Source organism: Folsomia candida, unplaced genomic scaffold (assembly GCF_002217175.1).
Source record: "Folsomia candida strain VU population unplaced genomic scaffold, ASM221717v1 Fcan01_Sc026, whole genome shotgun sequence".
Lineage (NCBI taxonomy): Eukaryota > Metazoa > Arthropoda > Collembola > Entomobryomorpha > Isotomidae > Folsomia > Folsomia candida.
Window position 1 is genome coordinate 43,797 of NW_019091218.1, and position 221,636 is coordinate 265,432.

The 221,636-nt window shown below is 37.2% G+C and overlaps 17 protein-coding genes and 4 long non-coding RNA genes across 42 annotated transcripts; 13 read left to right on the forward strand and 8 right to left on the reverse strand.

Moving 5' to 3' along the window:
* The first annotated feature begins 22,882 nt into the window (after positions 1-22,882).
* LOC118438825 lies at positions 22,883-24,862 on the forward strand. The gene is made up of 2 exons (XM_035859596.1): positions 22,883-23,234; positions 23,586-24,862. Exons 1-2 carry the CDS (start codon positions 22,961-22,963, stop codon positions 23,765-23,767), a joined length of 456 nt encoding a protein of 151 aa, XP_035715489.1. The 5' UTR covers positions 22,883-22,960; the 3' UTR covers positions 23,768-24,862.
* A 29,854-nt stretch (positions 24,863-54,716) lies between these two features.
* On the reverse strand, positions 54,717-57,328 carry LOC110859458 (zinc finger protein 226). Of its 3 annotated transcripts, XM_035859474.1 has the most exons (4): positions 57,217-57,328; positions 56,643-56,934; positions 55,664-56,107; positions 54,717-55,421 (listed from the first exon to the last, which is right to left on the reverse strand). In XM_035859474.1, exons 2-4 carry the CDS (start codon positions 56,916-56,918, stop codon positions 55,047-55,049), a joined length of 1,095 nt encoding a protein of 364 aa, XP_035715367.1. In that variant the 5' UTR covers positions 56,919-56,934; positions 57,217-57,328; the 3' UTR covers positions 54,717-55,046. The 3 variants fall into 3 exon arrangements, with proteins under 3 accessions (XP_035715367.1, XP_021964107.1, XP_035715366.1); XM_022108415.2 differs by having other exon boundaries at positions 55,664-56,104; positions 56,643-57,308; XM_035859473.1 differs by having other exon boundaries at positions 56,643-57,307.
* A 1,005-nt stretch (positions 57,329-58,333) lies between these two features.
* LOC118438756 lies at positions 58,334-59,839 on the forward strand. The gene is made up of 3 exons (XR_004837050.1): positions 58,334-58,873; positions 58,972-59,175; positions 59,468-59,839. It is a non-coding gene; the product is annotated as an uncharacterized LOC118438756 (long non-coding RNA).
* A 3,079-nt stretch (positions 59,840-62,918) lies between these two features.
* LOC110859543 lies at positions 62,919-64,886 on the reverse strand. The gene is made up of 3 exons (XM_022108511.2): positions 64,741-64,886; positions 64,002-64,211; positions 62,919-63,201 (listed from the first exon to the last, which is right to left on the reverse strand). The coding sequence occupies exons 1-3, from the start codon at positions 64,857-64,859 to the stop codon at positions 63,066-63,068; spliced, it is 465 nt and encodes a 154-aa protein (XP_021964203.2). The 5' UTR covers positions 64,860-64,886; the 3' UTR covers positions 62,919-63,065.
* A 5,739-nt stretch (positions 64,887-70,625) lies between these two features.
* Positions 70,626-71,152, reverse strand: LOC110859546. The gene is made up of 2 exons (XR_002548869.2): positions 71,032-71,152; positions 70,626-70,967 (listed from the first exon to the last, which is right to left on the reverse strand). It is a non-coding gene; the product is annotated as an uncharacterized LOC110859546 (long non-coding RNA).
* Positions 71,153-73,244: 2,092 nt separating this feature from the next.
* On the forward strand, positions 73,245-77,646 carry LOC118438755. 3 transcript variants are annotated; one of them, XR_004837049.1, is made up of 7 exons: positions 73,245-73,352; positions 74,415-74,504; positions 74,702-74,812; positions 76,853-76,915; positions 76,976-77,046; positions 77,114-77,449; positions 77,526-77,646. It is a non-coding gene; the product is annotated as an uncharacterized LOC118438755 (long non-coding RNA). The 3 variants fall into 3 exon arrangements; XR_004837048.1 differs by having other exon boundaries at positions 74,415-74,531; positions 77,114-77,646; XR_004837047.1 differs by having other exon boundaries at positions 77,114-77,646.
* A 1,214-nt stretch (positions 77,647-78,860) lies between these two features.
* Positions 78,861-81,687, forward strand: LOC118438751. Its single transcript, XM_035859472.1, has 2 exons — positions 78,861-81,498; positions 81,575-81,687. The coding sequence occupies exon 1, from the start codon at positions 78,887-78,889 to the stop codon at positions 80,243-80,245; it is 1,359 nt and encodes a 452-aa protein (XP_035715365.1). The 5' UTR covers positions 78,861-78,886; the 3' UTR covers positions 80,246-81,498; positions 81,575-81,687.
* A 5,500-nt stretch (positions 81,688-87,187) lies between these two features.
* Positions 87,188-99,114, forward strand: LOC110859459. Of its 6 annotated transcripts, none has more exons than XM_035859467.1 (10): positions 87,188-87,366; positions 87,563-87,669; positions 90,302-90,451; positions 90,825-91,154; positions 91,223-91,366; positions 91,429-91,579; positions 94,272-94,313; positions 94,407-95,027; positions 95,174-95,927; positions 97,693-99,114. In XM_035859467.1, the coding sequence occupies exons 5-10, from the start codon at positions 91,229-91,231 to the stop codon at positions 98,090-98,092; spliced, it is 2,106 nt and encodes a 701-aa protein (XP_035715360.1). In that variant the 5' UTR covers positions 87,188-87,366; positions 87,563-87,669; positions 90,302-90,451; positions 90,825-91,154; positions 91,223-91,228; the 3' UTR covers positions 98,093-99,114. The 6 variants fall into 6 exon arrangements, with proteins under 6 accessions (XP_035715360.1, XP_035715364.1, XP_021964108.2 ...); XM_035859471.1 differs by lacking the exon at positions 87,563-87,669 and having other exon boundaries at positions 97,693-97,907; positions 98,073-99,114; XM_022108416.2 differs by lacking the exon at positions 87,563-87,669.
* On the forward strand, positions 98,145-99,119 carry LOC118438753. The gene is made up of 2 exons (XM_035859475.1): positions 98,145-98,489; positions 98,556-99,119. The coding sequence occupies exons 1-2, from the start codon at positions 98,180-98,182 to the stop codon at positions 99,062-99,064; spliced, it is 819 nt and encodes a 272-aa protein (XP_035715368.1). The 5' UTR covers positions 98,145-98,179; the 3' UTR covers positions 99,065-99,119.
* Positions 99,120-100,630: 1,511 nt separating this feature from the next.
* LOC110859544 (calcium-dependent secretion activator) lies at positions 100,631-120,966 on the forward strand. Of its 2 annotated transcripts, none has more exons than XM_035859477.1 (11): positions 100,631-100,785; positions 101,031-101,122; positions 101,218-101,414; positions 101,554-105,342; positions 105,436-105,579; positions 105,743-105,849; positions 106,010-106,185; positions 106,260-106,280; positions 106,389-106,577; positions 106,641-106,777; positions 118,794-120,966. In XM_035859477.1, exons 6-11 carry the CDS (start codon positions 105,761-105,763, stop codon positions 118,866-118,868), a joined length of 687 nt encoding a protein of 228 aa, XP_035715370.1. In that variant the 5' UTR covers positions 100,631-100,785; positions 101,031-101,122; positions 101,218-101,414; positions 101,554-105,342; positions 105,436-105,579; positions 105,743-105,760; the 3' UTR covers positions 118,869-120,966. The 2 variants fall into 2 exon arrangements, with proteins under 2 accessions (XP_035715370.1, XP_035715371.1); XM_035859478.1 differs by lacking the exon at positions 118,794-120,966 and adding an exon at positions 106,850-107,001.
* On the reverse strand, positions 107,177-109,198 carry LOC118438754. The gene is made up of 3 exons (XM_035859479.1): positions 108,634-109,198; positions 108,115-108,567; positions 107,177-107,393 (listed from the first exon to the last, which is right to left on the reverse strand). Exons 1-3 carry the CDS (start codon positions 108,701-108,703, stop codon positions 107,350-107,352), a joined length of 567 nt encoding a protein of 188 aa, XP_035715372.1. The 5' UTR covers positions 108,704-109,198; the 3' UTR covers positions 107,177-107,349.
* LOC110859541 (zinc finger protein 226) lies at positions 114,742-117,192 on the reverse strand. Its single transcript, XM_022108509.2, has 4 exons — positions 117,076-117,192; positions 116,275-116,558; positions 115,573-116,016; positions 114,742-115,337 (listed from the first exon to the last, which is right to left on the reverse strand). The coding sequence occupies exons 2-4, from the start codon at positions 116,548-116,550 to the stop codon at positions 114,963-114,965; spliced, it is 1,095 nt and encodes a 364-aa protein (XP_021964201.1). The 5' UTR covers positions 116,551-116,558; positions 117,076-117,192; the 3' UTR covers positions 114,742-114,962.
* Positions 120,967-121,089: 123 nt separating the features above from the next.
* On the reverse strand, positions 121,090-121,658 carry LOC110859545. Its single transcript, XR_002548868.2, has 2 exons — positions 121,526-121,658; positions 121,090-121,462 (listed from the first exon to the last, which is right to left on the reverse strand). It is a non-coding gene; the product is annotated as an uncharacterized LOC110859545 (long non-coding RNA).
* Positions 121,659-128,336: 6,678 nt separating this feature from the next.
* On the forward strand, positions 128,337-129,642 carry LOC110859542. 2 transcript variants are annotated; one of them, XM_035859607.1, is made up of 5 exons: positions 128,345-128,431; positions 128,507-128,660; positions 128,754-128,904; positions 128,973-129,323; positions 129,387-129,642. In XM_035859607.1, the coding sequence occupies exons 2-5, from the start codon at positions 128,514-128,516 to the stop codon at positions 129,434-129,436; spliced, it is 699 nt and encodes a 232-aa protein (XP_035715500.1). In that variant the 5' UTR covers positions 128,345-128,431; positions 128,507-128,513; the 3' UTR covers positions 129,437-129,642. The 2 variants fall into 2 exon arrangements, with proteins under 2 accessions (XP_021964202.1, XP_035715500.1); XM_022108510.2 differs by having other exon boundaries at positions 128,337-128,660.
* A 563-nt stretch (positions 129,643-130,205) lies between these two features.
* LOC110859539 lies at positions 130,206-141,637 on the forward strand. 8 transcript variants are annotated; one of them, XM_035859517.1, is made up of 10 exons: positions 130,206-130,382; positions 132,424-132,576; positions 134,606-134,759; positions 134,839-134,989; positions 136,049-136,108; positions 136,195-136,857; positions 137,004-137,757; positions 139,523-139,737; positions 139,798-139,881; positions 139,978-141,637. In XM_035859517.1, exons 3-10 carry the CDS (start codon positions 134,613-134,615, stop codon positions 140,613-140,615), a joined length of 2,712 nt encoding a protein of 903 aa, XP_035715410.1. In that variant the 5' UTR covers positions 130,206-130,382; positions 132,424-132,576; positions 134,606-134,612; the 3' UTR covers positions 140,616-141,637. The 8 variants fall into 8 exon arrangements, with proteins under 8 accessions (XP_035715410.1, XP_021964198.1, XP_021964197.1 ...); XM_022108506.2 differs by having other exon boundaries at positions 139,523-139,881; XM_022108505.2 differs by having other exon boundaries at positions 139,798-141,637.
* Positions 141,638-143,000: 1,363 nt separating this feature from the next.
* Positions 143,001-148,392, reverse strand: LOC110859460. Its single transcript, XM_022108417.2, has 6 exons — positions 148,030-148,392; positions 147,359-147,583; positions 147,194-147,291; positions 146,276-146,559; positions 145,716-145,894; positions 143,001-143,783 (listed from the first exon to the last, which is right to left on the reverse strand). The coding sequence occupies exons 1-6, from the start codon at positions 148,072-148,074 to the stop codon at positions 143,595-143,597; spliced, it is 1,020 nt and encodes a 339-aa protein (XP_021964109.2). The 5' UTR covers positions 148,075-148,392; the 3' UTR covers positions 143,001-143,594.
* Positions 148,393-149,324: 932 nt separating this feature from the next.
* Positions 149,325-157,314, forward strand: LOC118438814. 2 transcript variants are annotated; one of them, XM_035859575.1, is made up of 11 exons: positions 149,326-151,868; positions 151,930-152,069; positions 154,522-154,581; positions 154,661-154,774; positions 154,845-155,005; positions 155,079-155,169; positions 155,234-155,411; positions 155,482-155,660; positions 155,748-155,907; positions 155,983-156,104; positions 156,190-157,314. In XM_035859575.1, the coding sequence occupies exons 1-11, from the start codon at positions 151,802-151,804 to the stop codon at positions 156,499-156,501; spliced, it is 1,584 nt and encodes a 527-aa protein (XP_035715468.1). In that variant the 5' UTR covers positions 149,326-151,801; the 3' UTR covers positions 156,502-157,314. The 2 variants fall into 2 exon arrangements, with proteins under 2 accessions (XP_035715467.1, XP_035715468.1); XM_035859574.1 differs by lacking the exons at positions 154,661-154,774; positions 154,845-155,005; positions 155,079-155,169; ... (3 more) ...; positions 155,983-156,104; positions 156,190-157,314 and having other exon boundaries at positions 149,325-151,868; positions 151,930-154,549.
* Positions 157,315-160,018: 2,704 nt separating this feature from the next.
* LOC110859461 (zinc finger protein 423) lies at positions 160,019-168,626 on the reverse strand. Its single transcript, XM_022108418.2, has 13 exons — positions 168,469-168,626; positions 167,720-168,089; positions 167,584-167,632; positions 166,700-167,361; positions 165,976-166,308; positions 165,167-165,440; positions 164,737-164,972; positions 164,482-164,592; positions 164,130-164,415; positions 162,308-162,883; positions 161,321-161,623; positions 161,157-161,235; positions 160,019-160,841 (listed from the first exon to the last, which is right to left on the reverse strand). Exons 2-13 carry the CDS (start codon positions 168,060-168,062, stop codon positions 160,422-160,424), a joined length of 3,672 nt encoding a protein of 1,223 aa, XP_021964110.1. The 5' UTR covers positions 168,063-168,089; positions 168,469-168,626; the 3' UTR covers positions 160,019-160,421.
* A 10,546-nt stretch (positions 168,627-179,172) lies between these two features.
* On the forward strand, positions 179,173-187,659 carry LOC118438791. The gene is made up of 3 exons (XM_035859543.1): positions 179,173-179,299; positions 179,465-179,767; positions 187,327-187,659. Exons 1-3 carry the CDS (start codon positions 179,236-179,238, stop codon positions 187,383-187,385), a joined length of 426 nt encoding a protein of 141 aa, XP_035715436.1. The 5' UTR covers positions 179,173-179,235; the 3' UTR covers positions 187,386-187,659.
* Positions 187,660-188,599: 940 nt separating this feature from the next.
* Positions 188,600-191,362, forward strand: LOC110859462. 2 transcript variants are annotated; one of them, XR_004837071.1, is made up of 6 exons: positions 188,600-189,272; positions 190,244-190,426; positions 190,508-190,543; positions 190,887-191,004; positions 191,085-191,161; positions 191,248-191,362. XR_004837071.1 is itself a non-coding variant. In XM_035859549.1 (5 exons), the coding sequence occupies exons 2-5, from the start codon at positions 190,541-190,543 to the stop codon at positions 191,272-191,274; spliced, it is 225 nt and encodes a 74-aa protein (XP_035715442.1). In that variant the 5' UTR covers positions 189,793-190,426; positions 190,508-190,540; the 3' UTR covers positions 191,275-191,362. The 2 variants fall into 2 exon arrangements, 1 of the variants encoding a protein (XP_035715442.1); XM_035859549.1 differs by lacking the exon at positions 188,600-189,272 and having other exon boundaries at positions 189,793-190,426.
* A 3,194-nt stretch (positions 191,363-194,556) lies between these two features.
* On the forward strand, positions 194,557-197,898 carry LOC110859538. 2 transcript variants are annotated; one of them, XM_022108501.2, is made up of 4 exons: positions 194,557-195,447; positions 195,788-195,946; positions 197,280-197,414; positions 197,491-197,898. In XM_022108501.2, exons 2-4 carry the CDS (start codon positions 195,793-195,795, stop codon positions 197,631-197,633), a joined length of 432 nt encoding a protein of 143 aa, XP_021964193.1. In that variant the 5' UTR covers positions 194,557-195,447; positions 195,788-195,792; the 3' UTR covers positions 197,634-197,898. The 2 variants fall into 2 exon arrangements, with proteins under 2 accessions (XP_021964193.1, XP_021964192.1); XM_022108500.2 differs by lacking the exon at positions 194,557-195,447 and having other exon boundaries at positions 195,552-195,946.
* Positions 197,899-221,636: the final 23,738 nt, after the last annotated feature.

The window sequence follows — 221,636 nt, forward strand, 5'->3', positions numbered from 1 at the left end:
ATTGATGTTACACTTGAATAAAATTTGCTGCGGTGTATCCTCCAAACAATTTTCAGGGCGTATTTCGACGTCGGTGGCACTAACATCCGGTAGCTTGTTAGTGTCGTCATGGGAAGTTGCGGCACGCTTTCGATCCTTAAAGTATTTTCGCTTTTTTTGTGCTCTGGTAGGCATTTTTAAACTTTTTTCGAAAACTGTTAATTTAAATAATATTTAGAACCACCACAGGTGGTAGAGTAATGGAGTATAACAGTGATGTGTTATTGTTGATTCCCACTCACCCTGGGGTATAAAGAGACGTTGTTTTTGGTTAACTTGATGCAATAATCAATTTTTGTGAATTATTCAACTACTCTTCCTCCTACGCCAATTTCAAAAATTTATTAGGTAAAGCACCTCCTCGCACATCTAAGGAACAATATTACGTCGAGATTGGCTCAAAAAATTGAATCACTTAGGCTGTACACTGTTTACAATGAAGTGACCCAAAATTGGACATTTTGAATTTTAGCGCCTCAGGAAGGCTTTAATTCGAAAAAATCGCCAAATTAATGTTGTAGCCAGATCAATTGTGGATATAATTGCAATTTCCTTCAACTCTCTATCTCGCACCCAATTCATTCACGATAACATTTAGTAATTTTTGTCGCAAAAACACGTTTTAGTGGATATTTAAGAAAGTTTTCAAAATTTCGAAAAACGGCTCGCGTTGTCCTATCCTTATTTTTCGAGATGGTCCTAATGCTCTTTACCGCAACCTTGTATCTCTTAAGGGGCCGCCACACGGTCAAAAAAAATTTACATTGAGCTTGTGGTGAAAACATACTATACCTTTCACATACATACTACCGGCAGTAGTAAATATGGGGAAAAAATAGAAAAATCTGCAAAAAAAATTTTGGATAATTTTTGAACTGACATGACCCTGTCTAGAAATCCTCCAAGGAAACAGTCAAAGGACCCTGACTGGTAACAATTTGTCACTGGCGTGTAGAATGTATGTATTGGTAAGAAGCTAAATTCATCTTAATCTATTTCAGCACTATTTATACTGATCACATATCACATGCATACTGGATGCAGTTTGTTGCAGTAAGAGCTTTTGCTGTAGCGTAAATATATTACCATTCGGTAAAATTGTATCTTTCCTACAGCGGTAGTAATATGGTTACCCACTTACTAATAGTGATCAAAGTGGTTCTTGCTTTAGTAAATGAATTACTTCACACAATCCTGTGGGTTCCTTTTAAAATATTTAGATAATTATACATGCCTAAGTCACGCATATCCTTCTTCCAATCCACTTCAATTTGTAGTTAAATATTCACGAGTTGTCCAACTCTTTTGCTCATCTACTTATTTCATTGAAGCATTAAAAAAACCAGAAACAACGTTGTGAAAATCGAGCTACATACATATCCCCGACCAGAAGTGTACTGTTTGTACTTAATATTTAAGTGTGCCATGCTAATCAATCGCCATGGCAACAGCCATCATATCATGGGTCCATTGAAAACATTCATCTATAACACCATTGCATGCATATGTAAGACTAAATATATCTGTATTTAACAACCTAATTCCCACGGGTTGCCAGTACACAATATCGGTATAATTCGGTTTATTTAACAATTTGCAGACAAAAAATATCCACTCAAAAAAATAAATTCATATTTAATTATTCTTTACCACGAAAAGATTTTCAGTAGCTGAAAATAGTTCAGTGGGGGCGAATTTGTAATTGTTCTTCACACCGTACCTAAATATGGTTTTGATAATTCTGAAAAACCACCCAAATAAACCCCGCTGAAGCTAACAAAATTCCAAAAACTATTTGGAATGACAACAAATTCGTGAAGCTTATGAAATCTGCCTTGGCTTCTCGCCCTGTTTGATTAGTCATTCGCCACTTTTCTGCGAACCAAATGTTTGCACCTAATTCGATCCACGTTTCCCAAACTTTATAGAAGCCCGCTTCCCTTAATCTGTCCATTAGTTCTTTGCACTTTTCTCCAATTGCGTTTAAAAAATTGTCATAAATCAACCTTCTGTCAGCCACGTTGGTCACAAGGAAACAATTGTAACGTCCCTTTAACTCCAACTCGTTCACCGTTCTCAACACAAAACGTCCCTCATGTGGTAAACCTCGATGAATCATGGCAAATTTTGGCCTAGATTTGGCAAACATTTTGATCAAATCTGCCTCGTCTTGGCCAACCTCTTTCACAGAACCGTTCAACTTGTTAGACACGTTCCATAGGAAAAAGTCAATTTCCAGTGTTTCCTTAATTTGTGTAGTACCCTCAGGAACTATTATGTTATGAAGGACAAACCCATTATTAACAATTTCTCCACGGTTTTCCAGTTTTTTGGGAAGTTCTGGAACGACAAGCTCAGCTGTGACGAAGAATTCATACTCGGAGAGCAGCACGGTAGCGGAAAAGGACAAAAATATGAATATGTAGGGGAATATGGATAAGATTGATGTAGTCGAAGAAGAAATGCCTTGTCGCACGAGTATAGAAAATATGTGGAAGACGTCATCGATAAGCAAGCAGGGGTTTACTGGCTTAGTGGGACAGCATGATATCCGTCTATGCAGAACAAGGATTAATTATATGATTATTATTAATAATTGTTCTGTTTTGTTTATCGAGATGCGACTTAACTGCTCAACTTGTCATGAGTCATTCAAGCCTCGACAGAACAAAATTACGTGTCAAAGTTGTTGTAAAGTTTCACACCGAACCTGTCTTCAGATAAAGGTTCCTCCGAAGAATTGGATCACTTTTAAAGCAAACTGGACTTGCCCCATTTGTGTCGATAACCCCCAATCGATTTCCACAACAATTCTGCAAACACTTCCATTTTATGAAGAGCCCTTACCGGGTGAAGGCGACGACGTTGTTAGTTATACAAATTATAATTATGATACCAATTAAATAATCAATGTTCCAATTCCTAACTTTGTTGATGGTTTGAAATTTGGGCAGCAAAAACTGCAACAGTTTGTGGGGAAAGAGGGATGAAATTTGTCACTTTTTGGAAACAGCAGGTTTCACAATTTTATGTATTAATGAAAGCAAACTTGATGATTCAACTCCCTCCTCCTTCACAAATGTGCCAGGGTACTCACTATTAAGATTTGACAGGCAGGGTAGGGATGGGGTGGATCCTTAATTTATATTAAAGACGGATTTAGATTTCTACCCTTAAATTACGATGTAACATTTCCTAATGAAGTCGAGGTTAATTGTGTTCAACTCTTTCCTCCTTTCCACAAACCTATTATTGTGGTATTAATTTACCGTCCTCCAGTTGATTCACTAAAACCACAATTTATTCGTTCATTCGAATCTCTTCTTTTTCAAATTGAACGTGATAATGTTGAATCCATTATTCTTTGGGACTTCAATATTGATCTCAATATTAGTGACAAAATTACCTCTTCCTTGAGTAGCCTTACTTCTTCATTCGGCTACAAACAACTCATTACCGAGTCAACACGAGTAACGTTAAAGACGTCAACATTGATTGACCATATTTTTACATCCTTTCCAAGCAGAATCAAACAATCTGGTGTTTTCTCTCTGACTTCTGCTGACTATCGTTTTACATTTTGTGTTAGCAGTTATAAAAAAGATAAGGTACCCTCGAAGTTAATTACTTATCGCTCTTTTAAAGATGTCAGTTGGGAGGCTGTTGGTTCGTATATTAGTAAAGTTAATTGGGATGGAGAAAACCCAGGCAAATCTAGTGACGAAAATTTAGAGTCTTTTGAAAACGTTGTAACTTTTGCGTTGGATCAATTTTGTCCAGAAAAAAGAAGCAAATCAAAGGAAATTCGCCAAACTGGATGTCAAATGAAATCCTCTCGTTAATTAATGAAAGAAATTCGTTGAAAAAAGATTACGAGTCAAATCCATCTGCTGAATTATTGCAAAAGTATAGAAAGTTTAGAAATTTTGTAGGTTGCAGGGTTTCTAAAGCAAAAAAAGATTTTTATTTTCAAAATTTTTCCAAAATTGACGATTCAGCTTCCATCTGGAAAACTTACTACAAGTTATCTGGTAGGGATATTAAACGAAGTGCTGATATCCCGTTTTTAAAAGTAAATGACAACCTTGAATCGGATAATCTAAAAAAATCCCAGGCTTTGGCCAATTGTTTTGTAGTTCCTGACTTAACTCCTCCAGAAGTAAGAGAAAGCTTGATGCAATCCGTGAAAGAGCAAGCAATGGACGAGGGGGTCAGTGATAACTGTAATGTAACTGAATTTGAGGTGGCAAATTCTTCTTCTAGAATGAAATGGAAGTCTTCTCCCACCGATTTCATACCTGCTGTAGCATTGAAAAATTTGCTACCACATATTTTAATACCTTTATCAATATTATTTTCCTGTTTTTTTGAATCTTGTTCATTGCCTGTTAATTTTAAGAAAGCTGTTGTTGTACCACTCTACAAGGGAAAAGGTTCAGTTACTGATCCCGGAAACTATCGACCTATTTCTATTCTCCCGAATCTGAGTAAACTATTTGAGTATGTAATTAACACACGATTAATGTTGGACGTTGAAAGAAAAGGTTTGTTGATTGATAACCAGCACGGATTTAGGGCTGGTCGTTCATGTACAACAGCGCATGCAGTTTTTACAAACGACTTGTATAATTCTCTTGACAAACGTCATACTTTAGTTATAGCTTGTTTCATTGACATAAAACAAGCATTTAATAATATACTACACTGTTTATTAATAGAAGATCTTGTTAACATTTTTAAGCTTAATTCTAGATTAGTTTTACTTATTTTTAGTTTCTTATCTGAAAGACAATTTGTTATTAAATTAGGTGATTACGTGTCGACCACATTCTTCGACAACCGGGGTATAGGTCAGGGAACGGTCAACGGTCCCGCCCTGTTTATTTTATTTTTTAACAAAGTCGCAAGCGTACTAAACGATTGTAGCTTCATAGCGTTTGCCGATGATTTGGTCGTGTATTTTGAGGCCTCAAATTTGGAGACCGCCTGTGAACGTATGCATGTCATCCTATCCCGTCTAGATACTTGGTGTAATTCAGTTGGTCTTCCAATTAGTTTTTCAAAGACAAAGTTTATGATTTTTAGGAAATCCGGAGTACCTCGTATGGATCTGACAAATATCACTGTTAATAATAATGTGATCGAAAAAGTATCTTCATTTAAGTACCTGGGTCTGTATCTTGATGAATACTTAAATTATAAATGCCATTTTGATCAGGTTTACAGAAGAATTAGTGTAAATGCTGGTCTAATTTGTAAAATTAGAAGAAATATTACTCCTTATGTTCTGATGTTGCTTATTAATGCTTATATTAATTCCATAATTGATTATAGTCTAATAGTTTGGGGCGCAACTCGTCAAAATGACTTTGACCGTTTGCAAAGAGTCACACGTAATATACTCGCCAATTATTATTATCCAAACACAAACAAATACAAACATAAGCGTTTTTGGTCAGAATTGACTCCAGGTGAAGCCACGAAGGCTCGTAAGGAATGCTACAAAGCCTTCAAATCTATAGACTTCTCGCTACTCTTGGAGAAACACAATCTTTCAACGGTTGCCGAGAGATTTAGCTTTTTCTCTGTTTGGTTTATATATAAAGTTAGAAAATATGGGTGCAAGATCTCGACGTTATGTGAAATATTTTCCCCTCAGATAAATAATTGTAGCATGGTCACCAGAAATACCAACCTCTGTTCAGTTAAAAATCACAACACATCTATATATCAGAACTCTTTCAGTTATTCGGCCTGCAAATTATGCAACTCTCTTCCCCGAGAGTTTTGTGATATCGATGACAAAAGTCTCAACTTCAGAAAATCCGTTAATCAGTGGTTAATAGATAAGAGGTCATAATTGTATGATTTTGGTTAAGATTTTAGTTATATTTTAGTTTTAATCATTTAATTAATTAATAATAATGTGGTCAGTCGTGTCACCCTAGGGAGACCAGTCTAATTTTGTACTGATAGGTTGTATGGCACGTGAAATAAAGGCAAACAAACAAACAAACGATAAAGCATGTGGCTGCAATGCTAATCAGGACAGAGATCCAAACCGCAATTTTTATCGGGACCACCCAGATCGAGAAGGAAAAACGTTCTGGTCGAATGTCATAGTCACAGTAGATGAGATCATACCTAAAGAATCAGAATGTGTATGGTTATTATTAATTAGTATTATTATTAATTAGTTAGTATTAATTTTTTGGGCAATTGAATATTCTACTTAATTTGTTTAACTTGTCACTATTTAGCACTAATTTTTCAATCAAACACAATACGAAATGAAGATTTGGAAAGGCAACAAATATTTTTTCCATTTGTCTACGGACAAGCAACAGTGTGTCAACAACACTACAAATTCGGCTTTACCGTTGAGATGTAGAAAAATGGTCGACCAATATGATCATTTACGCGGCAACCAAGCGCCAATCGATCATAAACGTAATTACTATAAAATTTGCGAATGACACAATCTGCCAATGCGCAGGTTTGGCGGAAATATTTGCTTCCACAGTGGGGAAAATGCTCAGAAAATTGTGAAAGTTAAAATTTGCCAGCCTTTAGGCGCGCTATCTTCTTTTCAAATGCAAATATCTTTGCTAAATCTGCACATTAACAGTTTGTGTCATTTACAAATTTCATAGTAATTATAATTGTGATCGAGTGGCACTAATTTGGTTTAAATCTGTGAGCATACGCTGGGGAGACCCCCATTGTTAGTCCACCGATAACAATTTTGCTATCATGCACAAGTGCAGACCTCCTAAGTACTTAGATTACAATGCACGAAGATACTTACGTACCCTTTCACATACTGAAGGCTTATTTGATTAAGAAATTCTGTCGGGGTTCCAAACATAAATTCCGTAAATACCACCGCACCCCACGACCTCTGCCAATCTTCCTTCGCCTCGGTAAAACTGACATTCATCATCCCTGCTAAGGTCGCCAGTTTTCTTGAATTCATGGAACAGCCATAACTTTGCTTTAATTTCATGGATCCCGCACAAAACTTGATGACACGTGGATCCCCTGATTCGAAGCTTAGTTTTAATCTCGCATTCGTGTAAAATTTAACCACTGCAAAATTCCAAATGTTCTGGAAATCAAAAACATTTAACAGACGACGAGTCCCGCTTTGTGTACTAACACCGCCCAACTTCCTTACCAAAGGAACATGGTTAATGGGTAGAAAGTATACAGGATGACAGTATGGACAAAGGAAGAAAAACCCAAAATGTATGGGGCCGCTCCACGTACCAAAGTAATACTCTGTGTTAAGCACAGGGTCGGGTTGTGAGGGATTCTTGATTTTTCTAAAATCGCCCCACCGATATTATATTCCTGAAATACCGCTGCATTTTCGAAGTCAGTTTCGGTCGATTCCTTAGAATCTGATGACCTCATAGAATCCCCAAGTTTCCCTAAAACTAAAGGTTTTTTTTAATTTTTCCCCTTCTCCTTAGCATTCCCTCCATCTCGAGGAACCAAAATAGGAAATACCTGCAGGAAGAAGACCCTTCCGGAATCCGATAGGTCCTTCTGGATCCCACGGACCATAAGCCTCGGAGGTTCAAACGACATGATCAAAATCGTCGCCAGATCTAACGTCCCTCTCGTGACGAATGGGTTATGCTGCTGGATAAAAATTCGTTTTCGTAGCACATCCACTGCATAAATGTAATTGAGGAAAAGTGTCACCGCACATTTGCAAAAACCTCGATGCAGTAGTCTAAAATTGGACAATACTTCCATCGAAGACACGATTGGTGGAGGCACTGCTATATTTCCTGCAATTGTGTGGGACTTCATTTCATCCGTGGCAAATACGGTTTTAAAATTTTCGCTTTTTAAACCATGTTCATTCTCGGTTATCCAAGCACTTTGTCCATTAAGGGAGACCAGGAATGAGAGGAAGTCCTCCCAAAATTTTATCTGATCCTTTCCCCGTGGTAAGGGTGGCAGGAAAAAATTATTAGTATCCGAAAAAATGTTAACCACAAGGAGACAGCTTTTCAAATCGGTAAATTTCTCTCCAATATTGGATAAAATAGTTGCGGTCGGATTACACCCTGCATATTTCGGGAAAATGATAATTCCTAAGATGTAAGCAGCGACAAATTTTTCCCGCTCTGGACGCATGGTGAAAATTTTTGAATGAATGTTTTTATTTTGTTGAATCTCAGAAATTTGTTCCGTAAAGTGTCAACTAAAGAATATGTAACCAATATACAAAATAGATTGATACCGAGCTATGGTTTTTAAACAACTGGAAGCAGATCAATACATAATTCATGGTGGACTTCTCTCTTTTTGAATACTTTTAAAACTAGAATAAATTAATCATCTGAAGTGGTTCTTGTTGACTTCGCTAAAGCCGATTCAACATCGGAATATGTGCAATCTATATTATAATTTCGAAAAGTCCGTCCCGTGAAATTTTCCGTGACATTCCTGCATTCTGATTGGTTGCCGGCTTTCTGGCTCCACCAATCACAGCACGGATATAATTTCGGTTATGATTTCGGTTATGATTTCGGTTATGATTATGGTTCTCATTTCGGTTATCATTTCGCTTATCATTTCGGTTATCATTTCGGTTATGATTTCGGTTATGATTTCGGTTATGATTTCGGTTATGATTTCGGTTATGATTACGGTTATTATTTCGGTTACGATTTCGGTTATGATTTCGTTATGATTTCGGTTATGATTACGGTTATTATTTCGGTTATTATTTCGGTTATGATTTCGGTTACGATTACGGTTATTATTTCGGTTACGATTTCGGTTATGATTTCGTTATGATTTCGGTTATGATTACGGTTATTATTTCGGTTATTATTTCGGTTATGATTATGATTTAGGTTATGATTACGGTTATGATTTAGGTTATGATTTCGGTTACGATTACGGTTATTATTTCGGTTACGATTTCGGTTATGATTTCGTTATGATTTCGGTTATGATTACGGTTATTATTTCGGTTATTATTTCGGTTATGATTATGATTTCGGTTATGATTACGGTTATGATTTCGGTTATGATTTCGGTTATGATTACGGTTATGCTTACGGTTATCATTTCGGTTATCATTTTGGTTATGATTTCGAGAATGGTCAACAAAAAAAATTCTGAACAAATTTAACAAAATCTTTAGCAATGTCAAAAAAATTCCTTAGCAACGTCAAAAAAATTCCTTAGCAACGTTAAAAAAATTTCTTAGGAACGTTAAAAAATTCCCTTAGCAATATAAAAATATTTCCTCAGCAACGTCAAAAATTCGGCCTAATAACCTCAAAAAAATTCCTTAGCAACATTAAAAAATTTCTCTAGCAACGTTAAAGAATTTCCTTGGCAACGTTAAAAAAATCCTTTAGAAACGTTATAAAATTGCCTTAGCAAAGTGAAAAAAATTTCCTTAGCAACGTTAAACAAATTCTTTAGCAAAGTTAAAAAACTGCCTTAGCAACGTAGAAAAAATCCCTTAGGAATGTTAAATAAATTCTTTAGCGAAAGTAAAACATTTCCTTAGCAACGTTAAACAAATTCTTTAGCAAAGTTAAAATATGCCTTAGCAACGTTGAAAAAATTCCTTAGCAAAGTTACAAAAATTCGTAAGCTGAAATCAATCTGAATGAAGGAATGTCCTGGAAAGTTTAACGGATCAGCCTTTTCGATGTTTTAATATATGTAGATGCTGTTTTACTCTCAAATTCTAATTTGGTTGTGTTGTAATTGGTACATCGCCGCAGTTATGTGGGGGTTTCATCGAATGATTTTGTTGTGTTGTTTTAAAACTTTATGTGGACCGTCTTTAAGACGGGCTTATAGGCTAGTGCTAAATATTCTCCTAGCGTACATATTATGCACGCGGGCAACAAATGCCTGACAAGAAACTAGCAGCGACTGTATAATACAGCAATACAGAGTACTTTTTTAAATACAATCGAACGTTTGACCACAAGAACCATGGAGATGTCCGTGAATAACTTCCGTATTCATTATTATGAAACTCAAAGCAAAGTTCTTTTCATTTAAGTTGCAGCCACAAAAAACAAAAACTAAGTAATACCAAAATTGCCCTAATGGACACGCTGGGTGGTCAGGTTAGGTCCGCCATTTAACCTCCCGAGAATTCCCTTACTCGGCACTTTCTGGATTTTTGATAGAATTGTCGTCTCCCCATCATCATCTGCATCCATGACCTCTTCGTCATCTGGGTTTGTGTTGTGAGATGAAGTGAACTGCGATGATGTATCATGAATTTGCTCTTGCTGCTGCTCTTGCTACTGCTACTCCTCTCAGTTTCATGTCCCGCTCCTCTTAATTCCACGCAATATGGAAATGCGGACACGCCATTTCTTATTTGTTCGTGTGGAAGTGTTTTTAATAAAGGATCGTAAGTAAATGGCCGATTTCACGTTATTCCTCGCTTTTCCTTAGTTTGACTGTATGTAATTTAATTAATTCCAAATATTTTATGAGGCCGTTTAATTCTCCGGGTAAAATTTTGTTAAAGACGTTCAATTCCTTCCACCTTCTGAGGAACTACATGCTTATTCATATTTATTTCCAAATTTTCTGTTTAATTAATTGACATTACTTATCGTTAAATAAATCATATGTATATTCATTCAAAATCTGACTAATTACGAAATTCATTTTGTTTGACCCTTTAATAACTGTATCTAAGCAAGAACTTCTTCAAAATTCGAACAATTTCAAGATTTGAGCTACAAATATATTCACTTCATAACTAACAAGTTGACCAACCTATCCACACAAAACTGCCAGATTTTTAAATACGTCAACTCACCGTAGAATGTGCCATCTCCCATCCCCACTTTCAACGGGGGGCAGGAATTCAAAAATTTTCTAATTTACGCATTTCCTGCTGATTTCGATACGCGTAGATTTTTTATAAATCGGGTCGAAACGACATTCGGGTAACAGAGAGGGTGCAAAAAGAGAATCATGATGCAGAAATTGAGCCCAAAGAGGAGGAAGAGCACCATCATTCCGACGGGGAGCTGGCTCCACGAAGTCAGGATTATGTACTGCGAACAAATCTGCCCCATGGTCGCGAACGTGAGGAAAATCAAGAGATACGGCTTCCCCATCACGGCGTTGACCAAGTTTTCCGTAACTTGGACAACTCGATATTTCTGCAGCATAGTTAGAATACTTCTCACCTCTGTGTCTTAAATTTGTCTGCAAAATTCATAATGTTCTGGGCCACTCTGCATGGCTTGATTTTACAGGCAAGAGAATTCCCGCCGTAAGCCTTGCTTAAAAAACGCTGCTAATTAAAAAATCAAACAATAAAGTCCACAAGCTTCCTAGCCAAGTCCGATGGAAAGCTGTGCCTGGTCTCGGTTCAAGAGCTCTTATGCGAGATGATATTTTTCTCCAAAGCCTTAGTTTATCTGGCTTTCGCTGCCATTCAAAATTATAAAAATTAGTGTCAAACTAGGATTGAAAAAATTAATTTAGCTCCTAGGATTCGAACCTGGGACTTCTTGCCCTACAAATAGCCTGAAAGAATAACAGGACGTACTCTCCATCCATGCAGGATTGAACTTTTAGAGAAATGAAATAATTTCTGCGAAACTACGCCACTATCAGTCTCAACTTCCCCCCTCAGCGTAAGTAAATTTCTTCTGCAACTGGCAGTTGCGTAGTTTCTTCGAATTCTCAATTTCTCTAAAAGGTCAATCCTGCGGGGGTGGAGAGTACGTAAACCAGACCAAACTATCCATCGTACTTGGGGCGACATGGAATTTACTAAAACTTAGCTGCCATCGAATATCTCCCTTTAAGCATTATACCAATTAGTCCTAAAACTTTCCCACATGTTTGTTTATATATTACCATACCTGCCTATCCCACTAATCCATAGCTGGATCATCAAAGCCGGATAAACGATGAGGTACGCCAGAGTCGTGATCACCACGGCAGCGTAAATATAGAACATTTCCGCTTGAAGCAATCCGTTCCCAAGTGCCACCAGAATCATCGTCACAAAAGCATCAAGATTCTCACAACGAGGCAGAAATTCTCCCAACATAGAGGGCGGTTCGCAGGGCTTGTACGCCCCAACTATTCCGCCCATTAAGGGAAGCGCAAACAACGAAAACTTCATGGCAATCATGACCCCATAAAATTTCCACAGCATATAGTTTCCAGCCCCTAAGAATAATTCGTTTCCGGTTTTACTGATATTTACAGGGCGAACTTAAGGCAAATGAAGAAAAAATTAATAATGAGTAAACATTTATTTCAAATTGTGAATTAACAAATAAGGAATACTTTGTTCCAATTTTTATGTTAGCTGAACTTTGAATGAGGGAATACTTTTTCAGCAGAAATTGCAATAAATTAACACGTTTTTATTTTTTCTAACTTTTGCTCCACCTAACTATTTTTGTACGGCAAAAATGATCTATTTTAATATTCTGTACCTTTCTCCACGCAAGTTTTTTCCATCCATGTGGTCGTTCTGAGCAGCAAATTCACTTCCGAGCCACGAAGGTGTAGCAAATGCTGGAGCGAACCAAGAGTTACGTACGACACGAGGAACGACATATTCATGACTGTAACCCAAACAGGGCCCGGTTTAGAAATGTGGGCCTCATCCACAAAGGTGTACACATAGAGCCAGACAAAATTCACTGTGGGGTACACAAAACTGAGAAACAGGGTGAAATCATGAATTGCAGATGCAGATTCAAAACGCCTGATTTCAGCCAAAGAATTTCCGTGAAATATGACGGGAATCGCGCATGACCTAGTGCCCCACTTAAGTAGCCATCCCATCAACGACAGGTACGAAGTAGGTCGGGAAAACAATACGTTAAGCTTAAATTTTGAAGTAATTTTAGAAATCATGGATACAATTTTAACACTAAAAATGGCTGACTCCCAACATATTCTCAGAGATTTCCACAGATTTTGTATTTTGTACATAATTGGACCCTGTTTTCATAAGAAATGCAAATAAAAATGGTCTAATTTTATAATATTTACAAACAGTAGTGGCAATCGGTCGCATACTAATGTGATGCAAAATCAATTTGTGGCTACTAACACTCCGCATGCGCAGGTTTGCAAGAAATATTTGCATCCGGTAAGCCGAAAACTCGGAGTAAAGTTCGGTAGTGTTGGATTTATCGACTTTATGACGCCATTTATGCCCCTCGAATTTAAATATTTCCAATAAATCTGCCCCTTAGAAGATAATGCCTTTACAAATTTGCCACTAACTAAGTTCGTGATTCAGTGGCAGCAGTTTAGTCAAAATCTGTGAATTCGTTGGATGTCCTCCAACTATGAGCACTTTAAATATTAACGTGTTAAATATTCAGAGTAGTGGAATTGGAATATTGGAATTCATTCAATGAAATGATTATCGCTCTGTGACACTAACACAAAAGATCCGGAGAAGGAAATGTTACGGAATTGCATTTAATATTAATGAGCTTATGTATCGGTTTAGTCAACTTGTCAAGTTTGACACTTATTTCGGAGGCACACCTTAATTTTTTCCAATGAACACGTACAGAACCAATTTGTACACAATTCGCGACCTTAAATCCTAAATTAGGTATGTATGTAATGTGGCAATGACGCTCTAAAAATTCCGTGTTAATCGTCACGCGTGCATAATATGCAACTTAAACAAATTGTGATACTTTTTTTCACCGTACAGTACTGGTATTATTTTCCATAAAAGAATTAGGCAACAACTGACACAACGTTTTTAAAAGAGTATCACCATGAAAGTAGATAAATGCGTATCTGACCTTATTTACAATGGTACATAAGCAATGGTGGTCAACTTGTTACCGAATGATGGTAAATTTGTGATGAAAGCGTTAGTGTTACCGCAGTGTAGGAAATATTGCTGGCTTGGCAATATATTTATGACTGGTAATAAATTTTGCGTTATAAGATTGAGATTTAATGACCCATAATCATCTTTGTTGACAACCTTGTCACTTAATTAACTGATTATTTAGAGTAAATATGTATATCCACGTCAATTTACTTACGTTTTTGCTTATGTAATTAGGGGAAAAAGTTCAATTATATATGTAGCTTCAAATACACAAATAGGAAGTTTTGACACACATTTCTTACGTAATCTGAACGGAAAATCTTTTCATCAACTCGGAATGAAGGACAAGGTCAGGTATTAGGTCATCATAAAGTCATTTCAACTTTTTTGTGTTCATTTTGATAATAATACATACGCCTTAACATATATATACTTATGTACATGCATATTTGTATTAACAAGATTCCAACTACAAATAATTTCACTTCATAACTAACAAATTGATCAACCTATCCACACAAAATTGCCAAATTTTCAAAGATGTCAACTCCCCGTAGAATGTGCCATCTCCCATCCCCACTTTCAATGGGGGGCATGAATTCAAAAATTTTCTAACCATCGCATTTCCTGCTGACTTCGAACCACGCAGATTTTTTATAAATTTCGTCGAAACGATATTCGGGTAGCAGAGAGGGTGCAAAAAGAGAATCATGATGCAGAAATTGAGCAGAAAAAGAAGGAAGAGCACCATTATTCCGATGGGGAGATGGCTCCACGAAGTCAAAATTATGTACTGCGAACAAATCTGCCCCATGGTCGCGAACGTGAGGAAAATCAAGAGATACGGCTTCCCCATCACGGCGTTGACTAGGTTTTCCGTAACTTGAGCAACTCGATATTGTTGCAGCATCGTTAAAATACTTCTCACCTGGGAGTCTTGAATTTGCCTGCAAAATCAAAGATTTATAAATAGACAACTATGGTTTTCTTTCATAAATGGCAGAATTCCTACTGCAAGCCTTGCATGCAAGAAAGCTGCTAATTAAAAAACCAAACCATAAACTAAGCTATCTAGCCAACCACGATGGAAAGCTGGGCACCTACTCTTAATAGCCTCGCACATATTTATTCATTTATTTACATACTTGCTAATCCCTTCAATCCATAGTTGGATCATCAAGGACGGATACACGATGAGGTGCACAAGTGTCGTGACTACCACGGCCGCGTAAATGTAAAATATTTCCGCTTGTAACAACCCGTTCAAAATTGCCACCACCGCGCCAGGATTATCACACCTAGGCAGAAATTCTCCCAGCATTGAGGGCGGCTCGCAGGGTTTGTTTACTCCAACTATTCCGTTCATCAAGGGAACCGCAAACAACGAAAACTTCATTGTGCCCATGACCCCATAAAACTTCCACGACAAATAGTTTCCAGCCCCTAAAAATCAATCGTTTCCAGTTTTACTGATATTTAATTAAATTGCCTATAAGGCTTTCCAGTTCACATTCGTTTATTCGATAAAGAAGGAATAAATGATTCAAAGATTATTCACACTCTTAATAATCCGATACAGTCACGCAGGTAATGGTTTCTCGGTAATAAATTTGGTAATAATATTTCACCAGGTAGTAAAAATTCCTTACCACGATAGTAAAACTTTATTACCAAGCCATTACTACAAGGTACAACTTATCATAACCACTTTGGTAGAGTCATAAATGTACTTGTGCTTTTCAGTAAAGTTTATTACTAGATTATTTACAGTGCAATAAATGAATCATACATACATTTAGCGCAGATGTATGTATTTAAATTTCTTGTACCTCCTTTAAGGCAGATTTTTTCCATCCATGTTGTCGTTTCAAGGAGAACCTTTAACTCCGAGGAGCGAAAATGTAGCAAATGGTGCAGCGAACCAAGTGTCACGTACAGCACGAAGTAGTACATATTCTGGACTGTTGCCCAAACAGGGACCGGTTTAGAAACATTTGCCTCATCCAAAAAGGTGTATAGATAGAGCCAGACAAAATTTAGGATTGGGTAAAACGCACTGAGAAACAGGGTGAAATCATGAATTACAGATGCAAATTTAAAACGCTTGATTTCAGTCGCAGAATTGCCGTCACACATGACGGGAATTGCGCATGACCGAGTGACCCACTTAAGTAGCCATCCCATCAACGACAGGTAAGAAGTAGGTCGGGAAAACAATGCGTTAAGCTTAAATTTTGAAGGAATTTTGAAAATCATAGATACCATTTTGGGAAACTTGGCAAGGTTGAAATGCATTAATACTTCAAATGTTTAATCACTGAATAGAGGTATCCCTACGTATGCAAGCAATTACGGCGAGACTTGTCAATCGATCACAACCTTAATTTTTAAAAACTGCAAAATTGCCAGGTTTAACAAAAATTTGCACATCCGAAGAGAACACGCGCCGTGAAGTACTAAGGCGTAATTTTTTTTACTCTAGAACGCGGTTTCTACCCTCCAGGTGCAAATACCTTTGCCAAACCTGGCCATTTGGAGATTGTGTCCTTCAAATTTCATTGATATTAATTAAATTGTGATCAGCAAGCTAGCCAAAAATCTTGTCAAGCATTCGTTTAGAGCCCTGGATTGTGATCACGCTAAATACTAACGTATTGAAGCCTCTCTTTATTCAAAGTTGTATTGGATATCGGAGCCAATTCAACGAAATGGTTGCCGTTCTGTGAAACCAACACAAAGGATCTGGGGAATGAAATGTTATGGAATTACATTTAATATTTATGAACTTATGCATCGGTATAATTAGCTTGTCAGGTTTGACAGTTCGGTGCCACGCCATCGTTTGGTGGGCAGATACCCAATTCGCAGTGTTACACCCCAATTTGTGTGACTGAGTGATGCAACGTGACAATTATGCTCTTAAAAATGCTGTTTTAATCGTCACCGACGGAACCACATTGTGACACTGTTTTTCACCGTATGGTAACAAATTGCCACTTGCTACTGATAATTTCACAATCACTTGGTGCAACACATCGTACCCCGAAGTCACGCATGAAGACCACTAACGCCAGGTCTCCTATTTAAAATGTGACGCACATCTGAAAGTAGGGTTGCCGCGGGTAGCGAAAATGCTACCCGTTACCCGACCCGCTACCCGCTGCCTAACTACCCGTACCCGCACGGGTACCCGTTGCCCGTTACCCGTTATGAGGATTAAATTAAAAACTAAACAGCCTCATTAATCAATCGGATTTAATCAATTATTTGCTTTTTTGGGTTGTGGAGTAGTTTGAGATAATGCTGTACGAGTAACGAATGTCATAATTTGCTGGATCTCATTAGATGTTTCTGAAACCAAACTTTTTGGCCTACAATGTAACCTTTTTCAAGCCTGTACCGGGATTTCTGAGCGAATTATATCCAAAAAATCGGGCCAAAAATGAGGAATTATCACTTCTTGAATTACACCGTTTCAAAGAAAACTATTGGGGGAAGAGTTCGAAGTCTACCATGTTGTCGACCAGTGTAGGAAAAAGATGCAGAACCTTAACTTAAAAATTGAACTCTGCAGCCAACATTGTTGTTCAAAGTTGACATTCAACGGATATTTAGTATCACGTGATTCCTAATTTTTGGCTTGACTTTTAGATATACTCGTTAGACAATTTTGGTGTATCTTAAAAAAGGTTCACTTTTAGTTTCATTTTTTGAAATTTTGATTTAAATGAAGTTTTCATGATTTTTTAAATGCATTAAAAAAATCGTCTACAAATAAAATTTTTGCGTTCAATCGAATACAGGTTTTTTATACCTTCAAAGCACAAATTAAAATCTCACCAGTCGAGTCTTACATAAATACACCCAAATACAAGTCAAATTATTGCCGATGTTTTAGAGCAGGCAAATTATGCTTGAGAAACAATAATTTCTCCGCATTTTCGGGATGTGAAAAGGCCACCGTAGGCTTTCGTGGGTTCCGAAAAGACACGCTTGCCATAAGCGTTAGTTGCTTGGAAATGTAAAATGACAAATTTTGAAATGGAAAAATAATAAATTGACGCTTTTGTTGGTAAATAGACTAATTTGCTGCTGACTTTTTTTATGAACTGATTTATGTGGAAAATTAAATAAAAATTGAAATACCCGTTACCCGTGCGGGTAGTTCTCGCTACCCGCAGATAACGGGTACCCGCAAGAATCGTGCGGGTATGCGGGTAACGGGTACCCGACCCGTTACCCGCGGCAACCCTATCTGAAAGTACGATCGCGGTAGTATATTTGGCACCGAATAATAGTAAATTTGTTGCTAAACTGGTAGTAAGTGTGGCCGCAGAGTAATAAATATTGCTAGCCTACATAGCACCATATTTACCATTGGTAATAAATTTATGTTATACCATTCCATTCTAATAACATAATAATATGTGTGTATAATCACATTTGATTCCATACCGGATTATTTAGAGTGCCTAGATCCACGTGAATTTACTTATGTGGTTATGTAATTTGCAAAAAACCGCAATTAGCGACATATGTACAAGTAGGTGGTTTTGACACACATTTCAGATATAAAAATATGAAGGATTACGTACCCAAAAGGGCAAATCATTTCGACAAATCGCAACAAAGGGCTAGGTGAAATATGAAATATAAGGTGATCATAAGGTCATTTGGACTCGAATTGTTTCACATATTTATGTAAATACATCGGTATGTTGATCACTTAATTCGTCCCATCATAAGTTCGCGATAAATTGTTTTTTTTATTTTAACAAATTTTTGAAATGCAGAACAGATTTATTCAAGCATGCAGTTTTTTTAGATTTTGCAATTTGTATGAAAGTATTGAATTTTTTGAATTTTTGAATTTTTGAAATTACGAGGAGTAAAAAAATTATCTGATTATAATTATTTTCATAACCTAACCGTTCAAACATAAATTGTTAAATGCTACACACATATTGTGACAAATTCTGCATACCCAAATATACCGCTACCCATATTTCCGAGACCAAAATTTCTGCAGACCGAAACTTCCGATACCCATATTTCCTTATACCCAAATTTCCATACCCAAATTTCCGAGACCCAAATTTCCATACCCAAATTTCCGTACACCCTAAAATGTGATAAAATTTCCAACCCCTGAGTTGCGTGAATAAATAATCTTTACCAATTGTCCACTCATTCTGTACTTTGTACTTGGTCCTCATTGTTACTTTAATATTTTCGAGTTTGCTAATCCATCCCAATACAGCTATATTTGGGCAAGTTCCATCCGTCGATTTATTTGAGGCGGACATTTCCTTAAAAAATTCTTGCTTGTAGCTCACCCCTTGATCAATTAATTTGGTAATCACTTTGTCATAATGTCTCGCTGATATATCTGATGCAAACGTGGTCGTAGAACCCAGAATACCCATCTCGAGGGCTACAAATTCAGACATTTGCACTGGGTAAGGGTTGCTTATTGCTATTACTTCACTATATATTTTATAATTCTTCGTATCATTTAATACCTGATCGAAAAACAGAAATGGCCTACTTGAAGCAGTTGCAACTATATTTTTAAAGTTATCACCTCTAAATGCTTCCGTTAGCACGAGGGATGCTAACCCTAATCCAGCCGTAACAAGTTTTACTTTGAAGTTCAAGTTGCTTAATATATTTGAACCTTGTTCAATTTGTAGCTGGAATGCGAAAAATATGTGGAAATACAAAGATTTGTCTATGAACAGAAATATACAAAGACCACCAAAGATGTTTGAAGCCAAAATTGCTAGCCAACTTACCATATCAAAAGCCAGAAATAATTTCATTAAAGAAATTTTTATGTTGTAATTCCTCCCACAGGAAAGGAAACTATATTTCTTAACTTCCCTTACAATTCGGTAATCTTCTTCGGATGCAGTATTTATGTTCGGACTTACAATGTGACGATCTTTAAACTTCAAATCATGGACATATTGGGCACTCGCATTTACATCGTTTAGTAAGATGGACAATATAAAATCACTAATCGTAGCCTGACCTGGCTTAACAATATCCTCTGATGCAGTTATGCTTGAAAACCTTTCATGATTTAAGACTGGTACTATCCTTGGTAGGTCAGGTTTATATCTTCCGTACGGCATGCGGATACTAATCTTTGCCTGATTTATAATTTTATTGTGTTTGGTCTCCATTTCATCTTCCAAACTAGTTAAGCTAGGAACAAATGAATCGTCACCATATTTAACAAATGTTCTGCCAGATGGACTGCAGTGTCTACAGCAAACTAAAAATTCCACAACCTCAATGCCTGTTATTCTGGTTGCAATATGCTCAGCGCTCGACGAAATTACTTTAGAGTTTAAGATTATTAGATCCAGCATGTCATTGTTCTTTAGGAAATAATCCATTTCTAAATTCCATGCAGACTTCAGTTTGTTCCTGGAGGCCAATTTTACAAGGACTTGATACCCCTTCCTTGGGTAAGAGTTAAACGCGTACGGATATTTCTTACCATAAGTTGTAAATGTTTCCTCAGTAAGTTTAGGATATTTCCAGTTTGGTGACTTTGGGAATAAATAAAATCTTGTGAAACAGTTCCAATTCTTTTGCAGGGTTTTAAATATTATGGAAAATGGTTGCTTCCCTTTCATTTCAGATTGAGTTGCGCCTGTTTTCTGATATTTAAAAGGTGTGGAACCGTTAATTGTTAGGAAGAAATGTAGTCTCGCATCTTCGTGTGCATTAGTCCAGGTGAAAGAGTTATAGGGTACAGGTTCATGCCGAGATAGTATTACTGGTGTTGAAGAAGATTGAATGTGATTGTAATTGTAATTAATTAAATGAACAACGCAAGGTTTAAATATACTTAAATACAAGTCCAAATTTGTTAAAGGTATTGTAGCCAAATCGTTTTCAATGGGTGATGCCCCGCACAGGAGGCTTATTGTGTGTAATATACCAATTAATTTACATGCGTGAAGACTTTGTTCTAATAAACTATAAATGTTATAAGCCATTGTCCTTTAACGAGAAAGTTTCCAGGAAATCAGGAATTGAGCAAAAATGTAGGCTGCGAGACAGTTTTAATGACGCCTTTGACTTTTAGAAGCTAGCTGAATATTCTGAGGTCTAAGAATCAGCATATTCGTGCAACATAGGTATATTCATGCTTGATATGGAATACATAAGAGCTCTCCACTAAATAAAAAATGTTTGGCATGACGCGTGTTATAATATACTAGCGTGTAAGCCATTGGCTCGTCGGGGCGAGTAGATTTTAAATTTCCACCTAGTTAAATATTTCGTTAGCTGATAGTTTTTGATGCTAACTTCTAATTAGTAAGTGGATTAGTAATGTAAAGGTCAAGAGGTTAACCTCTTGACCTAGCATGCACATAAATTGGAAAATTGATGGAATTTTTTTAAGTGATCACCATACTAGTCTCACCACTTGCTACAATTACTACCCCATTTACAATATTTTCATAAGACCGGTCATTCGCTCCGCTCGTTGTAGACCATCAAATATAAATATAATAAGTAATCACCATCAGCTCGCAACGTCCCCACAATCAAATTGCAGCCACGCCCCATTCAAGTATGAGTTGCACAATTTTACTCAGCACAATTTGGAGTGCAATAATCATACCTCATAACTTTCATTCATTTGACTTATTATGATATGTATGTTTTCACGGATAATGAATGAAAATGAATTTATTCTCATCCGAATGAAAATAACCGAAAGAATCCATAATTTTTGATGAATGGCTACGAATTGAAGAAGTTCTCACTCCCTTCGCTTTTCGATGTATGTTTAGTACATATATGGGGCGAAGTGAGAAATGAAGCCATATGAAGTGAAATGAAGGTTGAGAGAAAATGATTGAATTGGAATGCTAATTTTCAATCAGAAATCGAGATGATTGATTTTTTGAAGGATTTTTTTTAACAGATCTTCGTATGATAATATTGGCGTATTGCAGGAATGCCTGTTTCTTGGGATGCTAAATGTGTATACATTACTTCTTATTTGTGAATGGTATATCTACAACAAACAATAATTTATGGCGACATATGCATTTTATTATAACGTTTATAATATCCCTAAAGAAGCCGAAATCAATTTTTTAAGCTCTCCATGACTATATTTTTCCGTAGTCCGTGGGCCACTTTTAAAACAATCCAATAATTAAATAAATGAACTAAATACACGCGATCAAATACATATATTCTCATACATAAATATTTGATGCACAAAAGTTTCAAATGAAATATTTACAAAGTTTCCAACGCTTTGGTTCGACTAACTACATATTGTATTAACTCGATGTCAGCATTACACTACAACGAATTTTTACCTGCGTAGAGTTACATGCTAGCCAATTATGTATCACGGAGCAGGAATTTCAATTTCAATTCATTTCAGAATCATTACCCGAGTGTGAGCATAACAGATTTCTGAAAAGTTCAGGTTTTAAAAATATCACTTCTCTGTTCCATATTTTTATTCCCCCAACCTTAAAATACATTTGATTTTATTTACTAGCCGACCTAGACAAACAAGTATGTATGTAAATGTTGCAGATAATCTGGGTCGAAACGGCGGTGCATGAATAATCTGGCAATATGTACAAGGTGTCTCTAAATATTTACATCTCGTTTGCCTATTTTTCATACCGCTTGTCGTAACAAAGTTGTCAACAGTATAAAAAGAACTCGTATGGCGCACATGTGTAAAGCAACACTACGAGACCAGCCATGTATGTACCAAGTAACATGTCTCATCAGGTGAGAAACCACACCATGTTAATATCTACTAAAACTTGTATTTAATTGTGTCCCATTACTGCGAGCTTTGCCTTCAGTTTTAAGACGAAGTATAAAAAACCAAGAATGAAACCAGTTTTTAACGCGTACAAATTCCTCCCAAGATCCTCTTTGCTTACTTACTTTTCTCAATCTTACTCGGTCTTCACAAATGCCTCAGCTTTTCAGTAACCAAGTCTTCCTCGCGTAGCCCTCATAGGGATGCAGCTCTCGTAATTAATCTCAAAAGTGGTACATACATAAAAAATGGGAATATTAAGCAGTTCAGGGGGTGGAGGAGTTAGTCTTTCCGGTGGGGGTGGGGGCGGTGGGTTATACGCAGGTGATAGTGGTCTCTGCGTTTTTACCTGTGCCGCCATCCTCTCCCTTGCGTCCCTCTTTGATTTCGATATCGGGTCGGAAAGTGCCTTCTTTGCCACGACGGGATTGGGAGCCTTGTGTTTTACGGATTGTCAATATTTGAGACTGGTGCAGCAAAGGGGTGGATTTCATGGCAAGGCAGGGTTCGGTAATCGAGATGGTGAGTGAAATTAGTTTGTTGTGGGCAATAAATGTCACGAAACTTTCTGTAATAATTCTCTGGTTGAAATTTTAACAAATACTCGACATTTCTGGGAACAATATGAAAATAATGTTTAACAAGTTCTACTTTTACGTTAACGGAATGATTAAGTGCTACTATTTGCGTATCGATTTGCACATAAATCGCAAAATTTTTATCTCTTCAACTTTTCGAAAGTTAATTCATGTCAATTTTATTCAGTTATTTATATAGAATTTTTCTGATAACTTTGCAAGTTGTAATACATTTTAGAGTATGTTAAATAAATCTGCATAATTACGCTAATCTTACAACTTGAATTTTTTTCAGACCTGGTCAAATCCTTCGGTTGGACACTAGCAGATCTCCAATTTGGACGCGGGGGAGGTCGCCGTAGAAGAAAAATACTACCTGAGGAAATGCACCACCAGGACGAAGTTTTAATTATGAGCCACTCTTTCAAGAATAAGCGGAAATCCAGTTTACATGGCATTCCTGAAAAAAGTTCGTGAAAGCGATGCAAAACGAGTTTTTCAAAATCTTGTCCTGGATATTGTTATGTTTATTCCCCGAGAGAGAGATGACAATTTCTAAAAATATTTATTTCTATTTACTTGGAGACCATACATTATTAGCTCACCCTGCGTAGCATGAGAGCTATTGAATTCCTCTTGTCCGTCCGTCTGTCTGTGTGTTCACGAGTTTTTTGCATCAATTGATGCTAATTAATAAGTCCCAAGACCATTTTAACCCTAATTTGTAGCACAATTGGTATCAAAAAATCGTTAACGCAAAATGGTGCGAAATAATTGGAGGAATCGATGTATTCTGCACCAAGGATTATGATTAACTGAAAGTTCTAGTTAGCCTTGGCTGACATAACTTAACCTCGAAATCGTGTCAAAATTTAGTCCCAATTTTAACCAATTCGGCTGCACCATTGGTGCAACATTATATCAAATTTCTGTTACCCCCCGTTTATTCTGTACCATTGGTGCACAATTATATAAAAATTATGCATCTATTTTATCCGCTTATTTTGCACCTTTGATGCAAAATTATGTGCAACTAATTATTCCAGGGTGAGCTACTTCTAACGTTACTACGGTTTATTCCACTTACTAAGCGTATGGTTGTGGTTCGAAATATGAACATAAGAGGTACATATGTATGTTAATATGAACACACATACTTACATATGTATGTGTATGTTTTTTTAATATTTTAAATTATTGTTCCCCTCCAATTGTTGTGTTAAGCTTATATATGCTACATAAGTAATATTTGTCAGAAAATATTGCAAAATATACAGATATTAACTGATACCCCGTAGCTGGAAATATTTTGAGACAAATCCATTATTTACAGCTCATATGTACAAAAAAGGGGGTACTTATTATTTAATTCTCTCTAAATGGAAAACGGGGAATCAAACCTTCGTGTGATCATATGAGTCAGCATAGAAGTCTTCCGTCGTCTAGTTGTTGTTGAGTTGATAGACACGCGAAGAAGAAATATAAATGCGCAACTTAAAAGTTGTTTGTAGTTCTAAATTTAAACAAGTAGCGATCGACTGTGCAAGGAAATAATAAACAACATGTTTTGAACTTTCTCAAGAAATAGATATCCCCTCTCCTTGATTAATTTCCAGGCTCATACAGAAATCAATTTTAAGTCCGTGTTTGTCAGTATATTTTGGACTATTTTAAAATTTTAAGGACTGTTCGTTGAATCAGATTTCGAATATTTTCAAAACTCAAACAAGATATCTTTTTAAGCAACTACATATAAATATACACGAACTTCAAAATTCATCACGTCAGGACTAAATTGCCAAATGAGGTCGTATTCGTTGGCCAATTTGTATATTATGTTTATTTCTACGATTTCCACCACATTTAGCACAAATTATAAACCTACCACGATAAATTTAACGCAATCTATATTTCAGCACTTGGATCCTGACTGCGACTTAATTATAGGGCACTATAACAATTCCCAAAATTTTGACTTACTTTTCCCCCCTCTTCCATCAAAGAGAGGTATTTACATATTTCATCTCCCACAAATTAACATCAGTCTGGCCTCTATCCGCCCAGACAAAATTTCTCGTGGGATTTATTAAACTTCGCAGAAACCTCAGTATTCCTCAGGAGCATTCTGTTTCATCGGCGTCACTATCACACAAAATTCAGATTTCGGCAGGAACCGAGAAGAAATTGATCATTTTCAGTTTGCAATCCTTAGCACGCACCAAGCAAATAGTATGTACGATATAATATACAAGAAGCATCCCGGCAATATATATACCGCCGAACAATCTAACTTCCACGTCTCATTCCTCATTCGCGTCCAGTTGAACTTTACACGTTTCATGGCAGAAAGCTATGTCCGTACTGCGTTATTTACATTTGGATTAAATTTAATACTAGTGTCGGGACAAGAAGAGTGGCATCTAACTACTCCTTAATTATAATAATAAATACAATCTAGGACCCCGAATTCCGCAACAAAATATTATCCGTTCAATCAGTGACCATTCCCGCTTTCATTCTCTTTTCGCACCTCCGACAGACCCTTATGGGGAAACCAAACGAAATTCGTTCCTCGTCCTGCGCGGATATTCTTCCTTCTCGGAAAGAATGTTGCCCGGCATATGCGCAAGACCCATTTTATTTAATCAGGGAAAAGCGATATCTCCCTCGTGCCATACTATTCTTTGCTCTGGTTTGCCTTGGAAATTTCACGCATGGCCACGCACACGATGATGCCACGTCGGCCAGCAAATACCACGGGTGCAGGGGTCGGGAGAAGTATACATCGGAGGAACAATTATTCATTAACGAATACAGGGAAAGCACAGAAATGCACCAATGTTATACTCGACCACTATGAATCAAGGCTTCTCTTTCATGACCTGCTTCTCGAGGGAGGATTTGTCATTTAAAATATTCCTAAAGCCATTCGAATTAGAAGTTTGGATCGCTTTATTGGTGACCATGGTAATCACTGTAATTGTTTGTGTGGCTATTTTAATAACGAAATTGAAATGGGGATTCCTTGATGCGCTATCGCTCTCACAGCTGGCAGTTGTTTCCATTGTGCTAGAAAAACCGACTGATATTGAAAGGAAAATTGGGAGGATTCGGGCATTTAAATTCCTATTCGGGCTCTGGTTGCTGCTTGTTCCGATACTAACAAATGGGTATTTGGGTTTAAGCATTACGGAAATATCGTCTCCACTGGAATCAAGATCTGTAACAAGATTCGATCAGTTAAGCCAGCCAGGATGTAAACCTGCAAACAATGAATGCCACATTAGCCGGATTAAAAAATTTCACAAATCCTTGAAGGCTTTATGGAAACATTGGGATACGTCTTGGCGCAGAGCGACATATATCGAACCATTCTGGGTGGCTAATCGTCCTACAATTGAGGACTTACTTCGGACCGCAACTGCCCTCCGAAATCAGTCTATTCGAAAATTTGACCTCAATCAGGACTTTGTCTTGCTCCCGTATTCTCTTGACGAAAACTTATTTTCGAACTTGCTTGATCACGGGAACAACTTCGATAGACAGCTGAAAGTGAAATTAAAGTCTAAATTAGATAAAATTTTACCAAAACTAGAATTGGACGACAAAATAATATCAACGAGCTCTATGGAAATTTTAAAATTACTTGATTTAATTGATCCGCTGCACATACCACACCCAATCCTTGAAACCTTCACCGATACGAAATATATTGGAGTGGGATATTGAACATGCCCTCGTGCAATGTGGTCGAACTGCCCTTGTCTTGGACGATAGAGAAATCAATAAGGAACTCCGGTACTTCGAGAAGTACTACCCATGGATTAAGTTTTTCAAGTCGGAGTCCCCAATCTTGACGGCAGAATCAGGATGGAAATTCTACATAAAGGCAATATCAGTTGCACCGCCAATATTTGCAAAACTCTGTCGCGGGCATCGTCCAACTACTGGAGGACTGGCCTCACATGGAAACAGCGCGGAGGGCCAATCTTACGAAAAAGGTTCAGACTCTGGTGGAGCACGGGGCGGCAGAAGCTGTTCAAAAAATGTGTTTAGGTGGAAACTGTCACACTGTCTTTTATATATACTTGGTATCCATTTGCATTTCGGTGACTAAGATTTTGGCAACGGAGATTAAAGTACCTACATGGAAAAATTTGGCATGGATTAGGCGTTTTTAAGTGCTGGTTTCTAGTGAAGTGGAAACACTTTAGTTAACTGAGTAATAATCAATGCAAGAGTCCTTCTGATGATTATGTATAGGAAGTTAGCCCAGCCCAGCCCAGAATTTAAATTTTTAAGCTTTCCCGCTGTCGCTGGGGATGATTTGACGACTGAAATGTGTTCCCTAACACTTCTAAATAATTCCCTAAAATTTTCAGCCAAATCGGTGGCGGGAAACTTTTGAAAAATACGAAAATGTCGTTTTTTGCCCCGCACCCTCGATTTTAATGAATTTTCATAATTTGTAAAGTGCGCGCGAGCGTGTTCTGATTGCTGAAATATCTTCAGGGATACTTGGAGAGTATTTCCTGAAAGTTTCAAAAAAATAATACGTCGGGGACCCCATCAAAACTGGACAAGTTTGCATTTTTCTCCTCTCCGCCCCAGTTTTCTCTTTTTTAATGAATTTTGACAATTTCAAAAGTGCGTGCGGGCGAGTTCTGATTTCTGAAATATCTTCAGGGATACTTGGCGAGTATTTCCTGAAAGCTTCAAAAAAATCGTACGTCGGGGACCCCTTCCAAAATTGACAAATGTCTATTTTTATCCCCCCAAACCCTGCTTTCTCTTTTCTAATGAATTTTAACAATTTCAAAAGTGCGTGCGGGCGAGTTCTGATTTCTGAAATATCTTCAGGGATACTTGGTGAGTATTTCATCAAAGTTTCAAAAAAATCGTACGTCGGGGACCCCTTTGAAAATTGACAAGTTTCTATATTTTTTATCCTCTCTGTCTCAGCTTTCTCTTTTTTAATGAATTTTGACAATTTCAAAAGTGCGTGTGGCCGTGTTCGGATTTCTGAAATATCTTCAGGGATAACTGACGTGTATTTCCTCAAGGTTTCAAAAAAATCGTACGTCATGGACCCCTTCCAAAATCGACGAATGACATTTTTATCCTCTCTGTCCCAGCTTTCTCGTGTTTAATTTATTATGACAAAATCTATGCTAATAATTGTTTCCCATTTTTTCAAATAGTTACATCACGGGCAAATAACTTAAGAGGTAAGCCATATTTCTTTAAAAATGATGTTGTTAACGTAATTTATATAAATTTGTTCAAGCTGTAATATATAGTATTTTACGCTTTTGGCAGTAATGCTATTTGGACCCTTTACCAACAGCAACGCAAAATTAAACAAGTGTTGACGGAGTTGGAACTTGACAAGGTTGCCAATGGCAACGGGTCGTCATGTTTAGGCAATCTATTAATGCTCACTTAGGATTTTGCACTTTACATATGCATGCAAATGTATGAGAAGTATGTACATACGTAGTCCATTTGCGTTGTCATAGAGACTTGGCTGTTTATCCTTTTGCTATTAAATACATTTATGGTAGATTTGCATATAAACAGTCACCGGAGTGGTCTGGGTTAGGTAATATCTAACAAAATATATTTCACTAGATTATAAGGCCGTCGAAGATAATGAGCGTTATGTCAGTTCTTCGACTGTAGTAGTAATAATTAAAATACAATTTTTCATAACCAGTATATTTTATTCTTTGAAATTTTTGAATTTTTTTTCCATCTATTTAGTTTATAATATTAACGTCTATCGAAATATAACAACAGTAAATAAATTAAACGCGATGCAAGTTTAGAGAATACATAAATCAAAGTATACATACCTTGGTACTACATGTATGATATTTATAATACTAATGCATTGTCATCCCACAATTCAAAAGTTTATGCTTACAGGAAAAGACTAATTTTTGATTTAAAACTCAATTGTAAATTTTTGGGTCTGTTTTTGTTTAATGTTTTTGTTTAATCATTATTTTTATCAAAAAATGTGAAAATTTGAAACCTTAGTGCATTGAGATATTCTTATTTCAGATGAAATTTTGTTTAAAAATTCCCCCACCGGCAAAACATGCGGGTTGAACAAGGCTCAAAAGTGCGCTTATGTGGAACAATTGAATTTTTTTCGCTGGAAATACAAAAATACACTTTGCAGGAGTTGAGAAAAATTATAGAATTATTTTTCCTACAAAATTTTGGGATATTTGATCGCCATATGACCTACTCTTAATGCGATGAGTTGTTTGTCTCTATGCACGAAAAGTTGAAAAAGGTTGTGGTAAATTCAGATCGATAAACCGAGAAATTTTGTACTCAATTTAGAGTGGTTGCCAATAGCAACGCGTGGATACGTGCTGATCGAAGGGTAGGGAGATGCTGATGCGGTTGCCATAGTTACAGGTTGAATAATAATAATACTCAACTCCGTTTAGTCATGTTATTACGCTGCAAATATTATCGCCGTTGGGATTTGCTTGTTTAAACGTACATATGTACGTCCTACAGATACATATATATATGTATGTATACCGGCTGTTCGTAGTTTTTTCCGCTGAAATAAATATTTTATTAGCTGATAAGGCGTCAAAAATAATTAACATTGTGCCTGTATTTCTAAAACGGTTATAATAATGAATTCTGTTTTGTCACGACCGGTACATTTCACATATTTGTTAAGTTTGTTGTACATACAATTTATTTTATAATAGTTTCAGGCCTTTAAACGTTTGTCGAAGTAACAGGTTAGTAAATTGTAGGGGACACAACTTTGGAGAAAAATCGCATCAAGTGTTCCTGGACAGTATTCAATAGATAAAAGAACAACACATTGTCATCCCACGATTGCAAAATTTTCAAATATAAAAATATAGGTATTAACTTTAGAATCAAGTATTAATTTAGGGGTCTGGTTTTATAAATAGATCAGGTTTGATATCATTACAGCGTAATTACAAATATGTTTTATGACTTTTCAATTTTATATGTAGCAATGTAAAATTATGATATTTGCATGTGAGAAAATCTCAATTCCGCAAAAACGACCATACCTTGAGAAGACGTCGAAGAAAACGGCGTGCTTGTTATGTCGTGCACTTTTTGCACTCGACGTCAACAAAAACAGCGACTTTCAACTGAATAGTATCCACTTGATATGTCCGAAAATCTCCGAATTTGCAATAGACAAAAATGAAGCTGTGTCCTACAATTAGTCGTGGTGTAATAATGGGTCTATACTCTGAAGTTCAAATTCACGTCATTAAGATGACGATAGGTGACTCATCGTCTCAAAAAATCTCACGGCACAAGACAGCTTTTTAACATGGAGTAAATTAGCCGAATGAGCCGAATTATTGTATTATTTGGTACAGTTATTCTTATTTTGGCGTTTACATTAGTCAATTTCGTATGATTTTTACGCCAAAATAAAAAAAAGTGGTACCAAAGAATAAAATAAACCGTAGTAACGTTAGAAGTAGCTCACCCTGCAATAATGATTTGATATAACTTTGCACCAAAGGTGCAGAATAAGCTGACAAAATAAGTGCATAAATGTTATACAATTTTGCACCACTGGTGCAGAAAAATCGGTGAAAGTAGATAAATTATAATCATATAATTTTGCACAAATAGTGTAGGATAACGCGAGAAAATAAACATTTACTTTCGACATAATTTCGACTTTTGGCACGTGGCAATTAAATCGTGATGCCAAATTTTTGTAATTATTTCTTCCAGTTATTCTGCACTTTTGGTGCATTTTTCATCGATTGTTCCAATTGTTTCGCACCATTTTGGAGAACCGATTGTTCCATACTAACAGTGATATTAATTCCAAAATTGTAATCCTCCGTCGGTCAATTTTCCCAGCCGATTCGCACCATTTGCATACTGATTGATCAAAATTGGGCAATTATTTCTTCCAGCTATTCTGCATTTTTGGTGCGTTTTGCATATATGATCCCAATTATTTCGCATCATTTTCGATAACCCATTATTCGACCCCAAAGGTGCTAGTAATTCCAAAATTGTTGTCTTTTCTCTATCGAGTTTCTGAGTTGATTCGCACCAATTCCGTCATGGATTGTTCGATACAAATGGTGCGATTAAGATGCTCAATAATGGACATGGGGATTATTAATTAGCATCAATTGATACAAAAAACTCGTGAACACACGGACGGACAGACAGACGGACAAGAGGAATTCAATAGCTCTCATGCTACGCAGGGTGAGCTAATAATTCGGCTCATTCGGGTAATGTACTCCATGTAACGTGAAACGGAGTTTAGGTTACTTTCCACACCATGATTTCAAAATTGTTTTCTAGAGGAATGCAATAGAAAATAGAAAATCTATCTGATCCAGTTGTGGTCAATAAGCTGATTAATAGGATGGCGATGATTTTTTTAAAAAAGCATAAGCCAATTTTTTTGACACCAAATTTTTCTGAAGGCCTTTTAACTAGAGGTCTTATCTTGGGTCTTCTCCTTCAAAGCTTGATAAACTCTGGAGTACATATTTTTAATAAATTGGTACTGACCTGGTCTACAAATGGATCTGATAGAATTTAAAAATAAATTCCCAGAACGGAGAAATGCGTAAAAGTATTCAGATTTTTAGACCTGTGACGATGAGTCACCTAATCTTACGTTAAGGACACTACTTAATAGTACTGCATTTTCACGGTTATAGATGATGAATAATTTGAAAGTTTCCAGCTGTATGTTGCGTAATTAATTATAAAAAATTATGCATCTCATCGATAATTTGGACATGGCTAAATAATTGAGGTTAAAAATTTTATTTTATTGGATAATTATAAATGCAAACAATAATTTCCTTGATACAATAGAAATTAAACATGAGTTTAATCGTGGATCTAAGTCTATAAATTGATCTAATTATGTTTATACGTGTATTAAAAGTAATCATGATCGTTCTTGCTGTTTCTAAAAAAATGAATTTTTACGTTTAGACCTAAACTTTTTAAACGGATTAAATGCTTGCATTCTTGAGTTCTGTACATCAATATAAAAGTCTAAAAGGTTATTACTTTATGAATACATACATTATTGTATCACACACATACATAGATAAGAAAAGCTGACTACAAAGGAGTCGAACATTCAAACCCCTAACCTTAATAAAAAATGTCGTATATTTACCATAATACTTGGATTATTGTGTGAACAGGGTAATTAAGAAACATTGTAAAGGAAACAGATTTGCTGAAATTTAACAAAACTCCAGATATAAAATCGCCATGTCAACTTAAAAACAATTCACCCGAGAAGTCATGTACTGAAAAATAATAAACTTAAACTGTCCTTTTAATGAGAAATAAAAAAAACTCAAAAAGTTCAAAAATAATTTGTTCTCTTATTACAGGGTTTACCAATAATTCTGTATTTAAGTTTAAAATTTGTTTTCGATGAATTCCTCTGACAATTCATGCCTTTTACATATAAAACTCAGATCTCCATGGGATCAATTTTATTTTGGTCACCACAAGAAATAAGCATACTCGAAGTTTTTCATAATTTGATCACGAGGCGCGAATTTTAAATTCTTCTATAGCCAAAACTTCATTTCTTAAAAATTCTGTAAATTTTCGAATTTTAGCAAAACTCTAAAAATTTGACATGTTTATGGAAAAAGCGCATGCAATATTTTTGATAGAGTTGATAATTTCAATAAATTTCATAAACTGGCAAGAATTTCTCAAATTCATATTTTGAGAGAATTTGATTTTTTGCAAGTCAGGCAAGTCATTCTGGTGGAACATGTTATCGAATTTTTGGTTTGCGCCATAATTCGCACCATAATTGGAAATTTTGTAGAATTTTTAAAAACCAAAGTTGTTGCTAGAAAAGAGTTTAAAATTCGCCCCTCGCGCTCAAATTAGCCCATTATGTAAATTGAAAGATAACGGTATGCTTATTTTTTGTAATGAACGAAATTTAATTCCATGAGATCTGAGTTTTGCATGTAAAAGCCATGCATTGTGAGATTGTTTATGAAAACTGTCAAAATGTTGGAAAAACTTGAAAATTATATTACATCTGTATTATTGTCGAGGTGCAGACTGCATAAAAGTGATGATTGGTTCAGATTTGGCCCCACTTTGGCATTGATGATGAATAGGAGACCCAGCTAGGAGAGCTGAAAAAATTAAAGCATACTAGATAGATCCATGTTTCATTTCAGAATCAATGGCTGTAAAGGAAAAGGTTAATTTGAAAAATTTCATAAACACACATTTATCAAACTAAATTACGTAACATACAAATGATTTTTTGTGAACTTACGAAATTCCAAAAATTGCAAGTTACGTAACTTGCGAATTGCGCAAAGCTCTATTTCTTGCAAAGTCAAGCTCATGTTCCTCCACGTCTTTCTCCAGTTCGCCTTGTAGTCGATTAAGTCTGACCTCGAGTTGTGTAAAGTATGGGTTTGTGGTCCCATCGTCCAGTTGTGCTTGGATGTTTTCCATCCGGTTATAAATTTTCGCAATCAGGTTCCTTTTTGTCAAAAGTTCAAAGATCTTCTTCCTTTGAACTTCTCGCCTATTTATTTGATTCAGCACCGCCTTTGAGCTTTTACATTTTGCAAAAAACGTGCTTCCAATGTCCGTCGTCTTCATCAGCTCTTCAATCATGTTGTCCCGATATTCTCCGGCATCGTACGGGTTAACATGCTGAGGGAGCATGTGATCCAAATCCAGTAACCTGGCTTTTAGGTTCATCAGGGATAGGATGACGCAATCATTTATACCTTGCCGCGCTGATCCCTTGTCTTCAAACACCCAATCAACGATTGAATATCTCTCCCTGAGAACGTCACGGATTGCATTGAAGATGGCCTTCTTTTGCACTTGACTCAGGTAATCAGCTAATGAGTCCATAAACCTAATTTTGTGCTTGGCAAAATCCATCTCAACAAGAAAGGCGTGAACTTTAAAGAATATCACGGTGTATAATATTCCCCAGTCGTCATCGAAATCACCCTCGTTTGGCAGGCAAACCGGAGAAGTAGTGAATATTGGCACGGGTGCCACTTTGTCGTTGTGGTTGGAGTGGTAAATTATGCCAGAAACCAATTTTTTCTTTTTCTGATCTTGGTAATCTATAATGGAGTCCTGCATAATTTTAAGAGCATAGGGCATTGCAATTCCAGATGTCACACAAGTGTTGGGGGCCAAGGATAAAATTTCGGTTTCCACTCCAGTAAAACCAAAATCTGTCTCATCAAAGACATTTAAGACTTCCATTTCTGTGTACCAAATTCGAGTCGTAATTTCCAAGGGGTCATATAAATCTGGACCTTCGGAATCCGCTTGAACTAAAAAGCAATTGTACTCATTCGGGTAGGGACCAGGAGATGATCGATCAGACGTTTCTGGAGAGTCGACTTTATTGTCGTCTCCTGGAGTACCTGTTGGAATCTGTGGTGATGTCGATTTTTCAAGGGACGAATCTTTTGACCTGGGTCCTTTTAGTTTCTCTTTCAGTCCTTTCCGTATGAGATTTATTTTTTCCTTGTAGCTGAGTCGAGATTTCCTTGGGGTTTTGCGCCATTTTGCGGTGGAGAACTCCAACGATCCCGAGTTTCCCGGCTGGGAAACTTTCTTTGGCAGTTTCTTGGTCAGTTTTGATTTTTTCTTCTTCTTTGGCTTCTCTTCGCTAATAGCCGCTTGAAATGCCCGATCGACTAATCTGATGACAATTTTTGCATGTCTATAAACAAAATCCGGCCTGAATTCTTTCTTTGGGTGGAAAGACTGTTTCAAGTCTTTGAAGTAACTTTCAGCCGATGCTGTGGTGATGGTCTTTGGTGGAATAAATTGGTGCGATTTAAATGCCACTTTACTCCATAGAGGAAAATAGGTGATCCAACGCTCGAATGTTTTGATTGTGGTAGGAGAATAAAACCGGTTGGAGGGCTGTTGGATAAATTTACTTGATGGCATATTCCTATGTTTCAAATTTTTCATAATTTGATCCCTACGACGCCGAAAATATTGAAAAAAATTTGATTTCTCCCTCTGTAGTTGTGGATCTATTTTGGGATGCATCTTCATTTCCTGGTCTTCGCGTAGGCACATGTCATATTCCTCCATCTGAATATCACGCAGTTGGAGGTTGTATCCTTCAAAGTTGGTTTTATACTCTTCGCAAAGTTCTTCGGGTAATGATGCGTCTTCAAAGAGGCTTATAATTGTAGAGCAGGTGTCCTTAAAATCCTGCCTATTGTTGACTTCAATCAAGGTCGTAAATCCAAACATTGCTGTCTGAATGATGTGCTTCGCAACCCCTTTCTTGTGTAGATAGGCGGACACGGCGTGAAGCAGATGATTCGAACAGACAAAGATAACCGTCTTGTTAAGAACATCAGTCTTGTTTTCTTCCATGAGGGCATCGTAGGCTCGGTTGATATAAGCCTCGAGAGATTCCTTGTTGAGTGGTAAAGTTGCAGCGTGAAGGTACGCCAAGCACATGTCGACAACGAAAAGCTGGGGCTGCCATTTTGGGCAATATTTTCGGACATCCGCTACGAATCGTAGCAAATAGTCTGCGTCAGTGGGAACATCTCCTCTGGTTGAAATTGCTTTCATTAGGGGGACAGCAGGCACTGATTCCATATTATCGAATTTTGATACAGCCGAGTGAAGCAGGAGTTGTTTCTTCGTTCCCAGCGTCTCATCTATAATTTCAGGGGGCACCAAATTTCCTGTTCCATCGAAAAATATTCTTGAGCATTTAGTAGCGAATCGGATTTGAGCTGGGGCGTACATCAAGGTCATCCGGTAAGGCATGTCCACGCTAGCCTTGATGTAGCCTGATAGTTCAGGAAATCGAGAATCAGTGAATTTTTTATGATGTTTGAGTTCGTTCTCTATTTTCCGTAATGCAATCAGAATATCCGTCCCGCGAAGACTGTCCTTGAGGTTTCCTTCACTCTTGATTTTCCTGCAGGCTTGAATGCTCTTCGTTGGCAAATTCTGGTGTAGAAATGACAAATCTGTTAGGCTTGAAAATTGGGAGGTGTGATATTTGAGCGCTGTTTGGGTTTCTAGTTTTTTTGAAGGGCATTTCGCCACGGCACTGGCGGGCGGTGGTTTTTCTCTGGTAGAGATGAAATTCTCCTCCAATTGCGATATCAATGATGACGTCTTGGTCTGCTCCTGAGAAATTTCTGACATGGCACTTAAATGTAGCCTTGCAAAGATTCGGCTCTTCTTGGTGAGACCTACTGCTACCACAGTACCCTCGAAATGATGCACAAATTTTCTTATTACCCGGCTTGATTGCCGTCTTTCCGCGAGAGGTAAATGAACACGGAATGTCGTGCTGCTTTTTCATTTCGTCGCTGATTAGCTGCGCATAATCGTCAATAGGTACTCTCCGTGTGATGTCATAGTAATGCAACCATTGTTCCCTTCTAACCTTGAGGGAAATATGTGGGGGCAATTGATATTTTAGTATTTCTGGATCAATCCCCTTTAAATCACACAGTTCCTCCGCGGCCAGCTTAGGCTGCGATTCGTCTTCACTTGATGATGCACTTATCGGTGAGGATAAATCTGGTGAAGATGAACTGCTTCCTCTATTAGGAAGCCGTTGTTTTTGTGCAGTTCTCCATTCTGTACTAGGAAGCCCACGTTCTGGTTCTATAATCATAAATGAAATACACCTAGGCTGTTTTAGCTGTTTCATTATATGTACTGGAATATAATACGGGTTTTTAGCTTTAAAATTAATTAATACTAAGTAACTAACAATAGAGGTGTCCCAACGTATGCCCACAGATTCGTAACAAACTGGTGTCAATTGATTACAAGCTTAAGTGTAAAATTAATAAAAAGCACTATCTGTCAATACACAGGTTGGGCAGAGATATTTCCATCCAAACAGAAGCAAACGCAAAGTAAATTTAAAAATTGTAAAATGTGTGAACCTTGAGGCTCGTTTTATGCTCTTTTGATGCAAATATCTCCGACGTGAGAATTGGCAGATGCCATTTGCAAATCTCATACTAATTAAATTTGTGATCGATTGACAACATTTGAACCAAAATTTGTGGGCATTCGTGGGTGCATCTCAATTGTAAGCTAAGTAATATGTACAACCATGACGGAAGTGATTTTTTTTATTTTTCCAAGAGTTTAATAAATTCTTGGAAAAATTAGGAAGGAAACGGATTAGAATCAAACTCTTTGAGTTATACATATAAAACATTCAGCGCATTTAGGAAGTTGTGATTTTTCAACTTCCTTGGTTACCAACATGGGCTGGGCAACGCAAAATTTCCTAAATTTAAAATCCGACAAATTACAGTTTTCAAAATTATATTAGAAAATAGGTGTATTATAAATTCATCAAAACACACTTAAAATATGCAATGCAAAGTATCAATTGCATGAGACCGTATACAATTGGGTTAGTTTATTTTAAAGTGGATAAAATTAGGTTCCGGGCAATAAATTTCAGTGAAAGGATAAATTTTGATTATGATAAATAACGCAGCATACGTGGCCACGCAGCTACGCCAATCCTCCCACGCGTGGGAGGATTGGCGTAGGTGCGTGGGTTGTGCTCAGCCGTGGGGTCAAAGAAAAGATTTGAGGGTTTTTTCAATAATATTACTTTTTAGTAAATTTAGCGTGAACTGTCACAGGTGAAAATCGTTCCAAAATAAGGCCATCACATACAGTCCGTACAGTATAGAACTATCATTTTAGGATTACCATTTGCTTACAACATAGGGATCAAGGGAACAAATTTGAAACCCATAACAAAATCGAATCGTGAATTTTTGAGCATTTTCGAGGTAATTTGGAAAATTTAGTGTAGCGGATGTTGTAAGCCTAGTAAGTTAAAAAATCAAAACTTTCTAAATGCAGTTGAGGTTTCTTATCATCCAAAATTTGGCTCAGTTCCATTTCCTTCATTGGTCCACCCTCATATATTTATATGTACATATGTATGTAGCTGTCTCATTGTAATTTACCCAAGTTTTCGGCGCTCAACCACTTGACCATGTAAATTATTTGCTAACATTTATGAGAATATGGGGCAAACTTTTTGAAATGTCGGAATATCAATGTCTGAGAAAATACAATTTGAATATGAACGTTTATTTTCGCGGTATCCAGAGAGTTAAATACTTCTCCCACAGAATCATAAAAATATTTTTGGCAAAAAAAATCACCATAGCTTAAGCAACGATTGTAAAGAATGTTAATTGTGTTGGAGAGGGACGTATTGTCCAATCACAGGCTTAGAAATCCACATCAGAAAATAACCTTTACCTATATACTCAAATCAAGTGGAAAAGGAATTTAGAAAATAATTCAGGAAAAATATGTAGCGGTCAAAAGTTAGAATTTGTTGTAGGATTCAATGAAGGGATGTGGGTAATATTTTCTCACATGGGTCAGTCAGATTATCGAATTGTATGTAGGACATATTCTTATTCCCGATCAAGCCCAAAAAATTTTTATGGCCATATTTTAGGGATTGGTACGGTCATTTTTCAGGTATATTTGAGATTTCATTTATTGTATGATTCTAATCCGATGTACATACATACATACATATGTTTATAATCATTTCATTAATTATAAAGTGCGTGTGGTTATAAAATGTGTGAAAATTGTGCTTTATGCATATATACTTACATATATGTATATCTAGCCAAACGAATTACTAGCCAAACGAATTACTAGCCAAACGAATAATGCCACATACCTTTTTGGGAAGATGATGAACTGGAACTGGACGAATCATCAGAATCATCAGCGTGGGGAATTTTGGAGCCTTGCGAAACTTGTTTTTTTACGTCTGCGAAGTCAAGTTTCCTTCGAGTAGTTGACTTTGAAACAACTCCTGCAACGTTTACAAGTAACTTTAAATTAAATGTCTGCAGGTGAATGGTTAAGAATACTAAATTTTAATAAAATCAATGTACCAGAAATGGATGGAACTGGGGAAATGTCATTTGTGCTTGAAATTTGAGTTGTTGCACGTGGTTTTGTTTGATAATCCGAAGGGGTGAACCTTATTTTTGGTTTTCTCACTCGAGAAGGCTTCACTATGGGCGTCCCGATTTGCAAATTAGTGTCATCTGTGGGACCTGCAAATATTTGCAGCTAGAATGTACAAGTGATTTAATGCTATGATGTCAAAATTTGTATTTCGATATAATCCGGTATTGTAAAATTTAAGACCTTTCACACAAGCTGAAAAGTATCTGCGGACAATTTCCTCGGTACATATTCAGGCTATTTATGTGCAAACGTATATATCAATTTTCGATGTTTCTCGGCGGTGGTGATTTCAGGCCGCAAATCTGCTCTTGGCAAAAATCGCGTGGCTCGCTTGGAAATAGAAAAATTGTGCAGGGTCGCTCGCTAACTTACTTATTTTCGATGTATATGTAGATTTCGAAAATAGATTCGCAAGGTTAAAAATTTACCTTAGACATGTATGTCATTAAAAATCGGCAAATAATGGCGTGAAAATTTTGCTCAGGATTAGGGATTACCAATTAATGCATACAAATTTGTGCTGGGATTAAGTATCAAGGATTCAGTATTTAATTTAGGACATGCACATGTGTATTTCCTGTCACAAATTTTACATATTGACAATAAAAGATTGCAATCTGGATCTCGGCATTTGGATTTGACAGACACGCTTTACCCGATTGAATAAATAAGTTCATCCAGTTTTATGCAACGAGAAATTTATCTGGTTGAACACACCAATTGTTTTACAATTATTAGGAACAAGTTTGGAATTACCAGCAGCAGGTAATCTGGTCACTTCTGTTCTGCGTGAATTGTCTCTTACACGTTCAAAGTCGGACGGTGAATAGCGGACTCGAGGCTTTGGCTTTCTCTTATGTCTGGTTATTTTCGGCTCTAATAATTCCATTTCATTATGATTAATAATAATCGACGTGATGATTTTAATCAAATTACGTATTTATTTGTTACCATCATTCGAAGAGTTTATAGCTGTGCTTGTTAAATTGAGATCTTTTGATGGACCAATTAAATTATCTGGAAAAAATTTTTATTAGAAATCATATTTGATATGTATCTCAGTCACATACATATGTATACAACTCACCAGTATTCTTCTGGCCTGCAGTTCTACTTTTAAATGATGTGGATGGTTCGGAATCAGAAGTCATAGATTTTGTTGTATCTGTTAATAAAATAACTAATGTCATAAGCACATATATGATATTGTGCACGTTGGTAAACAAGATTCTTACCAAATAATGCAGCGAATCGCTTTCATCTAATAATATAGACATCATCAGATTAGTTAATCGTAAGAAAATGGACAAAGAGAAAGGTAAGATTTTTTTACGGATTAATTAAAATTTTGCATATTGCCTTTTTTAATCAATCAAATTAGTCCTGGCGAAATACGCTTTTGAATATTTCAAATCGCGAAAATTAAAAATATTTTGGTTTTAAAATCAGAGGATTACTATAGAAAAATGTTTCAAAATAGATATTTCTTTGATATTCGTAAACTCATAGTAGAAAGTTTATGTTTCTGGTATTTATCTTTNGTGTTGTTGTTGGAGAGAGATTGGTATTTCGTGCGAAACTCCATAGTAGAAAGTTTATGTTTCTGGATATTTTGTTATTATTATTATTTTATATTTATTATTTTGTTATCTTATAGTTTCCCTATACCGACCAATGGTGAAAAGTGGACTTTGTAAGTCTTCCGTCGCGGAACACAAATTTGGAAATGAATATTTTTCATCAGAAGTAATGGCAATTTAACTGGTCGTAGTCACGAAATAAATATCGTGCCCAAGGGATATTTTATTTTGAGTTACGTTTAGCAATTATGAAATTACCCGATGATGATCCCGACGATGATCTCGTCATTTCCCTGCGTAGTGAGTTCGTCGGCTTATGCGTCGCTATTTCGTCTTCTAATAATTTCATTTCATCAAATTGATGTAATTATTGTAACCAAATTACATATTTATTTATTTTGTTACCACTATCGGAAGAGTTTATAGCTGTCCTTGTTAAATTTAGGCCTCTTGATGCATCCATAAACTTAGCTGGAAAAATCACTTTTTTTATAAACCCTTCTTTGCATATCTATGTATGCACATATATAAATTTAATTTGTATGTTTATATCCAGCTCACAATTTTTCTTTTTTGCTTGCAGTCGCAGTTGTTCTTGATGGCATAGATGGTTCAGAATTGGGGCTCATGGAAATTGTTTTATCTGTAAAAATAGAATCAATTATGTAATAAGTGTATGCTATTATGCCACGTTACGTGTAAAAAGTTCCTTACCACAATATTCCGGCCAACTGCTTTCACCCATTCATCAAGACAAAACATCAAATATGGTAATCGTGAAGAAAATTTGATGGGTAAAAATCTTAACTTGGTTGCTTATTTAGAAAACTAATATACATGTATTTTCTGTGGATAAAATACCTCCAATAATCTTAACCTGTTTCCAATTTGAGCTAATTTTAAAGATTTCAGAAACTGACAAGATTAAGATTACAATTTCGCGGCAATTAAAGAACGTCCGGGAATGAATGGGAATGCGCGCTCTAGCGAGTATATTGACAAATCAATAAACCCGCGAACTATAATAATTTAAATTTCTGAAAGCCCACTTCATTAGGGTCAATTTGGTATATCACTCTTAAATTTCAAAAATGGATAAGGGTAGAAGAAGCTTGTTTGAAAGGGAGCTGTTAGCAAAACGAGTGATGGAGTTCTACAACACGACAGCCAACCGAGACTCCAAGGTGACCTGGAACTTTTTTAAGCAGGAAGGAATTCCAAGTTCAAATGTGTATTCCTACATAAAAAAGTTCAAGGATTCCGAAAATGTGCAATTCAAGAAGCCAGCTGGTCGTCCGGCGAAGCTAGCGACCACTCGAGTGAAAAATAGAATTGAAAAAATTTTCAAAACCAAGCCATCAACGTCAGTAGCTGTAGCTGCCAGGAAAGTCAAAATTTCCAAAAGCTACCTGGGGGAAATTAAGGTCCATAAATTAGGAATCAAAGCAAGGACCAAAAAACCTGCACCAAATTACAAGCCCGTACAAGAAAGTCGGATCAAGGATTGCTGTCAAAAATTGTTGAAGAAAATGCGTGGAAAAGTAGTGATCCTGGATGACGAAACGTATGTTCCGGTTGACCCTTTAAATCTTCCAGGGCGTCATTTTTTTCATAGCTCGGATCCCTCTGAAGTGGCTTATGAAGAAAAAGTACGAAAAAAAGACAAATTTCCAAAGAAATATTGCATTTGGCAATGCATCTCCAGTCACGGACATGTATCAGACCCGGTAGTTCTCGAAGGGAATATCAATCAAGATATTTATCTGAAAAATTGCGTCAAGGCTGGATTGGAAGCATTTATTAATAGGTTTCACAAAAATGATAAAGTTTTGTTTTGGCCTGACCTCGCCACTTGTCACTATGCAAAGAAAGTGACCGAGTACCTCAGAAAGAAAAATATTGATTTCGTACCAAAAGATATCAACCCACCTAATGTACCCCAACTCCGCCCAATCGAAAAATTCTGGGCACGTTCTAAGTCAGTATACTCCCGGCTTCAAGATGTGCCTGACACCTTTCGAAAATTCAAAGGACGATGGAAGAAAATCACCTCGGAAGTGGCAAAAACTTCGGGAAAAAATTTAATGAAAAATCTTCGCAAGAAAATCGAACTAGTCGCCAACGGGGGTGTGGCGGCCTTAGCTATTAATTAAATTATGTAGGTACGTATTTGGTATTATACATATGCAAAAAGTTTAAAATTCCGATAACTCATTGTGATTTTATGACCACATTTTCAGACCATTCCCATTCATTCCCGGACGTTCTTTAGTTTTTAATCAATCAGGTAAGTCCTTCTGAAGAACTACTTCCGAATACTTCCGAATTATATTATTATATAATTATAATTAAATTTCGCTAAACTTCGAAAAAATTGAAAATTTAAAACATCCCGAAGAATAATTCTGTCATTACTGTGACACTAAAAATACTAGAGTTTGTTTGATATTTTGTCGGAAACCCTATGGTAAAACTTTTTTCATTTTCTCGTCAATCCAGTCAAAACTGGTAGAAATAAATATTGGGTTTTTTATGGGAAATCATTAAAATTTAATTGATTTCTACCAGAATATCGCCATTTGGGGAGATTTTGTCAAAAATTATTTTTAACAAGTGTGATATTACTTGAACTTGATGATATGCCCATTTCAGTCCTACTGGAACTTTGACGTGAGTACCCCCGTCGCTCGACGCGCTCTCTCCCTTTTGCATAATCCGACGTCGGCTTATGTGTTGGTACTGCTGCGTATAGTAATTTCAGACCATTAATTTTTTGAGCTTATCTTAATAAAATTATGAATTTATTTATCACCATTATCGGATTGCGTTATGTCGGTGTTCCTTAAATTGTGATTTTTTCCCGCAGTGGCAAGGTTATCTGAAATTGTCAAAATCAATTTTTTTGAACCCTTTCTTTGCAAATATTAGTTTTAATCATATGTATCCATCTTACCCTTACCACTATCTTTCTCGCGTGCAGATGAACTTCTTTTTGATGGCACAGAGGGTTCTGAATCCGGGGTCATAGAAATTGTTGTATCTTTATAATTAAAATGAATTTAGTATGTACATATGTGCAATTTCGCAACGTCGCGTACTACAAAATTATCTTACCACAAAAGTCCGGAGAACTGTTTTCAACTAAAAAGTAAATACATGATGTAATATTAGATTTGGAAAGATAAAAAAGGACGAATCTGGTTTTCCTAAAATGTTGTCAATCTTGTACCAATAATGTTGCAGTAACTAATATAATGTTGCCGACTTTTTAGTAATGTGGCAGATTTTTTATTTAATCTACCGACCTTCTTGTAAATTTATTTTTTGCATATTGAAGCAGGTCACGATAATTAAATTCGGCTTTTAATATTCTGATCTTATATTCGTTCTTAAACTTAAGTCTAAAGAAACGTAAAATTTTGTCCAGGAGAATACAAGCTTATGCTACTAAAAAGAACGAGTATAAAAACGCCTTATTTTACGTAGCTTTTAACATACATAGGTCCACATCTGTATATTTTAAAGATATGTAAACCTAACTGCAAATGTGGAAATAATGTTGTGCAAAACTCTGCCGAGTATGGCCTGAGATTTTAAAATATGGAAGTTCGCATTTTGGGAATCGAAATTTACCATGCGGTATTTAGCATTCTCATGTACATATATACATATATAGGTAAATATATTTTAATTTGGGGGAGTAAAATATTGTGAGTATGCACGTCTACTAGGTAAACTTAATAACCGTTGTTCTGTAGGAGATATACCTTCGAAAGTTTGCGATATTGGCGAGGCGTTCCTTTACTTTTTCATGAAATATACGAAGTAAAGGGGTATCCATTGACACTGTGAACTATTACGACGAAAACTGGTCATAAAATGAAGTTTCACCTGTCCATTGATTTGAGGTTTACGCATTTTCATTTAAAATTGGTTGCTCCTTTCACCGATTTCATAAACACTGCAAAATTGCACTTACAGATGTATGTATTGCGATGTGACCCTTCTAATTGATGTACATAAATACCCATCTTTATGCATTTTGTGTCTCACCTATGTAGTAAAAAAGTGTTAAATTTCGTAAACTTAAACAGTTCCGGAACTTGGGCCTCACAGAAATATTAACCAGTTCAAAATTTAAAAACTGGCCTGCAATTTCTCGATATCATTATTATCCCAAAGGAGATAAAAAACTTTTAATACAATTACCAAACTGTAACACTATTTCTCCTTATTTTTTCAAGGGAACGACCCGATGCCTAAGGTCACGCGGTAATTTTTACCGAGATTTGTACATACACGGCACCAATTGTGCTATATTAATATGCATTTAGATAACAAACCTAAAATACATAACAATCTAAAAAAAACGATCTAAACCAAACCCCGAGGTAGTATCAGCAACGGTTATGGTCGCTTTCATAACTATTAATTAAGAGTAAAACGGACAGAATAATAGCATTACAAACGTACAATAATTTGTCAAAATTAGCGCAACTATGCTACGTATTTTTATCATTATCGTTTATTAGAAATATAGGCAGCATACCTGTAAGTGGGCTTGATTCCTGTCGCACACCGGACTCGGTTCTACGAGACCTGTTCGTTGTTCTTATCTTTCCCTCAAATTCCCATGGCTCTGGTGTCGTATTATTGCTAACACTTATCTTCGAATCATGTGTGGTGGGGGTGGTATATTGTCTCGTGCAACCGGGCAAGTGACCTGGCATATTTAAAACTTTACAATATCAAATGTATCCCCGGAAGGGTTTAAATGTGAAATCATCTGAAAATCTAACCTGTCATTTTTGAAGTGTATTTGCACCCGTAATGGCTCAGGGCGCCTGACACTCTTTCGAAATATGGTTGTACATCAGGGCGCCTCCCGAAATAAAACCGAACGAATTCAGTGTACACTGCCTGGTGTAATTGTCCCAGCAAGTCTGTAAATTCTTTGAAGGATTTATTTTCCCGATAATGTTCGTATAGAACTCGGGCGTCATCAAGGTTTTCTATACATTCTTCACGGTTGACGATGTTGTCCAGTAATCGTGTGACCCTTTGGATTCTTCGATAGACTGTAAAAATTCATAAAACCCTTTATTATTTACTTTACTTCGATTTTACCCTTAAACCACTCTACAATTAAGCTACGAAACATCAATATCAATGGATTTTGAATAAATGTGTAACATAATAATAACTGGACACATTGGGGGTATTCATTACAAATTAGCATGTTCGCATCGTATTCTTATGTTTAAGAAATAGGTACTGTATACTGGCCCTCGGGATACATAATTTTGCAACTTAATTTTAAATCCAACCTATTTTGGTAACGTTTGACACTATGCAAACCCATGACGAATATCCTGATTATATTATGCAGACATACATACATACATATTAAGATTAAAATTTCCCCAGAATCTAATCCTCTACAAATCTTCAAAATGCTATTTTTGCAGTTTCTATTTTAATTTTGTTTAGAAAAACTATTAAAAATAGTATTATTTCATGAAAGGTCATCTTTACAATGAAAACATTTGCAAGGTCAAAATAAGGGAATTGATATAGATTTAATTACGAGCTGCTTTTTAACGATAATTTTCGATTAATAATCTAGACTTCTTTTTTAGCAACATTGTTTATTAAATAACTTTGATACCGTCGTTGAATATGATTTTACTTGAAACCTTACTGAGTAGCAATAATGTAAACCGGAATTTCGAGACATTTTTTTGAATTTTTTGAATTTCCAAAAAGCGCTTTGGGGTTGTAGAAAAAAATTAGGAACATTTTGGTGAAAGTATTTAGCATTTCGATATCTTTTTGCATCATCTGGAAATCCGCGTCCCCGTTTGCAGTTTTAGCAAATTTGGACCCCTCCCCCTGGGGTAAGGGGAGGAGAGGAACCAAATTATTTATACCGTTGGACTCACAAAAATCACCTCTACATAATGTGCAAATCTTAACAAAATCAATTTTCTCTGGTTTACATTATTGCTGCTCTATTACTAAATCAAGTCGACTATTTTTGCTGGTCAAAGAGCAGAAATAATCTTACCATTCAAATTTCCGAGCGTATTCGTTGACATTTGCCGTTCTTGAAAGAACAATGTGCAGTCTTCTGGAAGTTGACCTACTGTAACAGAAGGGTCTTGCACATCTACTGTTGCCGGGGAAGGTTGCTCCAGGTCAGGAAAGGGCACTTGTGCCCCATTTTGTGGTGCAGCGCTAGTGGGGGTTTCATTTGCGGAGTTTCTGGCAGCAAGCTCACCGCCCGGACGAGATCGTCCTATGCCTCTCCTCTCGGGAGCGTCGTCTGGTGCGCCCGAAGGTGGACAGCCCCCGTAGAATAAGAAAGGGAAGGGCAATCCGGCTGGCTGTCGGAACCTGCCCTTGTAGTCAACATACGACTCAACGTCGTCGTCATACCGATCCTTCGACATTTTGCCAAAGGATCGGTGAATCTTGGGGAGAGTTTTTTCTTTGGGCTTGTCCACAATTTCCAAAGGTTGGTATGTATTGGAAGGGGAGTTTAGGGACGAAATCCAGTCGGCGTACGCTGTAGATTTATGGGATTTACAAAATGCCATTGATTTGGCAGATTCTGAGCCACACCCAAAAACTGGTGGCAATTGTTTGGTTGCATATGTAGGTTTTCTTTCTGTTGATACGAAAGCACTGAAGGAACCACGCGTCTCAAAAGTGGTTGCTGGTATTTTGGGGGCTTGAAATGGAGGTGCATGGGTTCTTAATTGCGTTACTTTGTAACGTCTCTCCGGTGACTTCAAAGTTCCTGGAGTGTTAACTGGCTGGTGTCCTGTATACGATTGTATATCTTCGGGAGCTTGCTGAGGGACCTGCATATTTTTTAAAAATTCATTGTTAAATTTTTGTTATTTGTATCTATGTAATAAAAATCATTTTGTTCAGGCTGGTCGAGTTTTTGTGAAATATTCAAGAGTAAAGCAATATTTCCAAGTATTTTTTAACACAAAAAATACGAAATGTTATTTTATGTTTTTGAAAAATAGTTGAAATTTTGTTTCTCATTATTTGCAAAGTATTTCACTTTTTTTCGAAAACCCTGAAATTTTATGGGATATCTATTGGCAAAATTTGATAAACTTAGAAGGAATAAGCGGGCTCATTATTTCATATTTCAACTTACCTGAAGTTCACTCTCGACGTTTGGTTTTTCCACGTGGCACTTTAGAATATGTTTCTTCAATCCACTTTGTTCCTTCCGACGATGGATGAAAACTTGTGGGAATATTATTTTTTTCTCGGAAATTAATTCCGGAAAATCAATTTTAAAATTTGGGGACTTTGGCGAAAACATGTTTGACGTGAAGATTCTAATGTAGATGCCAACTTTTGACTGGATAGGAACTCTCCTTGCATAAATTGCTTAAATGGAGTTATGTAGCATGCTGTTTATACACATATAAGAAGTTTCATATTATTGCATCCGAGTGCAATATTCGTTGGTTACTCAAAAATTGCATTGCTCATTAATTTAGAGATGACACGGATCCTTCTAATATAATCCGTTCGTCCCATTGCTCACATCTCCGTTTGAAGCCGTTTTATGGAGGTCGAAATCGCACACTCATTAGAGTCATATCTGAAAAGGTTAATGTTCTTTTAAATATTTACTAGAATTTGTAATTATTTAATGGCGATTTACCTTGGAGGTTGTAGTTCACTGGACTGTTTAACAAGGGTACGCCGGTAGCGATTATTTTATAAATTGGTTCACCTACGAAAATCCGTTTATAAAGATATATACATACATATACATATGTATGTAACATAGCAAACATTAAATACATTTATTAAAGTAGGATTTCACATAGTCTGGTGTGACGCATCCCTGCACACTTAAAAGCAATGTCACAATTTTCAAACTAAAACAGAGCCTCAGTTCTATATCCCGTAAAATTTAATAAACTCTGCCATAACCCAGATGCGACTACTGCCATGTCAATAAATTTGTTACCAGGTTATAGTAAATTTATACCACTCTGGTAATATTTTTGGGTGCACTCATTACCTGCGCGGTAACAAATTTACTACCACTCTCAATTATTACCATGGCGGTAACGTCATCATGATCAACTGGCAATTGCCTTGTTACTGGATTTTTTAGAGTGTTGGTTACTTAATATAGAATGCAAAGTGCATTCACTTTTCAAAAGGGCAACATTATTTCTAAGAATGTTTTGCAAGCAAACTTACCCATACATTCTCAATCTGCCATTACATTAGTGTCATCATCATCTTCATTATTATGAAATTATATTGATATGCATACATGCTACCACTAAAATTAGATCAGTTTTATGTCTCAGATTCAAGCACACGGTAAATTATTTTTAATAATATGTGATGCAATTGCACATTTTGCAGGCAGGCACGTAATATATTTTACGATTACTCGGCTAACAATGTATGTAGGTTGTAAGAAGAAAATATCTGAGTTTACAGATTGTTAAGCTACGGAGTAGCCACATCCAGTTTAATTTTTCTGACGACTCGCAATTATTTTTCACGCACTCATTGGAGATTTCAGTCCCAGTTTTTTTAAATATGGATTCTGTATTCTCCCTCCAAAATTCTGCGATCAACCTGTCTGACCTAGACGACCAGACACAAGAATTATGTGGGATTTTAACGTACCATTTTATTTCACATTACGATGTGGCTCATAGGAATCTCCTTCTAAAATATTTTCATGCATCAAGTGCGATGGACTGCTTCGAGATTTGTAAGTTAAATCGTGTAATTTGCATACATCATAAAAGTTGGCTAACTGTATTTCGCATGTGACAGATATTTTTAAATCCTGTATAATAATTTCAAATCCTAATCCTGACATTATTTACCTTGTAGTACATCAAATCCGTCCGGACCTCTCCATATTAGGCGAACCTAGTAGGAAAAAGCTTCTTTCTCGCCTGAATGCAAATTCAGAAGAAATTTTTCGGATCCTTCAAGTGGACCCCCTTCAATTGCAGGACCCTATTTATGTTGAGGTCGAGTGCAAGAGGTGCACGAAATATGGGAAGAAGAAAACACCTCGGTTCCTTCGTCGCCTTCTCAAGGTTTGGTCGTTCTTGTGGGATTAAAATTATTACTTGCGTAAAAAAATTATATATGAATATGTGCATATGCAGATAATAGTTTTGTACAACATTTTATTCACGTCAACGTTTTATTCACACATTGAACATGTATATTGTTAATTTATGCCATTATAAAATCGTTTCATGAAGTTTTATATTTTGTAAATTACATTTTAAATTCAGTTAGTCACACTGAAGAATTTTCTTCTAAAATGCTCCAAACTTAATAATAGAATTTAGAGTTTAAATTGGATCTTTTGATATCGTCACAAACTTTTTATTTGTATTCAATTTTACAGCTTTGTCTAAATTAAATACATAGTGCTCAGGCATCCTTGCCGTGATTTTGTTTCCTTCGCCAAAATTCTTCTATTAATTTACAGTTATTCTGAAAGAATTATAAATATTATATAGTATTTATAGTGTACAGTGTCGGACAGATCTCTACGTCCACATAGTCGCGTCAATTTCATATTCAAATTGTCACTGAACTACTGAACCAATTTTCATCATTAATATATCAAATTCTCACAAATTTAACGTAATTTCATAGCACATTATTAGTTTTCCGCTAAAAAATTTATTTTAGGCCAGAGATGTATTTTAATTCAAAATGAAAACAATTGGATGGACAAAAGTCAACGTCCAGTCAGAGAAAACATACAAAAAAAACTGTAATTTATAAGGAATGTTATAACAATTAATTTTTAATATTTGGTTGGGCCTCCGTTCGCTTTAAGGACGGATTCAAGGCGTCGAGTCATAGAGTTTACCAAATTCTTGGTCACATCTTCAGAAATGGTTTCCCAAACTTCAAGAATTCTGGATTTTAGGCCCGGAATTCCTGAAAAAGATTGTTTTCTTATTTCTCTTTCAATGTGGTCCCACAGATGCTCAATGGGATTCAAGTTTGGAGATTGGGGAGGCCATTCTAGCTTCGAAATTTTTTTTTCTTGAAGTATTCCATGGTGGACTTGGCAGAGTGTTTCGGATCATTGTCTTGTTGGAAGACAAATCGTCGTCCAAGTCCAAGTTTTCGAACAGATTCCTGGATATTACGGTCAAGTATTCCCTGGTACCTGTATTGGTCCATAATTCCGTCAACAAATTCCATTTTTCCTGCCCCACTTGAAGCCATGCATCCCCACACCATTACCGACCCGCCGCCGTGCTTAACTGTGGGGTTGAGATTTTTTGGATTCAATGCTTCTTTTGGATATCTCCACACTCTACGACGCCCATCTGACCCAAAGACATTGAACTTTGACTCGTCAGTCCATAAAATACTGTCCCAGAATGTTTGTGGCTTGGAAATGTGGTCGCTGGCAAACTTCACTCGTTTGGTTGCATTCCTCGGTACAATAAGAGGCTTCCGGACTGCTCTGTGGGATTTCAAATTTCCCTTGTTCAGTGTTCTTTGGATGGTCCTAGGACTAACTTGTTTGTCGAACATCTCCTTGATCTCGGTAGATAGCTTTGGAGCACTAAGTGAGGGTGTAACGTTGACTTTGTTGAGCACGTGGCGTACTTCTCGGTGAGCCAAAATGGGTTTTCGACCACTTCTGACCTTGTTTTGGACTGAACCATTAGCTTTAAAGTTCTTAATGATTGTCTGGATGGTTGTCCTTGCTAATTTATACTTGGTCCATATTTGTCTCTGCGACAGCCCCCTTTTTGTCCACCCTTCCAGTCCTGAATGACAAGATCTCGAATAGCGATAGGAATTTCCTTGCGTGTCGACGCCATCATATTTTTCTGGAAGAAAATTATTTAAAAATTAATGCGGCATATGTTATTGATAGATTTATTAAGTTACCTGATTTTATAAATTGGAGAGATTTTTGTTGTTGACAATTAAAGTGAAGTGGACGTAGACTTTTGTCCGCTCAAATTTCATCCTCTCTCGCTCTGCACTATGATTCTCAGTTTTCCCAGAATTTTCAGAAATAACTCATATGTTTTATGAAATTACGTTAAATTTGTGAGAATTAGATATATCAATGATGAAAATTGGTTCAGTAGTTCAGTGACAATTTGAAAATGAAATTGACGCGACTATGTGGACGTAGAGATCTGTCCGACACTGTATGTATTAAATTCAGAATATTAAACAAATAAAATTGACACGACAAAATGATACTTAAATAAATGAGAAAATTTTATTGATAATAATAAACTATGTATGTATGTAACTATTTATCTAACAAGGGACACTCACGACCTGTCGTTTGAGTCCAGGGTACCCACTATGTTTTTTAGAATCTACTAGGACCCCAGATGAATAATTCATTCTTATTTCCGTGTAAAACTCATATTTGGCGCCATGGCGTGGCGCCAAATTCGCCAAATTTGATGGTTTTTCATGCAAAAATCATGACAAGGAGTTCAACTTTGGTATTCTATGAAATTTTTTCCAAAATTATCACTTTTAACTTTTCACAAAATTTCGAAATTTCGGGTTCGTCGAAAAAATGCTAAAATTATCTCAAAAATTAGAAATTTTGTATTTTTATTTTTTTCTCAAAAATTTCGACTTTTCTGATCATTTTAAGCTTAAAACTTGAAAATCCGACATAAACTGCAAAAGTTATGGGGGTTTGAAATTGGTCGAAAATGCAAATTTTTAAGTTTGGCGCCACGCCATTGTGCCAAATATGAGTTTTACACGGAAATAAGAATGAATCCTTCATCAGGGGTCCCAGTAGATTCTAAAAAACATAGTGGGTACCCTGGACTCAAACGACAGGTCGTGAGTGTCCCTTGTAAGTTGTAAATTAATTAAGTATTTTAATTCTGTTAAACGCAGGCATAATTTCTGAAGCACGGCAAAGTAATTCATATAGGCAAGCAACTTTCAAAATTATTAAAAATAGCAGCGATGTGATTATCAACGTGCAAGCTGGGAAAATACGTAAAAAGTGTTTCCATCTTGAGCTTGGATATCCGGGTGGTTATCCTTGTACGTGCGAGAAATAGTTATTATATCTCTTCCCGAGTACTGTGGAGAAACCAAGGGTCTAGGCCCCTCCACATAGGTCACACACAAGGGGTAGAGGTCATAGTTTCCCAATAGATCACATGACTAATGTAAGGCCCCACACCTAAACGCACTATTAAAAAAGAACCAATAAATCATTACTCACCGCACTACCTTTCAGTATGACTCTATCCGCAGGACAATAACGAACATTACCGTGTAGAAATGTCGTGGTAATAAAAAATTTACCACTCAGAACCCAGAGAATGCCAATTCGGTAGGTGAAATATTACAACATGCATAATACTACGATGACTGTTTATATGTAAATCTACCATAAATATAACAGCAAGACGGTAAACAGCCAAGTCAGTCCGTCTCCATGACAACGTAAATGGACTACGTATGTACTTTTCATACACGTGCATGCATATGTAAAGTCAAAAACCCGAGTTGAGCATTAATAGATTGCCTAAACATGACGACCCGTTGCCATTGGGAACCTTGTCAAGTTCCAACTCGGGCAACACTTGTTTAATTTTGCGTTGCTGTTGGTAAAGGGTTCAAATAACTGAAATATCGAATAACTAAATTACTGCCAAAATCGTAAAATACTATATATAAGAGCTTGAACAAATTTATATAAATTACGTTAACAACATCATTTTTAAAGAAATATGGCTTAGCTCTGAAGTTATTTGCCCGTGATGTAACTATTTCAAAAAATGGGAAACAATTATTAGCATAGTTTTTGTCATAACAAATTAAACAAGAGAAAGCTGGGACAGAGAGGATAAAAATGTCATTCGTCGATTTTGGAAGGGGTCCATGACGTACGATTTTTTTGAAACCTTGAGGAAATACACGTCAGTTATCCCTGAAGATATTTCAGAAATCCGAACACGGCCACACGCACTTTTGAAATTGTTAAAATTCATTAGAAAAGAGAAAGCAGGGTTTGGGGGGATAAAAATAGGACATTTGTCTATTTTGGAAGGGGTCCCCGACGTACAATTTTGTTGCAACTTTCAGGAAATACTCGTCAAGTATCCCTGAAGACATTTCAGAAATCAGAACTCGCCCGCGCGCACTTTACAAATTATGAAAATTCATTAAAATCGAGGGTGCGGGGCAAAAAACGACATTTTCGTATTTTTCAAAAGTTTCCCGCCACCGATTTGGCTGAAAATTTTAGGGAATTATTTAGAAGTGTTAGGGAACACATTTCAGTCGTCAAATCATCCCCAGCGACAGCGGGAAAGCTTAAAAATTAAAAATTTAAATTCTGGGCTGGGCTGGGCTAACTTCCTATACATATGATTAATTCGTATTTTTTAAATCAGAAACTTCGCCTTACAAACATGAAGTTAGAGGACCAAACGTATTTATGTAAAACTTGAGTAAATGCATAATATAAAACATCTGACGGTTGCGTATTTATTTATGCACGTGTCCTGCTCGCGCAATCGTCCCCGTTCACCATCAATCATCACTCTTTATTCAGTGCGTGATGCATTATATTATTTTTTGCATGAAAAATGACACTGCGTCGAGATGAAAATGTTATCTGGAGCAACCTCCAATCTTGGAATGATAATAAACTCATGTAAATAGATACATACACATGCCGTAATTTTGTACAATATCGTCGTAAATTCATTTTATAAACGGCTTTATTTTTCATATCAACTTTCGCATGAAGGATCTCAATATTTCCATAGACTCCAATTATTGAGGTGGTACAAAAGCGTTTTTTTAAATTCATAATAGTGCTCAACATATCATACATAAATAGGTAAGTGAGAAATCCTTTGATTCACACTGACTCATCTGAAATTACTGAATATTTCATTCATTTAAATACATTCAAATCGCAGAAAATGCATTTTGATGATTATAAATCAGTCACATGAATGAAATTGGACAGGTATGCATACATAAATATGTATATTCACCAGCAGGAAATTCCACTGTTACCGGATTATTTAAAGTGTAGAACTTTCTTCCTCCAATTTTCTATGGCGTTGATTTTTCCTCCGATGTTCCAACAATTTGCCATTCGTTTTATAACCCACGTTGCAAAGGTTGCAACGGAACGGCTTCTCATCAGTGTGAGAGTGAATGTGATGTATTTTTAGTTCCTGTCGACTCATGCAAGCCTTTCGACATCCTTTTACCTCACATGAGAAAGGGAAACGTTTCAAGTGGTCGCGACCGATATGTCGTGCAAGCGATCTGGAACAGTGGAAGTCTTTCCCACAATCTGGAACGGTACACTTGAAATGCTTCTCCTGCGTGTGGAGAGCAGCGTGGATCTTCAGGGCAGCCAACGTCTTGCAAGTTTTCGGGCAGAGGCCACACTATTTATATCGAGGAGAGAAACAGATAATTAAGAAAGGGTAAAATTTAATGGGCCCTGAGAATATCTTATATCTTCTGGTAAAAATTTCTTAATTCCCCGGATCTTAATTTGTCTAGAGTTTAATATTTTTAAATAAAGTTATGTCTGAATACAGCCTGGTACGAACATGTTCAATTAAATTTAAAACGCGACAAAACAACACAACTCACCATCAAAATACAATTAAAATTATTATTCTACCTTAAACGCCCTGTCCTCCGAATGTGACGCCAGATGGATTTGATAATGTGGCGATTGGGAAAATCCCTTCCCACATGTTTTGCACGTGAAAGGTTTTTCGCACGTATGCGACCTCAAGTGCAGTTGTAGCTCTGTTCTATGCACGAATTTCATATTGCAAAAGTAGCAAGAGTACAACTTGACTTTAAGATGGCTTCGGATCACGTGTTCTTCGATGTATTCCTTCCTCCTCTTGGGTTTATCGGGGCACAGATTACATTGCCAAATGGTGTCAGTTTTCTTCCTTGCGTTCGGATTTTTGTCAGGATTTAGAACTTCCTTCACCGAATAGTAGTCTGATTCCTTCCCGCAAAAAATTGCGTGGCGTTCAAGCCCGGTGGATTTCTTCACTTTAGTGTAACAGATTCCACACTGAATCATATCAGCGGGGACGTGGTGGACCTGCTAAGAATTAAATGAGCATTATTCAATGCTGATTTACATAAATGTGGTAAATAAATTTATGACAATTTGCTATGTTGAAAATCGCAAGGGATTTTTTTGTCAACCTGTTCGGATGACAAGAACAATCTTATTGTGCACTAATTATATAAATACCGCTGAATATTTAGTGAAGTTCAATATTTACCAGTTTAAACCGCAGTGAAATTATAAACCATCACAACATATAATATAAGTTCATAAGATTGGGTTGGAATATTGCTTATTTTTTATTATGAACTGAATAATAACAACAAAATTTTTAAACAACGAAAAAAAACGGGAAAAATTCCTTGTTTGATAATCTAATCTTAACCTAGATTTAAGTAAAATTTTAAGCTTTGAATGTGGTTCGGTTCACGAGTTATTATCTGTCCGACCGATATAACGATCTTTTAAAGGCCTTTCCCACTTAATACACAACTCCTTCGATTTGTTTTTCACTCAATTTGCACTAAAATTGTTTCTGATAATAGAAAAAATGATTACTGGTTTTTACCTTTTCATGCGTCTTCCAATTGCTTTTTTGAGTAAACTCCTTCCCACAAGTATCGCAACTGTACAACATTTCTTTCGTGTGACTTCTAACATGAGTTTCCAAAGTGACCGGGCATGCGAAATTTTTACCACACAATTTGCACTTGCGTGGACGCCGGTTTGTGGCAAAGTGAGCACGGATGTGCTTCTGTTTATGGACACGAGGAATATCTTCATCGCAAATGTCACATCGAAAGATAACCCTCTTACGGGATTCCTTTTTGTCCTGTCTCTTCATAGTGGTCCGTTAGTATCTGTCCGTTAGTAAATTAATAATTAATTCACTCTAAATAATGTAGAGATAAATCATCACCCCAAGGCGGTACTAAAGAAACTGCCTGGTAATGATTGAGATCTTATCTATATTTGCTAAAAATATCTAAAAATAACTATGTCACATCCGTTCCGTGCACTATTTATTTTCCGTCACGATCGGAATATGTAGAAAGACGTACTTTTAGTTTATTCAATTAAACATGAATAACAAAATTAAAAGCTACAACTCTCATTTTCTTCTTCATTATGTTAAACGTTACCAGATTTATATTATTTAATTAATTGATATACTGCACCACAGTTAAGTATTAATTTCCTGAGAGAATCCAGCTGGTGTAGAGGGAAGGAAGAGGATAAATACATGTGGCAAGCGACAGAGGGCCAAGCGACAGAGTTAAACAACAAAGGTGGAAATTCATAACTGAAATGCCCTCCCATGTATGTAAAGGCATGGAATGTGTATACGTACTTAATAGAATAGGTCCCGTGCATACATTGCGTCAACCAAACAGGAAGGATTTTTCGACCCACACCCTACCCTTAATCGTCAACATTGGGTTGACCCCCTCCATTGACCCTGATTTTGGCGTAAACTGTTCTTCAAGATGGGAAAACCATAGAAAATTGTGGGAATTAGCAGTAACAATTAATTAATATGCTATTAACATGATTTAAAATCCTGGGAAAATGGCAAAAAATATCAAACATTTGGGAACACGAAGTATTCCATGTATTAAACATGTATTAAACAAGCGAGTTTAGTCAACTTAAATTTTAATTTTGCGTCAATCTCTGATAAAAAAATCAGGCAATCAAGTCACCAAATTTTATTTGAAAAAAAAGTTTACGTCGACATACCAAAACCTCCAACCCCCTCGCTCGTCAATAATCGTCCACATTTTCTCGTCCCCCCTCCCCAAAAAATGTTTACATAATATATGAACAGTCCCTTACTTAACCTTTCATACCCAAGGAGACGTTCATAAATCACGTAACGCAAAAATCGCGATTTTCCAGACCCACCTATTGCCCTAATTGATTCCTTGACCCTCGCTCCCGTCTCTCTTGCGTTGCATAATTTACGAACGGCCCCCAAGGCAAAAATACATCAAAAACTAAACGGATCAACAAAACAGTCGTGGTTATTATTAACTACAAAAAAGCTCCAAAACTATTTTTGCAGAAAATTGTTATATTTTTTTAAAGATTTTGAAATGCGCATCACCCCTTAAAAACTTGGCGGTGTGTTAATACATTGAAAAAATAACAAATAATTTTCAAATCTTAGCTTATCTTATGCACGACCCTTTTCCCTGTCAGCTGCGACACTTAAGGGAGCATCATCATCGCACATATGTGTGTATGTGAGCAGCAAAATCCAACTTTCTCTTTCGAACAAGGGAGCAAGTTTATCTACAAAAAATAATTGTTACAATAGAAATATTAAGTAATTGTACACAATTAACCCCATTACGTACATGCTTTTGTGATGGAAACGCCTATGTCTGTGGTTACCGTGATGCTGTAAGTAAAAACTTTCAAATACGTACATACATACTTATGTATCAAGGTAAGATTGCAATTAATTTCACGAATAATGTAACCATTTTATGTCTATTGGACAGTAAGGAATAACTGATCGCAGGTTTAAATTGAATTTCACCCCGCTCCCAATGTAATCAAGTGGGCACGTGATTTTCGCGCGAAAATATCCTGCGATCATTTATTCCATAATGACCAATAGCCATGCAAACACACAACGTGGGTGGTTAGCTCGATACGTGACATCATACAATATAAAAGTTGGGGGTCTGAATCCCACGCAATTATCCGATTTGAAACAATTTTCTCCACCTTCGGCTAACAGTGAAGTGCAACGATACGGAGCATGGTCGGCAAATTGGATAATAGAAGAATGTAAGATATTAATTATTAATTACTAACTAATTAGTAATTAAAACAATTCCGCTACATTTTAAAAATGTTGATACCTATTCCTTTAATAATCATTTTAGTCGGGGGTGAATGTGACAATCCACGAATGGAAGTACCCCCCGTGGACGCGGTGGCGCCGTTTTTGTCGCGCATAAAAAGTTGGGGGTATCTCATAACTTTCTATAAAAGTTATGCGGGTGAAGTTCAACATGCGGAAAATGGGTTTCTACCCATCCTGGCGCACACCTGGATTCTGGAAAAGTAGCTGATACATAATCGTTTTTGTAACTAGAGAATTATTTTCACTAATTTTATTACAGATTAAAATCAGAGGACTGATCGAGTCGAGTCGAGATAAGACTGGTCGAGTTTCGAGTCGAGTAAATCGAGCTCGACGAATCGAGTCGTTGTATGCCCAGCCAAACTAGATTCAACTTGAAAATTAAAAATCGAGGTTAGCGTCTGGATGGGAACTCGACTCGATTTAAAAGTTGATAGCTCGGGATGCCTCGACTCGATCGGAGCTCTAATGAAAGACCAAATTTTTACATTTGAAATTACCCCCATTTTTTCTAGAGATAGTGAAGTAACTATAGCACCGATGGCCCCGACCCGGAAATCAACTATTCCAACTACAATGATAACGAAACCACGCCGGAAATGAAGATGCATAACAACACCCATTTCAACCAATGAGACCCCAAAATTTAGTAAATGCATCAGCCATCAGGATTGTCCACAACAACGTCATTATATCACATAAGATTTGTTTAAATTATTTCTTACATAATTGAATAATGACTTTTTTAATTTATTTATGCAATAATTAATCAGTATTCAATACCAGTATTCATTACCAGATCATTAGCTTGATTAATTTATAATTAATCATATATACATATATATATATATTCAAAAATTGTTGATAGGTATACTTGTTTACGTAAATCATACCTGCTTTAACCAATAACAATGTAATTTAAAACCAAAAATATTGAATAAATCGTAAATAATTTGTCTACCTTTATTTGTGCACGACCCTTTTCCCGTCAGCTGTGAACTGTGTAAATTTAAGATTAAATGAAACCTACAACAATGAACCTTTCACATTTCAACCGTTATGTTTGCATCTCATTTCCACTTCATCAGGCGTGGACGCAGTTGCGGGTATCGGATAAATTTTTACAACACTTAATTATGCCGGCGATGTTGGACGTTCGGAAAATAACATTCTGCCCATTCTGTCACACACCTGGAGCCGTATTCAGAGCTTCGAGTAAAAAGTTAAAGTTACTTTTGTTTTCGAGTTACCTGAAATTTTTACCCTCATTCAGAAGATTTTTACCTTACCTTAATTTTTAGGTAAGGTAAAAATTCAGGTTACTCTGGGGGTTATTTGAACAGTGGAGCTAAATGCTGCCCTGCGCTCCGCGAAACAGCAAGATTTCCTTACATTTATGTCAACATTGTCAAAAACCCACTACCGCAGTTACTCTCTACCACCTCCATCCACTACTACCTCCACCCACTATCATTGTAAAGTTGTGCCAGTCTTTTTAATATAATTCAAAATTATTATAATAAATTATAAATGAGTTATTATTAAACGAAACGAGTACATTCATTAAATCACAATTTATTGTTTTTTAATTACTGGCATTGACACAGTTTGGCCGTTACACAGAAATTGACATAATTTAGGATTTAAAATAAAATCATCAACATGTTCTATTTATATCTACTCTAAATTTAATTACTAGTATTAGCACAAATTGGCCGTTACACAGAAAATTTTGTGAGTTTAGATTAGTTGTATTCTTAGACCTCTTAAACTCGACTCTGCTAACCTATTTATGTATTTCTGTCGAAGCGAGCTACGGCAGATTCGTTGCCATTAATTACAACGTCAGTACGATAATCCTGCATTTCTAATTTTCGACTGAAACGTCATGAATGTTGCCTCTCTTCATGTCACGGCCTAATGAAACAATGCATTAGTGTCACGGCTGTTGCAACTATAAATACATTATTGTCCAAATAAATAACCTGGTCACCAAATATTCCTATCATCGTAGCAGCCGGGAGGGTCATCGGAACGTTTTGAAACCACATTTCCTCATCATCCCCTCACCCAGTTTTTATTGTTTCCTACTTTTTGCTAGATGCATTGGCCTTTGTTCTTCGTCATATTCTTAAATTCTTCTTGCACCTCCTCGAAATCTGTGTCACTGCCGAAACTGCATTTCCTGGAGCCAGAGCTTTATCCAATGTTTCGTTTTGTCTCGTCAAGTTCGATTTCAATTTTCCAAAGAGACATCATTTTTATATTTCACAGCGTCGATGAGGGCCAGCTTTGGATAGCATTGAGATTGTCCATCCTGTTAAAAAGATCACTTAAATTTTAAATACATTTTACCATGTCAAGGCTATAATGTCACAGCTGGTACCTCAAACTTTGGCGTAATTACAAGGAATCTTCCAAGTGGTGGCGTTGTCGCTGAGCTGTCTAACGAGCTTGTGGTGGTGGCAGTGAGTGGTCTTGATAATTTGGAACATGCTATGATGCCCGTTTTCCGTGAATGGAATTTCTTTATTAATCCAAATGTTGTGTAAAACAGCTGCTGTTACTGTAATTATATACGCCTTCCTCTCCGAATAACGCAAAGCCCCACCAGTCCTGAAAATAACAGATTTAGCTTTAATGTTTTGTCCCAACATTATTGGAGCATCACAGATGGAAAGGTCGTGACACTATAGGTCTTGACACTTGCAAAAGATGCGAACAGAATGATCTTGAAATTGGTAACTTACTTGTCTATTGGCCGAAAGCGTGATTTCAAACCGCAAAGAGCTCTCTCGGCGATACTTCTTGTGTTTTTGAATCGATTGATGCAGGTGTTGTAGTAAGATCAATTGTTGCAGATAAGTTGCAGTGTGTCACGGTTGTATACACATGCCACGGCCACTGGGATTTTAAATTAATTTTACCGATACCAAACTGTTTCTGAATTTCTAAATCCGTGAAGTGTTCTAAAAATTTTCTTCATCCCAAATTTTTTTGTGCTTCGTCGCCAAGAGTAAGCAGAAGTACTGCCATAAACCTGTCGCACTATTTTCATTCGTCGTTCTCAATTGGCTTATAGTCCTCTAATTGGTTAGAAAGTTTCTACTTAATGCTATACACTTGAATATAGGAAATAGTTAACTTTATTAGAGAATAATATTCCTCTCGATGAATCACTTCCGCATCAATTAAAAACTTAACGTAGTGTGGAGATAAGGAATGACTGTTCTGGGATTATTATTCGTTTCGCACAATTTTAATATATTCCATCCGCTGTCAGAATTGCCGAGTCTTGATCAAAATTAGATTCAAACAAGTCGCTAAACTCAATCTTATCGCAGTAAAAATTAAACTTCCAATATTTATGTTGAATTATTTGGCCGTGGCAGCTAACATCTTGACACAAATTTTATTTCAGCTTCACTAAATCTTATACTTGCTTATTAAAACACACAAAACCAATTACTTTGGGTTATAATTAAGTAGATGGACAATTTTATGAAATATAATGGAGCGAGAAACCATGTTTTGGAGATGGAAAATGAGGTAATATTGATTTTAACCCTGCCTCGGAGCAGGGGAGAAATTTTGCTTACTTTGGGTTACTTTTGAGGGTAACTTATTTTTTACTTTGTGCTCTGAATGAAATCATTCAGAAACCGGGGTAAAATGAGGAAAAATGTAACTTTTTAGGTTACTTTTTGAGGTAACCTAAATTTGTGAATCGGGTAAGTGAAAATTTGGGTAACTTTTCGGGTTACCCTGTGTTGTGAATACGGCCACTGGATGCTGGAAAAGTAGAACATAAATATGTACGAGAACGTTTTGCTGCTATTAAACATTTGTAAATTTAATTAGGTAATTATCAACGGCGATGATCATGCTTCGATTGGGGCCAAGTTTTAGTACAATCTGATTTGGTATGAAAAACTTATAAATAAATACATATCCACGGTCTGATCATAACGTTGTTAAATTCGGACGATTATTTGCAGAATTTATTTATTTCTAACGTAGTTTGCACCACACGTACGCATGTAAGTACATAACTCTAATCATCCCACAATTTAATTCATGCGATGTATTTACGTTTACACTTGGCAAATTAAACTACTTCTGTAAAATAAAAGTCCATCTCGTGTCCATATCCATGACGTTGATATGCGACTTGGTCACCTTGTACCCGTGCCCCTCCAAAAAGTTCAAATACAGCAGACCCACGGATAGTACGCCGTCGCGATATGTGCTAAAATCACAAAATCAAATAATAACATTACGTAATTATATGTCAATCAGACTTGGGGACATTCATAAATAATGAAATGCAAAAATCAACATTTTCCAACCCTCTTTCCCCTTATTTAACTATGCATACCATAAGAAAGAAAATAAGAAAGTTCTAAAAATGTGATTGACTAATCCGAAATATATATACCAAATCCTCTTGGTTGCATATTTGTCGTTTGCATATTGGTCGCTTACATATTCGTCGGGTTATATATTTGTCGGGTTACATATTTGTCGGGTAGCATAAATGTCGTTTACATAGATGTCGCTACATAAATGTCGTTACATAAATGTCGGTTACATATTTGTCATCCCACCGTATGTATTATGATTGAGAAAGAATGAGAATGGATTTTCTTTCATTTGAATGAAAATGATTGAAGGATCTCGATGAATGGCCACACATAGATGAAGGGAGTGTCAATTCTTTTATTTGAAAACATCTGGTGTATTTACCACTTGGGTCTATTTAAGATATGAAATCGATGAACTAATTTTAAAAAATGACTAAATGTGAATGAAAACAAAATTGGGAAGACAGACTTTCAATTAAGTCATTATTTTGAACAGGTGTATAAGTACTCCGATATCATTGGATTGTAGAACCCCCCCCCCTTACCTCCTGCTATGTGTGACATAGTTTACGGACTTCCCTTACGTATGGCTTAATATACATATATTTGAGTGGCATTTAAATACACTAATTATTGCTCCCAGACAACTCACAATACTCAATGTAAGTTAATAATAATTAAATACCTGTTCGAGCCGTGAACACTCTTCCGATAAGCTTTTAAGGTGGAATCTACTGAATACTGTGAACCCACGTGCAAATACATGGAGACCCCTTCTCCACACACATTCATTTCTGGATAAGAAGATCTCATCAATTTCTCCTCAGCGGAAGTTAGACCGAAAATATTCACTTCCCATGAATCATCCGTGTAGCTCCTTAGTCTCGATTGACAACTGCAATTTCAGAAATATAAATATGTATCGACCAGTAAATTTAATAAATATGTATGCACGATCTCCAAATACATTTGTTTGAAGTTGTACGAAGGTCTCCTAACGTATGCTCTCCGATTTTTATTAAAAATAGTACATACTAATCAATCATAAATTTAATTAATATAACATTTGTACATAAAAGATAAGATCTCCCAATCTAATCGCCACGTTTCGCTGAGATATTTGCATCTGTTTAGAAAGAAGTGAACATGCTCTAACGTTGACAAACTTTTTTGGTTTCCAGATCTACTGCGTGTCGTTTTCTGTTTTTGGGATCAAGATTGGGTACTGGCAGATAGTGCTGTTTGTCAATATGGTATTATTTAAATTTGTGATCGATTGACACCAAATTGCTAAATACCGGATCGAATATGCAGATTGTAGGTTTGATAACTTTTTACTGACATAATTGTCACAAATTAAAAATGAAGTGAGAATTACGTATGTACATATTTTATATTATGTACATTTATTCACACCAACTTACGTTAATATGCAGGTTGGCATCTTTCTCAAATCTGGGCTGAAGTCCCTTTTCTTGTACCAAATTGACATGTGCAATCGGAGTGAAGAGTAGTGAGAGAGAATTAACATCTCCATATGCATGACTTGACTTATAAATGTAAGTATTTACCCTGGATTATTCTTTTACTACATTGATAACGGTTATGATAAGGGTTGTATTTAGGTTATCATGAATGGTTATCGTGTTAATTTTCTGTCGTTCTACTTATTTAATCTGCTAATAGTAAGCCTACTTGAAAGAACTTACTTTGTTCAACGCATCCACCTCGACCGTGTGTTTCATTTTGTATTCTATTTAGGTACATATTTCTATTCGGGTTGGTTAAAAATAAGTAAATACATCTGGGAACTAATCTGTAAAGTATTTCAACAGGGTTTAAAGCTTCTTGGTGTTAATGGGTTGCAAATGAATAAAATCTACTGGGTTTTAAACCATGTGAAAGATTAAATGAGATATGTATGTCTGAGGGTACGTAGGTACATTGGTACGTTAGTTTATTTTAGCAGTATGGATGGATTATTCAGTTTTTAGCATACCGAAGTGATGATAATAATAATCGTAATCAGGTATATATGGGTACAATCAATCAATCCATGCATGATTTATTTTTTCAAACGATTGCCGTAGCTTATTTCTGGAGCATGTAAATACACATAAAACTGTAATTAAAATATCAAGGCAGATCTCCGTCTTTCTATGTATTTATTTAAAGTGATAAGTATTTACCCTACGTAAATCACTAAAGACCGACGGTGACTAATGATATTTGCGTACATAACTATATACATATATTCAATGTAAGCAGGTGATCGATTTTAGGGTAATTTTGGGGACAAAATACGTCCATATTTCTCACAACAGAGGTGTCTATGAACATATTTATGTGTGTATGTACATGTATGTAAATATATTCAATTGCTTCGCTTGCTACCAATAAATGAAAGTAGGTTTAATAATTTATTCATGTATGTATTCACTGATTCCGACCATGTAAAATAACTAATCAGCCTAATGCATTTAGCAAGAGACCCGACGCAGCCTAGACTTTCAAGTCTAAGCTGCATTGCGTCTCCGTAAATAAGTAAGTAGAAAGCTGCTTTGTGTATTAGGAATTTCGTCTGCTCAACTTCAACTTTGGCATTACCAATGAACGACATTATCTTTGGCACTGTGGGGATTTACAACTTGTTTGCGAGCCACTCCGGTAGAATTATTCCTTAAAAAAGTAGCCTATTTATCCAATCGAACGCAGCTCTTACGATGTAGTGCATGATCCAAAGCGTTAACTTCAAAAACTTTATAATATCTCAGGTTAGGAAAAACGACGATTAGCTTAAAAAGTTGTAACTACAACAAAAATATCTAATTTCTTTTAAATATTCTGTTCTAATATGCTACTGCAAAATATTTCCGCAGTCCTGCCACCATTTTGCAAGTGTCTCCTAATTATCTACCAATTTACCCTTGACACCTTAATCTTACCACCATGTCCGGTAATATACGCTACGAATTACTCAAAACGTGTGGTGGATAATCATAAATTTCATACAAACTACTACTCCTATTTCCATCCGTCTCGTTTCAACACCATATTATTTCCAGGATTCAGTCCAAAGCCTAATTACCGTTTAAACTGTGTTGTTGAGTCCCATATTGGGCACCCTTTCAAATTATACTATACCCACGAGCTACTCTCACCTTATACCCCGTTTCGCATACCCAGTTCAATGTTTATCGGATATTATAATATTTTCTATACTAAAGTAGCTTTCTATGACTTGCCCTTTAAGCAATACCACGGTACTTATCGGATCCTCATAACTAGTCTGGATTACCCAACAGACTGGGCAAAGTGGCTGCATGTTTTTTATAATTTCGGAGAAATGACCCCCACATTTGTCTACTTGTTGGGAAAAAATCGGTTCTATTTCGTATGTGAGCAGTGTGATTATATATATCACGTATTTATCCCACATTCTCTAACCACGTATGACAAAGTGATCACGGATTTGAAAGAAATGCATAAAATCAGCAACAGATACTGGGATCTGTACGATCTTTATATGCATCGTCGATCACAACGTGCCGTAAAATTGAATAATTACAGTGAGCCAGTCACATTTCTTAACTTTGCACGATTGAATGTCAACCTGGTGTTTCTCAAGTATCTTGTGGAACCCTCTAATGTGAGCATAGGAATCAAACCTCTTGGCAACAAAACTCATCCGAAGAAACGATTCTACCCGAGGGAATGGATACTAGAGAAAAATCACTCGAATTATTATTACAAATCTGCCCTACCATTTTACGAAGAACCGAATTATTTTTCTAGATTTGGGATTTTTGCAGAATCCTCTTATAAATTTGTGACTTGTGACGGGATTAAAGAATACAGTAAAAGTTTGGGATGGAAACATTTCACAAGTTCGTACGATATTGTCACCTGGATTTTTATCTTGTTTTCATGTTTCGTACTAATTATCCTTTTCGCAGTAAGGAGTTATAAGCTTGGTGATTTGATATTACCTTTTTTCAACTCCTTGTTGGGACAAGGTGACAACTTTTGGGAGTTAGACAGAGGCAACGATAATACAGAAATCCGAACAAGAAATAGGTTGAAAATACTCGTTACCCTTACCTGGATTATCAGTCTTCTTGTACTAACAAATGCGTATAAAGGAAGCAATATCACGGATCTAACTTTCCCCTATCCCCCAACATTATTTACCAAATTTGAGGAACTTGTCCAGCTTAATTTCACCTTTTATGGGAAACCTTACAACGAATACTTTTTCGCTGAAGTGGATAAACCAAAAACAAAATTAACGAACAATTTGTTAATTGGAAGGTATACTAACTTTGGTTGGTGGGAAGTATATAAAAAAACGTATGAAAGAGAAGCGTTGAAGAACAACACGCAGCTTATGCTTGCTTATTCTATTGACAAGCTACTCCGGGTTCCACCAAGTATACAGGAAATAATTTTGGGCGAGAATAAAACATATGCTTCCGATTTAGTTGGTTGTCGTAGGACAGCATTTATCGGTAGAGAAGATGAGGCTGACGAGGTCTATCATTTGCTTAAATCTTCAAGTAAAGAAACCTTTGCCCCTGATGTCGTCCTTAAGGGGAAACAAGGCATTGCAAACGCAATGAGAGGGTTCAGCCTTAAAGACTGGGAAAATCCAGCAATACTTGACAGAATACGGTAATTGGTACAGTCGGGGATCGTGAGGAAATGGTATACTATAATTGAGTACTTTAACAGCTTAAAGGGAAAGCAAGACAAAAGCAAGGATAGCACACCGCTAAGTTTGAAAGGAAATATACTAGTGGTATTTTATCTATTTGGGATATTGATTTTGACATCCGTCTTTACTTTTTGGGTAGAAATCGTTATACTAATTAGTAGAAATTGGAAGCATATACTATATTTATTAAAACATAGTGCCAGAAATGTTCTAGTTTTTGTTAAGTTTAAAATCAATATAAAATGTGCACGCAGAAGCTTCTGGACATATTGCAAAACGCTTTACGAGAACTTAGGCAAGTGGTTTAGATAGATAAATTTGGTAGCGCATTGCTAGTTATTGTCAGAGACAGGCTGTGTATCTACAGAGCCCTATGTTTTCCTTAGTTAATATGAAGATAGTAGTGTTTCTTAATTAGCTAAGGTGCTGGGCGTTTCAGGCAGCGCCGTAGCGACAGTGGAGAGAGGTGGAGAGACACTCTCCAGGCCGTACGGCCCGAGGGGCCGTACCGCCAGGGTCAACAATATAGTACACTGGGTAAATCAGGGTCAGAAATGAAGTACACTAGGTAAAATCAGGTAATAATGTACACTAGGTAAAATCAGGGTCAGCAATAATGTACACTAGGTAAAATCAGGGTCAGCAATAATGTACACTAGGTAAAATCAGGGTCAGCAATAATGTACACTAGGTAAAATCAGGGTCAACAATAATGTACACTAGGTAAAATCAGGGTCAGCAATAATGTACACTAGGTAAAATTAGGGATTCAATAATTTTCGGGTGCATATGAGGCCGTACCACGGCAAAACTCTCCAGGCCGGACAACACGTCGCTACGGGCCTGGTTTCAGGGATCAGGAGAAGTGTAACAAGATTGGCCAACGAACCTATCCCTGTTTTACAAATTATGTGTTGATATAACAAAGCAAAACTCGACAAATTAACGTGTTTTAGGAGTTATCGCGTCCACCGAGAGAAGGACGAATAGACAAGCAAAAAGACAGGGGTGGGAAAATTACTTGGTCAAAATGCCGTGTTTTAAGCACCGTTGTGCCCAGGATTTAGGTTTTAAGGGCCGTTACACCACAAAGAGACAACAATCTACATGGAGAATACCGCAGTCGTACGAAAATAAATTATCTTTTTATAGCCGTCAAAATACATGTTTTGCGATATTTGTCACGAAGTATTTTGTCAGATAAAAAGTTAATTTCTCCACCATTCTTCACCACATCTAAGCTCTTCTGTTTTGGGTTTATTTTATTGTAGACAACCTTAGAAATTGAAAACTGGTTGAAAAACATATGGTATTTTTATGAAATCATGAAAATTTGATTGGTTGCTATCAGATGTAGTTATGGAATCAATATCGTATTCAAGGGAGTTTTTTTCTCATAGAATTATGGTCAACAAGAGTTTAAATGGGCTTATGTAGATAACGCTTAGAAATTATTTATTACATATTTAGCAATAAATAACGGGTGATTCTAATATTTCTACTGGAAATTAGATCGCCACTACATTATTTTTTTCGTCGTTGTACAATGCTATATACATATTTCCATCCAGCATAAGTATTCCCATCTTTTCCATTAATATGGTCAGGACCAGTGTTTCTTTTTGTGCACACGAAATTAATTTTATTTATGAATGGTGCATAAAAATGCACAAAATGCATAAAACGCATAAATACACGCGAAAAGGCACGAAAATGTGTAAAAATAAGTTGTGCGATTTATGTAGGGAATTTCATATTTTCAAGAAATAATACAGTTTACTACCTATAAAATTGGGGTAATATCAAGTTATCTATCTATTGTAAAAATCCGTTAGTCTAATATTATTTGGATGTAAACGATTTTCGTGAATTTTCGTGCATTTTGATGCACTTTTTTGGATTTTTATTGGGGGTTATGAAATGTTGAAAAACATTTTTATGCACTAAGGAGGAATACCTCACTAGTTGCCACCCACAGATCTCGATGCCCTTTGGATATGTTGGAGCACCCCATGAGTGAACAACAACCCCCAAGTGGTTTGATGCCATGGCCACATTTGCGCCCGCCACACCCACTCAAAGGCGTTAAAAACACGAAAATCGGCATCTTCAAACGCTCGCCAAAAATTCAAATTTGGCCGAAATTTCAAAATTTTGCACCATTATACTCCCAGATAGCTGTTTTATAATATCCGACACCAAAATACATTTTTCAAATTTTTTTAATATTTTCGAAAATTTCCTGACCAGGTGTACGTCTTCGAAAAAATAAAAATTTCAAAAAAGTTGAGTTTGATACTGGATATGATAACACAACTATCTAAGGGTATAATGGTGCAATATTTTCAGAATCCTATAGAAATTGGATTTTTGGCGAGGGTTTTATTGAGTGAAAACAGGTCTTTTTTCGTGTTTTTGACGCCTTTAAGAGGGTGTGGCGGGCGCAAATGTCGCCATGGCATCAAACCACTTGGGGGTTGTTGTTCACTCATGGGGTGCTCTAACATATCCAAAGGGCATCGAGATCTGTGGGTGGCAACTAGTGAGGTTCCCCTCCTAAGTTCGTGCAGGTGTTTTTTAACAGCAGAAACACTGGTCAGGACACTTATTTTAATTTATTTATTTTCCCATATGTAAGACCGCCAGTAATACAAACGTTAGAACTACATTCATACATAAATGTCAAAAAATTCTCAAAATAAATCTACATATTTAAAGTCTCATTTTTTTCTGGTACAAGCACCCTTTGATGGACTGGGTTTGACTACTTTTGCTTTCGGAGTAGAAGTCGTGGTCCTTTCCATTTTAGGAGCCGGGCGCCCTCCATTCCTGCAGGACGAATCGCCATCACTGCAACATTCGCAAGTAGAGTTGCAAAATCGTCGATTGTTTTTGCAAAAGCAGGACGACGTATTGCAAAATGTTAGACAGTTGCAACTGTGGAATAAGGAAAACAGTTATGGATTTTTTTAAATAAAATTTAACACAATTTTTGATTTACCCTGGCATTTTGGCGTTTCTTCAATAAAAATTTGATTGGTGGTAGTGTACGAAAAAGACGAAGTATGTAGGACTAAGAGCTGCATCCTGACTTTTATGCCAAAGGTCCTGTTCAATTATTAGCTATATTTCATTAATTTTCCGTTTACAGAAATTAGTTTAATTGCAAATATGTACGTCAGCCTTTATTTGATTATCGAGCAATAAATTTGTCTACGCCCATATGTTATCAAGGATTAAGCAAAACAATACAAAAGGATGATAAAATTGTGTGCGATTTTGTTGACCTATTTGCAAATTACTTTCTTCCTATATGATATACACTCGCTTCACTTTACATTTGATTTCACTCTGCAGCAAAAATTCATAGGAGGAACTCAACTCATTATTTACGTTAATTTACATAGATTAAATACATTATGAATTTCGTATGTATTTGGAAATATTATTTACACTCAAAAGAGTCATGGCTCACACAAGTAAATCTTTGTTAAATTAGGTTGGGTAAGTTTGTACTGTCACATGGATGTAAACAAAAACAAAATCATACGCGATGCAGATACAAGGAATGCAACTATATTAAAAAAAGGTATATCTGTGTACACATATCATAATATTTATGATGATAAAAAGACAATCAGCAACACAAAATCAAGTATTATTAATTTACTTATGTATCTGCAAAACAATTATCAACAATCGAACAAAGATGGGAGTTTTTTTAATTACGCCCCTTCACTAAAAAACAGAAAGGTGAACTTATTGAAATACAGTGTCGGACAGATGTCTACGTCCACATAGTCGCGTCAATTTCATTTTCAAATTGTCACTGAACTACTGAACCAATTTTCATCATTGATATATCAAATTCTCACAAATTTAACGTAATTTCATAGCACATTATTAGTTTTCCGCTAAAAAATTTATTTTAGGCCAGAGATGTATTTTAATTCAAAATGAAAACAATTGGATGGACAAAAGTCAACGTCCAGTAAGAGAAAACATACAAAAAAAACTGTAATTTATAAGGAATGTTATAACAATTAATTTTTAATATTTGGTTGGGCCTCCGTTCGCTTTAAGGACGGCTTCAAGGCGTCGAGTCATAGAGTTTACCAAATTCTTGGTCACATCTTCAGAAATGGTTTCCCAAACTTCACGAATTCTGGATTTAAGGCCCGGAATTCCTGAAAAAGATTGTTTTCTTATTTCTCTTTCAATGTGGTCCCACAGATGCTCAATGGGATTCAAGTCTGGAGATTGGGGAGGCCATTCTAGCTTCGAAATTTTTTTTTCTTGAAGTATTCCATGGTGTACGTGGCAGAGTGTTTCGGATCGTTGTCTTGTTGGAAGACAAATCGTCGTCCAAGTCCAAGTTTTCGAACAGATTCCTGGATATTACGGTCAAGTATTCCCTGGTACCTGTATTGGTCCATAATTCCGTCAACAAATTCCATTTTTCCTGCCCCACTTGAAGCCATGCATCCCCACACCATTACCGACCCGCCGCCGTGCTTAACTGTGGGGTTGAGATTTTTTGGATTCAAAGCTTCTTTTGGATACCTCCACACTCTACGACGCCCATCTGACCCACAGACATTGAACTTTGACTCGTCAGTCCATAAAATATGTCCCAGAATGTTTGTGGCTTGGAAATGTGGTCTCTGGCAAACTTCACTCGTTTGGTTGCATTCCTCGGTACAATAAGAGGCTTCCGGACTGCTCTGTGGCGTACTTCTCGGTGAGCCAAAATGGGTTTTCGACCACTTCTGACCTTGTTTTGGACTGAACCATTAGCTTTAAAGTTCTTAATGATTGTCTGGATGGTTGTCCTTGCTAATTTATACTTGGTCCATATTTGTCTCTGCGACAGCCCCCTTTTTGTCCACCCTTCCAGTCCTGAATGACAAGATCTCGAATAGCGATAGGAATTTCCTTGCGTGTCGACGCCATCATATTTTTCTGGAAGAAAATTATTTAAAAATTAATGCGGCATATGTTATTGATAGATTTATTAAGTTACCTGATTTTATAAATTGGAGAGATTTTTGTTGTTGACAATTAAAGTGAAGTGGACGTAGACTTTTGTCCGCTCAAATTTCATCCTCTCTCGCTCTGCACTATGATTCTCAGTTTTCCCAGAATTTTCAGAAATAACTCATATGTTTTATGAAATTACGTTAAATTTGTGAGAATTAGATATATCAATGATGAAAATTGGTTCAGTAGTTCAGTGACAATTTGAAAATGAAATTGACGCGACTATGTGGACGTAGACATCTGTCCGACACTGTAGCTGTAGCAAATTTGTTATCTCACACGGTAGAAAACTTTTTGAACAAGACGGTGTCCATACCAAACCTTGAAGCCTTGGCAGCTGGATTTTTTATTTTTGAATTTCCATCAAAAATAGGTCACAGACCATGAAATTAGTGTAATCGAGGAAAAATTTAGAAAAAAAATTGTTTCAGTCCTTTGTAATGGCCGTTTTTGCGATCTGGAATAGGGTTCGTAGTACGGCGATTTTTTCGTCAGTTTTTGGGCTAGAAAGCTGAAATTTCGTATTCTACACCGTCTTGAGTGTCCCCAGGCGGGACTTTTTCGTTTTAAGGGCTAATGTCGAAAATGACCTCAAAACCGGTCACTTTTCGACATGCACATTTTCCCATGGTTTTATACATATGATGTCAAGTCTCACATAACCCCATAAATGGGGTATCGTGAGAAAGGTCTCAGAATATATATACTTTGTGGGGTCTGGGACCACCCCCTGATCAGTTAGAGGCCAATGAGTAATGTTGAGTTTTCACCGTTCTTTTGCTATGTTGGCTCTCAATCTGCTCCTGTGTTAAGTTTTGTATCCCAAAACTCTCAACATTTTTTGAATTCTAGAAAATCAGAGGGTGGTCTCAGACCCCACAAAGTATATATATTCTTAATCCACTTGCCGAGACCTTTCTCACGATACCCAATTTATGGGGTTATGTGAGACTTGACATCATATTTATGTATAAAACAATGTGGAAATGTGCATGTCGAAAAGTGACCGGTTTTGAGGTCATTTTCGACATTAGACCTTAAAACGAAAAAGTCCCGCCTGGGGACACTCAAGACGGTGTAGAATCCGAAATTTCAGCTTTCTAGGTCAAACAATAGCAAAAACATCGCCGTACTACGAACCCTACTCTAGATCACAAAAATCCTCATTACGGAGGGTTGTATCAACTTTTTTTCAAAATTTTTCTTCTGTTACACTAATTTCATGGTCTGTTACCTATTTTTGATGGAAATTCAAAAATAAAAAATCCAGCTGCCAAGGCTTCAAGGTTTGGTATGGACACCGTCACAAACAAAAAACATAATTCGTTCCCACGCATAACAAAGACAAAAATGTTCAGGACTTTGATTGGGGGACTACCACCACAGGGGGAAACATGCAAAACAAAAATTTTTTAAATCAACACCGCCGCGGCGGTGTCAATATATGACTTAACCACCTTGGTTAAAATGTTGAATCCGAGTTATGATGATTTTGATACCGGTACCTTATGAACAAGATTATAATGTTATGATTATAATGTTATGAACGGACGGAAAAATTTCATTACTACTCGGACTCACAATTGTAACCAAGGCGGTTAAGTCATATATTGACACCGTTTTGTTTTGAGTGTGGGTACCTGGGGTTCGCCTGACTAAACATTTTCCCAAAATTCCTGAATATTCTAATCGCCTTCCTTTGATGCTACCATTACGTCACTTGTAGTCCAGATGAAATTAAGGTTGTTTAAATATTAGTTACACATACTTTAGTACAGTGGCGGCGGAAGCTGACGTCCTCCTGGGGGCATTAGCGTTGTAGGATATAAGAAGACTTATTAAAATTGACAGGATATCAAATGTCCCCCCGATGAGTCATCTTCCGCCGCCACTGCTTATGTATATAAGTAGGACTAAATAGTCCATACATATACTTTTAATATTGGCTAATACATTGGCTAGCTTCTATGCTAAGTGAACGTACAAACGTAAAATTTGGTATATATTTTGCGATAGTTTAAATATTTCGGAACACTGGCAAGACAAAAATTTATATGTTTGCAAATTTACGCAACAGTCGGGCATATGTTTTTGCGTGCAATAGTGTTTCGCCATGTACAGATACACAAGTTTCGAAAGAAATTACAGAAATTGCGGCAAAGTGAACAGTGGCGCAACTAAATTTCGCGGGCCATTAGGCATGCGTCCAAATTTATGTAAACGTTGCTCCATAAACTCGCTACAAGTTAGGGGTTGTTTTTTTGCGCGTAACTTGACAACCCTATCCTGAAGTTTGTCTCATATGCTGCTAATGCATATTTACTGTTAGAGGAACATGAATTTAAATTGGAAAACCCAATTTAAATTTGAAACTTGTTTGATATGCATTTACGATAAAATTTCATGCAAAAAGTGGGATTGACTCATAACTTCGTTGGCCTAACTCGGGCTATATCAACTCCGCACTGTTGGTTTTTGATTTTCATACGGCCAATTAATTCACAAAATTGGTTTTGTGAATTTCGAAAAACGGTTAAAAACGGTTGTAGGAAACAAAATTAGAAAACTTTTGGCGAAAACCGTTTTCAAAAATGTTAACACGTCATAGTGCTAAAAATCGCAGACGGAACGAGTTTTTCCAACTTTGAACCCCTCCCACTAACAATGGAACCTTTTTTCAAGCTACACGAGATAAGCTTAGTGACTTGTACTAAAAAATCAAGCTAAAAATTAGAAATGACGTGGTACTTATCTTTCCGTTGAATGGGCACTTGGAGGTCAAATATTTGAGGGCAAAGTTCACAGTAGCGGACTGTTTTTTTCTCAAGCGGGCGAGCGGAGGAGTGAAAATTTTCACCTTCGAGGTAACTCCGCTTCCTTCACTCTCGCGTTTTCGGGTTTGCACTTTCATTCAATGCACATTATTCTTGATAAAATTTCACAATCTCGTAAATTGGTGCATACATTCATATAATTTTATATTTACTTTTTAAATCGATCCTTAAAAAAGTGACGATGGGTGCGGTAAATTATAAGTGCGTCGCTAAAACATTCATCCAAATAATACAATTTCGAGGATGATGAATCGGACCCAGATGAAGAACATTTCTTAATTGCTGAAGTTTTACTAGAAAATCTGCACGAGATAACTTACAATTACATACTTATTGAAGAAAATGAAAATCGGTGGTAAATGAATAGCTATTAGCACTTATGTAAATTACGAAATTACTCTTATTCTTATTAGGTGGTATAGTGCATGATGTTAATTTTATTGATTGCGAAAACGGGGAATTAATTGATACTTTTTTATTACGCATCGGTGGATAGTAGGATCGATTTAAAAAGTAAATATAAAATTATGTGAATGTATGCACCAATTTACGAGGTTGTGAAATTTTATCAAGAATAATGTGCATTGAATGAAAGTGCAAACCCGAAAACGCGAGAGTGAAGGCAGCGGAGTGACCTCGCAGGAGAAAATTTTCACTCCTCCGCTCGCCCGCTTGAGAAAAAAACAGGCCGCTACTGTGAACTTTGCCCTCAAATATTTGACCTCCAAGTGCCCATTCAACGGAAGGATAAGTACCACGTCATTTCTAATTTTTAGCTTGATTTTTTAGTATAAGTCACTAAGCTTATCTCGTGTAGCTTGAAAAAAGGTTCCATTGTAAGCGATGGGGAGGAGTAATTCCAAATTAGTAGTACCGTTAAACTCATAAAAATCGGCTCTACGAACGCTGAGAATCTTATCCAAATTAAAGCTTTTTGTGTCTGAACAGATTCCGGTTTTCATTATTGTTACTCATGATTGGAATAAAAACTTGGATAAAACTAATGCAGAAGTATGTACTTACATAAGTGTTTTCTTATACTAATTATACTAAATACTAATTTATGTAAAGATTAAAACATTTTGAAACATTTGGTCTACGAGATGGCGAATGCCGATGTTCTAATACTTGATCTATGTAATGTAAGTAAATACTTAAATAAAGTACAGCTATGTATGCATATAAAATAAATGTACATTCTTAATTTAGGTGTACGTATCGTACTTATCAATTATCAATGCCAACTGATAAAATTCCAGCCAACTACTCCACCACACGTGCGTGATAAGTTAATACTCAACTACAAGTTCAGAGTGGTTGAAATGTCTCACTACAATTGAAAATGCGAGTAATTCGAATTTCATTTAGTTATCGAAGTTTGGTCTCTGACATGCAATATTGTGAAAAATGTGGAATATTAGGCTATTTTAATATAGATCAAGGATCTCAACTGTTCTTAAGTGCAATCTAATTTGAACACATGTTTTATGATGTATTGTATGTATGTGCTAAAATGTCGGGTGACATTTTATTACAGGAATGTCGGTATGCATTTATTGAAGGCTAGCATTCTTCTAGCACTTAACCAAGCACTCAAGGGTGTTATTAATTCTGTTTTTAGATCTATTTCCGCTGCCCTCGGTCAGCTTCACCAAATTATCCTTTTTGTATGAATGCAAACTCAATGTTATAAAAGCACATTGAAATGAACTAATAAATAATAGTTTGAATCTGTCTTTAAATAGAACAAGTTCACTTATTCAATTTGGTAGCAAAGCGTGGTTCCGAACCACAAGTTTTCCACTTCCAAGTGAGGCGAGACGAAGTCCAAGCTTCTCTCATCACACGTTTTCCACTTCCAAGTGAGGCGAGACGAAGTCCAAGCTTCTCTCATCACACGTTTTCCACTCTAATAACGAGTGAGGTTAGTTGAGACAAAAAGTTCCAATCACTTTTCTCATCACAGTTTTCCACTTAAGTGAGGTACACTGAGATGAAGTAGTTCTAATTACTCTTCTCTCATTATACAGTTCCACTTTAGTGAGGCACACTGAGACGAAGTAGTTCCAATCACTTCTCTCAATACACAGTTTTCCACATAGTGAGTTTTTCCACTTAGTGAGGTAAATCGAGACAAAAAGAGCAGTGAAGAATTGACAATTTGTTATTCACGATAAGTGCATCGGATAAACTTTGTGTGTAGTACGACAGTGAGTTAGTCGATTCTACAGATACACAAAAAGTGCAAATTGTGCATTCCTGCTGTTGAACTTGATACTTGATACGAACCTTGTGAGTAATTAGAGCAGTGAGTTAGCTCATATTACAAGTTCACAAATAAATTGAGAGTGCAGTTGCAGTTCTTTAAAGTGAAGCCACTGACATCTCACATCAAGCCACTCAACGGGGACAATTATCCTCGGTGGAAGTTGGAGGTGAGCACCGCCCTCCAAGCTGTTGAACTCTGGGGCCACTGCACGGGTACTACGGTCGAGCCAGCACCCAGTGGCAGCAACCAGGATGACATTGCAAAGTGGAAGAAAAACGATGCAATAGCCAGAAGCTGCACGATCCCACTGCTGGACGATCGTTAAATACATCACGTCAGCAACCTGGGGTCTGCAAAAGAAATCTGGGAGAAGCTGCAAAAGATGCATGATGACACCTCGTCGCTAAACAAAGACCAGACCCAAACCAGATTCTTCACTTACCAAATTGGCAATGAGCAATCTGCCGTTGAAGGGATGGGGGAGATTGAGAAAATGGCCAATTCCCTCTCTGAGCTGGGTGTCCCACAGGCCAAATCTGCCATAATCTTGCGAATCCTGACAGCTCTTCCGTCTAAATATGCATCTTTCCGGATGGCATGGGATTCGGTAGCTAAAGCCGAGCAAACTCTTGAGAATCTTCACATCCGTCTCAAGAACCTGGACCTCATGCACAATCCCAGCAGCAGTGAACCTGATTCTCAAGCTCCGTCCAATGTTGCCTTCGCTGCTGGACCAGGACATAAAGAGCAGCACCGACACGGAGGTGGCGGTGGCAAGAATAAATCTGGCAACAATGGAAATCAAGCTCAGAACAGCAATTCCAATCAAAAGAGAAAGGGGAATTGCAACTATTGTAGCAAACCCGGACATTGGGCCAGAGAATGTCGCAGCCGCATCAGGGATGGACTATGCTGGCGATCGAAACGACCGAAGGTCAACATCGGGATACGCCGCTTTCCTGGGGGAAAGTCTCATCTCATGGGCAGCCCAGAAGCAAGAGGTGGTATCATTATCATCAACAGAAGCCGAGTACATAGCCGTGGCGTATGGTGCACGAGAAGGAATGTGGTTGCGAGCTTTCCTGAAGGAGCTGGGATTACCACAGGGCCCCACCCCCGTCTTCGCGGACAACACGAGTGCAATACGACTTGTTGAAAACCCAGAGTTTCACAAGCGTACAAAGCACATCGATGTCAAGTACCACTTCGTGAGGGAATTAAATGAATCCAATCAGATATCAACCCGATACGTGTCTACCAACGAACAACGAGCAGACATCTTCACCAAACCACTTGGGAGAGCAAAATTTGTGGAAAATCGGTCTCGCCTGGGAATGATTGAAGCACCCCATGCTCAAATTGAGGGAGAAATTGAGGGAGAAAGTGAGGGAGAAATTGACCCCAACAACAAAAACCCTGAACCCCCAGAACCTGCAAGTCCACTTCATGCTCACCTCTCCGTGGAGGATAATGAACGAGCCAATACCGGAAATGAAAGGGGACCTCGCCAATCGAGAAAATTGGGAATGCTGAATTGGTTGCTGGTCATGTTTCTAATTGTGACAAGCCCAAGTGACGCAGTCCACATCACCAGTTCACGTCCAATCCTGTGGAGAAAGTCAAAGATTCCCATCATCAGCGGGTATGAGAAGGTCTTTGTGAAGCTCCAATTAATCAGCCCTTGCATCCTCATCAATGCAAGCATGATGCACTACGAAACCCTGCAAGACGCCAGAAGGATGTGTGAAGAGGCCTACCAAAACAAATTCCTGAAGGAACTAGAGAAGATGTGCCCTGCTTCCAAACGAAAAGAACCTGATCAGGTCAACAAACGCAAACCAAGGTCCAAGCGAGTGAGGAGACTTGTTCTTATCATCGCGATCATTGTTGTTGGACTGGTAATGGCTGGAGCAGCAGTTGGCGACTTTCTCCTCTCGGTGTCCAACAGTCGCAGACTTGGACAAGCCGAAGATGTCATCCTTGCCCAGGATAGAGAGATGGAAGTTTTGAACAAAGAAACAAATCTCACCGAGGTGGCCCTGCCAAAGCTGAGGAGAGATTTCAATCAATAGGCTGAAGAACTGGAAAGCCACGAACGCGATTTCCATGAACTCAAAAGCAAATCTCCAAGTACCCACTTTGTCCTGTCATCCATCATGTCGGGTCTTACGATTGGAACCCCGATAATCAAGGCTGGAGCTCGAGATTTCAAAAGAGGATTTGTCTCACCACTCCTCTTTGACTACCTCAACATTTCCCTGCCGTGTGAGACGACAACGTGCCAAATGGAACATGCTACAGCAGATGGGTGCGGCTTCACAGCAAAGGATGGGAACGCACTGGAGATGGAAATCTCAATCCCAACCATTGACCCGAACATGACGCTGGTGGTCGTGGACCCATTTGATTTCATTGTCCAAACGGAAAATCAAACCTGCCGAGCCAGCTACACCGGTCCAACGACAGCAGTCTTGTCTCCATCCGGGTGTCCAGTGGCTCTGAACGTGAAGATCACTGGTGCGTATGAACTCGTCTACGCTGCCACACAAGAGTGCCTACCCGATAAGGAGGAGGACCGATCACATTTCAGAATCAACTCCTGCAAAACTCGGAGACCAGGAGATGAAAAAGAACTGATTCAAGTGAAATCACATCACGGCTTTCTTTACATCTACTGCTGGAAATCACAGATCACGATTGAGAACCAACTGCAGCCCTGTCCAGAAGAGGTCTTCATCCTGCCCGTCGGGACAAGATTCCAAATCAATGAAAAGGACTTTGTGGGGTCAGTGGTCAACATCATCCACCAAGAGAGCCCTGATCCAGCGTTCACGATCAAAACGAATCATCATCTCAACCCAAGACTCAACATGTCCGAGCTAATGAGAGACCCAATGCTGACACACATTTTCAACCCCCACGCCGAGGGACATCGCTTTGGAACCGACGATCATGGTCATTTGATGATAGGACTCCTGGTCGGACTACTGATCATAATTGGCATCCTTGTCGTGGTGATTATCCTGTGCTACTACTGCAACAGAAAGGTGAAGGTTGAGGTTATAAAGACCCCAAAACCACGAGCACCACCAGGACCTGATCAATTACCAGCATGGGTATTCAGCCCCGATAGCGTGGAACCGGATCAAAACATCATTCCAAATTAGCTTGAGGGAGAATGTGAAAAATGTGGAATATTAGGCTATTTTAATATAGATCAAGGACCTCAACTGTTCTTAAGTGCAATCTAATTTGAACACATGTTTTATGATGTATTGTATGTATGTGCTAAAATGTCGGGTGACATTTTATTACAGGAATGTCGGTATGCATTTATTGAAGGCTAGCATTCTTCTAGCACTTAACCAAGCACTCAAGGGTGTTATTAATTCTGTTTTTAGATCTATTTCCGCTGCCCTCGGTCAGCTTCACCAAATTATCCTTTTTGTATGAATGCAAACTCAATGTTATAAAAGCACATTGAAATGAACTAATAAATAATAGTTTGAATCTGTCTTTGAATAGAACAAGTTCACTTATTCAATTAATATCTTAAGAATGTTGTCATTGTGAACAATCAGGTTTGTTACTAGACTTGAATAATTAATACAAATCTCAATCCCATATCCTCATAACTGACAGTGGGAATGCAATCCATGTTCACTTCAGGTTATCCATACATATTTTAACCATATTGGATCAAAGTAGCAAATCTTTTGAGACAACATTTATTCCGGAACTTGAGCAGTAAAATTCGGTAAGATCGCGAAAAGGTGAATCTGTCGCCATTAACACAAATTCGACTGGAAAACGAGCCCAAAAATATGTCGAATATTGCGCCTCCGTGCAAGTTCCACAGGAAATGTTGTTTCTAAAGAGTTGACCTATCAAACTGCGATGGTCAAAAATAAACTGGGATGAACATGGTCTGCCTCCCCATTATGAGATTGGGGCTTTTTCCCTCTGCCGAATTGTCCATTGTAGCGAGAGTCTTGTTGCGGCACATTTAATGTACCCTGTATATAGTTTCAATTGTATAACATATGTACACACGGCCAACACGTACATATTCAAGTGGGTTAAAAGCACTCTCTTGCAAAATTCAAATTTGCAAAACTTGATACATTTCCCTCAATGCCGAAATGAGTTGGAGGTACGTATAAAATACAATCCGTTCTTGCCAAATTTATCAGTTTATCTCCACGAAAAACCCAGTCACAATGTTGTTTCGACTATTTTCCTTTGCCAGCTGCTTGCATGTTGCGCTCGGATTCACGCAGGAGTTAACATTCTTCACGGAACCTGACCATGAAGGGAACGCGCTTCGATTCCGAACCAAAGAGCCGGATTTGACAGGGTACCAGGTCTTTTTGAGAGAGGTTAAATCATCGTGCTACAGAGGATAGTAAGGAATACTTACTTAAAAGTTTAATTAGTTTCGGATGACGAGGGGCCGTCGATAAATTACGTGGCGCAAAATAGTCGCGAATTTCTACAACCCGTTTTCCCCATTTAACATTTGGGCAAATCCCACGATATCATTGAAGCCTTATGATTAGTACCGCTCCCCTCTCTCGCGTTATGTTAATTATGGACGACCCCTGACCTAAATGTATTTTAAATAAATAAAAATTTTATCAAGTTTTAGTTATTGCAAATAATAAAACACGTTGTTATGATAAACTCTTTTATTTAATTTGAGCCGATGATTTTTAGCGATCAGAAACAAATTTACGACAATTAGCACAAAGTCAAAATAAATGAGTTAATTAAGGGAATGATTAGTATAAATTGCCTAAAGACTAATTACATAGCAATGTATCTCCGCTAAAAAATTGACCTCGATATTTCCACCGTGCATGTCAAACATTGACCGGATAAATCGGCACAAATTAAATCAACCCTTTAGTTGATGAATAATGTGAAATATTATCAAATCTTGTAGCTGGGTTGGATTTGATGAGACAAATTACACTACTTTAAGAACCTTCGGAAATGATTCTTTTGATGGGTCACTTGTTTGCGATAATTTCGAACTTCCTCCAACCCTGTCGATGAGATTTATGGGACCCTCGGACACAAGAACGCCATCCATTTCGATTTACAGCGGAGTTCCCACCACCATCACGGGTGGCGTCGAACGCACATTTATCGGGTTAGCGGCCAACCATTTCGGATTTCTGGCTGCTCGTCTAGTTCTCACAGGAATGTCTAGTTGGACTGTTTTCGAAAATGACGATTTTTCTGGAGAACCGACCTGTTTTTCATCCTCAGAGCTCATAGCGTTTTACGAAGTGACAGAAATGAGAATAATGTCCATAGTCCAGGGATGTACATAGCTCCGTGTATTTTCAAAGACATAAATAACTTGTTGAATTAGTAGCACGCGTCTGTATAAAACTTAGCCTTGTCACATGTGTCTGAGGTTATAAGTGTATTAGTAAAGCTTAAGTAGCTTGCGACTAGAAATTTGAGTACTTTTTATAACTTCTGAGTTCCTATTGGAGGGGAAAAACTTATGTTCTGAGTTTTATTGACGTAATTTGTGTATTAGTTCTCATTTCAGTATTTTCCTATTTTGAATACAGCCATCCTTAAGACGGGCATATAAGCTAGTTCATTATACTTTTTCTCTAAACGAGATGTTTCGAAACAAATTTACGGGAATCATGTCAAAATTTTATTACTCCATACACACGTTTGTACCTAACAATCTAAACTATTTCTGCAAATTAAGCGTCCATCTCGTCTCCTTATCCATAACGTAGTGTGTTACAATAATTAAATTTCAAAAATTTGATTAAGTCCCTCCAATAATTTCAAATTTTAAGGTCTTATAAATTTTATGGAAAAAGGGGGTAGCGTAATTTCATAGTGGAAACCTGAAACTATTCTTGTTAGACTGGCAAATATTTAATTTGCATTTCGTTGCGTAATATGTCCGCAATAATTTATTTATGTCGTATGAAAAATAAATTATATAAGAAATTTGTAAATATTACAACTTGCTAAAAATCTTTATGAATGGGATCTCGTACTGCAAACATACATACATATGTGCATTTCGTGTTTAACAATTGATTCAAGTTAAGCCATCAAACATGAACCAGCCAACAGGTTCTTATCACAGTATATATATACCTATTTATTCTATGTGTTGATAAAATGTTAAAATGTTAAAATGTTAAAATGTGACAGTTTTACATCGCCAGGACTCAGATTTCTCTGCTTTTCAGCCTCAGATGGCGACTTCTTGCCATAATTTCGTAGCAAGTTGTCTCATCCCCACAGAGAACGGACTCTGCTAGGGGCTGTACACAGTGACATTGCCATTCCGTATGGCTGGGCTCACCCTGTCACGAGACAGCACCTACCCCGTACTAACACCGAGCCGAGTAGGATTAGCAATAGCTTCCCGGCCAGAGGAATCGAACGTGTGACTGCGTGGTGACAATCCTACCCTCGTACCTCTGAGCCATATGGCCTTGCTTAAGTGGCCCCGTGTTGCTTATGTAAAGTTATTAATGCAAGGTACATCAACCCCAGCATAAATGGGACCAGAGTGTTGCTAGTTACGTCCGTCCTGCAAGGCATTTGTAGATAAAACTGGTCCCCAGTTTGGCACGACACCAAAAAATTAATTATTAATTCCCTCCTGTAAGGAAAATTTCATTTCATTTAATACATATCTGTGAAACATCTTGATTTGTTCCAACCATAGATATAGAGTAGAATAGATCCGGCTTCTTCCATATAGTCAATGTTAAAAACTCGGCAATGATTTTGACGTGGGACTAAACCCTGCCTGTTTATACAAACCAAGCTTGTTAAACTCCGTTTCACGCTATCTGAGTTCATCACATGGAGTACATTAGCCGAACGAGCCGAATTATTTTATTATTCGACACCACTTATTTTTATTTTAGCGTTTAAATTATTCAATATCGTATGATTTAAACGCCAAAATAAAAATAACAGGTCTCAAATAATAAAATAATTCAGGTCGTTTGGCTAATGTACTCTATCAGATAGCGTGAAACGGAGTTTAAATGAAAAACAATAACAAAATCTCAGCTGACGTGAATTAAAATTAAATTGGAATTTTTTAATGATGTGCAAGCGTGCTAAGCATTCCATGCGCTACCGGGCAACCATGCGTTATCCCCAAATTATCCCCAAATTCTCCTTCATGCCGAGACGTTTTTTTTAAAGTAGCCGAATCTACTCTACTCTATATCTATGGTTCCAACTAAAGAAACTTTTCAGTTTACCAATGGCATCCCCACCATCTAGTGGAATCCTTGAAAATATTATTAAAGACAATTTCGACATCCTAATAAATTCGCTGGATGTGAGTCTGTCTTTGTTAAACTGTCTCGAACGGAAGAAAATTATCAACGATGAAACCATGGAGTTGCTGGTAAATTAATTTTTATATATACATATTATTAAATTGTGACATTTTTTATAATTTTGGCGAGTTTTTAATTGAGGTCTTTTTGTTTAAGGGCAAGACTAACGGAAAAGAGAATAAGGCCGACAAATTACTTAAAAATCTACGAGATTACAGGACTGATGATGACATTCCCGTAATTATGCACGCTCTCGATGTTAGCTGCAATAGTAGAGTTCTTCAAATATTTAAGCAACGCATGGCAGGTTTAAATACATACACGAATTCAGGGAAGTGGTAAATATTTATGTAACGAATAACAGCTTCATAACCTTAGCGTTTGCGAATAAAACCGACCTTCTAGGAATCCCGTCATTCCTCGAATCAACAAAAGCACCAGACGTTTCTTCGTTTACCCCAGAAACAGTGAAGATTCATGATATTATCATCCGTATACAAAATGATGGTATGATAATCAGTGACCCAATCCTATTAGGAAACATTTTCCAAATACCACCAAATAACCTTGACCAATGGTCTAACCTATACAAAATGGGTGTGTCCACGTATTACGCATTTCTCTCAAATACTCTCACCTACTGGGTTTCAACTAATGGGAGAAAGACAATTATCGATTTTAGAAAAATCTTGGAAAGTGTAGATTACCAGAGCACAACAGGTTTGAATAATTAGCTAATATTTCTCATACATATAAAACTCCAATTTTTCGGATTTTGCATATTCTCTAGCAAGCTGGAGTTTTAATGCCGAAATTGTCCAATCATCATCTTTAACAATCATTTCTACAAACCAGGCCCAAATTTAGGACCGGATAACCCGGGCGTTTGTAATACTAAATACTTTGATTAACAAGTACATAAAAACTTCATACTGCGTCAAAACTTACATAAACTAAATTTCAATTAAAACGAAGTAAAATAAATTTGAAATTAAGTACGAAGCAACGAATGCAAGATAAGCCACCAGAGCATGAACGAGCTTCTTATCAGCATATGTACCTATTCATTCCATTGATAACGCATGCAAATTGCGCCGTGTTGCTCATGCCTATGTAAAGTAAAGCTATCTAAAATAAGATAAATGAATCAAGAATGGTCTCAAAATGTAAACCAATAATTTCCATTTCTTAACGTACAGCTAAAAGTATGTAATAAAAGGTCGTAATATGGGATTGACCTAGGATGAAAAAAATGGTGGCAAACATTTCCATTGCATTTCCTTAACTTACATACATACATAAATTTCCTTTTATAATAATATTTTGATAAAATTAACATCAATTCGGGAATTTGCCTTTAATGTGCTACCCTGGCTGTCTCTGTTAATGAGTAGTCTGGTCACCCCACAAACCTCATAATTAATTCGTTTTGTGTCAGTCAATTTGCTCACGATAAGCCACCGATCATAAATCAATATGTACGAGGCCCTCTTATCAATATATATACCGACGTGCCTATATATTTATCCCATTGATAATAACAAATTGCGCAGTGGATAGAAATGATGTTCAGGCTTATGTAAAGTGACGTAATGAAAGATAAACCAGTCCCAACGTAGATAAGTTGAACTGCGACGCTTCTGCTTTCATCAGTCGGGTGAAACGCACATTCCAATAAGGGTGGCAGCCATTTTGGCCACACTTCACAACTCGCTCACTACACCCCGAAATTATATTTTCTTCTGTTAGAAAGTTAACTTCTGATGCAACAAGAAACCTTGTGTGCACCGTAATTTTAGCGGACTGCCCCATTTAGTGAATAATTGGAAAAGGAAAAATTTGTAAGTTTTGTATACATTTTACTTTATGAAAATCATGCTCCGGAAATGCAAGCCAATACTGGGTTTGTGCACATAATAAATTTGTACACTATTTAGTCTCTATGCACATACAGTAAATTCACAAGAACAGATAAAAACAACCGAGTTTTAATGTAATTAAGGGTACAAACTTATTGAATTCAAGCGCTTTATATAGGTACACGCTAAATTTTTGATAAAACTGCGGAAACACTGGTCTTTACCATTTTAAGAAACTGACAACAATCAAAACCGTATTTTAATGAGTCAAATACATCTATTTCGGTAAGACTTTAATGGTTTACAGAGCTAATTTTTGTTGGTGTAATAGTAAAAAATAATTCGATTTTACTCCGCCCCTTCCTTGAGGGGAAGGGGGCCAAAGTTACTAAGGCCACAAAGAGGCAGTGGATTTCGAGATAGTATGAAAATATTTAGCACTACTATTCACCTACTAGCAACTAAGGATTCATAACTTTGGTTTTCTTTAGTTTACAACCCGATTCGAGTTTTTTTAACTCGACTTTTTAAATTTTTGCGAACAATTTTTTTTTGTATTTTGTTTTTCGAATTACGACCTCTTACACTCGGTCTATTGGTTGAGTAGAATCAAATTATTGGCATACCCTCAAAAAAAATAACTACGTTTACAAATTTTGAAAAACTTTTGAAAAACCTAACCAAATCAATTTTTTACTCAAAAGTTCGGCTTCAATTATGGCAACCTAAGAACCGATAAATACGTAGATTAATTTGAAATTTTGAAATCGCTCAAAAAATATTTTAAATTCCATTCGGAAGATTTTAGCCAGTGATCCAGTTTAATTCCATATGACAAAAAGTGGGTGACACAAGAATTCAAAGAATTGGATGAATTTTATCCAACGGTTAGGCAAATTTTACACGATTGTTGTGTCATCCACGATTTATACTCTACCTTGAGTAAATTTTAGATATTTTTATTTAGAGTTTATGGAATTGACTGTAATGATGTGCATATAATATGAAACTACCGGAACGTTGTTAATATCTGGAATGATTACAGAACAATTTAAAAAATTGTTTGCAATAAACTCGTGCCCTAACCTTGTGACCTTAGAAATATTCATCGACCGTAACTTTCTTGACCCTTGAATAATATTTTGAGGACTAAATTAATAAACCCTCCAAACGAATGTAAATAAGTAGCGTCAGAATGATTCAAGTTTCCTTTAACGTTTCTCCGTATATGACCCGTTCTAACGGTCATGAGGTCAAAAATATTAACGTCCTTGAAATCGCAGTTAAATTTCTTTTAAAATAACATCCCATATGACAATTTTGAATCTTTTGACCTCTGACCTCGTCGTCAAGGTCATAAGGTCAAAAATATTGATGTCGTTGAATTCATGGCGAAATTTCCCTTAAAATGATACCTCACATGAAAATTAACGTGAATTTAATTTTGGACCACACCCCCTGGCGATGTGGGGGGTGGTCCGATTGACCCCATTTTCGAACTTGACCGAGAACTAAAAATTAGAAGCAAAACGGGGTTTGATTATGTTGACTCGTTCTGAAGATATCCTGCTTACGAACGGACGGACAGACAGACGGACGGACAGACGGACAGACGGACGGACAAAACGATCACAATGAATAGCTGACGCTACTTAATAATGAACAACATATCTCGCATTGTGATATTTACATAGTTCGTGTCCATCCATTAATTCAAGATAAGCTAACAAAGCATAAGCGAGACAACGCAGTCTTATCAATATATTTATTCATTCGATTGATAGCGTAGATTGCGCAGTATTGCTAAAATGCTTACATAATGTAAAATTCCGCAAGGTGCAAGGTGATCTCATACGGACTGTGCAGAAAGCACGTGATCGACTTGATGCGGGTTAAGGCATCCCATTCGTTCCATGTTAATTATAACATGGGGCACATAAATATGTCACACCAGGGTGGTAGAATTCCCCGAAAATCGATCAAATGTACGCCCCCCATACTTTATTAAGGGGTGAAACCCCCTTATAAGATTGATATGTCCGTCCGTCTGTCTGTCCGTCTCTCTGTCCGTGCGATAACTCAAGAACGGTTTAACATATTGACTTGAAATTTTGAACAAAAATATCCAAGCAAAGATCAAGTTCGAAGATGGACCCTAAAGGTCACCCCTTTCAAGGTCAAAAGGTCACGAAATGTCATTTAAAGGTCAAATTGCATATGTATATCAATCCAATAGGAACCCAATCTGCCACCTGGTCGTACGACGTCTTAAAGTCATCCTTAGGATCTCCCAATGTCCGCCGAAAAGTCGTCTTTAGGATGTTCCCAATGCTATTAAGATAGGGGAATATCCTAAAGACGACTTTTCGGCGGACATTGGGAGATCCTAAGGATGACTTTAAGACGTCGTACGACCAGGTGGCAGATTGGGAAATGTAACCCCGATTTCAATGGTCACATTCATTTTCACCTCATAGGTCATCTAAATGTCACTTAGAGGTCACTGAAAGGTCACTAAACATTATATCTGATCCATATATCAATGCCAACTGAAACTTAACCCTGAATTCAATGGTGACATTCGTTTTGACCTCAAAGGTCACGAAAGATAACTTGAAGGTCACTCAAAGGTCACTAATCGTTATGTCTGATACATATGTCAATATTAACTGAAATTTAACCCCGAATTCAATGGTGACATTCACCTTGACCTCAAGGAACATGAACACTCATTTGTTAAATGACTATTGGTTAACTGTTAACTGCCACCAAATGTTAAATTTGATACATATGTCACCTCACAAATGTTATAAAGTTCTCGGTTTCACCCCTTCGTTACATGCGTTTAACGGTTTATTGGAATCATGATGATGCTCTCGTCGTCATTAAAAATATTTAATGTACAACGCAATTGCAGATAAGCCGACCGTCAGTTTGGCACCACTTCACACAACTTGCTCATCATACCGTCGTCTCTGGGGATATTAATTTGTGCCAGCATAACACATTTTTCTGGAAATGTAACCAAATTTTAGTGGAAAACACAACCCAATGTGGTCAATAATTGGTGAGAGAAATATTACTAGTCCTAAATTTTTGTAGACATTTATTTTATGGAAATATTGCAATGTATGTAAGCCAACATTGTACTAAATTCCTACACCAATTTATTCCCAAAACTCAGTAAAGGAAAAGAAATATCCGTATTTTAATGTACGTCATTTAAATTAAATATGCAGACATGTCTTTATATTTATTGATTAGGAAATGGTTAAGTGTGATGGAATTTCTGCCCGCCCAAAAACACATGCCCATTTGAAATTCAAATCAAATCCATCTCCCTTAGCCATTTTCCCAATCAATAGTAAAGCCACGTTCTCTGCAAAATTTGCGGAAGAACTGCAGAAACGAGTACACTTTGTATTGTTAATTTTTGTTAGTGAAACGATACCAATAATTTGACTCCACTCCGCCCCTGGTCCGAATGGGAGTGGCCGAAAGAGCCAAAGTCCGGGGTCATCAATATCTGACGATGAGCGGGGCATCCAGAAGCGCTCTCCACCTTAGTATAAAATGTATCAAAATAAATACAATTATTTACAATGCAGAAATACGTACTTGTCAAATCTACCAAATCATGATGGCGCGCAAAAATTACCCTGGACTCGCGAGACGATAAGTCGTAATCTAAGAAAAAACAAGCTGCTTGAGTCATACTTTGTCCTACAAGTTTAATTACCGTGAACTGATTTAATCATCGGCCAAACGTGGTAATTCAATACTATTTCCATATCCGTTAAACCACTCGATTTGTTACAATTTAAAGAAATGTTTCCAGTTGGCAATGGCATCGAGTAGAATCCTTGAAAATATTATTAACGAGAATCACGAGGCTCTCATAAAAGCGTTGGATGTGAGTGAGTCTCTGCTAAGCTATCTCGAACGGAAGAAAATTATCAACGATGAAACCGTGGACTCGCTGGTAAATTTGTGTGTCATGTCTTTATAGCTTGTGAGTTTGTAATTAAGGTTTTTGTATTTAAGGGCAAGACTAACGGAAAAGAGAATAAGGCCGTTAAATTACTTAAAAATCTACGAGATTGTAGGACCGATAAAGACATAGAAGAAATTAAGCGTGCTCTCGATGATAGCTGCAACAGCAAAGCTCTTGAAATATTTGACCAGTACATGGCAGGTATGTATCCACAAAGTCAGACGGTTGGATTTTTTAAACTTAAGGCCTGCCTGACATAAGGCTCTCCTGAAAAGTAATCTCTCCTTTAACAAGTACCACACCATTAACCACTTCGCCCCTATAACGACTATGTGGCGTATTTGACCTTTACGCCGAATACGACTATGTGGCGTAAGTTCCCTTGGCTCCGAAATACGACGATGTGTCGTATTGACCCTTGACAACGGAAACGATTGTGTGGCGTATTTTCCGTTCCCACCGGCATACGACTATGTGTCGTATCCAGAAAAAAATAAGTCAATTCTCTTCCAAGTATAGTTTTGAGTCAACAATCCGCCATTTGGGCGGGAAGATGAATTGCCTCTTCGGAACCAATGTTATAAAGGGAGGCAAAAACAATTTATAGCCAACTGGCTATTTCTAGCTAACACGCCCAGTTTTGGAAACTGCTGTTGTATGGAATTTTCGTCCCATATTTCAACAGCGCTTTCAGATAAAATTAGTGAAATTGTTTTCTCGGATTTAGAACGCCCCTACGACATTTTTGGCGGGAAAACTAAGCACTGGAGCCGATGAAATCTTGTTGTGCGGGAAAATTAAGAGATTGTCTGGAAAGTAGCATTTAATTTTCCCGTTAGAATTGAGTTATATTCAAAATGCGCTAAAGTATGGTTTCGAACAATTGATGCTATAATTATTCATTACCATTGCTATCAATTTAAAGTCACTGTAAGAAAACGTGCTTTCCCGCCATAAGTATGCGTAATTTCTATGCATGTTAAATGTACAAGAAGCAATTTTTACACATTTTAGTCTAATTACAAAATTATTTATAGCCAATGTCATGAATTGAAAGCCATATTTACTATGTTTAAGTTTCCCGCCTAAATTGGCTTCTGGGGCCCTTGAGGCGAGATATTCGATTTTTGCGAATATATGTACTATTATGCACGTATTAATCAATGTTTGTGCAACTTTCCATGCAATTACAATCATTTTTAAATTCGGCGTGTTGGCTATTTTCGGCTATAAACATTAGTGGTTCACAAAAATGCACAAAGGCAAATTACAACTCAAAATCCGTTCCCAAATGGTTATTCGCATCAACTTTCATAAAAAAGCGTCCAGAATAATTCCGGTGGGAACACCATTTTTTAATTCATCTCCCAGTAATTAACGTCATGCAGTTGGTGAAAATTTCGGGATCAAGGGAAGAAAAAATTCGCCGTTACTAGGGGTGAAAGGTATGAAAATATTCGTCTCTCAGGGGTGAAGTGGTTAATATTCATCTGCTCTGATCAGCTTGATACATAAGTTAAGAGTTCAACTACCCGTGGGAAACATCACCTGCACGTTTCTCATAAAAATTTATTGTTTAAATCTCAGGTTTTCTTTATTTCCAAATATTTATTTGCAAGCGTATACCATAGACCAAAATTTTGAAAACATTCATGCCCCCAGACTCACCATTCCTTGTAAAATATTCCCTTGGCGATATTGTGCACGCTATAGCATACTTGTTTTGAGAGTGGGTATTCGTTTGTATGAACATGTTTGAGGGGACAGTCGGTGACTATAAAATGCGGTGACTAGAAAATGAAGAAATTGTGTTCAAAATTTTGATCGAGGTTATAAGCTGACTATGACAGATATTAACTAGGGAAGATTTTATCATTTTTTAAAAATTTCTTCGACATTGCATTTGCATTGTGTTTCTTTATTAGTTAAATTTTTCGAGCTTATTAAGTTTCCTTGACTCATGAATTATGAGTAAGAATTAAATAACTAGGGGCTCACATTTCCATGGTATTCCGAGTACCATAAATTTATGTATACTTAATGAAGCGACATGGGCTTCATAAAACTCGTGTGCTTACGATGTCCAAACGCAAGGCACGCTACTCTGGTTTTTTTGGGGGTTTTACTGGTTTCTCTGAAGTATTTGTACAATATGTTTCAGATTGTGAACAAAATCCGTTAAACAATTTGAATCAATTAAAATCCGGTTTTCGGATTCAACATGAAATACGGAACATTTCTATGTGCGACTTGATTTCCAAGTGTCAAACCATGTTTCCTGGTGTCCGACTAGGTTTACATATTACACATGGACGTTTGACTTTTAATTCTATGCGAATACAAATATTTAAAAATTTTAAATTACTATTTTATGCTGAATTCGAATATTATATTAGTTTTATCCTTATACAAAGGTTTAAAATGTTTGTCAACCCGCCCGAGAATCTCTTCAAGAACGCACAAAAGCCCAAAAACCCACGAAAACCGGAAAAACCCTGGTTTTTGTATAAAAACCCGGGGTTTTCCGGACTTTGGCAAGTTACGAAGGAGTCGATTTCTCCGTTCCTCACCAGATTAATCGTTCACTTTCAGAAATAAGTTGCCCCATACTTTTACTCCATGTGTGTATTTTCGCCTGTTTGTTTATGATTCTAGAATTAAATAAGTCAAAAATTTAGAACTATCGCCTACAGAGCAAAAATCGTTTAAATTTCGTACAATTAAATATGTAACAACTTGCCCAAACGTAAGTAGTAGGGAAGTAATAAGTAGGGAACAACTAAATATGTAAATGTAGCCTCTTCATAGAATTGCTAAAAATATAATTTAGTCTTACTTTATTATAATTAGTAATGAACATATTTAATCCTAATGAAATAATTTAATTTAACAGCCGGTTCCCCAGGCCAACATGGAAACCAATCCATTTCCACACGTAATTTGATTATACTGGGTTTACTTATTTCTGATACGTGTATATAATTAATTAAAGCTTGCCAAATAACGACCAACAAACCATTTTCTGCAGATCTAGATGATGAACGAAAACAAATACAAACTAATCAAGAAGAAATTCAGTTCTTACCAGTTCCAAAACCTGATAAAGATTTCACAGGTAGGACTAAATTTATGAGTGAAATAATCAAATCCCTCACGTCATGGAGCACAGAAAACTCAAGTCATCAGATCGGCTTCCCTTTTGTCGACATACACGGTCTCGGGGGTCATGGAAAAACACAAACTGCACAGAAAATCGCACTAATATGTGCAGAACAAAAATTATTTTCTGGCGTGATCTGGATAGATGCCGAACAACAATCTGGAATAATCGATAAAATCACAAGAGAATTAAAAAACCAAGGAATTAAAGACTTGTCAGAAAATGACGGGATATTACTTGCCAATAAACTTTACGAGTTACTAATTTCAAAAAATCCACACAAATTCCTAGTAATATTTGACAATGTCGAGTCATTTGAAGAAATCAAGAAATACTTACCACTTAACAAAGATTTGAATAATGTTGCCGTCTTACTAACATCGGTGGAGAAAATTTTAATTCAAGATGAAATGGGTGAAGTTAAGACGTTCAGGGTGGACATTTTGGAAGAAGCTGAAGCTGAGGAACTGTTTCGTAAAATATTACAAGGTAATTAGAAATTTTCTACATAGGAATAGATAAATATCGACCAATGGTAATGCCAATGAATCATTTTGTTCTCCTAATGTCTGTATTTAGTTAAAAATTTGGGGTACAACTTTTTATATTAAGTTGGTTAAATTAATTATTTACAGATAAAGTTTATTGCGAGCCAGATGAGTTATCTCATCTTGTCTCAGAGTCTGGAAGAATACCAGTAATTATCCGTGTCATGGCAGGAACCATCGCCAGCGTTTGTAACCATAGAGGCTCTGCCTACAAGATAACCCAGTATCTGCAAGAAATGAAGGATAAATCAAGTCTTCATCTTAGATATCCAAATGACCCCAATACCAAAGATGATCTCAACTTGCAATACAAGAAAAGCTTGTACGTTTGTGTCAAGATTTCCCTGGAAAAATTACAAAAATCCAACCACGAGTATGCTACCCTTGCAATGCATTTTATTGAAAGATGTGCCTATTTCTCTCATGAGTGTGATCTTGACTATTTCCTGGATCATGTCACCACTATCAAACAAGATATAAAAGAGATATCAAGGAAAGCATTGGTGCGTCTTGAACCACAAGAAATGCTAGAAAATGCCAGTCATCTTCTTTCATCATTATCTTTGGTCAACGTCCGACCTTACGAATTTCGCTTTTCAAACTATAAAATTAAAGTAGAAATACATCGCCTCATTCACAGCACATTGAGGTTAATACAGGAGGACGAGAAACGAGACCACGCCATAATTAAGGAACTCATCGTCTGTGAGGATTTTCCAAACCATAAGTTTAGCACAGACGTGAATCTGAGGGGATACAACTTCCTGAGAGACAAGTTTTTTGACTCTACTCCCATCGCAATTCTTTGGTCCCATGCAGCAAACCATGCAGACCTGGTCAGGTTAGTGCAATTTATTTACTAACGAGAAGGATTAGGGTTGATCTATCCGATACGAAAATATCGTATCCGTCATGTTGAATCGGATAATCATCGGAGTGGATAACAAAAGGTAGTATCCGAATACTACCGAAACGGATCATATTAAACTTTCATCCGACCGGATAAATCCGATCCGAATACTTCGGCCATCCGATTTTTGTTATCATTTTACAAGGTATTAACGGTGACCGCGTTGGAATATTCGAATGGTCATAACTGACTGCAATTGAGCAAAATTAATTTTTATTCTAATCTTACTAACAAATAGCATAGAGTTTCGTGATTTTTATATTTTAATTACATTTTGTAAATTTTAAATTTAGAGGTTTATGTCAGTTGTTAGCCCTAGTCGAGGCTTATGCAACTGTCAACCGTCATGTCGTGTGTCTGTCCGTCTGTTTGTCTTGTGACAACTCTCGTTAAACTCATCCTATCGACTTGAAATTTGGTGCACATATAGTGCGGGGCAAATGTGGATTTAAGTTCGAAGATTGGAAAATCGGTCGTGACCCAACTGGACAATATTATGACCCAACTGGACAGGTTGGGTCATGTAAATATGACACACAAATTTGTAGGTGTGTGATGTATTACGCACCAAAATTTTAAAATCGTCGTAGAAACCTGAAGTTGAGGTTGCTACTGACTCATAATGGAGGAATTCAAATGAAACTTCAAATTAGAAAATCTTCGTCTGAACAGACCCTGTGGAGTTCTCAAATTCATCAAATTGAGCTGAAACATGGTCGATAATTTGGTAATTTGATTCATAATGGAAGAGTGTGAATTAAAAATCTAAAAAATTCATTTGGGCGACCCATACAGACTTTTTAATCGCCGTATATACGAACCAAACTGTATTAAATATCCTGTCATTTGCTACCAAGGTCAAAATTGAATTTGGATTGAAAAAAATTAGTTTTTATTGACATCGATTCACGAGAAGTAAGAGAGAGATTTCCTGAAAATATGTGCTGCGCGATAGCAACAACTTGGCCTGTCTCGGGCTATATTAAGCCTGCACTGTAACTTAAAATATAATTCACGTGCGTCTGTGTTCAACACAAGAGGGCAATTTAAGCTTATCATTGTAAACGATAACTGGTGTTGGGGGGCATAAAATCTCTGTCTTCATAACAAATTAGGTCTGACAACTTTATCTCGTATGCTCACAATATTTCAAAAATTTGCTAAATTATTATCGGGGGCTGCCTATAAATTATGTGGCACAAAAATGTGCATTTTCCAGACCCTCCCCCCAACTGTCACGAGTTACACCCCTGGCTAACCTACGGTAACATATCGCGCGAATGGGGCTGTGACGCAAAACCTGTACCCTAATACCCGTGGCATAATTTATAGGCATCCCTCTTGAAGAATGCAACATCTGAACAACATCATGTAACAAATGATTTCGCTACTTTGTCAAATCCGGCTTTTGCAATGATTTATTGAGATAAGTTAATTATGTACGTATTTATCTATGTATGATTGCATGGATTTTACGGCCTTGTAAATATATGTTGATTCGCATATTGAATTATTTTATCCGACCGGATATCCATTGGACTAGATGATTCGGGTCGGTTTGGCCATAGTACCCGATCCGATTATCCATCATCATAGGCTATCTTATCCGATGACTTGTTTATCGGGTCCGATTCGCCGGATGACCTACCCTACTAATGATATGCTTAAAAAATGCACTGTTTTTAATTTATTTCAGAGAGCATTTCATGGATAAAGGATCGTTGCCAGTTATGATTTCCCGCGGTCTTTTTAGCCAAGTCAAACAAATAGTTAAATTACTAGGAGGAAAGAACGCAGCCAAGGAAATAATACAGAAAGGGTGGATCGATCCAAATGGATTGCAATTAGCCTTACTAAAGGATTTTAATGGACTTGGACGTGATTTTGTACGACTACTAAAAGACAACCGAGGTGATATTGCCAAACCACTCTTGACCGAGGTGATAAAAGAGACTTTAGGTTTTTGCGTAGAAAGGACAAACGTTAATGTGGTAACCTTCTTGGTGAAGGAGTTCGCATTTGAGTTCATTTTTTTCACAAATGAGATTTACCAAGGTCGTTCTTTACTTTGGCTAGCTATAGTTAACCGGAAATGAGACATTGCGAACTATTTATTGGACAAGAATGCAAATCCATGTATCAAACACAGAGGTGGGGCAACTGCCTTACACATTTGGGCAAGTATGGCGAATATCCTGGCAACCCGAATTGTGTCAAAATGTCCAGAATTAATATACGAAAAGGATCATGGCGGAAAATTCCCTTTCATGATAGCGGCTGAGTATGTAAATCTAAATGGTCTTAATTTTCTACTGGACAATATGGAAGACCCAAATTCTCACATTAATTGTCCCGATAAGCATGGAAATACTGCTCTGATACTTGCCATTAAAGATGCTTATAGGGGACCAATTTCGGAAGTCATCCAGGTTTTGGTAAAGCACGGAGCAGACATTCATTACATAAATCCTAACACTTTAGAGAATGCGTGGCATTATGCAATTAGTGGGAGCAAGTTAGAAAAACCCGAATTATTATTCTCTCAAGACAATACGTGGGATTATGCATTTTCTTGGAGCAATGTACGAAAATCCGAATTATTATTCCCTCTACTCAAAATCTTACTAGAATATGAGGTTTCACCAGATTTATTAGATAACAAAGGCCGTACATTCTTTCATTCGATTCTGATCAGCGATAATCTCCACATGCTGAAACCCTATATTACTCAGTTCTTGGAGTTCTTCGTTTCAAATAATTTGGAAAGAATATTTTATTGCAAAAACGGAGAGGGTCTGACGGTTGTGGAACTTGCTGAGAAACTCAAAATATATGAAAGTAGTGATGGCGATAGTTTATTGGATGTTCGGATACCATTAGATGAGAAAAGGGTCATCGCAGAACCAGACAACATACACGAGTGTAACGTTTCAAATCCTGATGAACTCGATATTAGTGGAAGCGTATCTTCAAGTGATGATGAGTATTGGCAAGATAGAAGGGACCTGCTAGATATAATTATTGATTTCATTAAGAAATTGAAATCAAATGAACTTAACGTGCAATGAGATTTATTTGTAGCGTCCAAAAAATAAACAAATTATAATTAATTTGTGTACTTTACCTGGGTAAGAATTGTTTTGTGATTATTTTCACTCGTTATGGCAACAAGTTCTAGTCTAACCTACATTTATTTGCATATCTTGTGATCGTCAATGTTAATGTTATTGTCCACTTATGCCTTTCTGAGGCACGTCATCAATATCCAGCTCGTCATGGTAACATTGAATCCGTTTTAGGATTTCTTCACATTCGCCGATTAGTCTGATTTCCCATGCTTTTATTATTGGGTTTTTCAAAATTTTCCGATTCTGGATGCCCTACGTTCTTCACGCTGTGCCGGGATTGTCTAGCGATTTATATGTACGTATAACAAATCAAGGCAAAAATTAGAAATCACATGGTAAGTATATATATATACATATATCATGTTATCATAGTTAAGCAATTAAATTTCCGCTAAATAATCATCCCCCACTACTCATTTCCACCCTCTTCTTCTCGCACCTCCTCTCTTTTCCTACTCGGCAGTTTCAACCCGCTCTTCCGCTCGCCTATTTTATGCGTGTTCCTCAAATACAAGACGAGCGATCTCTTCTGCGCAAATGCGCTTCCACACCCATCCTGCTCTCAGACGAAGGGCCGCTCGCCCGTGTGCACTTGTCGCACGTGCGCCTCCAGCTCGACGTTGGAGGGGTATCTTTTTTCACACTGGGCGCACCGGAAGTTGCGCGGGGCGACGTAGCCGGGCTGTGCATCTTGTCCACGTAGGTGCGCAACGTTTTCTTGGTTTTGGAGGCATACTCGCAGTGCGGGCAGGGGAAGGAGCGCTCCCCCATATGCGTCCTGCGGTTGTTTATCGTATGGTCATCGCCATTGATGACTGAAGAAGTTACGCTTATATAGATGGCCACTTGCATAAGCAAGTTTCTCGTGGGGACTAGTCCCGGCAACTCATATAGCATGAGGATTATTTCCCCATAGAGTTTTGTTTCCCCTTCCAGTTAGATATTGGTATTTCATGGGTCATCGCTTCTCTCTCTCTCTACAGATCCTTACCTGACAGGAGACCGTCCTGGCGTCCTGGATGGCCAAATTCGACTGCATTTTGAAAGGGGACGAGGACACGAAGCGAACCCGGCTCCAACCATCCATGCAAACCGAACTCATCCTCCTCTCCAAAGAACAACTTTACGACATGTTCCAACAAATTTTAGGTGTAAAAAAGTTTGAACATCAACTCCTATTTAATGCCCTTCAGGTAAATGGATGGATCACTTTAATTACTTTTTCCACCTCGTCGTACGTAATTAATTTGTGCGTATGCATGCATGCACATATCACCGAGAGAGCAAGGGTCTCATACTCACTCCGGATGAGTGAGTGACTCCTCAGTCACTCACAACAGAAAAGTTTTAATGAATTGAGGCTTTTGCTCTTCTGGGCAGTTGTTAATAATAATGGAGCCAGGCGTCGACGAGTTGTTGAGGAACTAGGCCAGTTTAATTGACTTTATTACTTAATTACTCCCTTACATTATATTCCGCTCTGTATACATTCGATCCTATAGTTGGACTCTGCTCACGAGCAGGCTACCGCAATTCGTCGCGAACTTGACGGCCGGCGTCAGAAGGTGTCAGACATGGAACGCAATCGAAAACTAATGCCGCGATTTGTTCTCAAAGAGATGGAGTCGTTGTACATCGAAGAGTGCCGATCTGAAATTAACGTACGTGCATATTCGTTACTTATGTAATATGTAGTATCCGTACTGCATAAATATGTGCAGTGACCGCAGAAGCGTGGGGCAATGTCTCCACGGTTGTTCGATGTCGGCATCATCTCCCCATCTTATATCAACCCTCCCTCCCCTATAATGTCCCCACGGCTTCCGCGGCCCCTGAACATATGCAATGCACCCATTCGCCAGGACTGCCCTTGACATTAAAAAAACCTAGGTAATTTATTTTGCAGATGTTGATGGCAAACTTGGAATCGCTTCCAGTATCGAAAAGCTCTACCGACTCAAAATACGGCCTTCCAAAACTGAAAAAGTATAATAATAGGTAAGCAGCTCTGCTCCAATTTTATACACTCCAATTAAATTTCTCTATTAATCACAACATGCATAATAAGTAATTAGAGATCCCGTACTATATAGTGACGATGGAGAACTTTGACCTAAAAATGGTCAAAAAATGATTCTAGAAATCTCAAATTTTGGGATAATATCCTAAATATATCCAGCCACAGATATTCGCGAACAAAGAAGACTGAAGTCCATTGTCCATCTCGTATTTAACCTTTTTCTTCACGCCCGCCATTACTGCTTTTTCGGAAGACTTTGCAACTTAAAGGGTAATTATCTCCTACCTGAATTGAAATTTTCTTTAAGTTTCGGCTGTTTCACAAAGTTGGGAGTATGTCTTCTTACATGTGGCCCAAATTTTTTTATTGCGTGAAGATAAGGGTTGAATGTGAGGTTTTCATTTTTCAGCGTCAAACTGAATTTCTTCCTTGATAGTCATTGCATTATGGATTGGTCCAAGGTCGTTCCAAAAAATTACATTTCATATTTTCTGATACTCCTTGATGAAAGGAATCAGACGGTCTATCTCACATTTCCGAAAACAAACCTATGCCTCCACACAGCCATTTTGAATTGGGGGATCAAAACATGCCCAACTTTACCCAACACCTGCCAAACATGAAATTTCTTTAGAAATTTCGAAGAACATTTTAATTTCTTTTCGGTTTTCAGTTGAGAGATATATTTCCCACACAAAAAATGCCTTCCCGGAGTTTCTGTCACGTTTTTGAAGACGTAAGACTCGTCGCCAATAACCAACTATTTTGGTAAAATTTTGTTGTAGAGCTTGGGAGGGCTTGCGTTCACCATTTGTTCTTGACCTTCCGCATGCTTTGCTGCAGATTCCTTTGCATACGCTTTGACCCACAACTTGTGAGCCTTCATATGATGCGCATAGCCTGGATCAGGCTTCACTCTCTGCCTGGACTTTTCCCATCTCGTTATGTGAGGTTGCCAGCTAACTTTAAATATTTTTGAATGAATGGAGGGGGACGTACGCACAGAATGTGGCACTATCTTTGACCAATTATCTCAGTAATTGTCTAACAACGATATGTTACACACATATCGAGAAAATTAATTTTGAGTTTTGTACTTTTAAGTCGCTTTTTGATGACGCCTTATGTGAACGTCCCCTTGTGACTCGCAGTACGCAGTTCCACATAGTTAAAAGTCTTATGGCATTCTGGTCGGACTGGAGATACAGCGGTCCGGGCAGAGAGTGAAGGCTGGTCTGGATTAATCTTCAACTTCATGGTCGCATTAGACACAAACGTGGATCCGTACTTTCCAAAAATAAATTAAATCGTTTTTCAGTTTCAAGGGGTCAATATGATGGTTTTTTCTTGTGGTGAGTATTTGAAGTTGATATTTTCGGATTCGCCATACTTTTTTATGTATGTCCTAATTTTTGAACGGCCACACCTCTCTCCGTTGAAATTTAGTCAAGCCTTCTTTGAGTCTTTGTCGCTCAGATTTTGGTACATACTGGTCCTAGGCTAAGTGTAACTAGCTTTTATCTTTAAAACCGCTGGAGATTATCAAAATCTGATAAGCCCATTGGATTCCTCATGCGATTTTGCATAAATATCACCAATCAATTTTTTAATACTTGCAAAGCTTATCAGCAGCGAAAGTATTGAAAGGACGCGGGTGGTGATAATTTTGCACCAAAAAAACCTGAAGAGAAATAGCGAATTTGAAAACTATGACAGGAGTCGAACGTGCTCTGGGATTGAGTTCAACGGAATGTAAAAACGTTCATGGGGATAGGATCGACTAAGGACAGTCGAAGAAAGATTTTTTCAAAACGTCCAAGGACCACCCCATCGTGAAGGCGCTGAAGGCTAAAATCCTAAGAAATTCACGTAATTTCAACGGAAAATAGCCTCACAGCTGACATTGTTGACGTAAATAATCCAACGAGCGCTCAAACTGAACCTAGGGGTTGGGGCTTTGAAACGTAGCACTCGCCACCTCCTGATTATGCCCCTTAATAGGGCCACACTAAAGAAATGAACGGCGCACCTCAAGCGGTACGCGCCAAAAAGGTTGAGAATATTCTGTTTACAGATGAGGAGATTTTGACTGTGAGGAAATATTTTAACAAAGAAAAATGCACTGTACACGCAGAATCTGTCCAAGTTATCCCCCAATGAAGAAGAAGGTCAAAAGTTCACATTATCCAGGTTTTGTGAAGGTTTTGGCTGTTGCTAGCTGATTGGGGGTAATTTCGCCTCATTTTGTCGCAGATGGGGGGAAGGTGATGGAATCAAATTTCTTAAAATACGTTTTTGAGTCCGTAGTACATACATCCCCTCAAAGGGATCCAGTTCAATGGAATCTAGTAGACTTTCCACCGGGCTCAGCACCAGCTCATAGTGCGAAAAATGACCAAAGCGTGACTAAAAAAACAAATTGCGGACTTTAGCTCCACTTCGGAATGGTCATCCTCTTCGCTGGATTTGAATCCTCGGATTATGAAAAATGATGAAAGTTAGGGGCAAAGGTGTGTTCTAAGCCCCATAGAAGTTTGGAGGCTTTAAAAAATCTTTAACCACGGAATGAGACAATTTGTCCACGGATTCAGTGCGTAATGTCGTCGAGGGCTGGCGGTCGCCTCCTCAGCGCTGAGTTAATGCGGGGGGAGGAAATTTCGAAAACCAAAAACTGTTTTCCACTCACTTGTCAGAATTTAACTGGCTTTCAATTAAAATTAACCAGAAATTTGTAGCATAAAAACTGTTGAGACTACAGCGTTTCATTTCAAAGACACGTAGGGTGGGCCACCTAGTACTTACAAAAAACTCGTTTCCCGACTTCCTCGCTTTGAAGTTGTGTACGAAATTTGTTTTTCAAGGAAAGCTTATGAAATTTTGAGGACACGTGGTCAGATATTTTTGACATATTATACCAAAATTTGAGATTTCAAAAATCATTTTTTGACTATTTTTAGGCCAAAGTTCCCCATCGCCACTATATAGTACGGGATCTCTATATACTCTTCGACCCTGAAAAAGAAAAAAACATGGCGTATATGTAGTAGTAGTTGTGTAGAGAAGAAAAAAAGGAGATATGAATATTTTAGACTCACTCACTCACAACTTTTATATCGTAATTACTCATCATAAGTACGTATTCTTTTCTCCAGTAATTTATCTCTCTCTAATAAAGCGAAAAAAGTATTTGATATCTAAAAAAAACTCTTCGCCACTATAAATATATCATCCACCTCGCTCTCTCTATCTCTCTCATTACATATTCTAATTAGTGTCCTTTGACTTCTGTTTGTAACTGTTAACCAAAAAGCTGTTGATTTTACTTTTTCTTCTTCGCCCGGTTCAGGAGAAGCTCAGTGTTAAGGTAGTTGTAAAATTTTTGATGACGCCGCGCGTATTAGTGTTCCCCTGCTGCTAAAATTCCTCAAATGTTTTTCACACCACCAAATTCTATAATTCACCACCAAACCAACCAATTCACCAACCACTTCTGCTGCTGAGCTGCTGCTGTGCTATCTATTTTTATAATTATTATGTGTATTTCATATTTTTGCCTTCTCTCTCTCTCTCTATCTCACTTTACGTGTATATTTCTTATTGTCTATTTTTCTTGTCCTGTGGTGATGATGATCTATGTTATGTCTTTGAATGTCTCCTGTCATGCGTGTGTCATAATAAGGACGGTCATGGCGATCATGATAATGCTTACGATACGGGTTGTAGTATTTGTTGTTGTTGTCATTGTGTGTGACGATACTGTAAATTGTATCACCACCTTTTACTTACGTGCGTAGTACCGTGTGTGATATGATGAATGACTTTCTCCTCTCGTCTTTGTTGGTTCGTTCGTTATGATATGATTCTAATTATGATTAAGTTCTCGTTTAGTTTTTTTTCTAACCTCTGGTTATCTCCTTGGTTCAGTTTTTTACCATTTTATTCCGTTCGTTGTTGTTGTTCTTGTGTAATGTCATGTCATCCTTATTATGACCGTAGCGCCAAATTGTCTTGTCAAAGAGCACAAATTTTGTCAGAGTTTTTGGTTTTGTTTCTCCTGGCGGTCCAGATCTCAGCTTTCTTTGGCCAAACTGGAATGATGGGGACTCGCAGTTGAGTAAAATGGACGTCGTCTTGCCTTTCACCCTGGAGGTGAAACAAACAAACTGTGCACGGATCAGGCGGGAGCATCCAAGCCGATGTGAGCCCCATGAAAGTTTTTAAAGAGGGTGACATGAATATTTGTGTGGTGGTTGTGGTGGGTGACAAGGTTCTGCTATGCTTGACGATTTAGGTGGGATACACAAGGAGATTTTAGCACTAATCACCCACTGCCTGCAGTGAAAGTAAAGCTCTTGACGGAAAATCCTGGCATGTTGGCCCTGGAAGATAAAGAGTTGGGGAAAGTGGTTTACGACCCACTCCACTTACTTCAAAGGTGAGAATACCTAGGGAAAAGTAACAGAAGACGAAGAAGAAGTAGGCGGAGGAGAAAAAGGACGCCTGATGCAGAAGGGCATGAATGATGATGTGGTTTTGTGGTGGCGGTTGTGTGACTTTGTCGGGTTATGTTTGCTGACATCAATTTTAATATTTGACAGACTCCAGAGTGGCATAAAATGACTGTTCCTAAAAGCGCGGCGGATCAAGATCTAAGAATCAAGATTGCATGCAGGATGGATAAACCTTTGAACACGAAGCACTGCGGGTGAGCAAATATTTGCTTAAAAACAGTGTTCACGACAGCAGCACGGCCACGGAATGTACATTACGGTACATACGTGACATTATGGACAGTCTTGTAAGTTTTATTAGTATTTTAAGACCGTTTTAAGACTCGTTTCCTATGTCTCACCGGAATCTTACAGATACCTGTACGCATTGGGGAAAGGCGTTTGGAAAAAGTGGAAAAACAGATATTTTATTCTAGTTCAAGTTTCGCAATATGCTTTTGCAATGTGCTCTTACAAAGAGAAAAAATCCGAACCTACAGAAATGCTACAACTTGACGGGTACACCGTCGACTACATCGAACCTGCCAGTGGTGAGTACTTTCACTGACTAAAAATTTGCAAAATAAAAAAAAACCCTAAAAAATCTGATGACTTTCACTTTCAGCCAATTTAATGGTGGGAATGGGTGCCAGATTGATTGATTTTTTTCAACCACTTCACTTATCGATTGATTAACATATTTTTAATCGGTATGAGCTATTTTATGCTAATTGGTAATCCCGCATGAAACCAGATTTGGAGGGGGGTCGCTACTTTTTCAATGCCGTGAAGGAGGGAGATAGTGTTCTTTATGCCTGTGATGATGAAAACGAGAGCCACTTGTGGGTCATGGCCATGTACCGGGCGACAGGCCAGGCTCACAAGCCAGCCCCACCCTTAACACCTGCTGCGAAAAACTCGACAATTTCCAAACTTCAAGGAGGTAAGTGAAGGTGCAAGAATGCCTAAAAAATTATGGATGACGATGGTCAATTCCTCCTTTCAGACGTCGATCGAGCCAGGAAGCACGGGATGGAGGAGTACATTTCCGCCGACCCTTCCAAATATGACCATCACAATTTATTCAAGTGTGTACAGACTCTCACCTTAGATTTCCGGTTGGCCGACCCGTATTGTCCTCTGGTAAGAACGAGAGACCCTTGATTCTCTCGAGTGTGTCGTGATTTATGGTGACATTTGGTACTTTATCAGTAGATCCGTGTATGAGGGCGAGTATAAATTTTTAGAGGGATAAATAACATCTTGAGTTAATAGCACGCGTGTGTTTAAAATGTATGTATGTAGCATTGCCACATGTGTCTGAGGGTATAACTGTGCTAATAAAGCTTAAATAGCTTGGGATTAGATATGCGTGTACTTTTTATCACTTCTAAGTTCCTAATGGAGAGGAAAATGTTTTTAGTTATACTGACTTAATTTAGGTAATACTTGACATGTCGATATTTTCCAATTTTGCTTGTGGGCCGTCCTTAAGACGGGCTTATAAGCTAGTTCATCATAATTTTTCTCTAAACCCGATTTTCCAAAAATTGTTTCAGGGAATCATGTCACAATTTTATTACTGCATATATACAAATATACGTTTGTACATATCAATTTAAACTATTTCTGCAAAGTAAACGTCCATCTCGTTTCCCAATCCATGACGTTAATATTCGACTTGGTCACCTTGTAGCCCTGCTCCTCCAAATAGTTCAAGTACAAAACAGCCACGGAAAGAACACTGTCGCGATGTGTACTAAAATAAAAAATAAATAAGATTACGACAAGTCCGCAAACTCGATTACCTAGATAAGTAATTCTCAATAAGTTTTTTAATCAGGTTTGGTTGGGGACGTTCATAAACTGTCACAATTGATTTTTGCCAGACAGATTTAATTGTTTCGGACAAAGATCAAGATTTCATTTCACCCCTCCCGTTCACCATGCACACCTGTTCACTTTTATTCATCGGACGAATATGCTAATACATACATACAATGACAGGGAATGAGGATAATTTTCCCCTCATTTAAATGAAAATGACTGAAGTATTCCATCATTTCGGGTGGTGAATGACCTTGAATTAGTCAGACGGTCGACTCTTGAAGACAATTTTTTTACAGGCATCCCCTTAACAAGTGCCACATAATGTACGAACGTCCTTTCTGAATGAATGAATCTATACATATTTGAATGACAGTATGCCAATTGTTGTTCCCACCAGCCTTCACTCTCTGCCCGGACCTCCGTACCTCATGTCCGACCAGAATGCGTAAGACTTGCGTAAGACTGAGTATGTAAAACTGCATACTGTGAGTCCAAGGGGACAATCACATATTATGTGAAGCGATATTATCGTTTTATAAATACTAAAAATTGGTTTAAACTTTTTTAAATATGTGCTTACAGAGTAATAATGTTTTAGTTTTTTTAATCATAAATTTTATATTTGATTGTTGTGGGTCACGTTTCATTACCCTTGACTTGAGGATGTTGAGAAGGACGATCTGGACTCCAATCTGACACAGCACTTGTTTTGGTTGGGACAGTTGACAAACTCTCTACGTTTGCCCTCTTTCGCCCACATTTTGTTTCAAAATGTTTTTTCAGGCGATCCCGTTTTGGTTGTTTCACGGTCCAATCACATCGTTTGCATGTAAAACTTCCAGGCGAATCGTATGATTCCATGAACTCTTGCCAAATCTTGTCTTTCAATCGTCCACCCGATCGCTTCGTCGAGTTTTGATTTGATCTCCGTGGCGTTGTAGATTCGTCATCATCCAAAAGTTCTTCAGGAGTATAGTCCGAGTCGTCTCCACTTTCCATGTTTTCTTCGGTGGATTTTTGCTCGTCCCGGTCGCCCAACACCTCCAGAACATCCTCCTCGGATATGGCCAATTCTCCAGTATCAGAATTGCAGTCGAAATCATCTGGAAACAATTAATAATAAAATTAGTTTTGCTTGCGCCTTGAAATAGAAGAAATATCTAACTTACCAACTCTATCCAATTCGTTTAAAATTTCTTGGCTCCCAACAAGAATGAGATGACTCATTTGCCGACTCATTCTGTTCACTTCACAATTATTCAAGATTAATATTGATTTTGAATAGTTTTGTTGAACAGCGTTCAAATAGTTGAATGGAATGCGTGGCAAATTATATAAATCAGGTGCAATTCATTTAATGAAGCGCTGAATTGGGGTGAAGTGTCCAACAGCAATGCGTAGTTAAACTTGATTAAGTGCAACTTTCACCCAATAAAGAAAAATTTCAAGTGTCAGTGTATGCAGTTAAGTATATGCATTTAGGCATTGAAACGGGCAAACAGGCAAAAAGGCACGCAAACGGGCAATTCGGCATTGAAACGGGCAAAACGGCAAAAAGGCATGAATTTTTTCTCAAAAAGGCGCCTTTTTGCACCTCTGCACAAAAGTACAAAACTCACAATATTCAAGATTACAAAATGTCTCAAAGAGTTGCAACAAATGCATTGTTGGGTGTTTTTTTTACGAATCGTTTTGTCCGTCCGTCCGTCCGTCTGTAAGCAGGATATCTCCAGAACGAGTCAACATAATCAAACCCCGTTTTGCCATTGTGCTTCTAATTTTTAGTTCTTGGTCGAGTTCGAAAATGGGGTCAATCGGACCACACCCTACAGACACAGGGGGTGTGGTCCAAATTAAATTAAACTTTAATTTTCATATGGGGTGTCATTTTAAAGGAAATTTCACCACAAATTCAATGGAGTCAACGTTTTTGACCTTTTGACCGTGGCGACGAGGTCACAGGTCAAAGTATACATAACTGTCACATGGGGTGTCATTTTACCGGAAATTTGACCGCGATTTTTACCTTGTTTGACCTTATGACCTTGAGGACGAGGTCAAGGTTCACAAATAAATAATTTTCGGATACGGTGACACTTTAAGGGGTAATCTGACACATTCCCAACGCTACCTGACGCACAATGGGCCAGGAGCCTAAAAATGTGGCCATTAAGGCGGTATCTTGAATTGGCTATTCACATATTTCAACGTGTAGTATAGAACCAAGATGTCCTCCATGCAAAATACAAAACCAAATGTTACACCCACTCGGGTGTACCCGTGGGGTAAACTTTTCATAGTACATTACGAAGATAGGGCGAACACATTTTCTAAAAACTTCACAAAACTTCACGCATTGCGGACTCAAAACTCAGATGATTTTTCGGGCAATGCCCAGCGCGAGCTCAACTTCTTGCGTTTTCGCGAACTTGCGGCGCCCATAACGTGCTGAAATTTGCGCATTTGCGCAAGTGCTGAACCAAATGTTGTTTCGAAAGACTTGCTCTTTCAAACTAATATGGTCAAAAAATAATCTGGGCTGAACATGGTTGGCGCCTCCATTGTCAGGGACTAAGTGAGTCAGGCCCGGCCCTGGGGAGTAAAACAAATCCCATCACGGCACCACAGCTTGTTACAGACGCCGACCCGATTTTTGGGCGAAACCTGGCCAAATCATCGGAGCGACTCGGCCAGCCGCACAGTTTTCGGATCGGTGTCGGGGAAAATTAGTTTTATGCCGAGAAAAAGTGTTAAACTTATTAAAAATGATAAAGTTCGAGTTTTGACGGCCACTTGGGGTTGAGATCACGAATATTTTTTCTCCGTGGCGTACCCTAATCAAAGCAATTTTGATGTGTATATGCTGCTTCTACTGAAGTAACAATTCCGGGGTTGAGGTATTCCTCGTAGATTTAGATTGGAATGAGTTTATTTATATTGCTCAACGAAGGCCAAAACCAGCAAATCCGTAGATTTTGTTTAACAAGCCTTCTCCCATGCAGTGGAATTTTTAAATCATGCAAAGCGTCAGCCTAACTTTCTAGTTTTCTATACTAGATCTATATTAGATGCTTATCGATTTTTGACGCCATTAAAAAAATGAACCAAAAACTCTGAAAAAGTTGGAAAGTGGATATTTGAACAATTAAGCCGAAATAGAGCTCTCTAATTTTTGAGTTTGTACCAAGATTCGAAAATTCCCATACCTTTGGGAATATTTTTTTTTAATTCTGCCACGCAGAAAAATTCTTCTATTTGTACCAGTTAAATAAATTTGGGCTGCTTATTTTAGTTATTGAACAAATTAAAATTTCTAAGGTCAATAGTTCAGTAACGGTTTATTATTTGGTATTGCTAAAGCAATATTATTGTTTCACTTATTAGAATTTAGCGTGAAAATATAGGCCCACGACATTCCCTGCGATATTTCACTAGCATGGAGCTCTGATACGGACCTCTTTCGGACTATAATTTTAAAAAAAATTCCCTTCGGTACGATTTTGATTTCATAGTTAATAACTATTGGTTATACCTGATAGCAACCAATTAAAATTTTCCACCAGTTTTCAATATTCGAGTTTTTGACGAAAAAAGTGAAAATCCACTTTTTAGCATTTGTCGGTATAGGGAAAATTCCAAAATTTTAGGAGAAAAATATAGAAAAAAATCCACTTTTCACCATCGAGTTTTCCACAAAATACAGAAGAAATAATCTTTTTTAAAGAAATTTTGATGTCAAGGAAATTTATGCAGTACACACATTTGTGTACTTCGTCGTCAACGGAAAAATAAAATACTACACAAAGGTGTGTCCTTCGCCGTGAACGAGAAATAGAATAAACCGTCGCAAACGCGCATACGGAAGTAGCTTCAGACGTACTTCACCCCAAACGGTCCCACCACAACTCGGCAACACTTAATTTCACTCTATTTCACCTATAGATTAATTTTTTGTAAAAATCTCATTTTGCCCCGACCACACCCCCTGGCGACGAGTGGGTGTGGAACAACTCGGGAACACTTAATTTCACTCTATTTCGTCTATAGATTAATTTTTTATAAAAATCTCATTTTGCCCCAACCACACCCCTGGCGCCTAGGGGGTGTGGCACAACTCCGGAACACATAATTTTACTCTATTTCACCTATAGATTAAATTGCACTAAAAATCTCATTTTGCCCCAACCACACCCGCTGGCGCCGAAGGGGTGCGGCAAAATCGGGGAAACACTCAATTTCACTTAATTTCACTTAATTTCATTTAATTTCACTCAATTTCACTTAATTTTACCCATAGAATAAATTGCACCAAAAATCTCATTTTGCCCCAACCACACCCCCTGGGGCCGAGGGGGTGTGGCACAATCGGGGAAACACTTAATTTCACTTAATTTCACTTAATTTCACTCAATTTCACTTAATTTTACCTATAGATTAAATTGCACTAAAAATCTCATTTTGCCCCAACCACACCCGCTGGCGCCGAAGGGGTGCGGCAAAATCGGGGAAGCACTTAATTTCACTTAATTTCACTTAATTTCATTTAATTTCACTCAATTTCACCTAATTTTACCCATAGATTAAATTGCACCAAAAATCTCATTTTGCCCCAACCACACCCCCTGGCGCCGAGGGGGTGTGGCACAACTCCGGAACACATAATTTTACTCTATTTCACCTATAGATTAAATTGCACTAAAAATCTCATTTTGCCCCGACCACACCCCCTTTCGCCAAAGGGGGTGTGGTCCGGTTGCCCCCAAAAGTTGATAGGATCCTCCCCCTGGGGTCCTATGTATGATGGCGAAAACCGATTTCGATTATCTCGATCCGTTCTCCTGATATCTTGCTGACAGACAGACAGACAGACAGACAGACAGACAGACAGACAGACAGACAGACAGACAAAGTCTTCACATAAAGTAGCTGAAGCTACTTAATAACTGCACAAATGTGTGTACTTCGTCGTAAAGAGGTTAACAATGGGGGGCCTTTTTCATTTATTACTGCATATCAGTAGATCACAAGTTTGATTAATATGAAATATGTGGAAGACATGACCTCCCAAAGCGCACGTTTCGCTGAGATATTTGCATTCAAATAGGACGAAACAACACCGACAATTTTACCAATCTTCACACATTCATTTAAGGTTCTCGTCCTATATACTCGGTCACTTAGTATTTTAATGGTGGAGTAGTCAAACATAAACGTAGAAATCCTAAATTTTCACAGAATATGTTAAATATATCAGGCCATATGTGTTCGCGAACAAAGATGACTGAAGTCCATTATATATCTCGTATTTAGTCTTTTTAGTCGCGTCCGCCAATGATACTTTTCCGGAAGACTTTGTAAATTCATTGTTAATTTTCTCCTACCGGAACCAATTTTTTTTTAAATATCGACTATTTCACAAAGCTGGAAGTATAACGTCTTGCTTAGAGTCCAAAATGTTTCGAAGGGGCTAAGATAACGGAAATTTGAAGGGTTTTCATTTTTCATAATCAAACCCCCATTTGATTACCATGCTTTTTGATTCAAACCAAACCAGAAATTTCTTGGACAATTTTGAACAACATTTTAGTTTCCGTTTGGTTTTTACTAAAGACATATATTTGCCATGAAAACATTGCATTCGTGGAGTTTCTATCACATTTTTAAGGATGTAGGACTTGTCGTCAATGGCCAACATTGTTGGTGAAATTTTTTTATAAAGCATTGGAGGTCTTGCGTTTACCATTTTTTCTCGACCTTCCATATGTTTTGGTGCAGATCTTTTGGCATACGCTTCGACCCACAATATATTGGCTTTGATTTGAGGCAAGTAGTTTGTATTAATCTTTGACTTTATGGCCGCATCAAACATGGACGTGGAGCGACATTTTCCAAAAATAAATTCAATTTTTTTTAACTTTCGAGGGGTCGATATGATGGTTTTTTAAGATGCTGCTTATTTGAAGTTGACATTTTCGGATTCTACATACTTTTTTTATATATGTCTTAATTTTTGCAAAGCCACACCCTGCCCTGTTGAAATTTAGTCAAGTCTTCTGAGAGTCTTTGTAACTCAAGTTTTGGTACTTTCAAAAAATTTGTTTCTCGACTTCCTCGCTTTGAAATCATATAGGAAATTTAGTTTCAATTGTAAATTTATGAAATTTTGTGGGCACAGAGACTCATACATTTGCAACCTTTTACAAAAAATTCGGACTCATAACACTATTTTTGACCTACTTCCAACCAAACTGTAACTAGTGACCGAGTTTCAAGGACGAGCTCTATAAGTATTTTCTCAACTTTAGGTTAAGATCTGGACCTGTAATACAAGTCCAGATCTTCACCAAACTAGCGAATTGCGATATTCGACCTTGTGCAGAACTTAATGCTAATTAAATTTGTGGTCGACGGATTTTAATTTAGTGATAATCGGAGTGATACGCTGGATGACATCCATTTAAGCTTGATAATTTTGTATGTACGTAATTCCCAAAGTGTCAAATTAGAAGTGAAATTACCCACACACTTATTTTATGAAAGTTTGGTTTACATGAGCTTACGTTAATATGCAGATCGGCATCTTGCAGATGGCAGGAATCTGGATTGAAATCTTTTTTCTTGTATATATCACATATGTTTGTATGGTTAGCTCACCTTTAAAAGCAATTTATTAAAGCGGTGAACTTCGCCTTTGCCTATTTCTCAAAGGGTTCAAAGTTTTATGTTTTAACCGCAATTAAATATTTCCCACGACCGTTTGTTACCTTAAAAGTATTAACTCAGAATTTGATCAGCTTGCTATGTGTGATTAACTCGTATGTTTTTTTATCAGAGTAATTTCTCAACCTTAAAATTTAAACTTAGCCTAATCAGTGAAATTAGAAGACTACAGTATTTAAAACTTGAGTAAATGCAGTAACTGCATAATAAATATGAAACACCTGTTGACGTTTACATATTTATTTGTGAACGTGTCATGCTCGCGCATTCTCGTCCACCACCCAATATTTCCATCACTCTTTGTTCAGTGCGTTATGATTTATTTTGCATGAAAACTGACGGTGCTTTTCAGGGATGAAAATGTTATCTGGAATAATAATAACTTTTTATAAATGTAAATAGATACATATATTTTTACCATGCCGTAATTTCGTACTTTCCATGTTAGAACATAGTGGTAAATTCATTTTATAAATGGCTTTATTTTTCAAATCAACTTTTGCATGAAAGATCACAATATTTCCATAGACTCCAATTATTGATGTTGTACAAAAGCATTTTTTTTTAATTTATAAGAGTGCTCAACATATTAAGTGAGAAATCCTTCCATTCACATTGACTCATCTGAAGCTCCTGAATCTTTCACTCATTTTCAATCAAATCACAGGAAATTCATTTTCATTCTCTATCATAATCAGTCACATAAACGAAAGTGAACAGGTATGCATAGGAACATACCTAAACTCGTTACCAGGAAATTCCACTGTTCCCGGGATATCTACAGTGTAGAATTTGCTTCCTCCAGTTTTTTATGACGTTGATTTTTCCTCCGATGTTCCAACAATTTTCCATTCGTTTTATAACCCACATTACAGAGGGTGCACAGGAAGGGTTTCTCATCAGTGTGAGAGTGAATGTGGTGCATTTTTACTTCTTGTCGAGTCAAGCAAACTTTTCGACATCCCTTCACCTCACACGAGAAAGGGAAACGTTTCAAGTGGTCGCGATCGATGTGTTGGGCGAGCGATCTGGAGCAGTGGAAGCCTTTCCCGCAGTCTTGTACGGTACACTTGAAATGCTTCTCCTGCGTGTGGAGAGCAGCGTGGATCTTCAGGGCAGAAAGCGTCTTGCAAGTTTTCGGGCAGAGGGCGCACTGTGAATAAGGAAATAAATAATTAGTCTCTTTTAGAAAAAAAGTCGCCATACTATGATTAAGAATCTAAAGGGAGATCTATAAATCGTGTCACGCAAAAATCGCAATTTTCTAAACACACCCTTTAACATGTGTCACATAGGCACGATACCATTGGAGCCTTACTACACCCCGCCTCCCCCTCTTCCATGACATAATTTATTGATCGGCCATATGCCCGTATTAGTCTATGTACCTTAAAAGATCTCTCCTCAGAATGTGACACCAGATGGGCTTGGTAATGTGTCGACTGGGTAAATCCCTTCCCACAGGTTTTGCACGTGAAGGGTTTTTCGCCCGTATGCAACCTCAAATGCATTTGAAGTTCTGTTCGATGAACGAATTTCGTGCCGCAAAAGTAGCAAGAGTACAGCTTCACCTTAAGATGGATTCGAATCACGTGTTCCTCTACGTACTCCTTTCTCCTCTTTGGTTTATCCGGACACAGTTTACATCGCCAAATCGTGTCAGTTTTCTTCCTTGCGTTCGGATTTTTGTCAGGATTTAGAACTTCCTTCACCGAATAGTAGTCTGATTCCTTCCCGCAAAAAATTGCGTGGCGTTCAAGTCCGGTGGATTTCTTCACTTTAGTGTAACAGGTTCCACACTGAATCATATCAGCCGGGACGTGGTGGACCTTCTAAGAATTAAATGAGCGTTAAATGCATATGAATAAATTTATAACGATTAGTTAAGATGAAAATTACAAGGGATTTCTTAATCAACTTAACAAGATGGCAAGAATAAGCTGATCTTATGGTGCACTAATTATGTTAGTGGACCTCTCCCCTCAATCAACTACTAAATCGATAGTTTTTCACTAAATAGTTCACTAAATATTGCGTGATCCGCACTAAATATTGTTTCCGATAATTAAAAAACGACTACTGGTTTCTACCTTTTGATGCGTCTTCCAATTGCTTTTCTGACCAAACTCCTTTCCACAAGTGTCGCAACTGTACAACATTTCTTTCGTGTGACTTCTCAAATGAATTTCCAACGTGACTGGGCATGCGAAAGTTTTATCACACAATTTGCACTTGCGTGGACGGCGGTTTATGGCAAAGTGGGCGCGGATGTGCTTCTGTTTAACGTCACGAGGAATATCTTCATGGCAAATATCACACCGGAAGACAATCTTCTTCTTGCCTTTCTCTTTTCCATTTTGTTTCATTTTGGAATCTGAAATAATTAATTTACTATAAATTATTTGCAGAACAATAGTTACTAAACTGCTGAGTGCTGGCTAACGATTGGAGCTATGCATTTTAGGTTTAACAGCCTACAATTGCTCCGTCGTCATCGATTTCCACCCAACAGCAAATTCCCCGCATTATCAGTTCCCCCCAATAGATTCCCCGCTATCAAATTCACACCCCTCCCCCCTAATGAAATGCTAACAATTTCATCAAATCCACAATAATTTCAAAGGAATAATTAGACGTGTTTTTTTACCAACGGAAAATATATAAGTATAAAACTCGTGTACCAAACGGAATTTGACATCATTGTTTACATGAAAGTTCAACATCTTCGTGTAAAATAAGATATTTATTTGATAAGAGCAATGTTTGAGTTCACAATCAAGGACTACATTCAATTAAAAAAATAATGAAACAGTAATATATAATGCTTATTTTCGTCTTCTCATAAAGGGAAGCTCACTAATAAAGGATTCAATAATTTAATTAAGCGTTACCTGATTGATATTATTTAAGCAATTGATTCAGTGAACCACAGTTAAATATTAATTGGCTTGGAGAATCCAGTCCAGCTGGACTGGAAGTGGAGGGAAGTCGGAGGAGGATATGTAGAGAGGGCCAGTGAAGCAACAAAGGTGGAAATTCATATCAGAAATGCTGTCCGTGTATGTTTGTCTGTATGTACAAGCATGTAATCTGTATATGTAAATTACATATGAAGCTTGCATAGGTTACAGAGTATGCCCGTTCATATATTGCGTCAACTAAAGGAACAGATTTGTCTACCCCCTCCGCTAAGGGATCGTCCATATAGTACGTCATCATTTTAGTGAGTGGGTGGTTTAGGTCTTCCTATCTTTCCCATGCTAAAATTTCCTATCCTTCAATGTATACGTTAGGTGGGTGGGTGATAAAATCGAGAATTTTTGATAACGTAAGATATGGATGGCCCCTAAAGCGCGAAAATGCATCAAAAACTGATCAACAAAACAGATGTGGTTATTATTAATTTTAAAAAAAGTACTAAAGCTATTTTTGCAGATAATTGTCATGAGCTTGATTTCGAAATGCACATAATTCCATCAAAATTTGGTCGTGTTAAAAACTTTAATAAATCATAAATTATTGCCTACATATATTTATTTATGCACGACCCTGGTCCCTCTCAGCTGCTATGTACCTAAGGGATCATCATCATCGTACATATGTAGCAGTAAAATCCAGCTTTCACTTTCGAAGAAGGGACCAGTTACATATGTACACACAAAATTAACGATTCAAAATTAACAAAATTAATTAATTACGTACAAAATTAACACCATTACATAAATAAAGATACACTTTTGTCATGGAAACGTCCATGTCTGTGGTTACCGTGATGCTGTAAGTAATAAAAAACTAAAACTTTCAAATACATACATACGTACTTATATATCAAGCTAAGATATCACTTTATTTCACGAATTACATATACAATTGATTAATATCTAGCCATGCAAGTACACAACGTGGCTGGTTAGCTCGATACGTAACCTCGTACAATATTAAAATCGGGGGTCTGAATCCCACGGAATTATACGACTTGAAACAATTTTCACCACCTTCGGCCAACAGCAGTCAAGGAAAGAGGGTAAGATTTAGCCGAAGAAGAGCTAAATTTAGCTCCGGATTTAGTTATCCGATCCGATTTAGCTCCGAGAGCTAAATCTAGCTCCTCAAGCTCAATTTTCCTCTGAAAAAGAGCTAAATTTAGCTTGGTCAGACTTTGAATAGAACGACCGCCTTTATTATGCACTGACGGTTGCTTTTGTCAATTTAGGTAAATTAAGCAGGTTTCACGTAACAAATACGCAATGGCCCAGCTTTGTGTGATCTGGTCCACCGGGGTCACAGAAACTTAAACGTGAAGGTCATTTTAAATTCATAGTTATAGATTGAATAATTTAAATTTGGCGGAAGATTTGGAGCAAAATCTACCTTTCGGAGCTAAATTTAGCTCCGGATCGGCTAAATAAAGCCGGAGCTAAATTTAGCTCTTCTTCGGCTAAATTTTACCCTCTTTCCTTGACTGAACAGTGAGGTGATACGGAGCGTGGTCGGTAAATTCGACAGTTGAAGAATGTAATATAGAAATTATTAATTGCTAATTAATTAGTAATTTAAATAATTACAAAACATTTTAAAAATATTAATATTCCTTTAATAATAATTTTAGTCAAAGGTCAACAGGACAATCCACGAATGGAAGCACCCCCCCTGGACGCGGTGGCCCCGTTTTTATCCCGCATAAAGAGTTGGGGATATCGCATAACTTTCTACAAAAGTTATGCGGGTGAAGTTCAACATGCGGAAAATGGCTTTCTGCCCATACTGGCACACACCTGGATACTGGAAAAGTAGCGGATACATAATCATTTTTTTAACGAGAGAATTAGCTTCGCAAATTTGTAAACGGATTATGCAAGATTAGAGCACTAATCGAGTCGAGATAGGATTGGTCGGGTTTCTAGTCGAGTAACACGAGTAATTCGAGCTCGACGAATCCAGTCGTACGTAGGTTCAACTCGAAAATTAAAATCTCGAGGTAAGCGTCTGAATTGGAGCTCGATTAAAAGCTTGATACGTACGTAGCCCGGGACGCCTCGACTCGATCAGAGTTCTAATGAAAGACCAAATTTTTATATTGGAAATTACCCCCATTTTTTCTAGAGATAGTGAAGTAATTTTAGCACATCTGGCCCCCACCGGACAATCAACTAGTCCAACTGCAATGACAACGAGACCACGCCGGAAATGATGAGATAATGCATAACAACTTCAACCAATGAGACCCCAGCCCACACTTTAGTAAATTCATCAGCCATCCCAGGAGTGTCCACAACAACGTCATTATATCGCATAAGATTTGTTTAAATTATTTCTCGCATAAGTTATGAATGACTTTTTCTTATTTATTTGATGCAATAATTAATCAGTATTCATTACCTAGCATGATTAACTTACAATTCAAGTCGCCAATAAATAATGAACTATGTATATTAAATTAATTTTTGATAGACATACATATTTACACAAATATTATCATTGTTAATCAATAATAATTCTAAACCAAAACTAATTGAATAAATTATAAGTTATTTTTCTACTTCTATTTATATATGCATGACCCTTTTCTTTGCCAGCTGCAAAAAATGAAAATCAAATGCAGCCCCTGGCTTCAAACATGAACCTAAATTTATTAAATACTTTTTATCGCACTTCGTAGCCTCATCCAGGCTTTCCTTTTTTGGGTTTCTTTTATTGTGGAAAACCTCAAATTATTAGATCAGTGTCTAGAACCAAATTGAAAACTGGTTGAAAAATATATTGTCTTTTTAATGAAATCATGAAAATTTGATTGATTGCCATCAGGGGAGTTTTAATCGAATTATGATCAACAAGAGTTTCAATGGGCTTATGTATGTATATAGATAACGCTTAGAAATTATTTATTATTTAGCAATACAGGGGTGGGACAGAAGAAGGAGCCACTTGAATTTTAGGGGTGGCGTGTGATGCACAGTCGCGGCATTTTCAAAATTTGCATATGTCATACCCAGATAGTTAACGAAAATTTAGCACTATTCAGATTTTCCCTACGGTTAAAAATGCCCCTGCAGCACCCCCCAGAGTGCGAGGCACGCATAAAAGTGTTTTCCAAAGACATACTGAGCCAGAGAGCGATTGTTAGAAAATTTGCTGCAAATGGATTTATCGTCGATCGAAAGTACGTTTCTAATGTACTTAAAAACGTTGGAATCAAGCGGAGGGAAAAAGCGGTTAGAGCTCCACCCCCACGGAAAGGATACCCAAGATCCGCTTGAACCAAAAAGTCTATCCGGAAAATCAATTTTTCGCCAAAACGGTAAATCCACCAACTAAAAGTTGCATGGCGAAAATGTTAAACGTTAGTAGGAGAACATTTCTAGAGCCATTGACAATGACCTACAGCAAGTGACTCGTAGGAAATCCCGAGATCATGCTCTCATCCCAACTTATTTCTCACAAAATATCAGCCTACACGAAGGCTTTTAAAAAAAGTTTGGGTATAACAATTATTCCTACTATAGAAACTCTCGTTAGTTCCTCGTTTTTTTTTTTTTTTTGTTCCATGTTTTTTTTTGGATTCGAGTACTTAAAACAGAGCCTTCTTGAAAGGAAAACGCGTGCGTTTTGATGCACTTTGGAAAAGTGTTCAGGACGAGTGGTGCAGAATCACTCTGAAAATTGTGTCAAAGGTCATGACTGGTTGGAAAAAGCGACTGAGGCTCGTTAGATAAACTAAAGGGCTTCACACTGAACCAATTACCAAACTTCACAAACGAATAATAAGGCCGGAATAAATTTAGGCAAGGTGGCTCCTTCTTCTGTCCCACCCCTCTGTAAATAATGGGTGATTCTACAGATCGCCACTAAACTATTATTATTTTTCGTCGTTGTACAACGCCATATACATATTTCCATCCAGCATAAGTATTCCCATCTTTTTTATTATGTAATATCGTCAGGACACTTATCTTAATTTATTTAATTTCCCATATGTAAGACCGCCAGTAATACAAACGTTAGAACTACATTCATACATAAATGTCAAAAAATTCTCAAAATAAATCTACATATTTAAAGTCTCATTTTTTTCTGGTACAAGCACCCTTTGATGGACTGGGTTTGACTACTTTCGCTTTCGGAGTAGAAGTCGTGGTCCTTTCCATTTTAGGAGCCGGGCGCCCTCCATTCCTGCAGGACGAATCGCCATCACTGCAACATTCGCAAGTAGAGTTGCAAAATCGTCGATTGTTTTTGCAAAAGCAGGACGACGTATTGCAAAATGTTAGGCAGTTGCAACTGTGGATTAACGAAAAGAGTTATGGGTTTTTTAAATAAAATTTAACACAATTTTTGAATTACCCTGGCATTTTGGCGTTTCTTCAATAAAAATTTGATGGGTGGTAGTAGACGAAAAAGACGAAGTATGTAGGACTGAGAGCTACATCCTGACTTTTATACCAAAGGTCCTGTTCAATTATTAGCTATACTTCATTAATTTTCCGTTTACAGAAATTAGTTTAATTGCAAATACGTCATCCTTTATTTAATTATCAAGCAATAAATTTATCTACGCCCATATGTTATCAAGGATTAATCAAAACAATACAAAAGGATGATAAAATTGTGTGCGATTTTGTTGACCTGTTTGCAAATTACTTACTGTCTGATATATAATCGCTTCACTTTATATTTCATTTCACTCTACAACAAAAATTCGTAAGAGGAACTCAACTCATTATTTACGTTAATTTAGATTACATTATTGACTTTTGTATGTATTATTTACACCCAAAAGAGTCATAGCTCACAAGTAAATCTTTGTTAAATTAGGTTGGGTAAGTTTGTCACGTCACATGGATGTAAACAAAAACAAAATCATACGCGATGCAGATAAAAGGAATGCAACTACATATATTAAAAAGGTATATCTGTGTACACATATCATAAAATTTATGATAATAAAAAGACAACCAGCAACACAAAATTAAGTATTAATTTGCTTATCTGCAAAACAATTATCAACAATGGGACAAAAATGGGAGTTTTTTAATTATACTCCTTCACTAAAAACCATAAAGGCGAACTTACTGAAATAGCTTTAGTTGTAGCAAATTTGTTATCTCGCACGGTAGAAAACTGTTTGAACAAACAAAAAACATAATTCATCCCCTCGGCGAGGAGAATATGTGACAAACCAAAACAGGACAAAAATATTCATGAATTTGATTGAGGGAATATCACCTCAAGCGGAAATAGGGTACCTGTTTTTTGTCCGTGACTTGGCAACCCTCCCGTGAAATTTGCCTCATATGCTGCTAAATATGTAATTGATACTGTTAGAGGAATATGAATTTAAATTGGAAAAACCAATTTAAATTTTTAACTTGGTTGATATGCATTTACGATAAAATTTCATGCAAAAAGTGGGATTGAGTGATAACCACGTTTGGCCTGACTCGTGCTTTATCAATTCTGCACTATTGGTTTTTGATTTTCATACGGCCAATTAATTCACAAAATTGGTTAGAAAAACGGTTAGAAACGGTTGTAGGGAACAAAATTAGAAAACTTTTGACGAAAACCGTTTTCAAAAATGTTAACTTGTAACTGTGCTAAAAATCGTAGACGGAACGATTTTTTCCAACTTTGAGCTCCTCCCACTCAGCGATAGGGTGGACCAATTCCAAATTAGTGATAGGTTAAACTCATAAAAATCAGCTCTACGAACGTAGAACGCTGAGAATCTTATCCAAATTAAAGCTTTTTGTGTCTGAACAGATTCCGGTTTTCATTATTGTTACTCATGATTGGAATACAAACTTGGATAAAACTAATGCAGAAGTACTTACAAAAGTGATTTCTTATACTAATTATACTATATACTAATTTATCTAAAGATTAAAATATTTTGAAACATTTGATCTACGAGATGGCGAATGCCGATGTTCCAATACTTCACCTAATGTACATAAGTAAATACTTAAATAAAGTACAGCTATGCATGCATATAAAATAAACCGTAGTAACGTTAGAAGTAGCTCACCCTGTCAAAATTATTTAGATAGAACTCTGCACTGAAGCTTCGGTGCAAAGTGCTATACTAGTGCACCTTCGCGAAGGTGCACAATAAGCCGACAAAATAGATCATAATTGTTATATATTTTTTCACCTATGGTGCAATATAAACGGAGAAATGTAGCAAATGCTCAAATTAGTTACTTGTGCAACATTAGCGCCACTCCGGCTAAATAATTTTGAAAATTTTATGTCAAAATTGTATGATTATTTCTCCCGGATATTCTGCACTATTAGTGCGTTTTACATCGCTTCCCACAATTATTTCGCATCATTTTGGGTTCTAAATTGTTAGATACCAATGGTGCTATTAACTTATTAACGAATGGACTTGATCGATTTTTATTATATTCATTAGTTATTCTGCACTTTTGGTGCATCTTGCATCGATTCCCCCAATTGTTTCACACCATTTTGGATAACCGATTGTTCGATACTGACGGTGCTACCTATTCCGAAATTGTAGTCATTCCTTGATCAATTTGCACAATTAATTCGCACCATTTGCGCCACGGCTGGTTCGATACCAATGGAGCTCCTCAGACCGGTAATAATGGAGCAGGGACTTATTAATTCGCATCAATTGATGCAAAAAACTCGTCAACAGACAGATGGATGGACGGACGGACAAGAGGAATTCAATAGCTCTCATGCTACGCAGGGTGAGCTAATAAACGAACAAAGTGGGCAGAATTTGGATTTCATTTTGCATCAAAGGTGCAGAATAAGCCGAGAAAGGTGTATAGTTTCGATACAGTTTGGTACCAACAGTGGAAAATAAGGGTGGAAAGTTGACACATAATTTTAACATAATTTCGACTCTTCCCAAGCTCTACGCAAAACGCGGGGTCAGGATTGTTTACTTCCAGTTATTCTATACCTTTGGTGCGTTTTGCATCGATTGTCCCAATTGTTTGGCACCATAGAAAAATGGAAACTAGATGCATAATTTTTATATAATTATGCACCAATGGTGAAAAATTAGCGAGCACAATTGCTAGATAATTTTGACATACATTAATGCATACCAAATGTGCTACGAATTAGGGTTAAAATGGTTTTGGGACTTATTAATTAGCATCAATTGATGCAAAAAACTCGTGAACACACAGACGGACAGACGGACAGACAGACGGACAGACGGACAAGAGGAATTCAATAGCTCTCATGCTACGCAGGGTGAGCTAATAAACCGTAGTAACGTTAGAAGTAGCTCACCCTGTCATGATGATTAGACAGAACTTTGCACTGAAGGTGCGGAATAAGCCAACAAAATAGATCACAACTCTTATATATTCACTATATATATGCCGTCTATGGTGCAACAGAACCGGCCATTGCACCATTAGTGCAGCATTAGCGACCATCCGGGATACATAATTTTGAAAACTTTGTCAAAATTGTATGATGATTTCTCCCGGATATTCTGCACTATTGGTGCGTTTTGCATCCCGTCCCCCAATTATTTCGCATCATTTTGTGTTACCGATTGTTAGATATCAACTGTGCTATTTATTTACTAAAAAATTCTATTCGGTTTGTTCAATACCAATGGTGCGCCTAACATATGCAATAATTGTCAAGGGGATTTTTAATTAGCATCAATTGATGCAAAAACCTCATTAACAGACAGACGGACAGACAGACGGACGGACGGACAAGAGGAATTCAATAGCTCTCGTGCTACGCAGGGCGAGCTAATAAATGTATGTACATTCTTAATTTAGGTGTACGTATCGTACTTATAAATCATCAATGCCAACTGATAAAATTCCAGCCAACTACACCACACGTGCGTGATAAGTTAATACTCAACCAGAAGTACAGGGTGATTGAAATGTCTCACTACAAGCAAAAACCCGAGTAATTCGAAAATTTCCTTCAGTTATCGAAATTTAGTCTCTGACATGCAACATTTTAAGAATTTTGTCATTGTGAACAATCAGGTTTGTTACTAGACTTGAATAATTAATACAAATCTCAATCCCATATCCCCATAACTGACAGTGGGAATGCAATCCATGGTCAATTCAGGTTATACTTATTTTAACCATGTTAGATCAAAGTAGCAAATCTTTTGAGACAACATTTATTCCGGAACTTGAGCAGTAGAATTCGGTAAGATCGCGAAAAGGTGAAACTGTCGCCATTAACATAAATTCGACTGGAAAAAGGGGTCCAAAATATGCTGAATATTGCACCTCCGTGCAAGTTCCTCAATAAATGTTGTTTCTAAAGAGTTGACCTATCAAACTGCGATGGTCAAAACTAAACTGGGTTGAACATGGTTTGCTCCCCATTATGAGATTGGGGCTTTTTCCCTCTGCCAAATTGTCCATTGTAGCGAGAGTCTCGTTGCGGCACATTTAATGTACCCTGTACATAGTTTCAATTGCATAACATATTTATTTACATACGGCCAACACGTATATATTCAAGTGGGTTAAAAGCATTCTCTTGCAAAATTCAGATTTGCAAAACTTGATACATTTCCCTCAATGCCGAAATCAGTTGGAGGTACATATTTACATATAAAATGTAATCCATTCTTGCCAAATTCACCAGTCTATCTACCGGACAAACTCAGTTATAATGTTCCTTCGACTATTTACCTTCGGCACCTGCCTCTATTTTGCTCTCGGCTTCACACAGGAGGTAACATTCTTCACGGAGCCTGACCATGAGGGGAACGCGCTTCGATTCCGAACTAAAGAGCCGGATCTTACGGGGTACCAGGTCTTTTTGAGAGATGTTAAATCATGGTGCTACACAGGATAGTAAGGAATACTTGCTTAAGAGTTAAATTAGTTTCGGATGACGAGGGGCCGTCGATAAATTACGCGACGCAAAATAATCGAAAATTTCTAGAACTCCTTTCTCCCTTTACCCTTTAGTCATATGTGAAAAAAAGAAACGATGTCATTGGCGCCTTAGATCCACTCTCCCCTCTCGCGTTACGCAAATTATGGACGGCCCCTGATCTAAATATCCTTCTCAAATTTTACATATTTAATTGCTATCAAGCTGTAGATATCACAGACAATAAAACACTTTATCATGAATCATGATAAAGGATGTTAACTTAATTCGTCCCGATGATTTTAGTGACCATAAACAAATTTATGAAAATTAGCACAAACTCAAAATAAAGAAGTTAAGGGAATGATCAGAATAAATTGCCCAAGACTATTGATTGGGAACTGATTACGCTTGATGGATTTGATTTCAATCTAAGCCCGCTTTCAATGTTAATCAAGTGGACATGTGTTTTTGGCGAGCAGAAACTCCACCACGCTTAATCATTTTCTATACAATACCTGTAATTAGCACTGTATCTCTGATAAAAAATTGACCTCTGTGTTTCCATCGTGCAAGTTTTCAAATATTGACTGGAAAAATCGGCACAATTTAAATCAACACCCTTTAGGTGATTAATAATGCTAAATATGTATTTCAATATTTTTCTAGCTGGGTCGGATTCAATGAGACAAACTACTAAATATACTTTAAGGACCTTCGGAAATTCTTCTGTTGACGGGACAATGGTTTGCGATAATTTCGAACTTCCTCCAAGCCTGTCGATGAGATTTATGGGACCGTCGGACACAAGAACGCCATACATTTCGATTTACAGTGGTGTTCCCACCACCAGCACGGGTGGCGTCGAACGCACATTGCCGGGTTAGCGGCCAACAATTTCGGATTTCTTCCTGCTCGTCGAGTTCTCACGGGAATTTCGAGTTGGACTGCCTTCGAAAATGACGATTTTTCTGGAGACTCGACCTGTTTTTCATCCTCAGAGCTTATAGCGTTCTACGAAGTGACAGAAATGAGAATAATGTCCATAGTTCAAGGATGTACATAGCTCCGTGTATTTTCAGAGACATAAGTAACTTGTTGAATTAGTAGCCTTGTCACGTGTGTCCGAGGATATATGTAACTATTACTAAAGCTTAAATAGCTTGCGACTAGAAATGTGTGTACTTTTTATCACTTCTGAGTTCCTAGTGGAGAGGAAAAACTCATATTATCAGTTGCACTGACAGTCAGATGTCAGTATTTTCCAATTTTGCATGCAGCCATCCTTAAGGCGGGCATATAAGCTAGTTCATCATACTTTTTCTCTAGACGAGATTTTCCAACATTGTCATGTCACAATTTTATTACTGCGTACGTTTGCACATGTCAATCTAGACAATTTATGCAAATTTAACGTCCATCTTGTCTCCATATCCATGGATAAGGAGACGAGATATTAACGTCATGCATGACGCTAATATTCGATATTGTCACCTTGTACCCGTGCTCCTTCAAAAAGTTCAAATACAAAACAGCTACGGAAAGAACACGGTCACGATGTGTGCTAAAATAATACGCTCTCAATAATTTTGTGATACGATTATTACGAGCGGAGGTACTGTGAAACTATACCGCGTTGTAAAGCTATAGTAAAAAATAGTCTTTCAAGGGTAAGAAATTGCCTGCAGTATGTACCAATATTTTTATTAGCATTGTGTGCTCAGCAGGATTTACTATCCGTCTGCCACCGCGATCAAAATCATCAACGGCGTGCTCACACTCACAACGATGACAAAGACCACGTGTTGGGTGGATAACTCTTGTTTTAATTCCTCCATACGTTACCTAACGGTGACAAAATTATTACTGATGTCGTAGAATTGCAAAATGCCTTGGCAGGTAACAATAAATTAAGTAATTTATTGTTCACTTTTATTCATTTAAATGATCATGAATTTCTTCCTTAATAGTGTAATAATTGTAACGTAGTGTGTTACAATAATGCAATTAAAAAATGTGATTTAGTCCCACCAATAATTTCGAGTTGGTAAATATTACAACTTGCTAAAAATCTTTATTATGAATAGGATCTCGTACTGCATACATACATGTGTACATTTCGTATCCAAAAATTGATTCAAGATAAGCCATCAAGCATGAACCAGCCAACAGATTCTTATCAAAGTATATACATAGGTATATACGTATTTATTCCATTGATAACATAACTGGTGCCGTGTTGCTTATGTAAAGTTATTGATGCAAGGTACATCAACCCCAGCATAAATGGGACCACAGTGTTGCTAGTTACGTCAGTCCTGCAACGCATTTGCAGATAAAACTGGTCTCAGTTTGGCACCACATCCAAAAATTAATTATTAATTTTTTTATGTAAAGAAAATTTCATTTCATTTAATACATATCTGTGAAACATCTCGATTTGTTCCAACTAAATAAACTTTTCAGTTTACCAATGGCATCCCCAACATCTAATGGAATCCTTAAAAATATTATTGACGATAACTTAGACATCCTAATAAATTCGTTGAATATGAGTCTGTCTTTGTTAAACTGTCTCGAACGGAAGAAAATTATCGACGATGAAACCATGGAGTTGCTGGTAAATTAATGTTTATATACATACGTATTATTTATAAGTTGTGACATTTTTTTTAATTTTCCCGAGTTTTTAATTCTGGTCTTTTTATTTAAGGGCAAGACGAACGGAAAAGAGAATAAGGCCGACAAATTGCTCAAAAATCTACGAGATTACAGGACCGATGATGACATTCCTGTAATTATGCATGCTCTCGATGTTAGCTGCAATAGTAAAGTTCTTCAAATATTTAAGCAACGCATGGCAGGTATACATACACAAATTCAGGAAAATGGAAAAATATTTATGTAACGAATAAGAGCTTGATATCCTTAGAATTTAAGAATAAAACCGACCCTTTAAGAAATCCTGGAAGCCCGCCATGCCTCGAATCTACAAAAGCACGAGACGTTTCTTCGTTTACCCCAGAGACAGTGAAGATTCATGATATTGTCATCCGTATACAAGATGATGGTATGATCATCAGTGACCCAACTCTATTAGGAAACATTTTCCTAATACCACCAAATAAGCTTGACCAATGGTCTAAACCGCTCAAGATGGGCGTCACCACATATTACGCATTTCTCTCAAATACTCTAACCTACTGGGTGGCAGCTAATGGGAGAAAGACAATTGGCGATTTGAGAAAAATCCTTGAAAGTGTAGATTACCAGAGCGCATCAGGTTTGAATAATTAGCTAATATTTCTTACACATATAAAAAATCCATTTTTTTCGGATTTTGCAGATTCTCTAGCAAGCTGGAGTTTTAATGCGGATATTGTCCAATCTTCATAAAAAACAAACATTTCTCTACACCAAACCCAGATTTAAGACTGGATAACCCGGCGTTTGCGGGGGCCCCGGCTTAGACAAGATCAAATTGAATGCTACTTCGATTAACTATATAAGTATATAAAAACTTCATACTGCGTCAAAACTTACACAAACTAAATTTCAATTAAAACGCAATAAAATAATGAAACTAAGTACGAAGCAACGAATGCAAGATAAGCCACCAGAGCATGAACGAGCTTCTTATCAGCATATGTACCTATCCATTCCATTGATAATGTACATATGTACATTGCGCCGTGTTTCTCATGCTTGTGTAAAGTAAAGCTATCTAAAATAAGATAAATGAATCAAGAATGGTCTCAAAATGTAAACCAATAATTTCCATTTCTTAACGCACAGCTAAAAGTATGTAATAAAAGGTCGTAATATGGGATTGACCTATGATGAAAAAAATGGTGGCAAACATTTCTATTACATTTCTTTCATTTACATAAAATTACCTTTTGATAACAATATTTTGGCCAAATTAACATTAATTCGGGAATTGGCCTTTAATGTGCTACCCCTGCTGCCCGATAAGCCACCGATCATAAATGACTATGTACGAGGCAAGACCCTCTTATCAATATATATACCTACGTGCCTATATATTTATCCCATTGATAATAACAAATTGCGCAGTGGATAGAAATGATGTTCAGGCTTATGCAAAAGAGTGACGTAATGAAAGATAAACCAATTCCAACATGGATAAGTTGAACTGCGCTGGTCCTCGTTTGGTAAGTCGGGTGCAACGCATATTCCGATAAGGGTGGCAGCCATTTTGGCCACACTTCACAGCTCTCTCACCACACCTTGAAATTATACTTTCGCCTGTGAGAAAATTAATCAACAAACCATGTGTGCACCGTAATTTTAGCGGACTAACCCATTTCCTGAATACCTGGTAAGGGAAACATTACTAAGTTTTGTATACATTTTACTTTATTAAAATCTTGCTCCAAAAATGCAAGCCAATACTGGGTTTATGTACATAATAAATTTGGGCATTATTTAGTCGCTATGCACATACATTAAGTTCACAAGAATAAAGAAAAACATCCGAATTTTAATGTCATTATGGGTACAGGGATAGACAAACGTATTCCATTAATGTACTTTACATATGTACATACATGCTAAATTTTCGATAAAACTGCGGAAACCACTGGTCTTTATGTACCATTTTAAGAAAGTAACAACAATCAAAACATAATTATTGTGAGACAAAAACCTTCGATTTTGCTAAGATTTACACGGTTTCTTGAGCTAATTTTTTTTAGTGTGATAGTAAAAATAATTCGATTTCACTCGGCCCTTCCTTGAGAAGTTACTAAAGCCGTAAAGGGGCAGAGGCCTTCGAGATGATATGAAAATATTTAGCACTACCATTCACATACTAGCACCTAAGGATTCATAATTTAGGTTTTCTTCAGTTTACAACCCGATTCGAGTTTTTTGAAACTCGACTTTTTTAAAGTTTTGCGAACAATTTTTTTCGTATTTTGTTTTTCGAATTGCGATCCCTTCCAAGAGGTTGATTAAAATCAAATTAGTGGCATGCAAAATTAAGTAAATACGTTTAAAAATTTAGAAAAACTTAACAAACCGGTTTCTTGTCTCCAACGTTCGGGTTCAATTATGGCAACCCAAGAACCGATAAATATCTATATTATAAGCTGGAAGTGTCTGTGGGCAACGGAAGTATTCCGTAACGGAAGTGAAAGTAAGCCAAGTCAAGTTTAGAATGACGCGAATTTTCAAATTAAATTAAAAATTAAAAAAAACTAAAAGTCTGATTATATGTAGTTATCTTGGGACGGTTGTTTTACGGCGGTTATCTAATCCCAGATAAACACCATCAAATATGAGATAATTTTTCAAAATATTTTAGAATATTCAGAATATTCAGTATCTGTTAATTATTAAAACATGATTTTGTGTACTTCCGTCGCCGAACATTTGCTTTCATTTCCGTTGTCAATAGACATTTCCAGCCTATTATTTACGCCCGGCGGGTGACTGGCTTATGTGCTTGTTTAGATTAATTTGAAATTTTGAAATCACTCAAAAATTGTTTTAAATCCCATTTAGAAAATTTTTTACTAAGCAAGCATAGAAGCCAGTCATATGTCACATTTTAAATAAAGGAAAACTTAACCAAGGTTTAGCAAAACAGTTGTCGACACAACGATTGGGTGAAAGTTATCCAACGGTTGGGCAAATTTTACTCTATTGTTGTGTCGTCATCCACGACTTACATATATATACTCTATCTCGAGCAAATTCAGAAATTTTTAAATAGATTATAAAATTTCAGTTTAGGATTATAGGATTTTATGGAAATGACTGTATTTATCAGGTGAAACTGGCGGAATATTGTTGATATCTGAAAAGATTACAGAACAATTTTTTTTTAACTTTTAAAATGGTGCCCTCACCGTACAAATATTCGTCAACCATGACTTTCTTTACCCTTGAATAATGATACGAGAAATAAGTTTACAATGAATAAAATATCAAGCATCGTCATATTTAGTTCGTGTCCATCTATTTATTCAAGATAAGCCAACAAAGCATAAGCCAGGCAAGATTGTCTTATCAATATAAATATGTACTTATTTATTTATTCCGTTGATAACGTAAATTGCGCAGCATTGCTGAAATGTGTACATAAAGTTAAATTATGTAAGGTAAACCGATTAATGGTACATACGGTACATACTGTGCAGTAAGCATGTGATCGATTTGACCCGACAGGGGTCAAGGAATCCTATACGTCATATGTTAATTACCATATAACGTGGGGCATATATTTCACATTTGGGGGTAGGGGTCAAAATTTCTTGCAATCCAATAACATGCTTGCTGTACGGCCCATACTTACCATTAGTTAGAAGCACTATGGTCCTCTATTCGTCATTAACTAGTCTGCAACGCAATTGCAGATAAGCAGCAGCCATTTTGGCACCACTTCACACACCTCGATCACCACACCTTCACCTATGGGGATATTAATTTGTGCTGGCATAACACATTTTCTAGAAAAGCAATCTAATTTTTGTGGAAGACGCAACCCATGTAAAGTGAATACATAATTGGTAAGAGAAACATTATGAAGTCTAAGTTTTTGTAGACGTATTATTGTATGGTAAAATTCAGACAGGTGTGTAAGGCAACACTGTTATAATATAGTAAATTCATATATTAATTTATGCACAAAATTCACAAAAGAAATATGCATACATATTTTAATTAAGTTTAGAGTAAATATGGAAATTTCAAAATTTGTGAATATATGTAGTAAGATGAAAAACTGTACAAAATTTGCGGCAAAACTGAAGAAACTTCGAGTTTTTAACATATAGCTTACGTATTTTAAGTGGGAATACGGTCAATGAAAAAAATCAAAATTAACCAAAGGTTGAGTAAAATATAAAGAACGTCCGGGAATGAATGGGAATGCGCGCTCTAGCGAGTATATTGACAAATCAATAAACCCGCGAACTATAATAATTTAAATTTCTGAAAGCCCACTTCATTAGGGTCAATTTGGTATATCACTCTTAAATTTCAAAAATGGATAAGGGTAGAAGAAGCTTGTTTGAAAGGGAGCTGTTAGCAAAACGAGTGATGGAGTTCTACAACACGACAGCCAACCGAGACTCCAAGGTGACCTGGAACTTTTTTAAGCAGGAAGGAATTCCAAGTTCAAATGTGTATTCCTACATAAAAAAGTTCAAGGATTCCGAAAATGTGCAATTCAAGAAGCCAGCTGGTCGTCCGGCGAAGCTAGCGACCACTCGAGTGAAAAATAGAATTGAAAAAATTTTCAAAACCAAGCCATCAACGTCAGTAGCTGTAGCTGCCAGGAAAGTCAAAATTTCCAAAAGCTACCTGGGGGAAATTAAGGTCCATAAATTAGGAATCAAAGCAAGGACCAAAAAACCTGCACCAAATTACAAGCCCGTACAAGAAAGTCGGATCAAGGATTGCTGTCAAAAATTGTTGAAGAAAATGCGTGGAAAAGTAGTGATCCTGGATGACGAAACGTATGTTCCGGTTGACCCTTTAAATCTTCCAGGGCGTCATTTTTTTCATAGCTCGGATCCCTCTGAAGTGGCTTATGAAGAAAAAGTACGAAAAAAAGACAAATTTCCAAAGAAATATTGCATTTGGCAATGCATCTCCAGTCACGGACATGTATCAGACCCGGTAGTTCTCGAAGGGAATATCAATCAAGATATTTATCTGAAAAATTGCGTCAAGGCTGGATTGGAAGCATTTATTAATAGGTTTCACAAAAATGATAAAGTTTTGTTTTGGCCTGACCTCGCCACTTGTCACTATGCAAAGAAAGTGACCGAGTACCTCAGAAAGAAAAATATTGATTTCGTACCAAAAGATATCAACCCACCTAATGTACCCCAACTCCGCCCAATCGAAAAATTCTGGGCACGTTCTAAGTCAGTATACTCCCGGCTTCAAGATGTGCCTGACACCTTTCGAAAATTCAAAGGACGATGGAAGAAAATCACCTCGGAAGTGGCAAAAACTTCGGGAAAAAATTTAATGAAAAATCTTCGCAAGAAAATCGAACTAGTCGCCAACGGGGGTGTGGCGGCCTTAGCTATTAATTAAATTATGTAGGTACGTATTTGGTATTATACATATGCAAAAAGTTTAAAATTCCGATAACTCATTGTGATTTTATGACCACATTTTCAGACCATTCCCATTCATTCCCGGACGTTCTTTAGTATGACAAAAATTGGGTAAAATCATCCACTCAATTTGAAAAATTTCCGACAACTTTCGAAGTTCCTCCAATTGTTGTGCATTTTACTCAAAATTAATTAATGAAAATGAAATTTCGGATCAAAATTCCGCATTCTAGTTAAACATTGACACCACCTGTTAGGTATGTATGTACTTATCGAATTTAATAAACCATGATATCGCAATCACAATCTCAAAAAATTAGCTACTTGAGTCATACTCTGTCCAACAAGTTTAGTCACATTTAACGAATTTAATCATCGTCCAAACGTGATGGTTAATTCCGTATATATTTAATATTCAAATCAGTAAAACATCTCGATATGACACAATTTAAAAAATTCTTTCCAGTTTATCAATGGCATCCTCAACATCGCACAAAATTCTTGAAACTACAATCAAGAACAACTACGAGGCTCTCAAAGATGCGTTGGATGTGAGTGGAAGTTTTCTAGATCATCTCGAAGTGAATAAGATTATCACCGAAGAAAAGGTGGCGAATTTGGTAAATTAATATTTACTACTTACAATTAGAAGTTGTGATACTTATTTAAATGGTTTTAATTAAGCTATTTTTGTTTAAGGGAAAGATCGACGGAAGCAAGCTAAAGGCAGACAAATTGCTTCGAATTCTTCGTGATTCACGGACCGATGATGACATTCCTGTAATTATGACCGCTCTAGAGATCAGCTGCAACAGTAGAGTTCTTCAAATATTTAAGCAGCACGTGGCAGGTATCCATAAATTAAGAAAGTTGCTAATTTCTCATGCGCTTAATAGGACGTTGGTCAGGTCGATAACATCAAGTTACACGAAGTTGACACATCGTCGAGTTCACACAACCAGCAGACAAATTCACAGCATATATTTACATTGTGGCATACATTTTAATTAATAAGTTTTCCTAATTGACATATTAACCAGGAAAATTTTCCAGTTTTTACACGTTGCACGTTTATTTTGTTTATTACACTTTTAAAATTATGTTATCCTTCTAACCTTTCTACCTTTCTACCTTTCTACCTTTCTATCTAGGGGTTACCTACCTTGATGCACAGTGAAACATCGGTGTGTTCACAATTCCTACGTATGTATCCTTACAACTCGCGGCATGAGGTGGGTTTCCTCGACTTTTACAGGGCTAATGTTAAGTTGCTTATTTACAGAAATTAACGGGGCATTGTTTTTGCTGTTTCTTGAATGCACAGAATTTTCTGTGGTGGAATTTTTAAGTATTTTTTTTACCCAAAACCTGGATTTTTTTAAACCATGTAATTTTTAGAATTTTAACACGATTTCAAAAATTAACAATTTGTTTGTCACATTTATTAAATTAGTATAAATTTGCTGCCTTTCAAAGATCAAGGTATTTTGAATTTTTGGAAAGTTAATTTTTAAAACGGGAAGTTTTAAGAAACTTATTTTTAGATTAGCAAAGAAGAAACTTTACACCAACATTATCTCGGAGGATGGAACAAATTCTACAATTTACACCAACATGTTCGAACTTTCATAAACCAGTTTAAATATTTTCTGCAACAAGAAGTTAGTTGCGTTTCATAAAAATCTTGTGTTTTTGATGCTTTTAATCACAAAATCTATATACACTTTTATCTGCAAATAATATCCAGCAACTCAGCGATACGAAGGCTACACAGAAATCATGACGCATCAACTTGGATATGAAAATGAGTTCCACCTTAAATTGTTATTTAGAAATTTGTAGAACAACAATTAATGTTCACATATAACACATATGGAATCCTTAAAAAATAAAATTTAATCTCCCACAGGCGGACCCCAAAGTCAGCATGAAGACCCAAGAAACCGTAAACGCAGCTTTAGTGGACACGGTAATGAGTTTACATATGTACTTCCCTTCCGCAGACGTATTAATTAAAGTCTATCAAACAATTACCAACAATACCATTTTTTCCAGATCTAGAAGATGCCAGGAAAAAAGCAAGATACAAAGCTAATAACCAAGCTGAAATAGTTCAACAGCCGAAAATTAAAGACGAAATTCAGTTCTTACCAGTTCCAAAACCTGATAAAGATTTCACAGGTAGGACTGAATTTATGAGTCAAATAATCCAATCCCTCACGTCATGGAGCACAGAAAACTCAAGTCATCAGATCGGCTTCCCTTTTGTCGACATACACGGTCTCGGGGGTCATGGAAAAACACAAACTGTACAGAAAATCGCACTAATATGTGCAGAACAAAAATTATTTTCTGGCGTGATCTGGATAGATGCCGAACAACAATCTGGAATAATCGATAAAATCACAAGAGAATTAAAAAACCAAGGAATTAAAGACGAAAAGACAGAAAATGACGGGATATTACTTGCCAATAAACTTTACGAGTTACTAATTTCAAAAAATCCACACAAATTCCTAGTCATATTTGACAATGTCGAGTCATTTGAAGAAATCAAGAAATACTTACCACTTAACAAAGATTTGAATAATGTTGCCGTCTTACTAACATCGGTGGAGAAAATTATAATTCAAGATGAAATGGGTGAAGTTAAGACGTTCAGGGTGGACATTTTGGAAGAAGCTGAAGCTGAGGAACTGTTTCGTAAAATATTACAAGGTAATTAGAAATTTTCTACATAGGAATAGATAAATATCGACCAATGGTAATGCCAATGCATCATTTTGTTCTCCTAATGTCTGTATTTAGTTAAAAATTTGGAGTACAACTTTTTATATTAAGTTGGTTAAATTAATTATTTACAGATAAAGTTGATTGCGAGCTAGATGAGTTTTCTCAGCTTGTCTCAGAGTCTGGAAGAATACCAGTAATTATCCGTGTCATGGCAGGAACCATCGCCAGCGTTTGTAACCATAGAGGCTCTGCCTACAAGATAACCCAGTATCTGCAAGAAATGAAGGATAAATCAAGTCTTCATCTTAGATATCCAAATGACCCCAATACCAAAGATGATCTCAACTTGCAATACAAGAAAAGCTTGTACGTTTGTGTCAAGATTTCCCTGGAAAAATTACAAAAATCCAACCACGAGTATGCTACCCTTGCAATGCATTTTATTGAAAGATGTGCCTATTTCTCTCATGAGTGTGATCTTGACTATTTCCTGGATCATGTCACCACTATCAAACAAGATATAAAAGAGATATCAAGGAAAGCATTGGTGCGTCTTGAACCACAAGAAATGCTAGAAAATGCCAGTCATCTTCTTTCATCATTATCTTTGGTCAACGTCCGACCTTACGAATTTCGCTTTTCAAACTATAAAATTAAAGTAGAAATACATCGCCTCATTCACAGCACATTGAGGTTAATACAGGAGGACGAGAAACGAGACCACGCCATAATTAAGGAACTCATCGTCTGTGAGGATTTTCCAAACCATAAGTTTAGCACAGACGTGAATCTGAGGGGATACAACTTCCTGAGAGACAAGTTTTTTGACTCTACTCCCATCGCAATTCTTTGGTCCCATGCAGCAAACCATGCAGACCTGGTCAGGTTAGTGCAATTTATTTACTAACGAGAAGGATTAGGGTTGATCTATCCGATACGAAAATATCGTATCCGTCATGTTGAATCGGATAATCATCGGAGTGGATAACAAAAGGTAGTATCCGAATACTACCGAAACGGATCATATTAAACTTTCATCCGACCGGATAAATCCGATCCGAATACTTCGGCCATCCGATTTTTGTTATCATTTTACAAGGTATTAACGGTGACCGCGTTGGAATATTCGAATGGTCATAACTGACTGCAATTGAGCAAAATTAATTTTTATTCTAATCTTACTAACAAATAGCATAGAGTTTCGTGATTTTTATATTTTAATTACATTTTGTAAATTTTAAATTTAGAGGTTTATGTCAGTTGTTAGCCCTAGTCGAGGCTTATGCAACTGTCAACCGTCATGTCGTGTGTCTGTCCGTCTGTTTGTCTTGTGACAACTCTCGTTAAACTCATCCTATCGACTTGAAATTTGGTGCACATATAGTGCGGGGCAAATGTGGATTTAAGTTCGAAGATTGGAAAATCGGTCGTGACCCAACTGGACAATATTATGACCCAACTGGACAGGTTGGGTCATGTAAATATGACACACAAATTTGTAGGTGTGTGATGTATTACGCACCAAAATTTTAAAATCGTCGTAGAAACCTGAAGTTGAGGTTGCTACTGACTCATAATGGAGGAATTCAAATGAAACTTCAAATTAGAAAATCTTCGTCTGAACAGACCCTGTGGAGTTCTCAAATTCATCAAATTGAGCTGAAACATGGTCGATAATTTGGTAATTTGATTCATAATGGAAGAGTGTGAATTAAAAATCTAAAAAATTCATTTGGGCGACCCATACAGACTTTTTAATCGCCGTATATACGAACCAAACTGTATTAAATATCCTGTCATTTGCTACCAAGGTCAAAATTGAATTTGGATTGAAAAAAATTAGTTTTTATTGACATCGATTCACGAGAAGTAAGAGAGAGATTTCCTGAAAATATGTGCTGCGCGATAGCAACAACTTGGCCTGTCTCGGGCTATATTAAGCCTGCACTGTAACTTAAAATATAATTCACGTGCGTCTGTGTTCAACACAAGAGGGCAATTTAAGCTTATCATTGTAAACGATAACTGGTGTTGGGGGGCATAAAATCTCTGTCTTCATAACAAATTAGGTCTGACAACTTTATCTCGTATGCTCACAATATTTCAAAAATTTGCTAAATTATTATCGGGGGCTGCCTATAAATTATGTGGCACAAAAATGTGCATTTTCCAGACCCTCCCCCCAACTGTCACGAGTTACACCCCTGGCTAACCTACGGTAACATATCGCGCGAATGGGGCTGTGACGCAAAACCTGTACCCTAATACCCGTGGCATAATTTATAGGCATCCCTCTTGAAGAATGCAACATCTGAACAACATCATGTAACAAATGATTTCGCTACTTTGTCAAATCCGGCTTTTGCAATGATTTATTGAGATAAGTTAATTATGTACGTATTTATCTATGTATGATTGCATGGATTTTACGGCCTTGTAAATATATGTTGATTCGCATATTGAATTATTTTATCCGACCGGATATCCATTGGACTAGATGATTCGGGTCGGTTTGGCCATAGTACCCGATCCGATTATCCATCATCATAGGCTATCTTATCCGATGACTTGTTTATCGGGTCCGATTCGCCGGATGACCTACCCTACTAATGATATGCTTAAAAAATGCACTGTTTTTAATTTATTTCAGGAAGCATTTCATGGATAAAGGATCGTTGCCAGTTATGATTTCCCGCGGTCTTTTTAGCCAAGTCAAACAAATAGTTAAATTACTAGGAGGAAAAAGCGCAGCCAAGGAAATAATACAGAAAGGGGTAGTCGGTCGAAATGGATTGCAATTTGCCTTACAAATGGATTTTAATGGACTTGGACGTGGTTTTGTACGACTACTAAAAGACAACCGAGGTGATATTGCCAAACCACTCTTGACCGACGTGATAACAGAGAATTTAGGTTTTTGCGTAGAATGGACAAACGTTAATGTGGTAACCTTCTTGGAGAAGGAGTTCGCATTAGACGAGGATTTTTTCACAAATGTGATTTACCGAGGTCATTCTTTACTTTGGCTAGCTATATTTAACGCGAAATTGGACATTGCGAACTATTTATTGGACAAGAATGCAAATCCATGTATCAAACACACAGGTGGGGTAACTGCCTTACACATTTGGGCAAGTAGGCTTTATGATGGGGAAACGGAACCGGCGAATATCCTGGCAACCCGAATTGTGTCAAAATGTCTAGAATTAATATACCAAAAGGATCACTTTGGAAAAATGCCGTTTATGACAGCGGCTGAGCATGGAAATCTGAATGGTCTCGATTTTCTACTGAGCAATATGGAAGACCCAAATTCTCACATTAATTGTCCCGATAAGCATGGAAATACTGCTCTGATACTTGCCATTAAAAATAGGGGACCAAGTTCTTATGGGGGACCAATTTCGGAAGTCATCCAGGTTTTGGTAAAGCACGGAGCAGACATTCATTACATAAATCCTAACACTTTAGAGAATGCGTGGCATTATGCAATTAGTTGGAGCAATTTAGAAAAACCCGAATTATTATTCTCTCTACTCAAAATCTTACTAGCATATGAGGTTTCATCAGATTTATTAGATAAGAAGGGCCGTACATTCTTTCATTCGATTCTGATCAGCAATGGTCTCCTCAAGCTGAAACCCTATATTACCGAGTTCTTGGAGTTCTTCGTTTCAAATAATTTGGAAAAAACTATTTTATTGCAAAAACGGAGATGGTCTAACGGTTTTGGAACTTGCTGAGAAACTCAAAATGAGTACAAGTAGTAATGATAAAAGTTATTATGACTCCATGTCTTTGAATGAGGAATTCTTTGCGGCTAATAGTAATATTTTATTGGACGCTGGGACACGCTCAGATGGGAAAAGTTCCACCGCTGAATCCGTTAAGATGCACGAATGGGACGTTACAAACACTGATAAATCTGCAACATTTTTTAGTGAAAAAATGCGAAGGTTGCAAATGGAGATGTACGTGCTAGATGTAATTATTGATTTCACTAAGAAATTAAAATAAAATAAGAGAAACAATAAGATTTATGTACTGATAGCGTCTTCAAAAAAATAATACTTAATTTATGTAATTTACCTCTTTGCGAATCATTTGGCAATTATTTTAGTTCGTTATGGCAACAAGTTTTACATGCACTCTAACTATTTTGCATGTCTTGTCATCGTCATCATGGATGTTAATTTGTTTGTCCACTTAGATATGTCCAGGCGCGCGTTTGAATTGATTGATTGATTGATTAATTAAGCTTTATTCAAGTGTCTACCAAGTTCACAGTAACAAACCATGCTCTTCCACAAGTGACACATAAAATATAAACAAATATGTAACTAACTAAAACATTCAAAATCTACTATACATTTCTTATCCATTCGCCATATCAAACCATAAAAATTGTATGTAAAATCAACACAGGAATCCAAATTGTAACCTTAAAAACGATTAATTATGAAGGGAAACATATCTAACCTATTCCATAATCTTCAAATGTGTTCATAAATAAGTCATATTTTTTTCTAAAAAGCTTAATTGTAGAGTACATTTCATCATACTGGTTTCGTAAAGGAATCAACCTTCTTACTAGTTTAAGGTATTTGTTCGGTTTAGCAGTTTTTGGTTTACATTCAAAATCAGGAATACAATTAGGACACGCCCAGATTTTAGAGAGAAAACAGTTAAAAAACGACTGGGCCGACATGGACAAATTGCACCTGTTTTTGTGGAAATAATTAAAACAATAAACACATTGAAGCAATCCGTCCTTCCAACAAAAATCTTCAATTAAATCATCTTGGAACATAATATATATAATAGAGTCTTTGTACGTAATAGGGTTGGTATAATCATATACATCTTCACCACAAAGGTGGCACTCTGGTCCCATAAGTCACTCGTCGTATCATATTTGACCTTCCAGTAGATTATGTAGCTCCCTGTATTTATCATCCCCTCTACTACCAGAGAGGACCACTGAATTGGTTATCGGATGTGCCAGCTTCACTACATCCTCGACATGCATCAGATCCATTTTTTGTGTTTGAATTCTTATTCGAATCCGTTGATGTTGTTCAGAATTCTGTTCCTTTGTAGCACCGTTGTTGAAATTACTGGACAGAATTTATCAATTAATAGTTGGCCATAGAAATTTAAAAACTGGAACAATAGACCTGTTGAGGATCGAGATTTGTATAGCGCCGTCGGTCAGAGCGCTCTTGTTCAAGGGCAAATTAAACCGCTTGAAAATTCTTCCAAAACGGATGTGGAGAGCGGCGAGACAACGTTGTGGGAGGGGACAAGAATCATAAAGAAACTTTGCAGTATATGAGTGCCCCCCGAGTCTCCTTTCCAATGAAAGAGGAGCTGACTGAAGTAAGCACGAACAAAAACTTGGAAAAGTCTATTCAGACAACTCAGGGGAGGCCGGCTGACGTCAAATCACAATGTCGTACAAAAAGGTCAGCCGAGGTCCAGGTTTCAAAACTCATCTACCACTGACTAACGGAGTCCAAGAGTATGACAATGCCCCAAACCCGACGATTGGTAGTGGTCAATAACTCACAAAAAATTAAAAAGAAAAATAATAATCCCGAGAGAGACAAACCTGCTGCTCTCTCAAATGTGTGATTGAAGACTCGTTTTTGAGTTTTCGAGCCCCTTGAGTGGGTGTGGCGGGCACAAACAACATAATATCGAAAGGGCATCAAGACCAGATAAAACGGACAAGCGGTGAAGCTCACCTCCTTAATACCATTTTAATCAAAAGGGACTCCCAACTTTGTAAAAAATCGCTTTTTTCAAAACCCCTTTTTTCTCAATTGCGATGTGATTCCGATCTTTTTTCACTCTTTTGATCCAAAAATAAAATCGTCATAACCTTGATTTGATTTTTGAGCAAAAATATTAGAAAAAATTTTGAAATCGCATAGCGAATTGAGAAAAAAAGTTTTTGAAAAAGCGAAACAAGCGATTTTTTTTACATAGTTGGAAGTCCTTAATGCATGTACATCTGATTGGGACTAAAATAAGGCCTGAGTCATAAGTGCCCTTATGACTACCATGTTTAGCCAGTATTAAATGGATGCCATTTGCTTAACTTTCTTCACCATGCCAGATTTTTTTTAAATATTGCGTCCTAAATTGGGACTCCCAAGAAATACTCTTCTTTGGGCAGGGAAAACCGTGCGTGACCGAATGTATTCGTAATATTATCATGCTACATGTCCCTCTCCGAGCTTGATGCCCTCATCAAAGGGTCCCCTAGGTGAGTGACTCACAACACTGAAAAGGTTTCTGCATCCATAAAACTTGCAAAAAAGCCAACCTCTAAACCATGAATTTTGTGGTCGAAGGGTTATCAGGAAATTTCGTTTAATTAATTTGATAAAAGATAATGAATTAGTAATTAATTAATTAATCAAAAATCAACTTCATTTTTGTGACGTAATTATAATTAATAATTACATGTAATCAGGTGTACACCTGCTGTAACCAAGAATAAATTAATTTTATTGCTGATTAAACAGCCGTGATAAGTGTTGTGATAATGAAAAATTTACAACTCGAAAACAAACAACTGCCAGTTCGGGTGGAAATTATTACAAAATCAATACCAGTACGGAGTCAAGATGTCACTCTACCGGATTTTTAAGTGTATTTTATTTACCTGCAACTATGTAAAAAGATTTGCATTTCTTTCTTAACATTTCCATTTTTTAAGGTTTCTCAACTATTGTAAATTCAAAATGCAGCCACAAACAATTATTAGGTTCTGAATCCATTGTTATTCCAAATTGCGCATAATGACAGGCCGGGATGACCACGGAGTTCTTCGTTATTTCCGCCATGCTTAACTTTGTGTGGTCATGATACGCCAACACGGGAATTGTGAAGGATTGTTCCATCTAAATAAATAATCGAAAAGTTCATACTTCATTTCTAAAAATGCATTCCACAAAAAAACAAACTCCTAAAAAGTAATGTTCCCGTTTTGAAAAGTAAATAAGGCCTAAATTCTAAAATAAGTTGACCATAAGAAATTCAGGGTAAGCTTTACCCTTTATGAAAGTCATGCAACTCTGAATTTATTACAGGTTTTTGTACACGCCACCTTCGTAAATAACGTAATTTCACATATACGAACTTCAATTCCATGCTTTCGAAACTTTTTAAAAATACGAACGTAAAGTTGAGCTATTTTTTTCGTTCAGAAAAAAGTCTCGGACATAAAACTAAAAAAGCATGATATTTCAAACATCATACTTCCCCACCATATCAGGAAAGGAAAGCTTAGAAACAATTTTTGAGAAATATTTTTAGAGAGTGTTTCTCATTCACGTAAACCCATCATAAGGGGAGATCCATAAATTATGTCACGCAAAAAAGCCCTTTTTTAAGACCCCCCCTCCCCTGTTGTCACGCCTTTGTCACGCTCGTCGTGACCCCCCCCCTCTTGTCACGTCACGCCTTAAAATCTGAATTTTTCCTATAGCAAGAATTTCAAATAAGTTGTAAGAAACCCTAAATTTTTCAGTTTTCTTGTGTTATTGCTACACATTTTTTAATTGTTAACATTTTTGAATCATGCAGTTGTCTCCAATCCCTACACAGTTTTGAAACTATGAAAAATAAGGTTCTTTCGGACGAATTTTTAAATTGTGCAAATTTTTGGAGATTTAGTAATGTTTTTTTATTGTTGCATGCATTTTTGCGAAATTATTACGATTTTTTTCAACTTAAGCAAACTTTATGGCATCATTCATGAATTTTTAATCTTTTTCTCGGGGAAACGTAGCCTCCATTTTAGGGACGCTCCCAGAAGGCAAAGAATTAGAAGAGGTGTATTATTTTTAATGTATTTTTTAACCTTATTTTGACTTTTTTTATGATTTCTACGATTTTTATTCAGGTTAGGGATTTTTAATGTACGACTCCTTTGTTAGTCAGCCTTTCTGATGTGTAATTCGTGTAATGCAATGATAATTAGTGAAAAAAAATGTAGTGATCACATTTTTTTAAACTTACAAACAATTGGGTATTTTGAAAATTATTTGAAGGTTTAAACAAAATTAGAAACTCGGCTGAAAATTTCAAAATCTAAAACTTGGTTGAAATTTGAGATTTTTTGGATCAAAGGTTTCATATATTGGGATGGACATATATTTCTAAATAATTGCGAAACTAGTTTGGTCCTAGTCGAAGAATTAAAATGAGTTAAAGTTTGCATTAAGTCAGACCTGGGATACGTGATGTCACGGACCGGCCCAACCCCCCCCCCTCCCCATATGTCACATTTTGTCACGGAAGCCTGGAACCCCTCCCCCCATCTTCATCGTGACATAATTTATAGACCACCCCTAAATGACGTAAATTTAGGAATATAATTTTACGAATAGCAAGTTGCGAAGCTCGTGAGAACCCCCAGTAATTAGCTGACAATGGAAGTCTCCCAAAGTATGCTCACAGATTTAGACCAAACTAGTGTCAATCACAAATATAATTGGTATGCAATTTGCAATTGGAACTATCTGCCAATACGCAGGTTTGGCGGAGATATTTGCATAAAAAGAGGAGAAAACGCACCCTAAGGCTGGCAAATTTTTCATTTTCCAAAGTTGCTGCGCATTTTCCCCACTTTCGACGCAAATATTTCCGCCAAACCTGCGTATTGGCAGATAGTTCCATTTGCAAAGTTCATACTAATTATATTTGTGATCGATTGATACTAGTTTGGTCCAAAGCTGTGAGCATACGTTGGGAGACCCCCATTGTGAGTATAGGATTAAGAGCAAATTTACTTTTCAAAACATATCATTATTGGAATTAAATTTGCATACGTTGCTTCCAGAATTCGCCAGGCTGCTAATTTCTACTTGAAATGCGTATTTCTCGGCTTCCTTCGCATCTCCGAGGATCGTCACCCAGTTTCTTTCCAGCTCGGCATCGTTGCAGGAATGGAAGAGAAAAATGTGACCGTTTTTCTGCATGACTTCATTCACATGTGGTGTCGGTGATGCTGTGGGTCAAAAGAAGTTGGACAAAATCAGTGATAAAATCAACACGAAAAAATTAGGGGAAGACTTTTTTGTGGGCATAACAAATGAAGGAAAGGGTCACAAAACGTTGAAAAGGATGGACGAAATGTGGAAAACACGCAAGAAACGTGGTATATTTATGAAATTTCGGGAAAAGATACAAAAATATGCAAAACAATTGAAAAATTTGCAAAATTTGAAATAATTATTCTTGTCCTGCACAAGAAATTTAAAAAACAAGCTGCATGCATATTTCCTTCAATTCGGTCCAATTCAAGAAGCGTGGAAAAGGTGAAAGACACGAAATGGAACAATGCGTAAACCAAATTATGTAAAACAATACATTTTTTGCAGGAAATTACCTTCAAACCGAGCTCCATCCATTTCAGTCAGATAATCCATACTTATCCATTTCCCATCCACAATTTCGTGGAACTCTATTTGATGAACGTTTCTCAAGTGAGCAGGATAATCACGAAGGCTGATTGGAATCTTGCCTCCATATCTGCCGCAATAATCGTCCAATGCTTCACGTCGCTTAGCTGGATCGTGGTTTGTATCGATGAGGAGTCCGACCACTGCGTGAAGGATAGTTTCCACGTCTTCCCAGTCAGATTGTTTCATTGCGAATTCGCACGTGACGTCCCTGGAATAGGTTTCAGGTACACGCTAAAAAATACTGCTACTTTAAGGCCCTGAATAGCAGAATTCGAAGTCGTAGCAGAATTTTATGGGTAATGTTGTTTTAAAGGTAAATTCACCCTGAATTCTTAATTAAGAAAAGTTTACTAAATCCAGAGTAAACATTGCTTTTGAGTTAACGGTACTCTAAATTTTGTATATTTTTCTTAATTTAGGATTTAATCATACTGTAATTAATTACTGTTCAAAAGGTTAACATTAATTTTAGGAGTGTGTATGTATATACAGTATTACTTGCTTTCGCTAATTAAGCATGTTTCTCAGGACGGAATATTCACCTGAAACGACCGGTTCTTATATAGATTTCTATTAAGTTACTACTTCCCTGGAATTACATGAGTACACCAAATGGGAGTATTTCTACAAATCAAGTGAAAAATGTGGCCGAAATTTCTCTTCAATTTGACTAAACTTTTTCACGCAAAAATCCTTCCTGAGTACTATTCTTACGCAAATTAAGTGAAAAGTTATAGTCTAAGCACCTGATACACATGTATTTATGGGCCGTCCATAAATTACTTAACGCAAAAATCTCGATTCCTCCTGTCGCGTTAGAAAATTTATGGACGGCCTCTCACCTGAAGTAGCATTTGGCCAGGTGATCCTTCACATCCGCCGCAGCCACCGGGTTCACACAACCGGACTCAAAATAAGGGCAGTTGCATTTCAGGTCGAGCTGCCAAATTTTAGAATCCAAATTAACATAAATCTTTATAAGCTGAAATTTGTCTTGAATTTCTAACCTGCCGTGACAATCGTTCCGCCATGACGGAAACTTGCAACTTAGTTTTACAAACGCCGCATTCCCCCACCTTTCCGGCGCAAATTCCACAAACTATGTGCCCATTTTGACACCGATTAATCGGTGAGGCAGGAGAATCCAGGCAAATTGTGCAATCCAGGGCGGCCCGCAATTTCCTGCGGGCTTTTTTATTCTGCATTTTGCAGTTATTTGCGTAAATGTCTGCCTAGGAAATGATTTTTAATATAATCGTATTCTAATAAAGTCTAAATGCGAAGTTTCGAAAGCTTTTAAATTATCACAAGTACGTAAATATTCCAAATTTGTGGCTCAAAAATATTACTTAATAATTTTCCCTTTCAAGTTTTTTTTACTTATTTTCTGTCTATAGCAAAACTAACTCCTCATGTAAATTCTTATTTTTTGCAACTTCATGAAATTCTTGGGTAATTTTTTATTTGAGTCAGTTTTTCGAATTTAAAAAACCATTCGATTCAGACTGTAGGGAAAAAAGTACGAGTCTTATTGTCCTTGTAGCGCATCGCGATATTTTACCCCATCATCGAGAAATTCGCTTCCCCGTTTGCGGGGTTTTCGACTTATGGACCCCTCCCCCTCGTGCAAGGGGGGGCGTAGGTAGGACCAAATGTTTGACCAAATTGTTATAACTACCTGATCTGATGGTGTTGTCTGCCATTTCGAGAAAATGGATCCCATCTTCCAGCCGGCTGGTCGGAATATTTGTAGATGACGTCTATAAAATCACGATTGTACTTTTATTATGCTTATCAGTCGATGGATTCACATAACATATGTCATAATAAACCAAACTTACTTTTGGCTTGTGTTCTGCCTCTTAAATTATGTACGTTTTTAAACTCACCAATAACTATTTTTCTCAGTTGCAACACGGGACGGAAAAAGGAGTAAAATTAACAGCCCTTTTAATTCTTAAGGCTCCACTTCATTTTCATAGAGTATTTAGTCTCATTCAACCCGTGCTCAATGTCTTTAAATGCAATTTCTAAAATGGCATCAACTTCATGAGGGTTGAGATAAATGGGACTTTTGACATTTTAATGTAAAGCTAATTTTTGGTACTACAAAACCTTGGTGTTTTGAAAAATTAGAAAATTCATTTACTATTTTTGCACACTAAATTTCTTCAAAAATAAATTTTCTAATTTTTCAAAACACCGGGGTATGTAGTTCCAAAAATTAGCTTTACATTAAAATATCAAAAGTTGCATTTATCTAAAAACTCATGGAGTTGATTCGATCATAGAAATTGCATTTAAACACATTAACACGGGTTGAGTGAGATTGCGCGCGAACGCGTCATCCACAATAGTCTTAAACATTTCCAGGCAAATGTTTAAGATTTTATGTGGGATGCATAAACGAGTGGAGAGAGTTGCTGTAGGTTGGGTCAACTCCATAGCTGGAAAATCTTACAAAATTTTCCAAGTGTACTACTAACACTTCAGAAGTGTACTAGCGTGAAAAAAATCTTGTAACTATTTAAAAGAAAGAAACAATGTTATTTAAAAGGTATGGTATTTAAAAGATGGTATTTAAAAGAAAGAAACAATGCACCTGGAGAAGGTGCCTCTTTAATATATGTACGCTCACGATTACGCCCACAATATTTTCACTATACTACGAGTTTTCTTGATAAATAATGTAAAGATGACCACCACATCATATAAACAATTTTCTCTGAGGGCGTTGCTGACAAAATATTCGAATTTTTTAAAACAAACGTCCTATCCTTATACCCCAATTCAGTAGCTTTCGATAAATACTTCACACATTGTATTGCATTTTAGTTAAAAGTAACTTACAATGCGATGACGCCAGGGGCCTGGCTCCGCTTTTGACGAAACCGCGATAATTGTTAACCTTAGATAAGTAATTAAACACGTGTTTCAGGATTTTTCATAATGCTCAGTTTAAACAAAGTTATGATGGAACCTGTGAGAGAGAATTTCCATTTTAACCGTGGAATGTACATATCTCGCGAGGGAGAAAAATTCTCGCTGACGGATTCCATCATGATTTCGTTTGAATTTGAAATGCGTGGTATGAAGTCATTTTCTCCTATTTTAAATTGATGACACACCGAAATCACCCGACCCGTCCCGGATTCTTGAGTTTTCCTAAAGGCGCGTGTTTTCGGTTGTGGCGGAATTGTTCAATATATTTTAACCCAAATTCATTAATTCAAAAGACGTGTAACTTTTGCAATTTGAAAGCTATTTAGAAAATGTAAGAATATGTTTGCTCAAAATTAATTCCATAAAATTTAGGACTGCAAATGAGTTCAAGTCAACTCAATTGAATTAGTGAGTTGAATTGAGTTTGAGTCGAGAGTATAACTCATCTGAGTTTGAAATTAGTGAGTTACAAAATAATGAGTTTGAGTTGAGTTATGGAAAATTAGTTCGAGTTGACTCATGAGTCAACTCATTAAAGATTTTGTTTACTGCCGGGTATTCGATATTTTCACATTCATGAAAGCCAACTATTAAATCAGAAGTCAGCGATTTGTGATAAAATTATCCGAATCTTTTAATCGCATTCTCTATCCAAGTACCTGGAGCTTGTATTTACTGGGCTGGTCGAAAAAAGTATGTAATTGTTTAAATCTTGCAATCCTTTAAATGAAAAATTATCCTGTTATTTTTTTTAATACACCGTCCCCATACATGTAGTCATTACATATTTGTTGTTAGCTTATCCGAATTATATATTACTGACACAATTTTATATTTGCATTTACTATTTCTCAAGGAATTCATCATCATGTGTAGGAATGTCATGAAAATTGTAATTGGTGGCTGCCAATATCGTTCTCAACGGTAATTTAATTTAAAAGTGATTTTTAACCCTTTTGGACGTATTTATTTAAATAAACATGTTACTCTAAAAAAATGAGTCCACTCATATAATATGAGCTGAGTTTGAGTCGTTAACATTTGAGTTCAGTCGAGTTTGAGTTGAAACGTATTTGAGTCGAGTTGCGTATGAGTCGACGATTTTTCTTAATGAATTGAGTTATCCCTCAACTCAGCTCAACTCATTGGCAGTCCAAATATAAAACTGTGTTTTTAATAAAAACCTCTATAGTTTGAAATTTTCATGCATTTCTGAATTTTGAAAAATGCAACAAACAAGAAATTTTGAAAAATCAAAACTTTTGAAAGTAGATTTTTCATAAAGAGCTCAATCTAATTCTGTGCAAGAGTGATTTTTCATTTTTAAAATCAGATAAAATTTGAAAATTTACAGTATTTCGTAAAACAGTTATTTTGGCTGCAAATTTATTAAAAAATTCTGCCACGTGAAAGCGTGGTGAAAACGCTCGCATTGAAGAAAATGGGAAAATCGGGATCCGCTTATTTCTTTATGTGAAAAACTTAAAATTTGTCTGGCCAAAATCGGGGAAAACCGATTTATGCCCATGCATTTTTAGTTCACACAAAGTTGTGATGGTATCTGCAGGCTAGGAATCTGTAATCTTCCCCCTCGCAAAAAAATGTCAAGGTCTAAATGGAAATTTTCGCGCACGGATTGCGCTACAACTTCGCTTAAACTGAGCATTATGGAAAATGCTGAAACACGTGTTTAATTATTTATGTATCTAATGCTACATACATAATTACCTATCCTGGTTCGTCAAAATCGGAGCGAGATCGTCATCGCGTTGTTAGACGCGTAAAACTTTAACCCATGAGTTTTAGGTTGAAAGAGTAAAATGGAAACAGGAGTAATTCATAAAGTAAGAGGTATTTAAAATATTGATTCCTCGTTTTGTTAACCTCTTTTGCACTACTGATTTTTTAATTAAATTTCCTACGACGTTGATTTCGTAATTACACTTGAAACCAAACAATTAAAATTTTTTACCAGTTTCTAAGTTCCACTTTCTAAAATCCACTTTCTCAAATTGGTCGATATATGTAGGCAAGATTACAATTTTTACACGCTAAATAATGATGTATACAACCACTTGAGGAAAACGAAATTGTGGAAAATTTGCCCAACCTTGATGATATATTGCTATAATGAAGTATAAAAAATAGTCAATTAGCTTGTACAAAATTTATTTTACACAGTCTTGGACAAATTTTATTCAAACGTTTAGTTATCATGATTTTACTCAATGTTGTAAAAACTTTGCATAAATTCCTGAGTAATTGTTGTACAACATTGGGGAAGTATTGACCAACTCAGTTGGCTGTTTAACGCTCATTCAATCTGGGGAGAATTTACTCATTAAGAGAGCAAAATCATACCACACATTGAGCAAAATTCAGTCAAATGTTGTGGTGGTTCAGCCCGGTTGCGGCGGTCTTTGTCAGTTGGAAGCACGAGACCAACAGAACCAGTCAAAAAGAATTAATTTTGCCATTTTGAGTTGCAAAATTAAATTTACGCCAAAATGGGTGATTTTGTTGAAAAAGTTCTCGAGATTGCAGGGCTGGTGGAACTCATCGCAACATTCAAAGGTAAAACTTAATTGTAAATCAGTATTAATTAATTTAATAATATTTTTTTTCAATCTTGCAGATCAAGACGTGGACGAAAATGTGCTTCGCAAACTGCCAGATTGCCAAGTCGGATCGCTTGAAGAGCGTCTTTTAGCTGATATCGTTCCATCAATTGGACGGAGGCTAAAAATTATTAATGCAATCAGGGAAGTCGCCGCCGTAAGTACCCTTCAAAATAAACGACTGTTTAATTGTAGCATTTGCAAATCAAATTTCCAAGAATTCAATACATATTGGAATCATTTAATAAGTTTTCACGAAATTAGTAAAGGAACGGCTAGAATTAATTGTCCTTTGTGTTCTACAATTTTTACTAGCACCGAGACACTTAAAAATCATGTAAAACTCTTTTGTCCAAAGAATAGAAGTAGATCAGTAAATTCAAATCTAGCTATACGTCAGGATATTTCTCAAATTACTGAAGAGGAAATTGGACCTAATTTGTTGGCAGATATTACTACAGACTATAAATTAGCTTTTGTCAAAACACTACAAATGTCGGGTTCAATTTCATTAGTAAAGTCAGCTGAAATTTTATCATCTGCAAATTCTCTAGTAAATAGCATTGTCGATATTGCTAAAAATTTTGTTAATAATACCACTGAGAAAGATGATTTGCTAATTAAGCTGAGTACACTAAAAGATCCTTTTCATAACTCAAACTGCTCTCAATATTTAATTGAGAAGAGTTTGAAAGATCAAAAAATTTATAGTGAGGCAACCGAAATTAAACTTGGGTCACATTTTAAATTCGATGTGGTAGCTGGGTCGGTAATAGAAAAGTTTGATTTCATGTATTATTTTGATTTGCGGAAAAGCTTGCCAATAATATTGTCTCATTATAAACTTGTATGTAATTTTGTGTTAGACGACAGTAATAATTTCAATCTTTTCTTAAATTTTAAATCTGGAAAATACTTTAGAAAATTGGACGGAAATCCCCTTTGCTTGCAAATTTACTACGACGATATAGAAATTTGCAATCCACTTGGTGCCAAGGCTAAAATACATAAGTTGGCAATGTTTTATTTTATAATTGCAAACTTTCCACCTCACTTCAAATCTCAGTTGTCAACCATTTTTCCTCTTTTAATTGTAAAGTCAAAATTATTGAAGGAATATGGTATCAACAACATATTGAAACCAATGGTCGATGAATTTAAAAAATTGTCTGTAATTAATCCACAAGATATTTTGTTAGAGTTGCCATTCACACACGTAGTTTTGCTCCAAGTTTGCGGCGACAATTTAGGCCTACATTCCCTACTGGGATACACGGAAGGGTTTAATGCTAATTACAGGTGTAGATTTTGTAAAGGTAACAAGCATTTTACCCAAACCGCTGTGGAGGAAGAGATATCACTACGTCGGAATATTGCTAATTATAGCTCGGATTTGGTGCTTGGCGACATTTCTTTAACCGGGATACGAGAGGGGTCAATTTTAAATGAAATTTCCTATTTTCATGTCACTGAAAATTATGCCCCAGATATTATGCATGATTTTTTTGAAGGAATATGCATAATTGAGTTAAAATTAGCATTGGACTATCTGATAAAGACCAAGAAAATTACTCTGCAACAAATTAATCATCAGATTTCTACCTGTTTCAAAAAGAATAGTCATAAAGTAAACAAATTTCCTGAAATAAGTCAACAATTTATTTGTGATGAAAAGAAATCTTGTTTCTCTGCATCAGAAATGAACAACTTTTTTCTTGTATTTCCGGCAATTTTTTTGGCTTATTTTGACGATGACAAAATGCTAAATTTAATTTTGAAATTAAGAAGAATTATACGAATTATTATGGCACCGTTAATTTCCCGTGAAGGTGTATCACTTTTGCGATATTTAATTTCTGATCACCACCAGCTCTATATTAATTTGACTGGTAATAATCTAACTCCAAAATTTCACCACATTTGACACTACCCTCACGCAATTGAGCAGCTGGGTCCGTTAAAAAATTTTTGGTGCATGAGATTGGAAGCAAAGCATCGCTTCAGCAAAATTGTGGGGAAAAATTCTTACAACTTCAAAAATATAGCAAAATCTGTGGCAAAACGGTTATCTTTGAATATGGCATTTTCCATTAATTCTTCGAAAGGTGACGGAATTATGCAAATTAAGTTTGGTGGAGGAGTTAGAATAAGGTTGGATGAATTAAAAGGAAATTTTGACTTTTCATTACTAAATATAGGTAGCGAGGAAATAATTTTATCAATCGAGTTTGTAAGTGCGAAAGGTACAATAATTTCTCGTCATAAATATTTCATTCTAGGGAGTAATGAGAATCAGCTTCAATTCTGCCAAGTTGAACTTTGTTTTGTGCACGATGATCAAGTTTATATTTGTGTTTCTCCAATTACTTGCGTGGAATTGCTTCACAATTCTTATCTCTTTAAAGTAACTGGTAAAAAAACGGCAATAATAATTAAACCTGAATTATTAGATTTGGAGCACCCGTTGATTGTGGCAAATACGAGCTCGGAGTATGACGTAATATGTTGCCCGATAGAATTAGTTTAGATTAATTTTAGCATAAATTAATTTTAATTTAATTTTAGGATTAAATTAATTTTGTTGTTTAGCTTTTTTTGTACAATAATAGAAATCCAGTGAACAGCAGCTGGCATCGAGAGACGAGGAAAATATGTACAAATTAGTGCTGGTAAGAAAGGCATCTTATATGTTTCATATATTGTAATTTTGTAATATAGTATGGTGATATTGGTTGTTTCTATTTTTAGATTAATAATGAAGAAACATGCTCACAATCCAATAACAATTTTGAGCAAGAATCTATTTGCTCCGTAAACATTTCTGAGGGCGATAAATGTTTGTCACTGTCAGATCAGTTATTTGTGAGTAACGAAGTAACAATTTGGATGGTCACATAATTTTAATTAGTTAATTAATTTCGTGTATTTTCAGAATGTTAAAGAAATTATAGTCCAATCAGATCGTGAAAAAGGTACGGCCAAAGGACAGGAAAGGTTGCAACTAATTATTAGCCAAGGGATGGCGTCGTTCCAAGTCAAAAGTTTAATTAAGAGGCGCACAGTGAATTATCTCATCAGAAACTATTCCAACTAGTAAGTGTCTACATACATTTATGTTAAAATTGATTCTTTAGTTAGTAGGTATAGTAATTTATTTTATTTATAGTCCACCTCGCCATGTTAAGAAAAATCTAGCTGAGTGCATCTCCTCACAATTGTTTGGGCACCTCGCCGAACAGCAGCAGATTGATATTAAAGTAAAACCAAATTATATTTATCTATAACATAATTTGTATGAATATTAAAATATATTTTTTGCAGAGCTTATTCTATTGTGACGCCAAGTCAATTGACACAGAGGAAATGGACCAGAAAGGGCGAATCATTTACAAAAATATTCCAGCGACAGGATTGATCGAGGACCGATTAAAATACTTGCGAAATAAAAACTGTATTTCAATTCGGAAGAAGCCAAGAGTCCTCGACTCTATTACTAATGGTAAATTTAACATCAAACTAAAATTGTTGTATACCTTTTTGTTATAAATAATAATCCAAATATTTGACAGATCCTACTGTTGAGGAATACGAAATGAAATCCTGGCTGTCTAACTCAAAATCACCTGCATCTCAGGTGCTGCAATACATGAAGGACACCTTTAATTTGCGAAGTCTAGAATTAAAAAATACAACCAATTTGAGTAACACTTTACAAGAGTGGCCACATCTTCTTGAGACATCTGGTGTGGTAAGTATAATATGGATAATAGAAATAAAATAATAAATGGTTAGCTTTGAAAGTTAGCATTGATATTGCTCCTTTAAAATTCCTTAGATTGACCAGGACTTTGAAAGATTGAATCCCGGGAAATCGGAAATTATGCTAAGGAAGTGGCCTAGCATCGCCAAACAAATTTGCGAATTCGCCGAGAGGTCTCAAACCAAAGCAATAGCTGAGTCAGGAATTAAAAAAATGTTTTCAACATTATCATTGGGTAAGTGTCAGAGCTGTTAGATAATTAATATTTGCAATAATATATATTTATATAGTTAATCAATTAATTATTTAGATGAGATTACAATTGCTGCATTTGTGATGTTGCCGTATCTGACCTCGACATCAGCTTATAAGAAGAGAGGAGCAAAGAAAGTCAAAATATCAGCTGCTGACTTTTTTATTCAATTTGTATCTGTAAGTGCAATATTGTTTAATATGTATAACATGAAGCAAAATTTGTATCATTTTCTTAAATACGCGTTTGTTTGACTCAATTCAGAAAACTTTTGATTTGGAGTCGTTCAAAGCCAATGAATCGGAGCGACGTCAACCGTTTGTTGTTTGTGTTGGAGATTTGGCAAACCTTATAATTAAGGATGTTTACGTTATGCTTGAGCGAAAATTAATTAAGTCGCCGACGATAATTTCTGCCGTAGATTTATGTTTTAAGTTGTTCCATGTTTTAAAACTTAAGTTCCCCGATGAATGTTACCCGGTCTGGTCTTTCTTTGATCACACGGTCTACCAGATAAACGAAATTGTATCTCCACCTGCATCAGTATTAGCTTTAGGATCTCATATTATTGTTTAATTAATTTTGCATGTATGTGTAATAATTAGTTACAATTTAAATTGTGTTCATGTATTTAAATTTATCAGTATTCGTTTTTGTATAAGATTGAATATTTAATTCGGAATAAAAACACTAAAAAAATAATTAATCAGACGTTGTTGAAGTTTAATTCAATATTATGCTAAAATTCATCCAATTAATTGCATAAATAATTTGCAAGTGAGTTGAGCATAATTCATTCAAGCATTTGAGTAAACTTTTGTCAGCAAGTTGATTAAAATTTGCCCAATTCAATAGTAGAGAACGCTCATTATAGTTGATCAAATTTTACTCAACATTGGTCAAAATGAATCACTCAAGTGGCTTGAGGAAAATTTAACCAAGACTTGTTTCCATCACTTTTTTCCTCAGGGTTGATCAAAATATTACTCAAGGTTGGGCAAAATTTGTACATTTTTTCTTAGTGTGTAGAAGTATCGAAAAAATACAATTTTAACCGTTGTCAACAAAATATCCACACCTGTTCAAAAATTTAGTTTTCATCCAGAAGTCAGTCATCCCGATTTCTGCCTGAAGATTTTCGGCCAAATTCAGTCATTTTCTTTCAAATTCATTGCATTTCATTTCATCGGGCATCATTTCTTACTTCGCCCCATCTATTAAGTATAGGGTGAAGATGGAATATCCTTTCATTAAGTCATTCATCTGAAATGACGGACTCATTCAGTCATTTTCATTCAAATGACAGGAATTTGAATATTATTCATTATCGTTCACTATTATAATCAGTATAGTGAACGAAAGTGAGCAGGTATGAAAATATCAACGAAATACTCTTTTCAAAGAAGTTATAGTGTCAGTCATTGATGCAGTACGCATACATGTATCTTTGCATCCACATTTTCGCCCATTCATTTGTGCACTTCGCCATGAGCGAAGTGTACTTCGACCCGATCATGTATATTCTCCAGTTTTAACATTGCTCAAAGTGTACTTCGAACCGATCGTGTTTTTTCTCCAATTTTAGTATTTGTCGAAGTGTACTACAATTCTATCGTGCATTTCTTCCAGATTTTGTGTTGGTCGAAGTGTACTACCATTCTATCGTGCATTTCTTCCAGATTTTGTGTTGGTCGAAGTGTACTACCATTCTATCGTGCATTTCTTCCAGATTTTGTGTTGGTCGAAGTGTACTACCATTCGATCGTGCATTTCTTCCAATTTTTGGATTGGTCGAAGTGTACTTCCATTCGGTCGTAAATTTATTTTCCCCAGATTCTTGTTTGTATAAGTGTACTAGTTCATCGAGTCATGTGCATTTTCTACTCATTTTGTATCGGCCGAGGTGTACTACCTTATCAAGGACAGGTGTATGTTCTATTTATAACCTAGTTATAGATTTGTAGTACACATTATGTACTACTTTTAACGATTGGTGTGCATTTTCTATCAATTTTATACTAGGTATGGTATAATGTACTTCCAACCGGTCTTGTGTATTTTCTGCTGATCATGATATATTTGCCCTAGAATAATTTCGACCGGCCTTCGGCCGGTCGAAGTGTGCTGCCCGCGGTCCAAGTGTACTACTAACCAGGTTCGTAGGTAGGTAAGATTTTCCAGCTATGGTCAACTCCTTGGAATTTGGGTCCTGATTCTACATAAACAATGGTTGCATTGTTTCCTTTATGTATGTGCATTAAATTCTATCAGTGGGTACACAATAGTACATATTTACCCTTAGAATGAAACCTTTCTTCACGCTGTGCCGGGATTGTCTAGCGAGTTATACGTATGTATAACAAATCAAGGCAAAAATTAGAAATCACATGGTAAGTACTTACATACACGGTTAAAAATCTCGTAGAGTCGTATATTTATATACATGTTAAATACCTGCTCTAAATCAAGGATTCAAGTTTTACAGAAATTGAGAATTCTGAGAAACTACACCACTGTCAGTCTCAAAGGAATTTTACATATGCTAACGGGGGAGTTTGAGACTCACAGTGGTGTTATGTATATATGATTATACATAAATAAGTGGTACACAGTGAGAGGAGACAGAGGAGAGTATTTATTAGGAGACAGTTAAAGATGGAGTGAGTACAGATTCATAACTAATTACATATACATAACTACGTAGGCATACATATACCTAACACTACCCTCTCACGAAAAAATTTTTCTCCTGAAAAATAGTCTGAAAGGTGTGTAGGTCTGCAAACTAACAATTTGAATTAGAAATTTTGGTGGTTTGAGAAATACATAGGTAAAATTCATGGAAAAACGAAATATGAAATGACTCCGGAAAACAAACATGAACGAATATTTTGCATGAATAACATTGAACAATTTAATACACATAACTAATGACATCGTAATTATGACGGGCTGGAACTTGAGAAGATGGTATGGCTCGCAATCGGTGGTAGAATTGTATCGTCTCAGGCGTGGTGGTGGTGGTTGACTCATATAAAACTTGCAGATTGGGACAAAACGATAAACAAAGAAAAATACATTTTTGTGGTTGTGGTATGTGGTCCATCGGGACATCGGAGATACATAAATACGCAGACTTATGAGGGTTTTGTCGGGGTGACCCATAACCTGACAACTCGAAGACGCAGGGTTTTGTGTGGGTGACCCATAACCGTGACTCGTTAAAAAAGGGAACTATGTACAATGTGGATTTCCATACTTGAACACGCAAATAATATGTAGACGTTGCTCATTACAAACATTAATCTCGGCGTTATATTTCATTCTGAGCCTGGGAAAGTGGTGACAACGCAGATCGAGCATAAAAGTTCAGCAGCATTTTGAGACAAGGTGAATCAGATTACATTTTTGCAGCAAAATTTGATAAAGAATTGGGACAATTTTCCAGACGAAATGAATAAAAATGAGTTTTTTGCATATATTTTGCAGAAGTTTTGCAAATTTTGAACGAATTTTGATGAAAATTTTTCAGAAATTAAATGGAATTTTTTAACAATATTTTTACGATTTTTTAACAATTTGGAAGGACAATTTTGCATATATTTTTTTGACGTGTTTAAAACAAATAACGGAATTTTGAATTTTGCATATTTGCTCGAATTATGAAATGTAAATGTTGGACTGGAGATTTGGAAATTTTAAGAAAGGGGGAAGATTGTCAGGGTGGTTTAGAACCAATTTACAGACCTGATAGCATCCGGGAGGATAATCCAATTTACAGACCAGATGACGAAAATTCACAAAAAAAAGACACGAAGGTTTCACACGAAAATCACACAGTTTGCACAAGATTTTGATAAAAGAGATTTGGGAAGTTTCCCTATCGGAAGCAAAATGACAAGCTCTAAGGGGCGGTGGTCAAGCTGCTTAGTTGTCGCCGTCGTAGCAAATTTGGTAGGAGATATGTCTTCTGAAGAATTTTTAAAATTTTTAAAATCCATTGTGAGTGTGAGGAGCGAAAGAAAGTACTCGACGGTACACCAATGTTATGTATATATGATTATACATAAATAAGTGGTACACAGTGAGAGGAGACAGAGGAGAGTATTTATTAGGAGACAGTTAAAGATGGAGTGAGTACAGATTCATAACTAATTACATATGCATATCTACGTAGGCATACATATACCTAACAGTGGCGTATGCAGTTTCTCAGAATTCTAAATTTCTATAAAAGTTCAGTCCTGCGTGGAGGGAGAGTAGAGTATATATTGAAAAAGGATTAAATTATGATCACTTAAATTGGACCAATACATATAAATACCCTCATAATAAAAAGGAATCACGAAACATGTGGACATTTGTAATTCCAAATACTTCTCGATGGAAACAATTTATTCCATGAAGTTAAACAATTTAACACAGATATAACATATATTATGTATGTTATCAAAGTTAAGACCCCAATTAAATTTCCGCTAAATAATCATCCCCCACTACTCATTTCCACCCTCTTCTTCTCGCACCTCGGGTCTTTTCCTACTCGGCAGTTTCAACCCACTCTTCCGCTCGCCTATTTTATGCGTGTTCCTCAAATGCAAGACGAGCGACCTCTTCTGCGCAAAGGCGCTTCCACACCCATCCTGCTCGCAGACGAAGGGCCGCTCCCCCGTGTGCACTTGTCGCACGTGCGCCTCCAGCTCCACATTGGAGGGGTACCTTTTTTCACACTGGGCGCACCGGAAGTTGCGCGGGGCGACGTAGCCGGGCCTGTGCATCTTGTCCACGTGGTTGCGCAGCGTTCTCTTGGTTTTGGAGGCATACTCGCAGTGCGGGCAGGAGAAGGGGCGCTCCCCCGTGTGCGTCCGGCGGTGATCGAGCATCACCCTTCTCAACAGAAAACGGGCGTCGCAAAGCTGCAAAATATATAAAATATTGATGTGTTTAAATCATATTTTTGAAACAATTAACATTGATGGAAAATTTTCGTTTACAGTTTAATTAAATAACATTTCCCAGTGGCAATTTGTCCCCACTCGGGCAAGATGTGGTTTAAATATCACGCTAAAATGGAGAATTTAGCAAAAGGAAAATTCCCTCAGTCTAAATTAGCTCCGAATTTGGGATTGAGATTTTATTAATTAATTTTTATCAAAACCGGTGGAACACTGAGGATAAAATTCTTAAAATGAATATTGAATTTCAGAGGTAATTATTTTTTTGTCACTAACATCACATTTGTGCGGTTTCTCGCCACTGTGGGACTTCTTGTGAAGGTAGAATCCCGACATGGTGGTGAAAGTCGCCCCACTAAATATTCAACAAATTTTTCTTATTTTTTCTCAAAAAACCGTCAGAAGTATTTCGTCAGAGGGGGAAAAGCGCAATATTTTACCACTGCTCGCACACCCAGGGGTCCGCCCCGTGTTCCCGGATCCGGTGCGTCGTTAATCTGTCGCGATCCAGAAACTTTGCACTGCATGTTTCGCACGTGTGCCGCTTGGACTCGTCGTGTCGTTTGAGGTGCGTCTTGAAGCCGTCGATAAAGCAGAAGCTTTTCCCGCAAATTTCGCACACGTGGCTGCTTTGCACGTGGACTTGCGCCACGTGCCTCCGAAGGGCCTGCCGGTCGATGAAGGATTCCTCACAGAGGTCACATTTCGCCGGTTTTTCCCCCGTGTGACGGAGGCGGATGTGTCTGAAGGAAATATAATAAGCTTAGCCTCAAATACTCAGATTAAGGTGACATTGCATGCGGGTTTTGAGTCTGATTGAATCGTTGTCTCAACTTTCCCTTCAAAAAGCGATTTTGAAACGTGTTCATCACCGTACGTTTTTCACAATAAGAAATTTTTAAGGGTCCCATGGATGACGCTTTGGCGCGTAATCTCACTCTGACCCTATCCAATGTCTTCAAATGCAATTTCTAAAATCGAATCAACTCCATGAGTTTTGAGATAAATTTAACTTTTGATAGCTTAATCTAAAGCTAATTTTTGGTACTGCAAACAAGTCGATTTGACAAAAATTCAAAAATTCATTTTCAAGGAAATTTATTGTGAAAAATTGACAAACTAATTTTTTAATTTTTTTTAGAGAAAATATTTAATTTTTGTTCCTCTTTTGTATCTTATTTTATATTCATTTTCTCATGGAAGAAAAAAATCAAGATTCTAACCTCCTAAAGTTGAAAATTATCGCCTTTTAGATGCATTAAATCAAGATCTTCATACATACGTAAAAGACGCACGCGATGAACAGGTTTGAAAATCCTCTATTTAAGGGAAAGTTGAGACAATTTAAACTCAAAACCCGCATTCAATAAACTAATTTAACAGTAACCCTTAACAGTTTGCATAAAAAATTAACCCCCATTTTTTACCTCTCTAAGCCTTCACTACACGCAAAAGATGTCACACATTCCGTACAACTGAACCGCTTTACCGCGTGCGTTTCGACATGGCGCGCCAGCCGCGCGTCGTCCTCGAATCGGGAGTCGCACACGTCGCACACGATGGGTTTCTCCCCTTCGACTTTGTGCAGGTCCACGTGGCGTCGTAAATTCTCCTCGAGCGCGAAACTCTTCCCGCATTTGTCACAAGGAAACTTCTTTTCCCCAGTTTCATGGCGAATGACCATGTGCCTCGCGAGGGCCCAGGCGTGGATAAACTTGTATGCGCAGATGGCGCACTGGTACGCGGTCAGGCCGGGGTGGGCGCTCTTCAAATGGACGTTCCGCGCCTTCTCGGTCTCAAAGATGGAGGAACACGTCGGCGCGGTGCAGGCGAAGGGGTGGCCCCGTCCCACGTGGCGGGTCAGCGTAACCTCCTTGGCGAAGGATCTGTTGCACGTGGGGCACTTGAAGGAGTGCGGGTTGAAACTTGAAATTCTTGAGAATGAGGTTGTTGTCGTGTCCTGTTTTCCCGGAGGGGACGATTCGTCACGTGTTTTTGGGGGGCTGGAAGGAAATAATTTATCGTTAGAGAAGAGGATATTGGTAAAAACCTATCAGTACAGCTTTGCTTAGCCCGAACCAGGATTGATTAGTAAACTCATGTTTGTCAGAATGTTGTACTATTTTTCACTAATTCTTGCATTAACTAGCGTAACTTGGTAGTATTGCTTGGCACCAAATACCACGAGCAGTGGAAGCTGTTCGTATAAAAATTTCGAAATTCAACCGTCCTAAATTCTAATCTAAGTTATTTTTTGACTCCTCACTAAATTTTAGCTGAATATATAAACTCTTAGAAATCGGTATGGGCACCCTTAGTGCCCCTCTGGTTACTTTTTGTTCATCTTTGACTTCATATAATTTCATGAGAAGCCATTAAGTATCACCGCTCCGAATTTCAACTTTTTGCGACAAGTTAGAAAATCGGTATGGGTCACCCCAACTGCATGTGAAAATTTTACCAATTTCACTTCATATTCTTCCATTAGGGGCCATTAGCAGCCTCTATACCAAATTTCAGCTCGATTGGACGATTTTGAAAAATCGGTATGGGTCACCCCCTCGGCCACCTCAGGTTGAATAATTTTCCAATTTCACTTCATATTATTTCATTTGGAGCCATTAGCAACCTCTGTACCAAATTTCAGCTTTATACGACCATTCTGAAATTTTGGTGCATCAAACCCCACCCACTCCGATGACACCCACCGGTCAACCACTTGACCGATTTGGCCCATCTTCGAACTCGTTTCCTAACTTTGTCCAATACACATGTGGTAAAAATTTCAAGTCAATCGGTCAACTCGTTCGAGAGCTATCGAAAGACAGACGGACAGACAGACAGACATGACAATTACATAAGCCCTGGTTCGGGCTAAAAATTGGACATTTACAAAATCATCCAGATTACTAAGCTTACATGGAAAAAAGAAATGAATTATTGGAAGTCATTTTAAAGGATTGAGGCAATTAACAAAGTTCTTGGAAACATTGCAAAATTCGTAAATTCTAGCTCGCCAACGTTTATATTTCTAAGGGAAATTAGTAGTCTACACATCTTTGTAACCTTGTGCAGATCCAGCGCGTCTGTTATTTTGGTAAAAATAAAAATTTTTATAAAATTTGGTAAAAATGAATTGTCTCGTACATACATATTATTCGTGCAAGTCGTGCAAAAATAATGATATGTGTAGTCATTTATTTTCAGTATGTAAATCTGCAATTTCAATCTGCAATGCGAATTGCTTACCGAGGGGCAGCCTTAATTTTCTCAATGGGACCCATTCTTCTTGTCTTTGGGGGGTGTGGAGTTATGCCAAAGGCGGATTCGTCCCCGTCGTCGGTGTCATTTTGTTGCAAGGGGTCCCTCATTTCCAGGGCGGACGGGGAGTAGGAGTCGCCATAGTCGAAGGAGAATTCGCTCCAGTCCACGTGGTCATCCACGTGGTCGAAATTGTCATCATCATCTTCTCCGTCGTCGTCCTCCTCCTTTTCCCTTTTGATCTCGTCGTTACCCTCAATTGTGGTGTGGGTGTCTGCAATGAATAATTTTTAAAAATTCCTGCATAAAATGGCAAAAATAACGACTTGTCGCTGTGTACCTTCGCCCAGGTCGCCGGCGTGCTGCTCAACTTTGACCTTTTCGTCATCCAAGTCTGCGCCTCTGTTCGCCTCTTCAACTTCGTCTTCGTTGTCCTTCGTCATCGTGTTGTCTGGAAAATTAAAAAAAACAATTCTTAATCAAACAATACCAATTTTAGTAGTGCAATTTGAGCGACGAGACGGTACAAAATGTTTTCGCAAATCGCAAATTTTATCACAGTGCATCTTTTTTGTGATAAAATTGGCATCATTACCATCCAGGTCACAGTTTGACTCTTCATCTTCCGACTTGATCTCATCGCTTGTCCCAAAATAGTCGGGGTCGTCGTCGATCTCCTCCCCCTCCGAAGAGGACGATAGGACATCTCGAATGGCGCAGTCTTCCTCCTTAATTTCGATCTCATCGTCCGGATCATGCTCAATTAGGACACGTTTTGACCGCGATCTGGTCACCCTCCGGGTTGATGAGCAGCCAGGGTCATTTGCATACCTGGAAAAATAAAAGATTTTCATGGTAATATTACCAAAATAAAATTATTAAATTTCGTATCAAATAAAGGGACGTTCATAAATTATGCAAAGCGGGAGGCTTCACTGATGTTATGTAAAAGGGGGTTTAGAAAGAAAATCCCGATTTTTGATGCAATATTTATTTGCATAATTTATGAACGGCCCCTTACGTACCTTTCGTCGTCGTCGTAATTATTGTCCGCCTTCATCTTGGCCTTTTTCCTCATCGCGTGATATCTTCGCATTCTCGCTGCGTTGCTTTCCTTCGGGGCGCCATGTTCCACGGTCAGGTGGAACCGTGAGGGTTGTTTCTTCGCAAACAGGACTGGACAGAGGGGACACGTGAGCGTGTACTCTTCACGTGGTCGGTGATTCCTTAAATGGAGGGCGAGATACGGTTCGATAGAAAAGCCAGCTCGACAGATGGCACATTTGAAGGGTCGATCCCCTGAGTTTCAAAATTATTCATTTTTTCTTATTTTACATATCTCAAATTCTCGTTATTACATAAATATCCGGCAGAATATAGTCCTAGGGAAAAGGGCACTTTTTATTTTTACTACCAACCCAAAATAGATGGGAAATAGGAAAATACCGTTTTCCCACCTTATTTTAAATCGAAATATTTTCAAAATTTGACCTCGTGCACGTGTCTTTAAAATTCTCAAAAGTTGGGGACGAAGTGTCGAAAACGAAGTCCAATTTTCAAAAATACTGATGTAAAAACCTCGGTCCCACTTTTCCCCATTTTAAGGGTAACAACCACTTTGAGGATATCCATATATTACGCCATCAAACATTTTCCATTTTAGCCCCCACCTACCATAACGTACACAGTAAGGTATTATACATTAAAGGATAGGGAATTTTAACATGGGAAATATAGGAAGAGCTAGACCACCGATGACGTAATGTATGGACATTCCCTTTTGTGCCATGGGAAAAATGCCATGTATTTTGCAACAAGGAAAAGGCAACCTTACCCAGCTTTTGCGCTTCTGATATTTGCTTCTCCCGAACTCGGCGCGCCCTCTCCGTCGCGCCTTCGTGTGGCGCACTATGCTCCAGAGTCAAGTGCATCCTTAACAAGCGTGACTTGACGAAGAGCATGGGGCAGTGGGGGCACGTGAGGGTGAAGGCTTCCCGAGGGGGATGGTTCTTTGTGTGTTTCGTGAGGTCGCTCCTGATGAGGAAGCGCGCTTGGCAAATGTCGCACTTGAAGGGGCGCTCCGCCCGCACCTTGAACTTGTGGCGACGACCGATGTGATCTTGCAAGTGGGCTCTGGACGTAAAGCGGCGCGAGGAGCAAGCCGGGTCTGGAAGGCAGATATATAAATAATTATGAATAAAATTTTACAAACCGATGCAACCAAGAAGTGAAACGAGTATACATCTGAGTTACATACATAAATTAATGATTTAATTAATGAACTAATTAATTAATTAACCAATTAATTAATTAATTAATTAATTAATTAATTAATGTTGTATTGCTAATGCTTCTCCAAACTCCGTTAAAATGAAACGTCCCAAGTTTTTCGCAATTTAAGAATATTTGATGACGGTTTTAGACCATCAGGAGTGTGACCTTTGGAGTCCACCCAATGACGTTGAGAAGTTACAGCCGGACACGGACAGACAGACGGACAGACTGACTTTCTATAGGTGTTTCACCCCTTAATAATGTGAAGATTTTGAAAATTTTACCCGGACATCGCAGCAAATCGACATCTTCATATTTCCGAACTCTTTCATTCTCCTTAATTCCACCACCTTCATGATCCACTCTCTTGTGCCGGAGTAAATACCCCTCCCTCGAAAAAGTGCGATCACATCCTTCCCACTCACACCGGAAACGCGTCCCCTCCTCCACTTCCGGTTTTTTGTTCTCATGAATTTCCATATGTTTCTTAAACCCGGAATGAACCACGAGTTTGTCGCAGATGTCACACCTCGCCACGGGCGCCGTCCCGAGGCGCAGACTCTCCTCCTTTTCCGCCGCATTTTTATGGGTCCACTCGTGCTGGGCGAGGTTGACGAGGAAGCACATCTTCCCGCAAGTGGGACAGGGCAACTTCCGGTTTGCATTTCCGGTCGGGTAATTGGCGAGTTGGTTCCCTTTGCAGCGAAATCCCATCGTTTGGTGGGCTGCGAGTTTGTCGAATCCGGCGAATTCTTTGCCACATTTGGGACAGGGTAAGATCGCGAAGCCTTTTCCGGATTGGATGACTTCCGCTTTTTCCTCGGGGGTTTTGTGGTGACTCCAGAAATGTGCGTCGAGACTGGCGACAGATTTTCCGCAGAGGTTGCACAGCTGGAGGGAGACGAGTTCGGTGGGGGGATGCATTTTTTGGAGGTGAAGCTGGTGGCTTTAAAGGCAAAAGTTAAATAATTTTAGTTATGTATTTTGGAAATTTCTTTAGCATTACCAGTGGCCGCGGAAGCTGTGGGCACATGAATATTATATATAGGTTAGGGGAGCGAGGATGGACAGGTGATGGGGACATTGTCCCTCCGCCCCTACGCTTCCGCGGCCACTGTTTAGCTTTTCAAAAACGTGACCGAATTTTTAAACGTGTATTTGCACTTACAATCTATGCGTCGTAAAATTTTTTTCGCACAAATGACATCGATACGCGTCTGAAAATTGGAGATAAATATTCCAAATTATTAAAAAAAAATTTTAGTAAAAAAAATCCTTGAAATTTCAATAAATTCCCCTCTTACTTGAATGTTTCGCCTTGATGTGCATCTTAATAATTTGTAATCGTCTCCAATTCTGCTGGTATTGCGGCCCCGTAAAAAACCCGCACGTGACGCAGGTGTAAATCCCATTTTCAAGTGAGATTTCAAAATTTTCGTACATTTTCCGCCCGTCCGGCGTGTCCACGAGGGGACCGAGGAGTTCGGGAACGGTCTTTTTTCGCTTTTCGAGCATGGCCGCTTTCACCTCTGGGGGGCGAGGTTTCCTTGCTTTTTTGGGGGGAGGCTTATCATCGTCACCGCTTATCTCGCCGGATAACTTACCAAATTCCATGGCGACGTGGTCCATCTGTTGACCATGGTCCATCGTTCGCGACTATCTGACAGATAGTATCTGTACAAAAATTAAATTATTATTAGCGTAGTTTACCTTTATAATTTAATTTATCGTAAATTTTTCAATAAAATAATCAAAATTTGCAGAAAAATTGATTTCTAAATTTTACAAATGTGTCGTAAACGTTGAACGTAAATGTTTTTCATAAATGTTTTAAACCCGTTTCGAAATTATTTAAGACCTCACAAAGAACACTAAAAAATTGAGGAATTGAATTTTGCATTGTTTACAAAATAACGTAAATTATTAATCAAAGACTACAAGATAAACTTCCTGTCTTTCAGACAGGAAGACAGGAAGACTATCAGTCAGACATTTAATTGTCTTTAAAAAAACGTAAAAAAAGAGCGATCAATAATTTGTACACAGAACTCACCTTAAAGTTAGTTAGTTAATTAGTTAATTTTACTCATCAATAATTAATTAAGTTTGTTTCAGAAGAAAACTGGAAAGAAAAAACTGACTGGAGGAAAATGTTGACAAGGAATTTGTTGAGCATGTGGACTCAAACTCGTGCCAAAAATAAGCCGTGCGAAAGTGAGACTGAATTTCTTACTCAACTGAACAAAGAGAAATCCATGAAATGCTGTCAGGATGGCTTTGAGGGTATTATTTCAGACTTTCATGAAATTTTGGGCATTATTTTAATTTGATGAATTTCAAAATTCATATCTATTAAGATTTTAAACTGCATTACAATGGTCACGCAGAGGGTATCCGTCCAGTGTTTTCGAGGTGTTCCTGGCATTTTGCGTCGAAGTTTTATGGTAAATCTTGCTAAAATACATATGTACGTACATTAATTTTACAAAGTAGTGGAATCTTAGGATTTTGCCTTAGCCGGTGTCATGGAAACAATGACAATTTCCCGAAGAATGCTACTGATACACTAATTAAACATACTACACACTGTATTTTATTGTTCTTTCCATGAAATCATTTTACATACATTTATTTCGAAAAAGACTAATTAGTAAATACATACGCATGTAATAAGAAAACTTAAGTGTGTCGCGTGTAAAAACTAAATTTATGCAAACATTAATTACCAGTGGCATAAATAATTCTAGGCAATTACCTTCTCCACGAGGCTGTAAATTCATTTCCGGCTAAAATTCCCTAGTTTTCATGATTTACTTGCCGGAAATTATTATTGGACCGGATGTATTTAAAATATTACCCGGACACTTTCGTCGCTTGACATTAATTATTTCCAAACCTATGTATGTACATGCGTATCAAGGCAACTGGACGTCTTATCCAAGTTTTTAAAAATATCGCGTCGCAATAGATTCCACGCTTGGAAAAATATCACTTGACAAAAATGCATGACCTATTCTAAAATTTTTAAAACTGTTTTAAACAGTTTTACCTGATTTAAAAACAAATCGAATTTCGAAACAATCCATAGATATTAGTCATACACTTAAAAACATTCAGAATTGAGAAGGTACATACATATAATGCCCTTATATATATATATAGATACAGTTCTAACTGTTCTAACTGAAGGGTGGCAAAGACAAATCACCCCAGAACTAAAGATACTCGACTCACATCAAAAAGTGCTTTTAAAACTTTTTCCACAGCAATAACAAGATAATTTCAGGACCCACTGATCTACACATGCGTATTGATTGTCAAGAAGGCATTTGACCTTAATAATACATACTACATAAATTTAACAAGGGTTATAGACATAAAACAAATATATTTCGTAAAAGTCAGAGCTAAAATGTTTTTCGCACATCTCCACGTACTAGTCTTGCTAACTACGGTGCCATCAGTGTTTACCATGGATAACCTCCCTATCGGGAATTTTGGACACTTTGGCAACTGCGTAATCAAATTCTTGAGATTAAGCGATGACCTGAAATACGTCGATCTAACGGAGCACCTAATCCATGCTAACAATCCAACCAACTTGATCTACACTGTCAATGGCCGGACCAATTTTTCCAACTTCACTGTAGAAGACGAGAAGAGAGCCCTTGATTTTAAATTCTATGAGGTTTGCACGATCACGGTATTCATTAAATTTGACACTGAGGATAATAAATTTTCCCTCACATATTTATTTTCCACCCGGGACGCCCACAGAAGTTTGACACATTCCGTATTTATTCTAATTTCGCAAAGTCTACAGCAACACTTATCATTTGCAGCAACCTTCTTTGGTTACTATGCGCCGTTCAGAATTTTTGCTATTGATCTAAAACTAAATTCGCGAATCCCAACTTCGTTCTTGCCACTCGATATCGAATGGTTTTTTCTGTGTCTCTTCTGCAAAAACAACTTTGTGCCAATAAGCTACACCACAATGATTAAGACGTTAACAATAACGATGTTTCAGGCGCATGGGTGGCGGGACGACGTTTCGATCGCCGCACATCTACCAACCCAATTTATACCAGGTGAGATTTGTGCCAGAGGCCAGTACTACATTTCCCCAGACAGGATAGTCTGTCCCTCCGCTGAGCGGCTGTTTTGGATGATGAGCGGCATTTAAAACGTCACTTTTGTTCAAGTTCCTAGCACACTAACTCATCAGTGGCGGTATCTTCACCAAGATCTACGATTGAATGTATACAATTATCACCACGTGAGCGCACTAAACTCATTTCGATATTCCGGATATCACGCGATATACTGCAACTTCAACGTTTGGTCAGAAAATTCGGATTTGACCGTGCGGGTTTTACCATTTATCCTGGAGGTGTACTTAAGTTGCGCCAAAATAGTGGTGGCTATAGTGATCCTTAACATGATTCGTTCAAACCTGAAAAAATTTGGGTTGATTTTGAGTTAATCCGAAGTATAGGAGAGGTAGTCTTTACAATTTGTGCGTCGTTTGTTAGACAAACCTCTAGGAGGAAGTATGTTTCAAAATGGATTTTTGCGTCCACGCTGTTCACAAGCTTTATGCTAATCGCACAATATGAATTTTACTTGACGGCTAATCTTGTGATGCCACCGCGTTATCAGATATTTCGCACTTTGAGCGAATTTTTTGCCAACGGTTATACCCTAGTTTACGAGTCGGAAGAAGGTGACAATTTGATGTCGGTTCGAGCTCAACTGCAGGAAGAATTTGTTCGGAAGTCCTTGGGCGAATTCCCGCACGATAAAACAATAGTTATAAGGTATGTGTGAGCCAGTAAACTTGAATAATCATTGGAATACTTTTACATATTTGACAAAATTATCAGGACATATTTTAATAAAATATGCCAAACAGGTGTTTCTTAGCACGTTTCACCAAATTCAAATTTGTTACCCTACGAAGTTCAATTATAAATAATTCATAAATAATTCATTTAATTACTAGGCACGACTGGGAAAAATTGATCTTATATGTTGCGAAAAACAGCCCAAGAAACGTCATCCTAATTGAAGCAAAGGCTAAGGCAATTGTTTACCATCTTGAAATACAACATGGACTCTTGGAGGGACAGTATGAATGCTTTTTGATTTACGATGTCGCCTTAAACGACGGCTGGTTTGCCATGGCGGAGAACATGCTGAGAGTTGAGATTGGTTATAGGATTAAGGCTCTGGATCAGGGGAGATTTCCAAATCTGTGGGATGGGGAAATAATGCATTTCGTCACACTGAAGGCGATGCAATTAACACCGATGAGAGTGGCATCACCATACATATCTACGAATACGCTGTCATCCTTCTTCTACGTTTCTGGAATATCCTTAATCCTGTTCGGAGTCCTGTTTATAGCAGAGGCAACCATCTGCGAAAAAGGGCGTGTGCGATGGAGGAGCGGTATGAGGAATCTTAGCGTTAAATCATTTACCCGGTCAGGATTTCTCAAGTTTTACAAGTGCTTTGACAATAAGATACGACAGGGTAAGACGACGCGGAAGAAATACGACTATGTACACCGCCACCGTTAAACAGTGTACTTTGCGTGAGTCTATGATTGAAAGGTAGAATTATTTCTGCACAGAGGAATCAAGCTTGGGTTAATACTCCGTAGCAAGGCTGCTTGGATATGACAATTTTACCTTAGACTATATTTCGTGGTTATTAGGAATTTATATCAGTTGCGAACAAAGCTACCCCGACTCCAAAATCTTTAATTTAGCGATTTATGTACACGACTAGTAGTTTGTAAATACAAACATAGAAAAATATGCCAATTGTGTGAGAATTAAATGTAGAGCTCTACCCGGAATAAGCCTTTCATGTAAGAAGGGACTCTTTTTTTAATGCTAGCACTAATGATAATATGGTTATATTAGACCGTATCATAAGTATCCTACGATTGTATAGGCTTTAAACAATTTGATTGCTAATTATTTAGTGTCCTTTCAAATACCTCATTTAATTCATGAACATTCATACGTATCGTAACTAGGGTTGCCGCGGGTAGCGAAAATGCTACCCGTTACCCGACCCGCTACCCGCAGCACAACTACCCGTACCCGCACGGGTAACCGTGCGGGTACCCGTTAGGCGCTACCCGCTACCCGTTATGAGAACTAAGTTAAAAACTAACCAACCTTCAGAATAAATTTGATTTAATCAAGTATTTGACCATTTGGGTTGTTAAGTAGTTTGAGATAATGTTATGCAAGTAACGAATGCCATAAATAATGTGCTAGATGTCATTAAATATTTCTGAAACCAAACTCTTTGCCTTACAATGGAACCTTTTTCCAAGCTAAATACACCGGAATTTCTTAGCGAATTGTATAAAAAATCAAGCCAAAAATTAGGAATTATCACTTATCTTTCCGTTGAATAGCCCATTGAACGAAAACTATTGGGGGGCAGAGTTCAAAGTCCATCATAGTTTTCCTCCGGTGGAGGAAAAGATTTACTTAAATCAGAACTTTTACAGAACATTTACTTAAAAATTGAACCTTGCCGCCAATATTTTTCTTCAAAGTAGACATTCAACGGAAAGTACCTATCACGCGATTCCTAATTTTTGCCTTGACTTTTTGATATACTCCTTAGATTATCTTGGTTTAGGTTGGTGTGCTTGAAAAACGGTTAATTTTTAGTTTGATCTTTTCAAAATTTGATTTAAATGAAAATTTCATTTAAAAAAATGTCGACAAATAAAATTTTTGCTTTCAATCGGATTCAGATTTTTCACCTTCAAAGCACATATTAAAATCTCGTCAGTCTTACATAAATACACGCAGATACAATCAAAAGTATTACTGCTATCTTAAAGCAGGCAGATTATATCTACTTGAGTAACAATAATTTCTCCTCATTCTCGGGACGTGAAAAGCATTTGGGGCTGCCGTAGCGTAGGCTTGCGAAAAGACACGCTCGCTAAAAACGTTAGTTCGTGGCAAATGGAAAAGTTTAAAATGGATAAATTATAAATTTGCGCTTTTGTTGGTAAGTGGACTAACTGTTTGCTAAGTTTCTTTGTGAACTGACAGAAAATTAAATAAAAACTGAATTACCCGTTACCCGTGCGGGTAGTTCTCACTACCCGCAGATAACGGGTACCCGCAAGAATCGTGCGGGTATGCGGGTAACGGGTACCCGACTCGTTACCCGCGGCAACCCTAATCGTAACTACATACACGATTAAATGATAACTAAATAGATAAATTAAATACAGAGTGGTTTAAATGTCATGCTAGTTGCTATAATGGAAAATTTTTCAATAGGAATAATTCCTAAATTTCAATAAGTTACCGAAATTTTGTCTCTGAAATTCAACATTTTAAGGGTTTTCTCACCAGGGTTCCATCAGTCTCTAAATAAAAATCGCAATCCCAAATTGTCTTATTGATGGATTCAGGGGCTTATCCCATAATTGCAACCACCCTGTATAAATCACAATTATACGTGCAAAAATTCCATGAGTTTTATAGTTACGTCGGAACCGGCACAATTCTGTGAAAAATAAATGTATCGATACATTTATTTTTATCGTAAAATTTATCATAAAATGTATTTACTGGACTAGGAGAGAGATGAGATAAATAAATTTATAGTTTAGGATGTGATTATTATGAACTGCAAGAATTTATTAACCTAACAGGATTAACATACATACGTACCAATGTGAAGATCACATCCACAAGTTCAAGATGAGCCATAACTATTTGACATTTAACCCAGTGACGGTTACGTGTTTATTACAGTGTATAAATTCATTTAATTCTCCTCATTCCGATCACAACATATTGGTTATTATGGAATGTATGATCGCAGAATATTTTCGCGCAAAAACCACTTGCCCACTTGATTACATAGGGAGCGGGGTGAAATTCAATTTAAACCTGCGATCAGTTATTCCTTACTACCCAATATCTAGGTATAAAGATTCAGTGAATTTTGTTGTTAACTAAATAGGTCAGAACCCGTAAAATTCTGTGAAATACTCAAGTGTCATCAAATGTGGTGAACTTGGAGATCATACGAAATATTTACATGCATGCGTGTATTTAATATTAACTATGATGTGATTAAGTAAGATGCACTGATTTCTGCAGTCACAAATTACGGGTTTCAAACTCCGACCCAATTAAAAGGCATGACAGCCTTAAACTACCTAAATCGGCCCTAAGTACGTATTTGGCATCTTGTTTATTCAATGTCGAAAATTCATTGCACACCACATCTGTGTTGTTCAAGCCAAGTATGAATAGCATCATAGTAAAAACTAAGAATTTTTCTTTAATAACCTTAACCTTCTGGATTACATATTAAGTTCGCGTGCCTATCAATACCTTTCAACATAGTTTTAACAGCTTAAGCATCATCATACATATCGCCAAACCAGTACCAGCGGGTCCACATTTGTATAAATGCTCGGTCCCAATTATTTTGTGGGGAGTACCCGTAAATCATAGGGGTTAAATAAAATTCATCAACTTCCATCAATTTAATGATCGTACTCAATTTAGGTGGGCCGTAGTTGCAATCGGCATACCCTTCTGGCACGGGAAAGCTATATTCTGGGCCAGCGTATAACGGCGGGATCTCGTCGGGTAATTTAAAATATGCATCAGTCGCCACCGCAATTATTCTAACAACCTTATTTGTGTGAGGTGTAGACTCCATCGTCCATTTTATTTTAGGCTCCTTCGCCGTATAAAGAATGGCAGTGAGGCTGGATTCGTCTTTATCTCTTCCCCCGTACGTACTGTCAATGGATTTTATTGCGTTCAGGAAAACGTTAACGTGCGACGTTGTCATGACATACTTGTAGCAGAACGTATCACTTAAGTTGCCATTCTGTTCGGTTGGGTAATCCCCGAATATTGTTAGGTGGAACTTGGAATTTTGGTTTTCCCTTGATAGCTTTCGAACAACGGGTTCTACAACACGAAGTAAGCGGGTAAGATAGGAGCCGTTGACGTAATTTGGTAGAGAAGGGGACCGGAAAGTGTCTAGTATTTAAATGAAATTATACGTAGCAAGTTAGGATCGATCAAATTAGGAAAACAATCAAAGTTATGTATGGGTAGTTCCCACCCACAAAAGTCATGGTTGTGTCGACCACGAGGGCATACTCGTATACAACTTTGCAGGTGCAAAGGTACGGCCTCAAAGCTGGAAATAATATACTTGGAATGCTCCTCGCAGCCTCAGCGTCTGTCTTACTTATTCTCAGCATCTTGTAATTTTCCTCATTTTTTGGTGGATCGTTAAAAAAATTATTAGCCACATTAGAACCGTTCGGAGTTAGCAAGCCGATGATTTTATAATTCTCCGTCAAATCGAAGAACAGTTTTTTTGAGACTGGCCTATAACCGCAAAATGTATCACGTTTATCCCCCATCATGTCCATAGTTATGCTTGGGAGCTGATACTCCGGGCCTTTCTTGTTATTCGAGTCACCCTCCCACTTCCAGTTGTTATTTGATATGAATATAATAACTTTTTTGGGGGATTTCCAATCAATGTTTCCTTCCATTACGGTGTATAAGATGGCATTCAGTACGGAATCCCAGCCCAGGGTTCCGTTCTGGGGGAAAGCATTTTTCGGGTAAATTGATGGATAAAACGAACTATCCGGTCGTAGTTTTGGATCTCGGAGATTGTAACAGTAAAGGTTGTCATCACTGGTTGTCTTCCAGTCGCTGTAAGACGTCACTCCAATTGAACTAAATGAGAAGAGGGTGAACATCCTCTCGATTAGTGAAGTCAGTTCGCCTGTCTGAGCTAATTCCTTGCAGAATTTTGAATCCGACCAATCTGCAAATACGAATATTAGCGTATTTATAATCATAGTATTAATCGATGTAATACTAAACACGGAGCTAGTGACTAGATGTATACATATATATATGTTCCATAAAATCAGGGAGAATGCATACCCAGCTTTGTTTTAATTTATCTTGAAACTTTACAAGTAATTTCAACTTTGTTGACAACTTAGTGATTTGGTGGATTACCGTATTTCGGGTCATGCGGTGTTAAATAGAACGGGTATTTTCCGTCAAACACCAGAACAATCTTGGCGGATTCCTCCGACCGACAAGGTAATTCGTCCTCTGAAATATTGAGAACAAACTAATAACTTTAGTTTTACTAAGAGATTTTTGTGGAATTTTTCAACTTTAAAATTGCATAACAAGGCATTTTCAATTGAATAGCAATCGCACTTTCCCTTCAAGATTCAAGTTTATAAACATAGTTTAGCTTGTATTTATTAAAGAATTAAAGGTGCGATTACTTTTCCAAAGGGTAACCTTATTTAGAAGAATGCATGTACATATGTATGCGCAACAATGTACACACATTAATAATCAAAATGCTTAAATCGTGAAGACGAATAATGGAATATGTGCTACCAGACGTACTATAGCCAGGTAATTTTAAACAATGTGTGTATTAGCGTCATTTACTTACCCTCTAAAGATAGGAAAGCATCATCATTTTCATGCCACTTCGCAGGGTTTGAATGTAGGTGAACTTTGGGGTTTTTACCACTGTTTGTAACCTTGTTGGAGCGATGTCTGTGCAGAGAAGGATACTGATCGCTGCAAATAATGAAATTTAACTATCTCTGTATCTGCATAGTTATTCGCCCTCAATTCCTTACATTGACTGACTTTGACTAATTCTAACATAACTTTTGTCCATATATATGTAGAGACAAGTATTAAAGAGATCATGTTTGTAAAAATATTACGGACAGAGTACAAAAATGACCGATATTGATGTATTTATCCCTACCGCCGTGGGCTGAAGTGATTGTCATTACTACCCTTGTGTAGATCCGGTAATGAAAACATACTTTGTAGTAATAATTTGGCATTGAATTGTGAATGATAGTGTTTGTCTCATCAAGTGCTGGTTATGAAGCGGTGAGCGAAATCCCTTTATGTAAACGTCCTGTGCGTCCGTGCGTCCGTCTGTCCGTCTGTATCAAATATAACTTTGGAACGGATTCGAATTTCGACATGCGGTTTTCGCCACCGTGTTCCTAATTTTTGAAGTACGGACAAGTTCGAAGATGGGCGTTGTAGGTCATAAGGTCCTGGCGCCATGGTGATGGCGCCTATGTTCAAAGATTTCGAACTTTTTAGACGGGGATTTCAGAAATCGACACAGTTTTGACGTGCCATGACCGTGTGACCGTTTCGCTTAACTAATTTGCTAAATTTAGTTTGCCACGGTTGATTTACAGTGTAAAGTACTGTTGACCGAAAAATGTCTCACTTACGTGGCCAGGAGGTGAAACTCTGTCGTATCAGGGGCCTGTTTCCGTCCGACAAGTTCTATCCAACTGGATCTTGCAGGTGTCGTGTAGAAAAATAAAAGTGCAATGAGGGCAAAATAATTTATCATTTTATGTTTTGCAGGAGCCAGTTAAGACATCTAACGTAGTACGTGCCTGCTAGTCACCAGATGTAATAATGACAATATGCTATTGTTTGTTTTACTTGTTTATAAACAAATCAATGTCGTGAGACAATAGATATGAATGTATCAATGTGTGTAGGCAGCTTGGCAAAAAAACTAAAATTGTTAACTATACACTGGGATTGGCGAGTTATATGACAATAATCAAGCCAAAAAATTTAAAATCGCACATTTCCCTTCAAATAAAAGACCTCTTTGAAGAAAATTTTTTGCCACAATTTTGGGGGAAAATTTTGTCTCGATTTTTCATCCATGGTGCGAAAACCAGGAAAACGTAGGAACGTTTCCCTCAATATTTTTTATGAACAGCTTCCTGGTGCACTTATTTGTGCACAACATTTGCTAAATATATTTTGGTTTTATTTTAGTTCTTTAGTGAGTCAAATTAATCACGGATTTCAGAAAACATATTCTCATCCTGAAAATTTCTCGCTGTGGAATTTATGCATGTTCTTATGTAAATTGTTTCACTGGGCCAGTCCTCAATTCAATGATCATTTGCAAATTTTTAGGGCTTATGTATATACATACATATGACTACTGGTGCATAATCTAACCAAAGTTAAAATTCATAGTTCAGGCTATAGGACGGCCTGGATTCAATTCTCCACCATCGCTAGAGGCCTGTTCAACTCCACAGACCAGGTGAAATTATCGAATATAAATTGACCAAATTATTAAATAGGTACTAAAATATATGTACATAGGTATGTACATACGTCTTTACATATATCCTACAACGAGTCGAAGCTAGATTATGTATGTATGTAGCTTATACATAAATTGCCGATGCATGCATACACACATATGGATCTATGTACAACATTCCCTGAATTTTGTGACTACGCCTTAACCCGCAAAATTCTGTGGAATATTAAAGTGCCATAAAATGTGGTGGATAAACGAGAGCTGTGATAAACGAAATATGTAAATATGTATGTATAGTGAAGATGTGATTACTTATTATGAACTGAATCGATTGACGGGATTAATATAAACACGTTATTACGTAAAATATTGGTATATTTACATAGGTACATATACTCGTCTGCACCGATCACATCCACGAGTTTAAGAGCTCACGAGCCATAACTATTTGACATTTAACCCCGTGACGGTACCATATTTATCGCCGAGATATGTATAAATTCGTTTAATTCTCGTCACACTGCTCACAACATTGTTATACTTGGTTTGGCAAACAACTGTGATTCCCCTTAAAGCCCAAATATAATTCTTTAAGGTTTCAGTTAAGGTTTGTTTTTCAGTTTGAGATAAAATGTTTTCATCAAGTAACCTCGTTATTTATTTGATCCTGGCCCACGGCTTCCTCGCTAAAACAAGTAAGCGTTTCTATATGTAAGATTGTAAAAAATTGTCCATAGTAAATTGGTAACAGGTTTTTCAAAATGCGTGTACTAATTTGCTCTAATTTTTTTTGTCAAATATTTGCATACACAGTGATTGCTCGGTATAAATCCAAAATTAATCGCTATTTTGATTCCCAGCTTTGGTCCTGTGTGCCGGCCAAGCTTCCTCTTTGACGGTACAACAACTGCAAAGTAGCGTCTCCAACTTGCAGGCGAAACTAAATTCCGCTAACAAAGAGATACTCGATCTAAAATTGAAACAAGTCAGCCACACCTCCTGCGACTTGGTGAAGGACGTCTCAAAAAATATGCTAAATTTACTCACTGCTCGTCTCGCCGTGGAAATGGCTGCACAAAAGAGGGTCGTTCACATTGCGAAAACGCATCCGTCCTGTCGAATTACTCAAATTGTTACCACCACGACGACGACCACTACCAGTGGTAAGTGATTTACTTATAAGATTTTAGAACTTATGAACACTCTTAGGATCAGGCCCCGTTTTAGGTATAGGCGAGCTAGGCAACCGCCTAGGGCGCCAGAAACTTGGGGGGCGCCGGCAGGCGCCCCTATACACTAAATAAAAAGAGCTTTGCGGAATTTAGTAATTTGTCAGTGAAAAAGCATATAAAAAATTGTCTTTCACTGAAATCTCAAACAAATTTTAACTTGAAAATCCTGTCAGATAAATTTGGAATTCCTTCATAAAATGCAGAAGTGTTAGGTGGTTACCTCTGATTTTAGCGGGTCAACTTTAACTTGTATATGCTCAGAAGTAAGCTGAACCTATACATATTTTGGCTTTTTCTTGAATGCTATTGTTTTCACATAAATTTTCAATTAGTGTGAAGTTGGCCTCTCCTTTTTTTTTGTTTGGATGAAGTTAGCCGACTAAGCCGAATTTATCCGAAAACTTGGCCTCCCCGCCCATAAATCCCGCCAATTTGGGGCAACGTGAGATTCGCTCCCCACAGCTCCAGAACGGTTTAAATTCAAACTTGTTGCCTTCCCGCCCCATTTTAAGGGGTAATTTGAGATTCGGTCTCATTTGGCTATTATCGTTTGGCCAATTAAGTGTTATGAACACGTAATCAATACTGTCTCGGTTCTAGAACACGATATTCAACTAGTGAAGCCAGGATGAAACCACAGCTCAATATGCACATACGCACGTGCATATACAAGTGTAATTATTACCGTAACCAACTTTGCCTAGTATTTACATACACACTACTTTTGTCATACAAGAACTACACTCACACCAATAATAAAGCAACAAGCAAGCTGCCAGTTTATTAAAAAAATTAAACTAAATTTTTGATTTAATCAACGTAGCAACTCTATGGTTTAAGCATACAAAATCTAATGAAATACTCAATTTTTAACGAAAACACATGACTTGTATCATAAGAAAACCGTATTTCGGATTTTGATTGCTCGAAAACGGGAAAGGGTTTTGGGCTCGGAATACCCTTATTTTGTAGCCATGACGCTGTGCTACTCAACGTATATTGCGGTTACTCATGCACCACTCAGATAAGAACGAAAAAATTCGGGTAAACTCCGACTTTTCCATTTTTTACCATACGAAACCCGAATTTCGGATTTTAATTGCTCGAAAACTGGCGAAGCTTTTGAACTGGGAATACCCGCATTTTGTACCTACGGCCTAGTGCTACCGAACGTGTATGGTGGCTACTCATTCACCGCTCAGATAAGAGAGAGAAAATTCGGGTAATATCCGACTTTTCCTTAATTTGGAAACCTGAGAAAACCGAATTTCGGATTTTAATTGCTCGAAAACGCGTGAGGCTCTTAGGCTCGGAATACCCTTATTTAGAAGCTATGCCCCTGTGCTAGCAAACCTACATGGTGGCTACTCATGCACCACTCAGATAAGCGGGAAAAAATTGGTGTAATATTCGAATTTTCCGTAAGCTGGGAACCTGTGATACCCTAATTTCGAATTTTGGTGTATATAGACTTTCTGATACATGGAGATAGGGTTTTATAAGGTTTTACTTTTGGTTTTGTAAGGTTTAATTAGGTGTAATGTGCGGTTTATCGTCTTTGGGTGCATTCATCACCTTAGCATTGACAGCTAGTGCCCTATCAAATTTTATGTTTATGAAAGTTGTGAGGGATTGACAGTAATTGACACTCTTCTGGTCACAATATGAATGTAAACCCGCCCTAGGACCTCTTGTGTTAAAAGCTACATCTCCAAGCGGAGTGAACTTGCATAAATTTCAAATGTGATGTAATTTGTATGAAAATTATTTATGTTCATAGCTCCAACTGCCAAGATTTAGTTAGCTATTAAAACATCAATTTCTAGCCCTTTATCTATGTAAATCCCAAAATGTATTTGATATAATTTTGACCATGCTGTCAGAATCAACGCCGTAGGAATCACGAAGGTTTTAGGATGATCTCACTTTCAGGATTATAGTACATCACGACATAACTTAAGGCAGGGTAAAATAGGTCATTATGTGCGTATACATATGTACATACGTACACGTATGTACATACGTACAGGTATGTACATACGTAATGCTACATATGTTTGTATCAGTGCACGTGTTCGCCTCATATTTGTGTACGTATATGTATGAATTTGTTACAATAATGTACACTCTTAGGAATCCAGTATTAAAATAATACCAAGCGGAATTAATTCATGACTCTCCCAAAGTGACATTGAAAAATATCGAACTCCGTCTGGTAATAGGTTGGTACTAAAGTTTTACAATATAGATTGCACATTTTTGCAGACTGGGGTAATTTTAATACCAAGCAGCAACCTTAAAACCGATAAATAAATTCGTGAATCACTATACCAGATTTCTATGAGTGTATGTATGTACATACGTATGTAAATACTAAAAATCTATGAGGATTTTTCATGCATTACAGGATTTTTTGATATATTGATTCATACATATGAGTAAGAAATACGCTGGTAACAAAGACAAATGTGCATATGTATATGTATGTATGTACATATGGTAATGGACCATTCACCAATTTAGTTACTAATAATTCTTGCAAGCCGGAAGCATTTTCATCGTACATAATTAGAAACTTGATTCAGAAATTATGCATAGTTTCTGAACATTTTTTACTTAGCACGATCCATTTAAAATACATATCTGCTAAATTATAAATGCTGCATACATACATACGTGATATGCAACATGTAATTTATCCTTAATAAAATCCATTTCGGAAATCAGAAAAATCAACAACGTGTATGCAGTAAAAATGCATGCAACGCCTGTCACCAGTCTCTTATATTCTAATCGGGTAATTTGCGTGTGGCCTTCCCGACATGTTGATTGAACCCGAACTGAGTCAACTTGCATACCCTGTCATGTAACTTTCGTTCTCGCTCGCATTGACAAAAGCAGGTAGAATATTTTATCACTCACATCTTGCGCTTCCTCTGTTACGGACGTACTTTACTTCGTCTCTCACTCACAAATTATTGGTGAGTTTTGTTTCTGAGAGACAAATTTTTGGTTGTAATCTCAGGGTGGCACGGGATTTTTGAAAAATAGAAAGTGGGAGGTCCGGTGTGACTCCCAGTGGTGGTGGGGGGTACGATGTGACCCGGGCAGGTGGTGGGGTGTCCGGTGAGACCTCCAGTGGTGGTGGGGGGTACGGTGTGACCCGAGTGGTGGTGGGGTGTCCGGTGTGACCCCCAGTAGTTGTAAGGGCCCGGTGTGGCCTCGAAAGGTTGTTGTGGGGGGGATTAGGACCAAAAGGGGTGGTAGTTTCCCCGGGGGGGTGTGGGGGATTCCCTGGGGTTTAGGCCCGGGTTGTGTACATTGTGTACTTTGGTGCAGGGAGGGAGGGGGCCAATCTCAGAGCGGGCGGTCTATGACGCCAGCCCAAGGACCGAAAGGGCTTGGTGAGACTGCCTGAAATTGAGCAACGGAACCCTCCTGACCTGGCCCGCCCAGCCACCATACACTCAATGATTGGGGGTGAGAGCAGTCGTCGTCCCTTGAGAGTGGGGTTGGCTGACCGGAGGCCTGATGGAGGCCTTCGGTTACAAAGCTAACCTGAAGTAGGCTTCGTGGTGGTGGGGAATTAGGGATTTTGTTTAAATTAAAAAAAAAAAAATTTTGGTTATTTGGGAATTAGTTGGGTGGGTGATTAAAGTTTTCATGCGCGTATAACACTCTTAAAAATAATGTTCCACTTTGAAAACTAATTGCATTCTGAATTCTAAATTGTACAAAGTCCAGAGTAAATTTTAATCTTAATCAATTTAACGTTATTCTGAATTTCGTATTTAATTTAGGGCTCAGTTTGCAATTACTTTTCAAAATGGTAGAATTATTTTTAAGGGAGTCGTGACTTCTCGTCGACGTGCAATTAGAATCATTTTGGTACTGTTTTAATACGTTTCGGTTCAATTTTGTTACCAGCCCTCCGGGCAGAACATTTGCATTTAAGAAGTAAAAGGATGTATGTAAATTTGATGATTTTAGCAAAAAATGCTTCGCAAAATTAAACATCTTGCTTCTTCGCCATTTCAACATCAGAAAATAAGAAAATACGTCACAGCTTCGTAACCTTTAACAATTTGTTCATAAAAGAAATGTTGGAAATTTCTTTTGGAGTACATACATACATACGTTTGGAAATTATGCAAAATTAACCAATATGGGTAATTTGTAAACCCGGTAAATTTAACAAAATTAATCTTAGCTTTGTAAACTTGGTAAAGTTAGTAAAAATTAATCCCAGCTGTGTAAACTTGGCAAATTTAGCAAAAATTAATCCCAGCTATGTAAACTTTGTAAATTTAACAAAAAACACTCACAGTATTGTAAGCTTGGTAAATTTAGCAGAACTTATTCCAAGCTTCGTCAACCTGGTAAATTAACCAAAAATCTTTCCCAGCTTTGTAAACTTTGTAAATTTAAGAAAATCTTTCTCAGCTTTGAAAACCTGCCAAAATTAACTAAAATATTGTATAGTTTGCCAAATTTAACAAAAAATTAATCCAGCTTCGTAAACCCGGTAAATTTAGCTAAAATCTGTCCCAGCTTTGTAACCTTACTAAATTTAAGAAACATCTTTCCCAGCTTTGAAAGCATGCCAAAACTACCCAAAACATGGTATAGCTTGCCAAGTTTAACAAAAATTTATTCCAGCTTTATGAACTTCGCAAAGTTAGAAAAATCTTTCCCAGCTTTGTAAACTTGCCAAAACTAGCCAAAATATGGTATAGTTTGCCAAATTTAACAAAAATTTAATCCAGCTTTATAAACTTTCTAAATTTAACAAAAATCTTTCCAAGCTTTGTAAACTTGGTTCCAAGCTTTGTAAATTCGGGTTTCTTGTTTTTGCAACTTATGGAAAAGTCGGATTTTACCCGAATTTTTTCGTTCTTATCTGAGTGGTGCATGAGTAACTGCAGTATACGTTGGGTAGCACAGGGTCATGGCTACAAAATAAGGGTATTCCGAGCCCAAAACCCTTTCCCGTTTTCGAGCAATCAAAATCCGAAATACGGTTTTCTTATGATACAAGTCATGTGTTTTCGTTAAAAATTGAGTATTTCATTAGATTTTGTATGCTTAAACCATAGAGTTGCTACGTTGATTAAATCAAAAATTTAGTTTAATTTTTTTAATAAACTGGCAGCTTGCTTGTTGCTTTATTATTGGTGTGAGTGTAGTTCTTGTATGACAAAAGTAGTGTGTATGTAAATACTAGGCAAAGTTGGTTACGGTAATAATTACACTTGTATATGCACGTGCGTATGTGCATATTGAGCTGTGGTTTCATCCTGGCTTCACTAGTTGAATATCGTGTTCTAGAACCGAGACAGTATTGATTACGTGTTCATAACACTTAATTGGCCAAACGATAATAGCCAAATGAGACCGAATCTCAAATTACCCCTTAAAATGGGGCGGGAAGGCAACAAGTTTGAATTTAAACCGTTCTGGAGCTGTGGGGAGCGAATCTCACGTTGCCCCAAATTGGCGGGATTTATGGGCGGGGAGGCCAAGTTTTCGGATAAATTCGGCTTAGTCGGCTAACTTCATCCAAACAAAAAAAAAGGAGAGGCCAACTTCACACTAATTAAATTTTCAGCCAAAGCTTGAATTTTTTGAAGCGATTTAATTTTTCGAATTATTACTCGATTTCAAAAATTATGCAAAATCTTTCTTCAGAATTACTAACCCTAAAATTATGAAGTCATTTTGTAACATTTTTGCATCTATAAAGATTCAAAAATACTCGTAGCATGAAAACTTCAAATTTTAAAAGTTTTGAAAAATTAATTTTTGTAATTTTAGGGAAGTAATTCGGAACAAAAATTTTGCTTTATTGTTTTTAATCGGGTGAAATTCTGAAAGTAACAAACTTTTTAAAAATCCAAATTTGGACTGAAATTTTTTTAAATTCCGCCACATTAGAAAACAAGCGCATTCATGAAAGCTAAAAAACATGTTTACCTTTATTTCAAATCATACCCACTTTAAAATTAGTCCAGTTAAACTAAGGGATAACAACCTTCACCATTCCATTAATGATTTAATTATGCTTTAAATTAAATAAGTACAAAATCATAATGACACTTCTGTGCAGGGTTCGGGAAAACCCCGGGTTTTACCTTGAAAACAACTACCCCGGGGTTTTACTGGATTTTACTGGGTTTTACTAGGTTGTACTGGGTTTTACTAGGTTTTACTGGGTTTTATCCAATGTTTGGGGTGAATTAATAAAAATTACAACGTTACGTTAATTTGTTAAATTAATGTATTTTATCAATACTTACAATATAACTAATGCAAACTACCAGGAACATCCCAAAAAACCATTAATATGATCAAATTCAAAGTTACGTTTTAAATTGTGAGTTTTTGGTCATAAAGAAAAATTTTAAATATATATAGAAATTTACGGAATATTCAACAGAGTACTTAATTCGAGTTATATATGTACCTGAAAATTGATTCTATTGATTTACCTATTTGAATTTGAGATAAAACTTACAATGGAACCTTTTTTCAAGCTACACCGGGATCGACTAGCGAGTTATGTCAAAAAATCAAGCCAAAAATTAGGAGTCACGTGACACTTCTCTTTCCGTTGAATGGCCCCTTTGAAGAAAAATATTGGCGGTTAAGTTCAATTTTTGAGCAAATTTTCCCTTGCTTTTTCCTCCACGGGGCGAAAACCAAGGCGCTCGTGCGAACTTTGACCCCTAATAATTTTCTTCAAAGGGGCCATTCAACGGAACGATAAGCGCCATGTGATTCCTAATTTTTGGCTTGATTTTTTGATATAATTCGTTAGTCAATCCCGGTGTAGCTTGAAAAAAGGTTCCATTGTTAGTAAAACCCGAGTAAAACCCAATGAAACCCTTTAACATGGTAAAACCCGCTGGGTTTTATTAATTTACGACCCAGTAAAACCCAGTATAACCCGAACCCAGTAAAACCCGGGGTCGGAATACCCTACTTCTGTGTCATTATTCAATCAATAAATATTCAATTAAAAAATGGTAATTTGTGGAAGTGCAATTAGTGAAAAATGCAAATTTCTCATATGATTATACATATATTTAGTTGGTGCGGTAAAAGTTCTTGCGAACGTCGACGATACTAGCACGTGGGGCGCCATCACGGTTTTTGTCTAGGGCGCCACATTGCCTAGAACGGGGCCTGCTTAGGATTAGAAATGGGGTTACAATTATAACCAAAAACTAAACGTATATGATTCTACCGCCGTAGTTATGAATTTGTCACCAACTGGTTATAATTTTATTATCTCTGTTGACAATTTAATACCGGTGAAACTATATATTTAGTCGGTGACCATTGTAACCACTCGATGACAAATTTATAACAACGGCGGTAGAGTAATATACGTTTACTTTTTGGTTACAATCGTAGCTCCCTTTCTAAGAGTGTAAAACAATCTAAATACGCAGTTACAAATATTTGTTTTCTTAATTTGTCCTACATAGCACCTGTCACAACCACGCACGACTATTACGCTGGCTACTATGATAGTTATGAGCGCTAATGAGATTGATTTGACCATTTATTAAGGGGCCATCCACATATTATGTCATCAAAAAAAATGTATATTTTAGCACCCACCCATGCAGCGGATACATAGAGGGATTAGGAATTTTAAAATGGGGAAGATAGGAAGACCTAAGCTACTCACTCAATAAAATGATGACGTAATATATGGACGTTCCCAAAACAAATATGATGGCTGGATACAGCAGGCAGGCACATAGTTAAATGTATATATTTAGCTTGACATAAATACATACGCATTTTACCCTATCCATTTATTGATAGAATGTGATTTTTTTATTAATAAAAAAATTCATGAGCTCTCATCCTAATAAGTACATTCTGATTTAATTCATGGCAACTTTCCTCAACTTGTTTTTGTCTTGGCACATCTGTCAACCTCTTCTGACCACACTGATATAATTGAAATCCTTGCCCAACTATGGCACTATTTTAGAATAACAAGGCAAGCATTTTGAATTTCTGACTGCATGAAAAGAATTTTGAAAACATACCAACTTATGTATTTACCTTTGGTCCCAAGTTGGAGTGCGGGATCTTTGCGGATTCCACAAACCTTGGCATGCGTTATCATTACGTTATGATTTTTATAATTATAAGATGCCAATATTTTTGGTGGTTTCGTTTTGTAAATTTTTCAACTAATTATTTAAAAAAAACGCTTCACGCAATTTAAATTAATAAAACCGAATTATAATTGAATACTACAGTAAATTTTTCCAAGTGCGTGCAAAGTTTCATGGTGTCAAATTATAATACATTCCAAAGTTGTAACCAATTTTATCAAGCTCCCGTCTTGTTACCTATACTTCTTGGATTGACTGTATAAATGTATGTACGTAGATAATCCATATCACTGCGGTTTAGACTTACAATGCGATGGTGTCAAGTGTAACCCTCGGATTTGGTTGAAATTTTAAAATTATGTGGTTCACGTCAATACAACCAACGTTTCTTCAGGCAATTTGTGCGATGGTCAGAATTTGGCAAAGTATTTTAGATAAAAGTTGAAAAATGTGCAATTTGTAGCACAGGAAGATAATGGAAGTTGAGTTTGCTTCTTCCGCCTGGTAAAAATCGCCCGTTTTTCAACTTTGACCTCAAATATTTTGCCTAATCCGAACCATTGCACAAACTGCCTGAAGAAACGTTGGTTGTATTGACATGGACCACATAATTTCAAAAATTTCATCCTAATCGGAGGGTTACACTTCACACCATCGCATTGTTAGATATGTAAGTAGATCGCGTGTCGAAAGATCAAGTTCAAGGTGAAATTATATTCCGCTATTAAGACCAAAAACTTATATAACTGCAATCGGCTACGATGGAAGCACGCTCAGTAAAATTTCAAATTCATGTTTTTCCAAATTTATAAGATAAAAATTAACCTCAGGGCACAAGGTGCATAGAATAATAGACATGCATACACACATATTTTCATGTGTATCTACACTTTACATAATTAATTCAGCATTACCTTTGGATGCATATTGTTCAGCAGGACTCCAAATTGTTGACACGATCTGCGTGCAAAATATGAGACGCCCCGATTTTTTAATCTGGCTCACGATAAATATATCTAAAACCGGATATGAACACGAATTTTTATATAAATTTAGGTACATATTTCCTTTGAGTTATTACACAATGGCTGAAAAGAATTACTAACCTTATTCAACAAATTAGACATTATGCAATTTACTATTTAAGTGAACGTTTTCCCAGTAATTTTGTACAGATTCCCTTCACCAAGGAAAACCAAATACATTTTTTTTTCAAAAACTGAAAATCTGTCACCATGTATCGGTTATCATTCATCTCCTCCTTGGTGCTTCTGGTACTGGTTTCCGCAACGTCGGCGGTAAGAACAAACATAAATATTTTGTCGTTAATTTAAAAAAAAAACTTCCTTTTTTCAACTATGCTATGATATGTTCATTATTTTCACATACTGAAGCTGGGCTCGGATCTGCGATGTCTAAAAAGTCCTGTTTTGATAGGAATCGAGCGTGCACGCGCTCTCACATATTTTAGCCAATTTTAAACTTTGACCTAGAGATGCGAAATTTGGCATGTACATGCACCAACATATGCTGCATCATAATATAACATTAATTCCCATTCCGTTCACTATAAATTTTTCAGGAAAAATCAAAAACCAAACGGAATAAGGGTGACATTTGGTTTTTGATTTTTCATGAAAAATTTATAGCGAACGGAACGGGAATTGATATTATATTATGATGCAGCATATGTTGGTGCATGTTCATGCCAAATTTCGCATCTCTAGGTCAAAGTTTAAAATTGGCTAGAATAGGTGAGAGCGCGTGCACGCTCGATTCCCATCAAAACAGGACTTTTTAGACATCGCAGATCCGAGCCCAGCTTCAGTAATTATAATTGCATACACGTTATCATATCAAACACATTACACGTATATAGGAAAAGCTGACCACAAACGGGTCGTGCCTTACAAAACCGTATCCTTCTTAAGAAAAAACTCGTAAAAATAATCTAAGAAATGAAGAAATTATGAAAAAGTCAAAGTAAATTAAAAATAGTAGACCTCCAACAAAAAGTAGAACATAACCCAAGCTCATTTCATGCAGAGTTGAGTCGGTTTACGGAATTTTGGATAAAGTATCCATCCGAACCTGATTCGAATCGTTCGGTTCGGTTTGGATATTTTGTCAACTGAAAAATTCGGATTCGGTTAGATATTTTTCAAACTAAAAATTTCAACTAAAAATAACCAACTAAAAATTCCGATTCGATTCGGTTCAATCCGAAAAATTGTCCAACCGACCCAACTTTGATTTCATGTTTCGACAGGAAGAAAAGGTGCAAGGGAAAAAGGGCAAACAGGTGAACGTGACCTGCAAGGGCGAACCCGTGAATTTGAAACCATTGCTCGTGGGTGAGAAGGAATGTTACCAAGAAACCTTTGGAACCAGTACGCCCAACCCAACCACCACTCGGGAAGAAATGGTCAAGAAATGGAATGAAAACGAAGCGGTATAAATTTTTTGTTGATAAACCCAATGATATTGAATATGATGTACATATGTGAACCTTTGGGTTATTTTTATGTTCCAGTGTTTGAGGGTGTGCGTCTACAAAAAGTAAAAGATGGTAAGTTATGTACGATATATACTTCAAAGTTCCAGGTTGTGTTGGCCAGGGTTCGATAAACCGTGTGGTTTTTCTAGAGAAACACAACCTTGGTGGGTTTCTAGGTTATTGTGGGGTTTTTTTCTTGTGTGGGTTTTTAGTTTTTTGTAGGGTTTTAGTTTTTTTGTGGGGTTTTAGGCTTTTGTGGGATTTTGTGGGGTTTCTCTCTTTTGTGGTTTTAGTTTTTTGTGGGTTATTTGTGGGGTTTCTGTCTTTTGTGGGGTTTTAGTTTTTTGTGTTTTTTTTTGTAAATTACGGGGCGGGTTAAAACCTATTTTTTAAATTGATTAAATTAATTTCTTAGCTGAATGCTGACGGGACTTACAATGCAGATGAGGCTGAAAAATTACTGAAAGCTGCTTTCCCCACTGCAGTTCAAGCCACGCTGAAAAAGGCTGTCGATGACTGTGCATCTGCCAACGGTAAGTTTGCTTATCGTTCGAAACATAATCTGTGGCTTTAGTGGCATTAAAAAAATACAATTTTGTTTTTCATTCGACAGCTAAGACCTTCAGCTTGGACAATAAATGTGCTGGATACCAGGCTTTCAACGATTGTAAATCGAAGAAGTACGCAGAGGTACATATGTAAATGAATATGGAGATTCTTATTTTAAGGTCAAATTTCCACGGTTGTTAATGCGTTTTCATTCCTATTTTGATTAGATTTGCAAATTCAAAACGGAAGAATGAGTCGAGACAGTTTAAACCCTAGTTTATCATTTCAATCGTGTGATTCATGTCATATTTCATTAAACTTGTATAATCCTGGGTATAAATATAATTTCTTGTTTTGATTAATGCACTTAAAATAATGCTCATACATACATATGTAAATACATACATACATTTGCAACTTATCATAACTTTGCACATAATTGAACACTTATGTACATAGTGATAGTCATGTACATAGTTATATATCCGGTATATGTAGTCACGCAGGTATTGATTTCTCGGTATTAAAGTTGTTACTGATTGGTATTAAAATTATACCGGTCCGTAAAAATTTTATACAGATATTGTAAAACTTTAATACCGGGTTATTACTTTTAGGGATGCACCGAGTACTCGGCCGACTCGACGTGTATTTTTACTACTCGGACTCGGTCGAGTACTGTCACCCCACTCGGCCGAGTATTTTCTCCATTTTTTGTCATTTTTAAGAAATTATCTTGTCCATGAAGCTGATTCAATGAAGTTTTCTTGCGTTTTGGGTTTTGCAAAATATAGTTCCTAACATTCTTGCGTATTTTAAGTTGAAATTTATGAGCGACGATGAAATTAAAGAGGTGTTTTGGACTGTTCCAGCAATGGATATTACCAAACGTATGCTCACCTATTCTGACCAAATTAATTTCAATCGATCACAGTCTGTGATATTAACTACACAAATCTGTGATTCGCGGATTTGTTTAGTTAATATCACAATTTCATAAGACAATATCTTCTAATGAACTTTTGGACGCGTTTTCACATTTTTTTAATGCAAATATCTCCACATAATTGTAGTGCACTCATAAATTCCATTTATTAATTATATTGGGGATCGATTGACACTATGTAATACTTCAAAATTAGGTAGAATACGCTGGGAGATATCCATTAGATTTTGCCCGATTTTTATGAATTACTCGTTACTCGGTGCTCGGCCGAGTACTCGCTTCAAGAATTGCCGAGTACTCGGTACTCGGCCGAGTCTTATTTTTCACCACTCGGTGCATCCCTAATTACTATATGGTATTACTTATCAATACCACCTTGGTACAGTCATACATGAATAACGCCTGGTATTATTTTAATACTGGATTTCTAAGGTGTGCATACTTAAATTATATTAATTTACAATTACGTATGTATAAAGATTCCGTGAATTTTGTGGCTACGCCGTAACCCGCAGAATTCTGTGAAATATCCACTAAAGTGTCATAAAATGTGATGGGCAGCGAGATGAGATAAAATATTTGCATGTATGTATGTGTGTATTACATATTAATTAAGATGTAATTATGAACTGGACAAATTGAATCAATTGACGGGATTAATAAGCGTTTGTATGTAAAGGGTGTTAATAAAGTCCGATCCCATGCATTTTTTGGAGCGTGGTTGTTACAAATTCAGCTGGAACTTTTGAACCAGTGAAGTTATTTATTTCAAATTTTTACCATGGGAGGAACAACTAAACGTGTAAGTCATGAGCATCTTAGAGTTGAGATACAAACATTGCATCAGCAGGGGCTTAAACCTACAGAAATTGTGCAAAAATTGGGCTGCAGCCGCAGAACTGTTTGGAAATGGAAGAATAAAAATTTTGTCCACGACAAAAAGCGACCAGGGCGACCCAGAAAGGTGTCACCTACCACAAAAAGAATGATTAAAAACAGACTTTGCAAGAAAACCGGTAGTTCATTACGTAATTGAGCAAGGGAGTTAAATGACTCAAAACGCTATAAAGAGAAGAAGAAGCAAATTAACTGTGTGACCGTGCAAAAATTTGTGAAAACTACGAAGTGGGGTCACACAGCTTACAAACTAACCAAAAAAACCTCTCATGTCACAAAAATATATCGATGACCGTCTGAAATTTGAAGAACTCCTTCAGAAAAGTGCCCATTTGAGTGAAAAAAGACTTGGTGAAGAATTGCGCAGTCACATCCTTTGGACTGACGAATCTATTATTGAACTATATCCAAAATTGAACCAACAAAATGTTCGTTACAGGACAGAAAACAAATCGGATGTACCATCAAGAGCGATCCCAAAATTCGGGCTTAAAGTTATGGTAGCGGGTGGATTTTGTGCACGTTGCGTGACCCCTCTACATATCATACCAAAAGGCCAATCAGTCAATGCAAAGCATTATATGGAAAAAATATTACCTATCTATTTCGATAGCATGGGGAACAAGGAAATATTTCCGAATGAAAGAAAAATAGTTTTCATGCAGGATGGTGCTATAGCCCATACAGCAAAAGCGAGTTTGAGTCTCATCAAGACGCAAGTTTCAACCGTCTGGAGCAAGGGGGTGTGGGCCGCTAACGGCCCAGATTTGAATCCCCTGAAGAACCAGTGGTCCATACTTAAGGAAAATGTATACAAAGAGCCACAACCCCGGACGAGGGAAGAGCTAGTAAAAAAAAAGTTCAAGATGTATGGAATTCGATTTCCAGAGGCACATTGGAAAAATTAGCACAGAGCCTTAAACAAAGAGTTGAGGGCATGGTTAAAGTAAATGGTAACAAGACCAAATACTAAGGTAAATATGTCGAACATTTTTTGTAAGTATCACGGGTAGTTTTTTTTTATACTAGCCTTCACTTTTTTACAGGAAAAATGGGATCGGACTTTATTAACACCCTGTATATGTACATACATATACTTGTGTGGACTGTAAATAATTTTTAGACGAATCGTCACCCGCGGAGGTACTATGTATGGTGCTCTATTTTTGGGTAACGATTTAGGAGACGTTTTATCACCAGGTGGAGATACATAAGCCAAAAACTAGTGTTTCAAACACACGACGTCTTAATTTTAAAAAATGAGCATTTTTATCTGACAATAAGTGTTGCGGCGAGGCATAATAATAATAAATTAATTAACTAATAATTAATGTCTCGGATTGGGATCATGCAATCGGGGCAAAAGAAATTCCCAGATAAACTATAACTATTCTAGTTTGCTGTAAAAATTACTAGAACGTTTAATTGTTAGTCAGAGTCTTATAATATGCATGAAAAGTTATGAAAAGTTATGAAAAGTTATGAATGTGATGGTACAATTCCCCCATAAGGTGGTGGTGGTTGCCATGGTGATGTATTGCAGGGAGAGTAGAGTAGCGTGAGTCTTTGTTCGTGTGAAGAAGAGAAGTGTGAATGAGTAAGTTAAGTGTGTAAGTAGAAGTCAAGCAAGTAGCACGTAGCCATTTTGCTCTTCTTTGTAAAATATTCGAATATTACTAAAATTAATTAAATGAAGCAATTTAATTAAAAGTTTTTAGTCATTTGTATTCGAGTATATCATCCAAGTAAAAGTAAAGAGTTTTTGCCCAGATTTAAGCATGTTTGGCACAATTTAGGGCATAAGTCAAGTCAAGTATACGTACAATAAGTCCAAGTCCAGTTTAAGTCCAAGTCAACTTTTAAGCCCAAGTCTAGTTTAAGTTCAAGTCTGTTAAGTCCAATAAGTCCAATTTAAGGCAAATAAGTCCAGTTTAAGTCCAATAAGTCAAGTTTTAAGTCCAATAAGTCAAGTTTTAAGTCCAAGTCAAGTCCAAGCATAAGTTTCTACGGCACGAGGTCAGATCACCAGAGAACCAGTTATCACGAGAAGATAATCTCTGACGTTGATAACCCCCGGCCGTAACAATAAGAGTTTTTCTTATAAATGACAGTAGCGAATTTTTTAAATGACGACGTCACCTGTGCTTGGTGCATGGAGTTTTTTTACTGACTTATCCCCCCCTGGTGTAATTTGTTCGTTGGCGTATACAGGAAAAGTACAAGTTTTTACTCTCAATGTTACTTAACAATACAACCATCCCAAAACCTTAGCAAGGTTCACGAACTTTATTCTACCTTGTCTTGTTTGTCTACCTTATCTTGTTTGCAGTAAATTACGTATTATATTTAATGCCATGCGAGGTTACAGTGTAAGTCGAAATAACCTGGCGACGCAATAACGGGTGGTATGACCTTTACTTTAACGCCTGCTGTATATTTATTACGTGAAACTTGCAATATTTACCAATTTTTGTTTTGACTTCTACGAAGTTTGAGTTACGACGAATATGCATAATGTTACCCAATATTTGTACGAATAGGATTTACATACATAATTGCCATTTTAAACACGGATGAAACACCGGTAAACCAATTTGGTTTATTTCTGTAATTGTAAATTTGTATTATTAATGTATCATTGATAAGTCTCCAAAACAAACACAATCACCTACAATTAGTCATTTAGTAATGTATCGTGCGCATTTATTCTCTACGATCAATCAAACTTATCAGTTTTGATGATAAGGTAAATATATCCGTAAACAAATTGTTTGTTTGATGACTCTGTACAGTTCCCTATTTAAGGAGGTGGTTGCTCCCGGAGATATGTCAATACAAAAACCTTGCAGCTTAATGATCTTGCCGTGATTTTGTTGAAAATAATTATTATTTCACATCGTCTTTAAACTAACACAAATTTTCAGAAACCATGAAAATTTACGTTCTCCTTGCCGTCATTGTACCATTTTCTGGCCTCGTCTCCAGCACAAGTCTTCCAAACGATCCGTACCTCGCATCGGATGGGAGGTATGGTCGAGCTGCGGCCGAATTGGCAAAAGTCCTCGTAGATTTCCTGGCCAGCCGTGAGTTATTTTTCGTAACAAATAATGGAAATTTACTATCTTATGCTCTTTGATTTTCACTAAAATTGGTGTCAATTCATAAAAATTTTAATTTGAATGCAATAACAAATACAATTAGGAACATAAAAATCTCCCCATTGGCAGGTTTGTTAGTTTAGTTTATTGAGTAACATTATAAAGTCATAAATTATAAAATTACAATGGCCAAAACCCGCACAAGCAGGAAATTATCCAAAATACAAATACATATTGTTACAGACGACTACCATGAGCTATCGCCGGTAAAAAACATCTTATTTTATTTTCCGGTGCTTTAGCTCAAAAACATGTTCAGGGGTCTGAACTATTCGATTTAGTCGGTTTTTAAAATTTTCATGACCCTCTCCATGTAATGACATAGGCGAAAGTAGTACTGTTTTTGACAATTTTTGTCAACTTTCTCCCTGCATTGTGAAGCAACCACAAGGCCCACAGCGGCCAAACTTCGCATGGACAATCCCCAAACTATACTTTAGGGTCAAACGGAAGCGCTAGGCCCTACCCGTACTCCATGACCTGAAACTCACACGAGGTCAAGTTACAAAGTTGGCTCCTCCATCACCATTATTTAAATAGCTCGCATTTCAACAATTCTGGATGGATTTTCCTCATATTGGGTAAAAACTGATCCAAGTAACTTGGGTTATCAGGCTCGTTAGGAATTTTTAATTTTTTTCCAAGGTCAACAAATTTTTCAAAAGGTCAACAGGTCAAGTCTCACATAACCCCATAAGTTCGGTATCGATTGAAAGGTCTTGGCAGGAGGATTCAGAATATCTATACTTTATGGGGTCTGGGACCACCCCCTGATTTTATAGAGACCGATGAGTATCATTGAGTTTTGGCTTTCCACGCATGCAGACATTTACACAGGAGCAGATTGATAGCTAACATATCAGTAGATTGATGAGAACTCATTGTTACTCATCGGTCTCTAAAGCGTCAGGGGGTGGTCACAGACCCCATAAAGTATATATATTCTTAATCCCCCCGCCAAGACCTTTTTTACCGGCGATAGCTCATGGAAGCCGTCTACAGATATTTGCATCTAAGGAAGAAAAAACGTATCTCAAACTTAATAAATTGTCCACTTTCCAAATTTTTATACACGTTTCACCACTTAGGTTCAAAATATCTCCTCCAAACGTACGCATTGGGAGATGATCTTTCGAAAATTTCATACTAATAAAATTTTCGAATGATCGACAATAATTTCCTAAAAATCTGAGAGCATATAATGGGAACCCACTTAATAAAAGTTTCACTTTTTACAATTTCCATTCGACTATTTTAGGCACCTGTTCGAACGATGAGACACGAAAATGTTTCCACAATGATTGGCAGCGGAGAGACTCGTACTGTTCGGGGCAATTATACAATACCCGGTTCAGTTTTTCCGCCTGGTGTGGGGGAAGATGCTACTGTTGTGGTAAATATTTTTGGCGTAACTTGTTTTTAAATTTCATTTCGTGTGTAATAATTTCATATTTTCCTGTTTTGAGTAGCCCGATGCTACAAGGATAACAGGAACCTCTGTTTCTGGAACGATTGGAGGGAGAGGGACGCCCGCTGTACGGGGCAAATGTACAACCGAAGATTTAGCTACGCCGGCCCGGAGGGGAAGCGATGCTACTGTTGTACTCCTTAGAAGAGAAGCAAGGAATATTTCCAGCGATAAAAAATGTACATAAATTTGTATCTAAGTTTTAAAAATAATTAAAATTTCTATGTTTATTTTACTTTAATGACCACAACTCTGATTTCGGTAGGTTTAGCTATTTGTTTGTTTAAATTTGCAACGGAGAATATTAATTGCGGAAAAAAAGTATGCATGTTAATTTCCTATGAACCTTTTAACCTTCGTCATAAGTTAAGCGATAAATAAACTCACTTCGGTTTTAAGAAATATTAAACTATGTACAAACTTTTCACACTACACAAAACTCGCACAGTTGACAGAAATGCATGAGAGTTGAGACAAGTTATCGCAGAGGTTGGTAACCATACATACATAAAAACCCCGGTCAGAGTAGTTCACGAAATTTTGTAAGCTAAAATGATGAGCTTATTATGATTACTAGCGTATAAGCCCGTCTCCCGCCGGGCGAGAGAGAATTGTAAGCCGCAAATGTCTGTCGGCAACGAAGTAAAAGTAAATGTTCCGCAACGGAATTGAAAGTAAAGACAGTGAAGTTTCGAATGGAGCTAAAATCCAAATAAATTAAATGTCACATGGTAGTTATCTTGAGCTGGGTGTCTTGGCTAAATTTCAGCGTGCTTGCCTAATGACGGTTATCTGACAGTGGTTGTCTAGTAGTGGTCATCTTCATCACTGCGAAATGCCATGGCTCAAGTGGCCAACCTGTAACCGACTTCCACTTCACTTTAACTTTACTTTACACTAAATTGGCCAGAATAACCACTATTAGATAACCACTCCAAGATAATCTCCCCGGATAACTCCCCCAATTTAACCACCACCAGATAACCCCCCCCCCAAAAAAAAGATAACCACCTCCAGATAACCCTCATGATAACCATTACCAGATAACCCTTTCTGACAACCACTCCCAACTAAGCAACCCTCCCAAATAACCCCCTCTACTCCCCAAGATAACCACCATCAGACAACCACTCCGAGATAATCCCCGCCCCAAGATAATCACCCTCAGATAACCCCCATGACCACCACTCCAAGATAAGCACCATCAGATAACCACTCCCAGATAAGTACCACACAACCACTTCCAGATAACCATCATCAGACATTTATTTTTTTAAATTAAATTTATTTTAAATTTTTGCGCCATTTGAAACTTAACTTTCTCCACTTTCACTTCCGTTGCGGAACATTTACTTTCACTTCCGTTGCCAACAGATAAAGGCTACTGCCATTTCCTCGGTACATTATTTTTATTGCATGTTACACGTTATGATCTGTAAAACGTGTATACCTTACAACTTCTGTTTGTAGCTTGACAACCGTTTTGTTAAATTTATTTGCCAGTAAGATTTCTGGCACATTCGCAGTTATTGGGCAACCTTGGCCGAACATTTGCTGATTTCTTGCGTGCAAGTCCGAATGGAAAGAATTTGTGTGCACAATTGCTCTTGTGCCACGCAGGCGCACGTGCCTGTGGGGTTGTCCATTTCAAACGATTCAGCTGGGTACGACGTCCCCACTGCAAATTATAATTTTGCGTAATAATAATTAGCAAAAACAAGCCGACTCATACGTTACGCTCGTGTTTGGAATCGAAGTCAAATGAAAATACTTAAAATTTCGTGCTGAATTGGAATATTGAATTAGTTTTTCCCTCATATGCAATTTTTGGAATTTTGTTTCCACCAGCGTCAAAATCAAAAACAAATACCCAATAACCCAAAAAAATCGCCTAAACCCTCAAGGGGTTTTCCAAAAAAGCATCGAGGTTTTCCGAACCCTGTACATATTTATATATTTAAGTTGCAAAAAGAACTATTTATGGATCTACTAACGCGCAGTGTCATACATATATGTATGTATGTATGCATCTTTATTGCATAAATAGCCAGTAGCTCTTGCAAGTCATAATTACATAGTTAGTCAAATTTTTAGATTATAATAATTGAGATAGTAGTCAGGGGAGTAGAGGGAAAACCAGACTGTGGTGGTCGGTCTGGAAAACCTCTACCTGATCTGGGAAGGATGCCCAGATCACCATTCGGCCCTGACTACCTGAAAAACCCAGGCTCAACCAAAGAGTGACAGAGATTATAGGCGATTTACATATGGGGAAAAATGGTGACATCCAGATGAGTAGGCGACGCGCTGGCGGGGACACGACGGGTTCTGGGCTGGAGCGGAGCGTCCATCGACCACAAACTAACCAATGACCCATCAGGGTTCGGCCTAAGTGACCCCATAAAGGGGCCATGAAACTCTCCACAAACTAACCCCTCCCACCGCAGCACATGACCAGGTCATGGGAACCCCGTAGACCTACCCCAGCCGCCCCCACCAGCACCGCGCACACCCACTCTTCAGTCGACCACCCCCACATGCTCACCACCCCAATATAACACTCAAAGGTCTCACCTGGGGGAGTCCTCCAAGGCGTAGATCCTCCAGTGCACAGGGTCCGACGAGATCCATCTTCGCCTGATGGATCAGCTTGTCGTTGCTGGGACGGGTGTGGCAGGGGGTGTCACTAGGCACGCAGGTAGGGGGTGTGAGTGGACGAGGCTCACGTGGCGTAGGGGCCTTAGGACACACTTAACTGGCCCTGGCACACCCGCGACCCAGATGGAAGGAGATCCAGATGCAGAGCGAGAGAGAGATACGTGTTGCACTGGAGAATGCCTAGGAGGAACTCCAGTGTCATACATATATGTACATAGAAATTTGCATCAACTGCATGATCCACTGTTACAGTATGGTCCATTATGGACCACTTCCTTGCGAGGTATGTTCCAAAGTGGGGAAAATGTGCAGTAAATTTGGAAAGTTTAAATTTGCAATATTTGGTTACCGTTTTTTTTCCTGCTTGCTTGCATGCAAATATGTATATATCTCTACCAATTTGCAGAACATTCCTTTTGCGAATTTATGTAATGGGTACTGACAATGGTGGTCTCCCAACGCATGGCTGGCCGGAGTACGGAGCAGTGCCGTATCTGTCCTTGGTCCGGCCTGGAGAGTAAAATTCTGGTCCGGCCTTTTATGTGCAAAATTATTAAAATTGATTCAGCGGATTTCGGTCGCTTATTTCTTATCCACGGCTATCGTCACAAATACAGAGGGTGTCCCATTTATTCGTAGAAGGGTTGAATAATTTTTTTACCCCACAAGCGTATTTTCCTAAGGCGAAACTTGTTCCATATGACGGCCCTTGTTTTTAGCTGTAAAAATGCATCGCCCTTTATCCCATAAAAAAACTTCCAAGGACTTTTCTTATTTCGTATATCTTCCAGTCATTATTTTAAGCGTTCCAACGTGCGTGAAAATTCCTAAATCGATTCGAAATTTTCATGATTGGTTAAGTCTATATTTTTGTAAAAACATTACCTTTATCTAGCCACAAATATTCCTAATTGCTGAGATACATAAATATAAAATACCCGAAAATCTCAAGTTCATATTTAAATGTGATTTTAAATTAAATTATAGCTTATTACTGTACTGAGAAAGTTTTTTTAATTCTAACTAATACAAGGCTTTTAAAAACGGTTTGGAACCGTTTTTCATAGAATAGATAATCTGGTTACTTAAATTTGCAACAACTCCATTTCAAACCGGTTTTCAAAATCTCCCGATTTTGGATGTCGCAGAGATGAGACTTGATTGCCAAATTTCACGAAACAGAAATTATTGAATAAGTTATGTACATTAAGACAATTTTGGTTATCGTTTTCAGAATTCAATTTCTACTTGTCCACTGTTTGACAGATGCGTATTAGCATTTGTAACCCCCCACTTTCGTGAATTAAAGCTCCTAGAAAAAAGGTAACGCATGCAAATCAGTTTTTTCGCTCGGAAATGCTAGAACGCATTCATAGATTTTGAGAAAATTAAAGAGGAAATGCTCCTCGCCATTGTTATGAAGACTTTAAAGGTCGTTTAGACAAAAAAATATTTGGTGAAGTATTGAATCATTTTGTGAGATCATTGAAACTTTTCAGAAGTGAACAAAATCAAGATTCAATTTATAACTATGTAAGCGTTGGTTTGGGACATTAGGTTCTTTGTATAAGTTAACATGTACTTCGGAGGGTCAATAATATCTAGTGTCTGCATCACCCGGCCGGTACGGCCCTTCGGGCCGTCCGGCCTGGAGAGTGCTCTCCACTTAAAACCAGTGCTCCTACGGCCCTGGTACGGAGTACGCGGAAACCGGAGTACGCGGACTACGGAGTACGTAAAATTTCCTATTGCACAGATAGGAGCATTCCGGAGTTGGAGTACGTAATATACCTGAACTTTAACTTCCATCAAAATTTGATTCCAGCGTTCGTATCCCTACCATACTAATAGCATGGGAAGGATACGAGCGCGGGATGATGGAAGTTAAAGTTCAGGAGTATTACTCCGGAGGCCGGAGTACGCGGGGCTGGCCGGAGTACGGAGTACGATCTATGCACTCTAAAAAAAGTTGTACTAAATTTGCCCAACCTTGAGTAAAAAAGAGGATGACACAACAGTCGAGGTAAAATTTGTCCAACATTGAGTAAAATTATGATGATGATGCACCTTGTTCGCACAACGTTGGGCAAATTTTACTCAATTTTGGACAAATTTTACCTCGGCTGTTGTGTCATCCTCTTTTTTACTCAATTTTGTTTAGAGTGTGCATCAAGGTAGCTATAAAAACATCGGCATCAATTAATTTGCCCACGCAACAGATTTTTTGTTAAGGGTGGTGTCAATTAAACCTAATGAGTCAGTTACACTGCCACAAATGTGTTTGTTCAGCTCGCACGACCAAATTAATGGACTGACCAAAGAAGAAATATACACATTCGTACATTTCATGTGATCAATTTAGAAAAGAATATGTACAAGAATGCTTCATAAAAAATCCAGCCATAAATATCCCACGTGCCGGGACCATCCACGATGACATATGGACGAGTGTGCTGTGGCCTGAAGCACTTTGCCATGTAAAGGATGTTAATTTGGCTCGTCCTGATGATGACTTTTTGGGCTCAAGCCATATTTAAAAATTGATTTAAAACTCTATAATATTTTTCTGAAATTTTACTATGCGTAGAATGAAGACGAGCTGTAATCATGAGTATCATAACATTCACCAGTATTTAGAATGTAAACTACTACAGTTCTTGAGTTACAATGTATCAAATATTTTGGAAAAAATCGGGACAAATTAAATCAACACCCTTTACGTACAAGACGGCAGAGTTTTCGAATTCCATGAAACGTTATGTGACATACCGTCGGTAATTTAATTAAAGTAACAACTTGCCCATGCCAATTTAAAGTTTAAATTTGCGAAACATATCCAGCCGTTATTTACCCTAAGCGAGTCCTATTTGTCGGCAACAAATACATATTTTATTTCAAATTATCTCATACCAAGTGCAGAATATTCCGTTCCAATATTTTATTGGGTTAGGTTTCAATGGGTTGCTAATGAATACACCCCATTGGTTTTGGGATGCTAAACCGTGTTAAATTGATTTTATTTTAATGGGTTTTATCTTGAATCCATATTCCACAAGTACAAAATTTCTCTCACACGTTAGACAAATTTGTCTCACGGCAGCTAAGAAGTTTATATCATTGCTATTTGAAGGCTCCGAATCCCAGAATAAATCAATGAATGCATACTATCATTACTACATATCACATGTATGTGTAGTCTATAGAGTTCAAATATTTATTCATTGCGTGTTCTTCAATAGTGAATGAATCATTGTATCCACTATCCATTTTCATGCGATGTACTATACACGGGGCATATTAAGATATCCACCAAATAAGGTTGATACATATGAGATCAAATGAATAAGACGTGAATAATGAATGTGCTATTAATCAAATATTTATTTCCAAATTTTCAATTAATTAATAAAGGGAGAATAAGTTTTTTTTAAATTTCAATTTGAACAAATTTCAAACGAGGAAATGATGCATAAGTGACTACGCCAAACCTTTGTTGCTTTTCGGTCTTGTTCCCCCGGGCCCTTTTTGAACTTTTCTCTGCCCGCATTTCACCTGCTCAACTCCCCTCGAGGAGTTATTCTTAGCGGCAATTTTTCGAACGCCAGACTCCTTAACGTCCCAGACCACTTGAATCTTCGAAGCTACAGACTCTTCCTCCTGATCCGAGGCTATCGCCAGAACCGCGCCCACGGGAAGGACCGAGTCTCTGAAAGATTTCTTGGCACGTTTCCACGAATCCCAGGATTTTTTCAACAATTTCTCCGGGATTGGAATATGGTAGGACCCATTGACCAAAAACCTTTGTATCCTACCTCGTGTAATAATAGAGACATTCATGTGCGTATCAACACGTTCGTAGTAATCGGGTCGCGCCTCGTAAAGCCCGCATGTCCCAAGGATCTGGTAGATAACAGTGTGATACTCCGGAGGTGCGTCTATCGTGGTTGTGACTGTTACACTTGATTGAAACGTCGTCTCTCTCTCCTTTGTCCAATCGTACCTGTGAAGAATTTCATTTTTATGAAAATAATCGAACTATCAAATTTTTGTCTTGATTGTAAAAAAATTGATATGATAAACAGATTGTAAAAATCCTGAAATGGATAGTTTAAAAATTTGAATTACTTAAAATTATCAATAATTAGTATAAAATTATAATGACAAGGAATTAATTATCAATCACTATCATCCTGATCCAAATGAATAAAAGTGAACAGGAATGGTCGTACCCCGTTGTCGTGCTGTAACCAATCTCCGTGGAGAATTTAGCTTGCGCGACGAATGGAATGTCGCCCGAAAGTTCCATCCCCACGGAGGCCGAGAACTCCTTCTCCGTCCGTTCGGTCTGCGAGAGCAGTTCTCTTTCTGCAAACCCGACCGTTTTCGCTACTGCGCAGGTCAAGGGCGCGACAGCATGGAAGGCGCGGCACTCAACAATGATGTCCTTTATATCTCCAGGGACGCATTTCTCGATGTTGTGCAAGGGTTTTGTGCAAAGAATTCTGACCGCTTTAGTGAAATTGGCTGTAATGAGGTGTATGTAACGTAATTAAATGTTATTTGGGTACAGTGAATTTTCTGGATTGGATAATTAATAAAGTGTGTTGATTTAATTCGCCGCGTTTTCTCGGGTCAATACTTGGACAAAACTTGGACATACTTGTACCTCATAAACGATGAAAATTTTGAGGTCATTTTTGTATCAGGGGTGCATTGCCAATTATTTAGTATTTCATTATCACACTTGCTAGTTACTGCATCGACGCACCACTGGTTGGAAAAAATTGTGTACTGAACCAACCCCGATGAGGTTCGCGGAGAAATCGCGGCAATATAAATCAAGCAGAATTTTTTGTCAGATGACCAACAGCCTACAATTTTACAAAGTTATTTCCTAAATTTGAGTATCTTACAGAGATCTTCTTGCTCAATTTCCAGCCCTGTCATAACCTGTCCCCTGGGGCATTTGAGTGTCCCATCCGTAAATTCACTTCTAGCACAGGCCACCTTGTGCAAATAGTAGCTCCCCGTTTCGACATGAAAATAAAAATCGAGTCCAACCACAGCCACGCATTTGTGATGCTTTACCAAGGTTTCTGGATCTTGAAACTCTAGTACTGCATCCGCTTTGATATTCTCCGCTTTGCTGCAGTACAACATAAGGCTGGTAACCTCACCCCACTTCCCTCCCCACTCGATTTGCTTGATGAACGTGTTATTTGGGCAGGAAAGGATCACGGTTTCTGTTCTGCATCTCGTCGCGCTATAAACGTTGTCGTTGAATTCGTGTGGTAAAAAATCAATGCTACGTTCAGCCGTGCGCATATAGCTTTTCCCAGGTGGCGCGGTGGTATACAGGACGGCACAACTTCCCTCAAGTATTTTCATGGCGGACACGCCGCGTTCAAAGATTTTGAGTGAGCAGTAATAACCAGGAATGTCGATATCTGGGCAGGTCCCGGTTCGTCCTAGGGTAAGAAAATGACAAATGTGTTGATTTTAAGGAGAACAATTAACTAAAAGAAGTAAAATTTATTCAGAGACTTTAAAATAAGACTTGGCCACTCTGCAGGAGGAGAAATTCAGGACTTGTAATAAAACTGAAACACCAAAAATTTAACCATATTGGGAAATATCCCAATTTTCGGTAAGAAAATGTTCAACTTTAACATTTGGCATGGGAGAAATCCCTTAAACTCCAGCAGACTTTAGACCGCAGAGAGAAAGTCATGAAAATCAATGACATGTCAGAAACCACAATTGCATTCCTACCGAACCATGACCACAAATTTTCAGGACGACTTTTGTCTCCCTCCTACATTTTTGTCATTTTTTAAAAAAACGCCCAAATCTGTATTGTTTTGTTATAAATTAAAGGGTAAAAATTTTACGATAAAAACTGGGACTAACTGTTGATGTTGGGACTAGTTGTAGGTAAAATATTTTTGTTGGATTTAGGTATGTAAAGAACGTCCGGGAATGAATGGGAATGGTCTGAAAATGTGGTCATAAAATCACAATGAGTTATCGGAATTTTAAACTTTTTGCATATGTATAATACCAAATACGTACCTACATAATTTAATTAATAGCTAAGGCCGCCACACCCCCGTTGGCGACTAGTTCGATTTTCTTGCGAAGATTTTTCATTAAATTTTTTCCCGAAGTTTTTGCCACTTCCGAGGTGATTTTCTTCCATCGTCCTTTGAATTTTCGAAAGGTGTCAGGCACATCTTGAAGCCGGGAGTATACTGACTTTGAACGTGCCCAGAATTTTTCGATTGGGCGGAGTTGGGGTACATTAGGTGGGTTGATATCTTTTGGTACGAAATCAATATTTTTCTTTCTGAGGTACTCGGTCACTTTCTTTGCATAGTGACAAGTGGCGAGGTCAGGCCAAAACAAAACTTTATCATTTTTGTGAAACCTATTAATAAATGCTTCCAATCCAGCCTTGACGCAATTTTTCAGATAAATATCTTGATTGATATTCCCTTCCAGAACTACCGGGTCTGATACATGTCCGTGACTGGAGATGCATTGCCAAATGCAATATTTCTTTGGAAATTTGTCTTTTTTTTCGTACTTTTTCTTCATAAGCCACTTCAGAGGGATCCGAGCTATGAAAAAAATGACGCCCTGGAAGATTTGAAGGGTCAACAGGAACATACGTTTCGTCATCCAGGATCACTACTTTTCCACGCATTTTCTTCAACAATTTTTGACAGCAATCCTTGATCCGACTTTCTTGTACGGGCTTGTAATTTGGTGCAGGTTTTTGGGTCCTTGCTTTGATTCCTAATTTATGGACCTTAATTTCCCCCAGGTAGCTTTTGGAAATTTTGACTTTCCTGGCAGCTACAGCTACTGACGTTGATGGCTTGGTTTTGAAAATTTTTTCAATTCTATTTTTCACTCGAGTGGTCGCTAGCTTCGCCGGACGACCAGCTGGCTTCTTGAATTGCACATTTTCGGAATCCTTGAACTTTTTTATGTAGGAATACACATTTGAACTTGGAATTCCTTCCTGCTTAAAAAAGTTCCAGGTCACCTTGGAGTCTCGGTTGGCTGTCGTGTTATAGAACTCCATCACTCGTTTTGCTAACAGCTCCCTTTCAAACAAGCTTCTTCTACCCTTATCCATTTTTGAAATTTAAGAGTGATATACCAAATTGACCCTAATGAAGTGGGCTTTCAGAAATTTAAATTATTATAGTTCGCGGGTTTATTGATTTGTCAATATACTCGCTAGAGCGCGCATTCCCATTCATTCCCGGACGTTCTTTATATGTAAAGGATGTTGATTTAATTAGTCTCGATTTCTCTTGTAACTATTTTCAAATTTGCACATCTAAAACAATGAATACTTGGAAGTCATTTTTTAGTCGAGTTACATTGCTAATTAGCCGTTCGGCAATTATACTACAATCATGTCCTTCCCATTCTACCATTTGCTAATTTACATATATCTGTGGCGGGTTCCCAAAAAAATAGAGACGAATTATGTAAAGCAGCCCCCTCAAAATTACATGAAAACACTAGATCCGACTTGATACGTTGGTTGTCATTAAATTATAGCGAAACGTTTGACGGCACGGTTAACCCAATTCTTGTGGATTTACTTTTGGATCATTTAGAGTTTAGATACTCGCTAAAATCGGCACGAATTGAATCAACACCTTTATGTAAATATTTCAGGTCACCTGAAAAGTGCCAGCTCGTCCAGAATTTGACGATCAACACCCCACTCGAAAATCCAATAAGCACAGAGCAAATGGAGAATGCTATCGTTAAAGTGAAAAAACCTGGTATTTTAGGAAATAGAGACATTTTGAGGGGGGACGTTGTTCTTGCAAAGGGTGGAAGAGGAGTGTGACTTTAAAATTCTTAAAAATTGCACCAGCTATTTGACAAGTTATCAAATTTTATGTTGTTAAGCATTGTTTGCATGGAAACAAGTATAAAAATTTTCAAAGTTTTTTAAGTCCATTGTTTATAAAAGAATTGTTTTCAACTTTAATTGTTAAGCAACCTTCCTCAGTTTCGGCGTAGTTGTTCGTCATATGAAATAATGTGAAAAGTGTGATTTATTTAATTTCTTTTTTGGAGCCTGACACAAATTTACGAAAATGAGCACAAAGTCAAATGAAAAGAGTTAAGGGCATGATTTGTATACATACTTACAATGCGACGGTGTGAGGTGGTTATCGCCGATATCTACCGGACTAATTTTAAATTGTTCACACTCAAAAATAAGTGGACCCGTATTTTTTCGTTTTCCTGAATGGGCATGTTTACGCCCGTGGCGGAATTTTCAAAAAAAAATTTCAGCCAAAATTCGGATTTTTAAAAACGCTGTAACTTTTCGAATTTTAACCCGATCTCAAAAAATAAACCCAATTTGTGTTCAGAATTACATCCCTGAAAATATAAAAATTCATTTTTAAAAAACTTTTAAGCTTCAAAAAATTATCGTTTTTTGGGTTTATAAAAATTCAGAAATAGCATGAAAATATCGAATTTAAAAAATTTTTTTAAATGAATTTTTATATTTTCAGGGATGTAATTCTGAACACAAATTGGGTTTATTTTTTGAAATCGGGTTAAAATTCGAAAAGTTACAGCGTTTTTAAAAATCCGAATTTTGGCTGAATTTTTTTTTGAAAATTCCGCCACGGGCGTAAACATGCCCATTCAGGAAAACGAAAAAATACGGGTCCACTTATTTTTGAGTGTGAACAATTTAAAATTAGTCCGGTAGATATCGGCGATAACCACCTCACACCTCCTCATTGTTAGATAAATTGCAGAAAGACTAATTAGTAATTTGTCTCTGATATGGAAGTTTTCATTTTTTGTCAGAGTTCTTCAGGAGTTTCATGTGCGATCAAACTGTAAAAATGTTTGCTTTAAAATGCATTCGGGTCCAGAAGCCCAGTAAATCTTTGTAGCCATTTTGGTTACAGAAATGATCTGCTTTCAGACCAAGAAATAAGCTATGTACACATATCAGACATGGTCATATGTAATCGTTTGACTTATTCATTGATGCAAAGAAATGTTTCCTACATATTCAACGTAAGACGTGCAGTTTATGCACATCAGTTTATGCATTTATCTTACTTGTTTATTAAGCGACTTGCGTGTTTTAAACTATAAAATGCTCCGTCTTCTCAAGAATCCATTTGCAAAATTAATCTTTGATGGTCTATATGCATAGATAACTATGTTGCCACCCAAGTCCTACTTTGCATTCCATGGCACGAACTGTAGAAAAGCCGCTTTGTCCATACTTATTTGGAGGGGGCAATGAATTTGTGTCGTCTGACTATAATTTTTTCGGTAATAAAACTGCAGGTAAATACAATGTTTTACAATCTTAATGTTTAATTTCGCCTGCACATAGAATTAATAAACCGTAGTAACGTTAGAAGTAGCTCACCCTGTCATAATGATTTGCATATAACTTTCCACCAAAGGTAGGGAATAAGCGGACAAAATAGATTATAACTCTCCTAGATTCTTTCACCAATTGTGCAATATAATCGGAAACATAATTTTGAAAACTTTGAAAAAATTGTCTGGTTCTTTCTCCCGACATTCTGCATCATTGGTGCGTAGGGCATCCCTTCCCCAATTATTTATTATAAAATTTATATATTTAGCGTCAATGGTGGAGAATAATCGAACAAATAGAACAGCATTCTGACATGATTTTTGGGGAGAAATAGATGGCCCAATTGTTACGCATCATTTTTAATAACCAATTGCTCGGTACTAACGGTGCTACTTATTCGAAAATTATAGTCCTATCTCGATCTATCTGCTAAATTAACTTGCACCATTTGCGTCAACGATTGTTTGATACCATTGGTGCTCCATAGTCCTTTAATAATGGAGCAGGGACTTATTAATCAGCATCAATTGATGCAAACAGGTCGTTAACATACAGACGGACGGACGGACGGACGGACGGACAAGAGGAATTCAATAGCTCTCGTGCTACGCAGGGTGAGCTAATAATGGTCGAAGTAACGTACTGTTCATCATCTCGATATTATCATGTATATTCCTAGCTTCCAGTGCTTACTTATTGCCGAAAAATATTAAGGACATTCATTTATTAGCTCACCCTGCGCAGCATGAGAGCTATTGAATTCCTCTTGTCCGTCTGTCCGTCTGTCCGTCTGTTCCCCCAAGAGAAGTTATAAGAGGTTGAAAAGGGGGTTTTTCCAAGTGTCGCCATACCACAATGCGGTGGCCTTATGGTCGGATTTGGCATAAATTTTTTAACGACTATAGTTAACGACTAAGTATTTATGCCTATTAGGTAGATTCAGGACTAATAATACACACTGTTTCATCTCAGGGGGACCACACCCCCTGGGAGGAGTTTTCCCCATATGAGTGGGTGCGGCTTTGAAAACTATTGCATTCGATAGATCTTTGCGAGCTAATCCGAAATCATATAAATTTTTCCTATCCAGTGCAAAGTTATCGGCGTCCAAAGATCAAAATTTTGCGTTTTGCGCCAACTTCGCGCCTTTGTGGCGCAGTGCGCGACCGCATTCATGGGTTCGTAGATGTCTTAAACGAGGCTACCCATCTGGGGGTTTCACCACAAGGAAGAGATTTGATGATGTCACGTCTCGTTTGGAAGCAGGAATTTTTCGAAAATCATCAAAAATATAGCCGAAATAGCCTGAATTTGCACACATAAAAATATCTGATAGCATTCAATCATTTTCTGAAATGATTGAGCGAAAATGATATCTTCGTTATCCAAATGTGTTAAGAAGTTTATAGAAACACTACAAAGGCAAGGGATCACCGCAGAAAAAATTATACAGGGCCATTTTCGCATCTTCAGGGGGTGTGGTCCCCCTGAAATGATACAGTGTGTATTATCAGTCCGCAACACACCTAATAGGCACAAATACTTCAAAAAAAGTCGTTAAAAAATTTATGCCAAATCCGACCATAAGGCCCCCGCATCGTGCATACGGTGCCTGGCGTTGTAGGAGACCAAATGCTTCCAATTTTGGGAGGTAAGCTACACACACGTAGACCCACAACCTAAGCCAATTTTAATGTCAAAGGTCAACCGGGGGGCCATTTTGCCCCCCAGGGGGTGAAGCTCAACGAAATTTCACTGACGGTCCTTCCAGACCTCAGGACGGAAGAATATGTAAAAATATTTGCAGAAAAAGGTCCGTGGAATTGATGCAATCTGGCCTATACCCCGGCCGCAGCGTGCCTTCACTCCCTCATTCCTCTCACATCACTCATTCCCCTCACTCATCAATTTCCCTCATTCTTTCTTTCATTCAATTCAGTCCCTCGTGTCACCATAATTAAAATATTTTGGCGCCATCTAGTGGGGTAACGTGAGACTGGGTCGGGGCAACGTGAGACTGGGTCGGGGCAACGTGAGACTGGGTCGGGGCAACGTGAGACTGGGCCGTCCTATACAATTTATTTTGCTCCCCAGCGTAAGCTCTAAATGTATTGCCAGGCATGTTATTTTAAACTAGCCAATAAGCCCGTCCTTAAGATGGGCAACATTTCAAATTTTACATGAAAATTTCGTGTAAAAAGTATTTTTTTACGTTGCTAAGGAAATTTTTTTATGTTGCTAAGGAAATTTTTTTTGCTAAGCAAATTTTTTATGTTGCTAAGCAAATTTTTTTACGTTGCTAACGAAATTTGTTTTACGTTGCTAAGGAATTTTTTTTTGTTGCTACTGAAATTTCTGATGTTGCTAGGGAAATTTTTTTATGTCTATAATCATATCCATACATAATCATATTCATAATCATATTCATAATCATATCCATACATAATCATATCCATAATCATATCTATAATCATATTCATAATCATATTCATAATCATATTCATAATCATATCCATACATAATCATATTCATAATCATATTCATAATTATATTCATAATCATATTCATAATCATATCCATAATCATATTCATAATCATAATCATATTCATAATCATATTCATAATCATATTCATAATCATATCCATACATAATCATATTCATAATCATATCCATACATAATCATATTCATAATCATATCCATAATTATATTCATAATCATATCCATAATCATATTCATAATCATAACCATAATCATACAATGAAAACTATGATCTCTTTTGTCGGCTTATTCCGCACCTTTAGTGCAAAGTTATGTCCAAATCATTATTATTCCGCCTTATTCTACACTATTGATGCAACAAATCTCAAAATTCTACACCTACATATTTCGATTATAATGCACCATTGGAACCAAATTATAGAGTTTTATACTTCTTTTGTGCACTTATTCGGCACCATTGGTGCAAAATTATATACATCCTTATATATATTGCAGGGTGAGCTACTTCCAACGTTACTACGGTTTATTAGTTATTACGGAGACTGCGTTTTAATGTACCTATAACGTAATGTCTTTCAATGTGGTATGTTGAATTGTTCAGTTCATTAAAAATTTAAAATGGTACTTGGAGAAATGCGAAAGTGTATACGTACTTATGTATATACCTAAATAGGTTTATGAAAAATAGGAGCCAAAGCCAATCTGACCACATGTCCGCGAAATATAGCTCTCACTCTGCCTTGAAATCATGTATTTTGTTTAGCATTAGCACCAAACTTTGACCTAGATAAGAATTGCAAGTTATTCTCAAACAACATGTCGCTCATTTACTGGATTTCCATCCTACTTTCCGCAATCGTCATATTTTCATCTCCCTTTGCATGCACAGTTTGGAGCGACTTATTTCTGGATGCCGATCTCACGTTCATATTCACTGAGCGCCATGATAGGTTAACAGATTTGGACACAGATTACCCATATTTCCATATCGTAAGGGTTGATAACTCCTACACCCCCGTGCACAATTTGTTAGTCCCGGAATCCTTATATTCAAATATATATATAATGGAAGCCTTAAAATACTTAAGAGTGTATGGGTATCATGACACAGAGAAATCTGCTCGGTCGAAAGTAATTTTCGTTAATTTGGTCGCGTCATTGGAATGGAAGACTAAGTGCGAAGCCTTAATCCTGTCATCTGCTGAATCATTCCAGCAAGAATTTGTTTTTGGTTACTATCATGGGAGCCAAGATTTAGTTTGCCTGGCTCGGCACGTTGTATTCTTGCGTACCATGAAACTAGTCGTTTTCCAGGATAGTGCTAGCTCGGCACTAAGTGTTCCATGTTTAACCTGTGATGATATGATGTTCTCCAAAATGAAGACATTATCGTTACTTGTCATACGCCAAACCTGGGACGCTCACAATAAGGACCTCCATAAATACGACATCTTAGTACAAATATCAAGAATAGGGAAGTGCGCCATATTAGAAGACGGATCTTTAAAATTTGGAGATTTAGACTTTTGTCCCTTTGCGATAATTACGAACAAATACAATTTGACTTTAAAAGACAACTATTTATACCCCTCTATACATAACTACAAGAGTTTTGGCTATGAGCCAATAGTACCAATTGATTATAATAAAACCTTCGGCTATGGCTTGGACGAAGTTAACCTACGAAAAATTGATTTTATAACTCTTACAAATCCACCCTCTCCTTCGAATGGTCTGGCCACTTTCGTGTCGCCCTTCGATTGGGAGATTTGGTGTTGCCTCTTGATCAGCGTTGTCTCAGTTGCAGGATTCTTAACTCTATTGGGTTGTAAGGGACTGATACATGGCGCATATGTTTCTAAAATGAGGGCAATACCAGAGACAGGGACTGGATGGCCTGCTTTATTTGGTGCAAAGCTGATTATGGTAACGTTCATATTCCTCGGCCAGGTTGGCGAGAGTTCTACAAAGTTGTATCGTAATGGAAAAGCCGCCTTCATTCTCCTCACAATATGGCTGTTTGGGAATCTCTTCCTCATGGTAAATTATTATCAGGGATCGATATATTCATTCCTTGCTGTCCTCTTTCCTCTTAAAACTCCCCGCGGGGTTGAGGAACTTGTGAACTGGAATATTACCATGGTAGCAATGGATTACTATGTATTACCTGCTGGAGACGGGCGCACCTATCTTCAAGACGTCGTTCTTCGGCAACTAATCTCCAGTTCAACGAAGAACACAAACTTTAAGACGTTCTTAACCAAATTTCGCTCCAACCTATTGTCAATCAACGAAAACTCAGTAAAAGAAATGTTGAAAGAAATTGTTACAGAGAACTCATCACGTTCTCGCCCAATGGTAGCACTGTTCGATTTTAAGGATACGTTGGAGGCTGAGGCTCGTCATTTTAAATATACTGGAAATCGTCACATTGTCAAGAATAGTGGTGACTCACCATTTCGAGTAGTGCTTTACCGGAAAACTAACCTAAACTTGTTTACGCCCTACCTCCTAAATGGATTGAGACGCATTCAAGAGTCTGGGTTGATTCAGATGTGGACCAAACTGAAGACTTTGCCTATCATCTTGACGCAGAAAAAAATGTTGTCAAGCCGTTGCACTTATTTTAAGGCTGTTCAAGAGTGCCTAGGAAATTTGCGGGAACCAGTCACATTTCACGAGTCCAACGCTGTTTCTGTTGACCTAATTCTGCCTGCCTTCTTACTCTGTACAGGTTTCATGTCGTTTGCGATCGCAGGATTTTTGGTAGAAAATTATAAATTTCTCACGCAATCGGGGATACAGGAGATAATGAATATCCTGAATACAGTAAGAGGGGCAATAAGATTATAGAGTTTGAACGAATCCCATCGTATGGAGAAGCTGGAACACGTATTAAGGCAAAAATGTATTCATGGTCTTTTATGAGTTTTAATGTTATCAGCAATGTGTAGCTGTCACTTTGAGCCCGCAAGGGTTTTAGTGAAGTGTGGCCCAATAAATCTTAATGCGCCAGATAATTTCCTTACTGTAAAATAATAAAATAATTCGGGTCATTCGGGAAATGTAGTGTAATTTTGGGATGAGACTAAAAACTGCCTTGCCGCGGTGGTGGACGAATTGAGACTCTCAAATTAACCAGGCTGGTAGTCTTTGCTACCACTTGGTGGAAGAAATGGTAATAGAGCGTCACCATACTACTCTTATGGTGCATAATACCTAATCTTACTACGCATGCGGTAATACACGGTATTAGGAATTTATGTACTTAGTAAAAATACATAATTATGCTTCAAGTTTATCTTTTAAAATTTGTTTAGAACAAAAGCTGGGAAGTAACGTCACCTATATAGTTGTTTCATTTTAAAAATATCAGCTCTCAATTAACCTATGTACATATGTATACTCTACAAACTTGTTTTTTTTCGGATAAGTTATGCATGGACTTTAAATTACTGAACGGAAGTTATTAAACATAGGACAATAATGCACATGTAGTTTTCATTCCCTGTTATTACGGCGTCCTTACTGGTATTTGGCTCATTAGATCCAGATAAGTATGATGATAGACATAATTATTTTTTAAATTGACTCATTTAACTGAGAATAAACTGTAGTACAAAGAAGCCAAAAAATACTTGCACGCGTTCCGCTAATATTTGGCAATTTTGCATGGGTAAAAGGCTGCATAATGCAACCATCATGTCCGTCAGGGTGTATGTCTGCCTATATTGCCATCCTGAACTTTTGAATATAGGTTGTATAGGTCAAAGGCCGAATTAAGTTCCAAGCACAGCTAACTTAATCTAGCGGTTGACCGATGCGGGTCGTATTGGTGGGTGGGTCATAATTTAAAAAAAATGGTAATTGTGGTAGCTGAAATTTGGCATGAATGGTTTCTAGGGAACGAATATAAGTTAAATTGTACAAACTCTTACCTCCAGCGACATTTTTACCTACCTGTTTACTATATTTTTACTACATTTACATCTACATGTTTTTACGATTACATGTTTACTACATTGCGACTACATTTTTAGCATAATGGAATGCTAAAAAAACTCACATGATGGTCACAACAGCTTTTAACTCGGGCTGCATAAAGTTTGTACTGGAGGTTTAAAAGTGCTTGCTCAGGTAAATAATTGGAACACTAATATGTTGACAATTTACTTAAACTTTACTCGAGCCATGTTTAAATTATGCACATACTTATCCTGATTGAGCACGTATGTTCCCAAAGCAAAAATTATTTCATTGTCCATCATATGTATCAGGTTATCCTGCATACCTGCCATTTTGGTATAAAATATTTTGCATATCTGCCATTTTGGTATAGAATATTTTTCCATACCAAATCGCAAAAAATAATTCCTAACAAAATGACCGAACTTATCGCCTTACTATCCGAATTTGGTGACCTATCGCCCGGTAGCCATATTCACATTGTGACAGACCAGTTTAACTTGGAAACCAATTTCCAACCATATTTTAAAATTCAAACGCCCAACACGTTCTATAAGATAACAAATAGGTCAAACATTTTGAGAAAAGCGGACTACGATGACCTGCCTACTATCTCTATTCAACATATTAGAGCCTCCTCAATCCTAAATATGCTGGTCATACTTGTCTTATCCAATCCTCCAGAAATATTAGACAAGTCGTCAAACCTGCCAACAACTCAAGTTAAAAAGCTCTCACATGCGGTTAACTCTGGCCGAAATTTGTTAGTACCTTCGATCATACTGCGGACAGAGATGTTCCAGGGTAAACAATATTTTAAAGGTCCATTTGCCATATTTTGGTTCACCAATTGGGATCCGAACGACCGATTTCAGTTTCCCAGGAAAAGTTTTTTCACGAGGTAACTCTATATTAATGAAATCCAGCCGATATACACTACCGTCTTTATAGTTCAGATTCAAACAAAACGGAAGAGTATTTCCAAATCTGAATTAGTTTTGGTCTGCAATCACTGTTTTTCGAAAAATAGCGTTGAATTCATTACAGCGGGCCACATAACCAATTTAGTCCCAAGGATTGTTTGGATTTCAAGAATTAAAAAGTCAACCCAAGTAAAGTTAGGCTTTCATGAGCAGTTAGACGAAATGATCGAAGCTTTAGCCCCAACTTTATACGTTGGTGCGCAGCACGATGAAATATTCAAACCGTATGTTTCGTACGGCTGTCAAAGTAAGTTGAAAGCAAAAAATACCAAAGTTGCCGGTATCAGCGAGATAGTTCTATGTGGAAGCAACATGACAATTTATCATTTGACGTTTACTGGCCTCTATCCTGATGTCACTCATCCTGATGAAGACACCCAGCCAATTATATATGATGAGGATTACTTCATGTATAGGTACGTCACGTTTTTTTCTATAAAGTTGCCTTTATCGAAAAGACATTCCGAATTAGGGCCCGTTCATATATTACGGCAACAAATTATAGGGTGGAGGAGGTCGAACAAATGTTAACGATTATTGAGGGGGGAGGGGGTAAGGGGTTTGAGTCTGTTGGCGTTAGGGCATCCAGAATCGGAAAATTTTGTAAAACCGGTTTTCGATTTTTGGATTTTGAAAAACTTTCGTAAAACCGGTTTTCGATTTTTCCGGTTTTTTAAATCTTCGTAAAACCGGTTTTAGATTTTCTCCAAAACCGGTTTCAAACCTGTTTTCAAACCGGTTTTCTACAAAATTTTTAAAATGTGTTAAATATAATGTGGTAAAATTTAAACTTGAACAAACTTTTGGCATTAATTTGGAAAAAAATATTTCAGTACAATTTATTTTTGCATGACAAACAAGAAATAACTAATATTTTGTGGTTCTGAAACAATTTTAATCAAAAATCGAATACCGTTTTTTACAAAACAGTTTTTTAAAATCATAAAACCGGTTTTCGGGTAAATCGAAAATCGTTTTTTAACCTGTCTTACAAAATCGGAAAAACCGGTTTTGGGTGCCCTAGTTGACGTCGACTTTTGTTATTTTAGCGAAATTGGATTTTTTGCTCCATTATAGGCAATTTTTCCCGGAGCTTGACACACTTCAATTTACTCACTCAAATTGTCTATATTTAATATTTGTTCACAATTTCCCCCAGGAAATCAAATATTTTAATTCAAATGAAAATGCAATTGTATTGCATATTCGAACACAACTTTTTCACTCGTTTCCCTATTATCAAAAAAGGGTGGTCTAAAAATTTTTGACTTTTGCTCGACATACTTTATTGATGTCCCTTAATCCATCCGACGAAGTATTGAACGTTACTGAGTCAGTAAATGTAAAACAGTACAATACAGTCTATTATCCCGCACTAAATGTGTAAAGAGAATTTGCTCATTATTCGTGGGAAAATATTTATCTATAGCTAATGTTAATCATAATTTCAAGTTTCCCACCTTGACCCAGGCGTTCTCTCCATGCGACTAGGAAGGGCATCGCTTTCTCGGATCACGTCTTCATCACGGGAGATAAGGCCTTTAATTTTCTAACCTGTTGGTCCGAATCAAAGTACAATTTTAGAATTTACGTTACACCATTTCATTCAGCATTGTGGATTTGCCTGCTGTCTACCTTTATAATGATGACACTGCTCCTAACCATGTATCTACGCAGCATACAAGCTGAACCGCTGGTTTCCACTTGGACACTTTTCTTCAGTAACTTTGTCGGCCAGGCGTACAGCCTTGTAGGGGAGGTGGGCACGAGATTAGTCGTCAGGATTGGATTAGGGTCATGGTTTTTGGTCTGTGTCATATTCACACAAGGTTATCCAATAGAAACTCCTTAATAAATTTGACACACAAGTAACTAACTTTTGAACATATTGTAGGGTATATTGGAGTTCTTCTCAATTACGTTTGTGCGCCACTTCCTCAAATAAGCGTAAGCTATTTTGATGATGTAGCAACACCTGTTTGCAACTACCGACAAAATAACCCCAATTATCAATCAGTAAAAAAATGTCCGCCGAATCTTTGGTACAACGCATCCCTTTATGTGGAAAACGCATATCATGAATTAAACTCTGAATCTGAGTTTAGGCTAATGTCACCACCAGATCATGCAGTCTATATTGATTACATGGATAGCCTTGTGTCAACTGTAGGTCCAAATATTGTGACTAAATATGTTTCCGAAGTAAGACAGTTGGGAATGCACTTAACTAATTTTGCAAAAGCATTGGCCGATTTCGCAGCAGAGAGACACTTTGGCTATACTGCAGGCCGTCCAAGGTTTGATTCAATTCGACCATCCAGTTCAGCCAAGGGTCAAAATTTAGGAATATCATTTCGATCAACCACGCCAACCAGTTCAGTATGGATTCAAAAATTAGCAGTAATGAGCAGTTACATGATCCTCTAAAAAATATATTTCATAGATTTTACGTCCAACGTACTTTTATGTAACAGCAATCCCCGGATACCTACGATGATATATTAGCATTCAGCTTACAGCACCCGTATGAGCGTGAATATCTTCCTGATGGATGGTTAAGCCTACTAAAAAATCGAGCTCGATTTGAAGAAATGCTGGAGCAAGAATTAGTCAAATGTGATAGGACTGCATGGGTGGACAATACACTACCGTTAAAGCAATATTTCGATTACCTGTCAAGGTTAGAAGTACCTAAATAGTTCCGAAGAGAAATAATGAATTAATATTTAATTGCAGGCACTATTACTGGATAAACTTTTTTATCGGAAAGCGTCCAATTCTCGGACGCCTTACATCCTTCCAGCTACACAACACAGGCGTATCAAACTTGGGCCGTATAATTAGCGCCTTCTTGGAGAGTGGGTGTTATGACTACTTTAAAATAAATTCGTCACGGTCAGGCGCCCTATCCGCTAAAATGAAGAATCATACTAAATTTATTATGGCCAAGATGCGTCCTCCGGCGCGCGTTAAATCTATGAACCTCTCTCAATCAATTTCGACCGTATTTATAATCTTTTGTGGTATGCTTCTTTTCACAATTTTGGTGCATATGGTTTCAGTGATTTATTTTTATCGGTTTGAAATATTGAATAATTTGGCTATAACGGTTGGAAAGTTCACCTTAGTTTGTGGGTTATGGTCGAGTCAAGTTTATTTATTCGTATGTTTAAGCATACGTATACTTAAAAAATTAGGTACGTATATTCTAGAATTGTATATGCAACAATAAAGTTACTATGCACGTAATAAAGATGATTCGCCAGCTAGTGTGTAAGTGCCTATTTAAAGGGTGTTAATAAAGTCCGATCCCATTTTTCCTATAAAAAGTGAAGGCTAGTATAAAAAAAACTACCCGTGATACTTACAAAAAATGTTCGACATATTTACCTTAGTATTTGGTCTTGTTACCATTTACTTTAACCATGCCCTCAACTCTTTGTTTAAGGCTCTGTGCTAATTTTTCCAATGTGTCTGTGGGAATCGAATTCCATACATCTTGAACTTTTTTTACTAGCTCTTCCCTCGTCCGGGGTTGTGGTTCTTTGTATACATTTTCCTTAAGTATGGACCACAGGTTCTCCAGGGGATTCAAATCTGGGCTGTTTCCGGGCCACACCCCCTTGCTCCAGACCGTTGAAACTTGCGTCTTGATGAGACTCAAACTCGCTTTTGCTGTATGGGCTGTAGCACCATCCTGCATGAAAACTATTTTTCTTTCATTCGGAAATATTTCCTTGTTCCCCATGCTATCGAAATAGATAGGTAATATTTTTTCCATATAATACTTTGCATTGACTGTTTGGCCTTTTGGTATGATATGTAGAGGAGTCACGCCACGTGCACAAAATCCACCCGCTACCATAACTTTAAGCCCGAATTTTGGGACTGCTCTTGATGGTACATCCGATTTGTTTTCTGTCCTGTAACGAACATTTTGTTGGTTCAATTTTGGATATAGCTCAATAATAGATTCGTCAGTCCAAAGGATGTGACTGCGCAATTCTTCACCAAGTCTTTTTTCACTCAAATGGCCACTTTTCTGAAGGAGTTCTCCAAATTTCAGACGGTCATCGATATTTTTTTGTGACATGAGAGGTTTTTTGGTTAGTTTGTAAGCTGTGTGACCCCACCTCGTAGATTTCACAAATTTTTGCACGGTCACATAGTTAATTTGCTTCTTCTTCTCTTTATAGCGTTTTGAGTCATTTAACTCCCTTGCACAATTACGTAATGAACTACCGGTTTTCTTGTAAAGTCTGTTTTTAATCATTCTCTTTGTGGTAGGTGACACCTTTCTGGGTCGCCCGGGTCGCTTTTTGTCGTGGACAAAATTTTTGTTCTTCCATTTCCAAACAGTTCTGCGGCTGCAGCCCAATTTTTGCACAATTTCTGCAGGTTTAAACCCCTGCTGATGCAATGTTTGTATCTTAACTCTAAGATGCTCATGACTTACACGTTTAGTTGTTCCTCCCATGGTAAAAATTTGAAATAAATAACTTCACTGGTTCAAAAGTTCCAGCTGAATTTGTAACAACCGCGCTCCAAAAAATTCATGGGATCGGACTTTATTAACACCCTTTATGTAAGTGCCAGATTAAGAGAATGATTAATTTGGTCACAACGTTGGAAAAGTAAGTTT

Bases quoted from the DNA above. Each gene is read 5' to 3' on its own strand.
- LOC118438825 (XM_035859596.1), top strand. From the start codon at position 22,961: ATGGGAATATTAAGCAGTTCAGGGGGTGGAGGAGTTAGTCTTTCCGGT. The intron at 23,235-23,585 runs GTGAGTGAAATT...AATTTTTTTCAG, and splicing joins AGGGTTCGGTAATCGAGATG to ACCTGGTCAAATCCTTCGGT.
- LOC110859458 (XM_035859474.1), bottom strand. From the start codon at position 56,918: ATGAAGAGACAGGACAAAAAGGAATCCCGTAAGAGGGTTATCTTTCGA. The intron at 56,108-56,642 runs GTAAAAACCAGT...TTTAATTCTTAG, and splicing joins ATTGGAAGACGCATGAAAAG to CAGGTCCACCACGTCCCCGC. The intron at 55,422-55,663 runs GTAGAATAATAA...CGATATAAATAG, and splicing joins CGGAGGACAGGGCGTTTAAG to TGTGGCCTCTGCCCGAAAAC.
- LOC110859543 (XM_022108511.2), bottom strand. From the start codon at position 64,859: ATGCATATGGAGATGTTAATTCTCTCTCACTACTCTTCACTCCGATTG. The intron at 64,212-64,740 runs GTAAGTTGGTGT...CTGAAATTGCAG, and splicing joins ATGCCAACCTGCATATTAAC to TTGTCAATCGAGACTAAGGA. The intron at 63,202-64,001 runs GTATTTAATTAT...TTGTGATTTTAG, and splicing joins AGTGTTCACGGCTCGAACAG to CACATATCGCGACGGCGTAC.
- LOC118438751 (XM_035859472.1), top strand. From the start codon at position 78,887: ATGTTGCCTTCGCTGCTGGACCAGGACATAAAGAGCAGCACCGACACG.
- LOC110859459 (XM_035859467.1), top strand. From the start codon at position 91,229: ATGGCATCGAGTAGAATCCTTGAAAATATTATTAACGAGAATCACGAG. The intron at 91,367-91,428 runs GTAAATTTGTGT...TTTGTATTTAAG, and splicing joins ATGAAACCGTGGACTCGCTG to GGCAAGACTAACGGAAAAGA. The intron at 95,928-97,692 runs GTTAGTGCAATT...AATTTATTTCAG, and splicing joins AACCATGCAGACCTGGTCAG to AGAGCATTTCATGGATAAAG.
- LOC118438753 (XM_035859475.1), top strand. From the start codon at position 98,180: ATGGCGAATATCCTGGCAACCCGAATTGTGTCAAAATGTCCAGAATTA. The intron at 98,490-98,555 runs ATTATGCAATTA...ACAATACGTGGG, and splicing joins CACTTTAGAGAATGCGTGGC to ATTATGCATTTTCTTGGAGC.
- LOC110859544 (XM_035859477.1), top strand. From the start codon at position 105,761: ATGACTGTTCCTAAAAGCGCGGCGGATCAAGATCTAAGAATCAAGATT. The intron at 106,281-106,388 runs GTGCCAGATTGA...GCATGAAACCAG, and splicing joins CAATTTAATGGTGGGAATGG to ATTTGGAGGGGGGTCGCTAC. The intron at 106,578-106,640 runs GTAAGTGAAGGT...TCCTCCTTTCAG, and splicing joins AATTTCCAAACTTCAAGGAG to ACGTCGATCGAGCCAGGAAG.
- LOC118438754 (XM_035859479.1), bottom strand. From the start codon at position 108,703: ATGAGTCGGCAAATGAGTCATCTCATTCTTGTTGGGAGCCAAGAAATT. The intron at 108,568-108,633 runs GTAAGTTAGATA...AATTGTTTCCAG, and splicing joins AAACGAATTGGATAGAGTTG to ATGATTTCGACTGCAATTCT. The intron at 107,394-108,114 runs GTAATGAAACGT...TTTTTATTTTAG, and splicing joins TCAACATCCTCAAGTCAAGG to TACACATCGCGACAGTGTTC.
- LOC110859541 (XM_022108509.2), bottom strand. From the start codon at position 116,550: ATGAAACAAAATGGAAAAGAGAAAGGCAAGAAGAAGATTGTCTTCCGG. The intron at 116,017-116,274 runs GTAGAAACCAGT...TTTAATTCTTAG, and splicing joins ATTGGAAGACGCATCAAAAG to AAGGTCCACCACGTCCCGGC. The intron at 115,338-115,572 runs GTACATAGACTA...CCTTATTCACAG, and splicing joins CTGAGGAGAGATCTTTTAAG to TGCGCCCTCTGCCCGAAAAC.
- LOC110859542 (XM_022108510.2), top strand. From the start codon at position 128,514: ATGGCATCCCCAACATCTAATGGAATCCTTAAAAATATTATTGACGAT. The intron at 128,661-128,753 runs GTAAATTAATGT...TTTTTATTTAAG, and splicing joins ATGAAACCATGGAGTTGCTG to GGCAAGACGAACGGAAAAGA. The intron at 128,905-128,972 runs GTATACATACAC...TGATATCCTTAG, and splicing joins ATTTAAGCAACGCATGGCAG to AATTTAAGAATAAAACCGAC.
- LOC110859539 (XM_022108502.2), top strand. From the start codon at position 134,613: ATGGCATCCTCAACATCGCACAAAATTCTTGAAACTACAATCAAGAAC. The intron at 134,760-134,838 runs GTAAATTAATAT...TTTTTGTTTAAG, and splicing joins AAGAAAAGGTGGCGAATTTG to GGAAAGATCGACGGAAGCAA. The intron at 134,990-136,048 runs GTATCCATAAAT...AATCTCCCACAG, and splicing joins ATTTAAGCAGCACGTGGCAG to GCGGACCCCAAAGTCAGCAT.
- LOC110859460 (XM_022108417.2), bottom strand. From the start codon at position 148,074: ATGGGATCCATTTTCTCGAAATGGCAGACAACACCATCAGATCAG. The intron at 147,584-148,029 runs GTAGTTATAACA...ATCATTTCCTAG, and splicing joins AGACAACACCATCAGATCAG to GCAGACATTTACGCAAATAA. The intron at 145,895-146,275 runs GTAATTTCCTGC...TTTGACCCACAG, and splicing joins GGATGGAGCTCGGTTTGAAG to CATCACCGACACCACATGTG.
- LOC118438814 (XM_035859574.1), top strand. From the start codon at position 151,802: ATGGGTGATTTTGTTGAAAAAGTTCTCGAGATTGCAGGGCTGGTGGAA. The intron at 151,869-151,929 runs GTAAAACTTAAT...TCAATCTTGCAG, and splicing joins ACTCATCGCAACATTCAAAG to ATCAAGACGTGGACGAAAAT.
- LOC110859461 (XM_022108418.2), bottom strand. From the start codon at position 168,062: ATGGACCATGGTCAACAGATGGACCACGTCGCCATGGAATTTGGTAAG. The intron at 162,884-164,129 runs GTAAGCAATTCG...ATTTCCTTCCAG, and splicing joins AAAATTAAGGCTGCCCCTCG to CCCCCCAAAAACACGTGACG. The intron at 161,624-162,307 runs GTAAAAAATGGG...TATTTCCTTCAG, and splicing joins TGTAGTGAAGGCTTAGAGAG to ACACATCCGCCTCCGTCACA.
- LOC118438791 (XM_035859543.1), top strand. From the start codon at position 179,236: ATGTTTTCATCAAGTAACCTCGTTATTTATTTGATCCTGGCCCACGGC. The intron at 179,300-179,464 runs GTAAGCGTTTCT...TTTGATTCCCAG, and splicing joins CGGCTTCCTCGCTAAAACAA to CTTTGGTCCTGTGTGCCGGC. The intron at 179,768-187,326 runs GTAAGTGATTTA...TGTCCTACATAG, and splicing joins GACGACGACCACTACCAGTG to CACCTGTCACAACCACGCAC.
- LOC110859462 (XM_035859549.1), top strand. The intron at 191,005-191,084 runs GTAAGTTTGCTT...TTCATTCGACAG, and splicing joins TGACTGTGCATCTGCCAACG to CTAAGACCTTCAGCTTGGAC. The intron at 191,162-191,247 runs GTACATATGTAA...TATTTTGATTAG, and splicing joins AATCGAAGAAGTACGCAGAG to ATTTGCAAATTCAAAACGGA.
- LOC110859538 (XM_022108501.2), top strand. From the start codon at position 195,793: ATGAAAATTTACGTTCTCCTTGCCGTCATTGTACCATTTTCTGGCCTC. The intron at 195,947-197,279 runs GTGAGTTATTTT...CGACTATTTTAG, and splicing joins CGTAGATTTCCTGGCCAGCC to GCACCTGTTCGAACGATGAG. The intron at 197,415-197,490 runs GTAAATATTTTT...TGTTTTGAGTAG, and splicing joins GGGAAGATGCTACTGTTGTG to CCCGATGCTACAAGGATAAC.